The 288,358-nt window shown below is 44.9% G+C and overlaps 3 protein-coding genes across 9 annotated transcripts; 1 reads left to right on the forward strand and 2 right to left on the reverse strand.

The window, feature by feature from the left end:
- Window positions 1–4,706: 4,706 nt before the first annotated feature.
- ITGA2B (integrin subunit alpha 2b) lies at window positions 4,707–62,327 on the reverse strand. Its single transcript, XM_053263548.1, has 30 exons — window positions 62,185–62,327; window positions 60,782–60,912; window positions 48,002–48,099; window positions 46,169–46,334; window positions 43,348–43,397; window positions 41,823–41,868; window positions 40,317–40,448; window positions 39,851–39,898; window positions 39,285–39,328; window positions 38,223–38,276; window positions 37,692–37,744; window positions 34,868–35,079; window positions 33,149–33,328; window positions 32,753–32,798; window positions 32,055–32,153; window positions 29,121–29,176; window positions 26,317–26,462; window positions 22,341–22,475; window positions 21,668–21,735; window positions 19,074–19,221; window positions 18,016–18,099; window positions 17,464–17,543; window positions 16,998–17,078; window positions 16,007–16,112; window positions 15,750–15,902; window positions 12,212–12,325; window positions 11,521–11,634; window positions 9,684–9,785; window positions 9,451–9,573; window positions 4,707–6,377 (listed from the first exon to the last, which is right to left on the reverse strand). Exons 1-30 carry the CDS (start codon window positions 62,316–62,318, stop codon window positions 6,306–6,308), a joined length of 3,075 nt encoding a protein of 1,024 aa, XP_053119523.1. The 5' UTR covers window positions 62,319–62,327; the 3' UTR covers window positions 4,707–6,305.
- Window positions 62,328–68,071: 5,744 nt separating this feature from the next.
- GPATCH8 (G-patch domain containing 8) lies at window positions 68,072–186,920 on the reverse strand. Of its 7 annotated transcripts, XM_053260856.1 has the most exons (9): window positions 152,390–152,457; window positions 148,585–148,649; window positions 141,201–141,273; window positions 122,026–122,067; window positions 119,883–119,950; window positions 116,596–116,682; window positions 112,760–112,903; window positions 76,373–76,503; window positions 68,072–74,111 (listed from the first exon to the last, which is right to left on the reverse strand). In XM_053260856.1, exons 5-9 carry the CDS (start codon window positions 119,907–119,909, stop codon window positions 70,280–70,282), a joined length of 4,221 nt encoding a protein of 1,406 aa, XP_053116831.1. In that variant the 5' UTR covers window positions 119,910–119,950; window positions 122,026–122,067; window positions 141,201–141,273; window positions 148,585–148,649; window positions 152,390–152,457; the 3' UTR covers window positions 68,072–70,279. The 7 variants fall into 7 exon arrangements, with proteins under 7 accessions (XP_053116831.1, XP_053116825.1, XP_053116827.1 ...); XM_053260850.1 differs by lacking the exons at window positions 122,026–122,067; window positions 148,585–148,649 and adding an exon at window positions 186,646–186,920 and having other exon boundaries at window positions 152,390–152,464; XM_053260852.1 differs by lacking the exon at window positions 122,026–122,067.
- A 61,160-nt stretch (window positions 186,921–248,080) lies between these two features.
- Window positions 248,081–251,115, forward strand: FZD2 (frizzled class receptor 2). The gene has a single exon (XM_053266110.1). The coding sequence runs from the start codon at window positions 248,408–248,410 to the stop codon at window positions 250,067–250,069; it is 1,662 nt and encodes a 553-aa protein (XP_053122085.1). The 5' UTR covers window positions 248,081–248,407; the 3' UTR covers window positions 250,070–251,115.
- The last annotated feature ends 37,243 nt before the right edge of the window (window positions 251,116–288,358 follow it).

Here is a 288,358-nt window from a genome sequence, read left to right on the forward strand (position 1 = left end):
GCAACGTAAAGACTAGCCCAGGCAGAGGCCTTTGAGACATGTGCAGAGTGCATTTCCCTCCCCAAGTAGGAAGAGAACTAGTTGAATGATGTCACTTTCAAGCAAATCTGTGCCCCGAAGACCTATGGTCTCTCTGCAACAATAACCACCTATTGCCACCACTAGGTGGTGCTGGAGGTGAATGTGCACGCACATGAAATCAAGTAGTGGCAAAAGGCACTACAAGGAGGAATAGCCTCGGTGCCCACACCGTGGTCTTAGATCATCTTCTGCAACACAGAGAGTCCCTCAGCTGGCAAGTTAGTGATAAAAGAATTTCCCCAAAGGTAGAAGATCTACTTTCCTTTCACTGCCTCTACAACTGAACTAAATTTGGTTCAAATCAAGGTCCACAAGTTAGATCTCTTGCACCTCAAATGTTTATGCATCCGCCTTCTTGGATCGGGATGGAAGACGTCATCACAAACTACACCACTGAGGTGTCCCTGTGTGTCACTCACTACAAGTGTACCAAATTTGGTTCAAATCGGTTAGACAGTCCTCAAGTTAGTGCACTTGTGCATCAAAAGTTCACAGGTCCACCGTCTTGGATTGGGGTGGATGACATCACAAACTACACCACTGGGGCATCCCTGTGTGTCCATACAGCTGTAGCAAATTTGGCTCAAACGAGTTAGACTGTCCACAAGTTAGTGCACTTGTGCCTCCAAAGTTTATGCATCCGCCATCTTGAATCAGTGTGGATGACATCATCACAAACTATGCCACTGAGGTGTGTGTGTGTGTCACTCACTGCAACTGTGCCCAATTTGGTTCAAATGGGTTAGACAGTCCACAAATTAGCCAGCTTGTGCCTCAAGACGTTCACGCGACCACCATCTTGGATTGGGGTGGATGACATCACAAACTACACCATTGAGGTGGCCCTATGTGTCCCTACAGCTGTACCAAATTTGGTTCAAATCAGTTAAGCGGTTCACAAGTTAGCCCACATGTGCCTCAAAAGTTTGTGTCCACCGTCTTGGATCGGGCTGGAAGACATCATCACAAAACTATGCCACTGAGGTGTTCCTGTGTCTCCCTACAACTGTACCCCATTTAGTTCATATTGGTCCAGGCGTTGCGAAGTTGATAGGCGAGGGACATACACAGACAGACAGACACACAGAATGCCAAGTGATCTCATAAACCTGCTGGAAAGTAGGCTAAAAAGGAAGTACTTTAGAAAGGCCTATTAGCAGTAGTGTACCTAGGTGATTTTGGAGCTTGGACGGCGGGCCTGGCCGCAGAGGCAAGTGGCAGGCGGGCCCGTCCGCAGAGATGGCCGGAGACTGGGGAGGAGAGGTAACTGCCAGCCCTGGAGAGCGCACAGATGCTCTATGTGGGGTCAGCTAGTTTTAAAATAATAGTTGAAAATTGTCTACACAGACAGGCAGCAACTCCTCAGGGCTTCGGTCAGGGATCTTTCCCCGATGTACACACAGATGCTCAGCAGCTTTCCATACCATCAACTGTGGTGTCCTCCTGGGGAGTCTGTCTGAATTAGGAGACACTCAGGGGTGTAGCTATAATTGAACGAAAGGGTTCAAAGAACACGGGCCCCCAGCTCCAGAAGGCCCTCCAGCTACATCCCTCCCAATTTTCTTCATTATCTCCCTCAGTCTGGGCGGCCGCCAGAAAGAGGGACGAACACGGGCCCCCTCTCCCCCTAGCTATGCCCCTGGAGACACTGCTTTACAGTGGTTCCACTCCTATTTGGATGGGCATCTCCAGGTAGTGCTGGGGGACTACTGTTCTGCCCCAGGCACACTCCATTTTAGGACCCCTCTGCATTTGTCCCCCATGCTTTTCAACATCTCCATTAAACTGCTGGGAGAGATTGTCTGGAGGAAAGGAGTGAGATGCCACCAGTATGCAGATGACACAGAGCGCTCTCTCTCTCTCCAGAGGTGTAGCAAGGTTGGAGTGGGCCCAAATACAAGATTTTAAAATGCCCCCCCTCACTGAAGCTCAGCTCATGAAGTAAAGAAATCTTAAACGAGGCTGAATAGTGGTAACAAAAAGCATCGTAATATATAATATAAAATAATATATAATATAATATATAATATAAATCTATGTGCCACAATAGAACATCATCCTAAATTGTTTTTTTTAAGGTTTTGTAAATTGTGGACGATGCACGTCATGTAATGGTACTAGAGAAAGACATGCTGTTCTGGTAGCTCCAGGTCTTAACACTCACATCAATTTTAGAGGATGAATACAACTGAAGGAAGCCCGGGCGGGTGTGCGGCTGGGGGAGTCAGTCATGTGACTTGCCTCGGGGGGGGGCAAGGCAGTGGGCCCCCAGACAACCATCTCCCCTTGCCCTATTATAGTTACGCCCCCTCCCTCTCCTTTTCATCAAAAGCAGGTGAGGCAGTGGATACTTGAATCAATTCAATTCAGTTTATTACGATCAAAGATCAGCACAGATACTTGAATCATTAGAGGGCTGGATGAGGGCCAACAAACTGCATCTAAATCCAGACAAGAGGGAGGTGTGTGTGCTGTTAATATGTGATTCGTCTGGCTGGATAGGTGGTGTTCAGCCTGTTCTAGATGGGGTGAAGAGCAGGTTCAAAGTCTGGGGATGCTTATAGATCTATCTCTGTAACTTGAGGTTCAAGTAGCTTCGGGGGCATGGTGCACCTTTAATCAGCTTTGACAGATGTACCAACTACAGCCCTACCTGGGCACGGAGATATCCTGTGTACCCATGCACTGGTAACATCACACCTGGGTTATTGCAATGCATTGTTTGTGGGATGACCTTTGAAGATGGTCCAGAAACTTCAGTTGATGTAGAGCAGTGCAGCTAGGTTGCTCACTGGGGCTGGCCAGTTTGAACATATTAGACCAGTGCTACATCAGCTGCACAGGTTGCCAATCCATTTCCAGGCCCATTTCAAAGTGTTGGTATTGACCTTTAAAGCCCTAAATGGCTTAAACAGGGATGGGGAACCTTGGCACTCCAGCTGTTTTTGAACTACAACTGCCACCATCCCCAGCCACAATAATTGTGGCTGGGGATGGTGGGAGTTGTAGTTCAAAAACAGCTAGAGTGCCAAGGTTCCCCATCCCTAGCTTAGGACAAGCTTGCTTGATGAAGCACCTTCTCTGATATGTTCCTTTCCTGCCCATTCTCTAAGATCATCTTCAGAGGCTCTCCTCTAGGTAATGCTTCCTACAGTGGTGTGAGAGGTGACTGCCAGGGAGAGAGCCTTCTCAGTGGTGGCCCCTCAGTCTATGGAACACCCTCCCTAGAAAGATCCACCAGGCACCTGAATGTATACAGAGAAGCTGCCAGGTGAAAGGCTTTCTCTTCTGACAAGCTTTTAATTTGACAAGCTTGTAATTGCTAGTTCACTTGACTACTACCAGTTCTGTATCAGCTTACTGGCTGTTTTAACTGTTGAAGTGATTTTGAACTCAACAGTTGATCAGAAACTTATGGGGGTTTCCTCTTTGAGAACAGCAATGCAAGCTTCCCTGAATGACACCTTGTCCCCCACTACATATTTTCCCTTGAAACCAGGAGTTGCAGGGTGGTGGTGGTGGTGGTCTAGGGAGCAGAGTTAGATGATGATATTGATGCCCGGTATTCCTGGCCCGTGCGCCACATGAAGCAGTGTGAGAATGCTCCCACAGCACTAAAGTCCTCTGTAATGCTCAGGGGTTCCTTGGCAGAAAAGGTTGATGTGGTAAATGTTCCTGCAGGCAGAAAGCTAAAGAAAGAAGTCTTCTTACTGGCTAAAAAATGTTCACGTCTTTTGCTGTCTTGAACCCAAGTTGCTTAATATATGGACACAGAACCAACAGAAAGATGGAAAGGTATTTTAATTTTCCGTTTCTGATCACAGAAGTAGATTTAAGGCAGAACATAAATTGGCAGCCCTGATAGGTAACATTCACAGATACACATCTCACTCTTGGGATCCAACTTCACATTATAGACAAAGGTACTGTATATCAGAATTCCAGCAAACATTTTTTCAAAAGTGGGTGGGGGTAGAAGGAAAGGTAGCATTGAAAGGGGACAGATTATAGCAGATAAACAGCAGGAGGTGTGTCCTGGTCCAACCCTTTCCCTGCCTACTATTTTTCTGCTCTGAGTTTTCCCCAAGCACTTTTTCCTCCAGGAGGATTCCAACATGACTTTCCCAATCCGCAATCCTATGACTGGAAAGCAGCCAGGTAGGAGGAGCAGCTGCAGAGGAAAGCAGGCTGGGGAAAGGGTTAAGCAGCACTCCCACCTTGCCACCTCTGCACTCCAGATCACCCCCCCCCCGAAGCTATTTCCCTTAAATTGCTTTCTAAAAGGTTGTTGGGAGTTTTGGCAACTGCATTTGTTTGTAATGCGGCATTAGGCACTTGGGTGCACACAGCTATGGTGGAATGGATGTTGGAATGCAAAACCCAGTTTTTTGTTGTGGTTCAGGAGAGATCCAGGATCTTCCAGATGATGGATTTTGCAAGCAACTACATCCTCTTCTCCAGCACTCCGCTTGCAGCACACACATTTGCTCTCTCCATTCTGCCTTCATGTTTAAAGGATGCCGTCTCTTGAATATTAACATATCCCAGCCAACATGGGCTGCCTGCTACATGCACTGAATGACAAGAAATGCTGTGCGCCCCCCCCCCCCGCCCCAGATTGTCACCTCTCCCACCGAAGGAAAAAAAATGGGTCAATGCTCATTTGCATGTGTTTACCCATTCAAACCAGGGCTGCAAGCTTTCATCAACTAATTGACATAGATAATAAAGAAAGCCTTACACAATTAATGGCCTCCGTTGCACCCCCAGATCTGTGGGGTTGACGGGAAGCCACAAGCAGGAGACTCAGAAGGTTGGAGAGGCCCACAGCCTTGTAGGCACACTCCCTTCCAAGTCTGATGAAAAAAAGATTTAAAAGAAGTTATCCACTGTGCCATTTCTAATTAACATCTAAAGTTAGCGGACAATTTGCCTCTTTGGCTAAAACCCTTGTGGCTTGCTTTCTAACAAAAAGAAACAGAGGCAAACAAGGTGATAGTGTTTCAGTGTTCTTTCAGACATGGATCTTGCACAATATTAAACATCCTTTAAAAAAGTGATTTTGGCTCTTAGGCATTACTGTCCTACAAAATAGATGGTTTCTGAAATTGTAAACAAAAGCAGGCTTTTCCCCCTGACAGATTTTGTTTATTAAATAGCAAAATATCTCACACTGAAGTTAACAGAGCAGGAGGAAGACTGTGTCATTGACTACTGGAGGAAATTGTCATGCCTAGGGAACTGACTGGATATCGATTAGGAATGAGTACTGCTTCTATATTGTAAGTAAGGTAAAGTGTGCCGTCAAGTCGATTTCGGCTCCTGGTGCCCACAGAGCCCTGTGGTTTTCTTTTGGTAGAATACAGGAGGGGTTTACCATTGCCTCCTCCTGCTCAGTATGAGATGATGCCTTTCAGCATCTTCCTATATCGCTGCTGCCTAATATAGTACCAGCAGGGATTCAAACCAGCAGCCTTCTGCTTGTTAGTCAAGCATTTCTCTGCTGTGCCACTTAAGGTGACTGCCTTGTACCAGTCCACAAATTGTTTCCAGGAGAGTTCACAAGCCTGTTATGATTCCTGGTTACAGTGTAAAAGGAGCAGCCCGTTGTAGAGTGAACAGGAAGTATGGCATGTGAGGAGGAGTGTAACATCAATTATATATTTTTTTCAATTCTATGATAACGAAAGATATTAATTTTGGAGTATTGATGATGTAATTCAGCTGATTATATGCAATTATTTTCATAGTTGTCTAGGATATTTAGCATGTTTCTACAGACATATACTATATTCTAGTGAAATGAAACATGCTGCATTTTTACAAGGTTTTTAAAAATGTATTTGGTTCCCTGTAGCCTATTTTTAATCCCCCTTGTTAACTAGTAAGGGCTTTGAGAGGCTAAGCATCTCCCAGTCCAAGCCTGCTTTTTTTTAAGATGGGAAGAGGAAGCAATCATTCCTAATTGTGATCTGGTAGGGGAGTGAAATAATCATCTCCCCACCATCATATCCTGGGTTCCTATTGCTGGCATCAGCTGAGCAGAGATAGTGGCCTGTGGAGAGCATGGGTGGGGACGGTAAGCAATGGAGGAAAGGAAACGCAGGGTGTCAGAAAGGGTCTAGTGGCATCTTCTTAGCACTATTAATGATGGATTTAAGCCTGAATGATGTCAGACAGGGGTGGTCCTGGAAGTATAGGATCACCCACTACGGCCCAGCTGACTATGTCCTAGGATCATTGGTCAGCTCTTCTTCTTCCTCTGTGGGGGGCCGCATCCTCTTGAAAAAACCAATCTGTAAGAAGAAAAAAGGATAGATGAGTAAGGCACAGAACTTTCCGAGGCAGCAAAAGCCTCATGCAGTGCACTGTTCCTGACACACACTCAAAGGATGTATGCTGAGAAGCAGCTAAAAGACACAGTACCCCTTTGTAAAGTGCACCTTTTCAGTAGCTGCATATGTATTTAAGCCATCAGAAACGCATTCAAGATTGCACTGGAGGCTAATGGCGATCCAAAATGCATTCTCTATCACATCTGACTACCGCAGTATTACAAAAACTAGAGCTAGAGCACTGGTAGATGTGGGGGTGGGGAGTTACCACAAGCACATTCTTCTAGTCTGAAGTTGCATGGGAAATTTGCAATTCATTGTCACTTAATTCAACACATTTTAGTGACTTTTAAAACTAGATTATTAAATCTAGTACTAATACTAAATTTGGCAAGCCCACAGTTAATATTGTTTTGAAGGAGGATTAATTTAACAAAATATGGGGAGGGTTAGTGTCCCATATTAGAGGTGAATTCTGAAGCTTTCATAAACAGATGTATTTAGTTATTTAAAATATCAAAATTATAGAACAGTACGCATTTTGGATTTGCAGAATATTTTGTCTGATCAAAAATGTATGCCCACCCCTTCTTAATATGGGCTTTCATATTAAAGTATATTAGAAAGGCAACATAGAAAGTTATCTTCCGGACAGGGAACATAGCAACACGGACGTTGTTTCCAAACTGTGGTGTGTTTCCCTTTGTCCCATTCAAAGGCCACACGGCTCTTCCGGATAGTGCTTATTCCAATCTGAGCACAAATTCTGACAGGAGATGCAACAGGTTACCCCCATGATGTTCAAGGGGTAAAGTAAGTTCTTAGCACCATCTGCTGACAATCCATAGAAAAGCCATGTCTTTTCAATACTACTTTTATCCTAACTTTGCAGGGTGGTGAGGGGACATGCCTTTTTCATGGATTGTCAGCAGATGGCACTAAGAACTTACACACCCCTCCTATTCAGACATTATGTCATACAAGCATACAGATGTCTGAACACTTGTACATGTTCTTCTGTGAATGACTGTACTGTAGCTCTCTTCAGGCAGTATTGTGAAAGATGCTGTACAACGTCTAAAGTGGGGCCAGAACTCCTGCCCTGCCTTGCCACTCATCCCTAGCAACATGCTGCTCAGAGTTACAGTGGTGTTTGCCTGAAGAGGTGAATGCCGTATCCGGGATGGCTGGATGCCGCAGCCTCCTGATCACAGAAATGCCCACAATCGCGGTTACAGCATTCACCTCTTCAGACTGCTGTAACTCTGAGACGGGGCAGGGTGGGGCTTCTGGCCCTACTTTAGATGCTGAACGTGAATACAGCATCTATTACAGTCACATCTGAAGAGGGCTTGTATCCATCTGTGCTCATTTTAAAGCAGGTAAGCCTGGCTACAGGCCCCTCTGCATGGTACAGATGGGAAGTGTACTGCTGTACCCATGTTCAACGTGAATTGTGAATAATTGTGAAGAGCCAGCGTGGTGTAGTGGTTAGAGTGCTGGACTAGGACCGGGGAGACCCGAGTTCAAATCCCCATTCAGCCATGATACTTGCTGGGTGACTCTGGGCCAGTCACTTCTCTCTCAGCCTAACCTACTTCACAGGGTTGTTGTGAGGAGAAACCTAAGTATGTAGTACACCACTCTGGGCTCCTTGGAGGAAGAGTGGGATATAAATGTAATAGTAATAATAATAATAATAACAACAACAACAACAGTACAGATCTGTACTTGTGTACACTGTACACTTGTACGAGTGTAGAGCCAGGGGCATAACTACAATAGGGCAAGGGGAGACAGTTGTCTGGGGGCCCCCAGAGGCAGGTCACATGACTGACTGCTCCAGCTGTGCACCCTCCTGGGCTTCATTCAGTTGTATTCATCCTCCAAAATCGATGTGAGTGTTAAGACCGCACATATGTGTATATGTGTGCGTGTGTGTAATTAAATTTTACTATGCTTTTTGTTACCACTATTCAGTCTCATTTAATATTTCTTTACTTCATGAGCTGAGCTTCGGGGGGGGCATTTTAAAATCTTGTCTCTGGGCCCACTCCAACCTTGCTATGCTCCTGTGTGGAGCACAATGTCTGAATAGGGCTAATGTCTTTGAACATCATGTGGACGACTCCTTGCATCTCATGTCAGAATTTGCACTGAAGTTGGAAGAAGCCACTGTTTGAAAGAGCCGATGGGTGGACAGCTGGTGCCTGTATGAGGCAGAGATGGTGCAGTGTGGTTTAGCCTGAAATGTGCTCTGAGTCTGGAGGCCAGCAGAAGGTGCCGCAGCTTAAGCATCAGATGCTTGTCCTGAGTGCTGAAAAGTTGCCAGCCAGCCACACAACAGCTCAGCCTATATATTGCAATGAAGGCCACAAGCAGAAAAGGCCCCTGAACAGCATTTATTCAAACATATTGTAGATTGCCAAGGAGGTTATCTAATTTAACTGGGGACAATTTTAATGTGTTTTTTCCTCTTCAACGAAAGGTGATTTATAATTTTAAATATCTGTTAAATCTGTCTCTGGATTGCTTGTGTATCCTTGTTTATGTTGTAATGTCCATTGGCTATCCAAATAAATTGACTGACTGGATCTTTTAAAAAAAAATATATATAGTCTTCTAGTCAAAGAGAAATTTCATAACCACTGACAATTAAAATACAAAGCCAACAATAAAGTGACCCATTGTAAAAACTAAAACCAAAGACAACCACAGCAAAGACAACCGCAGCTACCAAGGAGCAATACAGTACAAAGGACCAAGTAGTGCAGTATTCAATGCTCAGTTTTCTGAAAGAAAAGAAAAATAATCTTTGGAAAGATAACAGGGAAGAGGCTGCCTGGACTTCTCTCAGTTGCTAAAGTGCCTCTGTGTGTATCCTCCCAACACGCAGGTGCTGGCTCTTTCCCACAAATACTGCTTAGGGGGAGAGAGGCTTGCTTAGCTCAGGCAGACACGCCGGGACTGTTTGAACCTCAGGCAATTGCCTTGTTTACCACTGTAGTCGGGCCAACCCATGGGCTCCACTCACCTTCCAAAAGATAATAATCAAGGTTGCAAGGAGGAGAAGGCCTGACAGCACAGCTCCTATGATCCACCAGACAGGGATATGCCTTTCAGCGTCAGGGTTCACCCGCTCCACCAGTGTGCTGGCCTGAGGAAGCAGCCAATTTGAAGCACGGAGAGTGAGTTTTTATTGTTTATTTGTGCCACTTTTCAAATGTCTGCAAAACTGTTTCAATTTGCACTGATTGCTGGACATACCAGAGAGGTTCCAGCTGGCAGTGTTTCTGGCTGTACATGGTATGGCATCCCCAAGACTCTGAACCAGGTCTGGGACTGGATGCGGAACTGTTCCAGAGGACGCTGTAGGAGAAGAGAGCAACAGACATCACATGAGCCTCACTTTGTGTGTTTCTTGGGGGCGGCCAGAGGGTGGGGGCACATAATGCAGACTGGATATATAGTGATGATGATGATGATGATGATGATGATGATGATGATGATGATGATTAATAATAATAATAATAATAATAATTCGATTTTTATACTGCCCTTCCAAAAATAGAGAAATAATAAATAAATAAGATGGATCCTTGTCCCCAAAGGGCTCACAATCTAAAAAGAAACAGAAGATAGACACCAGCAACAGTCACTGGAGGTACTGAGCTGGGGGTGGACAGGGCCAGTTATTCTCCCCCTGCTAAATAAAGAGAATCACCACATTAAAAGGTGCCCCTTTGTCAAGTTAGCATGTTTGATCTAAAGATTTGGGAGGGGAATTTTGGCTTTACTCTCTGGCCAGTGCTTGAATGACAGGGGTGCCAGTCAGTACCCAGTACCTTACAGGAAGCATGATTTGGTTAAAATTGGAGCCTGGAGTGGGTTTATAGGTTTAATTAAGGGCCCCCATCAGGCAACAGTGATATAGGAAGGTGATGAAAGGCATCATCTCACACTGCATGGGAGGAGGCCATGGTAAACTCCTCCTGTGTTCTACCAAAGACAACCACAGGGCTCTGTGGTCGCCGGAAGTCGACACCGACTTGACGGCACACTTTACCTTCCCCCCATCATTGAAGCACTGGCCTAGGTTCACAGAATCCTGGCATAATGAAGCAGAAGGCTGTACTTCTAGATACAACAGCTCTAGCCTATACCCAGAGGACCACTCTCCTACAAGTATTTTATCTGCACAAGTATGTTTCAGGCATCCTGCCCCCTGGCCCACCCATGACTATGTGGTGGCGGGGATGGCACTCTGGTTCAGGGTAAGGAGATGTGTGCGCTCTTGCTCCTCATGGCACAGATGGTTGGGTAATTATCATCTAAATCAGCCCACAGTATATTTGGAGGGGCCCTCAGACGTGTTCCTTAGCACAGGAACTGGGGTCAGAGATGCACCTAAGTAATTTTGGAGCCTGGATCTAAAGGCCTTTGGAGGCCCCACCCCCTCTGCAAGTTAAGCATCATCCCCTGTACACTCTCTCTCTCTCTCTCTCTCTCTCTTGTTAACACGTGGGTTCTTGAGGGCACAAACAACAATTGAACTCACAAGAATGTAAGAATACAAAAGAGGTATATTTATGCAAACACGCATTAACAGAATCATTTCAACACACAACTTAACATATTTCCATCCCACATATTTCTTTCCTTACTCCCCACTCTCTCTAAAGCAGAGGCCATGTTCAGCTCCTGCCGCAGGTCACAGTTATGCTTTGCCGCCCAGTACATTGCAGGCTGGTGGCATATAGCACAGTGACCACACCACCCGGGACAGACTAAAGAGGATTTGAGGTCGCCCAGAGGATGTGGAGGCCCTGAAATTCAGCCCAGAAGTCCGGGGTAAGAACACCTCTGACTGTGGTGTTACAAGTATGGCATTCTTCTCATCTGAGAAGCACTGGAAGGTATGCTACTGTTGGCCAGGCGGTGGCTGCTGTAATCTTACTGTAAGACAGTCATAGCCATGTGGGTGGCTGTAGCAGCATCTGTTTCAGGAGGGCTCTGATCTGATTTAGCAACCCAAGCACTGTTCTGGGGAGGTAGGCAAGCCAAAGGAACCTCTGTCCCCACCCCGTTCTCCTGGAAACCTTACCTCCTGGAACGTCTGCAGCCATAACACTGCATGGATGCTCACAGTGACTCCATGACTTTTCTCCAGTGAGCCCACCTGGCAGTGGATGTCTACACAGTCTTGGCTACTACAGTTCTGCAAGCAGATTGGATTGATTACATTCTATTTCATGAGTTTGACTGAATGATTTCATATTAAAGACACATATACATCCCACTTTTCCATCTGATATTCGAGATGACCCAAGCAGCTTACAGATTTCAAAGCAATCACAATACACACACACACACACACACACACACACACACTCTTAAAACATGTAGGTAGTCCCGGAGTTGGGACTACCTTCATGTGTTGGTAGTCCCAGAGTTGAAAGGGGGTAGTCAGTCATGAAGGAATTTCTAGGTGTTGAAATTTAAAAACAAACTAGTTCCTACCGTAGATCTCATGATTGTGGAGCTTTCTTCAAGCAACTATGTAGGCCACAGGCAATGTTGCACTGAATTGTTACCTCGGTAGGGCTTCTAATTGCTCATCTCATTCATTTTCACAACAATTCTTCAAGGGAGTTCACTCATCTTATTCCACACTTATAGGCTGCCAACTGAGGACAAGCTTGCCCAAGTTAATGAGCAGGAATTGGAACTGAGATCCAGCAACTCTTGCTTTGAACCAACACTGAAGCTGGTTGCATTTGACCCACAAGTCTCACCAGCACAGTGGGTTCCTGCAGTGTTGATGGTTCCGCCTCCGAGGTCACATCACGCCTCTCACGCCAACGCCATGGCCGGGCAGTCGCATTGTAGCTGGGGGCAGTTGTGGGCTCCTGAACAGAAAGGCAAGAGTTCAAGTGAAAAGCTGGCAGCTCCATTTCCAAAGCAGCAGCATACAGGATCCTTTGGACGAGGGTTAGTAGAGATGGCATCAGACAACTGTAAGTTACTCCGTAGTCAGTGAAAAGCAGTAACTGCAGGGGAAGGCAATGATCTGTAGACTCCACACATACAGTTAAGTCCAACATTAATCCTGTATCCCTGCAGAGGTGTAGCCAGGTAATTTTGTACCCTGGACCTATAGAGCTTATGGGGGCTCACCTGCAACATAAGTTGAAGATCTTCTCCATATATATACACATTTCATCACAAGCCCACAGGTCCGTCTGGGCCAGAGTGCAGGGAGGGGGGCAAGGCGGAAACTTCCAAAGGATCCATAAGGAAATCCATAAGGAAAGGATCCATAAGGAAAGGATCCAAAGGAAACTTCCAAAGGATCCATACACCTTCTTGATTACTCACTACAATCCCACAGATCTGGGCTAGAGTGCATTTGCCAAAAATGAAACAAAAAGACTACACAAGCCCCAATAGATTCACATAGTTTCTTGACCATTCACAAACTAACTAGAGCATAACATGTGTCCCTTGCTCCACAGTTCAAACACAAAACCAACTTGGACATATAGTGTATTCATAAGGGGTGGGGTGGGGAATGAAAAACACAACACATGCCCCTTGTTTCACCGTTCTCATACAGGCATTTTAGATCACAAACCAAATTGAGCATAGTACATTCGGGGGGTGGGATTGTTGATTTATTCAGATGCAACAGTTCTACTTTCACTAGATGTGAAGTACTTATGGATAGAGAGAACTATTTCTGGCAGCAGGTAAAATTCATTAAAAATCACAGAATTGACCAATTTCTTTGAAATTAAAAAAAACCATAGAGTTCTGCCATCTTGGACTACATGTGTGCCCAATTTCAGAACTCTAAGCTCAGCCATTCTGGAAATGTAAAGGGTTGGGCAAAGGGTGGGGGCATGATGTACTTTTTTGTGATGGCAAGGGGCAGATTCCTTCACATGGGGATGGAATGACAGTCCAGGGGGGTGGAGTGGGGGCATTAGTTCCAGAAGTTTTTGTAATTTTCTGCCATGAAACAAGCCACTTATAGGACTTTGACTTTTTTGCAAGTTTTTTTTTAATTAAAAAAATCATTAAAAATCAATGGATTGACTGATCTGCTTCAAAATCAATACACAGAGTCCTGCTCATCACTCCTACAGCTGTGCCAAATTTCAGAACTCTAGGTCAAGCTATTCTGGAAATAAAAAAGGGATCCTCTTTTCCCTTGGGAAAAATCATGGGGCTGTCTAGGATGACCCCCAGGTCAATACCTAGTGGCACCCCAGTTTACCTGCATTTCCAAGCAGCTGAGGAATGATGCTACACTGGGCTAAAGTGCATGGACAGAGAATATTAGACAGAGAAATAGGGATTGGTCCAAAGTCAGTGGGCTTCATGGTTGAGTGAGGATATGAATCTGGGCCTCTTCAGTCCTAGTCCTGCACTTTGACCACTACACCATGCTGGCTCTCCAGACAGACTACAGGCAACTGCCTCCCCATGTAAGCATGGCAATGTCTCTGAGGTTCCTTCTCTTTATTTGCTTCATATGTCTAATGGCTAGCCATGTTGATGGTTACTAAATTAATTGCTCCATTGAGCTTATGTCTTGTTATTCCTAACAGTTGCAAAATGACAGACAGAATAGGCTTTCAGAGAACCACGAAATACCAGATAAGATTCCCTATATTCCATTAATAATAATTATTTTTAATCTGTATAGTTTGCAAGAATTATTATATGTGATGGGAGGGTATGTTGTGCATTCTAATTCCTAGGTGAATAGATTTTATATGTTGTTGTTTTGCATGTTCTTCACCAATGCTCATTTTCCCAGAGGAAAAACATTTATGTTCAAAATGCATTCAGGAAACTGGAAACTGGCTTGTTCTTGAGCCGCTCTCTTCATTCCTTGGCAGAGGAAATGCATTCTGGACCACTTGACCCAGATGCTGGTTCTTCATACGTGGAGTATTCAGGTCTCTTGACCCTCCAAGCTTGCAAAGGAAAGTGTGCAAGAAAAAGTGCAACTAGCTCTCCAGGTTTTGAATGTTGCAAGACCTCTCCAAGGAATGCAAAACTCTGGCAGCAACTGCCTGCTTAACTAAACCTAAAGGGCCAAGTGGTGCTGTCTGGTGTGAACGAGAGAAACTGGGATCCAGCAGACGTGAGCACACCTGCGTCCTTGAATATATTGTATGAAGCTGCCTGACACTGATTTAAATTATTGGTTTATCTTTATTATTTACTTATTGCATTTTTATATTGCCAGATTATAGACTCTCATGGCGGTTTACATCAGCCAGTGGAGTGGAGTGGTTAGAAGGTTGTACTAGGACTAGGGTAACCTGAGTTCAAATCCTCATTCAGCCATGAAATTCACTGGGTGACTCTGGGCCAGTCACGTATCTCTCAGACGAACCTACTTCACAGGGTTGTTGTGAGGAGAAACATTACCATGTACAACGCTCTGGACTCCTTGACTAGGACCGGGAAGACCCGAGTTCGAGTCTCCGTTCAACCATGAAACTCACTGGGTGGCTCTGGGCCAGTCGCGTGTCTCTCAGCCTAACCTACCTCACAGGGTTGTTGTGAGGATAAACATAATGATGTACACCACTCTGAGCTCCTCAGAGGAAAGCGGGATAGAAATGTTAAAAAAAAAATCTTAATGTAAAAACAAACACACACACACACACACACGGAATCCTACACACACACACACACACACACACACACACACACACACACACACAACAAGTAAACAGAACAAACCAATTTAAATAATTTAAACTCTAAAGCCTGGTTACATAGGTATGTTTTCAAGGCTTTCCTAAAAGCCACCAGAGAGGTTAACTCTCTTACTCCAGCAAGGTGTGTGCTCCAAAGCCCAGAGCTGGCTATAGAGAAGGTCCGAGTCCCAGACAAGCCAGTGGCAACTGTAGGCAGACCTCCCCGGATGACCTTAATAAGTGGTGGGGCTCATACAGAAGAAGGTGCTCTCTTAAATACTTGACTAGTATTTGACTAGTATCTACTCTGACTGGCAGCGACACTCCAAGGACTAAGGTTGACTCAGCCTTCCATCCTTCCGAGGTCGGTAAAATGAGTACCCAGAATGTTGGGGGGCAATATGCTAAATCATTGTAAACCGCTTAGAGAGCTTCCAGCTATAGAGCGGTATATAAATGTAAGTGCTATTGCTATTGGTATTGCTAAGGTTAAAGCTTTCCCCAGCCCTATAACTGGAGATGCCAAGGATCGAACCAGGGACCTTCTGCGTGGAAAGCATGTGTTCTGCCTCTGAGCCATGGGCTCTCTCCTTCCATGACGTTCCTCTCCTACCTTTAGAGGGTTGGTCAGATTGGGGGATGAGCAGGTGATGTTGCCTTCAGTGGTAATCCTTGCTATGTAGAGCAACAAGTCTCCCCCAAGGTACCTGGGGAAGCCAATAAGAAGCTCTGCCCCAGATATTGTGCTAGGGCCTTCATTCTGCAGCTGTGGATTGAGAAGAAAAGGGGAAAGCAATGAGGGAAATACCAACAATGGGTTGCCTGCGCCTCCACCCACGACATGTAATTCCAGTCTGTGGTTCTTTATACCTGATAAATGTGCTCCACTTTTGGTCCATGGTCATTTCCTTTCATGCTCCCGTTGTTATAGTCCTTGAGTATTGGTGGGAGCACAATGACAGCTGGGGCAGAGTTCCTGAGAATGGGGCAGAAAGAAAGACCGATATTAAAATGCTCCCCACTCCTTCCTGCCAAGTGGGGCAGCTTCCTTCAGGCATGAAAACGGGACTGGTTGAAGGAGGCAATGCCTTTCCCAATTCATTCTCTCCAGAAGCTGTACTCTACGGTCCCCTCTCACCTACATGGCCATGCCAATGGCACCAATTTTTCTAGGTTCAGCAAAAATTAAGAGGCCACGTTTTTCCTGCATTCTGAGCTGCAGGATGGGTGGACATGAGAGGGAGAGGGAGAGATGAGCATTAGAACGCTCCCATATGAAGAAATACTCTAGTCCTAATCAATTATGTTGTATGTGCATACAGATGTCCATACATGTGCGCATGTTTTAGTGTGGAACATGCGTCTAGTTTCAAAGTAAATCCTGGAGAGTAACTGGCCCTGTCCACCCCCAGCTCAGTACCTCCAGTGACTGTTGCTGGTGTCTATCTTCTGTTTCTTTTTAGATTGTGAGCCCTTTGGGGACAAGGATCCATCTTATTTATTTATTATTTCTCTGTGTAAACCGCCTTGAGCTATTTTTGGAAGGGCGGTATAGAAATCGAATTATTATTATTATTAATAATAATAATAATAATAATCTTCATTACTATATATCCAATACAGGCTTCATCAAAGGCATGGTACAGACAGGAAGTTTACTACTGTACATGCATTACATGTAACATGCAAATAACTGTACATGTGGTACATTGTACACCGATTGTATGTACGTTGAACATAGTGTGCGATCAGGACTTGCATGTACAAAGAAAAATAGCAGGTCAAGGGAGGTGGTGGGGCTGAATGTATTGCTTGCTTCCTGCTGCCCCCCTCCCACCCCCCTGCCATGGCCGTCACTCACCCTAGCACCTTCATCGTTGCATTAGCGTTGATCGGTACCTGCAACCATGTTATGTTGCTGTTGGAGTTGTGGCTGTTTTTGCTGCAGGAAAAAAGCTTACAGTGAGGGAGGGGCTACACGAAGGGCTTGCTTGCCCTTGAGCCAGTCCCAGAATGCCTTTTCAAATGCCAGAGACCCAGCCCTGGAACATGATGAAGAGGCAGCAGGAGGTACAGGGATGGGGAAAGCGACAGTACTGCTGGATTCCTGTCAGCAGTCTAAAAGGCACAAAAGCCCTGACAAGAGGGGAAGGCTATATATAGGGCAGTATATAGGGCAGTTTGCCCTGTATTTGAAGGAGGGGGATGTGCCGCAGAAGGGGCATTGGATTCCAGGAACAGTGCCTGTTCCCTGCAGGAGGAACTGGCTGTAGAGGTCCTCCAGGGCGGTATGTGTGTGTTGGGGGTGGGTGGGTGTTGATGATTACCTCCGAAGCTGCAGTGTGAAAGTGATGGCATCGCCTGCCTCTTCCAGGTGGCTGACCCCTAGTTCCACACCCACTTTGATCTGAAAGAGGTGAAGGGTGGGGTTGGGATGAGATGGGATAGAGTTGGAAAGAGCAACAGTGAACCAAGTGTGGATGCAGGCAGACTTTGCCATTCAGATAGAGAAAGGACAGGACCACCGTTGCTAGCAATTCAGGGTGCTCATGATTGGCATCATGTAGGACAACATTGCTAATGTGGTTGCTGCAGCTGGTCCCATCCTAAAGCCACTAATAAATGGGGGCTCCATTATATCTTACCAATTTGGTTATTTTGCTTATTGTAAATAGAATTGACAATGGTTTTGCATAACGTGGCATTTTGAATGGTTGACAAAAGACCTTGATGGTCCTTGATTTCTCTCCAGCCATTGGAATGTCTCCCCTCAAGCATTTCTGCTGACTTTTATTCCTGATTGTTTTGTATTATATTCCATTTCTAAACTGATTCTGTGATGTTATCATCTCTTAGCTACTTTGAGATTAAACGTGTACCTCTGTGCCAGATTTCATAGGGTTCCCCACTTCGCAGGCGACCAAGCGGGTCTCGTTCTCTTTGCGGGAGTTGCAAATCAACTTCTGTAGGCAAGACAGAGTGAGGAGAGGTGTCACTGCTGTTGAGAGGGGGAAGGAGCAGCAATACAAAATGAAAGTGTTGAGTGTGTGTGTTGTGGGGGTGGGTGTTACTGTATTTGGAGGGGTTCCTTCTGGGCCACTACCTGGGATATTCAAAACCAGGACAACCGCCCCCCACCCCCACCGCAGAATAAGACCTTCAGAGTACATACAACAATTCATATTTTGAATTCTGAAAGTGGTTTTCAGTGGACAAGGCTCAGTGCTTTCAGATGTCAGCAGCTCAGAATTTCTGCTGCTTTGGAAGTAAATTGAGATAACTTTGCTAAACCTGAACTGGAAGTTAGCTCAGAACTGCTCAAAATGTACAGGAGAGAACCTTGTTATGCACGGATTCTATATCCACAGTTTTGCATATTCACAGGTATCTAATTGACACCCAATTTCAATATCTGTGGATATGAAAGGGTTAAAACCCACGTATCCGGGGTTCCTAGAGGGCCAGAAGTGACTGCAGAGGTCACTCCTGGCTGCCATCTTGTCCACGGTACACATTTTGTGGCTCATTTCAGCAAAAAAGGGGGGAATCCACTATTTTGGGGACCATTTTGGACTTTGGGGGGCATTGCTGGATGCCAGGAGACTTATGGAGCACGGTAGGGCACTTTATTTGGCCTATTTTGGTTTTGGGGATTGTTTGTTTTTAGTCCCCTGCATTCCCATAGATTCCATTACCCATGGTAATCTGCGGGAACGGAGCTCCCGTGGATGAGGTCTACCTATACAGGAAAAAGGGTTTCGCCTGCTCTTTAGCTTTCAAGTAGAACAATATGGTTATTATTGTTTTTAAGCATGCTTTTAGGACATGAATGAATGTGAGGATGAAAATATCCACTCTCTTGTTTTTTTTAACAAATGGATGGAGGCTTCAAGATGGCAGCTGTGCCAGTGCCAAGCCACGGATGGAAGGCCCTCACCTGTGCAGCGCTGTTAGCTCTTTGGAAATAAGCTCCACGAGGCAACTCCACCACAAGCTCAGCTTCATAGGCCCCTTCGCCTTTATTCATTGCTGTCACCTGGATGAGGACCACATTCTCTGCCCCAATAAGCAAGAAGGCCTCGTTCCTGTGACAGAGCCACACAGAAAAAGGAAAGAGCCAAAGAATAAAAGAATGGAACATAGGAAGCTGCAGGAATTGTCTACACAGACTGGCAGCGGCTTCTCCAGGGTTGCAGGCAGGAGTCTCTCTCAGTCCTATCTTGGAGACGATGCCAGGGAGGGAACTTGGAACCTTCTGCATGCAAGCAGGCAGGTGCCCTTCCCAGAGCAGCCCCATTCCCTAAGGAGAATATCTTACCATGCCCATGCACTTGGTCTCCCATTCATATGCAACCAGGGTAGACCCTGCTTAGCAAAGGGGACAAGTCATGCTTGATACTACAAGACCAGCTCTCCTCCCTTTGTTCTGTACATCAGACAATAGGAAGCGGGTAAGATCAGCCCCAGTAGAACACCAGCAATGGAATGCCAAGGTCACATGGTTGGTTCAAGTCATAGCCAGGGCTGTGTCAGTTCAGTCTGCAGGTTTACAGGACAAGTGCAGAGTATAGGACTACACACCAAATTTAGCCTCTGGGCTTGGACAGAAAAGGAGCTGCAGCTTAGTGATACAGCACATACTTCGCATGTGTAAGTCCTTCCTAAGTCCTTATCCTGCATTGTCATCTGTGACTGCATGCAGACCCTTCCCATTTCCATATGCAAGAGAATGGAGTGGCATCTGATCGATTGAATTGTATGGGAAAGAGAGAAGGAGAACCTGCAAACACTGATGGGTGGAGGGGGAGTGTATACCTGCTGCCACTACATCTCTCTGCGCCGAAAGATTCAGATTAAATGTTTTTGTGTCAGCAAAAAAAGGTATGACAGCAAACAGAATTACAGTGAAGAACTTCATAAAAACACCAGAACCACAATTGGATACAAAACATAGAAACAATATTAGGACAAAGGGAAGGACCATTATCGTGGGGTGGCTTCATCACCCTTGCAATCAATCACATCCTTCTACACAAAATCCTGACTAATTCTGGCAAGTCAAGTGACAAAGTCTGCTGTGGTGAGGAGATTATCCTGGCCGCCGCACCGAAGAACAAGTGCCTTAAAAAGGTGTGCTTGTCAGTTTAAACAAAAGAATCTCACTGGAAGTGAGCACAAGAAATAACAGGAAGTCACTTGCTAAGGGTATGGCTGCGGATTGTTCAAAACAAGTTGTATCTATCCTGCCTGACATTTGCATCCCTAGGCGTTGTACATAATTTACAATACGATATAAACACAGGATAAAATGATTTTTAAAAATATCTGATATAAAATAAATTAAAATAAATTAAAAGCCTGAGAAAACAGATGCATCTTAAGGGTATTTTAAAAAACAGCCAGAGATGGAGAAACTGATTTTAACAGGGAGTGCATTCCAGAGGCTCGGGGCAGCTTGGTCCCAAGTAGCCACCAAACAAGCCAGCTGTACCCATAATCAGACATCCCCAGATAATCTCAATAGGTAGCAGGGTTCATGGCAAAGAGGCGCTCTCTTAAATGCCCTAGACCCAAGCCGTTCAGGGCTTTATAGGTAATAACCAACACTTGGTATTTCACTCAGAAACATAGCAGCAGCCAGTGCAGTTCTTTTAAGATTGGTGTTATATGGTCTCTTGGGGTTATATCAGAGACAAGTCTGGCTGCCGCATTCTGCACTAACTGTAGTTTCTGGATTACATACAAAGGCAGCCCCATGTGGAGAGCATTACAGTAGTCAAGCCTGGAGGTTATCAGCATATGTATCACTGTTTTCAGCCATCTCCCTCTAGAAATGGGCATAGCTGACATATCAGCTGAAACATAAAAAGTGCCTCTGGCCATTGCCCCAACCTGAGACACCAGAGACAGTTTCAGATCCAGGAGCACCCCTAAACTACATCCTTGTTCTTTCAGGAGCAGCGTAACCCCATCCAGAACAGGCAGATTTAAACCATCTCCTGAGTTCTGACCCCCACCCCCAAGAGTCAGTACCACAATTTTATTTGGATTCAGTTTCAGTTTGTTATCCCTCATCCAGCCCATTACTGCCTCCAGGCAGGCAATTAGAAGAGTTATGCCATTACCTGATGGAGCTGATATGGAGAAATAGATCTGGGTGTCATCAGCATATTGGTAACACCCTGCACCAAATGTCCTGATGACCTCTCTCCGTGGATATTTTTATTTGCAATAGTTACATGTAATGTGTAATGTGTACACGTGTTTAATGTGTCTGATCACTTATTTCATGTTGCATAGCAGGATAGGTACTTGGAACATGTAATGTACATCTTAATTTCCATAATGCTTTGTCCTGAGCAACCACAATCTCAACACTGCTGGAATTTAAGGAGATTGCAGACTCAAGGGAAGTCTGAGCTCTGGAACCTCTCATTTTGGACAATGGCTACAGTTTAGTCCGCCAGGACTGGCACCCTTGTGAGAGCAAGAAGAGCAAGCTGTTGATGCTATAAAGGAAAAGGTGCTTACGTGTGAGCAGAGATCTGGAGATCTGGGATGCAGACGTTGTCTTCTCCACAGTCCAAAATGATACGGGTCTGTTTGTCGGAACAAACATGTGAAACGATGACTGAACAAACATCAAATGCAGCCTCCAGGCACCTCCCTGACACTTCAGTAGCTACATGCCTACACAGCACGCCTACCCAGCAGGAGGCCCAATTAACAACCAGGAAAGAGCCCCGTTCCTCCTGAGTTGAAGCCGGAGGGACCTTTAAAGCATGGGGAAGCTTCCCTCAGAGCCCAATTAGCTGCCTACAGAACCCACCATCATCTCATTTAAATGAGAGGATCCCTTAAGCAGAGTTAAGGAAACCTTTCCCCCATCGGCAGTCAGAGGGCGGGGAGAACCACACAGTGTAATTCCATGCACTTGGGCGCTATGCAGTCAACTGCAGCATAGTCTGGGAGTGATGCGTTCCCATGACCAGTTCTAGCAGTACCAGTTTCACCCAACCCTGTGAGAGGAGAAGGGCTTATAAGTATGGACAGACTGCACTTCGCTCATCCCTTGGAATGCCCAACCGGACTTGCATGCCTGGAATTAGGAAGCTGGGCTTGTGAGTCAGCATTTGGCATCAACGTATGAGGCCATTTTACTTGTCACATTTGACTCGCCAAATGCCAGTTTGTGGAATCTCACCTGCTTCTGGAGCATTGTCTGGCCATACAGCACAGGCTGTAGTTCCCCAGCAGCAGCAGCAGTAGCGGTTGATGCCAAACTGAAGTTCAGGCTCACAACGATGGGGCTCAGCTTGTCCTTGAAGTCAGCCTCATTCTGCAGAGACAAAGAAGCCTTTCAGTGACAGGCCTGGGGTGGCCTACTCACCTTCCCATTCCTGGCAGGGCTTCTATCCCTTGAATAGCTTGGCTAGCTTGCTTGCTTGTTTATTTATTTGACTCACTAACTCACTAACATATACCGCCCAAAACGTACGTCTCTGGGCAGTTTACAACAAGATAAAAACAAAGGTGAAACATTAGTTAGAAACAAAACAAGAAATTTAAAAAACTACAATTTAAATTAAAAAAAAAAACAATATTCTAAACAACATTAAAACAATCAAGACAATATCAGTTAAAAGCCTGGGTGAACAGATGTGTCTTTAAAGACCTTTTTAAAAGCTGTCAGAGATGGAGAGGGTCTTATTTCACTAGGGAGCGCATTCCAAAGCATTCCAACGGAGAAGGCCCATCCCTGAGTAGCCACCAGACGAGCCGGTGGCAAATGCAGACGGACCTCTCCTGATGATCTCAATGGGCGGTGGGGTTCATGACGAAGAAGACGTTCTCTTAAATACCCAGGGCCCAAGCTGTTTGGGGCTTTATAGGTTATGACCAGCACCTTGCATTTTGCCCGGAAACATATCGGCAGCCAGTGTAGCTCCTTCAATATAGGAGTAATATGGTCTCGCCGAGATGACCCAGAGACCAACCTGGCTGCCGCATTCTGGTCTAACTGTAGTTTCCGGACTACATACAAGGGCAGCCCCACATAGAGTCCATTGCAGTAATCCAGTCTGGAGGTGACCAGCAGATGTACCACTGTTTTGAGGTCATTTATCTCAAGAAACAGACGCAGCTGGCGTATTAGCCGAAGCTGATAGAAGGCACCTCTGGGCACTGCCTCAACCTGAGACACCAGGGAGAGACTCAGATCCAGAAGCAGCCCCAGACTACGTACCTGCGGCATAGCAGGGAGAAATACAGAGCTTTTTCTGCTGCAGTTGGGAAATTTATTGTTATTATTATAATTATAATTATTATTATTATTACTACTACATTTATATCCCGCTCTTCCTCCAAGGAGCCCAGAGCGGTGTACTACATACTTGAGTTTCTCCTCACAACAACCCTGTGAAGTAGGTTAGGCTGAGAGAGAAGTGACTGGCCCAGAGTCACCCAGCTAGTATCATGGCTGAATGGGGATTTGAACCCGGGTCTCCCCGGTCCTAGTCCAGCACTCTAACCACTATACCACGCTGGATATAGGAAGATGCTGAAAGGCATAATCTCATACTGCGTGGGAGAAGGCAATGGTAAACGCCTCCTGTATTCTACCAATGAAAACCACAGGGCTCTGTGGGCGCCAGGAGTCAAAATCGACTTGATGGCACTCTTTACCTTTACTTCCCCAATGGTGAGGTAGCATATATAGGCATGTCTATTGGACAACACACAAGCAGCAAGGGAAGGAGTGCGGTCCCTTCTCCTTGGGAAAACATGCTAGTTGGACTTTCCCTCTTTTTTCTCCAGCTCTCATCTAGGAGATGCAGAGTGGATGGCAACAATATTTAAACTTATGAAAAACTAACGTAACGATTTAAATTAAAGTCACACATACAGGGAGGGAACCACTCGTACCTCCAGCAGTTCCATTTCCACTTTGTCACCTCTTCTGTACGAGTCAACAAAGTCCGTTCCAATCTCACATCCTCTGTTTCACAGGGCAATAATTAACCTTCAACCTAACTGACCCTGATTCACTTTCCATAGCCCCATTTTCTATCCAATTCTTCCTCAGCATGGCACTACCCTCTGTTTCCACCCTGCCAAGCAAATGAAGCAGACTACAACCCACACTTCCTCAAGTGGGAAGACATCCATTCCAGGGATCGTGCTGCAAAAGTTCCATCTCCTTTGAATGGGAGAACTGTCTGGAAACCTTGGGGGGGCTGTCATATTTCTTCATAAGCACACAAGCAGAGCAGAAGTGGAGTCAAGTACATGCTCTTAATAGGTAGTAGGCACACTTTCCCCCTTGTTCCCAGAGAGAGCAAGTCTTTGAACCCCTGCAGGGTGTTTTCCAGTCTAGCTGCTCATCAGTAGCAAAATGTTTCTGTTTGGGCAAGTTGCATTTGGGACACAAACAGCAGGGGGAGCAGTCTCGCCGCAACTAACAACCCGAAAAAACAGCAACTTTTTCATGTTGGATATGCAATGTCCTTGCTCTATATTGCAGCGATTAAATTCGCAACAAGGCACTGGAAATGTGAACGGCACCCTGCTGTCCACGTAGGGACTGTCGTGTCACGACACAGGAGTTGCAGAAGCACACTTCCGAGATTCGTCCTGACCCCGTTGTAGGGTCTAGTCTGGAAAGTGCCCAGACCACAGCCTGTCCACATTACTTCCAGTCCAGTCCGATGTGCAGCTCCCTGCTTCTGTCTGACTGTCCCAAATTCAAACCTCTTTATTTTCTCACACAGAGATGCAGCCCTTTCCTTTGGAGAGCACTAGCTCAAAGCCCACCTTGCAGATATATTGCCCATTCAGGAAAGCGTGTCTGGTAATATCTCCCATTGAGGAAACATCCCTGCCTATTATTCATTCATTCATTCATTCATTCATTCATTCATTCAATTTCTATACTGCCCTTCCAAAAATGGCTCAGGGCAGTTTACACAGAGAAATAATAAATAAATAAGTTGGATCCTTGTCCCCAAAGGGCTCACATTCTAAAAAGAAACACAAGATAGACACCAGCAACAGTCACTGGAGGTACTGTGCTGGGGGTGAATAGGGCCAGTTACTCTCCCCCTGCTAAATAAAGAGAATCACTATGTTAAAAGGTGCCTCTTTGCCAAGTTAGTAGAGGTCAAAAGCAAAGGATGGTCACTCAGCAGCTCTAAGGACAAAAACAACAATTGCTACACAAAGCCAATGTCTCCCTATTAGAGCTGCTACCATTTCAGCTGGCATACATTTAACAGTGACATAACAGGTCACAATTATGGCTTGAACAGCTGCAATAACAGGCAGAAATTCAACACCTCTCCTGTGAACAGAGATGCAGCAATCAGGGAAAGCTGTTGGATTTCTGCCTATCACTCAGCAAGGAAAGGTACTGGAGCCCTGCCAGGAGCAAAAGGTGGCAACCAAACCTCTTACAAGGAGGAATACAGAGATCATCAATACAGGCCGTGGCATAATGAAGCATTTCTTGTCCTCAAAACAAGGAAAAGTCAATTCCCATAAATATCCAAGGCCAGATTTGAAAATGAAGATGAAATGGGCTTGAGATCTGCTGGGCAGGCATGCCTCTGCCCCTCTGCTTTCAAGTTCAACAGATGTGGATGAAAGCTGGTCTTATTGTGGTAGCAAGCACGAGTTGTCCCCTTTGCTAAGTAGAGCCTGCCTTGGTTTGCATTTTGGATGGGAGACTACATGTGAGCATTGTAAGATAGTCCCCCTTAGGCGATGGGGCCATAGTTCAGTGGGAGGGCACATGCATGCTTGAATATAGAAGGCCCCAGGTTCACCCTGACATCTCTGGGTAGGGCTGGGAGAGAATTATGCCTTTAATCTCGGAGATCCCTTGCCAGTCATAGACAATACTAAGCTAGATGGACCAATGGTTGGTATAAGGCAGCTTCCTCCTATGTTCCTATGTGTGAGGTTAGGTTGTGGCTGATTCTGCAGTGCAGGAGCAGGGAAACACACTCTGCATAAGCTCAAGAGGCATCCGTGATTGGTCCTCTGCACATTCTGAGGTGCACCCAGGCACTGAGCACAGCTCCCGGAGCCGAGTTCAAAGCTCCATCTCCTAACGACTCCTAAGATACCTCCCTGCGCCACGCCGCCACTAACCAGTTCCATGCTTTGCCCACGTTTCATACCTGCAGGTAGGCAGTGACATTCTGGCAGGCTTCGGGATGTTTCTCCGACAGTGAGAACGTCCAGCTTGGCTGCCAGTTTGGCTGCAAGAAAACCCTTCGCCCAAATTTCTGCTTCATGCAGTCCAGCTGTAGCTCTGCATCCAGGACTAGCAGAGCGTGGGGGGAAATGGCAGAAAACAATGCAAAGGAGGACAGCAGTGATGACACAAAATGATAACACAAACCCATACTTGTTCGGCACCATTAGCTGGGATGCCAATTAACCCCGATCCTGTCCATCTGTTACAGAATATCAAGACTTCAAAAGCACGAGATTGCTGTGTCCTGTCCAGTTCCTAGCACACTGCTGGAAGGCACAACTACATCAATATTTAGTTGTCAGAGGTATATACAGCAGCAGCCGAGGGAGTGCCCCTCTACCACCTTACATACCAATGATCATTTCTAGAGACCACCGTGAGTGATGTCCCCCTTAGCACAACAGTTGTATAACTAGCCCCAATCCAGACTCAGTAGCTTACAACTGTGTGGCTCTAATTTGGAAATATGAACTCGTAGTGGGGCAAAAACACACATACTGATTCCTGTCCTAACTGCAGCTGTTTCCCCCCAAAAGTCTGACAGAGTGGAAAAACCAATACGTGCATATATAGCACTTCCGGAGTGTGCAAAGCAGGTCACATATATTCCAAAAAGCTTTTGACAAAATTCCTCATCAAAGACTCTTGAGAAAACATAGCAGTCATGGGATAAGGGGACAAGTACATGTGTGGATTGCTAACTGGTTGAAGGACAGGAAACAGAGGGTAGGTATAAATGAAGAGTTTTCACAATGGAGGAAAGTAAGAAGTGGGGTCCCCCAAGGAGCTGTGCTGGGACTGGTGCTTTTTAATTTATCCATAAATGATCTAGAAATTGGGGTAAGCAGCAAGGTGGCCAAATTTTCAGATGATACCAAACTCTTTTGGGTAGTAGAATCCAAAACAGATGGTGAGGAGCTCCAAAAGGATCTCTCCAAACTGGGGGAGTGGGCGACAAAATGGCAAATGCAGTTCAATGTTGACAAGTGTAAAGTGATGCATATTGGGACCAAAAGCCCCAACTTCAAGTATACACTGATGGGATCTGAGCTGTCGGTGACTGACCAGGAGAGGGATCTTGGGGTCATGGTGGACAGCTTGTTGAAAGTGTCGACTCAATGTGCAGCAGCTGTGAAAAAGGCCAATTCCATGCTAGGGATCATTAGGAAGGGGATTGAAATGAAACTGCTAATATTATAATGCTCTTATATAAAACTAAGGTGTGGTCACACCTGGAGTACTGCATACAATTTGGTCACCACATCTAAAAAAAGGCGTTGAAGTACTGGAAAAGGTGCAGAAGAGGGCAACCAAGCTGATCAGGGGCCTAGAGCACCTCTCTTATGAGGCAAGGCTACGACACGTGGGGGCTATTTAGTTTAGAAAAAAGACGACTGCTGGGGAGACATGATAGAGATCTATAAAATCATGCATGGTGTGGAGAATGTGGATAGAGATAAATTCTTCTCCCTCTCACATAACACTAGAAGCAGGGGTCATCCCATGAGATTGATTGCCAGGAAATCTAGGATCAACAAAAGGAAGTACTTTTTCAACACAACGCATACTCAACTTGTGGAATTCTCTGCCACAAGATGCGGTGACAGCCAACAGACTGGATGGCTTTAAGAGAGGCTTGGAAAACTTCATGGAAGAGAGGTCTATCATTGGTTACTAGTCAGAGGGCTATAGGCCACCTCCAGCCTCAAAGGCAGGATGCTTCCGAGTACCAGTTGCAGGGGAGTAACAGCAGGAGAGAGGGCACGCCCTCAACTCCTGCCTGTAGGCTTCCAGAGGCATCCGGTGGGCCACTGTGTGAAACAGGATGCTGGACTAGATGGGCCTTGGGCCTGATCCAGCAGGGCTGTTCTTATATTTTCTTGAGGAACCCTTACAACAATCCTGTAAGGTAAGGCAAGTATTGACACCATTCCCATTCTATTGCTGGAGAGCCAAGGCTGGAAGGGATCAGATTATTTAAGGCACTGTAGTGTGTTCATGGCAGAGACAAGATTAGAAAGTCGTGATTCACTGCTCAGTCTCTTAGCCACTAGGCCACACAACCAGCCTGGGGGCTAGCAGCTTTTGATCTAGTTGGTTTTACTCCTAAAGGAAAAAGCAAACATATTCTTACGTGGAGAGATGCTGCTGAAGGAGAAAGAGCCCCGTACTTTATTTTAAAGGGCTACATGCACAGGTATGTACACTCTTTCACATACTTAATATAATATATTTAAAAGTCCAAAATTGTTCAGAGGAGAGTGTGGGAGCCATCCAAAAAGGTCATAACAGACACCCCCAAAAGTACACACACACCTACTACAGCAATGCGGATTGTGCCACTGCTGACTTTCTCCAGAGATACTTCTTGAAACCTGCCAAGCCAGTCTGACCAGAGCAGAGACCATGATGGAAAGGAGACAGCTGTAGTGTGGGCAATGAGGCCTCCTCAGTCCTGCCTTCAACTCTCTAAGAACTTTTCATCTGTGAAACGGAGACTGTCCAGAATGTGAAACTTCCTACCTACTACTACTGCCACCACCATGATGAATATTTATATACCACTCTTCAACCAAAGTTCCTAAAGCAGTTTACATAGAAAAATAAATAATCCATAATACATGTATTAATACATAATACATCCTACCGACCCTATTCTCCCAAATACTGCGGCTACTAGACTGTACAGCCCCCATCTCCCCCTGTCTTTACAGTCATACTCACCTATTTTCTGTGGAATTTTCCCCCCTGACACATCTACACACATCTGGATGGGGAAGCTGCATTGGAAAATCAGACCATGAAAAGCCCCCTTTTACACATTTGGTTGTGGCAAATTTTTTATTTATTTAAAATATTTCAGTATAGTGAAACACTGCTTGGGGCAGCTCACAACAATAAAAGAATATAAAGTGAATAAAGCTCAATTAAAGCTAGATCCAATTAAAAACTGGTATACAATCTAAGAAGGATAAAAAAATTTAAAAGCCTCTAGAAAAGATAAGTCTCTAATTCGGGGCCTCTCAAACTTGGGTCCACAAATGTTGGTGGACTACAATTCCTATCATCCCTTGGCCTTGCCATTGTGTCTGTGGATTATGGGAGGTGTAGTCCAACAACATCTGGGGACCCAAGTTCAAGAGCCGCTGCTTTAATGTTTCTTTAAAACCCTGAGGAGGGGAACCTGGCAACGTACATCCAAACCTGGCTTTGCAGCTGAGTGAATGCTCAACAGGGAGCTGCAGTCAAACCATCCCTGGCTCCCTGAGGGTATACCTGTATATTTGCAAACACTAGGGTCACATCACATGTTGCTAGCACTGTTCCCTCTAACAGGGTTCCCCCAATGTTGTGGACTACAACTCCCAGAATCTCCAGCTACAATAGCTTTTGCTTGGGGATTATTATTATTATTTTTTAAAATATTTATATCCCGCTCTTCCTCCAAGGAGCCCAGAGAGGTGTACTACATACTTGAGTTTCTTCTCACAACAACCCTGTGAAGTAGGTTAGGTTAAGAGAGAAGTGACTGGCCCAGAGTCACCCAGCTAGTTTCATGGCTGAATGGGGATTTGAACTCGGGTCTCCCCGGTCCTAGTCCAGCACTCTAACCACTACACCACAACATCTGGGAATCCTTGTAAGAGGGTACACTGGTTACTGGATAATAAAAATTATGTCTGAAGTATTCTTAAGTGGCCTGGGAGGCAGAGGAAGATAAATAATGCATACTGGGATCTCCAAGATCAAACCAACAAGAAGCAATAAGATCCCCACCAAACTATACAATAACCATGTAATGAAAAGTAAGCCACAAGTTGATCCAGTGTAGTACTGTAATTCAAATTATTTACAGTCTAAGATAAGACAAAATATAAATGATTGGAAAACACTTCAATGAAATTAAATATGTAACAATGGAGGTAGGGTTGCCAACATTTAATTGCCAGAATGAGGGACACAAGTTTGTGGGGGCTGGCTGGGGGCAGGGCTGGGGGCAGGGCTGGGAGGTGTATGCTGTGGCAATCAAGAGCATGAGTATTATTGACATATATGTAACTGAATTATATGCTATTGAATACATGAGGGACAACTGAGGGACAAATGCTGTTCCTATAGGGACCAACATTTCATCCCTGAAATGAGGGATATCCTGCGTAATGAGGGACAGTTGGCAACCCTAAATGGAGGGCTGTTAAATTCCATAATGTGATAAGTCCATACATCCACCATGGAGATCCAGTGATCTCTCCATTTCACTGTAGGTATTTTTCAAGTGGAACATGGTCTTCACAAGATACTACTCCACATACTCCAGAGTCCAATCTTTATGTTAGCAACCACCTCTACTGCTTCTGAAGAATTCACTCAGAAAAACAGGTTGTAAAGTACAAAGCTACTCAAATGTTAGGTTGCTTGCTAACAAAGATTGGACTCTGGAATATGAGGAGTAGTATTTTGTGAAGACCATTTTCCACTTGAAAAAGACCTACAGTGAAACGTGGATGTATGGACTTGTTTTGCATCACATCACTCACCACACGATGGACTTTACCAACCCTCCCATGTTACATATTTAGTTTCATCGATATGCTTTCCATTCATTTATGTTTTGTCTCACCTTAGATTGTAAATATTTTGAATTATAGTACTACACTGGATCAAATTGTGGCTTGGAGAGCCATACCTGTAAAAAAATGGTCCTGGGGAGAGCAGATTTCTCCAAGCAGGAACCAGGCACTCAACTTTGTCCAATGACTTGACTTCTCTTCAGAGTTCAGTCTACTCTCCCACTTCTCCCCTGCTCTGCCTTGGCTCTCCTTTCCTCCCTCTCTCCTTCCTGTCTTGAGAACCATTTCTATGTCTGGGCTCACTGAGGCTGCTGGATCATTGCAATAGTTTGTTAGGAAGCAACCAGATGGCTTTTGAAACCTTTCAAAATGTGCCATTTCAGTGCATGCACGGGTGCAAAGCCAGTATACAAATGCCTTTTAAAAGAAAACAAGGTGGCTTCAATAACAAAAGAAATGAAGTGGGTGGGGAACAATGGTCATGAAGAGAGCCAACAGAGACTTCCATCCAGATCTGCTGGACCTCTTTTTATGAGACTTGTGCAAAAGAAGGAGAGAAAGAAATCAGAAAAAGGAACAGTGTCAGATCATAGGACACAGAATACTAGAGAACTCTCTGGTTTGACTCTCCTTATATTCTTAGCATGGACCATTTCTTGCACAATTGCTAGCAGCAGATCATGGAAAATACTCACTGCACCATAAAGGAGTGTTTTGTTTTGTTTTTAAAGTTTGGAGTTGGCTGTGAATAGAGCTGATCTCAGTTCTGAGGAACTGAACACATAATGGTGTAGAACTAGTGCTGCCCTCAGCACTTACATCTGTGCCCCTAATAACTGTGCAATTTCGGCATTCATAATAAACAGACTTTGTTGTAAGATCCCAAGAAGACCCCAGTGTTTTCTCCCTTAAAGGAAAGTCACCCAGTCTTGCCTCCAATTTCCCACTAATCAGGAAAGTATGGGCCTGCAAGGGAATCCAACTGGCATACATTTTATGCATATTGAAATCAGAACTTGAGTTTCCTGAATTTTGGAATGAATCAGTTGCTATGGAATGAAGGAAATGTCCTGCCCACCCAGCTCACCAGCTGACTTGTTCTCTCGACACCATACACGTTTTCTCCTCTGGGTTCAACGCATCTGGCATAACCAGTTGGGCTTTGACTTTTACCACGGGCTGAGCCCTGAAGAGAAGCAACAAAGGATATGATGAATGAGGTGGTGGCGTAGTGGGAGAGCATCTGCATTGCACACAGAAGGCCCCAGGTTCCTTTCCTGACATCTCCACCATGCAGGGCTGGGAAAGACTCCTGCCTGAAACCTTGCAGGGCTATTGCCAGTCACTGCAGACAATACTGAGCTACAGTCAATGGGCCAATGCTCAGACTCAGTTTATGGCAACTTTCAATGTCCCTAAGGCATTCTCTCCTACTTTGCACATCAACTCTGCCACTTGCCCTCAACTGTCTGAAGACCACCTCCTGTTCCCTTAAGTGAGACTTCTCACTCTCCTTTGATGTCCCTTAGGCCTGGGATTGTCTCCCAGAAAATCAACATGGCACCACCACACCACTCACTAAATTCTTCCCACAAAACCTACCTTTTTCATGAGAACGTGGCTTAGCCCCTTACTCTCCTCTCTTACTGAAACAAACTGTAAGTACACATGGCTATATTTGAATTTAGTCCTCCTTGTGACCCCCATCATTCCATTTCCTTCCCATGTTGCCTTCTCCGCTTGTCAAAATTTAGACTTCCCACTGGTCTGGGCCCATTCATTCACCTGTACACAGCTACCTTGCTGGCTCCATAAGCTCCAACCAGCACATCTGTGGGTGGAACAAGACAAGAGAGAGAGAGAGAGAGAGAGAGAGAGAGAGAGAGAGAGAGAGAGAGAGAGAGAGATTGGAATCAAGGGTACAACAGCCTGCTGTCGTAACAGAATCCCAGTTCTACCCATTCAGCCGATGTGAGGAGCAATCAACCTTTTACAAAATATAGACTTCCTTGCTTGAAAGCAAAACATTTTGCACAACCGATGTCCTCCACAAGACTTGAAAAAACAGACAGGCCTAGGTCAAAGAAGCACAGCTCCTTTGAAGGCTTCAGCTTCTTTGCAAGCTATTTAAGAGAGACTCTGCTAAACGAAATGGAACATGAGAGTTCAGTCTTGAGTTACCAGGGTAGCCATTGGCATCAATGTCAGTGTCTCCACGTATGGCAAAACCAAAGCCAACATGCCCGAAGGGACTCTCTAGGATTTGGTTGGGGGACGCACTCAGGCCCTCATTATGTCCACAGTAGATGTAAACACGACCTCTTCCATTCTGGCCAGCGTAGGGGGCACCTATTGCTATATCTGTGAAAGCAAAGGTACAGTGGTAAGCCACACAATCAGAAAGGGGAATCCTTTTGGGGATGGGAGACATAGGGCTACTCCCTTGTGTGCAAAGAGGCCAGACAGAAAGGAATGGCAGCAGGGAGAAGTGACCTTCAGAAAAGCAGAAGAAGGTCTGGGGTTTTATAGAAAGCGATGGAGAGACATGGGGGCCTCTCTGGATGTTCCTCCATTCACTTTCCCCAAGGGGTGTGGATTTTGAACAGAGCAAAGGGTTGAGGACCAAGACTCCAGGGTTCTTTCTGCAGGTCTGAATGGAGAAAGGGGAAGGGGAAGAAAGGCTCCTCCTCCACTACTTCATAATTAGAAAATGTCTAATTTGGTGACACCCATCATTAGCCTTTACTTGTTAAACCCAAGAGGTGCTGGTGCCGATTACTGTACTACATAGAGTGATAAATGTATATCTGAGCATGTGCAGAAGTCATTTCCCCCCCACCAGTTAAATCATAGCTCTATAGAGCAGCTCTCAGTGGTGAGGGAAATAACTTTTACACATGCTCAGATCCAGGGGCACAAAATCCCCTCTTAGCATTTGAGGCACTTCCCCTTCATTTTACTGAATCTTCCACCACCAAATAACCCATATCTTCAGTTTTTCTTGCCCCTGCCCCTGAAAACACATATTTTCAATTTTTCTCCCCTCAAAAGCCTCTTTCCAGCCCCCCTTCTCAGGCATTCCCTCTATCTGCACCCCTCCTCAGACCAATCAAGAGTACCATTTCCCTCCTCACTGAGACCACCATCACTCTGTCTGCTCCAAGTTTGAGCTCTGGCACTGAAAACGGGTTTGAAGGTATATGTATCATGATGAAGCTTGGCTTCGGCGTTGCCGATTCCTCTTTTAGCAATGAATGATGATGGTGCTGGTGGTGAATAGCAAACTGGGATTTTGCAGGGGGTAGAACAGGGCCATCCCTGCCATCCCTTTTGTCAGGTCCCACCTGGACTCTGACCAGGAAGTGATCCTCTTCCCGGTCAGAAGAGGAGGATGAGCACACCCCAGCCAATGAAGAGGAGGATGAGCACAACTCAGCCAATGAAAAGCCCCTTGATTTGGTCCCTCGATTCGACCTCTGCATTCCAACAGTCCACGAGCAGCCACCAGAGCTTGTCACCCTTCCAGCAGTCACCCAAGCAGAGCCCTGGAGCTCTGGGGACCTGGTGCCCCGCAGTGTGGCCCCTGCCCAGTCCTAGAATCCTCTCCATCACCTCAGGACTCCCAGAAACAGAATCGCCACCATGCCAGGGACACTGGAGGTGAAAAGCTCACATGCCTGCTCATGGCCTCCTTCCCAGTGGGGCTGCTTGGGAGGAGGGGGAAGCCAGCTCAGACACCTGCTTTGAGTCAGGGCCAACCTGAGCTTCAGGAAGGGGTGGGTGGGTCTCTGGGCTCCTACATAATCCCTCTATCTGCAGGCAAGATTGGTTCCTGCTCCAGCTTTGGGCTCTTGCTTCCTGCTGCCACCTTGATACACCTGAGTATGGACATCTCCCTACCAGTATATCCATCCTGGTCCACATCGCCTAGGGAAGAAATGGCCATGCCGAAGCGCCCAAAGACATCAGTGCCAGTCAGCTTCTGCTGGGGGGTGCTGAAACGGCGGTGGGTCTTCTGCTGCAGGTACAAATAAACTCTTCCCACTTCATAAAACTTGTGATCAGAGCGGCGCTCCAAGAAGAGAGGGGCCCCCACAAGAACGTCATCTTTCCTGGAGAGAGCAGAGACATTCTTCAGGGATTTTACATGCCGTGGTCTTGAATGCCAAGAAATTTTTTATTTAACACATTTTTAAAAAAATACCACCCAAAACACAAGTTCTCTGCAATGCAATCAGAGATTGCATTGGAGTAATGGGAGTAATGGCAGGAGAGAGGGCACGCCCTCAACTCCTGTCTGAGGCTTCCAGCGGCATCTGGTGGGCCACTGTGCGAAACAGGATGCTGGACTAGATGGGCCTTGGGCCTGATCCAGCAAGGCTGTTCTTATGTTCTTATGACATGATGCTCTGTGCAGTAGCAACCTGTCTAATCCCTGACCCTCAAAACACAGATTTCAAGTAAGGTTTGTTTTATTACATACAAAAATGAGCCGCTTTGGAGATTTTTGCTCTGGGGGTGTCATCCACCCTCTCCCCACACATACTGTCATGTTGTTTCCAGTAACATGCATACAGACACCATGTCACTGAAAAGCACCTGGGGTGCGCCCCTTAGCATGGTAAATGGAGCTGTGGGCTCAGCCTTACTTCTCTACTAAAATAGATGTAGTGTGGCTGCTTCCACAAGAGCCTTTCCCCCGCAGAAGTGACACTATTCACTCACTCAATTACTCCTGATAATCCAGAAAACATTGATCTGAAACCATGACATTCTCATGCCTCCACCACTTGCCCTCCTGTTTAGTTGCTTGTTTGTGTCTGGCTTGCTTTTTCTGATGAGACTGAATCACAATCCACAGGCACAAGTTGCACATGTAGACTTGGACAGTGTGATAGTCTTGCCTTCCATGGAGGCTGGGTTACCCCAGTCTGGGTAGTGGCATAACTGGTGACAGTGTCTATTCCTAAACTTTTCTGTTTCCATGTAGTACAGCCATGTTGCTGTCAGCCTGTCTGCAACTCAAGTTTTCCTTCAGTGTGGCCCCTCTGCATTCATTTCAGGCAAAATTAATCCATCCCAATTTAATGAAAAGTAGTGATGAGACAGTGGTATTTTGTGGATTTGACAGACTGGCACACAGATTCTGCAAGGAAGTTATGAGATTTGCAAAACGTCATCTGGACCACCTGCAACATTACCCATAAGAATCAGCGGTCATGCTGAAACAAACGTTCTGCATAGAAACCAAGACAGGCACTTCTCAGTTGCGTGGTTGGGAGGAGGCTTCAGAGCCACCATTCAATAGCATTGGAGCCCTTGCCCTAAGCAGAACACTTGTTTGCCTTTGCTGTTGTTTAAGATACACAAACACGTGTGCACAGAAGTACAACAGCACAACAAAATATAATTTCTGCTAATGGGTTAAAGTGCTGCTGTGCACAAACAACAAACTTTTGCAATGTGAAAGTTAGGGGCTTGCTAATCAGTGGTATGAAACAATTAGAACAGCTGGTACTGTATGTTGGGCATAATGTATGTTTGTTGAACACATTCTCAGACTGTGATTCCATCCTCCCTATTCCTTTTTATAAATGTGTGAATGATATTGCCAATTACCTTTTTGCACATCTTAGCAGGTAAGGCAAAAAAAAAAAAAAAAGGAGGGGCCATGCTTACCTGCAATATGCCAGATATGCCCACTAGTACTGCAACGCTAATGCAGTCTGGGTGGGGGCTGTGAGATGTCAAGTTGGGAAAATAGCTTGAAGTACAGAACCACAAGTGGACAGAAGCTGAATCCTTTCCAGCGGACTATGGAAGAGCATCAACTGCATACTAGTGCAACGTGTTGAATCAAACTTAAGGTCACAGTGCATGAGTTCATGCTGAAGCACTCTAAACCTTCAGAGTGCAGACCATGAGCTTTTCTCCAAGGGTGCAGTAATAGCAACTTGGCAACAGATGGCAGCAGATGTTAGTACTGCAATGGGTCCCAAATCTTTTACAGGAGAAAGGCAGCCTTTAAGAAAGCGTATGCACTGCAGACCAATGTCTTTCAACGCATATTTTTCTTGGCAAAGTAGAGGTTGAGGTTGAACACAGCACTCTTCACCAGAGGATGCACTGGAGAGGATGCAGAGTTCTGATAAACTCTAAAACCATGGGCAGCAATTCACTTTACCGGATGACCATTATAAGAAGGGAGTGTGGGGTGGCCACATCAGCCATCCTCTTTTGCTACTGCTCTAATATTTGGGGCAGGCCTGCAGTTTCCCCAAAGGGTCCAGTTTGGCCCATGGGTCACCAGCTGAGGACCCGTTCGCAAGTGTCTATGCCCCTCCTGGTTCACTGGTCCATTCAAATCCGGGCCTAGGGGCCCCAGGAACTCTGTTTTTTCAAGGGGCTTGGACATAATGCATACCTCTTGCTGAGTTGCACCCTGTTGTCTCTTGCTCCCCACCTTAGCATTACCCCTCCTTACTGTGCTTCCACCCACTGGTGCTGCTGTGCTCACTCCTTGTGTGTCTGCTCAAAAAGGATTGCTGGGCACAAGCCCATTGGGAGATAGACCAGGCATTCTGCCTAAAAGACCCTTGCAGAGTAAGGGTGGTGGGGGTTGAGAGAAGGTGGGGAGAGGACAGGTGTAAGCTTTGCCCACCCACAGAACTGAGACAGAGCCAAATAAATTGCAATGCTCCCCTCCTGCCCCACCCAGCCTTACCCATCTCCATTGACATCGGCAACTGCAACTGTATGTCCAAAATAGGATGCCACCTGCAAGAGTGGAGAGAAGAGAAGAGGAGAAGAGAAATGCTTCCTACGGTCAGGTGGAAAAACCAGAGCTGTGGGTGGGGAGGGGAACCAATGGCAAGGCAGGAGTCATTCTTCATAATATCAACTCAAGTGTGAGCACGGGGTGTGTGTGTGTGTGTGTGTGTGTGTGTGTGTGTGCGCGCGCGCCTTGCCTTATTGGCCTGGGATGGTCCATCTCTCCCCACTCCTTTGGCACCATGCAGGGGTGCGGCTATAATTGAGCGGATGGGTTCAAAGGACCTGGGCCCCGCAGCTCCTGAGGGCCCGCCAGCTCCACCCCTCCCTATTTTCTTCACTATCTCCCTCACTCCAAGGGGCCTCCAGCGGTGGGGGGGGGGGAGACACAGGCACCCTCTCCCTTGGCACCATGGCTGGTTGGGGAAAGAATACAGGGCGAGAGACAGGTGTGGGGGAAACAATGAGACCAGGGCACTGTTACCTGCTCGCTGGAGAGTGTCCACAGAACTCTGAAGTTTTCAGAGAAAATCTCCACCTACCATGGGGAAGGAGAGAGAGTCAATCAATCAATCAATCAATCAATCTTTATTATGGTCGTAGACCAGCATAAAATTATAAGTTAAAAGAAAGTGATATTAAGGGGGCTAATAAAAAGTACACATTATAAGTTACATGTTAAAAATAACAGTGATTGCAAGTACAATGCAAAATATCACGAATAGGCTGAAATTAAAAATAATTGCAATTTAAAAGAGACAAGCTACAATAGATAAAAATTACATATATTAATACTAAAAAAGATTAAAAACCTGCTAAAGATAAAAGAATACTATAGGAGAGAGAGTCAGGCAGATTCAAGGTCTCCCCTGAGTTACTCCAGTCCCATTCCTCAGATTTCTGAAGAAGCTGGAAATCTAGGTGGGGAACAAAAAAAACATCCCACAAACACCACTGTGTGCCCATGGCATCACCCACAGGGCAAGAACAGCACAGATAGAACCCAAAATCAATGGGGCATCAGCAAATATGCCCTGGGGCAAGCTCATCTAATCAGGTCGCATTATCAGTGCTTTCTGTGAATCAGGCCTTACTTTCAACACAATGTCTCATCTGCAGAACAAGTGAAATAATAAAACATGGAGTGACTCTGGGCATGTGCAGAGCATGAGGGCTTCTTTGGAGCTATGGCTTAGCCACTCAAAGCCATTGCTGTGTGCTGTTGCTCAGTCCTAGAACATATAGCAGCAATCAAGACAAGGGTGCCTCTGAGCATGCACAGGCCCTAAGGCTCAATCTGAGGCACCATCCAGGCAGACGAGCAACAATGAGAGAGCCTCTGATCATGAGGCCCCCTTATCGCCTGTCCCACCAACAGAAAATGGACGATTGGGATTAGTCGCAGGCAAGCAGAGTGAGCCTGCACCCCTGTTATTTTTGAAATGCAGCAGGGCGCACCCCTTCTTGAAGATGTGCAGGAAAAACACCAGACACTGGCCCCTCTGCCCATCTTCCCACGTGTCTTCTGCACATATCTTGCACTCACCGCTCCTTGTGTCTGTCTCTTGTTAGGAATTCCAACCACGTACTCTGCAAACAGAAGACCCAGCTCAGAGATCATGAAACACCCAACAGGCTGAGTTCTTGACACTTCAGGCTTGGGGTTAGGGTTAACCCCTGATGCAGAATGAGCTGTATGTGTGTGTGTGGAGGGGGGGCGGTGTTCTAGCATGGGTGCACATTAGACTGGGGTGCTGGGGATGAAGGAGGAGGAACAACTCTAGCATCTTCATCAATCATATTGATGATGCTGGTTCCCCATGCTCAAGCAAGCAAGAACATTCCCTGGTGTCACTGGTCCTTACAGCAGCTCTGCAAGTTACACAGAAGCTGTCATTCCCATTATATTGGCAGGAAGACTGAGGCCACATAGTCAGTCCATCGCTAAGCTATTGAAAACCTGACAAAAAGAGCTCAGGTTTGGCAAAGTTAGTCTTAGATAAACAGTATGCGGGGCAAGAATCTTGCAAGGCCTGTCTGCTGTGCGGACTCCCATTGACTCCAGCCCACCTGAGACCACCAGTGCCCTGGCAAAGAAGTCTGTTATCTTACCTGGTGACTTAGGATCCTCATTAAACTCCCCAAAAGCCACTGAATACCCTGTATGGGAGGAGGGATTGGAAGATGAAGTGGAAGGACTCGAGAGCAAGTTGTCACCCAGCCAGAAGGAGCCCAGGGACACACACACCCCCATTCAATTGTAGCTACGCCTCTGCAGAGGCCTTCTTCTGTGCAGGGCCGGTCTGGGGGCACTGAGAGGGTGGTGGAATGTATATGGGAAGGTCGCCGGGTTTTGAGCAGAATGGGTGCTTAAGGGTGGGAGTATTCACTGCTGCCAAGTGCGGCGGGGCACAGGGGCGCCCCACAGATGAGGCGCACCGGGAATATACCCTGTGGGAGAGTCCGAGCCTGCCTCTATGTGGTGGTTTCCCATCTAATTTGAATTCCTTGCAAGTTCTGCCTCTTCCCTTTCCTCAACTCTTTCAAGGTTTGCAGGACAAAATACCGGTCAACTAACCCCGATATGCATCGTCGTAGTCTTCGCCTGTGTAGTCAGGTATTGCCAGTGCTTCTTTGACAGGCCATAGCAGGGTACGAGTGGAAGGGAAGCTTTGTTGGACTGCGGACAAGTTGACGGAGTAGATCAGACCTGGAAGAGAGAGAAACCAGGCACATCAGTCTCCTTAGGGCAGCATGGTTAAAAACATATAGGTGAAGGATCACATACTGTTTTATCTAGTGATTCAAATGGCCATCCCTATTCAGATCCAAATACTCCGATCTGACTGCTCAGTTCATCCAAATATTCATTCATATACTCTAATGGAGAATCACTAAAATGTTTATAAATTTTATTTTTATTTTTTGCAGAATGGGATGAACACAACAGAGTGGTGGGGCACTCTTCTTACCGGACCTCGGGGCCCAAGTCTGGGCAGTGGTACCCTGCACACTCTATGGAGGGCCCCCTGCCATCCATCCATCACACACACTTGGCCAAAGAGAAGCACGGTCAAACTTGTGAGCACCAAACATGCCCTTGGCTGGAGACGTGGAGGAGCACAGCTGAACATGAGTTGTGGTTGGCGGCCCCTGGCTAGTCAAACCTTGGTGTCAGGACGACTCCGAGGTTTTTGTGCTGGCAGTGGCTGGTCACCTGAGCTGCCTCTCCCAGTGACTCAAGGTATGGGTGGGTGTGAGTGTGAGAGAACCTCATACACTTTCAATACAAGCTGCAGACGTGCAAATTCCTTCCCTGCATTCCTTCCCTGCTTCCCCTCTCCCTGCACTCTTGGTGCTCAGAGCCTACAGCATTTGCTAACATGAGAACATAAGAACAGCCCAGCTGGATCAGGCCCAAGGCTTATCTAGTCCAGCATCTCATTTCACACAGTGGCCCACAAGATACGCCAGGAAAGCCCACAGGCAAGAGGTGAGGGCATGCCTTCCCTCTTGCTGCTGCTGCTCCCCTGCAACTGATATTTAGAGGCATCTTGCCTCTGAGGCTGGGGATGGCCTATAGCTTCAGACTAGTAGCCACTGATAGACCTGTTCTCCATGAATTTGTCTAAGCCTTTGTCTTAGAATTTGTCTAATGAATTTGTCTCCATGAATTTGTCTAAGCCTGCTTTAAAGCCATCCAAGCTGGTGGCCACCACCACATCCCTTGGCAGAGAATTCCATAGATTAATTATGAGCTGTGTGAAAAAGGACTTCCTTTTGTCGGTCCTAAATTTCCTGGCCTTCAGTGTCATGGGATGAGCTCTAGTGTTATGCGAGAGGGAGAAAACATTATCTCTCTCCACACCATATATAATTGTATACACCTCTTTCATGTCTCCCCATAGTCACCTCTTTTCCAAACTAATTAGGCCCGGGTGTTGTAGCCTTGCCTCATAAGGAAGCTGCTCCAGGCCCCTGATCATTTTGGTTGCCACCTTCTGCACCTTTTCCAGTTCTACAGTGTCCTTTTCAAGATATGGTGACCAGAACTGTGGCAGGAAGGGCAAGCCAAGGCACTTACCTCCAAAGTAATATCCTCCAGGTGCCCCAAGCAGCAGCCTACCAGACTGTGAGAAGAAGAGACGAGGTCAGGGCCAACAGCACAGCCACGAAACCCAAAAGCATACAAAAGAAATCACCGAGTTACACTTGCCAGGCCCAGGAGATGAGATGCCTGCCTAGCCGCCTTCATACCCAATTCTGCAAAATCAGGTAGGTAAACATCAGCTGAGACATGTCCGGTCAAAACAATATTTTGTTTCTGTGGGCTCAGCTATCAGGGGACTGACAGGAGTCAGAGCCACCTCCTACACCAGCTCAGGAAGAAGATCCATCTGGCCATTTCCCAGTGGATGGGAGGCTGATGGGAGTGGTGCCCCATGACCCTTCTGCCTCTACTGTCTCAACATTTGGGCCCCAGACAGAGGCAGGGAGCTGGGCCACACTCTCCTTCTTCAAGAGGTCAGTGTGGGACATCCGGGGCTGGAGGTCACCAGCGGATACCTGCTCTAGCAGGAGATTGCCCACCCAGCAGTTACGAGGAGGAAAGGGCAAGCCCACATCCATGATGGAGGACTGGTGCAAGACTAAGTCAGGCCTGATAGAAGAGAAGGTCTAGGGGTGGGGCCATGACAGAAGGTGCTGAGGGACTTGGAGGCAGCAAGCAGGCAGACAACTGCTGTTGTGATTTGCACAGGTTGCCACCAAGAGGACTTTGCAGTTGACCCTGCTGCTTCCCAAGTCATTCACGTCTGATGTGGCACTGCCCCCCTGGGGTGGGGAGGATGCAGCAGTTCCCTTTGTTCTAAACCCTCAAAGAAGACTTCTAGTATTTTGACAAACAGCTGCTGCAAGAAAAAGGTACAACTTTGCTTGATGCCTAAGCTGATGTGTTGACTAAACCTGGTGTGTGTTGAATCTCTTCCTGACCACAAAAATCAACTATTCCCTAAGCTAGAACTGCTCATGCTGTCTCTTTATGGCAAGTTCACTTCTGATCTTGGATCTTCAAGCAGTTACAAAATCAGCACCGCAGAACTATATGTGGTCGAGCAGCAAGAACACTCCTAGAAAGAAAGCCCTAGTCACATGACCATCCGGATGCATGTCAATTGGAGGGAGAAACTGTTGAATTCTGTGCACAGAGATGGGTGCACATGACTGACTGACCACAGGCTTCCCCCAGATAGACTTTCCCCACTGCCACTACGCACCCAGAGGGCTGTGCGTGTACATTTATTTCTGCTAGTGAAGACAACTAGTTCTTCTCACATCTCTCTATCACTTATCACTTGCAAAAAGAGACTAATACATATACTGGCCACATCTACGCTACAACGATAAATTATGGAAGAATGGCAGAACTGCAAAGAACCCTGTGAACTGCAACTTGTGAGAGGTTACCAAGACTTCTATCAGTGTACTCCCTCATTGGACCAGAGTTCCCAGAATCCTTCCGGGGAAGCTGTTAAATAGTTTAGAAGTTAAATAGTTTAGAAATGTCAATATTTTTTTTTTTACTCCCTCTCTTTACATGCAAAACTTACATTGGATATGGCAGCACTGAATCCAATCTCACAGTAGCGGTTGTCATTTTCTGTTGAAGGCAAACAAGATACACACACACAAAAGATTTCTTACAGAGATGCAGGGGAAATAGTTTTACTCAACTATTTCTGAATCTGCTTGCTTCCCATCTTTCAGAATCAATTAACTCTGATTCTATTCCTATGGTAACTTCAGGGATATTCAAAATTCTCTCTCCTGTTGCTTGCAAGTGACATAGCTCCTACAGCATGGCCACCCTCTCCCCACAAACACTTTGCACAGGCTTCTCTGCTCCGCACACATCATTCTGTAAAAAGCTATGCCACAATCCTTTGCAAATAATCCCATTGCACATAATCCAATAATCGGGGTGGAGGGGAGGGAGGGAAGGAACTTCATGGGATGGTTCAAGTTATCTTGGTGCCTGAGGCATTAAATCCAAATTGTGCCACCCAAAGAGTAAAAATGTAAACAAACACAATTACATACTTTAATTGATGCTTCTGGTCAATGACCGAAATAAAGTGTGTTCTGTTCTACTTTAATTGATTAGCTGCTGTCATTTAATGATACCCAAAAATCTACTGCCAGAGGTGGGGCCCCTCAGCCTGCCTAGTGGTGGGTCTGGACCTAGTATTAACCCCAGAATTTGTTTCTCCTACCAGTACAATGGTCAGACTACATGGATAATAATAATAATGTTGTACCTAGATGTGTAGAAATTGGGATTTCAAAAGCGGCAGCCTTCCTCATCTGCTCTATGCCAAGTTTAATCCCTCCCTTTTGCATAATGTTGCCAAGTCTCAGAGTGTGATCTGAGGTTTCAGAGTCCCCCCCTGCTTCAAGTTCTCCCATATGTTGTCTGCTGAACCTTGACAACAGGCTTCATGCAGGTGTTTGTAATACAATGGGTTTATTAATAGGTTTGTATACAGTTGCCAGTCAGGGCTCTGAACACAGGCCTGCAGCAGAATTTTGCCTAGTCCAAGAGAAGTGAGGAAGCAGGGAGCCTGGGGACTGCATTGCTCTTAAGGGGACAGTGCAGAGTTAATTCAATGGGCATTAATACAACATATCTAGGGGAATGAGTAAAAAGTCTCAGGGTGAGAAGCTAGAATCAAGCGGGGACAGACTATTTTATGCTTGGCTTGCGAGCATACAATAGGTAGTATAATACGTTCAACAAATAAATAAAAATCAGTTAAAATAATTTCTGCATATCTGTGGGTTAGGGTTGGGCAGATATGACCTCTGAGGTCATTGTGACTAGGAGCCATTTTGTGGTTCGTTTTGCCCTCCAAAAGCTGTGTGTGTGGGGGGGAATTTCATGGAAAAAATTGTTTTTGGCACTTGGGGTGGACATTGCTGGAGGCCCACAGACTATGGTAGGACACTTTATTTCACACACACCCCTTTTGCCTGTTCTTTCCATGATTATCAAGCAGAGGCATAGTAAGGTTGGAGTGGGCCCAGAGACAAAATTTTAAAATGCCCCCCTACCCACTGAAGCTCAGCTCATGAAGTAAAGAAATCTTAAATGAGGCTGAATAGTGGTAACAAAAAGCGTAGTAAAATTCTCTCTCTCTCTCTCTCCCCTATGTGCCACAATAGAACATCATCCTAAATTATTTTTTTAAAGGTTTTGTAAATTATGGATGATGCAAGTTATTTAATGGTGCTAGAGAAAGACATGCTGTTCTGGTCGCTCCAGGTCTTAACACTCACATCAATTTTGGAAGATGGATACACCTGAAGGAAGCCCAGGTGGGTGCGCGGGGGGTTCCCCCCAAGGGAGTGGGCCCCCAGACAACTGTCTCCCCTTGCCCTATTATAGTTACGCCCCTGTTTTCAAGCCTTCAGGAGCCTAACTCCCATGATGCCATTGCCCTAATTACTTGGTATTTGTAGTTTCCTTATCTGAGGTAATAGTGGGGAACGGAACTCCGTGAATACTGAGGTTTTCCAGCTCATTGGTGGTTAAGCATTTGCGAATTTGTGGCAAACCCTAGAGAAAGGTTTCTCAGTCTTGGGTCCCCAGATGTTGGACTCCCATTATCCCCATCGCCATGGTTGAAGCTGGTGGGGTTCTCACCATGGTTATGGGATTAGGCACATTTAGTCTGACTTCTCAGCAGAGGCCTGTCTGGTCTGGATGACCCTCCAGCATAGCCCTCTGCATCCTCAAAGCTCGCAAGTCATCAAGGTAGTGCCCGGCAGAAGGGAAAATCCTTTGGGATTTTCAAATACAAACTGATAGGCATTTAGCGCACAGCACACCAGATCTGACAGTCATCAAGAAGAATCGGGTTCTGATAACTGATACTGGAATCCCAGGGGATAGATGAGTCGATGAAAAACAATTGGAGAAAATAACTAGATACAAGGACCTTCAGTCTGAAATTGAGCGGCTCTGGAAAAAGAAAACAATACTGGTGCCAATAGTTGTTGGTGCCCTTGGTGCAGTACCAAAAGAACTTGAACACCATCTTAACACCTTGGGAATCGATAAAATTACAACGCATCAGCTACAGAAGGCCACACTACTCAGGACAGCACAAATATTACGACGCTACCTTTAATTTTTCTTTGGTTATCCTAGACCCTTGGAAAGGGCCCGGTAATTAAAGTACCAAATCCGGTCAATAACATCTGGTAGACTGTGTGTAAATAGCATAATAGTATTTATTTGATTGATTTGTGTATCAAGCATTCCATCTCTCAAATGCAAATGTTCTGGGTGGGGTTTCTTCTCACCACTCACTCAAGGTCTGGCTTTTTCACGGGTTCCCCCATTTCCCACCAGGCACAACCTGTACTCACGATAATACGTTGCCTTGTACACTGGGCGCATTTTGATTTGACGGCATGGTGAATATTCAACAATGTGCTGCTGGCCTGTTGAGGCCACAAAGCAGCTGCCCACCGGAGTCTTCATGGCGTCCTCCTTATCGTCAAAGGCATTCCAGTGCTGCAGAGGGGCACATGCCTAAGACGGAGAATTGGGGAGAATGTTGTGTCATTCACCATCCCACAGCCTCCAGGAGACACAAGCCTGGTAGTGACAGCGTAACAGAAGAATAGTTACAGCTGAAGAATTTCAGATGGATCTGGACTACAAGGTGGAAGAAATCAATACAGGGGCGCTTTTCAGATTACACTCTGTTCAGCAGTCAAATGCTTCGGCTTGGCAGGATCATTTTGAAAGCACGGGGAGGGGAGATCACCATGATGTACTGCACAGTGCATCCTGGGAGTTCCAGGAGCCAGGGTGACACATCCCCGCCCCCGACCCTCCCCACTGCCTTGGATAAATCCAGCAATGCAAGGGGAATTATCTGCAGGGGGAGGCTAGGTTTAATGCACTCTCCCCACAGCCCACTTTGGAGTCCTTCTCCGTAATCGTGAGAAGAGTCTCTTTGTTTCCATCCTACTGCACAAAGCAGTTCTGCAGGTTTTGGGTTTTGTGCACTTCAAGCTGAAGTGAGGGAAATGCAGGCTGTTCCTAAGGCAAAGGGGTAATTCAACAGTCCTTGCAGCGTGAGTAGTACCTATTGGCCAGGATCAGGTCACTGGAGGAGCCAAGTAACACACTGCTCTCTCTCCGCACACTCTGTTTGCTGGGGTAGTTTTGCAAGGTTTTTAAAGGGTTTTATTTTATTTTATTTTGATAAGGACAGCATGATAGACAGACAAATCATAAACAAACTGACTTAATAGCTTATTCCATGTCATTCTGAAGAAGGTGGGTCAGGGATTTTCAAACAAAGTGTTCTCAGCGTCCAGCTTCTAATCAGGATTTTAATTTGTAGTTTTAAAATTTTATGTCTTAGAGCTTTATCTACATTTTAAATTGGTTTTATTATGTTAATGTTTTTATTATTGTTGTGTTTTAAATTGTAAACTGTCCAGAGATTTTTTTTTATATAGGGCGGTATAGAAATGTGTTAGCTGAATTAAAAAAAATCTGACTAAACAACAATGTCCAAGATGGTTTGTGTGAATCCAAGTCAGTTAAGATAATATAAAATTGTGATGTTTGCAGTATAGCTCTATGCTTCTATTGAAAAAAAACTAACTTGAGAGTGCACTGTCTCACTCGACTAGCATTAGAGTGAATAAGCCTGGAATTTTTTTGTTTTGGGTTTTAATGTGCAAATCTATATAGGTTATCAAGACACTGAAGCAAGAATCCCAATCTCCTTTATTACATTTTTCTTTGTTATCTAGCTTTTGAAATTCAAATTGGGGCTAGAATCACCACAACAAATAATTGGGAAATAATTCCAAAAATCTGACATTTTTACTTTTTGTTAGTGTACAGTCTTACTGCCTTATAATTTATGATTATGAAATACTTTTTAAAAATTGTATCAATCAAAATGTTGAAAAGCTAAGATTTCAGGTTTTATTTACTTCATTTATATCCCACTTTTCCTCCTAGGAGCCGAGTGTAGTGCAAGGTTATGTTTATCCTCACAACAGCCCTGTGAGGTAGGTTGGGCTGAGCGATACATGACTGGCCCAGAGTCACCCAGTGAGTTTCATGGATGGATTTGAACTCGGGTCTCCCCAGTCTTAACATCTCTAATTTGTGCTGAGTTTTATTTTTCCCTTGACTAATCTTCTTAGAGATTATTAGCTTCTGATACCTACCATGATATTGTCTTTCCAGGTGTTCACAGATGCTCCAAACCACTGTTTGGTCTTGAAGGTTTTCACAGTAATGGTACCAATTTTATCCTCCTGATCACCTGGACAGTGGCAGGGGTGTGGTATGAAAGAAGCAATAAATGAGTGAGAGAAGAAGACAGGTGCTAAAGACCCCCCCAAAATCATTCCCTTCAGCCATGACCATACGTGGGTTACTCTGTCTTTAATTTTGTCCATTCCCCACAATTGTTCCATAGTCCATGAGCCAAGCCCACAAATTTTGGTCATTGGAACCATCTCAGGAGACGTATGCTCATAACAATTTTTGGCAACGTCTGCCCCACTAGAGATGGAGAATAGGAAACAGCTTTGTTGCACTTACAGCTTTCTGTGTGTTATCACCCCTTTTGTATCCCAACCTCCAAATGCTTAGGATAACATTGAAGTCCTTTTTGCACAGGGAAAAGGGTCAGGGTTAGGGCAACAATGAACAGATTGTTTTATTCTGTCCATGGAGTAAGAGACATCCTGCCAATTTTCATTCCCATTCCTCTGAAAACACTGATAAAATTTTTTTAGTAGTTTTTGCGCCATTGGCCACTGCAGGCGCGATGGTCAGGACAATAAAAGCATAACACACTAAAAGCTGAAAGTACTGCAATGTTATCACCTAGTTTACATCTCTGTGGGTGTAGATCTTGTTAAAAAAACACAATGAGCATTCTCCCTCTGTGGTGTTTTTGGTCAATCCATTCCTTGATCCAGGCCAGCTTTTGAATGGTGCTTTAGTTACTTTTATTCCAGTCCTGGAGCACAGGCAGGGCTAACTTAAGAGCCTGCAGCAAGAGCACCGAAAGCAGACTTCCCTCTCTGTAAAATAATATCTATTTCAGTAAACCATTAATATTCCCAATTCTACTCCACTACCTTGTCCTTGCATACCACAACTCTTTCCTCGGGATTCTACACCCCACAGATGGTACTGACCACCCTAGCTGGCTCATGTGCTATTAGCTACCATCCAATTGCTCACATTTCTCTCCCACCCCTCCAGAGCAGCCCCTCAACTTGGGAATGTCTCCTTCTTCTATAATTCCTTCCTGATTATCCATATGGTTAAAATAAAGAGAGTGTCAGTTTCTCTCTCACACACAAAGCCACACTGGTGCTTTTCTCAATAGACCCCAGAACAATTAAAATATTTAGGGGGGAAAGATTCCAGCAGCAGCCTCCCCAAAGATTAAAAATCCACATCACATGTTCATTCCACAAACTACAAGATTAATGCAGGAACACTGGGGGGAAATATGAAAAGTTTAACTTTCATAATCTGAAGATGTATTTCACAAGTATAGTAAATATGCCAGTTTTAAAAAATGACCATGCAAAAATTGCAAAAGAAATTATTGTGGTACTGGTCAGGTTCAGAAATGACCCCTCCGCAACGTATCAAACACACCGAAATCTACCTCAAAGTGAAAGGACTTTATAATGGGAATGTAATGCTGACAATACATCTGAAAACCTATGAGTGGCCATAGTCAGAAACTACCCTGAAAAGGCTAACATGATCTGTTTCCTGATGCTAGATCTTTCATCAGACTATGAACATTGGCTGCCATCCAGACAAACATAGCACAGTTGCTTCTGAAGTGCAGAGGTGCACCTGGGTCATTTTGGAGCCTGGATCTAAAGGCCTTTGGAGTACATCCACCCCACCCTGCTGCAAGTTAATAGCACTTACATTTATATACCGCTCTATAGCTGGAAGCTCTCTAAGCGGTTTACAATGATTTAGCATATTGCCCCCCAACATTCTGGGTACTCATTTTACCGACCTCGGAAGGATGGAAGGCAGAGTCAACCTTGAGCCCCTGGTCAGGATCGAACTTGTAACCTTCTGGTTACAGGGCGGCAGTTTTACCACTGCGCCACCAGGGGCTGCGCCACCAGGGGTTAAGTTTTTTTTTTTTTTTAACATGTATATTCTTGAGGGCACAAACCACACCACCCAGGACAGGATAAAAAGGATTTGGAGGTCCCCAGGGGGCATGGAGGTCCAGGGGTAACAGCGCCACTGCTGAAGAGTTAAACTCACTCAGCTCCACCATTCATGCAATGGTGGGGCAACAATTTCCAGGAACCTCCCCTGCCCCCAGAAGTGCTTCATACCACCCAAAAATAGTTTGTGGCGGCACAGAGCGCTTCTGGACGAAGGGGAGGTTGTGAAAGTTTCCCCACCCTCCACAAGCACCAGTGCAGCATTCATCTGGAACACTTTAGAAGCACCGGTGCTACCCCAGTGCTTCTCCCATTGCATTGGTGCTTCATTAGTCTGGATGCCGGCCACTGTATTTTGTCATTGACATAGATCACAGAGAGAAAGCAGCAAGCACTGACACCAGTCCTTGCCATCGATCATCCCCTTTGGTGGAAAGCCATGAAGACAGCAGCAATGGGAAATGATCCTTCGAATTATTGTACTGAGACTTGGAGGCTTTCATATCCTAATGAATGTTCTGGCATGAATTGCTTACATGATGGATGGTACAGGGCTAAGAGCCTTTGGAGCCGGTAGATGCTCCTAACACAGTTCTCTGTTTACTCAGCTGAAAGGCATTTTTAAACATTTGAGGACATCTTTTTGTGAATTCTACTCTGCATTATCTGTTAGTTTTAGAAGAACTGCAAGGCAAGGATTCGGGAATAAGGATTCAGTGCCACTTGACTTTAGAGAACAATTACTTGAAATACATGGTTGGAGGATATGTAACCTCTTAAGTCCCATCTATGTTTCATTTTGTTGCTCTTGTTAAGTGTTTACTAATCTTTTTATTCTTTGGTTACAAAGAAAGGGAAACAAACTTCCATCTATGGCACACGGGTCATCCCTCCCAGATCCCTTATAAGTTAGCATGTAATAATTTGAACTGAATGGCAGCTTGAACAGCAGAAGGGGGTAACATTTGAACTTGGGCAACAGAAGAAAGGGAAAGGTAAAAGGAAAAAACTGAGTGTGAGTGGGTGAGAAAGAAAATATCCTTCTATAGCTGGGTCAGTGAAAAGTCAGTCAAATTGTTGTTCCGGTGTATTGTCAATAGCTTTAAGGCATGTTGACCTGAGGGTTTTTTGGGGGTGGTGGTGGATGTGTTTGTAGGTTGTGTGCAGTTTTCTACAGGCAAAGAGAACACTTGAATGCTTACATGATCTCTCACTGCAAGTTCCATCATATTCTTGTGCTATTCCTCCAAACCAGGTGAAAATGTGGTCTTCCAAGCCTGTGATAGAAGCTTCTTGTTTGCCAAGTACCCATTTTACATATTTATCAAGGGTCCCCCTATAGATGGTACATGGCCAAGAATTGCTGTGGTAGCAGATATTCAGGTATTCTGGTCACAAAGCCAATTATTCTTTCTGTTACTTGCCAGAATGAAGATATTATTGAACAGCTTGAACACATACATACCAGGTTGGCTTTAGGGATATTGCTTCTCTTGGAGTGAGTGAACAAACATTTGCTTACTCCTGTATTCTAGGAATTCAGGAAGGGGATCTTAAAACTGGAGGAAAGTTATCTTCTACCAACTGGAGATGGGACTTAACTTTTGGGGGTGGTTATATGGTCTTCCACCACTAGTTAATGGTACTCAATTTGGCTTCCATTGAGTTATATCTAGTGCACCACCTACAATCAAGATCCAACATTGCTAATATGAAGACTGCCACATTTCTCTTTACTTCTGCTCTGTGCCATATAAGGGACTCGTGTGTGCCAATTAGTGCTGGAGACAGAGCAATACAATTGAAAAATTGTTATATATTTTAAATTGAAGAACAGCCATTATTGTTTCTTTGGTCCAGCCCTGGGAACAAACTGAAATGTGTCTTGCATCTAGCAGAGGCTAGTCTAATTAGGTCTGCATTAAATCTCCTGTATTTTATCTCAGGCTCTCCAAACTGCAAACTTTGGGCCTTTTCCATCATATCCCCCTTACTATATCTTGCATCTTACTCCCTCTCCACCTTCCCTATTTTGCTCAACACCCAGTCTGAAGAAGAGTTCTGGAGAATTCATTGTTCACTACTCTATGATTTTTTAAAATTGATTGATTAAGTGTCATCAAGTCGGTGTCGACTCTTAGCGACCACACAGACAGATTCTCTCCAGGATGATCTGTCCTCAACTTGGCCTTCACGGTCTCTCAGTCAGTGGTTCATTCACTGCTGTCGTAATCAAGTCTATATCCACCTTGCTGCTGGTCATCCTCTTCTTCTCTTTCCTTTAACTTTTCCCAGCATTATCGACTTCTCAAGGGAGCTGGGTCTCTGTATAATGTGTCCAAAGTATGATAGTTTGAGCCTGGTCATTTGTGCCTCGAGTGAAAATTCTGGGTTGATTTGTTGATCCATTTGTTTGTTTTCCTCGCTGTCCATGGTATCCTCAAGAGTCTTCTCCAGCACCAAAGTTCAAAAGCGTCAATACTTTTTCTTTCTTGCTTCTTCAAAGTCCAGCTTCCGCATCCATAGAGTGTCACAGGAAAAACCATTGTCTGAACTATTCTAATCTTTGTAGGTGCAGACACGTCACGGCATCTAAATATCCTTTCCAAGGCCTTCATTGCAACCCTACCAAGTGCTAGTCTGCGGCATATTTCTTGACTGCTGGATCCTTTACTGTCGATGGTCAGTCCTAAAAGGCAGAAGCTATCCACCACTTCAGTGTCTTCATTATCAATTCTGAGGCTGGTTGCTGTACCCATTGTCATTAGTTTAGTCTTCTTTACACATAATTGTTGTCCCATTTTTTTCACTGTGTTCCTTGACTAATTGGTGGGCCCTTGAGAGGAGCTCTCCCTGCTGTCTCCTCTGCACAGATGACCCAACCTGTCATTATTTGGGAGGCAGGCGGTCCCACCAGGAGCTCTCACCACCATCCCTGTTCTGCCACACAGCAGCAGTTTTAAAAGGTATTAAAACACAGATTTAACTCCCCCCCCAAGATTTGCTGCCCCTCAAAAGTTGCCACCATTGGCAAGTTCCTATATTGCCTATGGGTTAATCCACCCCTGACAAACAACATGCATTTGGTGAAGACCCTCAGGGCAGAGGCCAAACCAAAAGGTAGAGCAACATATTGGTATGTTTCAAACCCAGTCTTGAGTTTGGAGAATATCCTGTTAAGGAAAGGTGAAAACAGGCGTCTTTTAATTCCACTAGGCAAACCAAGCACCTTTGTAGAGTACCATTCCTATGGTGACTATATGGAAGCAATGGTACTGTATATAAAGGCTGAGACCTTGTAAATCAAATAGCATCCTCTTTGGGGATGCTAAAGTACCTTGAATAAAAGCTGCTGTGATCTTTGGTCACTGGTTCGATAGCTTGCTTTTGGAGAAAGGTGTGCACCTTCTCTAGAAGGTGAGATGATGAAGTAGTGGTACAAATCCCAGAGAACTGGCGTGGGGTGGGGCTGTTGATGCAACTCTGTGGCATGGCTGGAATGAATGATTGATGGAACCCATATGTCTGAGGTTATGTGCTGCCAAGCTGGGAAGAATGGGCTCAGTCTGGAGCCATTGGAGTCAGGAGCGCTTTGCATAAGCAGAAGACTTTGGTTTGGAGGCAGTGGGTTTAGCCATGGCTGTAGAGGAAGCTGGATGCCTCATATGTTGGAACTTGTAGGAGCAAAAGGAATCCTGGTTTTGGTAGGGCTTCTGTTTGTAATTTTGAGGATGAGACCAATGCTTCCATCGGGGCTGCTAAGAGGAGGGCTGATTCAGACCCATCGATCATGCAGAACACCACAATTTTTGGACACACTCCAGGGTGTCATCAGTCTTGGCATCAAAAAGAGCCTCCCCATCTAAAGGCAGATCCTCCGCCCTTGCTCTAGCTCCCAGTGAAAGGGCGGAGGATTGGAGCCAGGCATGCCTTCGCAGAGATACAGCAGAGGCCATAGTTCTGGATCCACTGTCAGCTCCATGATGAGCTGAGTGTGGTTGTTTAGCTAGCTTGAGTCCCTAAGAGAGAAAAGACAGCAGCTGACTCCTTTTGATCAGGTTGCAATTGATCTATTATGGGTGTTCACTTCTCAAACAAGAAATGCTGATACCCAGCCCTACACGCTTGGCACTTGGCAACTCTCAGTTGCAAACTAGCAGTGGAGTACATCTTCCATCCCAGAAAATCAAGTCCTCTCTCCTTTGGGACTGGGTTCTGGTATGGTTAGGTGAGATGGCGGCTTCTATTACAATGGAAATAGCGACAGGGTGTTTAATAAGGAAGGTGGCAGTCTTCTAGGCTCCAGTCTTTGAGCTGTGGGGGGTATAGAAGTAAGTTTGCTTTTTTAATTTTGCCATTAATTCTTAGCTACTTCCTTCTTAGCTACTTAGAATTAATCACCACTAGCTGACCCACACAGAGCATCTGTGCGCTATTTGGGACCGACTGTTCCCCCTTCCCTCCTGCCCCACTCTCCCTCCCCCTCCCTCCCCCTGCCCCACTCTCTTGCTCCCCTCCCCTCCCTCCTGCCCCACTCTCTCATCTCACCCTCCTTCCCCCTCCTTCCCCATTCTCTCTCCCCTTCACCCCTCTTGCCCCCACCCTCCTGCCCCCTCCCCCTGCCCCACTCTCCTGCCCCACTCTCTCTTGCCCCCCTCCCCCTCAACTCTCTCTCCCTCCCACCCCTCTTTCATCTCATCCTCCTTCCCCTCTCCTGCCCCTCTCCCTCCCCCGCCACACTCTCTCTTTCCCACTCACCCCCTTTCCAGTCTCTCCGCTGCTTCCCCCCCACTTTCTTGTCTCGCTGGCCGGCCATCCCGCCGCCGCCTCCCGCCCCCAGCTGCCAGTCTGGGCTCTGCCACCTCCTCTTTACCCGGGACGGCCTGGCTTGCTGTTCCACCGCCTCTGCCTTCTGCCCCCAGAGGCCAGACCGGGCTTTGCCACCACTGCTGCCGCCTCCCCCTTACCTGGGACGGCCCGGCCTGACCAGGCCAGGACGTCCTGCTGCCACCTCCCGTTTTGTGGCCTGCCACCGCCACCATCCTCTGCCATTTTTTTTGCCCCAATGCCAGGAACTCTCACAAGAGTTCTGCTTCCAAATCCTGGGCACGCATGCTGGCTAAGAGAATTAAATATATAGATTAGCTACTTCCAATAGTGCGGGGAGCAAAGGAAGTGATATTGGTGTTTGTGTATCTGACTCCAACCAAATACTGGGTCCTTAAGAGATTGCACAGGTTGCTGAATCTCTAAACCCAGTGCTGCTGCTAAATGAACCAATTGTTCAGAATAGCATTTGAAATCTTCAGCTGAGGGACCTGGTTTAAAGTTTTGATTTGACCCAGGGGGCCACTCGGGGTTTATCAGCTGTTTGAAGCACTGCCAACAACCCACATAGCCTTACCTTGCTCCTCTGCAATGCCAGGTCGGTCCAAAATAAACCCGAGGTCATCCATGATTTGATTATGGATGAAGGGGCTGACCTGGTGTGCATCACCGAGACTTGGTTGGGGGAGGCTGGTGGCCCAGTCTGGTCCCCTTGGTATACGGAAGATCTACGGGGGCAGAAGCGGCAAGGTAGGCGACTGGAGCACAAGTGGAGAAAGACTCGACTGGAATCCGACAGATTACGACATAGAGCACATTTAAAGATCTATGCTCAGGCAATATATGCGGCAAAGAAGAGGTTCTTTTCTGCTCATATTGCCTCTGCGAGTTCACATCCAGTGGAGTTGTTCAGGGTTGTGAGGGGGCTAGTAAGTGCCCCCCCTTCCTTGAATCAGAATTTGGAGCCATCAGTTACCTGCTGTGATGTGTTTAAAGAGTATTTTGCAGATAAAATCTCTCAGATTCAGGCCAACCTAGATGGAGACTCCACAATTAATTCGATGTCTGAATTGGAGGTATCCGACAACTCCTCTTATGTAGTTCGACTGGATCGGTTTCAGTTTGTGACTCCTGAGGACGTGGACAAGCTGCTCGGAGCAGTGAGGCCTACCACTTGTTCTCTTGACCCTTGTCCAACATGCCTTGTTCTATCTAGCAGGGAGGCTGTTGTAGGAGGCCTGGTAGAAATCATAAATGCTTCTCTGAGGGAGGGCAGGATGCCTCTTTGTCTTAAGGAGGCAATTATTAGACCACTTCTTAAGAAGCCTGCATTTGATCCCTCAGAGCTGAGCAATTATAGGCCTGTTTCCAATCTCCCATGGCTGGGCAAGGTAATTGAGAAGGTGGTGGCCTCTCAGCTCTAGGCAGTCGTGGAGAAAACTGATTATCTAGACCCATTTCAAACTGGTTTTTGGGTGGGCTATGGGGTGGAGACTGCCTTGGTCGGCTTGATGGATGATCTCCAATTGGGAATGGACAGAGGAAGTGTGACTCTGTTGGTCCTTTTGGATCTCTCGGCGGCTTTCGATACTAACAACCATAGTATCCTTCTGGAATGTCTGAGGGTGTGGGTGTGGGGGGCACTGTTTTACAGTGGTTCCATTCCTACCTCTCGGACAGATTCCAGATGGTGTCGATTGGAGACTGTTGCTCTTCAAAATCTGAGCTTGAGTATGGTGTCCCTCAAGGCTCCATACTTTCTCCAATGCTCTTTAACATCTACATGAAACCGCTGGGAGAGATCATCAGCGGATTTGGAGTGGGGTGTTATCAGTATGCTGATGACACCCAAATCTACTTCTCCATGTCAACTTCTTCAGGAGATGGCATAACTTCCCTAAATGCTTGCCTGGAAGCAGTAATGGGCTGGATGAGGGAGAATAAACTGAAGCTGAATCCAGATAAGACGGAGGTACTTATTGTGCGGGGTCAGAACTCTAGAGACGGTTTTGATCTGCCTGTTCTAGATGGGGTCACACTTCCCCAAAAGGAACAGGTTCACAGTCTGGGAGTACTACTGGATCCACACCTCTCCCTGGTTTCTCAGGTTGAGGCGGTGGCCAGGGGTGCTTTTTATCAGCTTCGGCTGATTCGCCAGCTGCGTCCGTTTCTTGAGATGAACGACCTCAAAACAGTGGTACATATGTTGGTAACTTCCAGACTTGACTTCTGCAATGCGCTCTATGTGGGGCTGCCTTTGTACGTAGTCCAGAAGCTTCAGTTGGTACAGAACACAGCGGCCAGGTTGATTTCTGGGTCATTTCAGAGAGACCACATCACTCCTTTGTTGATAGAGTTACACTGGCTGCCGATAGGTTTCCGGGCAAAATACAAAGTGCTTGTCATAACTTATAAAGCCCTAAATGGCTTAGGCCCTGGGAATCTAAGAGAACGTCTTCTTCATTATGATCCCCACCATCCACTGAGGTTGTCTGGAAAGGTCCGTCTTCAGTTGTCGCCAGTTCGGCTGGTGGCCACACGGGGATGGGCTTTCTCGGTTGCTGCCCCAAGACTGTGGAATGCACTCCCTACTGAGATATGATCCTCCCCATCTCTGACAATTTTTAGAAAGCATTTGAAAACCCACCACTTCACCCAAGCTTTTTCTGTTCTTTAAGATTTTAAGGTTTTAATTTGTGGTTTATTTTAAATTGTTAAATTGTTTTAAGTTTTTGTATATTTTAAAACTTGTTTTATACTATTGTTAACCGCCCAGAGATAAAAGTTTGAGGCAGTGTAGAAATGTAATAAAATAAATAAATAAATAAATCCACTGCTAGCCCCAGTGCCGGCACTGCAGTAATGTCATAGGCACAAGTTGCTCTTTCACACACAATTATGACTCCTAACTTCAGTATTGCAACAGCTGCCACAGCAGCACCCTTAGCAGCAAGCATAGCCATCAGATCAACTAGGACATCTTGAGCCAAATTTTGACTGAAGTGTCGAGACTGAGGAACTGTGCCTGGCAACAAGTGCAGAGCGTTTAGCCAATAAAGCCCACTCTCAAAGCAGTGATTGGAGCCAGAAAGCCCGATTCCGATGGGCTTGCTTTGTAAATTTCAAACAGGCTGAACAGGAGTCAACTGTGTGCTTCACCCAGTCAGAGGAGGCACTTATTATGTCCGTTTGTGGGAGGCAACTTGCCCCCACAAGCAGTACACTTTTGAAAAATAACTTGTTTCCAATAAGCTGAGGGAAGGCAGCGGGCTGGGGAACCGGAGGAAAAATAACTCTCCAAAGGTGAAAGCAAGATACAGCTCCGAGCAGTGAAGGTGGAATATGACCCCTGAACTGACTCTGCAGCACTTCCTGTGCTGAGTCACAATCCTTCCTTTCTTCTTAGAGAGTTGATGGAAACATCTCTCTCTCTCTCCTTACCTATTCATTATGTAGTCCTTTAGATTAGGATTAGATCTTTTCTATCCAAGTGTACTTAACCAATAAATACTTAGTATTTAGTTCTACGAGAATATCCATGTGTTTTCTCTAAATAGCTGCAGCAACTGCTACCTACTATTTAACTGGAGTGTGTACTCTTTTCCTCAGTGCTCTGCTGTTTACCTACTGGGGGTAAAATTAATAACCCCCCCCCAATAAATAAAAGAGAGAGAATATGAGAGCGAATATGAGAGAGAGAGAGAGAGAGAGAGAGAGAGAGAGAGAGAGAGAGAGAGAGAGAGAGAGAGATTTAGGTAAGCCAAGTGAGTAAAAATGCTAGAAGTCCAATGAGAAAAACACGGAGGTGGTCAACTGAGGAGATTTTGTTGGGAGACACTGTAAAATGACTGTGGGGGTGATCAGATGGGGCTCTGCACAGGTGCATTTCCTATGTGTGTGATGCACAAGGCCACAAAGGAGAACTGGGCCAAAACACCTCAGCTCCACTCATAGAAGGCATTATTACCAGCTGAGCTTATTCCGCTTGCTCCCAGAAGCCTCCCTGGTTGCAACTGCATCTCCAGGTTTGAAGATTGCACTTTTGCTATGCTCAGGAGTTGCACCACAATGTGAGCTCCCAGTCTATATTATACATAGGGACAAGTCACTTAGTTGGCAGTGGACTGGTTGCCCCTAGATCTGGCTACAAGCCCCACAAATTGGAAAGGTGATTAGCGTCACACTCTCTATGGGGGTGCCCAGCTAAGCAGACTCCCAGAAGTAGCTACTGCAAGTGTCTGGCATCTAAGATCATTGCAGCCTTGAAATCAAACCTAAACTTTCCTCTTCCTCTTGCAAAGAGTGACAATAACTGGCCATCAGGCCAGGGAGAAAAGACAGATAAGATTATCTGCAGTCTCCATTACAATAGGGATGAGTTAGTGATGTAACTTTGAAGAGCTGCCTATCGAAACTCTTGATGGAATTGTTGGGAGAGTCAGTCCCAGCACAGGATATTATTTAAACGCACCTGCACACTCCAATTGTCCTCACAATCACCCTTGAATGCCATAGGCGATTCACACACATTCATACCCAGGAAGGACTAAAACACAATGCATTCCAAAAAAAAAGGTTGTCTTGGCTCCCCGTTCAGCAGAGCAGGACAAAAGACAAGTGCCCTCAAGGCACATTTTGGGATATAAGTATCCCTAATTTCATGACCCAGTGTGTTTCCTTGTGTAATTACACCTGGGACTCCCACTGCGAAACATCTGTGTTTCCTTGTGCCTCTTACTCTGGACCCCAGCAGACTGCAACAAGAGACTCCAGCAGACCACCTTGGTGCTCCCCTTCTCCTGGCCTCTTGCCCAGCTTCTTCAGGGCTGAACCTATCCCTTTCTCTTATTTCTGAAATTTTGCCCCTCCGTCTTAAAAGTACCTCTCTAGCCCGCCTGGGAATTTACACATAATTTGGAACTTTAAGCAAAATGTGCCTTACAATAGTCTGTTTCTTAGGATATTTGTAGTGCCTTTAAACTAGGGCCACATAGTAATTTAGTCTGATTTCATTTTTAATAAACTGCTTTTTTATTCAATTCAAACCTCTCTCTCTCAAGCCAATTTTCTTGAGTTCATATGCTTGCACAAATTAAAGCTGATTGGAACTGTCTCCCCTTTTGAGCGAAATTCCCCACATTCGCCCAAACCAGGTGGTGCAGACCAATCACCCTCGAGGCAGTTTCATTAACAGCATCTCTGCCTAGTTTCCAGGCTCTTCCCTTCCCACTGCAGCCCCATAACCCTGCACTGCATTTCCCACCATTACTGAGGGTGCCTTGACCCTTGAGAAGAACAGCCCTTTTGGCTGTGGAGAGTGGGAAGGAGAAAATGGCTTGTGCTAACATTGCTTTGTTCTAGTGTCACTCTATATGCCACCTAGTGTGTATGTGTGTGTGTGCACATGTGTACGTGTGTGTGTGTGTGTGCGTGTGTCAGTGTCAATATATTCAAGCCCCTTGATTTCACCAGGATAAGACTGGCGAGGTAGAAACTCAACCTCTTCTTCCATTTCAGACTCTCATGAGACTCCCCCACACTTTCCATTTCTTTGCAAGGTGGATAATGTAGAGCCCTATCATACTGGTACCAGAAAGCACACATGTATGGCACAGGCTCAGCACTCAGCATTTGCCTATTGAACCTGTGGACGGTGTAAGGCATGAACCAGCCCTACACGTGATCACTGCTTATGCAATTATGCCCTATATCTGTCACAATGACCATCCCCACCCCTCCAATTTAAGCTGGGGTTACAACTGCAGAGATCAGCCACACTTACCCATACAGTGGGTGGCTTGTACCACAAGGCTTCCTCGTGATTGCGAAGCCTTGGGGATGGGCTCCCCCACCCCCCACAGAAGCACTATTGACTCTGGCAGTGGATCTGGCCCTCACTGCCTGCCCTGGCCCTCATATGACTGAAAAGCCAGCCCATATCTGGAGGTCACTTACCTGTGGAATCAAAGCCAATGGGGCTGCAGGAACTGCCATTGGGTGCCCAGGGGCACAAGTAGACATAACCCGCCTCAGGAACGTTTGGCTGTGAAGTGTTGGCTCGAGGGGCTCCCACAACCACACTCATGCTGGGGGGGAAAAGGTCAGTGTCCAGCTATAGACCTTCTATCTCCTTCAAGTGACCACAGAGACAACACAAATATAGACTGGGTTTTTGTTTTTTTGAGGGAGGGGGGCCAGATCTTTGTTGCAGAACCCCAATTGCCCCATGACCATGAGGAGGAGAGGAAGCAGCAGCAGCTAGAGTGGCAAAAGTATCACCATCATCCCTACCTCCTGCTGCTTCTCCAACTGGTACTGAGCCCCTACTCCCCTCACAGAGGCCATTAGGACCAAGAATTGCCCAAGGAGAGGAAAATAAGCAGCCATCAAGGCAAAAGCAACTGCCACTTGGCATAGTTTTAGTTCTCTGCCATTGCTATTGATCATATGTAAGCTGCTCCAGGAGCCTGACAGCCTGACGAGTGGAGAAAACTGCTTAAAATCAATAAAATACTAGTTGAGATACCAGTTTTAGAAAACCCCAGTGCATTTCCCTAAAGAAAAAGAAAATAATCCAGTTGCCCCATCTTTAACTGAGCTGAAGAAGGTATCAAAAAGCACAGCTAGAGCTATCAGGAGGTGTGGTGAGAACATCTCCCTTACATGCATAAGCCTAAATACTGGGGCCCTTAGATAAGGAAAGGAAAAAAAGATTGCCCAAAATGCAAAAGATAAAGCTCTGTATGATCAGGAGTTGCATGGAGAACATGTCAAGGGAAGGAGTGCTTATTCTTAAAACATAAGAATATGGGTGAAGTTATCAGATACCCTACCAAACACAAAGCAAATTGTACTGCTTTACACAATGAACTAAGAAAGCCATAGAATGTTATGGCTATTGGCACAAATGGCTATGTAAAAGAGTGAGATACATTGAGGACAAGCCCTTAGGTGGCTACAAGCCCAGTTAAACAAAAGCATTCTCTGTTCTAAAAACAAGTCTCATGGCCAACTCCAGCATAGAGCCTGAATCAGTAGGCAAGGTTTAACCGACAACACCACATGGTCTCAGAGTGAGCTTCAATAAAGACCAGTGCAAAAAAAAAAAGTGCTTCCTACAGATTTGAAACTGGAAATATTGCTAGGTGGAGCTGATGGAGATGGTTTTTGCCGGATCAGGATCAAAATCAAATAGGTGGTCTGCATCCCCCAAAGCGGCTTATTTTCTAATAAGCATTGATCCAAAAGGCAGGGATATCTACAGAGAGCCAGTCTCTGGAGGAAAAGTGATGGAAGCAGACAGGAAAACCCGAGATACACTCTTATATGAAGCCTAGCACATTCCAACATGGTCCTACCTGCCACTGTTGTCCCGATAGAAATCCAAGGCAAACCCAAAATAGCTTTCTTTAGGTCCAGAGTACAAAGTGGGAGCACCCACATTTAAATTGAGGGTCCATACCAAAGAACTGAGGAGCAAGAGTCCTACCATACAGAGCCAAGGAGAAGAAAATGGTCCAACAGAACTACGATCTCCAGCCATCTTCCCCCTCCTTCCAAGCCCTGCACTCTTAACACTGGGTATTTAGCCATTAGCACTGGCTACCACACCCCTTACCATCACAATCATGACATATTTCCTCTCCACTAAAGCTGGAAATAATGTCATTAGTCATGCAGTACTTTCTCAGGAAGTGCAGGACGACGTCCCTGCCATCAGCATGTAGCAGATTAAAAATATCTTGAGGATGGCTGTGGTTATGCTGTGATAAGGGAAAGCATTGTTGTGTACACTCTCACTTTTTGCACATACAAAGGTAAACTTGAAGGAGGAGGGACCTGTTGAAGTAGATTAAAAACTGGCAAAAACCTGTTACTACTTGCAAAGCTGTCTTATGGCTCCTCGTTGGGAGTCCTTCCTTTCCCCTGAGCATCTCATGGAAATACCCATCATGGGGTGTGCATCATTCATTCTTTCCCCATTGCATGGAGATGATGTGCTTTGTGCTTTTAGATTTAGTATTTCTTCACTAGAAACCTGCCATATCTCCTTTCCCTGCCTCAGATTCTAGTGTTTCAGCAGGCAATGCTCACATACTTTCAAGCCTTTTTGGTTCTTTGTGCACCCTTAACAGGTGAAAAGCAGAGTTAATGGATGATGAATTCTGCACTTAATAGCAAATCCAGCACATGCACGGTGATGCTGTGCAACAGTATTACACACACAATCCCAGTCCTATTACTGGGGAAAGAGTTACACTGAGGATATGATGCCCTCCCCAACTCTGTGTCAGGATCCCAAAAAGGTCTCCATCCCAACTGGCTGTTAAATTTAGCCCCCCCACCTCAAAATTTTATTTTTGTTCAGAGTAATTCTATAATGGATAGCGTTAATCAAATTAACATCAATTCATAGTTACATTCATTTTCTATAGCAAATATTTGATATCGGGGGAAGAAAGGGGGGCATTTGTGGTGTGTCTGCTTTGACCTGTGAGCTGTCAGCTTGCAATTCTAACTCTTTCATAACAAACCCAAAATTCATAAATATTACCTTGCAGGAAAGTGTTAGTTGCTTACCTGTAACTGTACTTCTTCTGGTGGTAGTCACCTGTCCATTCACACTGATGGGCTTCAGCTGGAGAGCGAAGGCCTTGTGGGGAGTTTGCCAGCTTCCCTCACTCTTCCTCACTCTGAGTGGCTGTCCCTCCCTCCAGTACCTATAAGGTCACCCGGCCACCCTTACATCCTCAGTTAAGGATTCTGCCACAGAAGGTATTACAAATGTGCACAAAATGAATGTTTTTATTCATTTACAATTTGAATTGAATTCTGAAAATTCATTTCACATTTGAATCAAATTCAAATCTGATCTGAAAATTTGATTCTACTGAAATCAATTCAACCTTGTTTTGGCACTTCTTCTTTTTTAACCAATCAGGGTGCCTGGATAGTTTTTTAGAAGGTGTCCAATGGCTCTTGAATTAAATTTGAAAATCTGATTTGAATCCAAGTCTAATTGCCTTTTAAAAGGATGATTTGATTCAAATTCAAATCCTCCAAACTGTCAAGTGTAGGGACACCATAACTGGGTGTAACACCACCCTGCGTTGAGTCAGAAGGTCTGGGCAGAGGAGTAGATGACGGAAGGTACCCTGCGACAGGTAGAGTAGGCACAGGAACCAATGGTGCCTCAGCCACCAAGCCATGGTTAGAATACAATGCATTCTGTCCTTTTGTATTTTCTGCACAATTCGAGGAATGAGAGAGATTGGAAGGAACAGATAGATGAACAGAACAACCCATCGGAGCGTAAAGGCGTCTCCCAGAGAGCCTGGGCCCAATCTGGCTCTTGTGCAGAAGAGGTCACATGGATGGTTTGTGGAACTCGAAGAGCACAAAGCACAAAGCACATTGTGGGGTTCCCCACAGCTTGGAGGTCCTGTGAAGCATGCCTGTGTCGAGCATCTGCTAGTGAGAGGAAGAAAGCATCCTGCTGAGACGGCCCACCTGGATGTTGTGGCCCTGGAAGTGGATCGCAGGCAGGTAAGTGAGATGGCGCAGGGCCCTCCCAGATCAGCAGACACAGTTGTAGAAGGGCCTGGGACGGTTCTGTGCCCCCTTGGTGGTTTATATAGGTTTTCATAGTCATATTGTCTATCATGACTTGAACATGACAGCTGGAGACAATGGGCCGAAAGCCTTTCAGGGCTTTAAGTACTGCCAAGAGTTCCACGTAGCTTATGTGATGGGTGGCTTCTCAAAGAGACCATCTGCCATTTATCTAGAGGTCCTGGAGATGGACACCCCATCCAGTGTGATGTATCTGTAGTCTGAAAGACTTAAGGAGTTGGTGGGTTGAATGGTGTGGACTTGGTTAGGTTGGTATGAGGGGCCAGAGGAGAGATTGACGAACGCAGGAAGGAAGCCAAAGGAGCCTTTGTTGAGTCTCATTGGGAGACAAGGACATCATGGAACCAATGTAGATACAGCTGCATATGAAGGCGGGTGAGAGGTAAGGCAGCCATTGTTGACACCATAAGACCCAACATGTGCTGCATGGACTTTGCCTGGTACAGGGAACCTTCCTGCAGTGAAGTAGCCAAGGTGATGTGCACCATGCATTCTGGTGGAAGGTAAATGGCAGCAGGGGTGGAGTAGAAAAGGGTCCCTAGAAACTTTATGATGTATTGGACTTGGAGCCCCAAGCAACGGAGTAAATCCAGGGTGATGGCAAGATGAGCACACAAGGTTGACTGGGATTGTGCAACCAGGAGCTAGTCATCTAAATACAGGATTGCTCAGAGTGATAAATGGTAGAGCCAACACAGATTCAGGAGCTGCCGAGGCATGCTCCACAGGCAAAAATGCTCAAGGTTCAGTGTTTGGGGCAGGGGTGTTGATGTAGAGGACAAGCCCTGCGAGAAGTCGATATCGGAAACATTGAGAAGGGCTTTCTCCCACAAAACAGCCCTCAGCCTAGTAGCCCAGTTGCAGCATCCTACTTGGTGAGTTTCTGGCAGTGCATGCAGGACTGAGTAATGTGGGGTTCCCCAAGGCAGAAAAGACAAAGCTGGTGCCCATCCAAGGAGGGAAATTTAGCCTGGCAGTGTGAATGCCACTTAATAAGTGCTTGTGGCCATAAACTGAGAAGAAACCATTCAAGGCTTCCCAAGGGGAAGCGAAGGTGTGTGTAAAAACAATGCACAAAAGGGAAATAAAGAGAGAACGATAGGAGAGAGAGAGAATAATATAACAAAAACAAATAGTAGAGGAAGGTAACGTCTGCTTCCCTTCTAGATACTGCAGTAAGAACGAAAAAAACTCTCCAACTAGCCTGACATTTCTCTGCTGGCAGATGACAAAAAACTGAGGAGGTAAGGGTGGTCAGGTGATCCTAGAAGTACTGAAGCAACAGCCAATCAGGAGTGAGAATAAGGAAGTTTGCAGACTCCTGACTAGGCCTTCACTCTCCAGCTGAAGCCCATCTGCGTGATGGACAGAGACCACCCAGAACAGATACCCTGATCCTAAACTAATGTATATGGAATTAAAGCTACAGATTCCAAAGGAAAGGAAGTGTAGAATAAACTCACTCATTGGCCACCTTTTCCTCAGCCTTGACTTCTGCATCTGCAATATGACATGATACTAGAACATTACAGCATTGTGTAGGCACAGCTGAGGTGTCTGAATTGCTTTGAAGACTGAGTGCTGTATCAATTATAAAATTCTGCTACAGTATAAGCAAACTATTTAAAGTGATTGTTAGGTTCACTTAGTTAATTTAGGATTTCAGATCTAAGTTTCATGTAGAAAACAGTACATCAGATCTTAAAGTTTCAAGCTATGGCATTAACTATTTATCAGTGTACAGGTGAAACTCGGAAAATTAGAATATCGTGCAAAAGTCCATTAATTTCAGTAATGCAAATTGAAAGGTGAAACCGATATATGAGACAGACGCATTACATGCAAAGCGAGATAAGTCAAGCCTTAATTTGTTATAATTGTGATGCTCATGGCGTACAGCTCATGAAAACCCCAAATCCACAATCTCAGAAAATTAGAATATTACATGGAACCAAGAAGACAAGAATTGAAGAATAGAACAATATCGGACCTCTGAAAAGTATAAGCATGCATATGTATTCAGTACTTGCTTTGGGCCCCTTTTGCAACACTTACTGCCTCAGTGCGGCGTGGCATGGATGCTATCAGCCTGTGGCACTGATGAGGTATTATGGAATACCAGGATGCTTCATTAGCGGCCTTCAGCTCTTCTGCATTGTTTGGTCTCATGTCTCTCATCCTTCTCTTGGCAATACCCCATAGATTATGGGGTCCGGTCAGGTGAGTTTGCTGGCCAATCAAGCACAGTACACTGTATACTTTTCAGAGGTCCGATATTGTTCTATTCTACAATCCTTGTCTTCTTGGTTCCATTTAATATTCTAATTTTCTGGGATTGTGGATTTGGGGTTTTCATGAGCTGTACGCCATGATCATCACAATTATAACAAATTAAGGCTTGACTTATCTCGCTTTGCATGTAATGCGTCTGTCTCATATATCAGTTTCACCTTTTAATTTGCATTACTGAAATTAATGGACTTTTGCACGATATTCTAATTTTCCGAGTTTCACCTGTATAAAGGCTGAAAAGTATTTCTGAAACATACCTTCCACGTGTTTGAAATATGCCCCTGAATCATAAACATCCAGACACTGAAGCAAAATATAGAATATATATATATATCTGGGAGGCAACTACCTCATGTTGGGAAAATATTTTCTTTTCCTTACACATTTGTAAAACACATCACCTTAAGTTCTGCATGTGCTCTAGAGCAAGGACTTGGTTCTGGAAATCAATCTGCGCCAATCCTGCTACAAACATTAAAGACCAGAGAAGTACTTATGAAAATGTAGAGAACCCCTCTCCCATATCTGGGATTAGGGACTTTGGTTTACAGTCCAAAAAGGCCATAATGGGTTAGCTGTACGCCTTGCTTCACTGGAAGAGAGCATTATTAAAGACACAGCTTGCCATTTCCTGTGCAATGTATAACGGGACGTTTTATCAAAACCAACAGTTACTTCTTTGAGCACAAAGGAAGTCAGCATTGGCTTTATCAAGAAACAGAGGCAAAACACCACAGGGGCGAGGGTGTATTTGGAGGAGGACTGATAGTGACACCAGCCAAGGGGCAAATTATTCCTTTGGGCCCATTTCTGACTCTGCCCTGTTGGTGCTGGGATTCTCTCAGCATGGGGTCAACTGGATTCTTAATATCCTCTAGTGGCAGTTGTTCTTGTGTTATCCAAGGAGCAAAGCCAAACACCTCTACTGTCACAAGAACAGGGTCCTGGAATCTCAAGGTAAAGTTGTGTCGTCGAGTCGGTGCCGACTCGTGTCATGAATGTTTATTCAACGTAAGCTAACTGTTCATGGCAACATGGTCCAGGCTCCTAAAAGGAGAACAAACAAACAGACAAACAAAGGAAAATGAGGGAGGATGGGGTTCCATTAACAAGGGGAGATTCTGGAGAAAGACATTTCCTGACACAAGTGTTGGCAGATGGCTTGAGGCCAGGAATGAATGCAAGGAAGCCAGGAGATGAACATGTGCTCCATGTGGAATAAATATAGGACCTGTTAAGGCAGCAGAGGGAGGTCCTATTGTGAGGATAATGAGCTTGAATCTCATGCTTTGGAAAACAAGTACACACACTTTCACCAAATTACTAGTTCATTATAAAGTTTATTTTCCTCATTTTTACAGCATATATATATATATATTTATATATATACTTTTATGTGACAAAGTTAAATATAGTCTGCCGATACTGAAGTAATAGTGTGTTCTTTTTGTTGTAAGCACTCTTGTGAAAGTCCAGTCTCCTTGTGCACCCCACTGGAGTGCTGCATCTGAAGTCTGAACCTCAAGGGAATGAAGCACTGAGAAATTAATACTGTTACTTTTTTGAATATTTACAGCAGCTACCAACAACTGAGTCCCTTTGTCAGAGCAGCATTTCCTGTGCCAGTCTCTTGGAGCACAAGGTAAGGAAGCGTAGAGAGGACTACAGCCTGGGCCATTTTAGGGCTGCAAGTGATAGTGGTTATTTTCAAAATTTTGGAGTGGAGGTAATGATTCGGGTTACTGGCTAACAGTGCCCTCTGCGGTCTGGACACAGGTCACAAACAGCCACCACTGTGTAGGAATCAGACCACCCTCTGTACACAACACTACCCTCAACTGAGACCTAAGCTTAACTGGCAGCAATTCTCAATCTCTCTCTCTCTCTTTTTTTAAAAGACCTGACCCCAGGAAGTGGCAATGGGGCAATTCCTTTTCTTTCCAGGCACACAGCACCTATATCAAAGAGACAGCTGCAAGGATAGGGCAACCCTTTAATTTTAGAAGAATATCCCAAGAAAGGAGGAGGAAGAGGATTCAGAACAAAAACACACCACTCAAAGCCTCTTCAAAACATAAAAAGGCACATATTTGAAAATAAGGAACCTGCACACGCACACACACACACTCACTAAGAAGCTATGTTGCATAATGACTCAAAACAAGTGGTTGGACCAGGAAAAATGACTGGGATTTGGGTATTTTCTGTGGGGCCCTCCTTTTCCTCTGACTAGAAAGTGGTCTCCTGCTTTGTTGAGCCAACTGGCCATTTCTCCCAAGTTGGTGGCCTGGCTACTGAATACAGCATGCAGCGAACACTTCAGCTGCCCCATTAGCTCTCTTTTATCATTGAATCTGCAAAGAATGCCTGTTGCACAGGATGGAATTTATTAGTTACAATACAGAGGGGCCCAGAACACTGCTCCTTGTTTATTCCAAATCTTGTCACATTTTCTCCTGTAAAATGAAAGTCCCCCCCCCATTTTATAGTACATTAAAAAAAAAACTTGAGCTCAATAAAATATACATGCTCGAAGCCATCTTGCACCCTAGCCGCAACTAGAAGCTTTGAACCTTTGACAAGAGTTTTCTTTCCAACTACATCAAAATGTATAGCTAATCAAAGCCACTGGAACGAGTACCACTCAAAGAACGGGCTGTAAAAAGTGTTATTGCAGTATACTACCAATATGGAACATTTGTCAGAGGAGCTACAAAAAGCAGCATTTTGTCATGTACAGAGATCAGTGCAATTTCTTAAACTTTCTTTTTCTTCTGAAACAAAAATTCATAAGTTAATAAAGAACCGTCAATATTACAGAGGAAAGAGTACAAGTTACAGAGTCACTTCAGGACGTTCACAGGACTCTAGTCCACCATATTGCTTCAAGGACTGAAGGGACTGCTCTCTGTTCTCTCTCAGCAGCATTGTAGATTGTGTGTGTATGTAAAAGGATAGCACTGCCAAGCCTGTCTGAAACTGGAAACTGGTGACCAGAAAGCGACTTTCCTGCTTGCATCAATCGGCGGGCTTCTGCGCGTGGTTCTCAAAAGGGGAGAAGGCAGTAACAAAGGGATAGTCCAGGTGCTGAATGTCTGCTGGCTCTCTTGCTCAAGTTAAGCTTTAAGGGGGACCCAAACGGCTACTTTCACGCCTTTATTAAATACAGATACTGAAAGCAAGGTAATTTGGGCATTACCCACTTCGGTTTTCAGAGTGAAGGGAAATTTAAAATGTGAAAATCAGAAATTTAAAGGGGGAGGGAGCAACTGTCAATGAACTATACAGAGATGAATAAGCCCTCTCCCTGGACGCAGAAGCCCCTAGAAACTCTTCGCCGCAAAGCTTTCCCTTCTTCCACGGAGCAGCCTCTTGCGTTACCTAGTCTCTCTGCCCAATTCTTCCCTTCTTTGGCTCTTCTCAAGTCTGTGTCAAACAGTGCCTTTCAGAGAGAAACTAAATACACAAGCACAGACACACATGCCCCTGCCCCTCCACACTGATAAAGGCTGCCGCTTTCTCATTCCTTCATGTGCCATGGCTGGGGGGATGCTGCAAGTCCTGTCCTGAGAAAATGGGGTGCAGAAGAGGGTGGAGGTGTAATGCGGTGGCAGCAGCAGCTGTAGCTGGTCGAGGGGCTAGAAGGGTTGGATAGAGGGCAGCATGGTGGACAGGATGAAAGGTGAAGGGACCTGGGTGGATGGCAGAGGCAGGGATGATATGGATGGGGTGGCTGGCCAGGAAAGTGGCTGGATGCCCTGGGATAATTGAGTGGGTTAAGTGGGACAAGGAGATGGGGGTCAAATGAGGCTGAGGGATATGATGCACTTGAGCGAGAGGCTGGGGGTGAGGGTGTGGGTGGATGCCAATGGCTGCGGCAGCTGCCGCTGCATGATGCTGCAGGATGGCATGCTGAACGGTGGTGATGGAGGTGGCTGCAGCTGCTGTGGGCTGCTGGATATGGATGGGCTGCAGGGTAGGGGCCGCGGCTGGGGCTAGGGCTGCTGAGGCAGGGAAGGCCTTGACTTGCTTGGCAAGGAGCTGCTGCTGGATGTGCTGCTGAGCTGCCTGTTGGAGCTTGCTGTACTTCTCCATCTCCTCGGGAGTGAAGGTGATGGGTTGGCTCTCCAGTGGTGCCAGGGAAGAGTCCTCGGTGCCCTCCTGGTCCCCGCCGATGCTCGGCTCCCCAGTCTGTGACACGTAGCCAGGGAAGTGCTCGACATCTGGTGTTAATGGAACCATCCTGCCTTCAATGGCGACAGGCTGGTTCCCACTGTCCAAAGACTCTAAAGCATCACCCTCAGTGGGATCGGAGAGGAAGCTGTGGGGCACGACCAGATCCCCAGAGCCATAGTGCTCTGGGAGCTCTGGTGGCTCAATGGGAACAGGTACCACCTCTGGTGTGACTTCTTCTGGTTTCTGATCTCCTGGAAGACTCTCCTGGATTGTCACCAATGTCTCCTCCACTGGAGGCTGGCTTGCCAGGACTGCCTCACCACTTTCATGGGTTGCTTCGTCTGGCTCTGACAGCTCCAGTTCCTCCCCTCTTTCTAAGCCAGCTTCTTCACATTGCTTGGTGCTTGGTTTTCGGACCGTAGGGAGTTTTCCAATTAAGGGGAGGACAGGTTTGTTGCCAAGGGAGGGAGGGAGCTTTGGGCCAAAATAGCCCTGTGGGGGGTCCTTCAGCTTTATTCCAACCTTGTGGGGCCCTGCAGGGGAGTCTTCATTACCGCCGGGCTTCTTTTCCACCTTCTTGGACTGAACCTTCTCCAGAAGAAGTTTGGCTGTGGCAGAGTTCTTCCCCTCAGAACTACAGTTGCTCCCCAAGATGGAGCTGCCACTATTTGGGGGGAGACTGCTTGTCCCTGTAGCTTCATCTGCTCTCACTTCCTCCTTTCTCATAGGCCCTTGGTTTTGCCTGGCTCTGAAGTAGTGAGGTGACTGAGAGCGATAGATCTTGGACCGGATGAAGTCTCGCCGCGCTGATCTTCTCTCAACAGAGCTCTCGTGGCCTCGAGATCCCTTTCTTGAAAGGGATCTCTGTGAAAGACTTCTTGTGCTTCGACTACGCTCCCGGCTGTAGCTCCTGCTCCGTTTCCAACTGTGCCCTGTTCTGCTACGGCTCCTCCGCTTACTCCGGCTGCGGCTGCAGCTGCTGCTGCGCGTCCTGCCTCGGCTTCTCATCCTCGACCTCCCCCTGCCATGGGTTCGACTCCTGCTTCGGGTCCGGGATCTACTCCGGCTCAGGCTGTAGTCATCTTCCGAAGAGGAGTACTTATGCCGCTTTGACCTGCGCTTGGAGCTGGCATAGTCTGAATCAGAGTCATGGGAACACTTAGTGCGACTCCGCGAGCGGTCACTGTAGTCTGTATAGCTGTCCTCCGAGTAGCTCCGCCGCCGGCTATACCGGCTGTTGTCCGAGGAGGCATATGAACTTGTTGAGTATGACCTCTGAGATGATCTTCGAGAGGAATGCCTATGTCCTGACCGGGAGCGGCTCCGTGAGCAGTCACTGCCAGAGTCATAATCATCACTGTACTGTGATGCTGACTTTGGCCTGAAGTGTTTGCGGCAGGAGTCCTCGTCACTCTCGCAGCCACCACTGCTTTGTCGGCCCCTGTGGCTGGGGCGTCCTGAATTTGGTGCAGAAGGCCGCCTCTTTGTGGTTGACAATGCCTGCTGTGGGTCCCCCTTGTGTTTTTTGCTGCTGTGCTCTTGAGAAGAGGTGCCACTATCCTCTTTTTTGCTACTGCCTTCTTCAGTAGAGAGAGACTTCCTCTGGGAATCTTGAGAGCACCACTTGCTCTTCTTGGGGTGGCCAGCATCTTCCATGCCTTGCATCCGCTCAGCCTCAGTGGGAAAGACAGGCTTGCTCTTTTTGTGTTTGTGTTTCTTCCGTTTCTTGGATTTCTCTTCAGCAAGGTCCCCTTCCCTGCTTTTCTCCTCTGCTTCACTCTTACGCCTGCGTTTGTGTTTGGTGGACTTCTTATGCTTCTTCTTCTTTTTGTGTTTGTGGGATTTCCCCACTTTATCTTTGCGTCCAACAAGGCTGCCTTTACTGCCATCTTCCAGACTTTTGCCCTTGCCAGCACTCACAGGGCTGGACTCCCGCTTGCTACATGCCGGCAGGGACTTTGTTTCTGACACTGAAGTGGAGCTGCCAGCTAGGAGACCCACCTCTTTGCTCTTGCCTGTGTCCTCACCGTCGACCGACTGGGTTTTCTCCTTGGAAAGGCTAGTTGTAGTTTTCTGTTTTTCTGCCCCCTTTGCCTTAACATCTTTGTTGCGAGACAGTTTGAAATCAAAATACAAGGGATTGCAGCTGTATGAAACGGAGGGTTCTGCTTTGGTGAAGATCAGCAGTTCTGAAGGCCACTGAAGGGTAGTGCTCTCATCTTTACTCAGCACTGGGAAAAAGGGTCCTGTTAGATGCTTGGGTCCATCTGTGGCTTCTTTACTGCTTGGTGCAGGCTGGGGAGGCTCTTTAGCAGCATCTGACTCTGTAGGGTTCCGTTCCTTGGGCTGTTTGCCTTCCTGTTTGCTCGCCTCTTCTGGAATTTCTTTGTCTTCCATTTTGCTGCCTTTGTTGGCAGGACTCAGATCCTTCTGATGGGTATCACACTCTGCTACTGTAGCCTTCTCACTGTTCTTTGCCACTTTGGGTTTTGGCGAGTTGCTCCGCTTTCTTTCACGAGTTGCTTTCTTGCTCATAGCTTCCGCTTCTACTTGCTCCGTAGCCTTCATGAATAGCAGGAACTGGAAGTTGGGTTTCACCTTGCAGTGGGCTGGTGGGATGTAGTGGTAATATTCTGGCTCTACTGCCATTGGCCCATCTTCCCGTTTCATCTTTTTCAGTTTTGATAGTGTGGTGCTTAGACCCACCCCATCTTTTTCATGCTGTTGCTCCTCTTCATCTCCCTTGCTGTCAGGGCTGTTTGCTCCTTCAGCCTCCCCAATTTTACCCAACATTCCAGAATCCAAATGGGCTCCCTCATCTGCTTTGATTTCATCAGGAGAACCAGACTCATCCACATGGTCTTTGAAGACAGAGGCAATAGACTCTAGCTTCACAGGGGCCTTTTTGGCAAATGAGAAAGAGACACCTAACTTCTGAAGAGGGTTAACTCCAAAACTGATGGTTTGTGGCACCTGGACAGGAATCTGTCCAAGTCCAGTGTTGCTGCTGGCTTGCCCGCTGGTATAAACAATGCTTTTGTCCACGGTCACATTTGTAACCTGCCCAGAAGCTGGTGAGAAGGATGAGCCACTACTGGGAGCTGCTGAATCCATGTCATCTTCTCCTCCTTCTTCATCTACAGCCACAGTAGTGGTTCTGAACATTGGCCCACTTCCTGGAGCACTGGGGGATTGAAATTTTTTTTGGGGGGGGGGAGAAAGAAAGAGGAAACACTCAGTTATTAAACGTTCCACTTTTCAGATCATCCTGAAATACTTCTGTCTATGCCTACTCCCCTGCTAACTGGGCAAAGAGGCACCTTTTATCGTGGTGATTCTCTTTATTTAGCAGGGGGAGAGAAACTGGCCCTATCCACCCCCAACACAGTACCTCCAGTGACTGTTGCTGGTGTCTATCTTGTGTTTTTTTTAGAATGTAAGCTCTTTAGGGACAGGGAGCCATCTTATTTATTTATTATTTCTCTGTGTAAACCGCCCTGAGTCATTTTTGGAAGGCGGTTTAAGGGAGGAGAGCTGGTCTTGTGGTAGCAAGCATGACTTGTCCCCTTAGCTAAGCAGGGTCTGCCCTTGTTGCATATGAATGGGAGACTTGATGTGTGAGCACTATAAGATATTCCCCTTCAGGGATGGAGGTGCTCTGGGAAGAGCATCTAGGCTCCAAGTTCCCTCCCTGGCTTCTCCAAGAAAGCCTGAGAGAGATTCCTGCCTGCAGCCTTGGAGAAGCCACTGTCGGTCTGTGAAGACAATACTGAGTTAGATGGACCAAGGGTCTGACTATGGCAGCTTCCTATGTTTGGTATAGAAATCAAATTATTATAATTATTATATAATTATATAATAATTATATAAATAATCCGCTGTTGTAAAAAGATCGCACAGATTGACTACAAACAAAGGCATGACAAGGTAGCAGGGATGATACACTGGAACATCTGCAAAAAATACAAGCTACCTGTAGCCAAAAATTGGTGGGACCAAGTTTCACTGTAGTCGAGAAGAAAGAAAAACAAGTCAAAATAATCGACATAGCAATACCAGGGGACAGCAGAATAGAAGAAAAAGAAATAGAAAAAAATCACCAAATACAAAGATCTACAAATTGAAATTGAAAGGCTGTGGCAGAAAAAGACCAAAATAATCCCAGTGGTAATTGGCACCCTGGGTGCAGTTCCAAAAGACCTTGAAGAGCACCTCAACACCATCGGGGCCACAGAAATCACCATCAGCCAATTACAAAAAGCAACTTTACTGGGAACAGCCTATATTCTGTGACGATATCTACAACAGCAACAACATTGGCAATAAAACCAGCCATCCCAGGTCCTTGGGATGACTCGATGTCTGGATAAAACAAACTAGTCAATAACACCTGTCTGACTGTGTAAACAAGAAAAAAATAATAATACTCAACCTCTCCTCTTTGCTTCTAGAATTACTCTGAACGCTAATTCAGGACAAAAGTTTTTACTGGATAATGTTATGAAATGTGCAATGGTTGCTTTGTTATAACCAGTTCACCCTGACAAAATTAGAGTATTTTAAAAATAGATGTGTAGAATTCTAGCCCTTGACATTGGAGGCAAAACCTGCTATCTGATGCATACACAAAAGCTTTTCATGAGGGGCTACCCCATTCATTCCATGGCCGAAGCTTTTTCCAACTCTGAACTGAACAGGGCAGATCTTGTTCATATATAGTCACCAGAGCAGTAAAACGCTGTTGCTGCTACACACATTCTTTGCATATGCTCCTTCTGAATTTTGCTTTTGTCAAGGAAGGGAAAAGATGTGGACAGGCAACCCAGTGGACCAGACAGTTCTTTGGGGGCCAGATGTGGCCCAGAGCTGCCAGTTACCAAATCCTATACTAAAATTTAGTTCAGGTACAAACTAATACACCTATTTTCCATGTGGCCGCCATCTTGGATCAGGGTGCATGATGCCATCACAAACCACACCATTCAGGTGTCCCTATGTGGCACAACTTCTGTACCAAATTTGGTACAAATCAAGGCAGGCATTGCAAAGTTGTTAGGGACACACATGAATGGATGGACCGATCGATGGACACACGGACAGCAAGGTGATCTCATAAAGTTCTTTCTGTGCAGGCTAAAAAGGGCACATTTTCCAGTCCATAGTACATGACTAACAAAAGGGGCATTAGCTATCTATTTGTTTTTTATTAATTTTTATCCCTCTTTTATGTTTCATACACCCAAAGCAGCTTACAAAAGATAGGAACATCATATAATGCACAAAAGAAAACAAAAACAAATGGCAGACATCAGCAGTAAAATCAGGAGGAGCATACATACATCAATACAATTTCAAGCAGATCACAGCTCAAAACAACATAGTTAAAAGCATGCTGAATGCTGACTGTCAAAAGTCTGTCTTTCGTGGCACAAGTAGACCACTCACCACTCAGTCTGTTTCCTCTGCTCAGCCAGCTCATGAAGACGCCGGAGGGCTTTCTCCTGTTTCCTCTCATCTTTCCGGGATCTTGATGAGACATTGCGAGCAAACTCTCTTTGCTTGAGATCTTTCAGCCTCTATGACAAATTAAGAGGAAAGGAAAGGAGAGTAAGTTGGAACTGTGAATGGTTGTTGTTGTTTTAACTGTAGTGTATTATCCAACTGGACTTCCCTAATCCACATCATACCCAGCCACTTGATAATTAAGGGGAGAGTCTATAGTTCAAAAGAAGAGCATATATTCTGCATACAGGAGGTCCTAGGTTTAATCTCTGGTATCTCTAATTAAATAATCCTAGATAACAGGACCAGGAAAGACCTCTTCCTGAAACACTAGAGCTCTGCTACCAATCAAAGCAGGCAGTACTGGGCTAGAGAGATGGCTACTCTTGTGGAGGAATATAAGCTACTGTGAAAGTCTACTCCACAAACATATGAAGCAGCCTAATACTAAGTTGACTCATAACTTAGTATTAGGCTGCTTCAAATGTTTGTGGAGTAGACTTTCACAATAGCTTATATCCCACCACAAGTTCCACAAGAGTAGCCATTTTAGGCTATAGACAAGTGGCACTGTGGCACATCCAAAGAGGACACTAAGAGGAGATAAGTGCAGGAATATACAAGAACAGAGAGATGGAGCATTATCATCTCTCCACATTATCTGATTGTAGAGTCTTGAGATAAATAGCCCAATAAACATGTTTATGCAGAAGTGAACTCTACAGTGTTCCAAAGGACTTGCCATCCAGAAAATATGCTTTAAACTGCTAGGTCTCACAGAAAGCTTTCAAAGATGAATTTGTTAACAAATCTGTCTGTGAAATTCCACAATCTAAACAAAGACTAGGAGTGGTACTGATTATGATGTTTAATAGAACAATAGGTTAAATTCTGCATCTGCACCATTGCTCTTGGTTTACCTTCCACTGGAAATTTAACCCATCATGTATGTTTATATATGTGCATGTGTACACATACATACAAACTGCCTTTTGCGCATGATTACCGAGAAAAATTACGTGAATCGTTTCTGAACCTCAATTAAGTGGCAGCATCTTGAGCTCAGCTACCCACAACAGGATAGGCTGCCATCTTATCCTGTATCATAAAGGTTCAACCAAAACAATTTGGTCAGCTTCTCTTTCTCTCTCTTAGCCAGCCTATTTACTGCATGCAGGATGCAAAACAGAGTTGCATTTAAAGCAGCGTTTCTTAACCTTGAGTCCCAGATGTTGTTAGACTACAACTCCCATCATCTCAAGCCATGACCTTTGTGGCTGAGGATGATGGGAGTTGTAATCCAACATCTGGGGACCCAAAGTTAAGAAACCCTGATTTAAAGAAATAAGCAAGCTCTGAAAGAAGTGGGAATTTTAAAAATATCTGCTGCTTTATGAAGAATGCATAGTGGAAGACTGAATTATACCACAATCCTAACACCAATGTATGAATTATCTACAATCTAAAAACTGATGTGCCCATTAAACGATGGAGTGCTCCCCTTCTAAGTGAACTAAAAGGAATTTTTCCCATTAGCAGGATCCATAAAGTTAGCATTCAGCGAGTTTTCCAATTAGCAACGCATTGTAATCAGTCCCAACAGTCTCTTAAATTCACTGAAGTGTTGGGGGGAGAAATCACTGGGTTTTCACAGGGGCATGGATCAGATGATCAAGGAAGATTGAGAGAAACAGCATCAACTATGCCAAGGGTAGGCTGTCTCCTTGTGTGGCCTACTTTAATTCTTTTTAACACACTAGAATTCTCGTGTTTAAAAGAAAGAAAAGTAGGTTTACAAAGCATACCCAGGGCCTCTGCATTCTTAAAACACAACTAATTGTGTCCAGTGATTCTGAGTTTACACGCTTGCTTAAAAACATCAAGATGCAACTTGTTTGATCGGATCAAGGTCCAGTATCCTAGCAAAGGGTTTGCTAGTAGCCCACTGGCAAATTATGCCCACCCTTTACCTAAGGAGCAGAGTATTTAGAACTCATGAGCAATGCAGTACTTGCCAGACTGGTCTTTCTAAAGAAATACAGAACAGTGAAGGTGTTAGCGACCAGACTAGCTTCATATTCATGTGATAAAATAAGAGCATCAAATGTATGCAACACTCTTGAGCAGGCAGGTGGGAGTTAACACACTCTGTGCAACTTGGATCAAGCATTGGTTTGACAGAAGACATTGTCAAACATACTTTTGCTTCAAATTACTGCTCAAAACAAAAACGTTGCATGGAAATAGAAGTCAGTTCCAGGATTTTTGAATGTTTTTCTTTTTAAAAGAGCAGTGAGGATGAGTGAAAGAAGTGTTTTCACTTGAGACCCAGACACAATAAGTTCAAATCCAAATACACATCCACAATGGACTCAGTGGGTGACTTGGCCTCAATTACCCTGTGTAAATGATGCAAGCACACGTATTTTGCATAATTCATTCTGCTTCTGCAGTTCTGAGAAAGAGCAAAGAGCAACACAAGGCACTGAAGTTCCACCTCCCTGGAAATCCTGTTCAGTTGCCCCTCCAGCTTTGGAGATTTCACCAGGCAATACCCACACACTTGCAAATTTGCCTTTCACTGTCTTTGAGGCCTGGCAACCTGCCTTTTGAAAAACTTCTAAACTAAAACTGAAATTTTCAAGATGCTAAAGTCTGCACTAAAAACTGAGTTTTAGGTTCTCTTTGCCTTTGCAGAACTGACGATTGTGAATTGTCCCGAAAATACAGCTCTGTTTTGGAGAAACCCGAGAGCTGACAGGAATTCTAAGCACTTGTGTTCTTATACTGATAAGAAGTCAGGTTTCGAGCCTTCTGGAGGAAAAATACCAGAACACACTTGAACCAGAAGAACAAACTTGTTGCCTCCAGGAAGGAGTAACTATTGCTACTACTTTCCTCAAATGGTAGTCTCAGCCACAACAATGATCACACTTGTCCTTATCTCCCCCCCCCCCCAATCTTAAGAAAAAGTAGTGACAAGTTTTTGTCCTAGCCCTGAAACCAAATGAATTATGGGGAAAAGTGTCAGTTGAACCTCTAGGATTATGTAGGCCTGTTACTTTGGCACAGAACTCTGAATGTTCTCTCCCTAGCTCAAGAGTAGATTCAGTCCTAAGATTTACCCTATGTGAACATCACTCTGAATGACATGCAGAGTAAAACACAGTTAAATGTACTCATGGCTTCACTGTACTCTGAATGGAGAAGGAAGCACAGAATGCACAGCTCAACACACACACACAGCTACAGACATTAGGAAAGAAACTCACTCTTATTATTTGGTCTCCATAGTTTACTTTCATTATATTAGTTGACAGTATCATATCACCCAGGGGCGGCGGGGGGGAAGGAGAGACAGAAACACACAAGAATGGAAAAGAAAAAAGAAAGAAAGAAAAAAGTAACCATTACTAACATAGATGATTTATATATCTGCAGACTTATTCTAGCGGGTATGGAATTGGTCCAAAGCCTAAGAGGAAGGGGAGCCTCAAACAGATAATACCACCTGGAATAATAGTGCTACTTCGGGGGGGAAAATAAACAGGGGGATGGGTCACTGCCTGATTCTGGGTAGAAACGAGGCTTGTTAAATGTCACGAAGGCTATTATTTCTTCTGGCGGCCGGGGGGGGGGGGGGAAGGACACCATCTAATTTTAAATATGGCACTAGATTTCCATACATATTAAGTTGCCACTGTAAATGTTTCAGTGCAAGAGGCAAAGTGACAACCAGACAGAACAGGCAAACTGAGTTTTGAAGCCACAGCAAGAGAATACTAAATACAGAATCAACTTGAGAGAGACACCCCCAAATCATTTACAATTACTCTGTGTGGCAGATTTCCCTGCAAGGCTGCACAATCTTAAGCTAAGCTAGAACTTGCTCAGCCCTAAATGGCCCTAGGTCTAGAATACTTTCTAAAATCACTCCTCCTTCCATGTGAAGCTTCCTGTCTATAGAGAATTTCAGGAAAGGTTTGCGCTATATAGGTTCCCAATTGAAAATTAGGTTGCCACCAATGCAATGGCATCCTGTTTCTAGCATGTACTGCCACAGAAAGACTATGGGGCTAATTCTCTCCTGATTTTACAAAGCAGGTCAAAACTTCTCTCATTGCTTCCTTCTTTGTCCTCCAGATCAGGGATTCTCAATGTTTGGGTCCCCAGATGTAATTGGACTTCAACTCCCATAATTCCCAACCAAAGGCCACCGGGGCTGGGGATTATGGGAGTTGAAGTCCATTAACATCTGGGGACCCACACGTTGAGAAACCCTGCTCCAGATAACTACAAACAATCACAGCTGTAACTGCCAATATTAGTTAATGCAGGCCTTGACACATTTTATTTGGATCTAGGAGCCAGACAATGGACACTTGACAAATGTACCAGACTGAGTGATGGACAATTTGGGAGTGGGGGGGGGCAGGGTAAATGGGCTGCTCTTTATCCCCTTTACAAGTAGCATACTTAGAACAGAAAACATCTGTCTGCAAAGATCACACACTGTATGAACAGAAGGCTGAGGTGCCTCCCAAAGTTATCAACAGGATGTAATTAACAAGATTCCCCAGAGGCAATACGAACACTCAGGCAAAGGCAGTCACCATGTTACCTGTCCCACTGCAAGTCCTGATTTAGTCAAGCATTTGGGATACAATGTAGATTTACACTATAATCCATGGTAATCTATTTTAGATTTATACTGCTTATAATAATTGTTTTGTTTTTAGTTGTTATTCTAAAGTTGTGTTAAGGTTTTTTAAGCAGCCTTGAATGGAAAGGAAGAGTTACAAAATCATACGCAAGCTATATTCCCTGAAGTGCAAGAAGATCAACAGAGGGGAAGAAGATCTAAAAGGACACTTTTAAGCAAGGTGAAGCAGGTGGGTTAGAAGGAATCAAAGAATGCCTACTAACGTTTAGGAAGATCAGCCCCTCCCTAACCTACAATTCAGAAGATTCTTTGGAAGCATTTTGGATAGTAGTTCAATATTTATTATTTATTTGATATTGTAGTGTGGATGAACCTTAAATGACACGCTGGGCTCTTTGCAGGTCTACAAGTCTATGAACCACTCCACCCACCCCCACTATGTGAAACCAAAACCAGAAGATTTATTCTTCCGAGATTATCTCTTTTTAAATCCCTTCTTCGCTACAGGCCATGGTGGATCCAGCAGCATTTCAAGTGGGAACAGCATTCCCAGGAGCTCCACCATGGCATGGTGTGTGTGTGTGTGTGTGTGGGGAGCTCCACCACTGTCGCTAAGCGCTTTTGTGTGTGTGGACTTTTTCAGGCTTAATAAATAAGATGGGTCAAAACCTGATCAATTCCACTTTAAAGAGCAGCTTCTCTGTGTCTGGGGCATAAAATGCAACAAGAAAGATTTCCAGCAAGTTCATTACCTGGCTTATTTTAAACACACACTCCTGGGAAGGAAAGAAAGAAGGAAAAACCAAGAGCAGCAGTGTGGGAAGTCAGTATCATCATGTGCAGATTCCTCTGCAGCTGTACAGCTTTTGCAATAAGCCCAACTGCATGACAGGCGCTGAATCCGCCCAGGTAACTATTCTCAGAGCTCTACTATTAGAGAAAATTATAGCACGCTTTTAATGATGGGCCACAAGGACACTTTTTGCTTAGTGCTTAGACAAACTGTGGGGAATTAAGAGTGCTTCAAGTTGCGCTCATCTGTAGAGCTTTGGCACGAACTGTGGCATGATTATAGGGCTGCCTTTGTTATACTGGAAGACAGAAGAGGGCTTTTGGGGAGACTTGTTTTGCATTTCAACTTGGCAGGCTTAAGGTGCCTTAAGCCACAAAATTAGTTCCCTCAACACAATACACTTTTAAAAAAAATGCAAATGAGGGCTGGATATTGTTAGCAGGGCTGTGTGTGTTAAAACCACTCCAAAACCTTGTACCAGAGTAACACAACTTCTGTACCAAGAACAGCCAATTTCAGTAACATGTATTCATTATGCTTCTGTTAGTCACGGAGAAGGGCAAGTACTAGCAGGGCACAGAAGCTCTGACCCCTGACCACCTGCTCACACACCATAGGATGATGTAAACACCTGGCTTCTGAGATTTCATCCGGCACCATACACAAGTTTTCAAGCCTTGTTCTTCAGTTTAAGGCCTCAGCTCAGGATACTAAACTGCTGCCAGCAGCAGTTTCTGCATTTACATGAGGCAATCATGGAATGTATGAAGCCCTGATCAGGTTGTACTCTGAACTCCTGAGTCTCTATACAACAGTGACTAGCAGTACACATGCACATTTTATTGTGTCACATTTTCTATCTTCTTCCCACAGAGTGGCTGCAGAATGGCAAAAAGACAGAATTAATTTTGTTCTCTCAATGCTTGTTCGCTACAGATGCTTGTTCTCTACAGTGCTTGTTTCTCTCCCCTGCTAACTAAGCAAAGAGGCATCTTGGTGATTCTCTTTATTTAGCAGGGGAAAGCAACTGGTCCAATCCATCCCCAGTACAGCATCCCTCCAGTGACTGTTGCTGGTGTCTATCACGTTTCTTTTTTAGACTGTGAGCCCTTTGCGGACAGGGAGCCATTTTATTTATTTGTTTGTTTGATTGTTTATATCTATGTAAACCATTCTGGAAACTCCTGTTGAAAAGCAGTATATAAATATTTGTTGTACTTGTACAGAGGGGCCACACTCAAAATCTGCATTCATACCAGTATGGGACTCAAGGAGGTGTTCTGAATTATTCCTGAGTAAAAAGGCCTGATTGTGTGAAAATACCTTTACATTGACAAAATCACTTCAAATGACAGGAGTATGTCCAAGAACTCAGTTGCAAAATTCCAGTTGAAAGTGAAGCACACCATACCATCATCAAATAGAATCCCCACTTTAGCCATAAGAGCCAGCGTGGTGTAGTGGTTAGAGTGCTGGACTAGGACCAGGGAGACCCAAGTTCAAATCCCCATTCAGCCATTAAACTAGCTGGGTGACTCTGGGCCAGTCACTTCTCCCTCAGCCTAACCTACTTCACAGGGTTGTTGTGAAGAGAAACCTAAGTATGTAGTACACCACTCTGGGCTTTTTGGAGGAAGAGCGAGATATAAAATGTTAAAAAAAATAAAATTGTACACCGTTCTGGGCTCCTTGGAGGAAGAGCAGGATATAAAATGTAAAATAAAATAATAATAATAAGCATGAAGTGAAAACATGAAAGAAGCTAGAATGGTGATTAAAAGCTGTTAAAGCATAGCCACGCCATATTCAGGAAGGGCGTTGTACATCTCAAACAATATGGGATGCTCTTATGCAGCAGGAAGTAGAGTCCTTCAGATTTAACCAGGCCTCCTCCAAGGAGCTCAAGGTATTGGAACATGATTTTCATGGGGTGTCTCATTTTAACCTAAAAACTCAGGAAGGCCACCTGGGGAGTGTCACTGCTGAGCAGGGATTTGAATTCTCAACTTGTAGACTGAAATTTAACACCTTAGCCACAATGGTTCTCAATATGCCCTGTGCATCACATTTCCATGCTTGGGCAAGTCAAGAAGATAAAACACAGAAGCATCCCATTCCCCTAGTCATGAAAGTACACATTTGGCTAAATAACTCCCTCAATACTGGCACAAAGTTGCTACAGAGACGGTTTATCTACTGAATAGTGACCAAAGAAGCATTGACATCTCTTCAGAGTACACTGCTAACTGTTTTGGCCAGCACACTGTCAAGATTTCCTTGCTTGCTTTATTTATTTATTCATTTGATTTCTATACTGCCCTTCCAAAAATGGCGCAGGGCGGTTTACACAGAGAAATAACAAATAAATAAGATTTATCCCTGTCCCCAAAGGGCTCACAATCTAAAAAGAAACGTAAGATATACACCAGCAAGAGTCACTGGAGAAGGTACTGCGCTGGGGGTGGATGGGGCCAGTTACTCTCCCCCTGCTAAATAAGGAGAATCACCACGTTAAAAGGTGCCTCTTTGCCCAGTTAGCAGGGGCTTGTTGCTGATCTCATGCTATCTGAAAGCTGACACACCCAAGTGAGCTCCACGGTTTTGTTTCACATGCAGGAGCAACTGGCAGTGCATGCCCAAGTTACATGAATGCAGACACACAGCACTGTGAGCCCAGATCAGGTGAGGCCCCTGTATGAAGGGGCTCTTTCAGCGTTTACATGCTTTCATTTGCTTTCTCTGGCAGGGCTGCTCTGTGGCAACACATTCAAGAAGCAGTTCAGTGACTGCTTCTTGACAGTGGTCAAGACAAATGCCTTTTCCATTCAGTTTGTTCTAAATAGCTGCAGAGGTGATCTCAATTACTTAAAACCTCAGAAGCACAAGGAGGATGGGATGTTGACCACTCGAAGATAATCAGTTACAGAAAAGCAAATCTCTTCTTTGTGGTCGCTGTACAGACCCACAATTGGAGGCTAGTGTACCTGGAAGTGGTTGCTGACATCAATCTTGGAAAATCTTGTGGAATGGCTCTCCCAAAGGCTGTGTAAGAATATAACAGCCCTGCTGGATTAGGCCCATCTAGTCCAGCATGCTGTTTCATACAGTGGCCCACCAGACGCCCCTGAGAAGCCCACAGGCAAGGGCTAAGGGCATGCCCTCTCTCCTGCTGTTACTCCCCCGCAACTGGTATTTAGACGCATCCTGCCTCTGAGACTGGAGGTGGCATATGTCTATACTTCCTGGACCTGCAAGCAACATTTAACAAAGGTGGATGGAATCACTCAGGTAGCAGAGTTTGGTGAGGGATATTACTCAAAAGAAGGCTAAAGATGCAAGAGAGCCTTGAGTAGAGTGAACCTCTAACTGTTTCATGTAAGGACTGCTTTGCCTGCTGGTAGCAGGACACCCAACAGGAAAATATTAAGAACATTATTTTGCTGACGTGTTCATCCTTTTGAAAGCTGAGCATTTTATGGAGACAGAAAGCCAAAGCTCTCCAAATATCCAGCATGTGTAGGGCATGTTTCCCTCAACATCATTAGGATCCAGAAAGTCAACTGGTAGGGCACTATCCTGGAAATGGAAATGGGAAAGTACCTTGGGGAGAAAAGACAGAAGCAGCACTTCATCCTTATGCATGTACAAAACTGTACATGCATTTTTGACAAACTTGCTGGCTCTATCGTGGTGAATGTGATAGCCACCAGAAAGGCAGTTTTATGCAACAGAAGATGCAGTAGCCATGAACTTAAAGGATTTAGCCATGGGTTGCATCAAGACTTGTGATAAACTCAAAGGACAATGCAGGGGGTGGAGGTTCAATAGAAGGCAAATGTTCATAATGCCTTTGGAAGACCTAGGAAAAGGGGACCAGGAAAACCCTATCACTGTTCCTTCCAAGGCGTGTGCATGTGTCTGCTCAGTTAATTTTAGATCTTGCTCAAGTTGAATTAGAAAGGTCCCACTATGAATGCATGTGCGCACACAGTGCCTTGATATTGCTGCCTAGAAAAAAAACTCATTCCTCACAGAGATTTAAAAAATTAAGAGGGCCCAGTGAACCCTATGCTTGTCTATTGGGAGATCAGGTAGATAACCGGCAGAGATGGCTGAAAGGTGAATGCTGAAAGGATGAAGAAAAGAACTCTGATGATCAGAGGTGAAGGATGCAACTAAGAAAATCTGTTAACAGGCAGGGCCAGGGATCTAAGTTCTAGATGGCAAAACAGGTACAGAATTGGGTTCTCTCCCTCCACCCCATTAGAAGTTCTGATAGAATGCTTTTAAGCCTGCAGAAGGATCACTTGCACTGAAAAGGTTATTAGGAATGTATGCACCATGTTGTGAAGAAGAGGGCTCAAATGTTGCAGAAAAGAATCCAGACCTGAGCCTGAGAGAGGTGGTCGGCTGCAAGTAAATGAAGCAGTATGTGGGCAGATAAAGGAGTTTCAGGAACTATGGTTGAGTTCCTACGAGATGATCAGAATGTAGCCTGTGCACTTAGTTTTCGTCTCTGGGCCTGAGAATGCTGGGGCAGCTCAGCAGGGATATGAAGGATCAGGGATTGTTTATTAAGATATCTTTACCCTGTCTTTCACAATTTTTGATATTTTTAGCTAAATACTTTTAATTTATTTTTATTATGTAACTTTTGTAAACTGCCTTGTCGTTGTTTTTAATGAAAGGCGGCATATAAATCTAACAATAAAAATAAATAAAATAAAATAGTTTCATGGCAGCCTACAATAAAGCAATTATTAAAAAGAACAGCCAGGAGATTTAAATATCAGAGCTGTAATAAGCTGTCCAGTACATTCACAGCTACACGTGAATCTGATGAAAAGGGGAGAGAGACAGCATGTATATGTGTTGTGGATTATTTGTGTATTGATGGCATCCAACTCCAACACTCCAAAATGACTTTTCCAGCAGTTTCAGCCTGAAGGACAGTACAGCACCTTGTGGAATATCATACCCTCAATGTCATGTTAATGAACTACAGACCCCCAACAATACATTCTAAATGTGCATATCAGGCAGGCACAGAGCTACAGAAGAACAGTGTCCCAAACCGCCATCCCGGACAGATAAATCAGAAAGATACTACAATTGAGGGTACACCAGGACAACCAAAGTCACTTCTGTTTCAAAACTAGGCCAAAAGCAAGACTGAAAAGGACCAATGTGAAGGCAGCTCTTTACCACTCGAAAATGTTGGATAGCACTGTGCAGACATGATTTGGAGGGTGTTGCTTTTGTTTTTTGGTTAAACAAAGTTGGAGACAAAACAATAAGAGGGAAGGAAGATAAATTCACTGTAAGTGCTAGCAAATAATGAGACTCCGTGAGAGAGGGAGAAAACCACACTTTGCTACTAATGAGGAAGATAACCAAATGGGAATGTGCTTGCCCCACCCATAAGAGCTGGGTGCAGGGGGCACAGCAGAAGGAGTTATCGTGCCCCCTCCTTGATCAAAGAGCTCTAAAAGGTTCCAAAGTTGCTCTGTATGGGTACTCAGACCATGAACAGGAGATCCATAGATATCCAGGGGGCTGGGAGGGGAGCAGCCTTTTTACAGAATTTTGGACTTCTTAGAAACACAAGTTCTAGTTTCTTTGGAAAGAAAACAGCTATTCCAAAAACTCCTTTCTCTGGGCCACAACAATTCACTCCTGACATTATAGGGCTAGAAGAGACCACCTAGTCCAAATGCATTTCAAAAATAAGCAAACTGTCACAATGAGCTTCTAAGTCAAGCAGACTAGTTTGTACACATTCACCTATTTAAATATCTCCACTAACACAGCACTACTACTTCCTCCTTTCATGTTTTGTTTCCAAGGTACCTTTTCAAGGTTTCCCATCCTTTCCTTCAGACTGCACACCCTCTGGAAAATTTAGTAGTTAATATAACAAGGGGGATATAAATGACTCGGCATGAATTTTGCAAAGCTTCAAGAAAACACTAAATCTAACCCTACAATATAAGCAGCAGTGGCACAGTTATCACAGGAGATAATGCATATGCACTACAAAAATGGTACAATGTGCAAGGATCACAAAGCACACACTGCATGGGAACAACTAGGAAACTTACAGCAAGGACACTGTACAGAACACATTAAGACAGGCATGATAAGGATTGCAAAGGAGATGAGCCCAGAGCAGCAGGCTAAGACAGGCAACTTACTGGCAGCTTCGATATCAGTGTCTCCTAATAAAGCTCCCAAAGGTGACTAAAAGTACTAGCATTTCAGCCATGCTCAATTGTATAATTCATCTGAATGTGGGGGTGAGGAAGGTAATGTCATAATAGGACTCCCCCCCAGCTCCCCTTACTTTATAAAGTGACACTGACGTAAAGGCACATTACAGAGCACAATTCACAATGGAAGTTGTTGAGCTTTTTTCCAGTTTCAAAACCAAATTTTATTTCCCAGCAATAACAAAACCTCCCTGCAGGTAACATGCCTTTTTTTAGTTTTTTGTCACATTAAGCACTTCAGGAAGCACAACGTATGTTCTCCCTTTCCAATCGCATCAGCTAAAAACAGCATCCCGTAACAATTAGTTTTGGGCATTTTCTAGAAGAATGTTACAAACTAATGACAACTTCCCCTCACACTTCTCTTTGCAGACACAAAATTGTCTATTACACACAAGGGTAGCTAAATTTTGTGTGGCCACTATTAAGATCTGCCAACAATTAATTTCTACCCTTTAGATCTTACCATAAAACATTTACTTTGTTGGTGCATTGTATGATAGATTTCTTATCTGAATATTGTGTAATTTGTTGTGTTTATGTCGGATCTATGATCAAAATAAAGCTATTCATTCATCCATCCAACTTCACCTACACAAAAGTAGGTGACCACATAATTCTGCTTCAGATGCATTCTGGAAAAAGGTTCTCAAGAACTGGAAAGGTTCTCAAGAGTGACACAGCCCAGCCCCTGAAATATCAGGAACCCAGACTTCATTGATCTATGAACACAAATGGTTCAAGAGACTCAGTAGATCATCTAGCTCAACCCCACCTTAAAGCAGCACATCCTATACTTAAAAGTATTTCTCAAAAATAGTTGCCCAACCCTTTGAGGACTGCTAATGCGCCTCCAACTTTAACTGGTTTTCTCCAAGGCAGAGTCAGTTCCTTTAGCTTTTCCATTAGGTTATCTTTCTGCACAATCTGGGTTCTAATCCATAAGTTCTATGTAATGTGATTCTCATACAATTTGTATTCTTACAATTTGTATTCTCTTTAATGACTTTTACATGACCAGGTACAAAATGTACTTATCTCCATCATCTAGGTAAAAGAGCAGGAAATCCTGGCTAGGGAAGAAAGAATAGCACAGCTTACAAGATCTCAAAGTATCCATTGTGGGAAGTATCGCTCTTGGTGCTCTGTCATTGGTTGTACATACCAAATCAAAATAATCAAGACAAATAATGAGTGTCTTTGTCTAGAGTTGCACTACTTGCAGGACGACAGTGGGTCTGGGATTAAATGGAGAGGCAAGCAATAAACTTACCTAGTGTCCCTGATTCGCAATAACCATGAGGTCCTTCCTGGAATACAAGACAGTATTCTTTATACCATGAGAGCAGAAATGGGTTTGAGAGATGGAGAAAGCTATTTTATAGTGGGGATTAATGGCCACATTCCCTAAAAAGACAGAGTGGTAACAACAGCCTATCCCCCCATACTAGTAATTTATAAGATTATGAAATGGGTCAGGTCACCCTGATTGGTACTCTGGTCACCTGTCCTATTTACAGGGAGGAAAAATTGTATTATATTATTATTATTTATTCCATTTCTATACCGACATGCCATGGGAAGAGGCATGTCTACTTGAAGATGCAAGGGGCATGGTAATGTTGTGGTAGAAAGCATGAATTGCCCCCTTTGCTAAATAAGGTCTGCCCTTGTTTGCAATTGAATGAGAGACTCCAAGATAGGGCTGAGAGAGACTCCTGCCTGCAACCTAGGAGAAGCCACTGCCAGTCTGTGTAGACAATACTGAGCTAGATGGACCAATGGTCCATCTTGGTATAAGACAGCTTCCTATATACCTACTGCTTCTGGTGGTGGACAACATCCAGTCCTGGTCACTAGGCTTCCTTACAATACTGTCTGTGTGCATGCACATGAAAAGTGCCAATGAAATAGACAGCGGCTGGGACAGGTGGGGGTGGGCGGGTGGGAAGAGGCATGTCTACTTGAAGATGCAAGGGGCATGGTGATGATGAGAGTAAGAGGTTCAGTTGGGTGATGTGGCTTGTTTGAAGAACAGGGTAGGTGTTATGGTAGGTTACACAGAATAAAAAGGCAAGTTTTGTGGTTTTTTTTTAATTAATTGGACCAACACTAGCTAAAAGGCCATGGAAGATTTTTAGCTGCACAGAATTATTGAAATTAGGTGCAATAATGGTATTGGTAGTAGGTTTCAGGATATTTTCTGGTACCAGGCTTGCTGAAAACTGCTGAACACACCATCTACCACATAAGCAAATTAAGGAACTGAATGGTCCTATAAACCCAGATTGGGAAGAATCAAGAATATAAGGGTAGAACTGCAGATGTTCAAAAAAGCATAACATTCCACTTAAGGAAAGGTTTTATGGAATTAACGAACTTGGATATTTTTATACCCAATATTGGTCCAATTAAAGACAACCCATTTCTCAGCTCCCTCTAAAGCAGGGGTGCACAGCTTTGGTCCTCCAGCCATCGTTGGATTACAACTCATCATTCCTGATTATTGGCCACTGTGGCTGAGGATTGTGGGAATTGTAGTCCAACAACAGCTGGAGGGCTAAAGTTGTACAGCCCTTCTCTAAAGCAATGCTAGCTACTGATCTATGGGGCAAGAAAGTGGAGAAGAATTGTGGCTAAACAATGGGTGAGGGAAAGGGTTTCGGTCTCTAGTTTGTGTTTTCAGTACTGGGCATGATCTACTTGGAACCAGGGGTGGAGCCACCACTGTGCGGGGGGGGGGGTGTTCAAAGAACCCAGGCTGCTGTGCTCAGGGGCCTCACCTGGCACCTCAACCACACACCCTGTGTCTGAGGTCATGTTAGAAAACAGGGCCACATGTCCCATTTGCAAGGAAACTTCAGCCATGTGTATGCGGCGTGGCCGGGAGCACCTCTCCCTGCTTGCAAAAGCAGAGGGACGCATTCCAGGCCAGGCTGGGGGAGGCACTCCCGGCTGTGCTGCAAATGTGGTGCCAGCCAAAGTTTGCTTGCAAACGGGGTGCGTGGCCTCGTTTGTGAAAGTGGCCATGCCCCCAGTCAGACGTCAGATGAAGGATGTGTGGCTTGGGCGGCAGGGGTGGGCTGGGCAGGGGCTGCCAGCACTGTTGCTCCGCCACTGCTTGGAACTTCTCTTGCACATGTCTGGTTGCAATTAAAATGGGGCATTACAGAAGAGCACACTTGTGATCATATCCAATTTCAATTTGTTTCATCCAGCAATTGCGGACTGAAGGACTCCTCACCCCTGCCCCTCCCTTGTCTGGCAAGGTCCTGCCTGACTAATTTAGTTATTAACTTGAAGGAAAGAAACTGAGCAGTTTTTTTACCCCAGCTGGACCATGCGGAGTCCCTATCAAGGGTCTCGGAGAAAGAAACACCCTTAATTCCTGCTCATCTTCAAGTAGCGGCATATCACTCCCAGTCCCAGCATTCATGATTCTCCTGCAGGTTGAGTCTTGCAATCCCCCAGAGCAGGGGTTCTCAACCAGTAGTACTCTAGATGTTACTGAACTACAACTCCTATCTTCGCTGGTTGAGAACTTCTGCCCCAAAGGAGGAATCCAACTCCACAGTTTGAATTCGTTTCAAAGGAAAGCAATACAAGGACGATACAAGGTATAGTTATTCTAATGGTGCAGCGGGGAAAGGACTTGCTTAGCAAGCCAGAGGTTGCTGGATTCGAATCCCCACTGGTATGTTTCCCAGACTATGTGAAACACCTATATCGGGCAGCAGCAATATAGGAAGATACTGAAAGGCATCATGCCATATTGTGCGGGAGATGGCAATGGCAAACCCCTTCTGTATTCTACCAAAGACAACCACGGTGCTTTGTGGTCACCAGGAGTCAACATCAACCTCACAGCACACTTTACCCCAAGAAGCAACTGAAAAACACACACACACTGCATCAAAATCTGACTCTGAGTCTGACACCATGTGAACAGATGACTGGAATCACCAAATGCTTTCAATGAATCAGCACGGCTTCAGCACGGGATGCCCTAATCCTAAAGCATCCCCTTGACAAGTACCTGCCCCATTCCACACACACTTAAAAAACCCAAACTCTTTAATAAAGAGATTCTAAAGCCTCCTTGGATAGCTTGCTATAGCATCAAAGTGTCTGAATAATAAGAGGATGTCCTAAAACCAAATTCTTCCCTGTACATTAAACATCATTGCTTCTTTTTCATCTGTGTCGGATTCTGTCTCCTTTGCTCCCTTGGAGCTTCTTAATGACTTCTTATGGCAAAGCCATAAGGCAGACAGAGATTGGAAGGGGAGAGTGAAATTGTGGGGTAAGAATGTTAAATTTGGGGAGAGCAACAGCATCAGTGGAGTTGCTATAGCAACAAGGTATAGGTGAAGCTGGTTTGGGTGATGTGGGAAATTGGGGCAAAAAGTACACATGTGGACAAATGTGTTGGTACCACTCCACAAAAAAGAACCCACAAATGTCTCTGAAATAACTTGAAACTGACAAAAGTAATTGGCACCCATTATTGTTTATTCTGCATTTAACAAAAATCAGAGTTTGCTTCAGAGTTTTGATGCAAAAGAATATTTCAAATAATAATGCAAATGAAAGAGGCATGGACAAAAATGATGGGACCCTTAACCTAATATTTTGTTGCACAACCATTAGAGGCAATCACTGCAAACAAGCAATTCCTGTAGTTCTCAATGAGACTTCTGCACCTGTCAGCAGGTATTTTGGCTCACTCTTCCTGAGCAAACTACTCCAGCTGTGTCAGGTTTGAAGGGTGCCTTCTCCAGACTGCATGTTTCAGTTCTTTCCATAGATGATCAATAGGATTCAAGTCAGGGCTCATAGAAGGCCACTTCAGAATAGTCCAATGTTTTGTTCTTAGCCATTCTTGGGTGCTTTTAGTTGTGTGTTTTGCATCATTATCCTGTTGGGGGATCCATGACCTGCGACTGAGACACAGAGCTTTCTGACAATGGGAAGTACGTTTCACTCCAGAATGTCTTGAGATTTCATTGTTCCCTACATAGACTCAAGGCACCTTGTGCACAGCAAAGCAGCCCCAAAATATAACTGAGCCTCCTCCATGTTTCACAGTAGGTATGGTGTTCTTTTCTATGAAAGCTTCATTTTTTCGTCTGTGGACATAGAGCTGATGTGACTTGCCAAAAAGCTCCAGTTTTGTCTCATCTGTCCAAAGGACATTCTCCCAGAAGCATTGTGGCTTTTCAATATGCATTTTAGCAAATTCCATTCTGGCTTTTTAAATGTTTTTCTTTCAACAGTGGAGTCCTCCTGGGTCTTCTTCTATGAGCCAACTGTCACTCAAAAAGCGACAGATGGTGCGATCAGACACTGATGGACCTTGACCTTGGAGTTCAGCTTGTATCTCTTTGGAAGTTGTCCTTGGCTTTTTGTCTAACATTCTCACTATCCTTCTGCCCATTCTGGGGCTGATTTTCCTCTTGCGGCCGCGTCCAGGGAAGTTGGCTACAGTCCCATGGACCTTGAACTTCTTAATAATATTTGCAACTGTTATCACAGGAACATCAAACTGCTTGGAGATGGTCTTATAGCCTTTGCCTTTAACATGCTTGTCTATAATTTTCTTTCTGATCTGAGACAACTCTCTCCTTTGCTTTCTCTGGTCCATGTTCATTGTGGGACACATGGTGATACCAAACAGCAGAGTGAGTACTTTTCCCATTTCAATACGCTGAATGACGGATTGCACGATTGGAGACATGTGTGATACTAATTAAAGAAAACAGCTAATTTGAAAAATCACTCTAATCAATTATTTATTTGCATTTTAAAATTTTATTGATTTTTACAATACCTTAACAATCAAGTTACACTTAAGTAAATATTGACTTCCCGCTTACCAGTCTGCGCGGTTCTTGTTAACTATACATATAAGCCATTGCTATAATACAAAACATATATACTCCATCTTATAATTCGATTTTACCCTACCCAACCTGCTGTAATTACTAAATTTCAAACCCTGCTGAAAGGTCCATGTTAGAAAAATAGTTCTTTAAGTAAAGCAAGAAAGGTTCCCAATCTTCTTTGAAACATTCCAAGTTTTCATCCCTTATAAGTATTGCAAGTTTTGCCATCTCCGCATATTCCAAAATTTTTATCAACCAGTCTTCTTTTGAAGGCATTTTATTGTCTTTCCATTTCTGTGCGTATACAATTCTAGCCACCGTGGTTGCATACATAAAAAGAGTTAAGTTTCTTCTAGAGAACTCTCCTTGAGTTATTCCCAGCAAGGAGGATTCTGGCCTCTTAGGAAATGTCATTTAAAATTTTTTCTTCAACTCATTATATATCATATGGCCAAAAGGCCTTTGCCTTCCCGCATGACCACCACAAATAGAATAAGGTTTCTTCACATTGTCCACATTTCCAACATTTGTCTGAAACATTTCTATACATTAATGCTCATTTTTTCGGTGTCAGATACCACCTGTACATCATCTTATAACAATTTTCTTTTAAAGTATAACAGGCAGTAAACTTTAAATCAGTTTTCCATAATTTTTCCCAAGCTGCCATCTCTATATTATGACCCACATCTTGAGCCCATTTTATCATAGTCGTTTTAACCACTTCGTCTCTTGTCTCCTCCGAAAGCAACAACTTATACATCTTAGAGACTAATTTTTCATCATTTTCACACAACTCCTTCTCAAATCTCGACATCTGATCCTCAAATCCAGCTTTAAGATCCCTCTTGTAAATTTCGTTTAGCTGATGATACTGAAACCAGTTGCTAACCAAATTTTGGACTTCAGCTCGATTTTTTTAATTTACAGCCCTTATCTTGAAAACGTAACAAATTTCTATAGGTACCCCATTCAGACTGCATATTTATCTCTTTACGTGCCAAAGCTTCAATTGGAGATACCCATAATGGAGTTTTAGGTTCCAGCCATGTTTTATATTTTACCCACACTCGCATTAGACTCCTTCTTACATAGTGATTAAGAACATAGTGATTAAGAACTTTATGCACTTTAGTTTTATCATACCACAAATAAGAATGCCATCCAAACCTTCTATCAAATCCTTCCAAATCAAGCATTCTGGGATTTCTTAATGTTATCCATTCCTTTAACCACATCAAACAAAGAGCATCAAAATACAACCTTAAACCTAGGAGGGTAAGACCACCTCTTTCTTTAGCCTCTAATTTTAAATTTAATTCTTGGTCTTTTCCCTTGCCAAACAAATTTAGTTATGTCCTTTTGCCATTGCTTAAAACAAGTTAACATATTAATTATAGGAACAGTCTGAAAAAAAACACAACATTTTAGGTAAAACATCCATCTTGACAACTGAAATTCTTCCCATTAAAGATAAGTTCATTCTGGTCCATCTTTGCAAATCAATTTTTACTGTATTCCATATTTTGACATAGTTATTTGAAAACAACAAAGAATTTTTATTTGTCAGCCAGACACCCAAATATTTAATTTTCTTCTCCACTTTCAATTCGCTTATTTCATAGAGTCTATCCTTAGATTTCTGGTCCATATTCTTTGTCAACACCTTCATTTTAGTCTTATTTATATAAAACCCAGCCAATTGGCCGAATTGTTCTATTTTCCCCCAAGAACCTTCCGATCTTCTCCAATGGATTTTCAAGAAAAAACGCATCATCTGCAAAGGCTCTAAGTTTATACTCCCGCTTCCCTATTTTCAAGCCTTGTATTTGATCATCTTCTCTGATATTTCTACAAAGGACTTCCAGAACTAGTATAAAAAGTAATGGAGAAAGTGGGCAACCTTGTCTGGTTCCTTTTTGTATTTTGCAATTATTTGATAGCTCCCCATTCATAATAATTTTAGCATATTGCTCCGAATATATTGTCTTAACCGCTCTAGTGAAATTCTTGCCAACTCCCATTATATCCAGTAGCCTCCACATAAACTGCCAGGAAACATTGTCAAATGCTTTCCCTGCATCCAGAAAGATCATAGCTATTTGTTTATCATTGTGTTTTTCATAATACTTCAATGCATTCAGGACTGTTCTCACACTGTCTCTTAATTGCCTTTTTGGCAAAAAGCCTGCTTGATCTTCATGAATAAAAGCTCTTAGTACAACCTTCATTCTCCTTGCCAAAATGGCAGCAAAGAGTTTGTAATCATTATTTAACAGTGAGATTGGCCTGTAATTCTTAACTTGCGTTAAGTCTTGATCCGGTTTATATTTCCTCTTTGTAAAATATCATTCATTGTGCATTGCAAAGGCCGTAGTAATTGATCTTTAAAGGATTTGTAGTATGAAGCTTGTAGGCCGTTGGGCCCTAGCGCTTTATTGGATTTGCTTGAGTTTATTACTTCCGTTATTTCCATTATTGATATTGGTGCATTCGTAATTTTTATATGATCCTTGGAAAGTTGTGGGATATTTTGTGTCTTCAGAAATTTATCAATTTTTATATCTTCTACTTTGTTTCCTTTGTATAATTCAGAGTAGTATCTAAAGAATTCCCTTTTTATTTCCCTTTCATCATAGGAAAGCCCATTTTTTGTTGATATATTGGATATGTGCTTATTCTTTTTCTCATTTCTAGTTTTCCAAGCCAATAACTTCCCTGGTTTGTTTGCAAATTTGAATTTTTGCTTTGCATATTTTAAATTCCGTTCAATTTCATTTAATAGCAACATAGAGAGTTGCTGCTGAAGCATTTTAATAACTTGAATAGTCTTCTGCTTGTCCTTAGTCCATAGCAGTTCTCTTTCTTTTTTAGAAATCTCCATCAGTAGTCCCTCTTTTTTCAATCCCCTTTGTTTCTTAAAATATGCGTCCTGTTGTATAAAAAAGCCTCTCATAACTGCTTTTCCTGCGTCCCAAACTGTTTTATTGTCCATTCCTTGGTTTAAATTCAGTTCAAAATAGTCCTTTAACTTTCTTTTGGCTTTCTCCACAATTTCCGCTTTTTTCAGCAAATATTCATTGAGTCTCCAACGAAAGGATACCATTCCAGTCTTCTTCCATGTAAAGCAAATTGCATTATGATCTGATAAAGTTCTAGGCATAATATCCATTCTTTTCATACACGACATGATAGATTTGGATGTCCAGACCATATCTATCCTTGAGTGGGATTTGTATCTTTCAGAGAAATAGGTATATTCCTTCGCATTTGAATTTTTAATTCTCCACAAATCAGAGATCCATGTGTTCTATTAAATCAAAAGAGGCTTTTGGTAGCCTACCTTCCAAAATCCTTTCAGACGTATCAGATTGTATATCTAAAGTTGTAGAGACAACCCCATTAAAATCTCCCAATAAGACTAAGTTAGCATTCGATAACTCAGCCATCTTCTGTTCTAAATATTTATAAAATTCTACTTTTTTTTAATTGGGTGCATATATTCAGATTATCACCATTTTAAGTCCAGAAACTATAATTTCCAAAGCTATCACCCTGTCTTCTTCATCTTTAAAAATCAACTTGGGTTCAAACTGTTGCTTCACATAGAGCATTACCCCTCTTTTTTTTTTTTTTTTGGTCAGAGGAAACGAATTATTGGCCCAAGGCCTTATTAACCAAGTATTTTCTATTTTGTTTTCTAATGTGTATCTCCTGTAGGCATATAATGTCCAAATTTTGCTTTTTAAGAAAATGAAAAAATTTTGCCCTTTTGGTTCTATTATTTAAACCATTGACATTCCATGAGACTATTTTGTAATCTATTTTGACTAGTTGGAATTATGTGTTGAAGGCACTGGGTGCTCTGGAGTTAAAGTCTTTTTGTATTTACGCCAAAATTATTGCGCTTTGAGGAGCTCTGTAAACCTATTCCTCTTCCCTTTGTAAAAAAAGGAGACCCCTTCAGGCACTTCCCATCTGAAACATATTCCATTGGTGTTTAAGGCATCTGTTAAAAACTTGTAATCCTTACGTTTCCTTAAGATCCTGGATGGTATTTCTTTCAAAACTCTAACCTGTTGGCCTTCAATGGTAAGGGCTTTAGCAAAATGTGCTTGCAGTATCTGCTCTGTGATTGATTTGGAGTTAAATTGAACCATAAAATCTCTTGGTACCTTGTTCGTTGTGGCATATACAGAATTTAGATGAAAAGCTGAATCTATCTGCTTATCCAACTCTTCACTTGAGGTTCGCAAAAGAAGTGTAAGTTCCTCCCTAAACACTTTTCTAATATCTTGCCCAGTTTTTTCTGGGATTCCTCTAAACCTCAGAAAGCGCTCTTTTTGTCTTAGTTCTAGCAAAGCCATCTGTTCTAGTAATTTCCCCCTATCATCTCTTAATGATCCCAGGTCTTGCTCCAAACTTTCTACTCTTCTTTTAAATCCTTTGTCATCAGCTAATTTTTTCACGGTCTCCTCAATATTTGATGTTCTCTTATTCAGTGTTTATATGTCCTGACTTACTTGCTGTAAAGTCCCAGAGTTAGCTTCTAATAGCTGTTTCTTAGCAACTAATGTCTCATTCAGCTCTGAGGACATTTCCCCTTCCCCCAAGCCTGGGTTTGGGACAGAAAGCCTTCTGGCTTGTGTTGGATTCTGTTGTTTACCTTTTTGCATTATTTTCAACTCTTCTTCACATAAAGCAGTATGTAAATAGTCAAAGCCAGAAACACAACTCTTAGAGCAAAATTCAGTCTCCTTGTTATCCAAAAAACGTACAGGCCTCTAATTGTTTCCAAATAGACTCAGCTCCAGACCGCAGCCCTTCTGTCTTATCACCGCAGATTTATTTTCCCACGGTTCAATGGTCCAAAACTTTTTGAATTTTTAACCATCAGTTCAATACTTGAATTGCAGCATTTAATACACAGATTCAGTTCCCAACCTTAATTTATGGTTGACAGACTCACACGGACCTCTCAGCCACTGCTTGAGGGCAGCCCAATCATTACAGCAACAGCAGATAAAATTCCAGCAATTTATCACTGATCGCGCTTCGGGGTAAGCTTCTTGACCTATAACCATTAATTATAATCCAAACCAAAAGAAATGGGATGCTGGAGAAGCTTCTGTCCTTGGATTTCCAAAGGAGGAGTATAGCTTGATGAATCCCAGCCCCCACCGCTCGACTTAAATCAAAGCTGTACTTTCCAGCGCAACTTGAGATAAGGAGCAGGCTCCGGGAGATGCAGTGGGCAATCTCAGTCCAAACCCTTTAATCCAGGGTGGTGGTGGTGGGGTTAAGAAGGCTCAACACCCCCCCCCAAAAAAAAACCAACAACTCCTCCTCCTTGGTCTCCCCAGTTGGGAAGCATGCAGCCTCTTCAGCCGTCCAACCAGAAGTTTCTAATCAATTATTTATGATCTTTTCTAGGGGTACCAACAAACGTGTCCAGGCCACTTTAGAATATCTTTGTAGAATAAGCAATACTCTATCTCTTTTCACACTTGCTTTGCTTTACTCACTGACATATCAAAGGCATGAAGGTATACATGGGGCAATTGCTTTTCAGGAGGCATAAAACACTTTTTCAATGAGCTGTAAGGGTACCAACAAATTTGTCCACATATGTAGAACACAAGAAGAAAGCTGAATGTGGGAATTAAGTTGTGTTGGAAGGAATGTGACTGTAACAAAAAGAGCAGAAGTAGACTGAAAAACTTTAAATTAGGTTGTGGCTCTTAAACACAGTTCTAAAAAATATCCTCAATTAGAAAAGGACCGCATTGGCTAAGGAAACAAAAGAAGGAAGCACTCCAAGAAGATATACTTGGATATTGTAAACTGCCCTGAGCAAAGAATACACTTCCCCCCCCCCCATAGGACAGTTGTGTTTTGCAGACAAGCCTGCAATCCATACAAGGCCAATGTCTAAAATAGCCTTTGTTTGGTTCGTTTTAATCTAGCTCAGCAGTCCTTTCAAGGTCAGCTTAACTCAACTAATAGGCCATGACCCTATGTTCCAAGAGACGATTTGCTCAGGTACTTTTTTGTTTCCCTGGAAAATCAAACATGGCCACATCAACAGTGAATCTTCAAAGCAGTTGTGTACATGTAGCGTACACTTTGGAAGGGCTGGGGTGGTGCCAGGCTGACATCTATTGCTTAAGTTGAACACTGGCTACTTGCAAGAGTCATAGAAACAAATTTCTCAGGAGTAAATCTGAACTCTACTTTGGTAAGATAACTGACTCAAATTGAACCTTGGCATGGAGAGTTTGGGGTGCGGAAAGATGAATAAAATGTAAGCTATTCACATCTTGGAAATGATGGCACAACAAATCCTCCAACTGCTAGGTATTTGACCTGAATTTACCTATTTCTAAACATACTTTCTAAACTCATCTTCAGCTCAGCTAATAGTGCTAATAAGTTGACCCCTGTCTCTCTCTGCTTTAGAAGGGCCCTCTAATGCCCAGTGTTATGGAAGACAGAAAATATGCCTTGAAGTACCAAATATTTCCTTTTCAAGCTGTGAAAAAGACTCAGGACAGACATCTCTGGAAATCTGGGTACACAAACCCTACAATTAATACAGTCCTCATTTGGAACACTTCCTATTCCTTTGTTCTAGATCAGGTTCACACCCGCCTCTTTTGTACCTACTAGGCAGCTGTCTCACCTTAACCCCCTATTTAGAGCCACTGACTCAGTATCCGAGAGGAATAGGTTGAAGTGAAGAGGTGAGTGTGTTGGGCAAATGAACACAAGACCACTCAGAGAAACACTGTTACAGGTAAGCAACTTGATATTCATTGTGATCTCCAGGTAAGACATAGGATCTTACCTGGAGATGGAAAAGTCTACTGGATGCCAGCAGCTGTGTGCAAGATCATGAAACCAAAAGGTGGCATCTTTTCTTGCCCTCAGATCCAGAGCGTAGTGCCAGACAAAGGTGGTGTTTTGTGAACAGCTTACTGCTTTTCAGGTCAATGCAGAGGGATGCCAGCAAGAAAAGCAGCAGCAGTCTCGACTGATCGTGTGGAATGGGAGTGCACTGGAGCAGGCAAGGCTTTCCCAGTTAACTCATAGCAAAGCTTGATGGCAGAACTTATCCAGTTGGAGAGTCTCAAAGGAGACCCAGAGGCCCTTATTCGGTTCTCCATAGTAAATCAAAGAGTAAGTTGGATCAACGGAAAACTCTTGTTCTATGGATGCAGAGGTGCTCTTATCCCTGGGACTTCTGGGCCAAAGTCCAGGGCCTCCACATCCCCTGGGCCCCCCCCCCCCAATCCTTTTTAGTTTGTCCCGGGTGGTGTGGTCACTTTGCAGTGCTGCTGGCCCATGCTCTGCCAGGTGGCCAAGCATGACCTCTACTTTAGAGAGAGTGGGGAGTGGGGAAAGAAATACGTGAGATGGGAATATGTTGTTGCTTGTTGAAATGTTTCTACTAATGCATATTTGCATAAATACCTGTTTTATAGTCTTACATTCTTGTGAGTTCAGTTATTTGCACTCTCAAGAACCCATGTATTAAAAATATTGCATGCGTCATAGTGTGCACGTGTATAGGGGGATGATGCTTAATATACAGCGGGGAGTGGGGGACCTCCAAAGGCCTTCAGGTCCAGGCTCCAAAATTACCTAGGTGCACTTCTGTATGGACATAAAAGGCAAAGGCCCTGTGCACATTGATGGGATGCCATTTTCGTTCCTCTGCCATTTGGGAAGTGGGGAACAGCAACGGAAGGAAGTTCAAATGAGGCAAATGGAACTGAGAGATTACCTTAGGCAGAAAGGTTATATCCAATGTTAGGGAGATTTTGTCCCTATGGAAATTCAGAGAAGGTGGGTCAGCAATTAGGGCTCTGAGCTCGCTGACACAGTGAGACAAAGTGATCGCAACCAGGAAGGTCGTTTTCAGGGTGAGTAGGCACAGATCCGTGGAAGTCATGGACTCAAATAGCTTAGCAGTTAGCATATGAACAACTAAAATGACAAGTTCCAAGCTGGTGGTAGTCTTGGAGTTGAGGGAAACAAGCTAACACTTTGAAACATGCTGCAACAAGATAGCCGTGAGGTGGACCTTCAGGGAGGCTGTGGACAAACCCCTTTTTCTCTGCTCCAGCAGGTAAGGAAGGATTTGGAAACAATTCTACTCAGCCTCATAAGAGTGGTGCATGGAGGGTCTGAAAACCTGGTGGAGTACAGTCTGAATGCCTGATAGCCAGGATGTTTGGTCAGGTGCCATGCTGACAGGACCAAGGCAGAGAGGTTTGGCTGGCCCTGCGCTAGACTGGCCCTGCACTCTGGAAGGTGGGCAGAGTCTCCACTCGTCAGGGACATGAGGTGCCCTGGGAGGTGGGCATAGTTTCCACTCATTAGGGACATAAGTGTTGCAAACCAAGGTTGGCAAAGCCACCATAGCATGATAAGAATGCAACATTCATGCTCTGTATTTTCTGAAGAACCCAAGGGATCAAGGGCAATGGGGGAAAGATGGAGATAAAATCCCCTGACCAGTCTGATAGGAGAGCACCCCTTGGATCCGTGACTGATACCAGCGCAGCTGAAGAACTGGTGGCAGTGGTGGTTGTGTGTGTCCGCAAATGCATCTAAGGTTGGGGCTCCCCCAACAATGGAATTGGTGGAGAAGCACATCTATATGTAACTACCACTTGTGCAATTGATATTTCTGTCTGCCGAATGAATCAGCCAGGATGTTTTCCTTTCCTGGAATGTGGATTGCTCTTAAGAAGATCTTGTTGGCCACACACCAATCCCATATGTTGAGAGTCAGATGCAGGAGGGTATTGGACCTTTTCCCTCCCTGGCGAATAATGTATGTGGATGTGGTGGTGGTACTGCCTGAGAAGATGAAGATGAATTTGTGGCATAGTATGTTCCGGAAATCCTGGAAGACAACTAAGAGCTATCTCACAAGCAGCACTTTGGTGGACTAACACAGATCACCTCGTCACTGACTGCCCCTTCATAGCTCCCATACCAGATGTATTATTATCCGATAACCTTTGCCGATGATGGAGAGAATCCATGGATCTGTTGTGATAAGCTGCCACTAGGAAAGATAAGGTGTTAGCCTTGGTGTGTTGTCAGACTTTCTTGGTATAGACCAGGGGTGGGGAACCTTGGCACTCCAGCTGTTTTTGAACTACAACTCCCACCATCCCCAGCCACAATAATTGTGGCTGGGGATGATGGGAGTTGTAGTTCAACAACAGCTGGAGTGCCAAGGTTCCCCACCCCTGATATAGACTGTCAAGATTTGGATGTCGTGGCTGTCCTAGGTGAAGACTGTGGAGTGGTCATACAAAAGCCAGAACTTGGCATTATGGTAGGTTTCAGAGTATGGTGGATAGGTTCTGTTCGAAGCAGGGGATCTGCTCCACTGCCTGCCTCTGCCTGGGCAATAAGGTTGCTGTGGGTTAATCACTGAGCGAGCGGTGGATTTCAGTTTTTGAACGCACTCTAAGGTATCACCAGTCTTGTTGCCAAAGAGATGCTCCTCGTCAAAGGGCAGGTCCTCAATTCTAGATTTTGCCTCAGGTGTTAAAGATGTGGATTGGAGCCAAGCACACCTCCCTAGGGCTACAGAGGTTGAAATGGTGCACGGAACACAATCTGCAGTATGGCAAGTGGCTCAGAGGAATTGCTTGGCAATCTTCTGCCCTTCGCTAAGGACAGAGCAGGCCGATTCTTTGTGATCAAGTTGGACAAGTTGGTCCAGATGTGGGGACAGTTTCTTGAAGAGCATGTGGGCAAAGCGCACCATATAGGCTTGGTAGTTGGCAATATATAACTGTTGTGGAGTAGTCCCTCTTACTGATGGCATCTAGCTTATGTTCATCCCAAACTGCAGGATTTGAGACAAGGACTTCTGCACTGCCCGATGCTCAGAATTTCTGCCACTACTGAGTTCAGACCTGGGTGTTTGAATAGGAAGTAGCAATCTTTATTTTGAGTGCGGTACATATGATCCAGGCGTCTGACTGTGGGAGCAGTTGTAGCTGGCTTGTCCTATGCATGTTTGACTACCTCCAGTATGGTAGGAATGAGAGGCAGCAAAAGTCGTGTTTTGGTGTCCAACTCAAAGAGATTAAAGATGGAGTCAGGTGCTGCAGTGGAAGTTTGGTTCATTTCAATCCCAAGAGCCTTTGCCATCTGTTCCATCTGTTCTGAATAGATGAAAAGTTCCTCCACTGGGGAGTCTGTTTTAAAATCAGGTTCCAGTACACCTGGAGAAGTCCAGAAGGGGCTTCTGCTAAAAGTGGATAAAAGTTCACATCTGACTCATTCTCAGTTGCAGAGGAGCCACTGTCTGATTCCGTGGGAGGTTGGGGCCTGTCGAGTGTGTGCGCGCATGTGTGTGCGTGCGTATGTGTGTGCGTGCATGTGCTCATTCTTGCGGGTTTCCCCTGGGACAGGTAAAGTGTCCATACACGGCTACGGCATGTCAGAAGGGTGGGGTAATGGAGGCTTGGCACAGGTTGCAGCTGTCTAGAGGGTTGGGCTCCTATGAGTTATTTGACAGGAACGGAGGTGGTCCTATCATGGTTGCAGTAGTCACAATGGTCTGAAGAGGGGCTCCATCTACAATCCGAGCATAAGGGGACCTGCTCCGGGAACAGAGGCCGTATCGAGGCAACTGGTGGTTATAAGAATTATGCCTCGGTTGGATCTTCACCCAGGGTGTAACAATCCTCAGCACAGGAGCTCCTGAAGTAGTCATGGAGGCAGTAGTCCAAATGATAATACTGAGAATCATAGGGGTAGGCATAATCACTGTAATGTGAGTAGGAGACGTTGCAGTGTGAACAGGAGTGGAAATCTCCCTGGTTGAAATATCTCCAATCCCTGCTGGGAGTCAGGCCTCAAGCCCGAGGAGGAGGAGGAGGAGGAGGTCCCCAAACTCCTCATTATGTGAATAACTATCAAAGTCTAGGTCAAAATCAGGATTGAAGTAAGGGTCCCAGGTCTCCTCCAATAGTATTTCTGTGATGCGGAATCATTAATCGGCTCCTGAGGGGGTTCCAGAGGCAAGGAGTGAGGCCAGTTTTGCTGGTTTAGAAGGATCGGTATTCTGCTTCTGCTTCTTTGGTGGCTCCAAGCCCAAAGTTGACGGCATTGGCCTTTTTAATCAATTTGGTTTTTATCTTATGCTTGGTGGTATCAGCAGGAGCTGCAGGCAGTTGGCTTGTAGCAGTGCTGTGAGTAGAGGTGGCACTGGAACAGTGGGGGGATTCATAAACTCACCAGATTCCGAGGCAATAGACATTGGGAGCACCAGAAGCCATATTGAGGGGAGCTGTACTTGCAATCCCTGTAGGCAGGTCAGGCTGGGCTAGAAGAGCCCATTCCTAGAGCAAAAAGCGTAGGTGTGAGGCCCAGTTATGGCGGGCCTGTTGAATGAATTTTGACAGATAAAGCATGCCTCGACCTTATGTCCTTCCCCCAAGCAGAACAAGCTTGGAGTGTTTTGTCTGTGGTTGGCAATTTTGCGGAGCAGGCAATGCAGCGCTTAAATGAGGCCTTGTCAGCCATAAAACGGGCAACAGAAGAAAGGGAGGAGAGGGGGAATCACTAATCTAAAGGTGGAAATAAGAGAAAAGAAGGCAGAATAAAAACCAGGATAAAAAAACAAGGGTACTTTTCTCTGAAACTTATCTCCCTCCACCTCACCCCACCCAGGAAGGTTCAAAGCAGTGTGAACTCTGTGGCAGTGAAAAACTAGGGATTTAAGGCGGGACAATTGCCTAGCAGGTACAAAAGGGCCGGGGCTACCACCAACAATACTCTCTCAGATCTCTGGAAGGTTCCGAGGATATTCTCTGTGCAGGCACAAAATTCACACATGTGATACACAGGGACCACAAGAAATGTGCTTCCAGCAATTAACATGTTAGTTGGCCACAGAGGTGTAATTTCATTTGCCATGTTTTATTTTCATTCATTACTCAGGGGTTGGTTTCCCTCCCTCAGGTTATGAAACATCCAAGGCTATTGGGCTTTTTAGGACCAGAGTCAGACCACTGATTCACCTAGCAAGGTAGAGTGCCTTTCATTTACTGTTGTTTTTTTGCTTTTTATTATTAAAGCAAGCAGTTTCAAGTGATTTTTTTCAGTTTGGCGGGACATTTCACAGTTGGGGGGGCATTGATGGGCACAAGGAGACCCTGTGGAGCACACTACAGTAGTTGTTGGGGGAGGTTTTTGCCCCTTTGATGCTGTTTTCGGCATTTTTACAACCTTTTTTGTGCATTCTAGAACCTAATCCCCCTTTCCCCACAGGAATAATGCCTCATTACTTGCAGCGATAAGCGATGAACAGAGCCTCCACAAGTAAAGAGGTTCTCCTGTATAAGAACAGCCTTCCAGAATCAGGCCCAAGGCCCATCTAGTCCAGCATTGTGTTTCCAAGAGTGGCCTGCTAGATGCCTCTGGGAAGCCCACAGGCAAGAGGTGAAGGCATGCCCTCTCTCCGGCTGTTGCTGCCCTGCAACTGGTACTCAGAGGCATTCTGATATATAGTGTAATACCAAACTTGACAACCCAACCATCTTGGCTGTTGCTGCTGCTGCTAAGTAGGTTGGCCAATCTACTGAAATCCAGTTGCCTGCTGTTCTGGGAGCAAGAGGAAGCAACAAGCTTGCATTTCTCTCCTAAAGAAGGTATCAAGCAAGGGAACACAGCAAATGAATGAATGAATGAATGAATGAATGAATCAATCAATCAATCAATCACCAAAACAAGAGGGGAAGGAGAAACTAAGTTTGTTAGGGCTAGTGATTTTCTAGGGTTTGATTTCTGGCTGGGTAGAAGTGTTTGTGTCTTTGACAGAAGAGTAGCCTGAGCAGAGGATTCATTCCAGGTGAAAGCCTGCCTCAGCTTGTGGGAGGGGTCACATTCCTGAGCAGTCACTTTGTCTGCTGGTTTTGAATACAAGGGTGAAGGCCCGAGGACTTAGTGAACAGGGCATTGGAGTTTAGTGGGAAGTGTATGCGGGAGCTTGAAACGAGTCCCTGTGATCACAAGGAAGTTTGAGCAGTTAGATAGCACCAATATAGCTAAGACCTACCTTTCTAATAAATTATCTCTAAATACTGTAAACAGCCAACAAAACCAGTTATGAAGATAGAAAGCCAGCAGGAGAAGGGGCACTTCCCAGTGTATTGCACAGAGTGTTTCATGCATGACTATTTGCTCCATGGGCAAAAGACATGGGTGTGTGCTTGGTGAAAGGAGCTCCTGGCTCTCAGCGAACAAGTTCATTCCCTAGAGACCAAGGTGGCGGATCTGGAGAAGCTCAGAGAGACAGAGAGGTATGTGGACCAGGCCTTCAGGGATGCAGTTGAGGCATCCCACTCCAAAGCTGATAGCTCCTCTGCTGTCAGGGAGAATGAAGGTCTTGGAGGAGGACATCAGTCTGAGGAAAAGGGAAATGCTCCCTTAGAAGGGACCCCTTTCACAGATGATGAGCCCATATCCTCTTGCACAGGGGATACTCCTCTGGGGGGGGCCTCCTTGTAGTGGGCGATTCAATCTTTAGAGGTATAGAGAGATGAGTTTGTGACCCGCGTGTTGACTGCACGGTGACTTGCCTGCCTGGTGCAAAGGTTGCAGACATTCATGCAGCGTCTAGATAGGCTGTTATGCAACACTGGGGAGGAGACAGCTGTTGTGATGCATGTCGGCACCAATGATGTGGGAAAATGTAGTCAGAAGGTCCTGGAAACCAAGTTTAAGCTAATAGGCAGCACACTGAAGTCCAGGACCAACAAGGTAGCATTATCAGAAATGCTACCTGTTCCACATGCAGGTTCAGTGAAACAGGCAGAGGTGAGGGGTCTCAATGTGTGGATGACACATTGGTGCTGGGAGGAGAGATTTAGGTTTGTTAGGCACTGGGATATATTTTGGGGGCAAAGCCTGTACAAAAAAGGACAGGCTCCACTTAAATCAAGAGGGAACCAGACTTCTGGCACTTAATATCAAAAAGGTTGCAGAACAGCTTTTAAAATGATGTCTGGGGAATAGCCGACAGGAGCTGGGCAGTATCTGGTTTGGCAAATGCCATCCCTTAAGGTGAGAGGGTGTAAAAGATTCAGATAAAACAAAAGGGGACATAGTAGAACTACATAAAGAGCAGACAGGAGGATGTGCTAGCTGGTCAAAGAGATCAAAGCTCCAAAAGAAAGAGAGTATATGCCAGGTAAGAGATTCAGCATAAAGGTGCTTATATGCCAATGCCAGAAGCCTCCGAGCCAAGATGGGCAAGCTGGAGTGCTTGGTTACTAACGAAAAATATATAGTGGGCATGACAGAAACATGGTAGAACAGTGAGAACCAATGGGATACTTATCCCTGTCTATAGAGGACAGGGAGAGGTGCCTTGGAGGTGGAGCATCACCGTATGTTAAAGAAGGGACAGAATCTAACAAGCTAGAAAACCTAGAATGACCGGAATCCTCCACAGAAACCCTGTGGGTGCCAATACAAGGCCTGAAAGGAAATGTGCTACTGGAGACGTGCTATTGCCCTCCGGATCAAAATCTTGAAAGTGATTGGGAGTTGCAGAAGGAAATCAGGGAGGCGTCAAGGAAAGGCAAGGAAGTAATAATGGGTGACTTCAATCACCCACACATAGACTGGATAAATTCACAGTCAGGTAATGACAAAGAGGTCAAATTTCTAGATATGCTGAATGACTATGCATTCAGTCATTCAACAGTTGGTCTTGGGACAGACCAGAGAGAAGGCGACCTTGGACAATCCTGAGTGGCACCCAGGACCTGGTGCGTGATGTCAGTGTCATGGACCCCTTAGGGAACAGTGACAATAATGCGATCAAATCAGCATACATGAGTGGAGAGAATCACCAAGGAAGTCTAACACAGATACTTTGAATTTCAGAAGAAGAAACTGTCCAAGGCCTGTCCAAATGAAGAGAACAGAAAGGAACTCAAACTATGGCAAAAGAAATGCAAGGTGAAATAAGGGACGTGAAAAGAGAGTTTGAGGAACATTTAGCTAAAAGCATCGATGGGAATAAGAAAAACTTCTTTAAATACATCAGATGCAGGAAACCTGCCAAGGAGGTGGTTGGACCGTTAGACAATGAGAAAGTGAACAGGATTATTAAGGAGGACATGGAGATTGCAGAGAAGCTAAATAAGTTCTTTGCATCTGTCTTCACAGCAGAGGATACTGAGCATATACCTGTTTCTGAACCATGCTTTTCGGAGATGGTGGCTAAAAAAACTGAGTCAGATAGAAGTGACAAGAGTTGATGTTCTAAACTGTCTCGAAAAATGGAAAACTAGCAAATCTCCAGGGCCAGACGGCATCCATCCAAGAGTCCTTAAAGAACTCAAATGTGAAATTACCAACCTCCTTGCAAAAATATATAACTTATCCCTGCAATCAGGTTCTGTACTCGAGGACTGGAAAGTAGCAAATGCAACAACGATTTTCAAAAAGGGATCCAGGGGCGATCTGGTAAATTACAGGCTTGTTAGCTTAACGACTGTTCCAGGCAAATTGATGGAAAGCATTCTCAAGGATAAAATTGCACAGCATATAGAACAATAGGCCCTGCTGGGGTAGAACCAGCATGGCTTCTGCAAAGGTAAATCATGCCTCACAAATCTTTTGGAATTCTTTGAGAGTGTTAACAAGTGGATGGATAAAGATGATCCGGTTGAAATATTATACCTGGACTTCCAAAAAGCTTTTGACAAAGTTCCTCATCAAAGACTCTTGAGAAAACTTAACAGTCATGGGATAAGGGGACAAGTACATGTGTGGATTGCTAACTGGTTGAAGGACAGGAAACAGAGGTTAGGCATAAATGGAGAGTTTTCACAATGGAGGTAAGTAACAAGTGGGGTCCCCCAAGGATTTGTGCTGGGACTGGTGCTTTTTAATTTATTCATAAATGATCTAAAAGTTGGCATAAGCAGTGAGGTGGCCAAATTTACAGATGATACCAAACTATTTAGTACCCTAATTAGTTTGGTATCATCTGCAAATCTGGTGAAATCCACAACAGATTGTGAGGAGCTCCAAAAGGATCTCCCCAAACTGGGTGAGTGGGCAAGAAAATGGCAAATGCGGTTCAATGTTGGCAAGTGTAAAGTGATGCACATTGGGACGAAAAGCCCCAACTTCCAAGTATACGCTGATGGGATCTGAGCTGTCGGTGACTGACCAGGAGAGGCATCTTGGGGTCGTGGTGGAAAGCTCATTGAAAGTGTCAACTCAATATGTGACAGCTGTGAAAAAGGCCAATTCCATGCTAGGGATCATTAGGAAGGGGATTGAAAATAAAACTGCTAATATTATAATGCCCTTATACAAAACCATGGTGCGGCCACACTTGGGAGTATTGTGTACAATTCTAGTCACCACATCTAAAGGACATTGTAGAACTGGAAAAGGTGCAATATGATCAGGGGTCTAGAGCACCTTCGTTATGAGGCAAGACTACAACACATGGGGCTTTTTAGTTTAGAAAAAAGACTGTGGGGAGACATGATAGAGGTCTATAAAATCATGCATGGTGTGGAGAAAGTGGATAGTGAGAAATTTTTCTCCCTCTCACATAACATTAGAACCAGGGGTCATCCCATGAAATTGATTGCCAGGAAATTTAGGACCAACACACGGAAGTATTTTTTCACACACAAGCAACTTGTGGAACTCTCTGCCACAAAATGTGATGACAGCCAACAACCTGGATGGCTTTAAGAGGGGTTTGGATAACTTCATGGAAAAGAGGTCTATCAACGGCTACTAGTCAGAGGGCTATAGGCTACCTCCAGCCTCAGAGGCAGGATGCCTCTGAATACCAGCTGCAGGGGAGTAACAGCAGGAGAGAGGGTATGCCCTCAACTCTGGCCTGTAGGCTCCCAGTGGCATCTGATGGACCACTGTGTGAAACATGATGCTGGACTAGATGGGCCTTGGGCCTGATCCAGCAGGGCTATTCTTATGTTTTTTGTCCAATGCATTTGCTAGCTATTGAGGAAGCAGGCTGAAAAATAGGCTGGCATTCTCTGATGTCCACTCAGAAACCAGTAAGCAGCTAAATTTCCAGTGGGGTAATTTGCACTGCTCTATATGATTTCTTTCTGCTCCCCCACCACCCTTCATTATGATTCCCTGGCTGCATTATTGGCAGTTGAGTAGTTATTCCCCAAGCCTTCCATCCCCCCCCCCACCCTATTCCTTAACAAAAAACAGCCACCCTCAATGTTTCAATCCAAGGCAGAAATAATTTTCTCCATTAAAATAATTAACCCACACCTTTCTCTTGAGAGATTCAAGGTGATTAACAAAAGTTAACAGAAATACAAAAACAACACACAGTTAACTAAGATTAACATGTCAAAACCACAAAAAAACCCATAACAATTCATAAAAGCAACAGTTTTTAAAAGTCAGAGCAAATTCACCAGCAGTTACCTGGTCCCCACAGGCCCACCAGAAGAATCTAGCAATGTGCACAAAACACGATTCAGGAACCAAATCGTGTCACATCCCTTTAAAAAAGAGGGATCACATATCCCATTTAAACGAAGAAGCACAAGTCCATACCTGCTGGCTATGCACAGGGGCAGCTGGGAGAGATGTCCAGCTGGTGTGCAATCACAGCTGGGATGAGTGCTATGATTACAAAAGTGGCAGTGAGTGGAGCAGGAGCAGATATGGATCTGCTCTCCTCCGTGTTAAAGGGGATGTAGCCTTCCATTTTTAAGGGATATGCCATGATTTGGTTTCCGAATCTCATTTCATGCACATTCCTAGAAGAATCAGCTTTTTTTTACCATGCAGTGAAACCTATACAATGATGGAGCTAGGCAGGCCCTTGGGAGGACATTCTACAATAATGTGCAAAAACAAATGCATGAAAATTGACTTCATTTTTATTAATGTATTCTGAATACAGAATCTGGATTTACCAAACACAGATCAAGTGCAGTTTAGCCACCCAGAGCATAGGCTAGAAGTTCAAACTCTCCAGCTCACATTTAACTTCAACCATAAGTTCACTGAAATATTTACTAGGCCTGTGCACTAGTAAATACTTCTCTCTTAAAACTCAGCATCAGTATGTATTGGCAGGAAGGATTTAACAATCTGGCCAGTAAGAGACGCAAGACCGTAAGATACTTTACTGAGATGTCAGAAAGACCAAAATGCCTTCATTGATCTGATGAACTGTCCTGTGCAAATCAAAACATTCCCCAGTTATTAGCCTCTCACACTGAAGCTGTAGGATTCAAGAAATATTCCTAGGAGCTTTACTGTGAGGTTGACTTCTTCACAATTTATAACTGCAGCAACTTCAAAGATTCAAAATCCTTTCTATTCCATTTTCTAACTAGTGATCCACCCACCCACCCACCCCGCCAAAACAACAAAAACAAAAACCTATCCACCAAACAAACCCAAGTGCAAAATAAGCACTGTCTTAAGACCAGCTAATTTCCTCCAAGCCAGGGCGGGGGTTAAGTCCAGTTGCCATCAGCAAATGGAACTCTTTGGACCAAGTGGCATCAGTATGTCATTGCTGCTGGAGGCAGGGGGAAGAGGAAGGAGATAAGGAAGGTAAAGCAAAGGCACTGTGAATTGCGCAAACTACACAAAACACACCAAAATGATGATCAAGCCACACAAGACAATGAGCTGCCCTTTTACCTGTTTGTGGGCGTGATCATAGGAATTTATGTGGTTGTCAAACTCCTGGTGCTTCTGGTACTGTTTATCACAGAGTTCACAGTAAAAATTGGCTCGAAGGTCTTCAAGGGCCTTTGCAATTGCCTTTTCTTTGTCCACATAATCCTGTAACAGCAGAAGGAGCCAAGCCCGTTAATACTTCTAAAAAGCTAACATGAACAAAAAGTGGTCACCACAGGCTTTCCCTTAAGCATGTGGCCTTCTATTGGGACCAATCTATTTAACATTACCACTGCTTCCACTTAACATTTTTATAATTTCAACATCTGTACAAAAGTGATTTGTTATCACCTCAGAGAAATCACAACCTATAGTAGGTGGCTGAGACTGTGGGCAGGAAAGAGGAAAGGCCTATTGATAAATTAGTAGTCAGGGAGGGTTACAGGATAAACAGGTGGCAATGGAGAAACAAGTACAATACAGGAAGAACTTGTTAGGAGCAGGGGTGACTCTAGAACAACTAGTTTGTGGGAGCAAAGGGGTGGTGAATGTGACTGGGTTCTTTTGCTATACATTAAATACTTGTAGAGGTAAGGTAATTAATGCTGGGTTATTTATTTTATTAGTGAAGTTTGCTTGACATTTTCAAACTTATTCAGAAAATGGGCCAGTTTCTTCTTAGAAAAAAAGGAAAATACTGTCTTTCTGAGTTAAGCCAAACCTCCCCCTTTGCTTTCCAGGCTAATTTCCTCAGGAAAGACTGGAGTACGGAGAAAAGTCAGTGCCAGGCCAGGCCAGCTGAACTCTGCAGTAGAGATTACACTGCACCCCACTGGATGCATGGCCTCACTCAGCCCAGGTCCTGGCCAGGAAGGAAGCTGTTGGTCTGGCTCTTGGGAGGCTAAATGAGTCTCCTACCTGCCTGGCAGGACTAGCTTCTGCTGCTTGTTCTGGGATAAAAGAGTGAGTCAATGAGGCTTCTTTAAACACTGGAGGTCTTTGGACACAATCAATCAAGTTATAGCACCATTATATACAGGTGGCCCTCGTCAGCCATGGTTCCATTACCCACGGTTTCATATATCCACAGTCGGGAAATACAGACCCGACCTCATTATCCACGGTAAAAGGTTTTGCATATCCACGTTTTTTTGCCTTTGGTTCCAATTAAAGATGTACATATCGAGTCAAGTCAAATCGAGGTGATTTGAGTGATTCAAATCCAAATCAAATCACCCCTAGAATAAAGGGCAAGATTCAAGTTTGAATAGAATCAGCCCTGATTCAAGCTTGCATCGATTCTAGTTATTCAAGTGGCAAGCCCCATTTTGGGAGGCTGTTTTTCCCTTGCTGATTGATTTTCTGGCATTGGCTTCAGATCTCCTTGCTTCTTGGTTGGCTTATTATCATTCAAGTGTTGTCATGGGCAACTGTGCCCCCACTGGCCGGTGAGGGGGAGCAGGGAGGTGGGAAGCCAAAGTGTATTTAGGGGACTGCTTGGAGGCAGAGATCCATTTGTGGCTCTGGAGAGAAGGATCATAGAGAGAGATTGCAGCAGCACCACTGAGAACAGAGACTGGTGGTGGAAGACAGGGCCAGCCTGCCTGGCCCAGTGAACTGAGGGAGAGGGAGAGTGCACAAGTGCCTGCTGGACCTATCTGTGTGTCAATCCCCCACCCCTTTTAATTTGTACTTGCTTTTATTTTCTATTTTTTTAATTGAACCAGCCCCAATGGCTTTAAAACTGGGTGCTGCTCTGAAATTTTATTTTATTCTGTGCATTGTTCTTTCTTCTAGCCACTGGGGGCTACAACTGAGGTACTGTTTTGGTTTTTTTGGTGCGGCCCCAAGCTGCACTTTGCTGCTGCTGTCTGTGTGCCTGGTAGAGTCATTTTGGTTTTTGTATGCTGGTGTGTTCTGTCTGGTGCCCAGCCTGCCAGGCTCTCTCCGGTCCTCCCCCTTTTGGGTGTGGGTTTTTTTCCTTTTCGTTTTTTTTTTAAAAATTGTTTGGGCGAGTGCCCGACTAGTGCCCACCTGCCCTCCCTGTTGAGTCCCGGTGTCTACTCGGCCCAAGAGCATTTCTGAGAGCAACACCTGGCAGACGCCAGGTGTTGAAAAGACTCTAACCCCCTAGCAGAAGGTGCCAGAAGACCCACCTGGCCCTCGTCTTGGTCAGGTTATAGAGTTCTTTAAATAAGGCCTAGTATGGGGAAGGGAGGGATTAGGTACTAGTAGGACTGTAAGAAAGGAGGGGTGAGTTTGGGTTAGAGAGACCACAGTAATCCTCTGCTTTTTGCCCATTGTTGCTTGGTCCTCTTTAAAAAAGAGCTCCCCAAATAAAACCTGCTTCTATATTTGGGTCCCCCCACCCCCAGCTTCTGTGTGTGCACCACAGTGCTATAGATAGCACTATGGCATCCACTATCTGTGTGTGGCATAGATAGTGCTATGTGTGGCACACACAGCATTAATAGACCACCCCCAGGCCCACACCCCCTTAAAGGGGCTTCTCACCCCCCCGCCAATTATCACTTTAATAAATTTAATTGTAATTTTGATGAAATTCTATTTTTATTTAAAATAGTCAAAGCAAACATTTTATTTTAATTATGGTAATTAATTATAATACTGTACTGTATAACTGTAGTTAATTTAAATTGCAATTACAATTGAATTATCCATTGAAATACATTTCAGTTCCTTACTGTACCAGTAAACCATTAAAACTGATTGTATGTATCAATTGAAAGTTTATTTTAATTATCAGTTACTGCACTGTCCTGTACTTTGTCAAGGGGGGGAGGGTGTTGCCTTGCACAATTACTATACTGTTTTTTTAAAATTAAACTTTATTAAAAGAAAATATACAATGCAAAACAAAATTAATCCAAACACAAATGGCAAAACATCATACAACAAACCCCAATTCAGCTATCCATCCACATTCTAATATTATCTGGGGCAAGACGACAATCATAATTCTCCCAATTGGTGTAATGAATAAAATATGATCATATAACATTAAGTATTGTTTGCGGTCTGATTTGCACAAGACCGAATAATACGAGATAACTTTTCTGATATTGAAATATGCCATAGATGCTTATACCAGTTATCCATCAACATGGTTTGATTTTTCCAGTGCTTGGCTACAGCTAAACTGGCCGCAGTTCCCATAAAAACCACTAATTTTTTTGATGACGCATCTATGTTGACCCCTGAAAATATATTTACTAACGCTAGCTGGGGGCATAAACCTATTTCCTGATTTGTGATTTTGCTCATCTCTGAGAATACCTCTGACCGAAAGTGTAAGACCCTGGGGCAGGTCCACCAAAGATGTATATCATTATACACATTTTTCCTTCTTCCACAGTCAAAATGAGCAATCACACAGCTGAAAGCTCTGGTGAGGGGAGTGACAAAAGGTCTCGCACAGTGTTGCCCTTGAGAGAGAAAGTGAAGCTGCTGGACATGTTGGCTCATGGGGACAGCACAGCATCCGTTGCACACAATTACAGCATCAATGAGTCCACTGGCCACTCCATCAAGGGGGAAAAAAGCCAGTATCCATGCAACTGTGGTGTCCACATGGAATGAATGGGAAAGGCCCTCAGTTTGCAGATAAAGGACCAAGTACAGAGGAATGTGCCATTTAGTGGTCCACTCTGGAAAATGGTCAGTCGTCCACTGGTGGATTGCAGTCTCCCTTTTGTCCCTGGCTTCTACAAGCCATGTATTACCTTTGACAACATGAACCCAAGCAAATATGTCCTAGATAAGAGGAGACTTCCATACTCTGCAAAAGGTACCAGTGCCTCCTCAACTAGCCACAGTAAGAAGAGTTATTTGGGTACCTTGTACTTCTGCCTCAATTCTTCGGTATCTTCCTTCTCCACTTCCAAGACCCGCCTCCGTTCCGTAGCATCTTCAGCATAGTCAAGCTAAGTAACCAAAGCACATAGAAATTTATCTGCCCTGGGCATGACTCAACAAGCCAAGAAAACATAATCATACAAAAAGCAAGCAGGCAGGCATCTCAAACACAGCACTCACACAGTGAGAACCATATACAAAACAAACTGGCTAGATTTTCAATGTTGGGGAACACCCAGCAGGAACACTAATGTCAAGTAAGAAAGAATGCTAAATGCATGAAAATTGAATGCATAATTTAAGGAAATTGTTGAATGCATGAAGTTAGAAGAACTCAAGAACCAGGCATCAAAAGAGGAGTTTTTAAAACTGCAAATCTGTCCCTGAAAAAAGGAACAATATGTGAAATGTATGCCTCATGCAACATAGGAATTTGTGAATGTTTCTTATTCTGAGTCAGAATTGTCTACTCTGACTAGCAGTGGCTCTCAAGATCTCAGGCAGAAGCCTTTCCCAACCCTATCAACAGAGATCATTTTAACTGGATACACTAGGGAGTGAACATGGGAGCTTCTGCATGCATAGCATGTGTTTTATCACTAAGCTATGGCCCTCCTCCCCAAGAATTTCTTGTTCTCGAGTTGTAAAGTGGGCCACTTTGGAGGCTCAATATATATTGAGCTTTTTCATAAGATTTGCCTTGCTGCGTCAGACAAAAACAAACAAAAACTACACCAAGCTAGTGCAGCTTTCTGCCTCTGGCCAGCCAGATACCCTGCAGGTTTTACCAGATAGGCATGAAGGGCAACTGCTCTCCCTTCTTTTCCTCCTAGTAGCTGGTAATTATAGGTATACTGCTGCTAAACACTGAAGATTTCACCAGTGGCTAAGCCACTGATAAGGCCAATCTTCACACATTTGTCTAATCTTTTAAAAAGACTTCTAAATTAATGGCCATTACCCCATCTAGCAGCCATGATTTCCATGTTAATTAAGAATGACAAAAAGAAGTACTCCCTTATATTTTCCTGAATCCCATAGCAATTTCAATTGGTGACCCAAAGCAAAGATTATTTTAAGACAATCCTGTCTCCACATAGTTCAATTTTTTTCAAACCTCTCATGTTCCCATTAGTTGACAACTCTTTACAATACCTCCGCACATATTTATTCATTTGTCACATTTATATACCGCCCTATATAAAATCTCAGGATGGTCTACAATCTAATCAAACCAAAACCTAAAAATCATATAAACTTTATCACCATAAATTAAAAGCCTGATAAAACAGGTGTGTTTTTAAAAGTCCTTTAAAAGCAACCAGAGATGGGGAGATTCTGATTTCATTTGGGGGCGTGTTCTAGAGCCCCGGGACAACCGTAGAGGAGGCCTGGTTTTGGGTCATCACCAAACGAGCCGGTGGCAACTGCAACCGGACCTCCCCCGATGATTTTAAAAGCCATGGGTTTCATGAAGAAGGTATAAACCTGTATCCATAAAGATGCTCCAACCCTCCAATCTTAGTACATAGCTTACTACATGGTAGGCTAGTTCAACATGAGCAGTAACTGGATAGTAAGACAAGTGTCTTACCCAAGTTCGGGAACTATGCATGTTCGTGTTTTACAATCATTTACAAGTAAAAAAGCAAGGTAGGAGATGCGATCGGATATAAGGCTTACACTGGGTAGGAAGGTTTTCCATGCTACCTTATTAAACTGTTGGGCAGGATGAAGCCTTCCTACCCATCAGGAGCCTCGCACACGATCACCCCACTGCCTCCTACCTTGTTTTTTACTCGCAGACCATTTCAAAATGGAAGCATGCACAACTCCCAAACCACTTACTAGACTAGTTCACAGGATCAGTAAGAGTGCATAACTTAATAGAGCTGTGCAAGATCGGATCAGGAAGATCAGAAATTGTCCTATTGGGACAGTTTCCGAAGCATCGGAGATAATCCAAACTTGACCTAGGGTGGCTTATTTCAGTTTGGAGTTCTCTGACACTATTCAGGGAATTTTGGAGCATTTCAGAGCTGCATTTTGGAGTATTACATCACTTCCCTTGAGATTCTCAAATGTGACAGTTTTTTGTTTGTGATTCTCTGTGAGTACAATTTCTGGTTATTTTAAAATTTTCATTTTAAAACAATGGATGGTCGGATTCATTTGTAATTAAATACACAGTCTGGCCCATCCATATCTAACTCTGTGCCAACTTTCAGAGCTACCTTTCTAGCCATTTAAAAAAACAAACAAAAAAACCCCTGTCCCCATAGACTACTATGGGGATTTTCACTGATAAAAAAAGCCCGGACTCTGAACTCAATCCTGACATTCTGAAGGGTCCAAAGAATCCAAAACTGACATATGTGGTTTTGGATCAAATCCTATAACTTACTATGTATCTTATGTACTAACTCAGTAGGCTTATTTAATGCACATTCAATTGTTTTCCTCCTGCATTTTAAAACTGGTTTTGAAAGGCATAAAAAAGCATTTATTTTATGATCCCTAATAAGCTTCTCCATACACAGTGCGTTTTCTGGACCTGTGTTTGGCTTCATCTACAAAGCAGAAAGGATACCGTAACTTTCCAGCATGCACAGCAACCTATGTATGTATGTATTGTTCTTCAGACAGGATTTTAAAGAGACGTTAGTGCTGGCAGTACCTAGATTTAGCAAACTTGCTTATAATCAACAGTGCTGAATAACCTTTCCCATGAAGAGATGTAGTCCAAGATATCTGGAGGACCCCTTTCCTGAGGGACTGCATATGTACTCTGACACTATTTTTATTGAAAAAAGCAGCCTTTTAATTAGTCCTCAAGATGAAGTCACCAAAAAAAGATGGTACTTGCCATTTGGGAGGAGGGAGGGGTTAGCCTTAGTAGTAGTGGTGGTGAGGCTTCTCCCTCCCTCCCCTTTTAACTTTTTTTGCCACACTTTCTTTGCAGCACTTTAAGCACTGACAGCATTTCCAATGGCTGACTGCTGTCAATCACCCTTTTCCTTTAAAAAACAAATTCTAGAAGAAGTCAAGAAATTTAACCTTTTTATCATCATGTCACAGGGTTTTAAAAAGAGAGAGAAAGAATCTCCGCAAGTGCCACTAGTCTGAACATAAATGCCAGGTCACTAGTGATGACTACGAAAGTGGTCAGAAACAAGACTGGGCTTAAGCATCTTTCCAGACCTAATCCACATACATGTGTACATTCAACTTTCACTGACACAAGGCCTACATCCAAGGGCCTACTTACCTCCATTTCCATCCGTCCCATGCCCATGACATCATACTTGACAACGATAGGGATGGGATCTGTCCTACCTGCAAGAAAAGCAAACCGATCAGGTTGTGGGGAGAGAAAGATCAACCTCTGGTGGGTCACTTTGTACACATTGGGTTTGGGTTGGTTAGAGATCTTGCCTTGGAGTGCAGAGACCAGTAAGCTACAGAGAACCAAACACAAGCCATTCTCACAGCTTACAACCACAAGCTGGCACATCTCAGGTGCCAGACCTGCCTTTGTTTCATCCCTGGCTGCCTGAAGCTCTCCACACAGATATTCTATTGGGTTAATACATCCTCACACCAGAAATAAAAGAATTTGGGAGGTGGGAAAATAGTCTCACAGACCACAAAAGACAAATTCAGGAGGTAAAGTAATAGGTATTCTTGAACCCCATGGATTGATTATCAGAAATATCACATTTATTTAAAATGCAAGCTTTAATGCCCAGCAAGCCCAGGTTTGCATGCTACTATTTCAAAACACTGAAGCAATCTCAGAGGAAGCTCAAACTCTTTTCTTCACAAGGCTAAGCTTTAAGATTCTAGCAGCCCAAAATGGGCCTCCTGGATGCTGCCACTCTTTACTGCCCTACTCTTTACTTGTAAGCTGTGAAAAGGACTGATTGCAAAGAAAACTGACTTTGAAACTAATCAAACTATGCTGAAGATTCCGAACATTTTTTTAATCCACTCATAACCAGCCAAACAAAGCAAAATGGGGCAGACGAGCACTTTGACTACCACAGCCTTTGGGTGTTGTTTATTTTTACATCACAACATGCGCTGTGAGTTGTGATGTAAGGCCACTGGAAAAAAGGAGTTACTTACCTTATCCGGTGCATACCTTGAGTGAAAAAACAGAACGTTTACTTCCCTTATTATCAGTCTTGGAAGGGATTGGCGTCAACAATTTCTCTCTCTTTGTTATACACACAGAGACACATATATATTATACCCTTGGGCCAAAAGATGTCCAAGCTGGAATCGTGCCAAAATAAGGAGACTGGATGTTTGATCAGTCCACGTGGCATAAGATATATTGCTTTAAGAACCCATGTCTCAAGAAGTTAGCTAGTGATCAACATTTCCAGCTCTTTAGCACTTTTGAGAGCTAGCGTGGCCCAGCTGACAGAGTGCTGCAGTTAGAGACCTGGGTTCACATCTCACCTTTGCAAAGAACTTGTGTGGCCTTGCCTCCACTCCTTATCTGTGAAATGGAAATAACTGTGACCTCCTTCACAAGGTTATTGTGAGGGCGGGGGGGAGGGGGACCTTGAAGAGCTCTTTGCACTTGAAGTGCAACTAAAATGAAGTTAGACGAATCCTAGATTCTTCTAGACATAAAATTTAATTTCAAAATAAATTTTAATCTGGTTCCCAATCAAAATCTCTTATAAAAAGAGCCATTTTCATTGTGTTTGGAATTTGGAAACCTGGGCTGAGAGATTAAAATCCAGAAATAATTATCTGCCTAATAGCAATTTTTTTCCTAATGCAGCTTTTGTAAAACACACTTTCAACAACAAGGAGAGGGAGAAAGGGGGGATCTTATGCCCAATGGTATAAGAAGCAGTGACTGCAGTTTTAAGCAAAAGGACCAAATTCATGACAGATTATTAAAAATGATACATTTTCCCTCCCAACATTTTGAAGTTTTGGTTTGGTTTCTTCAAGTATGGCATCCAAGTTTGTGATTGTGGCAAACTCCTTCATAATATGAAGGATGCATCAGTACTTTTGCTTTCTAAGGCAGTCAGAGTTTTCAGTTTTCAATTAACTATGAAAATTGCCGAAGCAACTGCTAACACCCACCACGTGTTGGAGGAAGGGAGGAGGGGGAATCAAGTTTGGATAATATTAGAAATTTGATATTTGGAAGTGATTCTCCACAAATTTTGGCAGTTCTAACACAAACATTCCTTCTGAGCATTAAACCCTCAATGAACAAGGATCAGACACAAAAGAGTGCATGAAGGAACAGAAAGGAAAAAAAGGGAAATGAAAAGACCAAGCAGAAAGGATGAAGGCTACAACAGAGAAAAGTAAGCCTAACATATTTGGTGCTCTGATGACAAAAAAGGAGTAAATTCAGTCTGAAAATTAAAAATTACCACTAAGTTTACCATCACCACAACAAGTCCCGGATCATTATGCTGTAAAAAAGAAACACCATTTGTTAGGCAGAAACTGTCAGGGGCAGAAAACAGGTCCTACGCAGTTGGCAGATGGAGGGGGAAGGGGAAGGAATGAGAGTGGCAGCTGAGATTTTCTCCCCCCATCTTCCACTTTTTCTAGAAATTGTGAACAACAAGCAACAACTCTGGCTTGTTTTCATGTCAGGAAGAAAACTAAGCTAGAACGCTTCCTCCTGACATGCTAGTTTTCTATGGACAGTATTTGTTTCCCCTTACTAAAAGCAATCAATCATGTGAGTTCCTAACTGCAGCTCCAAGTGGTATGGCCTCAGCCCATGTCTGTATTTCAGTGAGAACTAGGCACACACGTCAAATAAGATGTGAAAGACCTCTGTTTTTTTAAAGCAGTTATGGGGTGGAGATGGGGGAATGAATCGGATCAGGGATGTGGCACTGTGAGAAAGTTTTAACCCTTTCCCCTTCGCCATTATCTCTTCTGAACAATGTACAGTAAACAACTTGGGGGTGGGATTCCGAGCAGGAAAATTGTTTGTACATTGTGGGGGACAGGTTAGATTATTCTAGTTAACTGCCATGGAAATTTGGACTCTCTTCTAGCACTCAGTGTTGCAGAAGGGGAAAACACTGCTAGAATGAGGCAAATGCTTACAAACTGGGCTGTAAATAGGCAAGACTTTCCATTTCCACTATGACACCTACACCACCTGCCCTAATTCCCAACCAGTCGGGTATCCTTTGCTCCTTCAAATGTAAAAGAAATTAGGGGGGAAACTACTAACTCTGCAAACCCATCTCCAAATGAATGACACCAACAAAGTGAAGCATTAAATTAAGTAGATCGATGCACATTTCCTCAACAGGTGCCATTTAATCCGAGATTTGCTGGCTTTCTAACTGTAGAATATATTTTAAAGCATAGAATTCTAGTACTTCTTGGGCACATGGGACAAAATGTTTCAAGAGCAGCACACTGAGAAGAAAAAACAAAAAAACAAAAAAACAGCAAGAGGGAGTACACTTAACCTCAAGAAAGTCATAGCTCAATTTGTTAAGCGAGCCCTTTTTGCCAAGCCAGCAGTATGACCTACCTAGCAAGCTAATGGATGGATTCACACAGTTAAAAATCGCTAATAACTCATTCTGCCATTCACATGGGAGAGAAAGAAGCCAACCCACAGTATGCTCTAATGACCAGGGGATTCCAGAAAATTCCAGGGGTAGCTGTAAGTGAACACAGTGAGACCAATGTCCCTGGGGGCCCCGAGGAAGGGAGCCCACCAGCTAGGTGACAGCTTGCTCTTTGCTCTCCCCAGTGCCTCTCGAAAGAAGAACATGGAGGGGCAGGGACCCATTTTCACTTTGCTGTCTCAGGGCTGACTCCAACCTTGATATGCCCCTGGAAGATTCTCTTCTGTTAGTGACAGCTTGCCCCTTGAGTTACACTTGCTATTCCTTCTTAGCTACAGGGGGTAGTTTCGACCTGGCAGGAATGCCTTGGCAAGAGCTGGGGTTGATGAATCCTCAAGGCAGGACAAGAAACTGCCAGCCTGCAGAAAGAGTTCCTCTTGGACAAACCTTTCCATTTAGGTCAGCACACAAGATGGCTATTTCTTTGGCTTTTTAAAACCAATGCATGTGACATCTTTACCACTTGACATTCTGCATTTTAAATACTTCCTCCCCACCCTCACCCCCCAAATCACACACTCTCTCTCTCTTTCACACTCAGTCACACACTAGTATATGCCTATTACCTAACCTTTAAATCAGAACTCCAAGCTGCATTCCTCATACAGCACCAGCCTTAAGATTTGCAACTATCTGAAAGTTAATCTATCAAGACATGTGGAGGTGGGGAAAGGAAACAGAATGCATGGATGACTCTGGGTCAATCCCAGGAGGTGTCCGTTCCTCTGAGTTCTCACATTTCCTTTGCATAAATGAGGACTAAAAGAAACAGAACTGCTTCCCAGACATTCTAGCTTCACACTGGACAAAAAAGAAAGGTGCCACTCTGTCTTTTATAGGTGCAATGCCAGGCACACAGGACATTGTACACGGAAGTCCTGAACTCTAGCACCTCCCTCTCACCTCCATATAAAGCCAGTGGCTCAGTGCCAACACCTGCTTCCAAGGAAGCTCTTGGATTTACCCAGCACTTTCCAAATACCAGCCGAAAGGCTGGGGGCGGGGGTGGGGGATCAGAAATACTGATGCTGCAGGGTGAGTCTCACCCTTGATCAGACTGGGAAGTGAGGGGTGGACAGAAAATCTCAGGGATTAAAACCCGTGAAGGATGCCATTTTCAAGGGCAGTTGTTGAGCTCAATCAGACTGCCTCTCTGATGTCTTCTGCCATAGGGACTTTTTATAGGCAACACATACAGAGACAAATCTTGCCCAGCAACTAAACAATTTATATTTTAGCTAGCAGCAGAATCCAATAGCATACAAGTTGGAGGGGGTTCTAGACAGGCCTCATTCACTGAGTGACCTTGTGCAAGCCAGTCACAGTTCTCCCTCTGTAAAAATTAATGGCCCATTTCACAGAGCTGGTGCAAGGACAGAAGACACCAATGAAAGCATATAGCAGATTTACTCAAATGGTAATTTGAGTAGCCTTGTGAACCACCCAGAGACACGAGTGTAATAAATAAATAAAATAAATAATTGGAAGCAATAATTTTATGTGCCATCATCAGCTGGCCATTTTCAGTTTTTGGGATGCAAAGTCTGAACAAATCTTGCTTTAATTTCTAATTTTCAGTCATAGGGGTCTTAAACGAAAGAAGGATTAAACAGATACACCGGCAAGGATGGCCTGCTTGAGGGGACTGGAGTGCACACGTGCATTCAGATGCTTAAATGATGATGAAACTACCGAGTTAAAAAGAACAAAGACACAGCCATGTGGGAGTTTCCTACTGCCTCAATCCGCACGCCAGCAGGAAGATACAGAGAAAGCACTGTCCATTGGGGGCAAGAAGTCAAACACATGGTTCCCTCAACAGCAGCTCAGCTGAATCAGTGGTGTTCAGCTTTTAACATGCACTTTTCTTCCCACTAAAGATAGATGTGGAAGACAGAAAAACAAGTCATTTTAGAACTGGCTCATTGCCCTATGAGCATGATGCAGATTTAAAATACTAAAGCCACTTAGGAGAACAAGATGCATTTATTGTAGCACAAGCTTTTTGTGGACTAGAGTCCAACTTAGCCAAAAAGGTTTATGGTGCAATCTTTACAGTGCCACAAGGCTCTTTGCTGCTTTTGTTGCAACAGACTTATACAGCTACCCCTTCAAAAGATTTGATAAAAATGTATATTCCCCTTCTCTGAAATTGTTTGAGACAGCTTACAATAAACACAAGCGAAAAGAGACAATAAGCCATAACATAAAACAAAACAAAAAAACCACACACAAGACAGCACAGCAGCAGATAAGAATCCAAGTAAAATTCCAAATTCAGAAGCAGAAACAGTAACTTTATGTATTTGGGGGATTTATAACCTTCCCTTATTGCTAAAGGTCTCAAGGTGGCTTACAAATTCATCATAAAAACAAATGGGGGGAAGAGAGAACCAAAACAAACAATGAATAAGAACTGCATCGCACCAAAAAGCTACAAGAGTAGACGCTAGGCATATGGTCCTTGAGAGGATATTCTGCAAATGAAGTACCACCATCAAGAAGGCTTCTTCCCAAATTACTATCCACCTGTCCTCAGCAGGTGGAAGAATCTGGTTAAGTGACTCATCAGCTGCCTATCTCCATCTCTGTGGAAACAGCCTCCTTAGCTAGGCAAAGAGAGCCTTGAACTCTCCATCTGTCAAATGCACGTAAGACATTCTCCAATAAATGCCTTCCTAAATTTTTCTTGAAAGTTCCCAAGGAAGGAGAATCCCCAACTTTCCAAAGAATTTTATTTCAACTAATAAAACCTTACTGATGTTTCTACCAGCAAGTAATAAAGGGAAACCTGGCTATTCGCAGACTCTCCTTCTACACATATCAGCGGGTGTCAAATTGACACCGGATTTCATTATCCACAGATACTAAAGGGTTAAAACCCATGAATCCGTGATTCATAAGGAGCTGGAATTGACCATGAGATCAATTCCTGCCATCATTTTCTAGACATTTCTAAGCAGCATGTAAGCAGGAGCCATTTTGTGGATAATATCTGTTTTAAAAAGGTTGACTATTTTTCAAGGTTCGGGGGGGGCATTGCTGGGCACAAGAAGCAAGGTACAGTTGTTGCTGTTCCTGTGTTTGGACACTTCTTACCCTTCCTATTCAATCCAGGAACCTAACCACAGCCCCTTTCACCATAGGCACCATGCCTCACTACTCGCCGTAACAGGCGAGGAATGGAACCCCAGCGAGTAACGAGGTTTGCCTGTATTTGGCATTTTTATAGTAGTTTTAGAGTTTTCACATTCAGAGTTGTAAGGATTACTGGGAGAATATAAAGCTAAGATCAGTATAATTATACCACAATGCAGGAAAATGACAGTTGAAGCTGAATGATGGTGGCCTACACAAGGCCAGCTAGACAGCTTATGATTTTATTTATTTATTTATTAAAACATTTTCATACCGTCCAAAACTTACGTCTCTGGGCAGTTTACAACAGAATAAAAACAAAGTAAAACATTTGTTAAGACAAAAATGGGGGGGGACACACACTACAACAATTTAAAATGTTTTAAATAATATTTTAAAACAGCATTAAAACCATTAAAACAACATTAATTAAAAGCCTGGGTGAAGAAATGTGTTTTTAAAGACTTTTTAAAAGCTGTCAGAGATGGGGAGGCTCTTATTTCACTAGGGAGTGCATTCCAAAGCCTCGGGGCAGCAGCGGAGAAGGCCTGTCCCTGAGTGGCCCCCAGACGAGCTGGTGGCAGCTGCAGACGGACCTCTCCAGCAGATCTCAGTGGGCGGTGGGGTTGATGACAGCAAGATCTGTATCATGGGGCTTCCCAACTCTCACTCTTAGCCATCAGACTACACCACTTCTACCTTTCTGCAACTGAAACTCCAACAATAATTGCTTCTTGTTCTGTCCTCAACAGATGGATGTGAATAATGCCTCTCTCCTCTTGACACTCTTCCAAACATCTGAAAGTGATGACCTTTTTGCAGAATGCATCAAAGGAAGCAAAAAAAAAAAGGGGGGGGGGTTGTCTTCCAATGTTTCATGCACAGGCTATAGCTCAGCCCGACAGTGCCCCCCCCGCACCCGCCACAACAGTGGGCAAGCAGATTATGTAACATTTCTGAAATAATGCACCCATTAAACAGGGTGTTTTATATTTTCCACATATAAAACATACCATCTGCCTATCATGTTGGAGTAAAATTTATTCAGGATAGCATGCAAGAAATCTGGGAATATTTACATGCACATGTTAGTAGACATACCCATGATTCCCCACTTAATGAGACTGGCTTTAACAGATGCAGCAGAAATCTCAATCACCCTCCAATACACACATCCTTCATAGTTAGGCACATACTAGAAAGGTTTCCACTCTTCTCCCCAAGCAGACTCCTCTTACTGTCATCACCAGTTGATTCATCCTTTAAGTAGGCTACCCAGGCAAGGATTCAAGAAAAAAACTAAACCTGAGATCACTTCCCCCTCCCGCCCCATGTGCACGTTTCCCCCACCAACGCTCGCTTAGAAACCGCTACGGCAAGGCAGCCGTGCACCTCCCTGCTGCCCCATCCCGGAATTAGCCTATGCACACAGTGGGCACATGCATGACGGTGCACACACCAATGTACACATGGGCTACTTTTGATGGGGGAAACACCAGTGGGGGGAGTGCACCCTCCCCCACCCTTAAAGTTATCCCCCCCGCTGGTTCCGTGCACATCCCCAGTAACAAGCATAAGGTCTAGTTTAGCTTTCTGTCTCTACTTACTTTCTGTCTCTACTTAACTAATGTAGAGGCAGAGAGGAGAGGAGAGACCTTGGAGGGTTTGTGCTTTCAGAATTATGAATGTTAGTTGCTTCTCTGTGTTCCTTGGGAGACAAGGGACAACACAACAGCTTCTGTACTTAGGTTCTTCTTAGCCACCAAGCTCTACCTCAGAACACCAAGTGCTTTTCAGCACAGTTCTGCTAATTTTTCATCGAGAAAATGTAGTGTCTTGTTTCAACCATGAAACTTGCTGGGTGACTCTGGGCCAGTCATGTATCTCTCAGTCTAACCTACCACACAGGGTTGTTGTGAAGATAAAAATAACCATGTATACCGCTCTGAGCTCCTTGGAGGAAAACGTGGGATACAAGTATGTGTGTGTGTGGGTGGGGGGGAATGACCCACAGGAACAGGTTTCCACATTTCTTTCAACTATAACTAGTGTACTACTGCCTACCGGCAAAAGCAACAAGAGGAACACCAGCCTCACTCGCCAGCTTCCCACAGGATCATTCCCACAGTTACACTGAACTTCAGAGGATGCAGCACAACTAAAAGGAAGAACCTTGCACACTTCTCCAGCTCCAAGCTTATGAGGAGATCCATTCTGGTGTCGAATGGTCAAGGCACTCCAAGCAACTCACTCATCCAGTGCCAAAAGAAGGCTCAGCCTTTCGCTCTAACTCCAGACAGTCTGAACGTTTTGGCATTGATCAGCAGAGATACCTTAAGTATCTCACCGACAAAACACCAAAACAATCTCCTGCTCTTCTCCTAGCTCTAGATTTGGTGCTGGAAGAGGGGTCAGGAGAATTTGCCTGACAGCTGCAGGGAGTTCACCTGCACAACTGTGGATACCATCCCTGCAGGCTCACCCAGTGCCAAAATCTGGGAGTGAGGGGAAGCACAGAAATATCCCGAACTGCATGGAGACAAAGAGGGTTTAAACTGCAATTCCATGCACACTTACCTGGTGAGCAAGTCCCACTGAACAATGTGGGACGTGCTCCCAAGTAAAGATGTATAAGATTGTGCTGAAACAGAGGGGCAAGGACCTGGCAACCACATATTTTGACTTGGCCAACATTTGTAATGCTTTACTTGGGAATGATGCCAGAGCTATTCCAAAAGCATACCAGAGCCATCATTCATAAGGACAACGAGTAAGTCACAAGAGACCAGTAGAAACAGAGATGGGATGCTAAGGTTCTCCATTCCTGGAAAGCAACAGATAACCGAAACTACACCAAGCTTTTCAGTGATGCAAAGACAGAGATTTTTCTGCCTTCTTTTGTCAGCATTAAAATATTGCTAAGTCTGAGCCATTTTATAATTCTCATTTATCCAGCAGACTTTTTCAGGTCTCATTTCCCTTTGTTCTCCTATTGCATATATTAATGTGATCATTTCCTTTAACTTTGTCAGCTGTTGCCACTTTCCCCTTCCGCTCTAGTAAACATAAAGGCACTCTTGCATGTGCCTGTTTCACTATGAATAATTTAACTGTTCCTTGCAGTCTTTCAACATTGGGTTCCAGTTACAAATGTGCTTGCCAGTCACACTCCATTCTGCACAGCTGACCTTTTATTTTGTTATTGTTCTTACTACACCTGACCTGGTCTGCTGAGGAACTGGCAGACCAGGTCCATCAGGGTGGCCCTTTTCCTGTATTCCACATTCCTGAAGCACAAACAGCCAACCTTACATAGCAGCAATAACCAAAAGAGGTTTATTTCCTCTGGAGTTCCCTTATTTTATTTGGGACTTGGCAACCTGCTCTCACCACAGGGCTTCCATCTTGAAGTGTGCAGTTATGAAGCTTGACATGCATTTTGAACAATATCTAGCCAATACACGCTCTCGCTCTCTCTCTCTCTCTCTCTCTCACCTCCTATACCCAACAAAAACAAAAACAAACCCACCAGCAATGCATTGCATTACATAGCAATGCCTTGTTCTTGGCTGTGCTAAAGCTACTCAGAATTTTTCCAACTTGACAAATGAACAGAAGGAGAACTCCATCTACTCAATATAAGATTGCCTTTGTGACAAAATGGGACAATTCATTAGAATGCTGGAGGGTTAGGGTAGTAGATGGCAGGGCTGGGTGAGTCAATCTGGCCTCTCTGCAGCAGGAATGGGGCCATAGCTCAGCAGCAGAACATTTGCTTTGAATGCAGAAGGTCCCAGGTTTAATCCCTGGCATCCCCAGTTAGGGCTGGGAAAGATTCCTGTCAAACCCTGGAGGACCACTGTCAGAGCAGACAAAACTGAGCTAGAGGGACCAATGATCTGTCTCAGTATAAAGGCAGCTTCCTAAACAGCACTAAAAGTATAATTCAGTAGGGATGTGTGAATCGATTAGGGTACAAATTGATTTGTAGCCAAATCTAGCTGATTCAGGTGATTTGGAGACAGAACAAATCACCCCTGTGGTCCATTGGCTAGATTTGGGTTCAAATCTAATTGCGCCAGATTCAATTCAAATCTATTTGAGATCCGGATATTTTCTCAGATTCCTTTTTTTTTAAAAAAAAGCTAAGCTCTAGCCCTTGTTGAAGTGAAGTTATGGAGCAAAATGTGCAATCACTATTTTTCAAGTGTTTGGATTCTTTGGTGTATAATAATTTTTCCTCAATGAATCCCTATGTGGATTATTTACACACCTTCATTTCTTCTATTCATTTTTACTGTCTTTGGACAGTGCCAACTGTCAACTGCCATGTACACCCCTTCCCACCCGCAAGGCAGTGGGGTACTACTCAGTTTATGTTCTAGGAATTTTTTCAAGTGTTTAGACTCTTTGGTGTCTAATAACCTTTCCTCATATTTTTTTAAAAAAACATTTTATATCTCGCTCTTCCTCCAAAGAGCCCAGAGAGCCCAGTGTACTACATTCTTAGGTTTCTCCTCACAACAACCCTGTAAAGTAGGTTAGGCTGAGAGAGAAGTGACTGGCCCAGAGTCACCCAGCTAGTATCATGGCTGAATGGGGATTTGAACTCGGGTCTCCCCGGTCCTAGTCCAGCACTCTAGCCACTACACTACACGAGGATTCATTACATACTAAAAAGTCTAAACACCTCAAAAATTCCTAAAATAGAAACTGAGTACCTTGTGGCTTGCAGGCGTAGTTGGTACATGGGATGCCACTAATTCCCCACCCCCACCCGCAAAGCAGTGGGGTCAAAATGAACAGAAGAAATGAAAGTGTGTAATGAATCCTCACAGGAATTCATTATGAGTAAAGATTATTATACACCAAAGAATCCAAACATTTGAAAAATAATGACCTCACATTTTGCTCCGTAATTCCACTTCTACAAGGGCCTAGCTTTCCTTTCTTTCTTTTTTAAATTAAAGCTGGGGATCCATGTTAGGGTTAGAATAGGGCGACTTCAATTCCTCATTATTTCCTATGGCGGAAATATACAAAATCAGTAAAGACTTTTTAAACAAATCATTAAAAATCAACCAAGTGCCTCACTGTCTTGAAATTTGGGTGGTAGGTGGCACCCATGGGGACCTACACACCACCCAAATTTGGTTCCCCTAGGACAGGCCTGCTCAACTTAGGCCCCCCAGCTGTTTTTGGACTACAACTCCCATAATTCTCAGCCACAGCAGCCAATAGCCAGGAATTATGGGAATTGTAGGCCAACATCAGCAGGAGGGCCGAAGTTGAGCAGGCCTGCCCTAGGACCTTCATAAGTGATCTGAATCGATCCAAATCCAAAATCAAATCAGGGGTGATTTGATTCAGGCACAAAGCAAATACAAGCACAAACCTGGGAAAGGAAAGGTTTGTACATAATTTTTTTTTTAAAGGTGGGAGGGAATTCTGTAGTGGTCCCACACCAACCAACCCCACTCCAAACTCTGAACCAGCAGGAAGGGAGGATGGAACTACTGCCCCCTCCCCTTGCAAGGCTATATTTCCTAGCCAGACAACACACAGTATTTTGAAAGCATTTGCTCTTCAGCAATGTGGCAACTGTACTGCTTAGCCCATTCTCAACTCCCAGTCCCAAGCACATGCAACTCTATCAGGCGTGCTATCTTTACAATCTTTGCAATTAAAAGTGCTCTAAATAATGAATGCTCTCTGCTCGGAGGGTGGAAATGGGGAACACTGAACCGGGTTTCTATTCATTATGTACAAAATCAGGCATCTCTATTACCTAGAAAGAGGTTTCACTACATCAAGGACAACATGAGACTAAGCAAATGAAATAGTTCTATGGCACTTTCCAGAAAAGATTGAGTCACTGTTCTTGTATGGAACATTAAGAAGAAAAGCACTCTGCACTGCATTTATGCACACTAGTGAATGGAAGAAAAATGCACCTTACCTACGCACAGCCCCCACCAAGCTTATCCATTACTACTGAGCACAGAGGAACTTTCTGGGGAAAGTTCAGGGAGTGATGCTTGCTTGGTGTTGCCTACCCCAATCTAATCAGGGCTATGCTTCCGCCATCATATTGCACAACAGCAGACCTTGGTATTCAGGACAGAATACAATATCCTGAGAATCTCAGCTTTGACTCACAAAAGTAATTGCCTTGGATGGGATGAAGAACATGCTTCTTAAAATATTCCCTCCAGAGGCATACTGACAATGGTCCTTTGCCTAACCCCTGCTAACTGGGCAAAGAGGCACCTTGTAAACATGGCGATTCTCTTTAGTTAGCAGGGGGAGAGTAACTGGCCCTATCCCCCACTCCCAGCACAGTACCTCCAGTGACTGTTTCTGGTGTCTACCTTATTTTCTTTTTAGTTTGTGAGCCTTTTGGGGACAGGTATCCATCGTATTTATTTGTTGTTTCACTATGTAAACCACTCTGGAAACTTGTTGAAAAGCGATATATAAATATTTGTTGTTGCCTTAAAGGGACATGCATGCAATAGCCATATTTTACAATGCATATTAAATATATATAGACTGCTCCACTGTTCTTTGAGCAGCTATTGATGAGGGTATATGCAAAGCCAAAGAGCTGTAATGTGAAATTGCAGGATTTCTCACACAAAACATTTTTCAATGAACATAATTTTAGGACACTTTGATTAAAATCTGGTACGTCCACAAAAGTCCAGACAAGAATAGCTTCAAAAGTTGCATCTGGCCTGTGGCTGCCAGCTGGCCATTGATGCTCCAGGCTGAAATGTAACAAGACCAGTTTCTTTAGCCTTTCCTCTGAATTTTCCAATCCCTCAACATGTTTCTTGAATACTGATGCTCAAAATGACATGATTCTATCAGGAGGAGACTACTGCATTTCAAGGTAAAACTGTCTGGAGTGTAATTTAAAAAAAAAACACAGAGAAGGATATGATACACCACATTGATGGAGACAGTAGGTAGATAACAGCTTGCTTTTGCTTAATCCTCAAGTGACAACATGCACACAGTGCAGAAGTACTTAATTGCTGAAGCTAATGTGGGAGTTGGATACTGGTATTTAAAAAGGAAACGTAGGTGTACCCTAAGCTTAATTTTTGGGCAGCTTTCAGTCTCTGCTATCAGAAAATCTGGAAAAGGTTGCCTCAAATTGCAATTTAAACTGTAGCTTGGAAGTATAGAGGGGACAAACCAGGTACACTGCTGAAGTCTCTAGGTATCAGCATTACACTACTTGATTAATAAACCACTTTCCCATCAGTTGCTCAAAGTAGTGTACATGAATCAATTTAAAATACAGTTAAAGTATCATTAAAATACATGACATAAAAAACAAAGTAGCAGAGCACAGGGACATATCAGCAGCAATCAATGTAATTATGGAATGCTTAATAAATTTGCATAATAGCTCTGTATATAGGACTGGCTATTTCAAAATACCTTGGGTATCAGCATCAAGTATCCAGCTATTCTGGCAACTAAACATGAAGGTAGAAACAGGAGAGTCCAAGAAAGCCAGTGTGTGGGTTTCAATGTGTGCACACAATGCTACTTAACTGAGCATCTGGTAAGTGTCACTCACTTGACAGTGAGAGCCAACATACATGGCCACTTCCCCCATGGTAGTCACTGGATATTCCTGCACATCAGTACTCTTTGTTTGGCTAGGATAATTGATGTAAAGTCTTTGCCCTGCACAGGATTAAGCTTTTTTTTCCCCCTTGCAAAATTATTTTGGATTTAGAGCAAAAGGCTTAATCATGCATATTATAGCAGCAGCATGGGAGTAGCTAGACACAATTGGCTAGCTCTGGGAGGAAGCCAATATGCAGAGGGCCTTCATGGAACTACTGCAATGCCAACACAGCTGAAGGAGGTAGCCATAATATGTGATTTTTAAATATGTGCCATGCAGTGTGTTTTTTTGAAAAGAAATTTGCCCAACATGACCAGATGAGCACACTTGAGCTGTCTGCATTCTAGAGTCCTTTCACGGCAAAAAACTAGAATACTGACCACAGTGAGCAGGTCTGGCTTGCTGGCCATTTAACTTGGCCTGGATGTGAGGGCAATCTGGCTGTGACATCTTTAACTTGGCCTGCCACGACAGAAGGGATTTTTAGCCAGGTTTCTGAACATTGGGCATCCCTCTTGCCAAGGTGGAACTCCTTCTGATAATGCCAGACAGAGGGCATATTAAGTCTGACATGCCAGTCAGACCAACACGAATGCATAGCCTACTGGTTAGCATCCAGAGTGCTGCTAGCAAATGGCAAACTTAACGCAACAGTCACCTCCTTCCTGAGAAACTCATCAAGCCTCCCAATAAGGCATTGCCAAAAGACCCTTGACAATGATGTGGGTGGCTGCAGGGAGAGGAAGGAGAGCCCAGAAACCAGATGGAGGCACCTATGGCAGAGCTCCACTTGGTTCTGAGCTCTCCCCTGAAGCTGCCCACACTGCAGTCCACGCTGTTGCTGAGGGATACCTTAATAGGCCACTTGGGAAGGAAATGGTTGCTGCGCTAAGTCTGTGTTCCGCGAGCATCACTCTGGATGCTAGCCATTACTATAAAAGCAACACTGCCAATGAACACACACAACAAAATATACTGACCAGATCAGCCAAATGCCTTCCAGAGAAAATGGGGTTCACAGTCCTTCTAGAAGACAGTGAAGGATGAACAACCTCAGACAAACACCATCTGCTTGTTCTAAAGCCTTGCTTATTCATTCCAAGGCTGAGAGATGCTGCACAGGCCATTTGAAAGTTAAATGGCCAGTGTAGTACCTCTCAGCTGAGACGCCGCATGCTGGCCATTTAACCTAGTCCTACAGAAGTGTCAGGAAATGTTAGATTTCCAATCTGACACAACCCATCATGTTGTGCCCTTCTGGTGGTGGGTTTTTTTGTTTTTGGGTTTTTTTGTCAAGTCAGATCAGATGCAACATTTTTAGGTTGCACAGGCTACTAACCACTAGTGTGAAAACACCACTATCAATGAGAAGACACACACAACAAAATGCATGAACCAGATTAGTCAAATGCCTTCCAAAATAAGTTGGGTTTACAGCCCTTCTGGAAGTGAAACACCATCACAGGCTTTCTGGGGAGACGGCTGTGCTAATTCTGCCTTACACTAGCATCACTCTGGATACTAGCTATTGCTGTTCAATTGCTGAATTAAATGACACACACACAAAATGATGACTACAGATGGAAAACAACCCGGTACATTTGGACTCTTGAAAACTAGAGTGGAGATGGCCATAAGAAAGGGTGATGACTCAATCAGCAAACATCCCTCTTGCCCTCCTCCTTCCCCCGCCCCCCATGCTTTCAGTTCGTCCACTTCAGGACATTTTGGACACTTCTCTACAACTGTGGGAGCAATGACACAGGGGCTCACACAATATCAAATCAAACTATAGTTAAGGAAGCTTAACTATGGTTTTGTGGAATGTCAATTGACAACCATGGTTTGCAAACTGCTGGCAAACCAAAACCAGAAACCATTATTTGAAGTAGGTTTGCAAGCCATGTTTTGTGCTAATGTTGGTTCAGTGTAATATCTGAATCGACAAACCACCATTCCAGCCATTCCTCCATCTCCAGAAGCTGCTATACAATGGAGTCAGGAATAAATTTATAAATATGAGTGCTGAAAGATTATTAAAATAAAAGCAAGCAAGCAGCTCTGTAATGTAGTTTGCTTGTTGTAGATTTGGAAGCTCAGACAATGGTTGGGGTTCTAGACTATGGGTAGCTCGGAAGTACCTCTATGCTTTTAAGTGTGAGACTCTGGTGTTACTGATATTATGCTGCCCCAGTTAATCCTCCTAGTCTGTTCTGGATCTGCACGGTCCTTGACAGTATCAGGTGCACTCACCCTATACCTGCAAAGCATACTTCCCCTGCTAACTTGGCAAAGAGGCACCTTTTAACGTGGTGATTCTCTTCATTTAGCAGGAAAGAGTAACTGACCCTATCCACCCCCAGCACAGTACTTCCAGTGACTGTTGCTGGTCTCTATCTTATGTTTCTTTTTAGATTGTGAGCCCTTTGGGGACAGGGATCCATCTTATTTATTTATTATTTCTCTGTGTAAACCGCCATGTTGGAAGGGTGGTATAGAAATTGAATGACTAAGAATAATGATAATAATAATAAATATCTCCATACAGAAATGCCTTTAGTTAACAGAGTTGGACTAGAGAAAGGAAGTTGACCTAAGTGTTGGCAAGAGGCATTCACTTATACTAGCAATCCTCTGCCTCCATAGTGGAATGCAACCATGAAGATCAAGCCAATCTGACTTTTTTGTATCATTATTAAACACTAAGGGGTGTGTGTGAGCACATAAATTACTGTTTAGACAAAACAGAGAATATCTGATGCTTCAGTCAATTTTTCTTTTCTAGCATCTGGACCCAAATGGCTACTGCTGTCCTTGACAACCAACTCTGTGGTACACAATGTGGTGATCAGCATAGAATGATACATAGAATGGTACACTGTGGTGATCAGCATAGAATGCAGTCTAGTGCCACGGTCACATCCGAACAATTCTGAATCCCTGCCATTCAAAATAAGCTGGAGTAGGATGCCTGCAGGCATCCTACTCCAGTTGGTCCCATGCTGATCTGGTGGGGTGAAGTTCTGCAGTCATGGAGTCCTGAGCTATTGAAATGCAGTTTAATTATTGCAAAGTGTTGCTGCCCATCCCTAGACTTTTGGGATAGGCTGGGTTGAAAACACTAACTGAATGAACAAAAGAGCAAAAAGAGTATTATCCCAATCTTCTCATACAAATGGCCATTCAAAAAGCACACAAGGACAAAAGCCGATTATTAAACGCCTTGGGAGAAATGCCAGAAAGTTCCACAGATGCACCAATGGAGTAAATGTTGTTTACCAGCACTATCACATTTCCCTCATCTCCCAAGTATCCAGAACACTTCTCTCAGATCTCCACCTGGCTATAGCACAAGTGAAATCACACTGCAGTGCTGCTCATTCTTCCCTGCATACATTTAATTTCTGACACTCTACAAAAGGCTGGGTGGGGCAACAAAGAGGACTTTGTTCAACTGATCCTCATTCAGGCAGACATTTTTAATGTGCCTGCTAGGCACAGCTCCAGTGCAGCAGCTCAGAATATTTTACATGACAAACCAGGCTGCAATTCACCACTTCCAAACAAGGCATTTTGGAAATCAAATGAGAGTGCAACAGGAAAAAATGCACAGCACTAAAATCTGAAAATTACACGTGCTTGAGGCTGCATAGAGAAACTTTAGATCAGCATTTCTAATAATGCAGGGTGTCCCTGCTGGGGCAGGGCTATGTGTAAAATTCTTCCCAGGCTAGGAGAGGATCATACAGCAAACAGAGCCAGAGGTATATCCCCCCCCCCCAACAACAGCAGAAGTTCAGTACTGCATTTACCTAAATCAAAGAGAAGGTCCCCACCCCGACGCCCACCCCCAGTTTTTTTAATATGAGAAATCAGGAGGTTGTCTTAAATTCAGAGTCCTGTTCCTTTCGAGTAAGAGCAGGTATGAATGTATTTAATTCTCGTAGACGTGCCTGTGGGGATGCGTCCCGGCAGCAACCCAGATGAAGCGCCGGATTGGCTGGGAGGCGGGAGCCATAGGGATTGGCTGGGTGGAGGCGGCTCGCAACGCGAGCTGAGATGCAGCTGCGGGGGGGGGGGTGGCAGCGGCTCCAGCCATACGTTAGCTCCCGCCGTGCTCGGTTGTTGTGAGGAGGCGGCGGCAGCTGCTGCCAGCCTAGCCCAGCCACGGTTGCGACCGTCGCGTCGCGGCCTGGGCTGGGAGTAGGCGGGAGGCAGTAGAACAGACTGGCCCTGGCAGGCTGCCAAGGGTGAGGGGAACGGACAGTAACGGTGGTGGCGGGGCCTTTTTTGGCCGCCCGCTGCTTGGAGTGGCCAGGGGCAGCCCAGCCGCTGTGAGGAGGTGGCGGCAGCCGGCTGCGGTTGTGACCGCTGCAGCCCGGGCTGGGAGGAGGCGGGAAGTGCTGCTGGCAGGGTTGAGTGGGCAACATGTGGTAACGGCAGCGGCGGGGCTCTTTTTGGCTGCCCGCCGCCTGGTGTGGCTCCGTGGGGGGGGGGATGGAAGCGGGGAGCACAAGAGAGTGCGGGGCTGGAGGGAGGGGGAGAGAGGAGAGACCTGGGCAGGAGGGGGAAACTGCCGGACCGAAAGCGCACAGATGCTCTGTGCGGGTCCGCTAGTAACCTCTATTTAACCTCTGCTTTTGAAGCGTGTCATATTAAATTCAGAGTCTTCTTTTATTCGGATAAATACAGTACTTCAGCCCCGCCCCCCGCCCCCGCAATCACTAATCATGGAAGCTGCAGAGGGGCCAAGTGGGGTTTCTTGCCACAGCAGCTTCTCCTCCTGCCTCTTTCCCTGGCTGGCTTTAAGAGGGAGTCCAAGGCGTGCTGTTCTGATAATCTTCCAGTGCCAATACTGTACTGGATTAATGCCCCAGGCCACAGATCCTTACAAATACAGCAATAGGCTGCACAGTGCACACATGCACACAGAAGTGATGGCAGCCAATGAGTTCAGAAAGGAGGGCAAACTCAAAAGGTTTGACACTCATAGACTTAAATAAAGTCAAATTCTGGTATTCCGAATGAAAACCATAGTGTCTTTTCATTGACTTGAATAAAGTCAAAAACTCTGGTTCTTTCTTGTTTTTTGCCCCCAGAGTGGTTTGTTTGCTGCTAATTCTTCATCAAGTAAGGGGCCGGGAATAATAAGAGTGATGCCTTGCTGGATGTTTTTGAATGATTCATATGGGCCTCAAGTGTTTAGAAGGAAACGGCCATTAAGAGCTCAAAAGGAAGCAGTGGCCCACAATACCAGGCTGGTGGATGTGGGCCACCTCCAGCCTCAGAGGCACGATGCCTCTCAATACCAGTCGCAAGGGAGCAACAGCAGGAGAGTGGGCATGCACATACCTCTTGCCTGTGGGCTCCCCAGAGGCATCTGGTAGGCCACTGTGTGAAAAAGGGTGCTGGACTAGATGGGCCTTCTGTCTGATCCAGTAGGGCTGTTCGCATGTTCTTATTAAGCCAGGAATCCCACAGATGTCAAAATCTGCCTCTCTTGAAAACAGAGCCACTCCTCACAGAACCCAGAATGTCAGTCCTCCAAGCATCAGTCCACTGGGACCCCACCGACCCCAAATAACACTGTGTCCATCTCATCTGCCATGTTACAGTGTCTTTTAAACTCTACTTAGGAAGCATAAAGTGTGCATATGCACATTCATCTGAAAAGGAAGCCTTCAGTCACACACATCATCAAAATGCACTTGCAAGTCCTTGTGTTTGTCCTCAATAGACTGTTTGCCAAAACAAGCCTTTTTGCATTTCTAGCAGCATTCTGAACCACCCCCACAACTTAGATTCATTAGGGTACCTCCTTACTGCTGCAAACATGCTTTGGTTTACAGAAAACCAGTGTAAGAGAGCACTCACTATTTCTTTTGGACTGCTCACATATTCCACTTGGAATACCGCTTTTCATCAAAGGGTCAAGTCACAGAGGAGTAACTGTCCCCTACAGTTTGTTTTATACAAGCGATTGCTGGCCACTCACCAGCAAGGCAATGAACAAACCTTTTAGGAGCTTGAGTAATACTCCATCATGCCGGTTACTACTACGGAACCCATGCTGGATGACAGTCAGAGCATTGAACTAAATGGCACAGTGAACATAACAGCTCTGTGGGATCAGAACAAAGGCCTATCTAGTCCAGCATCCTGTTTCCTTCAGTAGCCAACTAGATGCCCCCAGAAAGCTCACAGCAGGAGATAAAAGCATACCCCTTCTCCCACCATGCAACCCTACAGCTGGTATTCAGAACCTGGAGGCAGCATAAAGCAATGACTAGTAACCATCGACAGACTGGTCCTCCATGAACAGGGATCGGACAACAAACACTCTTAGGTTCCAAGATCTGCAGACTATTTTCAGAAAAACCTTGTCCCTTGATCTTCCTGCTGTTTGCAGCTCACTTGCTTTGGGTCAATCAGCTAAGAACTTGGTTACCCAAACACAATGTCACATTACTCAAATACAGTACAGTAAGATTCATACCAAATGTACATAAAATACATCCAGATGAAAGGGAAGAAAGAATCAAAATTCATACGGCACAACTGGAAAAGCAGATAATTCAAAAACTTTCCTTGATCCATAAGTTCTTCATATTAGTCTAATCAAGCTTTTTCACTTCTTAAGAGGCAATTATCAGTAACTAACCAAGTTACATCAGAAGACTGTTACACTCACTAGGTTATCTTAAAAGTTTTAAAGCATATTGTTCAGAGTGGTATCTCCAAGGCAAAGGGACCATTCTCAGACTAGTTTTCAGACTAGTTGAGATAGCTTGTGTCTTCTACCCATCTGTTTTTGCCTGTACTTTAATCTGCAAACCAGAACCCTAGTGGTACTGTGGTCAAGCATCTGGTGTCAACAACAGGGCAGCACAGTAGATCCCTACTGTACATCAGCTTCACCTCTACTCTCTATCTTGTGTTGAAAACTAGTGTCCAGAGTGTCTTAAATAAGACCTGGCACATTTCACACCACAGACCTCATGCTGGACCTGTGTCTATGAACAGAGACCGAGTGCAATATGATAAATGTAAAACTTAATGGGTACAATAGGAGGGCGGAGGGGAAGGGAAGGAATCTTATCTAGAAATGTAATGCAAAAGTAAAATCAGTATTTTTGTGGCTGAATTTCTTACTTACCCTGAAGAGACTTCCCCAAGCCCTGGCCCAGCTTCCAGCCATGCTTCTGTAGCAAGCGATGTCCAATATTATCCTGACAGACAGAACAGAGAAACAAACCAAAAATATTCCAATAATATATTCTACTCCTCCACAGACATTTAAGCATATGATGAACAAGAGAATTTTCTACATATATGCATGCAAAAGAAATAGAAAAACTACTTATAGGCAATATATGCCCAGTAAAAGGGAAAAGATATTTATATAATATTTAAAAAGAAAACAAAAAAACCAAAACACCTTCTGGCAAGATTTTTCCACAGGAACAGGGTTTCAGGGAGGATCATCACACTTTCTGATGGTGTGCTGGGCAACTTTTGTGCATAACAGGGAAAAAAGCAATGTGGGAGAAAATAAAATAAAAAATTGACATTTAAAAAGCACAAAATCAAGCTAGTAATACAATCATATCCATCACCTAGAGAGCACCATTTGATTTGTGCAAAGAAAAACTAATGTGTTTAGTCTATTTTATTTTTACTTGTTTATGTGTCAGACTTAGAGAAGACTGAGTTAAGTTGTTAAGTGTCAGACTTGCCCCCACCACTAGAAACCAAAACACAATCAGAGCAAAATCCAGGCTAAACTTGATTGGGTTTTTGTTTTTGGAAAAAAAGAAAAAATACAAATATATATATATTATATATATATAAACTAGCATGCAGCCAATTTTTAAATTGAAAAAATACAGTGAGGTTAGTAAAAATACAAAATGAATTTAAAATGTTAACCAATTAAAAGGAATAAAAATATAAAGTAAAATGAGCTCAAGCACAGACTGGGTGATGCATTTCACATATAACAGAAGTACTAAGATGTTAGAATGGAACAGGCCTAGCAACAGGTTAAAACAGCAAGGAACCATTAGTGCATGTAGGGAGAAAACACAACAAGCATAATGTCTCATCTTTCAAAAGGAAAATCAAAATGGATTGAAATTAATGTAAGTGGAGGGGAAGTGATGCAGCAATTCAGTGTCAGCTTTTGCATGAGTGTTAAAGAATAAAAGTTTCCCACTATGGTTAAATGCTGCATTTGTAAACAACTGTGGCTCAGACATGCCTAGAAGCCCTACTATTAACTGTGGAAACATTTGGGGATTGTTTTGGCAGCTCAGTTATGAAAAAATTGCACTCTGTACATGTTCAGAGCCATTCATCTCCAACTGGCCCACAAGCATGATGGGATGGGGGAAATCACATATTCTAGGTACACATATTAGGATTGAACTAAAAGTTCCCAAGTTCCCAATCCAAAGTTTCCCATTTATTGCTAATGCAGGGGATAGAGAAAGGCTTGCAGATGAGAGTTGGTGGGAGAGAATGTTTAACCCTTCCCTTGCCTACCAGATGTTCCCTGCAAATTCCCCAGTTTTTTCAACTTATTCCACCCATGCACCCAAACTGGTAGTCTCCTAAATTAGAAGCAAGCCCAGCTGAGGCAGAAGTGGCTTGAGTGGGATGGAAAGGATATTTGTAAGAGCAGGATTAGTCTCCACCTCCCCTCACCCACTTCTTCCTTCTCTGTAAGTGCCCCCCTTCCAAATTTCCATCATTTCAGGAAACATGGAGCTGGGAATATCCACATCCTGAAATAATGTTGTTCCACTCTCAAAGTCCAAGCTCCCAAAGTCAGATTTATGCACTGAATTTGGTCCTAGACACCTTTGGGGAAAGGGTGATAAAAGCTTTGGAGACTTGCCTTTTTAATTAGAAGACACCTGTCAGTATCCTGCTTCATACTTTCTGGAGCCAAGCCCCAGCCCAAATATGGCCTACACAGCTTTTACCCCAAGCGGGGAGAGAGAAAAGAAAAAGCACCAACTAGATGCAAATCGGTTTTTACATCTGTGTGAGGGACAGCTCTTTCTGTGCTTACCAAAAGCCTTTTGTGACGTCTGGAAATTTTAAATTGAATTTTTTATTTTACTACAGTAAAACTAAATGCATGCTTGTCATTTTTAATTACAGCCAAGTGCCAAAGTGGGAGGCCTGCATTGCAACAAACTGCACTACTACAGGCCATGTGTGTGTGTGTGTGTGTGTGTGTCTGTCTGTCTGTGTGTCTGTCTGTCTATTAGTTCTGTGAAGTACTAAGCTTGTGTTAAACATGTATCAGGTTGGAGGGGGATGCTGGAGATGCAAGCTGTGAATAGAAAAATGCTTGGTCAATGCTTGCTTCCTATAACCTAGTTTGGGTTGCAGTTCACATCTCAACTTCAAATTTCATTTATGCAGGCCATGGATTTTTGTTTAAATCCTGTCTCTTCTACAAAGGCTTCCTTTCCTGGGTCATTTCCTGAATCATTTGGGCAGGCAACCTTAACTTGAATAAGCTAGTACCATCTCTAAGGATGCTGAACCAAACTGCATCCACACATGTATCTTGCCACATAAGAAGCAATAACATGGCCTCATTTCATTTAGGTTGTCCTTTGCAGCCATGTAGAAATTGGCTTTCTGCAGAACACACAGATCTATCAGCAACTAAATACAAAATCAGTTTCCTAAATGCATTATTCAACTGTTATATGGATTAGTTTCTTTTTAAATAGTATATTTAATTAGAATAATGAAAGAAGTGGGGGGGAGAGAATGGGAGGACATGGCAAGTTTGGCTTTCCTAAAAGAATATTAATACAGGAAAAGATAATACTATAATAGCAATACTAAGGCTAAAAAATGGGAAACTGATATTAGTCGTGAAACATCTCAGCCAGAGGACTGGACATCTTATATCATCATCCCCACAATAGCTTTTATCAGTCACCACCTTTTAAAAAAATCCAATTATGCTTATTGTATATTAATTTTTTCTTACTGTCAGTTGCCTCAGACATCTGCTTTCAGGCAGAAAGACAGAATACAGATGTTTCAAATAAAGTTTCTTCTTCTCTCTCTCTCTCAAAATATGGCATCAGTGCTGTGATACTAATGATGAATAAGATATTTTTGTATCTTATTCATTTATGTTGGTTGTAGTCTGGAGATCCCTCCTGTTAAACATTTATGAAGAACTGTTTCAAGTAAGCATCAAGCTTTAAGAAAGAGTTTGGCTTTCCTAATGGCTGAAAGTGGGCTCTGGACTTACTATTAATTTGCAGCACCAACTGGCAACTTACCTGTTAACTGCCACCAACTATTTCTTCAGTGCCCCCAATCACTTCAGTGTATACACAGGACCTTTCTTTTTGGTTGCTTTATTGCCACTCTTTTAAAACTTGCAGAGCACAATGGCACATGCCTTCTCTGAAAGAGAAAGAACCCCTCCCCCCTTTGCTTCAAAGAATGAAGTGTCCAAGAGCTAAACTCCCAATTTGTCAGCTTTCCAACAGAGGGCAGGAGGTGGCAAACTCACAAATAAAAATGCTAGAAAATCCAGTTTTATGCAGGTGTCAATGTTTTCAACTGTGAGTTATTCGATTTGAGAGTAAACCACAGATACCCCTAAGATCAGGGTCACAACTCAATTGTAAAAGCATGTGCGTTACATGTGTGTGTTCCCAGGGTTCAGCAGCCAGGACAGGAAAGCTTGACTGCCTGAGAGCTGCTGCAACTCTGAGTAGCCAGTATTGGTCTAAATGGATCAATGATCTGATGCAGCATAAGATACCCTCATATGTAAGCATAAGAGTGGTGTGTGCGCATTTTAGTGAGGTAATGTTTAACAGGAAGCTTGCGATTATTCAATTTGCCATTATTCTATTTCTCTTTGTACTTGTCACAGCTCTTAATATTGCAAAACACAGCAGCCTTTGGACAAGCTGTTAATAAATTGTCAAGAATCTGGCTGACAAGGAATGCTGACCAAAAAAGCTGCATTTGTACCCCCACTCCTGCAAAAGGAAACAGTGACTGCTCAGATGAGACATTTTGCTAACTGTGTTGTGTTATGAATGCACTAAAAAGAAACAGACAAATGAAGCCGTTATGCTATTTCCAAAAGCGGTGCAGGTGGAGTGAAAGCATTTCCATACGAACCTGGCTTTAAAAACTGGGCTGTCAAAAGAACAGTTAAATGTAACACAAAGTAAGAAACTGTCCAACCAACTAATGGTAATTTGTTTTTTTAATTTGTTTGCTTTTTTCAATTCACTGGTTGCAAGTAATGTACTTATTAAAGAAGAGTGGAAGCATAAAATAAATACAAGACCAGCTAGGAGTTTTAAGAGCGCTGTGACTGACACAGTGAAAGGGTGAGGGAGAAAAAATATGTTAGAGGGGGGGCATGGGGAAAGAAAAACGGAGGGTGGTTATACACATTAGCACTGCACTTACCAAGCCACTCAAGAGGCTGTGTGTGCTTCAACATAAAAGTTAAAGCAACAGGTTCTAGGCTGCAGCATCCCAGGCGCCAAAGGTGAGGTGATCTTTTCTTCCAGGTAATGTCACATGCACAAGGTATGGGGCACTGAAGTAGCAAAAGGTACCCCCCCCGCACTGCCATCATTCCCTCCTCTACCATCCCCCCCATCAATGCCACTGCCTGTGGGAACTTTCTGAAGGCAACTTCCTCTTAACATGTATGGAGGGTCTTCTGCCTTTTACACACCCACTCTGATTTGCTGGAGAGGTAAATCAGGTGCCAATCAGTAAGAATCAGGGATGTGTCTTTAACGGAATTAACCAGTAGTTTTAAAGTGGTGCACAAGCTTTCAGGTTTCACACAAAACCTTTCATTGAGTAAAATGGGTATTCAGAGCAAAGCAAGGTACAATCGTTTCTAAAGAAAAACCTGGATGTATGGCTGCTCAATTATACTTCCTTAAGGCAGTGGCGAGTATTGACAAACTGAATACAGTTTGGCATTAGAGACAAGAGAAGATGGCACGTGAATGCAGTCCAGATTAAATTGGTCCAACAAGGCCCCCACCCAAAAACAAAGAAGTATTGCAGTTGTCTCTTGAGTGGCTCCATAAGGGATGCTGACTGTGCATCAAGTAATCCATAAGCAGGAAGACTGGGTGCTACCGAGGGTGATCCCATGCAAAACAAGAGGCTGCAGAGGGAAGAGGGGAAAAAGATTCCCCCAAACAAAAACCTAGAGCTTACTGTGGATGACACAATGAAGGTAAGAGAGAAAAGCCCAAGAGTAGTGCTACACCATTCAGTGTCTCTAGAAAGCACAGTATTTATAGTGCTCAGCCACATATGGGTTGCTGCTAAATGTCAAATTGGCAGCTGTGTCAAGTTACACACTTTGGAACCAGGGGAGTCCACAGATCGGTACAGAGATGCAATGTGACAAAACCCAAGGCTCGGTAGCAATAGCTGACCCCCCCCGCCCCCGCCCTAAATGAACTAACTTTGCATCAGCTTGTCTACAAGACTCAAAGCTCACTGGATACATAATAATATGCACAGTGGCATCTTTGTTGGAAGGATAGAGGGAAGAGGATGGAACAAGAGAGCTTTAGTTAGCCGGTGTAAGACAGCCTTCCAGTGTGAAATGGTGAAAGGGTGTTTTACCTTGGTGGCGTGCACACACACAAAAGAGAGGCACTTTTTGTCCAAGTATTCTGGGCTCACTACAGCCCTTTCTCTCCTAGTATATATTGCTATCATCAAACTAGTGAAATTGTACAGAAAACTGAAAGTTGGTTTAAGGCCAATATAGAGTTTGTAGATAAGGCCAAAATTTCAACAAGTTTTCTCCACTACACCTCTTATGGCATATTGGCACAGCAGCAGATATGCTAAGACAGGCCACACCTACTCAAACAGCTTGAGATACAGCACAGGGAAGAAAGGCAGGCTAACAGCCCCAATTTTCTGCAAGGGTGTTAGGAATTTCTCAAGCAATTTGTCTCCTTTCTGTCTCCAGGGGAAGTAAAATTACAGAGAACACTATTGTCCCCTGCCCTGATTGGCCCTGTCTCCAACAGGAACTGCACAGATCCCTGCAATATCTCTGCAGCTGTTCCCCATCAGGACTGGAGCTAGCAGATCCTGAGAGAGGTCAAGCAGGAATTCAGGCCTTGTTTCAGCAACCAGCTGTGACTTAAAAGAGGAGGTTGCAGAGAATCAACAGGAGCAGCAAGGTAACCTCTTAAACAACAGTAAGCCAGAGCAGGCATGTGGTTCTACCTTACCTCCAAAACATTTCCATGTCAGGCTTGCTCCAAGCAAAAGAAGGAAACTGCTACATTCTTGGCTTGTCAAGAACAAGATCCAACACTCTGCCCCAATATCCCTAGCTCATGATGGCCCCTAGTTCATGATGGAAAGTTCATGTTCTAAGATTGTAATTATTGGTTCTTTCCAGCTCTTTAAATATGCAGATATCTCTAATGTTTTTGTTTAATTAAACCTCACAACTAACCTCTTGAGCTAAGTCAAAACATTTTATCTATAGCGAATGAAATGACATGCCCAAGTCAGAAAATCTGAAGGTAAGCTAACATCCTAGAAACCCCAAAATTCTCATAAGCAAATCCCAATATGGAGGGATTCACACTTCTTGTGAAATAGCTGTTGGAAGAGAGATCTTTTGGCATAAGAGTCACCAGTGCAAGGCCTCTCCAAGTTATTTTGGGTGGCTCCTGAGGAATCTGTCCAAGTCACCTGAAATGCAGTCCTAGTTTGTTTTTTGAACTTCAGACCAGGGTGGATTTGATTTAAATCAAACTGATTTAAATCACAATTTAAATCACTAGCAGGGTGGATAAAAATAAAAAAAATCCGATTTAAATAAAAAAATCCGATTTAAATCAAAAAAATCGTATTTTTTTATTTAAATCGGGTTTTTTTAATTTAAATCGGATTTTTTTTATTTTATCCACCCTGCTAGTGATTTAAATCATGATTTAAATCGTGATTTAAATCAAATCCACCCTGCTTCAGACTACAATCAATGTTGTGGATTTAGGTGCATCACACACAAACACAAGAAGATGGGACTTCCTGCTAGAAGTAGGAGGGACTTATTATAATGTGACAGGGTACACACAAGCCTGACTAGAGGCACAGCACTAGGGAGGAACTGCGTCTTCTAGTTGGGGATAGTACGTTTACCTCTCCTGTTCTGACCACCAGTTGCTAAAGAATGATCTATACTCCACCATATTCTTAGCCAATGCAATGATCTGTAGACTCCCAAACCAAGCTTTACAAGCCACTATGAAGTTCCATGTTGTAGCAATACAAGTCAGCATCCCCTCAATAGATAATGCTGCAGAGCCGCATGTGAATTCAGCTGTGTTTCCAAGCAAAGCCATTCCCCAGAGAGATTTCCAGGACTTATCTGTGTTTCCCCTTGGGCTTTAAATAGCTTCCAGATCCAAAAGCTCTCAACAGCTTTTTAGAAACTTAAATCCACTTATGTTTTAGAAGGCTTTACTTACTACTGTTAAGCCCTTATGGTAAATCCACTTTATATTTCCAGCTGAAAACTGGGTTTTATTTGCTGCTGGAAAGAAAAAAAATCAATTTTCAACATAACAATAAAAGGCAACATTTTGTGCTTAATTGCTTCCTGAAGGTGAGCAAAATTGCTTTAAGCATCATGTTCTTTAATTTCACAGTTGCAACATATGGGTAAACTTTATTACTGCAAGCACAGCATATTCTAAAACTAAGCCTTTGAAAATGTTGCAGTTTCTCCTGATGTATGTTCACAACTGTTTCAGTCATGCTGGAAAAGAAAAACTCCATCAAACATTGTCCAGAGCAGCTGAGAGTCAATTTATTTGATAAGCACACCTAGCTAATCAGTACTTTGAGAGGCTAGAACTTCCCAGTTCATTGGTCTATCTTGATTATTTTTTTAAAAGAGAAGAAATCATGTGTGTTCAATGTGCCTTACAATAATGTAAGCCTTAAATTTTCAGGCATAGCTTCCTAGATAGCAATATAGGACTGGGAGATTTGTTTTTTTAAACAGACAAAATGGCTGCCCTCTAAATTGATTACATATTTTATTACTTCCCTTTTGCAACATTCAAAAATTTACCTTAAGGTCTTTTAAAGAGACTTGTGTTTGTTTCACCAGGTAGACTAGGGAATTTTTTAATTTAAGATTACCCGCTCTACAATTCTAGCTCCTCTTTTCCTCCATCACACCCAGTCTACACCATTCTATGACATTGGGCAAAAAGTCTTGCTCCCAGCAACAGGTGATGCAACATTTTAAAAGGCAATTTCATTACCTCTGATTTCCCAGTTATGAGCAGGAGATACAAAAACTCATGACTGAACTAAGCCGTTTGTGTGGTCCCATGATTTCAGGTGGGAACTGAACATGAGATTTAAACTGCAGTCCATCTGATGGGCTCAGTGGGACTTTCATGAGAACAAAACCTCCAGGTTTGTGCACAAAGGTCATCAAGACTAAAGCATTTTGCACACTGAAAGGTGAGCAGACTACATGGTGGTTTAAAAGTTTCCACTCATTGGCAGCAGAGTTTTGAATTCAGAAAATGTTTTTTAAACTTCTGGCATGCAGCTTATAAAATTAAGATATTTGGTCTATTTCACACACCAGGGCAGAAGTGTTATTTCAGTCTCCTGTGAGCCATGATCCAAAACCTAGGCATTTGGACTTTTTCCACAGCAGCTGTACACATCAATTGCACTGAATGTGGCAGCCTTGTGGGGGCATGTGGAGCTTTCTGGTTATCATCTATGGAAAGGGACAGAGCCTCATGCACTCAGAGGGCCCCTTCTGCCACAGGAAGTAATGGGAGTCCTGTGGCCATGTAAAGCTGGGAATCAGAGTCATTTCGCTTATACTAATGTCTCCAAGCACAGCACACAATACTGCTGCGATGCTAGCTATTCCATATGACATTTGCATGGAAGCTGGCTTGGCATTTCAATTGAGGGATGGATATAGCAAACAAGGCTGAATACTTCAACAGAATCAAATGCAGCTGCATTACCACCACCCTTCCTGCCCCCTCTGCAGCATTATTTCATGTGTCATCAATGACCGCCATGCCTAATTCTAGCATCATGCCAGCACATTAAGACAGATACTGAATGCAGTGTTCACTGGACCAGAAGAAGAGAAATAAGAGAAATGGGAGGGGGGAAGAGAGGGAGAGAGGAGGAGGAGAGAGGAAACCCTAGAAAAGAAATTAAAAATGCAGACCGTGCAAATACAAACCAGGTCATGGCTGCTTAGCTAATTTGGGCCAACTGCTGTGGAAGAAAAAATGTCGAACACCCCAAGTTGTGTAAATTTCTGTGAACATCTCAACACGCACACAAACACACACACACAAACACCAACCTACTACACAGGAAAGCAAATATATATATATATATATATTGATTCTTTCCTAATGCTACAGGTGTTTAAAACAGTACTCATGAACACAATGGGACTCTAAACAATCTACAGACTTTAGGCAAAGCATTAACAAGGCTGGATTAACTTCACAGCTGAGTTTGATATGGAGTTGGGCCAGAGCTGTGTGGGCTAATGGCCCAAGAGTGACCCTGTGTAAAGAGCAAGCCAAATAAGAACATGTATTTCCCTGCCCAAGAGCACTGTGTTCCAAGTAGTGCTAATCCCAAGGAGAAAAGGGGCGGGGGGGGGGGCAGAACCACTGGTAGTGATGCAACCCCAAGTTGCTTTGTCATTTTGACATAATTACCAGACAAAGGCCACATGCTCTTGCATCTGAACGCAAAAGAAGAGCTTCTGGACAAACTTGTGCAAACTTTGCACCAGTGAAGAGTATAGAAGGAGAGTACCACCTTCAGGGATCCTCATATCCTAAAACTCTTAAGAAGGGTTATAGGATCCAATAGAGTTGCCTGCATCTGGCCCTAAAAATATGTCAGACTGTACAACACATGGTTCTCCTATGTGTAGTCTCTTGGTGTAGGATTAGCTCAGGATCAAAGTTAAGCAAGGGCTTCCCTAACACCTAAATTGCTACCACACGCTGTTCATGGTGACCAACAGTGTATCAGCCCCAGCTGCCATGCTTGCTTGCAATATGACTCATGCCATGCAGTGTTCCCTGTAACACGGATTCCCAGATGTTGCCTACAACTCCCATAATCCTCAACCAAAGGACTGCAGCTTGGGATGCTGGGAGTTGTAGTCAACAAAATCTGGAAATCCCTCTTACAGGAAATACTGTTGTCATTACTATGGTCACAGTGAACAACTGTAAAACTGCAAAGGCAATGATAATTGCCGCAGTTTTGGAGGGGGGTGGGGAGAGGCTGTATATTTGAAGAGAATAGAAAGGCAAAAGATCTTTATGGTCCCCTCAAGAATGCAGGCCAAGGGTAGGAACATGACATACAATTCAAGGAATGGAGCTGGACACTCCCTGTGATTTGGGGTTAGGATATATCCTTTAATCCAGCCCTGAAAATGCTGCTTTCCCCCACCCCCCATTTCTACAGACAATACCATAAACCTTATTATGTACCCATCTCATTTATTTATTTTTTAACTGCTGCTCCAATGAGATCACAAGGCAAATCTTAAATGCTGAATCTCAAAGAGGTGTTTCAGCAGTAAAGCTACAACTATCACATGTCAGCTGGGTGGGCACAGATGTGGCATAGGGAGAGAGTTCAAACACCCTGAGATACTTAAGATGAAAAGCAAGTAATCCCCATCCCCCAGCTCTTCCCTTTCCCATTTGCAGCCTATCATCAATAATTTCAGGTACAAGTATAGAGAAATGTACCAGTGTTTTTATATTGCATTACTACCACAAGCAGCTTTTTAAAAATGTATCATGACTGCTATCTATTTAGACTGTGTTTTCCTTAATGCTGCTATGTATTTTTGTTCTCCATTCTCCTTCCCCATGTCAAGGAAAATTTGAACTATTCAAATACATTTCATCCCTAAATGGAAATTAAGTCCATAAATCAAAAGTTTTTAAAAGGGTTTTCAATATTTAGCAAAGAGATTCTACAAAAGATTTATTGTGTGTTAGGGGCTTAATTTATTAAAGGTGAGTTATAGCCTTTAAAAAAAAGCTTCTTAAGTCAGGAAGATTACTGATGACCCTCACTTTAACATCAATGCAAGGCATGCAAATATGTTAGACACACTCCTGCACTGCTTTACCTACAATAAGATATGAATTTGACTAGTGGTGCTGCACTCACATCAAAGAACAGGTGAGTCCACCTGGCCTACTTGGGGCCTGAGAATGACAAGTGATTTCTTACCGATTCTATAGGCTTGTCTAAGGACGCCTGCTCAATCTCCAAGTGGCCTTCTTCATATTGATCAAAGTGATTACCCTGCAAGAAAAGAAACATACATTAATTTTTCCAATGGGGCACAAACAATTCCATACAATTTACTGCTAAAAAGAGTTTCCTTGCCATACAGAACACCCTCACCTTAATCGTGCTATATTTTGGTGTCTGCTCTACACTACAGGGATTTTTTTATTTTTGGTTTTTCTCAGATGGAACCATAGTAGATAGCAAAGAATCTGTAGGCATTGTTATTGGAGCCAAAACTGCTTTGAGGATGGGGCACCTAGAAATGTTCAGGATGGTTCTAGTTCCTTCAAATAACCATATCCCTAGCCTCTAGCTTCGGTTCTGCCTTGCTACTGATGTCATACAAGCTATCATATTTTATAACCATTTCCACTGCTGGTTTTATTGGACATTAAGTCAGTCCTGAGATCATGTACTGACAGATATCAAGTCACTCAACAACATAAATTGTCCAACAGAGCTATACAAACAGCTTAATGCTAGCCAAAGACACAGTACCACATCTTCAAAGCAGACTGGCTGCATTACTTCAAGGGAATTTCTCTCAAAGCAAGCAGGCAAACTGAGCATGTTTAGTGGGCAAGCTTCTGATTCTTCACACACCAAGTTGGAGGGAGGTTAATAGACCCAAAGAGCTTAAATGCGCACTTTGAACACTCCTGTACTTTATTGACTCATTTAAACATTCCATCATCTATGGAATTATGTTTAAATGAACTGTAGAATCTTGCATTCCTAGAAAAATTAGCTTTCATTTTTAGAAGCAACAAAGTTCCTAGCACTTATGATACACAGCCTTGGGAAAATGTGTGGGCTGTGCCCAGCACAATCTCCAAAGTTGTATGTGTTGGGAGGAATGGTAGAGGAGGGCGGGGGGGTGGGGGAGTACTGTGGAAGCCTTCTGGTATTTGGGGTATAACAGGGTGATCCATGAGCAGCACAGCTTCATATCCTTTTCTTATGGCTACTGTTCATGCAAATATTCCCCTACAGATCACCTATCCTGAATTGCCATACGCTGTTTTACTCTCACTAGTCGACTCCTGCACAGAGTATCTGTGCGGCGCTTTGGGGCCAACTCTGCCCACTGCTGGCCGCTTTTCTCACCACCACCCCCGCGCTTTGGGGCCGGCACTGCCCACCGCCACTTTTCTCTCCCTCCCTCCTCCATCCGCCGGCACTTTCTTCCCCCTCTCCTCCTCACTCTGCCGGAACGCTCGCAGCGTGTTGCGAGAGTTCCGCCGCCAAATCCTGGACACTCACCGGCTAAGAGAATTAATTATATAGATACTTGCTGGTTCTTGCTCAAAGGCTACAGATCCTTCCAAAGCCTGGATGTTGAAAAAGTGAATTCAAAGAAGCAAATTCATATTTCTATTTCACTTCAGTGTAAATTCCTACGTCACAGGAAGGTACTAGGTTATAGATAAGACAAGTCTCTTGCCCATTCAGTGGTGTCTGTCTCTCTCTCCTCCCCTCCCCGCATTCTGTGTATGTGTGTTGGGGGGAGATGGTGGTTTACTGGGCCTTGATATTGTAGGCCACCCCACATTCTGTTTCTGCTTATTCCACCAAAACATGTGACTCACTGAAATGGCGCACACAGCACTGGAAAACATATTGCTGATGTGAGATTATCTGAACTGTGTTCACTGAACTGAACTCCAAAACTGTCATCCCAAATTTTACTTCCAATGTGTTTCATCCTGGATTTAAATAACTGCAGCAATTATGCCTAGTCTTGCATCTGATGAAGCAAGCTCGTGACTAAGAAAGCGTATGCCACAATAATCCAGTTAGACTAAAAAGTGTACATACTGCTTTTGTACTGTAACCCATTTAAGAACCTAGCATCTCAGTAAACTAATAAAGAAGCCAGGATTTGCAGATAGCCCTCCTTTCAAGGGTGGGAGCAAATGCTTTACCACAGTGGGGGGAGAGAATGAAAGTTCTGAGGTAGCTGGCAGGGAAGAACAAACAAGTCACACTGTGACATTGTTTAATAGTCTGGAATCAATGGTGAACCATTAGCAGGTTGTATGGCCTGTTGATTAGTATCACTTTTCAGTGTTATTTTTTAAAAGAATATTACTCACAAGTAAGTTTTTAAAAAAAAGAACTGACTTTCTCTTCTATGTCTCTGGAGTATAATTACTACATAAATTTCCTTATATCTGAAAAATGAAGCGGAGAGAAAATTAAGATTTCAGGCAAGTCATCATTACCCATCCTAGAGCAAGCCAATCAGCTCAGCTGACCTGTTTACCACATGTAATTGACAAAGGGAGAAAATCTACCTCCATGGCAAGCTCCTCAAAGTTATTTCCAAAATGAATGAAGCACAACATGATTTCTGCTTAATTATGAATATACATTGTACAAATTTAAGAAATATAATATACACTTAGTCTCGGCACCCACATTTTCGCATATCCACGGTTGGGCAATGGAGACCCAACCTACATGCTTTTTAAAATTTCATGTATCCATGGTTCCTAGGTGGCTGAAAATGACCTATAAGGTCATTCGGGACACCATTTTGCTAAACGGAACCATTTTGTGGCTCTTTTGTAAAAAACAAAAACAAAAATTTCTGTGACTTTTCACGGAAAATCGGCTGAATTGGGGGGCATTTGCTGGACAGTTGGAGACTGGAAGAGCATGGTATGGCACTTTATTTCTATATCTGCCTTTTTCTAGCTGTTTTTTTAGCCCCAAGAAACTTAAGCCTCCAATTTCTACTGCCTCAAGGTCTTGTAATCCATGGAAATTGGCAAGAACAGAACCCCCATGGCTAAAGAGGGCCACCTGTATACTCAGAATGCAATTTTAACTACTAAAGTAATACACAAAATTAATCTTCAAACAGCAATATCCAGTACACAGAGCAAGTACATCCTTGGTCAACTAAATCCATGGCCAAGGTGGCTGCAGCGAGATGCAGGCCTGTGAAGCCGTCGGTGGAGAGCCACTGCCCAGGTGCTGCAGCAGCTGCGTGCTCTCGGACAATGAGCCCTGCATGAGCTCCTCGGCATGAGCCAATACCATTGCCCAATAACCCACGAAATTAAGGAAAAAACAGTTTTGGGGTCCAATCGGAATTTGAAATAAAAAAGAAATTTTTTGGAGCGCAATTTGTAGTCCTGAACGAGACCTGCTCTCTTCCCACCCTTGCACACTAGTTAAAGTGAAGGAGGTTAGAGTAAATATAAGAGGAATAAGTGCAATACAACGACTGACCAGAGCTCTCTCTACAGTAGTCCTATCCCGAGCGAGACAGAACTGGAACTGGGGCTAGGAGGCAACCACGCCTACAATCAAATCATGTGATTCCAGTTCTGTCTCGAGCATGCGCAGTTCTATCTGAGGATCTCCTACTCAGGGAGAGGATCTCCTACTCCTACTACCCTATCTGAGGATCTCCTACTCAGGGGGAAAAGCTACTCATACTTACACAAAGTCTACATATATGCATAAAATAAGGGGCCCATGAGACTTGAAAAATGGAAGTAGAATGTTATCTAGGGAATTGGCACAGATGCTTTTACCGCCTACTCCTGCCTGAAATCTCCCACTCCACAAGAGCTGAGAGAGGGGTCCATCTGCATGTGCCACCTCTTTCTGAGATAAGCTTGGAGGCCACAGGGGAGTGGGCTTTTCTGAGGTGGTCCCCTCCCTTTGGAACTCCCATCTGGAATAAGACTGGCACCCTCTTTTGACATTTTGGTGTCTCATAAAAGTAAGGCTATTTTTATGGGCTTTCCCATCATCCTCCTGACCTCATGTAAAGGTAAAGTGTGCCATCGAGTCGGTGTCAACTCCTGGCAACCACATGGCCCTGTGATTTTCTTTGGTAGAAAACCAAAGAGGGGGTTTACTACTGCTATCCCCCGTGCAGTATGAGACGATGTCTTTCAACATCTTCCTATATGGCTATTGCCCAATATAGGTGTTTCCCATAGTCTGGGAAACATAACAGTGGGGATTTGAACTGGCAACCTCTGGCTTGCTAGTCAAGTCATTTCCCCAGTGCGCCATTAGGTGGCTTCCAGACCTCATATGATGGTTTTATGCTTGCTTTCTAACCTTTCTGTGAATTGTTTGGCTTTAAATTGGTTTTGTTTTAAATTGACTGGAAGCGGTCTTAAGTTTATTTTAAAGAAAAGTAGAATATAAATATTTTCAGTAAAATATTTCATGTAAGCATGGCACACGACTAGCAGATACTCTTTTCTAATAATGTTAAGAACTGCAGGAGCACATCTAGATTCTTTAGCATTAAAATATGCTGCTTATTTAGAATCAGAATAGCACTGCAGAAGGTACTGGCCAAGATCCAAAGATCCACTGACACTTATTCCATGGATCCAGAAGGGGCTTGTTTTGACTTGCTTTTCTTTGAACAGCAGCTGCATGGCAAATTGCTTCTAAAACTGAGGGAGTTTCAAAGGCAATTTGTAATATGGCATGGGGGTCAATTGTTCAACGAACTGAAGAGCAAGAATTTTACTGGGCTAGCACAAACCTTTGCATGAGATGAAGTAGCTCTTTGGATCCTGGCAACGAAGAGCACATTACCAAAATCCCCCTGGAGGAGAATTGGTCTGTGAAGTGGATGAACTCAGCGGTTCTGAATGCCACTGCCAGCCTCCCTAGTTTCAGATAACACTATGTACCATAATTACATTGAAAGGGTACTTCAGAAGTGGATTTTCAGTTCAGTTCAACAAAAGTAATCCATACAATAGCTTGTGAGTCAAATGTACTTGAAAAGCCCCAATTTTCATTTGTGTTTATTTAGGAGCACCTAATAATGTACCTTTTGAACGCAGTGTTTCAATTAGAAAATGATCCAGAACCTTTTCAAAGACATTCTTTCAAGGGCAGAATTTAGAATAATAAACAAACTGTAATGTTTATTAGAATTATATTAAGCTATAACTAACCCCCAAAATTGTAACAGCCTTATACAAATCTATGGTACAGCCACACTTGGAATAGTCCAGCTTCCACATCTCAAAAAGGATTTTGTAGAGTTGGAAAACATGCAGGAAAGGGGCAGTGTTTCCTGCAGCACCTTCCTTTCAAGGAAAGACACCCCCCTCCCCTTTTTTTACTCTACGAGCAGTCCAACAATTTATGAGCCAGACCACCCTCTGCATCATTGGTATAGGGTGGGGGTAGATTCACCACCTGCCCCCAGCAATGCCCTCTGGTCTCGGGGGGGGGGTAGGGAGGGTAGACCCTACCTTGCATGCTCCTATATGGCTCAGGTAGGTGAAGGTCCAATGTGATCAAGAGGAGGAGGAGGAGGAAGCAACCCACCCCTACCTTGCTTGCTCATTCCTCCTCCTAGTCACGTTCATCCATCACCTGGCTCAAGCCCAATGCTTAACATTTCCAGGCATCAGGGCTTTAGTACAGAAAAAAGGCTACAAAGGAAGAATATAATAATGAGGTGTGGTAGGGGTGGAACTTCTTCCACTATCATTTCCAAGGAAGGTTATCAATTTCTGAAAATAGAAGAACATAAGAACAGCCCTGCTGGATCAGGCCCAAAGCCTATCTAGTCCACCATCCTGTTTCCGTGCAGTGGCCCACCAGATGCCTCTGAGAAGCCCACAGGCAAGAGGTGAGGGCATGCCTGCTGCCCTGCAACTGGTATTTAGAGACACCTTGCCTATGAGGCTAGAGGTGGCCTATAGCCACCTAGCAGCCACTGATAGACCTGTCCTCCATTAATTAATTAATATATTACATAAATCATGAAATTAGTTGTATGAAACTATGTGGCATAATGAATGAATTCTAATACAACATCAGGCAAACTGGGACGGTTCCAAGTTGCAATTAACTTTCTTCAGGTTATTACCATAACTAATGTATGAATGTACATGCATACATCTCTCTGTGAGACTCACACTCAGCCCTACTGATTTGTAAATGTGTGGGGTGGGGGAATAAAATACACATAATAATCCAAATCAAAAACAAAAGCTATATATTCACCTGATTATTTTTCATTTTAATTGCAGCATCAAAGTGAAAAAACTTTATTCCATCTCAGACTGAAGGCAAAACAATTTTTTTCCTAATCAAATATTTCAGTTCAAGTACTTGTGACTGTTCGAAAAAATTTTCACATAAAATTGACAGGAGGTACTTTTTGAGTTTTGTAACTATCAAGCACACCAAGTCAGATCACAATTCACTTAGGGCACTGGAAGTTTTTCTAGAAACCCCACAACACTGGACATGATGGGAAGATTAAAAATCATGCACGGTGTAGAAGAGCAGAGCTACACAACTTCAGCCCTCTTGCGGGGAGAGGAGAGCTGGTCTTGTGGTAGCAAGCATGACTGGTCCCCTTAGCTAAGCAGGTTCTGCCCTGGTTGCCTATGAATGGGAGACTTGATGTGTAAGCACTGTAAAACATTCCTCTTAGGGGATGGAGCCACTCTGGGAAGACTATCTGAAATTCCAATTTCCCTCCCTGGTGTCTCCAAGATAGGGCTGAGACTCCTGCCTGCAACCTTGGAGAAGCCGCTGCCAGTCTGAGTAGACAATACTGAGCTAGATGGACCTATGGACTGACTCAGTATATGGCAGCTTCCTATGTTCCTGAAAAAAATCCTTCCCGAAAAATTCCTTTCAGATACAGATGTCTGTCCCACTCTCTTCCCAGAGCTGCTCTGGGAAGAGCAGAAGGTTTCAAGTTCCCTCCCTGGCTTCTCCAAGATAGGACAAGATTTTTTATTTTATTTTTTATAGGACAAGATTTTTTTTATTGAACCAACAAACTACCAAAGCATACAGTACGTTGTCAAAGCACAATTATATACAAAGTGGTTGTTTGTACATGATATATCTACAAAGATTTACACACAAGGATTTGGAAACCCACAAGGTTTTGAAGTATATGCAGGTAGTACTGTAACTCGGGGGTGAGGGATTTCAAGGCACATCAGGTAATGGGGGGGTTACGTCCGACATCCATTTCCACAATTTGTCCCACTGCTGTTTAGAAGAGATACTCTTGTCTTTTTGCACATAACCATACATTCATACATAACCATTCTCCAAGAAAGGGCTGAGAGATATTCCTGCCTGCAACCTTGGAGGAGCCGCTGCCAGTCTGTGAAGACAATACTGAGCTAGATAGACCAATGGTCTGACTCAGTATATGGCAGTTTCCTATGTTCTTAGATGTTGGCCTACAACTTCCATAATCCCAGACTACTGATCACTTTGACAGAGTGTTATGGGAGGAGTTGTCCAAAAACAACAGGAGGGCCAAAGTTGTGCAGTCCTGATATTGAAAGAAATGTTTCTGCTTCTCCAACAACACTAGAACAGGTTTAAAAAAGTAAAGTGTGGCATCAAGTCGATTTTGACTCCTGATGCCCACAGAGCCCTGTGGTTTTCTTTGGTAGAATACAGGAGGGGTTTACTATTGCCTCCTCCTGTGCGGTATGAGATGATCTTCCTATATTGCTGCTGCCCAATATAGGTGTTTCCCTTAGTCTGGGAAACATACCAGCAAGGATTCAAACTGGCAACCTTCCGCTTATTAGTCAAGCATTTCCCCACTGCACCACTTAGAACAGGCTTAGGACAGAGAAAAGGGAAGCACTTCTTCATACGAAGCATAATTAATATATGGAATCCACTACCACAAGATGTGATGATGGCAACTAGCCTAAATGGCTTTAAAAAGGGCCTTGGACAAGGGCCATGGAGGACAAGTCTATCAATGGCTACTAGTCATTATGGCAACATGCTACCTCCAGGTACAGATACAACATGCCTCTGAATACCAGTTGTTGGGTATTTGCCTTCTTGTAGCTTATGGGAGAGAACCATTTGCCTATGTGTTGCTTCTGGGCTTCCCACAAGCTTCTGGTTAGCCATGTGAGAAACAGGATGCTGCACCAGAGCAGTCTTTGGCCTGATGTAGTAGAACACATGTTCTGTTAAAAAAGAAATCTCATGGCTGTCTGTGTGTGTGTGTGTGTGTGTGTGTGTGTGTGTGTGTCTGCTGCAAAAAAGAAACATGTGCAGTTATTCAGCAGAGGCCTCAGTTCAGAGAGCAAAAAACAAGAGACATTGTTGCCAGTTGTGCCAAGGTATTCCTAATTTGAAGAACTGTTCCTTCTTCCATTGTATCACATCTTCATGGAGTTGAATCTGTCCCCCTTATTTCAGAACAGCTCTGGGTTCTCTGCACAGTACATAATGTGCATTCCTATAAAAACCTGAACTGGTTCTCCAAACAGGATCAAGTACAAGTGGACCTCGTTATCCACGGATTCACGTATCCGTGATCAGGAAAAGTACACCCAACCTCAGCATACACCGGGGGGGAGGGGCAACATGCATTCTACATGTCACCAGTTATACCAGTGGTTGATGGGTGAACCCAAAGTATGTTTTAAAAAGAAATGTGTTTCTCCAGACATAAAGTGGAAAGTTAGTATCCGGTAGGATATCTGAATTCGGAAACCACCAGGTAGTGCAGGGGCACTATTGGAAGAGTGTAAATCTCTTTTTCTCCTGATGAAGCCCTGCGTTTGCAGGAAGAAACAGGTTTATATAGCCTAGGACACCTGTTAATACCTTTTGGATATCTTCTGGATAGAGCACATCCAGGTTCAACACCTTCAGGATAAAGATCATTCACCCAAGGAGCTACGTTCTGCCCAGGGAGCTAGCTCAGGACCCAAGTGTTGGGAAGAAGTATGAACTAATTTTGGGACGATAGCTGGAATAACTCACCAGTACCTTTGACATAACTCATTAACATATTTTGTTTGGAAGAACCCCTTACTTGTCATTAACAGTCAGTGGATTTGTATATCTCCATTCCCACCAATATTATGGCGAGTTTAGCTTGACTTTTTCAGGGTTTGTTGCTTCTCTATACACATGTATCACAATTTTTGTATGTTTTATATGTAAAATAGATTTGTTACACGGTCTTTCTACTCTTTAGTTTATGGTTTTGCCCTTTGGATCCGTGTCTCCTCATTTTTTCTATAAAGTGGAAAGGTGGCAGGGTACCATGGCCAATTGCAGCAAGCCATTGCACATACATCTTGTATCCTTGAGTGTTTGTGGGTGTGTGTCACCACTTCGTATATTCATCACAGAAAACATCAACTCATGGTGCCTGCAGAGTATGAACTGTCCCCAAGACACTGGAGAAGAGAGCCTTGTTTGCTGTGAAGACACACACAAAGCATATGCTTGTTGATGGTCTTCTAGGACAAGGTTCAGCTACTTCTACACAGCAGATACTTAGGGCCAAACACATTTGACTGGCCATAAGATACCTGCAGACTTAAAATACCTGCCACCAGTGTCAGAGCAAAAGACCATTTATAAGGAATTACTACTTCCAGTTGCTACTAGAGCATCTATTTATTTCCCATGCTGTAAACTGCGTGATGCAGAAACTGACATTCCATCCAATAATCTGCAAGTAGTCACAACCTGTTTAAGAATTTAAAAGAGAAGCATATCAGTGGAGGCAATGCTGAGCAAAGCATAGCAATACTATGTTGCTAGTATTGCTAGTTGTTGCTGACATCAACATCACAGTCGTATTTCACGGCAGCAACATCCCTAAATGGGAAAACAGATGGATTGGACTGCACCACCGGAAAGTGAAGTCTAGGCACCATCTCACACATGCATTAAAAGGTGCACATTTCAGATAGCATCTGGCTTCCCTCCATGGTTACTGGTTTGTGTTTTTACTGAACATTTAAGAGAATACCAAATCAGACAGGAAAGACAACAATTCTGGTCACCAAACTTATTCAATTAGATACAGTTGCATCTGCTCCCTCAGCATAGACGTGCCAATGAAGACTGACAGCTGGACTGGTCAGATTTCCACAAAAGGATGTGAATAAAATAGTTTTGATTTAGGTAAGATATTCGATTACATTCAGCAGCACTATTCAATTAGCTTCCTTCCAGAGAACAAAGATGACAGGAAGAGACGGAAATGTTAGCCTATTCAGATGCCAGGTTGATTTTACATTTCTAGACTCCAGAAATGTAGGTACACCAAGTAAATGTTAATAACAGGACAAAACGGGAGTAATTCATAGAGATGCACAAATCAATTCAAGTCAAATCGATTCAAGTTCAAATAGGGCCAATTTGAGTGATTTAGACTCAAATTGAATCGCCTTTAGAATAAAGGGCTTGATTCAAGTTCAAACTGAATCAACCCCAATCCGAGCTCAAATTATTCTAGTGATTCAAGTGCCATTCTGGTGGGCTTTCCCCCCTTGCCAATTGGTTTTCTAGCACTGGCTTCTGATTGGCTTGAAATCTCATTTCTTGGTTGGCTTGTTACCATACAAATCAAGTGTCATGGACAACTGTGCCCCCATTGGCTGAGTGGAGGAGGGGGAACCAAAAAGGAGGCAATTTTGAAATGTTTTTAAAGGGCCTGGGGAGGGGAGGCAGAAAGAGCTTTTAGTGTGCCCTTGAAGGAGATATATCAGGAGAGAAGGAAGATATGATTTTGTGGTTTTCTTTTCTCAGCACTGAGTATAATATGATGTGCTATGGCTGCTATATTAACTATCTGGTTTTTCTGGATCTCAGATTGACAAAGGCAAAACTTGGATGCCTGCCTGTCTTCCTTGAGTTGTGGTTTGTGAGATGTAACAAGAAATCAGTGGCAGCTCAGGTGTAGGGGTGTGTGTGAGTGTGTGTGTTTATGTATATGTATAATATTTCTTGGTGATTGCTGTGATGAGCTCCATGTATAGCCTTGAGACTAACTTGTACTTCACCCACTGCTATGGTCTGCTCTGCAATCTGCATTCTCTGTTGCAAAGTGTACCCAGTAAAAATGTGGCTGAATCGATTTGAGTATTTTGCTATTCGATTTGAGCTTGAATCTAGGGGTGTGCATGTTCCGGAGCCCCCCCGGACCGGCACGGGGGGGGCTGTAACTTTAAGCGGGGGGGGTTGTACTTACCCCCCCGCGCCGCTCTTCCCCCTCCGGCGCTGGTCCGTTCAAATGTCTTCTGGGGGCGGCAGGGTTCCTCCCTGCCGTCCCTGCCCCCGTCGTTGTTAGTTTAGGAGCCAGAGTCTTGGACTGAGCAGAAAACTGGAAGAGAGACGAGCGCTGCAAAGCCTTTTAAAAAGAGACTTGAGGAGGTTAAACGTTTGTAAAAGAGACGAGCGGCTTGCCGAGCGCTAGCGGCGTGCATGCGCCCTGCACGGCGCGCGCGCTCGTCTCTGACGCTGCCGCACCGCATACGTATGTGTAGCGCGCGCGGCAGCGTCAGAGACGAGCGCGCGCGCCGTGCAGGGCGCATGCGCGCCGCTAGCGCTCGGCAAGCCGCTCGTCTCTTTTACAAACGTTTAACCTCCTCAAGTCTCTTTTTAAAAGGCTTTGCAGCGCTTGTCTCTCTTCCAGTTTTCTGCTCAGTCCAAGACTCTGGCTCCTAAACTAACAACGACGGGGGCAGGGACGGCAGGGAGGAACCCTGCCGCCCCCAGAAGACATTTGAACGGACCAGCGCCGGAGGGGGAAGAGCGGCGCGGGGGGGTAAGTACAACCCCCCCCCGCTTAAAGTTACAGCCCCCCGACCCCCTGAACCGCCGGACTTCTGAACCGGTCCGGCGGTCATACCAATGGCCCCGAACCAAAACCATGCACACTACTACTTGAATCACAAACTCTGTTTTGTTCACATCTCTAGTAATCTGCCTATGAAGCCCCAATGTTGCCAGTCTGTAAATAGATGAAGGCAACGCCAGCACGCAGGAGCAGCTGGGAGAGAACAGGAGAGAACACAACTTAAGGAAGTTGTGGCAAGCGGCAGAGGAGCATGTATGAACCTGCTATCCTGCATGTTGAAGGGGATGTGTAATCCCTCCATGTTAAAAAGGGATGTGCTGTGATTTAGCATTTGAATCACTTTTTGTGCACATCCTTAGAAAAGGGACAGCAACTTTCCCCTACTAAGTATTTTTTATTATATACTGTACTGCTTTTTCACACACATAAAATTCAAAGCTGCTTACATAGCAAAATATATGGGGGGTGGGAGAATGGATCCCTCGTGGAAAAGGGACTCACAATCTAAAAATAACCCACAAAAGAGACACCAGTAACAGCTACTGGTATGCTAGGCTGAAAAGGGACAGCTGCTCTCACCCTATTGAATATCCACTTCTAAAAGAGACACCAAAAGGTGTCTCTTTGCCCAGCCATCAAGAGCAAATAGAGTTCTGGGAAACACAGAAGGTAGCACACTACTCTGTGACATTTTAGCTGGTTTTAATGTACTTGTTATAGTTAGCAACTGTATAGGAAAGACCCACAAGTGGTTACATGACATTTCATTGGCAGAAATAAAGAAAACTTGAGGTGGGTGAGAGGGGATTCATAAGACGGTAAGTGGAAGGGACAGAGTTAAACATTCTCCTTCTGGCTGCAAAACACCTCTTCCCAAGGATTCCAGAAAGGCAGAAGGGACCACTTGACTTCATTATGCAACTGCATACAACATGGTATTTTTGTTTCCAATGCCACCTCAGAGCAAGTTGCTTGCCACAAACCTACACTTAGAAACACAAAAATTGGAAGGGGACCTCACTGCATGATTTAAGAGTTGATAAGAGTAGGGTAGGTTTTAAAAAATGAATAATGTTAGATGATTTAAGAACAGAAGAAAAGCCCTATCTAGTCCTGCATCCTGCTTCACACAGTGGAGACCACCAGATGCATCTGGGAAGCTTACAGGCAAGAGCTGAAGGCATGCCATCTCTCCTACTGTTACTCCCCTGCAATTGGTATTTAGAAGCATTTTGCCTCTGAGGCTGGAGGTGGCCTATAGCCTTCAGACTAGTAGCTATTGGCAGATCTTGTCCTCCATGAATTTATCTAAATCCCTCTTAAAGCTATCCAGGCTGTTGACTGTAACCACATCTTGTGACAGAGAACTCCATAGGTTGATTATACGTTGTGTGAAAAAGTATTTCCCTTTGTAGATCCTAAATGTCTTGGCAATCAGTTTCATGGGATGACCCCTGGTTCTAGCGTTATGAGAGAGGGAGAAAAATTTCTATCAACTTTCTCCTTTTCCAGTTCTACAATGTCTTTCTTAAGATATGGTGACCAGAACTGTATGCAGTACTCCAAACACGCTGTACGCAGTACTTTGCACCATAGTTTTGTATAAGGGCATTACAATATTAGCAGTTTTATTTTCAAATCCCTTCATAATGATTCCAAGCACGGAATAGGCTTTTTTCACAGCTGCCACACACTGAGTCGACACTTTCAAGAAGCTGTCCACCACAACTCCAAGATTCCTCTCCTGGTCAGTCACTGACAGGAGAGGGATTTAAATAATGTTTAATTAAATCATTTTTTAAAACAAGATATTCAGTTACTATCAGCTTTAGAAAATAACCTAGTTTAAAATTATGTCTGGATTTAAATACACATGTTAAATTCAACACATCTCCTACTGGGAAATTCATGACTATATCAAACACACAGAATTAAAGCAGTAAACATGGATAAACATATTGAACTTTCTAATCAAGTGTCAGAAGTGATAACATTATGGATCATATACTGTATTTATTATAATGGCAAATTATGAATATTTATGGCAATCAACCAAACAACCTGGACCATCTTATGGAGAAACACTGTTTTGCCCAGTAATTGCTATCCTGGAAAGTTCTGAGCAATCTGGCCACAATCTACCACACAGCTGAGGGCTTTATCTCCAAGTATGTGATCTTGCTTTATGCCCTTGCACATGTACAGAGAGCCAAACACCTGCCCATTAATGTGTTGTTGCTGCTGCCTCCTCTCCTCACCCTGACCTCCAAGTAGATGTATCTGTTGTGCAAAAGTCATGTGGGCTTCATAACCAGAGGTAGTATTAATGACTTATTTTAGTTGCCAACCAACGCTTTGTTATAGCTACCAGTTAATATACACTCTTCAGGAAATGCAAACATTATGAAAGCCAATTATTTTAGAACATTTTTTGTATTAACATTTCTAAAAGTTTAAATGAGATTAAACAATCAAAACAACAACAAAAACCCATAAATCTACCTCAGTTCCTTCATAGAGATGAAGGAAAGGAAAGGGGTGGGTGAGTGAACAGAACAAAATACCACTACCACTGAAGCCTGGGCCAAACAAGTCACAGGTAAAACACTGTTCCATATTTAAGTCAGTGTGAGAAGAATTCAACAAAAGCTTTCCAACTGCTGTTAAGTTTGATCAATATTTTTCTTGACTTAAACAACATTTAAAATCAATCTATCCCATTTTAGGTAGTCAAAAAAAAAATTAGCCAGCTGACCCAATATTTCAAGAATTAGTTTAGCAGAACTGTAATAAAGACAGGCATATGTTACTAACACAAACTAGGTTAAAGGAACTGGTACAGAATTCCAATAAATTGTTTGCACCCCCAGCCCCAATGAAGGCAGGACATGCTTAGTTGGAGTAAAATAGGGCCACTTTATCAATGTACTAACCAGAGTGGTACTCCTCTCTAAGGAGGGCTGTCCCACATCAGGGTGAAGAGCCAGCTACTGATTTGGTCAGGCGCCAGGTCCTGAATTCCTCTCATCACAAGGCTTTCCCCCTCAGGGGGGGGGGGAGGACCCAACCCACCGCAATTCAAGCCGCCAAACTCTAAGTTGGTGAGTTGAGCCAACCCCCCGAGTGGGGGCCATTCCCAACCCTCTGGGCTGCAAAAACCCTGAAGAGCTGTTCCTTGGCCCCCCTCACCCCAAATGGCCCTCCAGCCAAACACCGTTAATCGATTTACCTACCCCACACCCGCACTCTCCTGCCACAAGTGTGGGGCAAACCTCTGTTTAGCCCTGCTTACCCCACCCCACTAGTGCTTCTTGAAGATCTTGTTGCAAGTCCTGGAGAAACAGCTCATTTCCCCGATCAGTCAAATGTACTCCATTCCCCACCGTACAGTGAAGCGTCCTGAACCCGAATGCCAGGGCATGGGATCCACACCTTGCCCCGCAGCAAGCCAATGTCATTGCCCCCACCCCAGGTGAATGACTAGGAGTACCAACGCCTTGCCCCGCAACAAGCCAATGCCATTGCCTCCCAGGTGAATGACTAGTGTCAGCCCCAGTGATGTAATCATCCAGCAACAGTAGGAAAAGGTCCCATGGCATTCCTCGGTTCCATGGCATTCCTCAATGCCCCCAGCCAGTCCATCTCCATATCCCCAGCGAGGCCAATAGCTGTGACCATAGATGAGTACCTGAAGAGGGGAAGGAGGCCGTCAATGGTCTGCAAAACAAAGGCAAGTTAGCACATCCGTCCGGGAAGCCCCCCTTAGCACTGTAACAGACGTATGTAGTGGTGGCAGGCAGGCAAATGCCATGCCTGCATACATCCCTGCCACTGCTGCTGTTGAAGCTGCCTCGATCCTGAAGGAGTGGTCGCCATACTCCGCCGGGCTAAGGCCCGCCCTCCGCAATGCCTGGTTCAAAGACAAGCAGCGTTATGTCACAAAGGGACATGACTTGCTTATGGCCACCACTTTAAACAAGAGTGGACTGTATGAACTGGACTTGACAAGGAAAGAGCAATCTAGCGTGCTCATTGTAATATGTGGTGGCCTCCCAGATCTAGGCGGTCTTGAAGGAAACTAATCATCTAGACCCATTTCAAACTGGCTTTCAGGCAGGCTATGGGGTGGAGACTGCCTTGATGGATGATCTTCAATCTGTCAATTGGAAATTGACAGAGTGTGACTATATTGGTCCTTCTGGATCTCACGGCGGCTTTTGATACTATTGACCATAGTATCCTTCTGGAACGTCTGAGGGGACTGGGGGTAGGAGGCACTCCTTTGCAGGATGGACATGGGATGCACCGTAGGATGCACATGGATCTTTAAAACCAAACAAGATGCAGAAGGGGATGTACAGCACCATAAAGCAAAGCTATTAGCCAAAGGATACATACAGTACTCTCAAATATATGGTGAAGACTCTAGCGAGAGACATTCACACCAGAGCACAGCAGCAGCCAGAAAGACACACATTGACCACTTAGATGTAAAGACTGCCTTCCTACATGGAGAAATGGAGGAAGACATCTATATGCAGCCATTACCAGGCTTTGAAGAACCTGGAAAAGAGAGGCTTGTGTACCAACTGCAAAAGAGCATCTATGGATTAGAGCAAGCTGCTAAAGCATGGAATGAAAAGCTAAACCAACTGCTGTTCACACAAGGAGAAGCTGGCCCCCGCCATTACTCAAGATGCAGAGACAATAGACAGACTCACATGCAGACTCATGTTGATGACCCGATTATGACGTGAGATCGCACAGCCCATGAACAAGGAAATAGATTGAAGCACCAAAGCCCACCGAGTGGGACTTTCCTGATTCAACCTGAGCAGAGTCTAAAATTAACTGAGCAGGGACCTTCCCCTAGCCTTGACAGGCCCTTTCTTTGATGACATACTGGCTATATAAACTGCCCCCTGATGTAGCCACAATCAACTGTTCTTTAATCAATTACACTGAACAACTGAATGCCCCAATGACAAGTAAAAGTGAATAAATGAAGAATGACCCCAATTAATGAAATAAGGCCCCCACTTAATTACATCAATGCAAAGCCCAATTAATGAACCAACAATGCCCCCCCGCTTAACTAAATCAGTGCAAAGCCCAATTAATGAATTAAGAATGTCCCCCACTTAATGAATTAATAATGCCCCCTATCACTGAAGCGATGAACACCCCCAATCACTAAAATAAGATTACCCCAAATTAGTAATGAATGCCTCCCCACTTAATTAAGAATGCCCCCATCAATGAATTTTTAACACTGCCCACAATCAGCAATGAATGTCCCCCATATGCTGTAGTAATGACTACCCCAAATCAATGAATTAAGGATGCTCCCCAAGCCAGGAAATAATGAATGCCCCCACTTAATGGACGCCACTGTAGGAATTATCCTCCCACCGCAGTGCAGCCTTGAACCCAGCACCCTGGCCCCTTACACCTACACCTTTACCCACTGAGCCACACAGGCAAATCAAAAGGGTGCCTCTTTTATTCAGTTAGCAGGGAACCTTCTCTTTTTCAGGCTTGTAACTGGAGACACACTTTGAAAATGCCAGGGCCTGAACTTGGGACCCTCTCCATGCAAAGCAAGGCCTCTACCACTGAGCTACAGCCCTTCCTCGATTAAGAACTGCCCACAAGCAATAAAGCGACAAAAAAACCCTTGTCAATTGATTAAGATGGCACGCCCCTAGTAGGCCACGGTCATGGCTGGGGCCCCCCACATGGAGAGGCCGTAGCAGAACAAGGTGGGCATCTGGAAGGGCAAGCCATGGGGGATACACACGCAAACTGATCGGCTTTGGAGCCCTGCTGCCATTCTGCCCCTTGCTGCTGCTCCTGATACCGTGCCACTACTCGCCCCGCTGCCAATTGCTCCACCGTTGTGCTCGCCCTGCTGAAGCAATGCTGCTGGCAATGGCCTTGCAGCCTCATCTTGCCAGTCCAGTCCTGGCCCATCCACGTGGCCGCAACGGAGAGAGCTACTGCAGCGATCCTCCTTAGTGCCAAGCTGCAGAGCAACTGAACAGCATGGAGGCAGCCAGGACCCCATCGACCCGCCACCTTCCCTGATTGGTCGATCCCAGCCACGTGGAGGGGGAGGCAAGAGGGTGGCCTGTGCCTGCCTCATGTGACGGGGGCACAACCCCGCTCCCACCTCATCATGCGGGCGTGGTGGTGGCAAACAGCACTACAGCTGTTATATAAACATATGTAAACATTGTTAGAGATACTGAACAGTTGTTCTGGCTTTTATCCAAAAAGCACAGAGATCAATATACCTATACTCAGCAATTACAAAACACAAAAATCGAGGAGGGGGTTTAAAGTGCAGTTATGGGAAAGAACGTGTGGCAGCAGGTTGACTCTTGATGCACTGGGAAGCAGAGAGACCTTTCTTGACTTTACAGATGAGGCACGTTTAATAAAAGATATGCCGTGCAGATTTGGGTGCGATCAAACCATAGGCGAAAAACTGACCAGCCAATGAAGCAGCATCTTAGTGCTGATGGCTCTTTCAAGTCAAGGTGTCTTGTATGTAATAATCACGCCTGGTGTTTATTAAGCACAACTATCTTTTGAAAGCTTCCAGTGAAGGGAGATATCAGAGTCCCTTCACAGGTTTAGCTAGCGCAGGAGTGGCCTCTGTTCACATACACCCTAGCGTGTGGCTCCACCATTGGTGTGCACTACACTAACCCACAATGGCAAGGCCCACAAGTGGCACGCGGAAACCCCATTCACCCTCTGCCACCTCTGTTGCCTGCCTGCCAGCCTGCCTCCTCCTCTGCCTGTTGCCATTTCTCCTTGCCCTATCAGTCGCCTTCTTTCCCTCTCCTCCTTCTGTGCCCCTGTGCACCACTTAGAAGCACAGGAAGCACTTCAAGCGGTGCACAGGCAGAGAAGGAAGAGGAAAAGAGAGGGGTGGTGGTGGACAGGGCAAGGAGAGGCGGCAGAGGCAGACAAGCAGCAGAGGCAGTAGCAGCCGGGTAGCTGGAGAGGGGAGGGGGGCAGAGGGGCCCATCTTCAAGAGAGATCCTTGAACACCAGCTCTGCCCCGGACTCCCTTGGGCAACTTGTTCCATTCCTATACCGTTGGAAAGAGAAAGAAGTTGGAAAGAGCTTCTTCTTATGTTTAAAAATCTACCTGCTTCATATAAACTCATTATTTTTGGCCTTGTCCTAGCATACCCAGCAAATGGTAATTGGTCCTCTTTTGAAACTCTTTTTAAAAATGTGAAGACTCATCATATTCTTACCCCTCCCTCTGACTTTTCTTTCTTTAGAAAAAACATGCCTAATTGCCTGAGCCCTTCATTTGTGGATGTATCTTCTAGACCTTTTATCACCTTTGCAGCTTCCTTTCCTTCTGACTCCTTTCAAAACATCCTTATTGAACCATGGCATCCAGAACCGAGAACAGATGTGGTCTGAACACAGTGCTGAAAAGCAATGGTGCCGTTAGAGTAAAGTGTGCCGTCAAGTCAATTTCGACTCCTGGCACCCACAGAGCCCTGTGATTTTCTTTGGTAGAATACAGGAGGGGTTTACCACTGCCTCTTCCCATGCAGTGAAGATGATGCCTTTGAGTACAATACTCTTATTGATACAATATGAAGCTGCATTAGCATTTGAAGCCAGAATTTCACATTGTTAGCTTTTTTAGCCTATCACACTAAAGTCCTGGCTATGGAATCATTTTCCTGGGAGCTTTTCAAGAGGAGACTGGAAAAGTATTTCTCAAGGGTATTCTTTAGGCCCATGAAGCATCACAGGACAAAGACTCAATTAGATGATGCATCAGGCCTCATCCACACATCCTCTGCCACGCCATACTTCTTAGGCCCCATCTAGATACATTGTTCATAATATACGCTGGGTTCAGACATAATGCTAACCCATGAGCTCTATGGGGAATACACTGGGAAGGACTACGTTTCCCAGTAACCTGTGTGCACCTTCCACAATATCACCGGAGCTTCCCACAACTTCAATCCCTTTAATGGCCTTCCCCCCACCTGCTGTGCACAGACTGCTCTGTGCAGAGGTAAGTGCTTTGAAGCCTAATCCTTGCACAGGCCTACTAGTCATCATGTTCCAATAAAACATCCAATCACAATTTTTCCCCCATTGTTTCAGCCTCTAAACTCTCACCTCAAAGTTTCCTGCTATTGTAGCCCCTTAAACCTAACTCTCATAATTAAAAACCTTATCGACAGCCACAACCCTTAGAGCCATTGTTGTGATCCCAGAGATGAGACTGTAGCAGGTTGTCTGCCTTGCACAATGCTGGACAAGTGCCCATTCCTGCACTTTGCCGCTACCCCTCTTGAATCTCAAATGTAGTCAGAAACTGAGCCTCACTCCATCATGTGAAATCACTGGATTTGAGTAAACCCAGAAGGGAACTTGCCTGCAAAATTCTCTGCACAAGGAACCTTAGCTTCCCATGGAGAATTCACAGAGATCAGGAAAGTTCAGAATGGACTTCCTGTAGGTCGCCTTGAACCTGGCTGCCCCGGAAGCCCCAGTGCCCCCTGACTGGCTAAATGGCATGCAGTATGCCTTAGTCCTGCTTGGACCCCAGTGCCTGTCTGGCCGCTGGCTGCTTTGAACTGAAGTACCAGTCCAGACAATTTGAGCCCCTCCTTGATCCTACAGTTGTGGATGGTGCTGCAGTGTGGAACACACAATATTCTTGCCAATCATCACTCTAGAAGAAGTATAAAGATGCCTTTCCTTTCTTTCCCCCTTCATGCTGCTCTTTCTTTTGTTTTCAAAATCAGGGGCAGGGTTCTGCAAGCCCCTATCTTGCCCTCCTCCCCCTATCATAATCAACAACTGTTTTTGTGTAGTGTTCAAGAAATAAACTTTTTCAAATTGCCCTTTTTTCTGGCTGAGTCTGCCACTATGGGGTACTCTTAGGTCAATCCACCATCTTGACCCGACCTGAAGGTTATTCACACTTGCCGGTTTAGCACTAATAATAGTGAGCTTACTCTACCAGGTGGATAGTTGCCTGCTTCCCAACTAGCAGAATAGTTGTGAACAGTTGCAGCAGGGAACTACAACTAGTAGTCAGTTGCAGTAGGGAAGATGACCTTCCCTATAGCAACCAAGTTATTCTTCCCAAGCAAGCTGGTATCCTTCATCACAAGCATGCAACCAACAGTGTACATATGTATAAGACACAAGTCCAAGCAAGCATGGTTACAGGGACTTTTCAGTTGTGGAACTGCATATTTGGCTTTTTCTCAATTGGCATCAGTGTTCCCTCTAGTCTTTTATGTCTGTGTGCTGAATGAGTTTTGTTCTGGGCATAAGTATCAAAGCAGTGTGTGTGCATGTGCATTCAGAATGGGACCTTCCTGATTCAATTTGAGCGGGAACTAAAATTAACTGAGTGGACATCAAAAAACTTGTGAGTGCATGAATGTGCGCACGTCTTAGAGGGAACACAAGCCAGCGTGGTGTAGTGGTTAGAGTGCTGGACTAGGACCAGGGAGACCTGAGTTCAAATCCCCATTCAGCCATAAAACTAGCTGGGTGACTCTGGGCCAGTCACTTCTCTCTCAGCCTAACCTACTTCACAGGGTTGTTGTGAGGAGAAACCTAAGTATGTAGTACTCTGGGCTCCTTGGAGGAAGAGCGGGATATAAAATGTAACAAACACACACTGATCTGCATATTGGCATCTTAAGACCAGCAGCACAGCGACATTGTTGGCTGCCTGTGTGCTAAATGCAGCCACCACCACAGCCACACCACCAGCCCCCTTTCTCCTTTGCTGGCCTGGGCCCTGGCTCACCACCTCCTCACCATCAGCCTCCATGAATGGATCCTCTCCTGCTGCCAGGCCTCTGCATCCTCAACTGTTGTCGCCATCACAGGAGCAGCAGCAGTTCCTAAAACTCAAGGTGCTGCAGCAGCTCCTAAGCTCTGCCTAGCTGCTGCATGCTATAAAAACATCATGGTCCAGCAACAGGTGCTGAGCCATGACATCTTTATAGCACTAGCAGCTGGCCAAAGCTTAGGAGCTGTTACTGTGGTTCCTGGAGTATTAGATGCCACCATGGAGGTGGTGAGATGGCAGAGGACCGGGGACCAAGAGGTGGGAGATAGGCAGTCCTGGAGGGGAGAGGCAGCAGACAAGTGGCCTCGGTGGTGAGTGGTGCATGTTCCTAGAACGCATCTGTTCAATTGTCGCTCCACCCCTGCTAAAGACTGTTTTATTTTCCTCCAAGAAACTGATGGCTTTCACAACAATTAACATCTTCCTATGCTTATTTGATTTTATACTTGCATATCCACAGTTCGGAGATGGGTGGAAATGACATCCGAGATCATTTCCGCCTGCCATTTTGAGGGCAAGGAGCCATTCTGTTACTCATTTGGGGGGGAGGGGATGTGATTTTTCTCAGGGGAAACTGCAATTTTGAATTTGGGGGGGGCACTGCTAGACAGTTGGGGACACAGAGCACAGTAGTAAAAGGTGAAAGATTTATACGATCTGAAGAGAAACCAGAGTATACACAGAGCACAGTAGGGCACACCACCACCCCAATTTTCCCCACCTTCAGTCCTTTATTTGCTGTCCCAGGAACCAAACCTCCCAATTCCCGTTGCCCTAATGCCCCATTATCTGCCATTTCGCTATCCGCCACCCCGCCAGAACCCTGACAGATAACAAGGTTCTCCTATATAAAGAAAAGTGAACAGTCTGCAATCAGAACCACTGAGGGGGGAAACGACTTGCAGTTGTCATACATATGATATGGACATCTGCAACCACAATTTGAGAACCACTGACCTATCATATTGTTAGCACTCTTAAACTGACAGTAGCCCTGGTCTAGTCAGACAGAAATAATTAGACCACCTCTAGCTGTTGCATACAAGCAAGTCAAGATAGAAGCTGCCATCCTATGATGTTCCAACATTAGGCTAGAATGTGGTTTTTCTTGGGCAGAGTGTATCTAAAGCCCCGTGGAAGCCCAAAGAAAGTGTAAGGGTTGGAGGCTGCTTGCCCGACATTTCACATTTGCACTAGTGCACTGTTCTATGAACTTCAGAGAGTGTTCCTCTACTTGATCATCTATTCAAGAAGAAGCTCAACACATTGAGAGAGAGAGCTGCAGACTCATGATGGCAAAATGCCTTCATCTGAGACAATATTATTCAAAATTGCTAACCTGCCATAGTCAGCATTGCATCAAAAAGTGATTGGAGCCTCAAGCAGGAACATAAATGTTTCCAAAATCTGAGAGGGGGAAAAGTGTGGGAAATCAGTTTAAAGATGTGGTAGGAGAAAGGAGGAGTCTACTCTCCTTTGTGCCATTACTACATATGCTGCCTGCACAACCTGATCAAGAGAATACAGAACAAGACCTGACACTGCAGCACTTCAAATAAAGACGTGTCCCTTGCAAGCCATTTGTCCATAAAACCTGCAAGCATGGGGGGGGGGGAGGGACAGTGCAACCCAAGAGCACCTTCTTGGGATGCAACCTGCAATGCGCAACCTAAACACAAAAAGCTAAATATATTTTGATTTTTATAGGCAAGGGTATACCACAGCTGCTACCCTTCTCCAAAGCTAGCTCTTCTGGAATATAGCAAGACACACAAATGGTCCAGGAAGAAGCACCAAAGAAGTCTAACACAAGCAGAAAAGCTAATTAAGCTAAACTCAGCCATATGAAGGGAGAGGGGGACAGTGTCACATTCTACTACTGAAGGCTTAATTCACTTACTAGCTATTTTAGCACCTGAGCTTGGTGCTCTCCCAGCAGAAAGAGAGAGGACTGCTCACATGAGAACTTATCTTAGGTAACAGCCCCAGAACCAGAGATGTGCACGAACTGAAGTTTGGCATTGTTAGGTGGGGTGGGGGGGGAGTGGCGAGTGAGATCTTTAAAAAGGAGGAGAGCAGGTCCTTCCCTGCTCTCCACCACTTCCTGCTGCAACAGCACTCCCCTCAAGAACCCACGTGTGGCGCCGGCACACACAACATCTGCATATTCTCAGGATAACAACCCTTGATTCAGGAAACAGACCCCCTAGTCTAAAAACGTGAGCTTGTGTGGGTATGAACAAAGCACAAATTCTCATGGCCCTGAGGGGAGTTCCATTTCCCAAGGTAGAAAAGGGGACTTGGTCTGGCAAGTTTAAGAACCCTTGATAAACAGATAGGGGAAGTATCACTTTTCAACACTACCCTGTTTCCCCAAAAGTAAGACCTACCCCAAAAGTAAGACCTAGCAGTAATTTCTGATGTACCGCTAATTGCCCTAGTGCATTTTGGGGGGCTAAAATTAATATAAGACACTGTCTTATTTTCAGGGAAACACGGTAGCAAGCAAACCCCTGTTAAGGAACAGGGCCTGTGGAGCATATTCACATCGAGCAACCCTGAGCTTTCTTTCTGACAGAAGAAAATGAAATGAATGGGACTGCGATATTGATAGCTCATGCAAATAGCAGGTACAAGGGATAAATCAATGCCCCCCTGCAATGCAGGTCAGGAAATAGACTGGCCATCCCAATCTGAGTAACCCTGATCTAGCTGACATCACAATCACAAGACATATCAGGGCAACAAGTAAAGAGCAGATAACATCCATGTGCCTGGTCATCTGCAAGGGAATCAAACAAGTGTTTGGTCTTCCTCTCTCATTTAGGTTAATTAACGACCAACTTTGGGATGTGCAGGCAGATCTACAAGACACATCAAATCTACAAGACTCAAACATGTTGGAAGGAAAAGAGCGTGAGAGAGAGATCAGTCTTTAGAAAGTAAACATTTTCAACTAGGCAACAGACTTTACAAGTTATCAAAAGAACACTGTTACCCAAAAACTGATGGTCATATCTGCTGGACTCCGCAGAAACAGATGGCATTTGCAACAGGAACATGGAGAAGTTAATCATATTGTTTCTATTCTGCCTGTACAGCAGCAGACTGAATTTAAGGTAATGCTGCTGTTATAAGGCCCTAACACAGGCTCTTGCTATATTCCAGACCTACTGCCAGAATCCAACCGTGGTCTGGATAGCATGAGTACTATACAAAATGCTTTAACACAATAAAATATGCAAAAGCAATGGATACCTGCCCAAAGAAGCTTGTAATCTAATTTTCAACTGTGTGGGAGACAGCAGAAGGAGAAAAGAATGGAAGAGGCAATGGTTGCTCCATTATTTCCAATGGAGGCAGCATCACACAAATGCAGCTATGCCATTTTAAATTAGAGTGGAACAACTCTGTTTCGCAACACTGTGGGCAGTGCTTTAGATACACCCAGGGTCAAGGACTGTGTTCAACTGCCCAAATTACCCTATGTTGTATGTCAGCCAACAATATTTTTTCTTTAAATGCACCAGAAGCAGGAAACAGGTCAGAGATGCAGCTATATAATTATTTGAAGGAGTGCTAAAAGGAGACTAAAAAGTTGCAAAGAAGCTCAGTTCTTTGTAGTGTGTCTTTCCTGTGGAAGATGTAGGACAGACATCTGTACCTGAAAGGAATTTTTCAGGAGGAATTTTTTCTAGGAACATAAGAAGCTGCCATATACTGAGTCAGACCATAGGTCCATCTAGCTTAGCATTGTCTACTCAGACTGGCAGCGGCTTCTCCAAGGTTGCAGGCAGGAATCTCTCTCAGCCCTATCTTGGAGAAGCCAGGGAGGGAACTTGAAACTTTCTGCTCTTCCCAGGGATCTGAACAAAGTCAATAGAGGTGACAAAAGATGAAGTTCTAAGTCTTATCAATAGGTTAAAAATTAACAAATAACTGGGTACAAATGCCATCCATCTGAGTGTTCTTGAAGAACTCAAATGTGAAACTGCTGACCTAACAAAAATATGCAATTTGTCCCTAAAAATCAACTTCCATATAAGAGAATTGGAAGTAGTCAATGTAACACTGATTTTTTAAAAAATAGATCATCCAAGAAATGACAAGTTAGTATAGCATCCATTCTAGGTAAACTGGTGAAAGCATTATTAAGGTTAACATTGTACAGCATATAGAACAACATTCTGACTAATTTTTAGAATTTGAGAGTGTCAAGAATCAAGTGAATAAGGATGATATGCTAGAAATTATATATTTGAACTTTCAAAGTTTTTGACAAAGGCTGAACAAAATTAGCAGTTGTAAAGCTAAGAGGATCTATCCTCTTACAGATTAACTGGTTTAAAAAAAACAAGATGCAGACAGAAGGAATAAACAGCAGTTCTCACAATGAAAGGAAAGAAGAAGTGGGGTCCCCCTCAGTATCTGCATAGGGACTGGTGCTTACAACTTGTTCATAAGTGATCTGGAGTTAGGGGTGAGCAGTGAGGTAGTCAAGTTTGCATATGACATCAAATTATTCAGGATGGTAAAAACCCAAATGGTCTGCAAAGAGCTCCTCAAAAGAATCTCTCTGAACGGGCAACAAAATGACAAAAGCAATTCAGTGTAAGAAAGTGTAAAACAGTGCACACAGGAGCAACAAACAAACAAACAAACAAACAGTATTTATTTTGGTCTTCGACCATTTCTGTCTTTGACAAGCATAAGATAAAAGGAGACATACAAGCTGTGAAATTAGCAACTATTATCATTAAAAGCAACAGAATCTAGGCCTAGGAAGTGTGACCCATAGAGTTAAAAGGTAGTGATGTAAAAGATGTAGAATTATAATCTATAAGTCTGTATCTAGATGAAATCTATAAAAAGCTACAAAAACTATAAGACTAAAATGGTGACTATAAGCCCTGCCTACACAGTGCTTTATCAATTGGAGGAAACAGAACAGAAGCACCGTGGTGACTAGGCAGTGGGGATTCCATATGCAGATAGGGAAGAGGAGTGAGTAGGGGGCGAGTGAGCAAGCAAGCAAGCGGCAGCAAGGGTGCAGGTGGAACTACAAAGTCCCAGTGCACAGATGCTCTGTGCGGGTTCAGCTAGTAATAAAAGTAATAGGATATACTCTGTGCTATCTAAGAAGCTTAGTAGTAAAAGCAGTAGGACTGAGTAACTGGACCACAGGTATGAGCTAGGTCAGGCTAGGTTAATTTCTGCTGGTGATCAGATCCCGACAAATATTACACATTGCCGCACAGAACTTGACAACATTGTGTTATGTGGGGGTTGCAGTCAAAGAGTGGTAGAGAGACATAGAATTGCCCTGTACGGCCTGGCAACCAAGCGAGTAGTGGGAGAATAAGGGTGTTGTGGATGTCTCTGTAAAATAGACAGTATAGGGTGACATTTTCAGTAGTTTCAACTTGCCTGGTGCCACGGGGCACAGGCATTCCAGCAAAAGGATCCTCCTATATCTTCTGTCTAAAATACCCAAAGGGAGGGCATTGCATCGGGCCAATGTGAAGGCCCTTCTATGGTTAGGGGTCTCTAGCTGCATAAGGAAGGCAGCTGGTGTTACTATATGCCAGGCATCCCCAAACTGCGGCCCTCCAGATGTTGCTGAACTACAACTTCCAGCATACCCAGCCACAAAAAATTGTGTCTAGGGATGCTGGGAGTTGTAGTTCAGCAACATCTGGAGGGCCGCAGTTTGGGGATGCCTGCTATATGCCACAGAATTTCAGTGATAGGAGGTTTGGAGCATTCTGGCCTGCTCGTGACCCAGGGAGTGTAGATGGGGAGGGGAGAGCCTGAGTGATAATTTCACCAGCAGGTTTTTCTTCCAGGTGGATTGGTGTCCATCCTCCAGCATCAAGGGAGCTAGTCCCATTGGGAAGAAGGGTAGTCTTAGTCAGTAGATGAATATGGACATCCATACTCTGGCTTCCACTTTCACCAGGCCTGCCTCCAGTCGTAGACCAGCATTAGAGACACAGTGGCGCACTTGGAATACTGCTCTTAAGAATTTAGACTGGACTAGCTCTAAAGTTAGAATACAGGCCCAGCTGAGTACCATACAGGAGTTGCACCAGCAAGTTAGCTTCAAATGGTTTAAGGGCTGCAAGTATGCAGTGGTCTCCTTTTGATCAGAAGAATTTGAGGATGGGGGCAGCCCTCTTCTTGGCATTTTTGGGCAATGTAGCTGCTGTGAGCCTTCCTAGTACAGGAAGCATGGAAGACACTTACCCACCCACCCACCCCCGGTATTTGAAGCAAAAAATACAAATATCTTAATTTCAAATATACCCTGATGGCAGTTACTAAAAAGGAAAGAGCTCTTGGGGTCATGGTGAATAGTTCAATGAAAATGTCAATGCAATGTGCAGCAGCTGTGAAAAAAGCAAATTCCACAGTAGAGATCATTAGGAAAGGGATTAAAAATAAGACCACCAATACCGAAATATAAAAATCTATGGAACATCGTAGCTTTGAATACTACAGTCATCCTCCATTTCAAAAGAGATATTGTAGAGCTGGAAAAAGGGCAGAAGAGGGCAACTAAAATGATTAGGAAGCTAGAACACCTAACCGAAAAAGGAAATAATAAAGTGTTTGGAGGCTTTTTAGCTGAGGGGGAGACAACTGAGGAGGGATATGACAGATTTATAAAATTACAGATACTGTGAAAAAAGTGGACAGATTTTGCTTTCTTACCTCTCTCATCATGCTAGAACTTGGGGTTACAAGGAGGAGGACTGGCAAGAGATTCAGGACAAACAAGAAGTATTTATTCACACAACACATAATTTCTGAATTTGCTGCCATGGCATTTAGTAATGGCTGCTAACTTAGATGGCTTGAACAGAGAATTAGAACATCCATGGAGGAGGAGGAGTCATGATAGCTATGTAGAGTCTCCATGTTCAGAGGCAACATACCTCTGAATACCAGCTGCTGGGGCTGGGCAACTACAGGACAGGGCTACTGCCTTCACGCTCTACTTGTGGGCTTTCTGGAATGGCCACAGTAATTGGCCACTATGGAACACAGAACCTGACGGACACTTGATCTGATCTAGCAGGGCTCTTAGAGCAGCTGAGGGTGAAAATGTTGGAGGAATTAAGGTCATGGGCAGTGATATCAAGAAATGAAGGCATGGCTATGGAAAGCTTTAAAAGGATAAGAAGCTTGTGATACATGCAGGAGTGGAGAGGATGGTTATCTTGGGGATTCTACCACTGTACTTTAATATGGTGCATGATCACCTTTATTATGGTATATTCCCACTCTGCTTGCTACCCTCTCTTTCTTAGAAGAAAATTCCAACACACACTATTAAGGACACCATTATATCTTCCTGCTCCTTTCAAAGGATCTAATGTAGGTTTTCTTCAGCTTATCTTGTCAGTCTCCTGTTCATTTTCCACTGTTGAAGAGAACTGGTGCTGTTCCAACTATGAATCAGGAAGTCCCTGGTTTTCATCTCCCCTCTGCCATGTGTTCACTTGGAGGCATTATGCAAGGCAGTCCCTCTCAGTTTCAAATCTTCACCCAACTGCAATATGGGGAGCATACTAATCACTTACCTTACAGGCTTGCTGTAAGGATTACAAGACAAAACATTTGAAGCACTTCAGACACAAGACACCAGACACATTCTTACATAATTAATTTGAAAACATTATGCTTTTACACTATTCTCATGTGAAAAACACTTGAGCAGCAATTGACAAGAAAGAGAGAGGGAGTATTATATTAAACAATTATTAAAACATTCTTAACAGATAGAGCTAGATTATAAGAAGTCACAGAAACGTATTTGGTCTTTACATGGTTTGGTGCATGCTTTTGTATGTATGTACTACATTCATAATCTGAATAGTTGTATCTAATTATGAGTCTGAAGACACGCAGAACACCAATTATTTTATATTAGGCTTGGCTCAGTCATTGTGTTGATCTATACGTGACCCTCGTTATTCACAGGGGTTCCATTCTTACCTATAGGTGCAAACAGGGAAACCATGAATAACGAAACCTTGAGTCAATGGGAACTGGGGGGTTAGGTTCATTGAGCCTAAAAAAGGTCCCCAAAAAGCAGAAATAAAGGAAATACAGTGCAGCACCTTGATCTCCAGGCCTCCAGCTTTCCAGAAAGCCCACCCCACCACGCAAAACCCACAAAGCCTCCACATTTTTAAGATTTTTTTCCAAAATTATTGGGTTTCTTGTTTGTTTGTTTGTTTGTTTGTTTGTTTTAATGGTGGCAAAATGCAAAATGGTGGCCAGAAATTACTTTGGAAGTCATTTCTTGCTACCCTGAAACAACTAATATGCAACTTTTAGCTATTTTTTTTTTTAAACTGTGGATAACAAGGTCTGGTCTATACTGCCTAACTGCAGATACATGAAACCGCAGGTGCTGGAACTGCAGATAACGAGATACACCTGTACCGTTTCCCTATTAGGCCTGATTTTTATTTTTAATTATGCAATTTTTCACAAAAAAGTTTGCTTTTAAACTGGGGGGGGGGGTTTGCTGGACTGCTGGGGACACACAGAGCACAGCAGGGCACTGCTCCCCGCACCTTTCCCCCCACTTTCAGTCCATTTCCCATCCCATTTTCATCCTTTTAATCCCACTTTTCACTGCCTCGGGAACCTAACTCCCCAATTCCCATTGCCCTTATGCCCTGTTATCTGTGTTTTCTCTATCCGCCCCCTGCCAGAACAGAACCCCCTTAGATAACAGAGTTCTCCTGTATGGGGTACACTTACATAAAACACACATCTCTCTTCATCCCACCCCCAACTGAGCTCCTGTGCACATCCCAAGGACAGCTGCATAAACAGAAATGTTGACTTTCCCTAAATAGAACCATAAATACCTTTCTAAGATAATGTGAGGAACCATTTATAAAGCAGGCACAAACAGAACCAACCAGGACCAAACAGGAATTATTGGGACATCATAATATTCATCATGTAGGACTATCAAATTTATATTTATTAATATTTATATCCCACCCAGTATAATACTGCTCAGGGTGGCTCACAGAGGTAATAATAAAACAGATAAATATATAAATCAGTATAATTACAATTAAGAACAAGACCCAATTAAAACCAAATGTACAAATGTTTAAAAGCCCAATAGAAACAAACAGCAAATAATAATGTTAAAAAACCCTTTCTTTAAAAAATGGGTCTTCGAGTGTTTCTTTTAAACCCTGAGGAAGGGATCATGGTGAAGCTCTTCCAAGAGGGCATTCCAGAACTGAGGCATCACAACCAAAAAAGCCCTGTGTAGTCCCTACCAAGCAAATCTCAGTCAACAGCAGAGTCACAGGCAAAGCCTGAGATGTAGAACAAAGGGCCCCTGCAGATTAATATGGGCAGATGCAGTTCAACAGATAACCCGGCCCCACTCCATGTAGGACTTTAAACATCATCATTAGCACTTTAAATCTAGCCCAGAAATAAACTGGTAACTAGTAAAACTGCGGCAGGATGGGTGTTAAAAAGTTATTGTTTCAAGGACTTCAAGAGACTCTGACCGCTATATCATGACACATAGAAGTGGCAAAGAATAGCTACCTAAAAGAGTGAGACTGCTGTGTGAACCCTTCACAATCTAACTACATAACATTTAGATAGCACCTAGCACCCATTCCTACTTTTTTTAAATTTTATGAATTGTTAAATTTGTATACCACCTTTCATTAAAACAATCTCAAGGCAGTTCACACAGAAAAATTAACACAAGACTATAAAAATTACACAATTAAAATATTAAGCTAGAATATAAAATACAGATCTGACTAAAAAGATTTAAAATACAAGCACAATATAACCATACAAAACACAAAGAAGCAGCAGTAGAGACAATTATATAAATGCCTGGGTAAAAAGCCATCATTATGTTATGTTTCTAAAGAGAATAAGCATACAGACTAGTGAATCTGGGAAACCCATCATCAGATTTCCAATCAGTAATTATGTGGCCCTTGTCAAGTCACTATCGTTCTGTTTCTATCTATCATTGGAATAATGGTAGTTGCAAGGACACCTAAGACAGGGAAGCACTTTGCACATTAAATGCGATATAAATTCCATTTTAAACTTGAATCATTTGACTGATCTAGAATGGATACACAATCCAGCTCCCCAAAGAAAGAGAGAAAGGCTTCAAGAAATGCCAAGTCTGTCAAACATAGACATGGTTTCTTCCGATATGAAACCAATTCAGAAATAAATTCCGGTGTGTCTTTTGCTGCAAAGTGCTTCAAAATGACTTCCCCTGCATTGGAAGAACTCACATTCCTTCCCCATCCAACTTATTTTACAATTAAAGATGCTAAAGAGGATGTTAAACTGCATCTTCATGTACTGTCCTCTTTACCTAGAAGATCTCTAAATCTCTCTTAATCGGGTTGCTAGAATGACTGCTGTTTTCATACAGCTCTAAAAAGGAAGCTGCAGCCTAACATTATATATGTATATATTTATATATTTAAAACTTGAACACCAGTCAGCATTCATCCCCTGACCCAAATAGCTGTTATTGGAATACGCAGTAGTAATGCAGTGCTTTCTACTGAGACTCCAGAAGGGTTTGTTTTATTTCCAGGGAACAGAAAACTTACACTCATTATTCAATGCATTTCCACAGTGCTATATCTCATTGTGAACTGCACAGGGACTTTTTTGTATGGGACAGTATATAAATGTACTAAATACAATAAAATAGCAAATATAATTGAAATTAATAAGTACTGACATTTTTAAAAGGTAGAAATCTGAAACAACCAACTTCATAATATTGCATACAGACATTTATTTCAGAAGAACTTGCATTTGTTTACTTGAGCTGCAAAAAGGTCAATCAAGAGGTAATTTGTCAGGCCCTCAATCAAGATCGGAATGCTTGGCATCTGTCCTATATTATGTAACATGCATTTTTCACTATAGTCTCCTTATCAAATCAGACCACCCTAAAATTCCAATTACCTGAAATGCTTAACAAAAACCACCCACCACTAACTACTACATGCTGAACACCATATCCTTAGTAAGCCCATGAATGGTCAAACTTAGCTGGCTCTCTCCTCACAATTTCCCCTGTTCTGTCAAAGTATCTGACAATGAGTGGAGAATTCATGACCTTTTGCAGCAGTGAGCACCTAACCCAACTTCTGTGGGCACAGTCAGCTGCTATGCCTTAAAAATCACCCATTCACTTATTCTGTCTAGCCAGAAAACATTAAACAAGGGCTGACAAATAAGATGAGGCACAGACACACAGTTCATATAGATGCCCCAGGGGGAAAGCACAGACCATGTGGGACAGAACAAAGTTGCTTGCTTTCTTATAGCCATTGTTCATTCTATATTAAAGCAACAAGAGCCAGAAGGAAGCGTAGTTAAACCCAAGATTACCTATATTTAAATGTGAAGAAAGATTTAACACCCCTTCTTCCAGTTAGCCAACTGATGTGGTCAGAGTCCTGTGGCTGTATTTTTCTCATTTGTGCACCCCATCATTTCATTCCACATCATGGGAGGAAAGCAACTTTTTTTAAAAAAAAATGTCTCCCAGTCATCCAGAAGTCTCAGCATTGGAAGCAAGTTTTAGGAGTATTTTTGCTTTTTCTCTGCAGCCCAACACATTTTTTTTAAATTATAAGAGGGTTTCTCTGCACCTATTCTCACCACAATCTCAGGATAACAACCCCTAAGAGACTCCTCCACAAACAAAATTCAGAATTACAGGTGCACCATTATATTAAGATAGGGAAGGAGAAAGGCAAAGCAGCCCCCCATCACATATTGAGGACCCCCTCCTTCAACATCAATTAGAGGGAGTCACACAGCAACAAGCCCCTTAAAGGCAACTGTCTGGAAATGTTTATTAGCTAGGCATTCCCTCTTTATGCTGAGATGATGGAGAGAAAGTGCATCAGTGCGGAGGAAACGAATCCATAAGTCACTGCATTAGGCTGGGGAGAAAAGGAGGTCACTGTAAAATAACCCTCAATAAATACCCAAAATAAACTGAGGAGAGGGGGCAGTTATTAAAGACTGGCTACTCCTCCCCACAGTCCTAAAACCTATTTCCTTCCAGAAAGGGGCAATTTAAGAAGAGCAACTTCATCTTTCCCCACCCCCAAGTTCACCCTTCAAATAATGAAGGGGATGAGTTAAAAGACAGGCGTCTTCCCTAGTTGTGTGTGAGGGTCTCTAACCCCAAACGAACGGAGCTGGAGTGTGGAGTTGGGGGACGTGGTGTGCAAGGGGGAAAGGGAACTTGCCCTCCTTCCTCCCCCCCCCCCCCCGGCAACCAAAACCTGAAAGAGACTGAAACCAGGGGAAACAGACGGCTGGGGAGGGGGAACACCCCGCCACACACACACCAAACTCGACCTGGGGTGGGGGTGGGGGTATTTCCCCATGAGAAGAGGGGGAGGGGGAAAGGCGAGGGCAGTTCCGCCACTCTAACAACAAGGGCGGGGGGGGCTGGGCTAGCGGAGTGTCTACGGGGGCCGGGGGGGGGGAGAGAAAGGCCTCAACAAACCTAAGCGAAGGATAAAATGGGAAGGGAAGAGAGACGACGGCGATCGCCCCCTCCCCCATCTCAAGCCCAGGAGGAGAAGAAGGGCTGGGGAGAAATAGGACTCAGCACATCACAGTCTCCCTGCGGTGGGCGGCGGTTACCTGGAAGTCCCTGTCCTCGTTGAAGCGGGAGAACCTGTCCGCCATTTTGCTTCCCTTCGCCTCTACCTCAGTAAGTCAGGAGACAGCAACGAGAGCGGGCCGTGCGTCCTTGACGTGCGCGCACCCGACATGATGGTCCCCAAACACCACAGCAGGCTTCAGGAATTCGATCAGAGAGCCGCGGCAAGGACACGCATGCGCTCTCCTTGCCTGTCCTCGCTCGCTGAGACCCAGCAGCGAGCAGCACATACAAGCAACATCTCCTCTTTCCTTCTCTCCGCCCACTTTCGTCTTAGCTACGCCTCCAAGCCCGACGAATAGCTTTCGTCGCCCAACCACAGGAGGTCACCCAAGAGATCATGGAAACGCTCGAACTTCCGGGCAATCTTTGTTTGAGGTAGCCATAAAGGAAGAAAAAGGCTGAAGTAACACAAGTTAGAACTTCCGGCATAGTAGGCTCTCTTTCTTTCCCTCCCCCAGGGCGGAAGTGAAAACTGCCCATAGAAATCGATAGAGAAGCCCATTGGGCAGCAGTGTGACTCCCACAGACCTTTGCAGACCAAAACCCTACTTCATATTCTTTCTGACTCGGGGTTTTTTGTGTGTGTGTAAAATTTTTTTTTGTAATTTTAAAACATTTTAAAATGCAATGTGGCTTCTGCATGCAAATGAGCGCGGGTTTAAACTGATGGGGAAGCTGAGGGAGCAATTTTAAGTGTTTGACCCTTGCTGCGACTTGAGAGCAGTGTTAGCGGGTTTGGGACTGCAAACCCAAACCAGCCTCAGCCCCACCTCTAACCTGAACTACGTTGCAGGGCTGTAAGCCACCCTCTTCCAGCCCCCTTCCCTATGGGAATAATGGTCTGTACTGGAATTTGGCAGATCAACGTTTAGCCTACTTTTTTAAGAAGGGAAAGCTGTGTGTTTGTGTCCATCAGTACATGGGAGGGAGTTCAAGGGGATCCTGGTGGTATATGGCAGCTTCCTATGTTCCTACCCCAAGTCAGACCTTTGGTGTATCTAGCTCAGTATTGTCAACACAGACTGGCAGCAGCTTCTCCACGGTGGCAGGCAGGAATCTCTCTCAGCCCTATCCCCGCTCAATCTCCTTCAGAGAGTTGAAAGCCAGATCTTCCGTCTAGTAGGGCACACAGCGTCCTTCCCTTTGGCCCGTGCGGTAGCATTTAAGGAGGTTGAGCGGGGAGGTCTAGCCCTACCTGCCCTGCAACCCTATTTTGTAACTGAATTCATGTCCTACAATTTTGGAAACTGGATTTTCGTGAATGTCCATAATATATCCAACCTCCTGCAAAAAACCTGGGTCTCGCTTTTCGCTCTGTGTTGGTGCAAGTCAGCATGGGGCATAGCATGGTGGGGGAAAGGATCTTTCAATGGTAATATCACACAAGTATTAAAAAGACTAACAAGTATTAAAAAGTATTAAAAAGAGAACACCCGGACTACTTAAGAGATTTGTTATTCACACTTAAAAAATGGAAGGTTGAACCGGATCTATTTAAAGGATCCTCCTCAGTTAAGCAGCTAAGGAAAACAATTTATGGAGATATTCTAGAAGTGGGCTTCTTAAAACCTGATTTAGAACGTAAATGCTACAAACACCTCACTTCACAGTACTTGTTGCAACCCGATCACCCTATCACTCTCTTTAAGGAGAAAAAAGTCCCTTTCCATTTATGGGAAACAAGGTGGCGCTTATACCACCAAGTACTACCACTTAATGCAGCTAAGCCATGGCTCCCAGAGGACGAGCAAGAGTGTCCTAAAATCACCTGCAAACAGAAAGCTAGTGAGCTAGGTAAAACATTCAGGGAAACCCACTCACATTTCTTAAAAGGGTATTTGGTAGCCAAAAGAGTGTGGCAGGGAGTAAGCAAGCTGTTAGAGTGGCCTGATTTGGAAAAACAGACTTGGGAAGAACTAACCTCGGGTTTGAGCGATAGAACCTCTTTTCGAGGTCCCGGAAAGAAACCTTCAAGGGAACGGGACGGAACGGGTGCCCTCATACTAGGGAATTGGAACGTTCCCCTTCTCGTAATCAGGTTAGTAAACTTATATGTCATTTATGCAATGCTCCTACATAGGAATAGGGAGGGAAGGTTCACGCAGATGAGACAGTAGGACAGTAGATGAGACAAGAGGTTCACGCAGATGAGACAGTAAATCTCTTCTGGAAAAGTTTGTATGGTTATGTGCAAAAAGACAAGAGTATCTCTTCTAAACAGCAATGGGACAAATTATGGAAATGGACATTGGACGTAACCCCCCCCACCTCCGATTACCTGATGTGCCTTGTAATCCCCCACCCCTGAGTTACAGTACTACCTGCATATACTTCATAACCTTGTGGGTTTCCAAATCCTGGTGTGTAAATCTTTGTAGATATATCATGTACAAACAACCACTTTGTATATAATTGTGCTTTGGCAATGTACTGTATGCTTTGGTAGTTTGTTGGTTCAATAAAAAAATCTTGTCCTGTTAAAAAAAAAAATCTTGTCCTATCTTGGAAATGCTGCCAGGGAGGGAACTTGGAACCTTCTGCTCTTCCCAGAGCGGCTCCATCCCCTGAGGGAATATCTCACAGTACTCACACATCAAGACTCCCATCTGTATGCAACCAGAGCAGACCCTGTTAGGACAAGTCATGCTTGCTACCACAAGACCAGCTCTCCTCTCCTTGGCAGAATTTTACTGTGACCCGTCATTAAGAGGGGAGGAGGGGTTACTTAAATTAGAAGCACCACCACCTTTTGAACTCATCAGTCCAATACAAATCATTTATAGTATGTGTGGGGGGGGGGGTCCTAGGGGATCCTAATGGGGAGTGTTGTCAGATTCACATTATTGGTTGCAAACAGTGAAAAGTAGGCTCTGTTCATTTTATTTAGAGCTTCTTGGTTAATTTTTATTTTTTTTAATTTTCCTGTAAACCACCCAGAGAACTTGCATTTTGGGCAATATATAAATGTATTAAATAATAATAAAATAATAATATAATTTTTAATAGACTCTGGAATGCTCTCCTGGTGGCTATTCGCTCCTCGGTCTCCATCACAGTGTTACAAAAAGAAAGTGTGTTACATCTTGGCTTTTTACCCAGGCTTTTATATTATTGTTTCTACAGCTTCTTATTTGTATTTTGTACAGTTTTTATGCTTGTACTTTAAATCTTTTTAGACAGATTTGTTTTATGTTTTAGCTTAATATTTTAATTGTGTCATTTTTGTAGTCTTGTTTGTAATTTTTGTGTAAACCGCCTTGGGATTATTTTAATGAAAGGCGGTATACAAATTTTACAATTTAAAAAAATCACATGAAACAAAACCTACGTTAGAGCATGAGCTCCTTTCTTTGCTGCTCATTCAGCACTATGCTAAAATCCTGGATTTCTCCATTGATTTATATGGGCAGCTCTCTTTTCTGTATCGGAGGAGGTTAAATATAAATCTAAACTGGTTTCTAATATAAATCTGGAAATTCCTTATCAAAACAATGAAATTAATTACACTGATGTTTTCATGTCTCTGTGGAAATAGTCCCTATAGTGCTGAGTGCAGCCGGTTGACTGTTCCATAGTATAGTCATATGTTCCCTTAACAGTTTTAACAATCAAAACTGTTAACCAGCACTGGGCAGTCAGTGCCCCTCCTCGCTTTCAAGGAAGAAGCCGTGTGTGTGTGTTAGACGGTAGCAAGTTTTTAGCAAGAAATGATGACAGGATTAATAACTTACTTGTTTGCTTGCTTGCTTGCTTGATTCATTGATTCAGAATTCCTACCTCAACATTTTAAGATTGTGGGTCCTTTGGGAGAGGGACCTGTTTCCTCACTCTTTGTAAAGCACCATGTACACTGATGCCTCTGAATAAATAATAAAAATAAATAATAACAAACAAGGCTGGTTAACGCATAATAAAAGACAAATAATGGGCATGATCTAGCCAAAATTAAACAGTGTTCTAATTGAAATAAATTAGAGCTTGATTTGGGATGCATTGTATCCAATAATCTTTTAGGAATGTTGATGTGATTTCAAAATTCTTAATTGCTTGTATGAGTTTAATTAATTGATTGACTAAAGCTGCATACATTTGCACAGAAACAAAATGATTTCTTCAGGGGGAAAATACAGTCTTGTCAATGCAATCTCAGAAGAGATATTCTCTTGTGTGTGAGAGAGAAGAGGGAATGTTCTACCTATGCCAAAAACCCAGGATGAATGTTAGCATTGCAGTAATATTCATTATTATAATTTTAAAAATGCCTCTTCCTCACCCATTTGCTCTGTTTTAAAAGATGTTATAATATTTTACAATAGGGCAAGTGGATAGGGAGGCAGTATTATAAGGATGTGCTTGAAACACAATTTGGCTTCCAAATCACAGCACAATTTCTTTAAAATCTCTTTAAAATCACAGCACAATCTCTTTTAAAAATAGGGCTTTCCCAGCCCCTTTAACACAGAGGAGAGCCGGTCATCCCTGTTCCTCCTCCACTTGCTGCCACTTCTGTAATGGCGGTGCTCCCTGCAGGTTCATTCAGCAGCCTGCAGGTGACGCCTGTATGCACATGGCATCCGCACATGTGTAGCGGCTATTTGTGTGGTCAGCAACTATGCTGGGCTGGGTGAGCCCTCAATTTTAAAGGAATTGGGCTGCGATTCGGAAGCCGAATTGTATTTCAGCACATCCTTACACAATTGCCATTGTCCATGAAGGTATGTTTTGGGATGTGCACTGAACCGACGGGGTCTGGTTCAAAGGCAGGGGGGATAATGTTAAGGGCGGGGAGGGTGCACTCCTCCCCGCTGCATTTGCCCCACCAGCACTCTCTGTAGAACCTGTCCAGCAGGGCGGCAGCATACCTCCCTGCCACCCCGTCCTCTCCTCGGACTGGAAGTGACCAGAAGTAACCCGCACGCATGTGCACGTCAGCGCATATGCACACACGTCACATAGGCACCCAACATGTGTGTGAGTGAGCGCAACGTGCGCGTGAGCGAGCATGAAGTGCATGCACAGGTTACTTCCGGTCACTTCCAGTCCGAGGAGAGGACGGGGCAGCAGGGAGGTATGCTGCCGCCCTGCCGGACCAGTTTTACAGAGAGCGCCAGTGGGGGAAATGCGGTGGGGGTGGATGTAAGTGCACCCTCCCCCGCCCTTAAGCTTATCCCCCCCACCTTTGAACCAGCCAAACCACCAAGGTGTGATTGCTCTTACCAGATATCCTGTCCAGGATATGAACCAACCTATTAGTGGTACTGCTAGTCAAACATTCACCTCTGACACATACTTCCTTGCAGGATAAAAGCCAGAAGGTATGCAGTGGAACAAGCAGGGACTGCAGATGGAGTTGTTTACAACTCATATGTATATGAATGTGTGTTCTTATGTGTGATGTTAATGATCCTCACATTTTTCAAGTGGGAACTGATTGATTAAGTGCCATACATAGCACTTATTGATTGATTAAGTGCCATACATACATAGCACTTAAGTGATCAAGTTGGTGGCGTTCGCAGCACCAGCCAGGAGCAACTCTTCCCTGCCTTTGTTAAGCTCTCGAAGGGGCCATGCGGCCCCCACTCGGGAGCTAAACTCCCGCCCCCGTGTCTGATGTCAGACGTGGGGGGCGTGTCAGGGCCGCTAATGGCGGCTCCTGATTGGTCATGGCTCGGGTTCTTTGAACCCATTCGCCCAATTATAGCTACGCCCCTGCCTTTAAGGTCTCTCAGTGGTGTATTCATTGCTGTTGTAATCAAGTCCATCCACCTTGCTCCTAGTTATCCTCTTCTTCTCTTGCCTTCAACTTTCCCCAGCATTATGGACTTCTCAAGGGATCTGGATCTTCACATAATGTGTCCAAAGTATGATAGTTTGAGCCTGGCCATTTGTGCCTCGAGTGAAAATTCTGGATTGAATGATTTGTTCTATGACCCATTTGTTTGTTTTCCTGGCTGTCCATGGTATCCTCAAGAGTCTTCTCCAGCACTAAAGTTCAAAAGCACCAATACCTTTTCTAACTTGCTTCTTCAAAGTCCAGCTTTTGCATCCATGGTTTTTTGTCACAGGAAAAACCATTGTCCAAACAATTCTAATCTTTGTAGGTGTAGACACGTCACAGCATCTAAAAATCTTTTCCAAGGCCTTCATTGCAGCCCTATCAAGTGCTAGTCTGAGGCAGATCCTTTACTGTTGATGGTGAGGGCTATGGCAAAAAAAAAAAAATTCAGTGTAAAAGTCATTTCCCACTCTACTAACCTCCACACAGTACTGTGCTTTTCTTCGTTCTGGGAGGGCTCTTTAAGAAAGACAGAGCCCTCTCTTTAGAGCTCTAGGAGAAACACAATGGGAAGAGCTAAATTCTGTGGATGCCTTCCAATATAATGCAGAGGCTCAAGGGAACTCCGTTTCTCTTAAAGGAGCTTTGGCCAAAGCTTCGCACGGGCCCAACAAACAATTAGTCAGGGAGCTGCACTTAGTATTGATGGGGGCCGCCACTGGTCCCAGGCCTTATAATGAAGATGGAACCCTGTGTTATGTACTGAAACCCACTGTGGTAGAATAGAAGACCTGCTCTAGAGGCACATTGGCATATTATGCTGCCATCTGGTGATCGTATACAGTAAGTATTTCAAGCACAGTGCATAACATTCCACAGCTGTTCACCAGAAACAAAATTCTGACCCACTTTGGAAAATGTAGCACTTGAGGTACTACCTATTCTTCATAACTACATCACTGTGTGAACTGGAATATTTGGGGCTTACAAAAGGCCCAACCAAATAGTTTCAATGTGTTGACAGCACTTTAATTCTAAAATGAGAAATGCTAGCTTTTTTGACTTGGCTTTGAACAGTGTTTACTTGGTTTTAATGAGTTTTATGTTACAATTTGTAAATTTTAATTGTTTTATTTTTACTGTGAACTGCCCCAAGCCATTTTGGATTTGGCCGTATAAAAATAAAACAAACAAATAATACATACATGCATACAAACGTACATAGCAATGTAAATATACTGGATAATTACAACTGAGAAACTAAGACCAAAAAACAGCTGTTAAAAGCACTGCAACTGGAGCATAATTTTTGCTCCAACAATTAAAGGCTTGTTGGAGCAACACAGGGCTATGCTTCCTTCCTGGAATGTAGAAGGGACTGGAACAAGGATCCTTACCTGGGTTGTGCCAGATATGGGACACCACAATCAAAGAGGCTCTACTCTGCATACAGGGCCAGCCTGCTAATGAGACATGCTGAGACAGTCACCTCAGGCGGTAGATTAGTCACCTGTCTGCCACCTCCAGCTGCCTGCCTCCCACCTCCCCATTAGTAGGAAGGTGACTGTTCCCACCTGCCAGTGGCAGCAGTAGTGCTTCTGCTTCCACTGATGCTGCCGCCACTGCCACCACTCTTCCTCCTCCTCCTCCTCCTCCTCCTCTCATCTGCTCCCTTCAAGGAAGGGGACAAAGAATAGAGCATAAGAAAGTGTGGCTACTCCCACATACTTCTTCCCACTCCATGCCCTGCTCCCTGCCTTTTCAAAAGGTGGGGAGTGCAGGATGAAGCAGGCAGAAGAGGAAGTACAGCAGACTCACCACCACCAAGCCCAGTGAGATGGGCTGGCACGGGAAGGAAGATCAGAAGGGAAAGAAAGATTGGCGGAGGAAGTAGGGGTGCCATAAGAAAGACTGTCCACTCAGAGATGCACCTAGGCAATTTTGGAGCCTGAACCTAAAGGCCTTTGGAGCCCCCACCCCACTGCAAATTAAACACCATCCCCCTACACACACACAAACCATGGCACACACAGTATTTTTAACACATGGGTTCTTGAGGGCACAAACAGCAACTGAACTCACAAGAATGTAAGACTACTGTATAAAACCAGAGGTGTACCTAGGTAATTTTGAATCCTGGACCTAAAGGCCTTTGGAGGCCCCCCTCCCCTGAAAATTAAGCACCATCATGCTCGGCCAAGCAGCCACACCACCCAGGACAGACTAAAGAGGATTTTAGGGGGCCCAGGGGTGATTAGTGTGCCGTCGAGTTGGTGTTGACTCCTGGCAACCACAAAGCCCTGTGGTTGTCTTTGGTAGAATACAGGAGGGGTTTCTCCCGCACAGTATGAGATGATGCCTTTCAGCATCTTCCTATATCGCTGCTGCCTGATATAGGTGTTTCCCATAGTCTGGGACACATCCCAGCAGGGATTCAAACTGGCAACCTCTGTCTTGCTAGTCAGGTCATTTCACTGCGCCATTAGGTAGCTAGCACCAATTATTAAGCTGCCACATATGCAACTCTCCAACAATTTTCATTGGAGGATCCATGCATATATTGCAGTCACCTAGACAAGAGGCTGCCAAGATATGTATGCTAATGTGATGTAGTGGTTAGGTCAGCCTAGGACTTAGGACTGGAGACCCAGGTTCAAATCCCTATTCAGTGATGAAACTCAATGGGTGTCCTTGGCTCAGTCATTCTCTCTCAGCTTATCCTACCTAGTTGTTGTGAGGATAAAATGTAGGGGATCAAATATACCACCTTGAATTCCATGGAAGAAGGATGGGATAACAATTTAATAGATAAATAGATCATAACCAGGATGCCTATTGGGAAGTCCTGGGACATCTGGGCTAGCTGAGGCATGAGTAGGGTTCTCAAAGTGGGGGGAAGCTGGTCTTGTTCCTTGCTCCATATTATGGGCAGCTTCACAACTGCTGACACAGCAGTAAGCCATTAACTTCTCAGTAAAATGTCAGGCTGTGAGAACACGTGTTCCTGGTGGTGGGCATGACATCTGAACCTGCCCAAGTTTGGTTCCAAAGATTCTCTACCCACCATTCTCCTAACTTCCCAAGATCTCCCAAGGCACAGCACATAGATCATTTAGAATCGCTGCCTCTTCCACTCAGTGCTAGTCCCTGTAAGCGGTGGCAAGGACATTTGTGCTTGGTCACTCAGCCGTTTGTTCCCAGTGCTGGTCTCCATTCTGTGATGTATTCAGGCACAGTGAATTAACTGTACACTGATTCCTTCAGTATAACCCAAGCCCTAGCTTTTTTGTCCCTTGGAGAAACCCTAGAGGCCTTGAGCCCTACTGAGTAGAGATGTGCACGAACTAGTTCGGAGGTCCTTTTCTGGACCTCCAGACCGGGCCGGATGGTTTGGAAGCAGGGGGGATTAGAATAGCTGCATCGGGCACTTCAGGTTTGATGCTGACTGGGGCGGCAAGGAAGTATGCTGCCGCCCAGTGCCAGCGATTTTGGAAACAGCGCCGGCAGGGAAAACGCATTGCAGGGAAAGAGCACTCTCCTGGTCCCTTAAAGGTAACCTCCTCCCACCGCCGAACCATTGGTCGGATGGTCCATGCACATCCTTACTACTGAGGAGTTGCATGTTAACCTCTTACTTCGTCAGTACCTCTATGGAGTCTGATTCAGTTCAACAAACAAGCTGCCCATCACACTGTGAAATGGGCATGGCAGAAAACAGAGTAATCTTGGTGGGGAAGAGAAGAAGTCGTGCTCACTTGAGCCCATGGGTTTTGCTGCTGGCAGTAGCAGCTACCTGCAGCAGCAGTGGAAATGACAACCTTGCTCCAGACACCCTAGCAAGTAATTGCAATAGCAGTTGGACTGGCTTAAGGGGCCTTCTGACAACCACTAGAGGGCTGTATTCAACCATCAGGAAAAGCCCAGGCTTCCTGGACCATTCACAAGCCCCGACAGACTAGTGTGCTAAGAACAACATAATTGAATGGATCTTGTTTAATCTGTAGAGGCGAGGCGAGGGAGTCTTTTTAAGGTGCACATCCAGGGTGCTGGTAATGACAGCAGTTCGGGAAACAGGAAAATGAAATGGAAAGTCATCTTGTGAAAGTTCCATTGAAATGAGTTGTGCATGAACACAGGAAATTTCCCAGAGGATAATGCCCATTCTAATTAAAAGGGAATGGGTGAGTCTGTTGGATAGTCTGTTTCAGGAACCACAATATCTTGTATTACAATACAAGTATACAATTACAATTTTTAAAAAACACCAACATATGCACAAAATAAAATGATAAAAGAACAGCAGTAAAAATGTTCTGTCAGAGCTGGCAGGGGATAAAATGACCCAACATATGCTTGTGAGATACAAATATCTTTGAACTTGTTTGATCAAGTTCCCTGGGGCAGAAGTTTCACAACTATGGCACCACCCCAAAGAAGGCTCTGTTTCTCTGGTTCCTGCCAACCAAATATAATTTGAATGGCAGGCAGGTCAGAAAGCAGAGCCTTAGGGACATAGGAAGATGCCATATACTGAGTCACACCATTAGACTATCTAGCTCAGTATTGTCTTCACAGACTGGCAGCAGCTTCTCCAAGGTTACAGGCAGGAATCTCACTCAGCCCTATCTTGCAGATGCTGCCAGGGAGGGAATTTGAAATCTTCTGCTCTTCCCAGAGCAGCTTCATCCCCTGAGGGGAATATCTTACAGTGCTCACACTAGTCTCCCATTCATATGCAACCCGTGAGGACCCTGCTTAGCTAAGGGGACAAGTCATGCTTGCTTCCACAAGACCCTTGGGTCTGGTGCACCATGCACCTAGTTTGCAATTCAACTCAGGAGGTCCAGAAAGTTGGAGACCATAGGGTTAGTAGGGACCTAGTCAACAGAAGTTGAGCTAATGTTACAAAAAGGCCAAATGTTGAATGGATATCCATCCTGTTCAAAGTGTGCCAGACTCACCAAGGTAACCCAGTTTGGTCATGTGAATTGGTACCTGTAGCAAAATGTCTGAGATGACTGGTGATCCATTCTTCCCACCATTCAGACTGATGTAAATCTCTCACAATTGCAGTGTAGCAAGATACCACAAAAGGTCTTCTTCTTTTAGAATGTTTTATTTTACGAATACACAGTAGCATTAAAATGAATGACATTAATGTTGACTCAAAAGACTATCTAGTTTTTAGTTTATACTTGTTGTGCAGTCTCTTGTATGTTGGAATTATGCTTTCTCTTTTGGATTTGAAACTTCACTTCTGCTATGTAGGTTTTTAACAACAACAAAAACTTTTACCATCTAATCCATCTAGAAATAATGGGCAGGAAAGTTCTGTGCCATTTTACAGCTGAACAACAGGCATAATTCAAAATATGTACATGGAGTGATGGGGAAAACTTCACCTGTTGATTTCTGCTTGTTGTGCAGCTGTTAATTCTATAGAAGCAAGCTGCTATTTGTTGAAAAAAGTGGCAACTCTAAGCTCCCTGTCCTAAGCGAGAATATCTTATCCTAAAACATCTCTGAAAGAGAACCATTCAGGGATCCCATAAATCAACATGTTGACGTGAAACAGGATTTCCCCCCACTCATCATCTTAGCACAATAATAGTGGAGTTATTACTCAGTCATTGTGGTGGGTACAGATGTCTTCTGTCTTCACAGCATTTCTGTTTCATACTGCCGGGAAGTTGTGATTCTTTCCCCAGCTGGTGCTGTCATTGCTAATGAAAGTATCATGTGAAAGATCGCTACATGGGGTGGAGAGGTCCATAGGTACCTGCTGGATGGTGCTTATATCAGAACTCTTCTACTCACAACATTCTGTGTATTTAAAAACATATCTATAAAGAAGAAGGATCCAAACTCTATCAAGCAGCCTTCCCTTCAGTTTCCAGCAGCAGTTGTGCACTCTCCTCTCCTACATTGGAGCACAGAAGTGTGTGTCCTATTTTAACTACTGCTGCTGCTGCTGCTACTACTACTACCTCTCTCTCTCTCTCTCTCACAGACACACACACACACAGACACACACACACAAAACCTGTGCACTCTCCTCTCCTGCATTGGAGCATAGTGGTTCATGGGATCACTGACTGGGAGCTAGTTTACCATCCTTCTTGAGGAGGCAGGGAAAGAAGCTCCCAGTCAGCAATTCCACAAACCGCTGACTGGGGAAGGGAAGCTCTGACAGGGCTGATGGGCCCCGTCCTTGGCATTGGCCCCGCCTCCGTACGTCTGACATCAGATGCAGGGGGCAGGGCCAATGCCCAGAAGAGGGTCCGTTTGGATCCTCTCCCATTCCTCCCCAGTCACCATTTGAGTGAAACACTGGCTAGGGAGGAGAGGGGCGTGCCTCGCACTTCCAACCAGTGAGCACTTTGTCCACCGGCTGGGTGCAGGAGGGGGCAAAGGGGCACCTTGGAGGCCCCTCCCCCAGACCCTGGTGGCTAGGGGACAAACATCTACCCTTGCTCTACGGTCCCTAGGCCTCTGCTGGAGTAGCATGGTAGCTTAAAGGTTCTGCTACAAATCAGAAAGTCCTAACATATATCTTGACTGCTATAAACTCACTAAGCAGCTTCAGGCAAGCCTCACTCTTCAGGGTTGGCTCCAGATTTGGTGGGAAACACTCAGTCACAGGGAGAGCCAGTGAGTGGAGTGGAGTAGTTAGAGAAACTGAGCATCGTTGAGCCTCAGTGCCATCTTGGCAGACACACACAGAATGCTGGGATTCATGGCCTGTCCTAGTGCTTTAAATCTCGACGGGGAAACCCCCGTGCTCCATATGGTGCACTGGGGCTTCCCAAGATGGTGCTAGGGCCTGACAGGGCTTCATTTCCCTTCCAGCCTCCCAACCATGCACTGAGCAAAGGCAGCACTGCATGATGGGAATGGTGGTCTCTAGCTCTGCACAGCCCCCGGGGAGCTCTGCGGAGTATTTGGCTTCAGCTAAAGTTAATAAACAATTCATCAGGGAGCCACACTTGGGGTCTGTGGCAGCTACCATAGCTCCTAGTGCCGCAATGAAGAACATGGGATTATTTATTTATTTATTTATTTGATTTGATTTGATTTCTATACCACCCTTCCAAAAATGGCTCAGGGCAGTTTCCACAGAGAAATAATAAATAAATATAAGAAGATGGAACCCTGTCCCCAAAGGGCTCACAATCTAAAAAGAAACATAAGATAGACACCAGCAACAACCACTGGAGGGATGCTGTGCTGGGGGTGGATAGGGCCAGTCGCTCTCCCCCTGCTAAATAAAGAGAATCACCACATTAAAAGGTGCCTCTTTGCAAAGTTAGCAGGTGTTAGAGCGCCAGACTAGGAGCTGGAAGACCAGGATTCAAATCCCCACCCAGCCATTAAACTCACTGGCTGATCGTGTGTCAGTCACTCACAGGTAGGTTGTTGCGAGGACAAACAGGGGGGTCCTATGCATGCTCCTTAAGAAAAGGGCAAGAAGTAAATGTGGATAATGATTAAAAAACAACAACATGCTATCCAGTGGGGCCCATTCCTCCACATGGCATGCCACCACAGCCAGCAACTCCTTCCGCTGTCTTCCCTCTAGAGCTGCAGTGAGCTCAAGTTCAAATCTCCATCCAGCCATGAAACGCATTGGGTGCCTAAGGGTTGTTAAGAGTGGTTGTGTACACCACTCTGGGTTCCTTGAAGGAAGGGTGGGATATAAATGTCAAATAAATAAATAAATAAATAAATAAATAAATAAATAAGTAAGTAAGTAAGTAAGTAAGTAAGTAAGGTGTTTGGGGTGGTATGGAAATGTAATAAATACATCAATATATTTTGCAAGATGGTGTCCCCTTTTTTGATATTAAAATCACACACCCCATTTCCTTCTTCCCAATCTCTTCTCATTCCTTCCTTTTCTATTCGGAAGGGAAGAAGGAAAGCACCCTGGTGCCATTTTGCCTCCCTCCCTCTGCAGGCCATCCACGGGGACGGGGTGCTGCTACTCTGCTCCTGAGCACTGGCCCACCATTTGCCATCTGAAGTGGCCTGCTTCATGCGAGGGCTGGCCAGAGCCTCAGCAGTTGCACAGCAATGCTGGGCCCTGATTCTCTCTCAGAGCCAAAGCAGTAGAGACAGCAGGGGTTCTGGGGCCGATTCTCCTGGCACTTCCATTTGGAGCCCCCTGTGGCTTCTTGTATTGCAGCAGCAGTGGGAGAAAGGAAAATTTAGTTCTTTCCAACCTATGGTGGAAATCCTCTAGGCTGGATTACTGCAATGCACTCTATGTGGGGCTGCCTTTGTACATAGTCCGGAAACTGCATAGTCCGGTTCAGAACGCAGCAGCCAGGTTGGTCTCTGGGTCATCTAGGAGAGACCATATTGCTCCTGTCCTGTCTTGAAGGAATTGCACTGGCTACCGATACATTTCGGGGCAAAATACAAGGTGCTAGTTATTACCTATAAAGCCCTAAACAGCTGAGGCCCTGGGTATTTAAGAATGTCTTCTTCACCATGAGCACCACTGCCTGCTAAGATCATCTGGAGAGGTTCGCCTGCGGCTGCTGCCAACTCATTTGGCAGCTACTCAGGGATGGGCCTTCTCCGATGCTGCCCCTGGACTTTGGAATGTGCTCCCTGTTGAGATAAGAGCCTCTCCATCTCTGGCGACTTTTAAAAAGGCACTGAAGACACATTTATTCACCCAGGCTTTCAATGAGATTTATCGTTTTAAATAATTTTAATACTGAGTTTTAAATGTTTTAAATCTTTTAAATGATTTTAATTAATTGATTTAAAGTTTTAAATGATTTTAATTGTAAACTGCCCAGAGACGCAAGTTTTGGGCGGTATAGCAATATTTTAAATAAAAATAAATAAAATGTTGTTTTCGCACTCTAAATTGCCCTCCAAAGCTGCTATTTGCCTCAGGACAGGGCAATTTAGACTGGGGGGATGCTGCACAGGGATGGAAGGATTAAACTTCCCCCGCTTGTCCAGTGGTGCTCTGATCAAATCCAGAGCACCCCTCCCCTATGAAGGCTTTTAGATAAGCATTAAACAGGGAGTCCAATCCCAGGTGTCCCACATCTCTTTTTTTAACATGCAATATGGGGATAATATTGGTCTTCCTTACAGGTCAGCAAGGTGTCATAATCCTAACGACCATCCTTGTCAAAAGGATTACAAGGTAAGTGAATACTCTGAAGTGCAATATAAATTATTAACAATATTTTACTAATACAATTACTATCTCTCTGGAATTGGGTGATTCCAGAATCTAGCATTATGAGAGAGATGTTATCTGCATGCAGTTCTATATAGGCACTATATTATATAATAAACATACACACACGGCTGCAAGGCACACTTTATTTCACAGGCTTTTGATCTGGTAGGCTTGGTGCCTTTAATGCTGTTGGATACATTATCTGGATGCTGCCATTGTTTTGTTTGAGGATATATCTGCTTTTAATGGTTGTTTAGTTTTGTACGCCACCTCAGGCTTTGCAACAGCAACATAAATGTGTTTTTAAAACAACTAAATGTATTTTCCAAGTGGGAAAGGAATGCACCATCTGCAATTTAGAGGATCACAAGTATTTTTCAATAGGGAGGGCAGCACCAACCACCCCAGTCAAAGCAACTTGCTCACACCTCCACCACCAGCTGCCTCAGTCTCCTGGTTTTTCATCTGAACAGACAATAGGGCAGAGATATATGTCAGGGGTGTGCATTGAGCAATTTTTGCAGTTTGGTCAGAATTTTGACCAAATTTAGACCGATCCACGAGTCCATGGATGGGTCCAGTCAAATCAATTGGCTGAGTCAGTTAGTCGAACTAGCTCAAACCAGTTTGGCAGTTTGAAGCCTGGTGAGGGCAGTGAGAGGAGCACCTTTAATAATAAATTCAGGGGTGTCGCTATAATTGAGCGCAGGGTTCAAAGAACCTGGGCCCCCACCTTGAAGTTTTACAAGAAGCACCTCTCCTTACACTTCTTGCAAACCTTGCAAGAAGCACGTGGAGACAGGGGCATAACTATAATAGGGCAAGGGGAGACAGTTGTCTGGGGGCCCACTGCCTTGCCCCCCCCAAGGCAAGACACATGACTGACTTCCCCAGCCGTGCACCCGCCCAGGCTTCCTTCAGTTGTATTCATCCTCCGAAATTGATGTGAGTATTCAGACCTGGAGCTACCAGAACAACATGTCTTTCTCTAGGACCATTAAATGACTTGCATTGTCTGCAATTTACAAAACCTTTAAAAAAATAATTTAGGAATATGTTCTATTGTGGCACATAGGTATATATGTGTGTGTGTGTGTATATATATAAATTTAAATTTATAATAAGTGTGTGTGTATGTATATGTGTGTGTATATATGTGTATATCTGTGTATATATATATATGTATATGTATATGTGTATATATATATATATATATATATATATATATATATATATATATGTATATGTATATATATATATATATTACTATGCTTTTTGTTACCACTATTCGGCCTCATATAAGATTTCTTTCCTTCATGAGCTGAGCTTCAGTGGGGTGGGGGGAGCCCATTTTAAAATCTTGTCTCTGGGCCCACTGCAACCTTGCTACGCCCCTGCCTCGAGGGGGTGCCAGCAGCCTCCTCCTCCGCCGCTAATGTGGTGTACTGCAGAGCCGGAAAGGCATCCAGAGAACTGGCCGGGGGACGGGAGGGCTCTCCCTGTGTTCCTCGGCGTCCGCAGCCTGGTGGCGATCCAGGTTTCCCTTCGGATGTCTCCTCTTCCTCACTCTGCTGCTGTAGCCGCTTCCAAAGAACGCGCCGGGGCTGGGCGGCAGACGGGGCGGTCGGGGGCTCTAAGCAGGCCGCCCGCCGCCTCTTCTCTGCAGCGCAAGAGCCGGGAAGTGGCAGCCGCCGCCGCTTGCTGCTGTTGCTCATGCCTCCCTCCCTCCCTCCCTGCTTGGCGGCGGGACTCTTTCCTCCCTCGGCCCTTTCCCCGAAGGCCCCTCCTAATCCCTCGCTCGTCGCAGCGGGAGGGCCTAAGCTGCCTTTTCAGGCCCTTTCCTCGGCGCGCTCTGGCTCTCGGCGCTTTCAATGCCTCTCCCTGGCAGGAGACGTGTTGGACAAGTGGAGGGATCCGTCCCCCGCCAGCAAGGTCAAGGTACGCTTAAAGGCAGCTTCTTCCCTCGACGGTACGGCGGGCGCCGATGTGCCAGGCTGCGGGGACAACAGGGAACAAGGGCGCGCACTGTTTCCCATATTCCCAGCGACCATATTCTCCACTACTCCCGGGAAAGATCCAAGCCTCCAGGCACCCGGATGGGCCGTCAAAGGGGCTCCCCATGGGATGCCGCGGACCCTTTGGGAAACACTTCTGCGCCCCACACGGCCTTTCAAGGGCTGGGGCAGCGATCGGGTTGCCACATTTCTTCCTGGAGGAAGGGCTTGTGCCTTCAACAGTTGCTGGCAGCATTTCTTGGCACAGAGATAAGGCAATGGAGAAAGCTTCCCATATCTGATATCACAACTGCCTGTCATGCATGTTGAAAGGCACAGGAGCCCTACCAGGAAGAAAGGTGACAACCCTAGCCAATAAGGCAAAGATAAGCTGTGGTGGTGTTGCCTTTCGTGGCAAAAAGACATGTCTTTATCATAAAGGCATGTCCTTTACTTTATGCCCATCTGCCAAATTGGCATAGATTGGGCTTGCTAGCCAAAACATCTGCATAGTAGCTTTGTAAGCCCTGCAGAAAATGACTGCTTATAAAAGGAATACGTGTTAATTCTGTGAAGCCAATATGCAGCACAATGCACACTGACATTTTTTGAGATGCACTACTACGACAGCGAAGGATATTTCTATACCATTTTTCAACAGTTCTCAAAGCAGTTCACATAGATAAATAATAAATAAAATGAATAATAAAATTGCACTCACTCACTGGTCTCAGACCCTCTTCTGAGCCCTGCTAACTTGGCAAAGAGGCACCTTTTAACGTGATTCTCTTTATTTAGCAGGTGGAGAGTAACTGGCCCTATCCACCCCCAGCACAATACCTCCAGTGACGGTTGCTGGTGTATATCATGTTTCTTGTAGACTGTGAGCTCTTTGGGGACAGGGATCCATCTTATTTATTTATTATTTCTCTGTGTAAACCGCCCTGAGCCATATTTTGGAAGGGCGGTATAGAAATTGAAATCGAATAAATGATAATAATCTGGAAGTCAACCAAGACAAAAGCGTGCTGTGAATTGGCCACTGAACCAGATACACATTATAAGGATTTCCCACACTACCAAGGGGTGGGGGCAGGGGGACAAGAACCAAGGATACCACAGGGGGGAAAGCCCCTCAAAGCTGCAGGTGCTCTCAGTGATTTTGTAGGAAATTAAGTACCTTACACATTTGGAGCAGGACGCATATCAAGATCAAAATATATAGTAATCCCAAGGGCACAACGAGGCAGCCACCTAATGGCGCAGTGGGAAAATGACTAGCAAGCCAGAAGTTGACGGTTCAAATCCCCGCTGATATGTTTCCCAGAACACCTATATCAGATTTGAATTGTTTTTATATTGTTAAGAGCCTTTGGATGGGGCGTTCTATAAATGTCATAAATAAACAAACAAACAAATAAATAATCTGTCTCTTGAGCTGATCTCTGTTTTAATGTATCTTTTTCAATGTACACCCAAACATTCAATTTCAACTTCTATTTCCAAGTGCTCACAATTATAGTCTTAACTTGATAGATTCACAGTCTGAAAGGTGACTGGTCCTGGAAGCTCAAAGGGCTGTTTTAAGATGATTTCAGCCTACTTTCCTTAAGGAAAGTAAGCTTATGAGATCGTGCAGCTCTCTCTGTGTATGTGTCTCTATCAACTTCCCAATGCCTGGACTGATTTGAACCAAATTTGGTACAGTTGCAGGGACACATAAGGACCCCTCAATGCCATATTTTGTGATGATGTCATCCACCCCATTCAAGACAGTGAATGCATGAACATTTGAGGTGCAAGTGGGCTAACTTGTGAACTGCCTAACCGATTTTAACCAAACTAGGTACAGTTGTAGGGACACATAGAGACATGTCAACGGCATAGTTTGTGATGATGCCATCCATTCCAATTCAGGAAGGAGGATGCATGAACATTTGAGGTGAAAGTGGGCTAACTTGTGGAGTTGGTAATTGTCAATTAAGTTTATAGTGAAATGAAAGTTGGCAGAGTAATACTTTCTAGAACATTTTTTTTCTTGCAGTTTGCATCTACTGTGTACCTAGGAAGTCCCTCGGGTATGTAGAAACCACTATTGTTTTTGGGTGGTTCTGTTTTGCTTCCAATCCAATGGGCATTTAATCACTTGAGTTCTTTATTAGTAGATATAATACGTAGTGGCTTGTATATAACACATTTCAAGTATTCAAAGCACGTCCCACTCAAGCTATGTTCATGCATTATCAAACGATAGACACTACCCAGCTACAGTGCCAACAGGAGCATGCCAGCAAGCCCTGATCTGATGTGCTATGTAGCCCTGCCTCCCTCACTCTACATGTATGGGAATCCACAGGACTTTTTCCAGGAGGATGGGCAAAAACTATAATCCTATACCCAATTACCTGGGAGTAAACCCCATTGAATTCAATGGGAGTGAATCTGGATGGGGGGCAGCTTTGGTTGCCCTCCAGACACCCAAGTCTCTACAGATAGTGTCTGTCTGCAGAAACAAACACTGTACTTGGAGAGAGATCCTCGCTATGATTGACAGTGGTGGACACCCTGCAGTCTCAATGACAGAAGCATCCCTCCCTGGGTACAGCATTTCTCTCTGCAGTCAAATGCTGTATCCATGGAGAGCAGAGGAGGCAGAGCTACAGAGGGCATCGGATTTGCCAGCATGTGCCTATTGCCACTGTGCTTGAGTACAGCATCCACAGTTTGATGATGCACATACAGAGCATCATTCTCTGTGATCCTTACAACAGCTTGTACCATAAACCACTAATTATTCCCATATATTCCTAATGTGGTATGGATGGAATGAAGCTGAACACATGATCGTTTGTCTAAGGCTACGTAGCAAGCACATGTCCGAGCTCACTTGCATGGACTTCACAGCTCTCACTCTTAAACACTATGGTTAGCCAGCCATTTTCTGCAAGTGTGATTATTAAAAATGATTTCATATTGACACTCCTCTTCGGCAGGTACATTGGTCACATGGAGTAGGTTTCCCCTTTTGGATATGACACCAAAGTCCTTCGCTACATGACTTTCAGAATTGTCATTAATGCATGCATAAACATGGACACTGAACAATCACAAGGTGATCTCACACAAGCAGGGATGTTGATGCTTACGATGTTGGCAAACGACTAGTGGTGATGGCACTGACAAATTCCTTTCGCCACATCCAGCACTTTGCTTCCCCATGTGGAGAGAGCTCCTTGTCAAACACTTCTATAGAGATTCTCATGTCCAGTTTCACCAGCTGTTCCACCACCTACTAATTTTGGTTGGATGATTAATTCTGTATGCTTGATGCTTGTGAAAGGGAATCTGAAGGATGACAAAGAAGATGAAGGATTCTCTGAAGACACTTTTAGCACAGGTGGCTCCACAATAGTCATGTGACACAGAGACAGCGAGAGATGTATGTAATGTAAGTAATGAGATGGATGTAATGAGATGCTTGAGATGGATGTAAGATGAAATGTGGAGATGCATTTCAACAATATAACTGATTTGTAAATGGTGGGTGTAAATGTTTACTACATTTCAGTAGTATTTCTAACATATCTGAATCTGCATTGTACACTAATGTGTGAAAGGTAGAAATGTGGCATGGAATCCCCTATTTATGCCAGCTTATTTAATTATGGACTAGTTCATATTTACACAACCCTGCACATATGATAATGGGGGATGTACCAAGAACATGCCCACCCTGATGTCACAGATGGACATTCCAGTGCTCTCTTGAGGTGTCCTTTAATCACATGAGAGGGGTATTCATCTGAATTGCCCCTCTATACACATTACAAAACCCTGTTTAAACAGCATCCCCATTGTGTGTTATTGTGTGTGCAGGATTATCTTATAACTATTTCCAAAAGAGCTGTAAATATTATTATCCTTATGGATGTACTGTATAACTGGAGCATCTGCAGGCAAGAGGAAGGTACTGGCAGACTTGGGATAACCTGAAGATACATCAGTTTCACACAAATCTGAATGTTAAAATAAAGGGGCAAAAGAAAAACCAAACCCAAAACTACCCCAATGTAGTTGAATTGTGAACATTCCACTCAATGGAGTGGAATGTTCACAAAATCAGATGACAGTTAACAGACTACCAAGTTAAACAGCTAATGGAACTCAGTGGCTCTTGAACAAAAAGAGCTAGAACGTTATCCGCTTGAAGAATACTCCCTCAAGATAGTCACAACCTCTAGGCCATACGGACAACAAAGCCAATGCATTTATCATTTCTAAGCATAAAATGTCATTGTGAGTCCTCTAGGATTGGTAACCAAATAGATGATATGTTTTGCTAGAGTTCCTCTGCCAGTATTCTAAACTCAGTGATAAATATGGGTACAATGTCAAAACTCAGTCCAGTTTAGATATGTGTGAATGCACAATCGTACTTGTTTTTGCATCAGCCATGACTCTCAACCACACCGCCCACCTTACCCTATACTATGCCTTTTCTGGTGGAGGAGGAGGAGGTAGCCTTCTTATGTGGTTCCCCCCACTCTATCCAACTTTGCCAAGCTGGTGATGCCAAGTATGTAACGGTGGTGCAGCCTCTCCCATTCATTTCCATAGCAATGAGCCTCTCTCTCCTGCCGGCAGAGCTCAGCTAGCCAGGCCTTTTGTAGCTGGTTTTAATTAAAGGCTCTTAAGTGTGAGACAAAGGCAAAGCTGAAGAGGTCCGTGGGGGGGGGGAGGATGGAGGGGGTCTCTCTCCATTCTCCCAGCCTGGTGTGCAACCTGAGCCCTCACCCCCAAACCACTGGACATCAACACTACCCACCCAAACCATGATAAAGCAATCTTAAGCCTCAGTGTGGTGCCATGGGCTGGGGCAGGGGCAGGGAGGGGGATGAGAGGAGTGAAGAGGGGGAGGAATTGTGCTTTGACCTCTATCTCCCCATTACCCCACCCAACCCTTCTACATCAATTGAATAGTCCCTCCTCCCTGCTTCCATTGTAAGGGGGTTACAAAAAAGAAAACTGAAGATTTTCTGCAATTAGAAGCACATGCACTTGGTTCAGTGCCAAGTAACACACTACAGTGCATCTTCACTGGGCCACTTCATTTATCCACCTACCCACCCCCTTCTTTTTTAAAATGGAGGACACCAACAGGGTTCTCGCCCTGCCCTCTCATCTCCCAACAACAACATCCCACCATTCTGTAATCTGGTTTTATCGTTCAGGACGTGATCTAGTTCACGTTAAGCAGGTCTGGGATCTGTCCAATTTCAACAGGACACCAAAAAACGTGGTCTATTGTTAAAATCAATACGACTTTAAAGGGCGTAACTTTGGCTGAGCTGTGCTTTTCGTTTCCAAAACATGTTTATTTTTTCATAGAGATGTTGCCTTGTTGGTTGTAGGTGGTTTCAATTTATAAGACCACAATATATTTTTTTAAAATACATAAATCAACAACATGGAACAAAATATGAAAACAATGTTATAAAATACTAAAATGTTGTCGGTTTATAGAAGACGATGGAACAGTTGAAGACATGAGGCTGTTCTTGTGCACAGGCAAAACTGGACTAACAAAGCCAGGCCCAGTCTTACCCGCATATGAGAACCACCAGGATCATGCCCGATCCCGGCAACACCTCGGCAGCAAACCCGCCAAGCCACCCACCCTCTTAAACAAGGTGAAGAGAGCAAGGGTTCTCTTAACCCTGTTTTGCTGATCTGCAGGGCTCCCAGCCAGTGTTGGGAGGTACCCCATAATGCACTGTGCACTCACTCAGTGCATTATGGGAATTCCGGGGGCCTCCTGGCCCCCAAATCTCCCAGTTGCTGGTAGTGGCCAGCAAATGTCTGGGCAAGCAATCCGCTTGCCCAGCAAGAAGACCAGGATCATCTGTGGGGGAGGTAAACATTTTCAGGTTTCTTCTCCTGCAGCGTGGAGCCCTTTCTCTGTGACCAAGAGAAAGGACTCGATGAGTGCTTGCTTCTGCAGAAAAATTAGAAATGTAAGCTCCCTCTGCACACGGGAAAGCAAAGGCTGTGCACTCCCTCTCTCCTGCACACGTCTAGCATAATTTATGTGTGTTTGTGTGTGTGAGTCAGACCATTGGTCTATCTAGCTCAGTATTGTCTTCACAGACTGGCAGCGGCTTCTCCAAGGTTGCAGGCAGGAATCTCTCTCAGCCCTATCTTGGAGATGCCAGGGAGGGAACTTGAAACCTTATGCTCTTCCCAAAGCAGCTCCATCCCCTGTGGGGAATATCTTACAGTGCTCACACATCAAGTCTCCCTTTCATATGCAACCAGGGCAGACCCTGCTTAGCTGTGGGGACAAGCCATGCTTGCTACCACAAGACCAGCTCTCCTCTCCTAATGAAGAGAAGGGAAGCACAGCTCTCCTTTCCCCTAACTACAGAGAGTCCCCAACTCTCCAATGGGTTGTGTTCCAAAAGTTTGTTTGTGAATAGGATGGTCATAATGTAATGCAGAACACATAGAAGCTCTTCTCACGATGCGTGAGAAGAGCTTCTTCCAGGTCTGTGAGACGAGCAGCCGCTCGTAGCTGGGTAGCTGGATCAGCCGCCCCAACGGCTGCTGGCACCGTCACGGAGCCGGCAGGGGCTGTGGGGATCGGGGGCCGAGTGCGTGGGGCATCCTGGAGACACCCTCGAGCCTAGGAGGCTGCTTGCAGCCTCCTGGTTGGGGGTCTACTCATGTGTTGCCATGTGTTGCATGTGTTGCGGCGACACACAAGCAACAAAATGAGGTTAACAGAGCCATTGTTCTGTTAACCTCATTTAAGGGGAGGGTGTTCTAGGCGGGCTAGCCGCCTTGGGAGCACTGGGCCCATCCGTGAGCCCAGTGGTTCCCATGATCCACAGAAAGCGGGCTAAGCTCCCTTCGCCTGCTTTCCGTGGATCATGGGAATAGCCTCATATAGTTCCCCAAAGTGGCGACTTATTTTTATGTGTGAACTGGCATTTGTAAGTTGGGGAGTTAATTAATGTAAACATATTATGGAGCTTTGTTTGTATGTATAGATGTTTGTAAATCGGATGTTTGTAACGCGGTGAGTGCATGTATATCCCACCATCTACAGCGGTGTCTGGAATATTATGCTTAAAAGGGATTTACAGAAGTAATGTTGTGTAAAGACTGGATTGTGATGGAGGCGTGCTTTGAAATTTGATGGAGTAATCAGAGAGCCCTTAATGCCCAGGACGGAGCCACCATTGAGTAAACGGGTTCAAGGAACACAGGCTGCCAATTAAAAGGGGCACTGGAGCCTCCATTGTGCGTGAAGTCATGTGCAAAGGGTGTGTGGCCTGATTGCCAGAAGGCCCGACGCAGTCCTCCCCCTCTAATTCCCAGGCAGCGCTTGCTGCCTGATAGCATTTATTTCCCTTCCAGTGAGGGAGGCAGTCAGGCAGCTGTCAGGCAGCAAATGCTCCGGGCTATCGCTCCGGGCTATCGCAAGCCTGAGCCACACCCCTGTGCACATGATGTCACATGCAAAGAGGGCGTGTCTCAGGCTTGGGATAGCCCAAGTGAACTCTCACCTTCTCCTTTCAGGCAGCATTTGCTGCCTGGCAGTGTTGATTTCCCTTCCTCACTGGAGGGAGAAGAAGGAAAATAAATGTTGTCAGGCAGCAAACACTGCCTGAAACGAGAGGGAAATCTTGCTCAGGGCTCTCCGGAGCCCGAGCCATGCTGCAATGCATGTAACATCATGTGCACAGGGCGTCACTAGTGGGGCCGCCAGGCGGGGCAGAACAGAGGCTGCCATTCCGCTGTCTCTGCTACTGCTTTACGCCCAGTATTTCACCTGGAGTCTGTGTCGGTCTCACAGAGGAGAAGGGGAAGGGAATGGCATGGACACAATAGACAGAAAAAGAGACTGTGGGGACTCTGGGCTGATGCATGAGGAGTGCCAGCAACACAGCGCCTCCCTATATTGCTAAGCAAAGGTGTGAGCCTTGGTGGGGAGGGGCAGAGACTGCAGAGCTGCCCTGCTTTCCTTTCCTAGCACCAGCATTTCTGATAAGCTACAAGTTCCTTGAGATGCACACCTCCCTCTGCCATAGTTACATGATTTAAGCCAGTACCTGCAGCCGTGTTTTGATGCGGGCGGGCTCAGCCCCCTGGAATGTGCAAGAAACAATAATAGAGAGAGAGAGAGGGAGCCTTTAAACATGAACGGCATGGTGTTTCCTCACCTCTGTGATCACAAGCAGCCCACACACATCTGGAATTAGAGATCATGGCATTCAGGCAGGTTCAAGCTCTGATGCTTCTATTTCCAGGAATTAAGTGCTGTGGGACATAGCACACCTTGTGTTGAGTGCATGTTTGGCCCTGTTTTTATTTGTTTTTATTTCCTAAATAGCATGTGTGGGCCCAGTCTGGATCCGTACCATGGTATGGGAGGAGGGGAGCTTGATCCCTTTTCCCCACTGGGTCTGATTTGGATCACCATCCTGCATGGCTCTTATCAATCTGGATCAGGATTGTGGCATTGTGTCATGAGGTCTTGAGGCCCCCCTAGCTAGGGGGTGAGGCAGTCGGAATGGGAGGCCCCGGCTGTTCCAGAGCCATCCTCTTAGTCAAGACCAGAGGGGGCACCTCAGACTCAGAGGACCCCACAGACAATCCACCAGATGAGAGGAAGACTCCCTAGTCTCAATGTAACCTGTGTCTGTAAAATACTCCACAGGCCCTTTAAGCTCTCAAGCTCTCTAGAGCAATGTTTCTCAATGTTTTTGGAGTCATGGACCGCAACATTCTTCGTGCGCAATTTCCCGGACCAGCAGTTAGCAAAGGGGCTGCTCCCCACCCCAAACCCCAGGCCCCCCAGACAATTTTGGGCCGGTAGGGGCCACCGCTGGGAGTTCTTCAGAGCTCATTTCCAGGCAGCCCTCATTGCTGGATAATGTTCATTTGAGGAATCTAAATGAACGTTATCCAGCAGCAAGAGCTGCCTGCCTAGAAATGAGCTCCGGAGAGTTCGCCCAGGCTACCTAGATGCCAGGCCCCACCCCTCTACGTGTGATGGACCGGTACCCAATAGCTCGCGGACTGGAGGTTGATAAACCCTGCTCTAGGGGAGGAGCGGGGGGCATGGCCAGGATCTATGTTCCTTTCAAAAGGGCTCAGTCTGCTTCAGGTCTTTGTGGAAGCAACAGTATGTATAAGCTGTTCTTCCAGGATGACTTGATTTACTGGCTGGACCTTGACTCATGCCAACTTCTGCATATATGTGACCTTCTGGCTCCTGGTCCTGGCTTGTTTGACCTTAACTTGCACTTAGTACTCAGTAGTCCTGACCCTTTAGCTTGTGACCTCAGCCTGTTGACCCAGCCTTTCTTGTGTAGATGAAGCCTTGCCACAGGACTGGCACACCTGGCCCCCCTGCAGGTCACAATACAATCTGCCAGGTGGAGCGGGGTATTATCCCCACTATGGTCTGATCTAAACCACCCACCTGCATGGCAGCTATTTGCACAATCCAGATGAGGACCATGGCATTGCAGAGGGAGGCTTTAACCCTTTACCCTGCCATGGTCTGATCTGGATCACTCTCCTGTATGTTTGTTATTTGCCCTAGGAGGGCAGCTCCCACTGGCACGAATGCATTTGACAAGTTTGAGCATCTCCTCACTCCTCTGTCTTTTTCACTTATAGGCTGGTTCTCTGTTTTAGTGAACCAGGTTTCTCTTGGAAGGTAGGGGTTGATGGAGAAAATAAGAAGCTGCCTTATACTGAGTTAGATCATTGGTCCATCTCGCTCAGAATTTTCTATACTGATATGATTGGCAGTAGCTCTACAAAGCAGGAGTCTTTGCCAGCCATCTACCTGGAGATGCCAAGGATTGGACCTGGAACCTTCTGGATTCAAGCAAATGTTCTACCATTGGCTTAGCAAAGGGTCCCGAGGAGTTGGGGGGTAGTTGCTCACTACTGAAGGAAAGGTACTGAGCACATACTCAGAGGCACCAGTTAATTTGATGAGCCACTGGATAAAAATACTCCCTGAATCTCATTTTTGGATAGAAATCACATCTTCCTTTCATTAAGGTTTAGTCGGTAAGATCTGATGAGATCACTGCATTGGTGGAGACATAATTAATTGAGTTAGGGTTGCCAACTGTGATAGAAGCCGTTCCTGGAGATTTCCCCACCCCCACCCCCCGCAATATTTTTCATAACAGCAGCCCATTAAAATCTCTAGGATTGCTTTTAGATGGTCATCTTGATATTATGCCCACTCCTGAAGCCTCTAGGCCTGTCCAGATTGACAAACCTAAGTTGAGTTAGGATACCAGGCCTGCAAAATAAATTTCTTTCAGTTAAAAGTTGTATTTAAACACTATAATTGTTGGTTTCAGTGGTTTAAATAATATAGACGTGTTCTCCTTGAATTATAAATGTATATATATTTTTAACATATGTTTAAGAAATGGTTTAGCATTTGCTTTCTTGCTTACGTTATCTTGTGACATTTAAGACTTTTGTCCTTTGTGAACTTATATATGTGATGTAAGCTTATATAGGATATATATTAATTTAATTATGCCCTGTTCAAAGTGCCCGGGCAGCAAACATTTAAAAAGTCTTGTGGCCAAACCCACCTCTTCCTCTGCCATCTTTCAGAGACCTGCCACTCACACATTATGCAGGCCACACCCAAGTTTGCCACTAAGCAGCATTCAGGAGGGAACTACAAGCAGCCCTTGACAACGTCCCTATAGGATACCTGTGTTTGCAAACAAGTTTGTCTCATTCACACTTGATTCTATTCCTTTGCTGTACCCTGAAATAATCTTAGGTGTACACTTAAGAATGTAATGTGTGAAGAGGCCCTTCAGGGAAGCTCAACAATAAAGGTCTTGCAAGCAACTTTTTTCTGGTAATAGATGCTTAGAATTCAGCACTGATGCCCAGACTTCTGCTTGTGAGACCTCCAGTGGTTCCTGCAGTGCCATGTATCCTATCATGTAAACCTCAATTATTTCTAAGCTAAGTTAACTATTATTACATTTATATCCCGCTCTTCCTCCAAGGAGCTCAGAGTGGTGTACAAGGTTATGTTTCTCCTCACAACAACCCTGTGAGGTAGGTTAGGCCAAGAGAGACATGACTGGCCCAGAGTCACCCAGTGAGTTTCATGGCTGAATGGGGATTTGAACTTGGGTCTCCCCAGTCTTAGTCCAACCCTCTAACCACTACACCACACTGCCTCTCCTAGTAATTATATTACGTAGGCAAATAATCCCAGTGTCTGGAGGGGAGGGGCCTGGTTCACATGATTTCGGCAACGTGTGTTAAACAAAAACTGAAGATCCTGGCAGTGTGTGCGCTCTCATAGAGCACACCATCTGAACTCAGATTTTTTGCAGATCCCTGGGTGGCGCTCTGAAAACCCATAATTAAGCTGACATTAAAAACCTCAGATCAAATCTCAGGTCATCTGGATCATCTCGGAGACGCCATATTACCTCTATCTTAAAAGGACCACACTGGCTACCAATACGTTTCCAGGCAAAATTCAAGGTGCTGGTTATAACCTATAAAGTCCTAAACAGCTTAGGCCCTGGGTATTTAAAAGAATGTCCTCTTCATCATCTGCCCCACTACCCACTGAGATCATTTGGAGAGGTTCATCTGCAGTTGTCCCCACCTCATCTGGTGGCTATACAAGAACAGTCCTTCTCTGCTGCTGCTCTCTGACATACACTCCCTGCTGAAATAAGAGTCTTCCCATCAATGAGAACTTTTTAACAGTCCGTAAAGACTTATATTTTCACCCAAGTTTAACTTGATTGTGGCTTTAAATTGTTTTAAGGTTTTCATTTTTGTCTTAATTTGTTTTATGTTGTAGTAAAACCGCCCAGAGATGGAAGTTTGGGACAGTCTACAAATTTGATAGACAGACAAATACATAAATAAATATTAGATTAGATTAATCATCTTGGTTTAAATGTCAGGGGGTTTTGGATCGCCACCCAAGGATTGGTGATAAATCTCACATAACTTGTTTCTCAGAAGTGCACACAATGCCAGAATCTCCAGTTTTTGTTTTAACAGACATTGCCATGATTGTGAGAACTTGCTCCACCTCTTTCTATACTAGTAAAACGGCAAGCATAGAGAGCCATAGCAGGGAGCAGGGCCTGGGGCAAATCAGCCAGTGTGCCCCCCCCTTCCAGTTAATTTTCATGGGGGTTAAAAGAGCATGGCTTAGGGTGGTCGCCCTGTTTGCCCTGCCCTAATAACACCCCTGAGCATATTAATAATTTGCAAACATATTAATGTCTTATGTTGATGTCGCTCTAGCATTTCTTTTCTTTAGCTCTATGAGGTCTCATGTCCCATGCTGTCCAATGGGAGAGTTTTCCCACATTTTCTGGGGCATTAATGCATTTTTCTGGGGTTTTGGATTTTTTTCTTCTACTATAGTTCTTCACACTATATGCAAAAATGGCATGTTTCTATATTTTGTGTATTAGTCTGGGAGTTTCATGTCAGTGAGACAATGAGGGCTTTTAGTTTGCAAGCATCTTAACCTCCGATCTCACTGTGACTCCAGTCCTTTGCCATCTCTATGAGGCCTCATTCCCCATGCTTTCCAATGGGACAGTTTTCCCGGATTTTCCAGGAAAGTAATGAATTTTAATTGGGTTTTGGATTTTTTTGGTGGTCTGAGCAAGGTCTGGAACCTACCTATGAAAGTGACATGTTTCTATCTTTTGTGATTTGGTCTGGGAGTTTCATATCAGTCAGTGAGGTCCAAGCAGCTTGATATTATAGATAAAAAATCTGGGTGGATATAACTATGGAAGGAGCATCACTGAATGGCATTTAGAGCTTGCAGAGGATATCCGTGGGTCAGCAAAGCCATGCTATGTCAGTCTCAGCTGCAGTAGCAGAATAGAAGCTTTGTTTGCAAGGCTGAGGATGCAGTGCCATCATGCCTCGCCTCTCAGCACTGGAAAGGCCTCCTTTGGAGGAGCATGTTGAGCTTCAGGCATCACCATTTGAGAAGGATGTTTGTTGACAAACTGGAAATTTTTCTGAAGAGTAGCTGGGAAGACAATCAGGCACCTGGCATACAAGTTGTATGAGGAAAGGCTGAACAAACTGCTTGTGTTTAGCCAAGAGAAAAGGAGATTAGAGGTGGGGTGGAAGAAAATAGGCTGATAGTTTGCAGATGAGGTCAGAAAGCAGAGCTGGAGCAACAGTAACGGTTCATCATGAATTAGCAAAAGGAGGCCTTCAAACGTAGTTTAATTCAAAATCCAGACTTCCTTATCTCCTGAGGTCTCTTCCAGCAAAAGCCCCGGTATGTTTGTGGTGTTGCTCTTCTGAGGGGGAACATTTCCCCCATGCACAATGGCAGTCATCAAGAATGCTATGTGGAAAGTGCTGGAAAAGGTCCAGCACTCTCTGTGCACCTTCCTCCATGTTGCTGAGGCTTGGCAGGGCTCTGTTTCTCTTCAAGGGGCTTCGATGGTGTTGGGGGAAAGCATAGTGATGTGCCGACAGCAGTGGGAACAGTTGACTTTGTGGGATTGCCTGTAATATTCAGCTTAAGGTGTTTGGAGCTGAAATGTTGTATGGGCCAGCCTCATTTTTGTCTTTTCCATTGAATGTGAAAATGCATGGGAATGCATGGAATCCTAATAACACTTCAGAGAAGGGTTTCTTTGTTACAGTGGAGGCTTGCCCCAGCCCATTGGTACAGAGAAGATGAGATTTCCCACATGAGACTGACAGGCCATGATCATATAAGATTTCATTTTTTTTCTCATGTTCTGCTTATGGAAAATCCCAGGTATTCTGGCAAAGGATGTTCTCTGTTGGCCTGGTGTCTCACTGTGCTTGCAGTGGGCTTATGACATATTTGGTGGCAAAAACCCAAGAAGCTGTAAAAACTGTGAGAGCTGACTAATGATACTCTAACTCACCCTTTTAAACGTGTGTGTGTTAGTGGGGGGGGAGCCTGGGCACTTACTCATGGGCACATACCCCACCCATTGTGCTGTCATCTAATCGTTCCACATGCAGTTTCAATTCTACATAAACATACTAGTAAAATTGCACTTGAGGGGATAATCCAAGTAGCACTGCACCCCTGGAACTTTCCATCACTTGGGGAAGTAAGGGGTGCATGCTACGATACAGTATGGATACATTTAAATATGAAAAGCAACAGAAAGTTGGCATTTTGTGTTTGCCTTCTTGTGATCTGCACATTTTCCAAGACAGCTTTATATCTGAAATTGACTGTGCAACTGATATCTGAAAGTCTGTAAAGTGGACCTTCTTATGAAAACCCTTTAAAACCACTTACAGTAGTTTCCCGACACTGAAAATTCTGCTCTCCTCAACCCATGGACCACTAAAACACTTTGTGCGTTCCTCCAAGAAACTCAGATAAATTGTTTGCTTCACAACAACCTTGGAGGTAGGTTCAGCTAAGTGATACCAACTTGATCAAGACAACCCAACAAGCAGAGCAGAGATTTGAACCTAGGCTTCCACTATTAAAATCTAGCACATCAGCCATTGCATCACAATTCTTGTCAGGATAGAAGCAGTACTGTTAAACTACAAGAAGAAGTAGATTCAGATTGTGCCCTGCCCAGGAACATCGTGGAATTGCCTGTCTTGGAGATTCCTTACAGGAGTAAAGCAGGGTCCCTAGGTGCTGTTGGAATAGGAACACAGGAAGCTGCCATATACTGAGTCAGACCATTGGTCTATCTAGCTCAGTATTGTCTTCACAGACTGGCAGCGGCTTCTCCAAGGTTGCAGGCAGGAATCCCTCTCAGTCCTATCTTGGAGAAGCCAGGGAGGGAACTTGGAACCTTCTGCTCTTCCCAGAGCAGCTCCATCCCCTGAGGGGAATATCTTACAGTGCTCACACTTCTAGTCTCCCATTCAAAGGCAAACAGGGTAGACCCTGCTTAGCTAAGGGGACAAGTCATGCTTGCTACCACAAGACCAGATCTTCTCTCCTCGACAACTCCCATCATCTCCAGCCATGATGGCTTTGGGGGGCATTGTGACTGGATGATGAGAGTTGTGGTCCAAAAACATCTGAGGGCCACAGGTTGAGAACCCTTGAGTTAAAGCATCCGAGGAAAACAAGCATCTGTCTAAGGTACTTTAGACCTTGAGTATCCTATCAGAACCAAGCACTGGACTAGCTGACCTCATAGGCCCCCTGCCACTTTGATACATGATTTTCTTTCTGTCCAGTTCCACTAGTCAATTTAAGTTTCTGCTTGCTGGTGTTAAAGTACAGGAATTATTTCTGAAGACTGATGACAGGCCTTGAAATTAACAATATTAGTTTGGTTCTTCTCAGTGGCTTTGGGAACCCCATCTCCAAGGAAGTCTGTTGTATGGCTACACTTTAAAAAGTTTAGGTATGAGGTGAGGAGGACACCTGTGTTACCTGCCGTGAAGCACTGAAAGTGGGTTAGTATATGACTCCTACCAGATCCAGAGAAGGGAGCAGAGTTCACTGGGGTTGAATTCTGGGGATGAACTGGGGAGTTCACGGGTCTGTAAGAGATTCACAGTAGGCTGCCACCATCCACTTTATTTTGATGTAGGGAAATATTTTGATGTAGGAACCTCCATATAAGGTTCCGGGGTGTGTGTGTGGCAAAACCATCCCAAAAGGGCTGAGCACTCCTAGGCCTTCAAAGGTGTGTGACTAAGGCAGACCCAAATGAAGAGTAACACACTTCACCAACAATAGTTTTTTATTAGGTTAAAAGAAGATCAACAGTATGCAATAACAATAATTGTTTCTTCATAACACAGATTGTAAGAGAGAGTTTTCATTAACCTGGCAACTCAGATTCCAAGCAATACAGAAAAGAAATATAAGTTCCCTCACACATCTAACTGTACTGGTCTTAACCACAGGCTGCAGCCTTCCCATCTCTTCAGCAGCTCTAGCCAGCTGCTTCCTTAGGGCACTCCTGGAACAGACTAAGCAACAGAACAAAGCTTTCTCCTCTCTTGGAGGTGGCTGTGTGTCTAGTTCCCACCCATTCCTCGGGATTGGACCCTCTATGACTATAGTTAGGTTTGTGGAGAAGAGTGTGAGTTATAAGCCAAATAAATCCTTGCTCCGTTTGGAACTCCCTCAGTGGCCATTGGCAAGCCACAATCACATGATCTCTGCTCCCCATCTGTAACATGGGGGATATTATCATACAAGCCTGCCTTACAGTGCTGCAGTCATTATAACTGAAGGCCAAACTAGATGTAATACAATTTGTGTTGTTCAAGTGTCCTTCCATTTGTGCTCAAAGAAAGGGGTCGGGATGTCTGATTTTACATCAAAAGGGACATATGGGTGAGAGGAGCTGAAGTGTCCCACTTCTCCACCTTACCTTTCCACACACCCTAACCCCAGACACTCTTTTCCTCAGCTGGAGCTCACTTCTGGTATATCAGAACTGGACTGGTGAGCTGAGGACAGAAAGGATATAGGTAATGGGCTGAGGGACGGGCTTAGCTCTCCTCACCCTGTGCTTCTTTTAATGTTAAAATTAAACTTAGTACCACCACTGCTTGTTATGTGAACAAGGCAGACAAATGAACAAACAAATATGGCTGCTGTGCCGCCATCATGTCTAGTTTGGCCCTGACATAATGCCTGCGAGAGACTTGAAGCACTTAGGAAAATATGCTATATAAATACGAAGTATTACTGAGGCTTTTAGGCACAGGCTTTTAGCTTGAAGCATTTATGGTTTGGATTGTGTTTATTTCTTGGACCCTGCTGAATTTTATAAATATTGTTGCTCTGGTTTATTGATTGCATTTATTATTCGTTATGTTTGATCTTTGCTACTGCTACACTTTTTGAATGCAATTTTGTTTTTGACTGTAAACTGCCTTGAGCCAACTTTTAGGGAAAGATGGGGAGATATTATTAAGTAAGCATCTAGAAACTGCTAGGCTGGTTCTTCCCGTCGAAACAGGGACACATTTTCAGATGACACTGGGCTCTTTTGGAGCCAGAGCAAACATCAACATTTGCTTCCTCCCCCTACCCCCATCACATGCTAAACCCTGCACACCTAGAAAGCTCTCTTCCTGGCAGTGTATCTGTGTTCAGTTGCTCTGGATGTTAGCCATCGATTGGAATGTATCAGCCCAAACATTAGGGTCGTTTACACGACCTAATTGTGTGGGGCTGGGGAGGGCGGGGAGGCAGGAAGGCAGGATCGCACCTGCCTTCCTGCAGACAATCGTCTTCTTTGGCTGCACCTGTGCTGCTCGTGCGCCCACACAAGCCACGTTGCAGAAAGCGGCATGGGCATCTGGAGGCTGGGGAGATGCGGCCTGGCCTCCAGAAATCCCACAATGCACCGCACGAGAAGCATGGTGCATTGGGGGATTTCCCTGCTGCCAGATGCTCTAGCAGCCTGGCTCTATGAACACTTGGGCTGCAGGCAGGCCAAGCGTTCATACTAGGACTAGGGATTGGGAGCAGAAGGGCACGCTTGTGCCCTGCTAACCCAGAATAAGTCCAGGTAAAAAACCCAGGCTACCCCAGTGAAGAGTGCCGGGATCAGGACCCATCCTGGCACTCCACATGAGCAGCCCTACCTGGGTAGGGCTGCTCATGTGAATAACTTCATTGGCTAGCTATCATGTTTATACATGGGTAATGTATTGGCTAAGAAACTAACCAATGAACCATGGGGTCTGTCTCAGAATTTGCTTCTGCCATGAACTCAACTCGCTAGTGGCCTTAAGACAAGCTATTATTCTTAGCCTCAGCCCCACATCTGGGGATAACTAGTGGCCTGGTATCCAGTTATTTTGGCTGATATGTTCCAGTCAATAAGTACAATTCAGTTCTCCCCACCCTTGCTCCTGGCCACCTCTTTGGATTCTCTAACCCACAGCCTTCAAATGTCCCTTACATTTCTATCCCATTCTATCTATGCCAATGCTACTGAACTTTTCCTGTCCACAACTGTGGGGGATACTTTTCTGCAGCCTCTATTGCCATGGGCCTTCATCTTATGTCCTGCATCCTTATACTACTCAAACCACCTACTTTCCTTAGGGTCCTGCTTCTCTGAAAGCAAGGGACTCTCTGGTATGGAAAAGATGATACTCAGAGAAAATGGTACCCTAGCCAGGGTTTCATTTGTACAAATGCTCACCAAAGATAAATTCTGAAATCTATTTAATAAAGGGTCAAATCCTGAATTATGTGAGGGAATGTTCCTCTAAGCTAGTGCAGAGTACATTTCATTCATTACTGAACAACTACAATTTATTGCCGTACACCCTTCTCCTCACACACTTATCCATGCTATTTTATTGGTCAGTTATGATAAATGAATGTCCAAAGTGACTTATAAATGCATAAAACAAAACCAACAAAAAGCAGACATTCAAGGATTCCACCAACTCCCCCTGTTCTTATGTTCTTAGGGCGGGGCCCACAACTACAGATCACTCTCCTTCTGCCCAGTATACTAGGTCCAGTGTATGTCCCGATGTGTTGAGCCAGATATAATTTGAGACAGGCCCATGGTTGTTGTGGAGGCCATGAAATCCTGACCCATGACAGATGAGGGGGCCTCCGTGTGTGTGCTGAAGTCACACAAGACAATAAATGAATGCTGTCATTTATTTTATCTGTTTTAACTTTTTCTGTTTGCTTGCTTGTTGTAAACCACCCAGAGACGTGAGTTTTGGGCGGTATAAAAATATGTTGAATGAATAGATAGATAGATAGATAGATAGATAGATAGATAGATAGATAGTCTGGTGGTGTCCAAAATCACCCTGAGACCATAGGAACACAGGAAGCTACTTTATATTGAGAGAAGAAACCAAATCTTGAGAGAAACCAAATCTTGCAATTGATCCAACTAGTTCAGTATCATCTCCTACACCAGGAATTCTCAACGTTGGGTCCCCAGATGTTATTGGACTTCAACTCCCATAATCCCCAATCTCAGTGGCTTTTGTTTGGGGGTTTTAGGAGTTGAAGTCCAACAACATCTGAGGACCCAACATTGAGAATCCCTGTTCTACACCATGGGTTCCCAAGCTGTGGTACTCCAGATGTTGCTGAACTATAGCCCCCATCATCCCAGCCACAATAAATAGTAGCTGTGGATTATGGGTGTTATAGTTCAGCAACATCTGGAGTACCACAGCTTGGGAACTCCTGATTTATACTGGCTGGCAGTGGCTCTCCAAAGTTTCAGATGAAAGTCTCTCACAACCCGTACCTGGAGATGCCAGGGATTGATCCTAGGACCTTCTGCATTCAAAAGAGATGTTCTACCACTGAGCTATGACTCCATCCCTACCAGCTTACGCAAAAGGGCGGTATACTAGCAGAATTACTGTCCTGTCTTAAGAACCCAAAACCAAAGGAAGACACTCAAAACTGGAAGGCAGTTAGACAGGGAACCTGGAAAGGGAGATGGAATCACAATGGACCTTGCCCAAAAAGTCAATACTGGTGCTGCACTTGAAGACTTGGCAGACACAGCTGGGAGAGGTTAGGCCTTCCCTCTATGTCCAACCAGGTTTCAGTACTACATCCATGCCAGGTCTGCACACTCATCCAGGATCCAAATCCTGGATGGCAGATGCCAGTTCTCCTATTTACGAATCTGGCATTCAGCCTCAATATCAACAGACACAATGGGTTGAAGATATGCCAAGCAGGATATCTCAGACTGGAGGAAGAACTGGACAGGGAACCAGCACATAATTGTCTAATTTCTCTTATTTGGATCATTCACAGAACTGAGAATCCAGGGTTTCAAGGCCTATCGTATGACTCTCATACAGGCTGAGTCCCAGCTTTTTAAACGTACAAATTAAGCACTGCCCCCTACCTTTGTCAGGGTAATGTGCATTCCTAGAAGACAGTCCATCTCCACAAAAAAACCACTTCTGGGTTTCCCCCTGACTTCTTGAAGGTAAGGTTGTGCCATGGAGTTGGTGTCGACTTCTGGCGACCACAGAGCCATGTGGTTTTCTTCGGTAGAATACAGGAGGGGTTTACCATTGCCATCTCCCGCGCAGTCTGAGATGATGCCTTTCAGCATCTTCCTATATTGCTGCTGCCCGATATAGGTGTTTCCCATAGTCTGGGAAACACCCCAGTGGGGATTCAAACCAGCAACCCCTTGCTCCCTAGGCAGGCTACTTCCCCGTTGCACCATTACAAAAGTACTCTGCAACAAACACACAATTCTCAAACCCATCCCCTCCAGCAAACAAGCTGTCCATGCCCACTCCCAGGACAACTTTGTGCCAGGTCTCAGCTCAGGAATCTGTTTTTTTAAATGAGAGCTGAAGCTAAAGATTCCCTCCTTTTCATCCAGGAAAATAAAATAAAATAAACTCCTGCCCCCTCTTCTTTCCTGATGCAGCAGCCAAAGTCTTCCCAAATTCGGAAAGTCAGGACTGGCTTGGTAGAACCTTCACTAAGAGAGAGAAGCCACTCTGAAGAGAAGGGGAGCATTAACAATAATACCACTTGGGCCAGGCCTCAACATTTGACCAGAGGTTTCTAGGGTTTTAGCCTCCTCCTATTTTCTGCTTGACTTGATGAATGTTGTGATTTGTTGATCCTGCCCTTATGTTACTTAGACTCCACCCCTGAGGTACAAGGCGGCATAGCCAGGCGCTGTTCCCTGACCTATCAAGTGCGATGCTCTGCCCCCACCATCATTTGACTGTACTCCATCCTACCACACACCACCCCTTGATCTGCCAGGAGGCTTTTCAGACAGCAGGCTCTACCGCAAGCTAAGGTTTACCGCATGGCTTTACTGCGAGTTTGAGGCATAACAGAAACTTTGGCGCAAAAAGGTTATTTTTTAACTCCAGACATAAATCAGGCTAGGTTCCAATATGGAGGGGAAAATCCGAATTAGGAACATAGGAAACTGCCATATACTGAGTCAGACCATTGGTGTATCTAGCTCAGTATTGTCTTCACAGACTGGCAGTGGCTTCTCCAAAGTTGCAGGCAGGAATCTCTCTCAGCCCTATCTTGGAGATGCTGCCAGGGAGGGAACTTGAAACCTTCTGCTCTTCCCAGAGAGGCTCCATCCCCTGAGGGGGAATATCTTACAGGGCTCACACTTCTAGTCTCCCATTCATATGCAACCAGGGCAGACCCTGCTTAGCTATGGGGACAAGTCATGCTTGCTACCACAAGACCAGCTCTTGTGTGTGAAGTGCTCTCTGAAAGATCACATGGACTTTGGGGTGAATTTGGCCAATATGTGAATGCACACCCACCCTCCCAAAGTGAAGTCATGGAGAAGTCGCCATCTGGAAAAGCTCCAGGCACCCTTTAGTTCTCATGCTCTGCTCCCTGAGGGTCTCAGCCTCAGGAGATCTGGCTTACACACATACTCATGCATGTGTCTTTCTCTCCCACTCCCAGCTAGTCCCTGTTTGTCTCTCTTTCTCTCTCTTCCTGAAGCATGGTGCACTACTTGTGGTGAGACTTTACTGTCACATGTCCTTTACACTATAAATCAATGCAGGGGCATAGCAAGGTTAGAGTGGGCCCAGAGACAAGATTTTAAAATGCCCCCCCCCACCACTGAAGCTCAGCTCAAAAGTAAAGAAATCTTAAATGAATATCTCCTATGTGCCACAATAGAGCATCATCCTAAATTATTTTTTTAAAGGTTTTGTAAATTCTGGACGATGCAAGTCATTTAATGGTACTAGAAAAAGACATGCTGTTCTGGTATCTCCAGGTCTTAACACTCACATCAATTTCGGAGGATGAATACAACTGAAGGAAGCCCGGGCAGGTGTGCGGCTGGGGGAGTCAGTCATCTGACTTGCCTCTGGGAGGCCCCCAAAGCCAGTGGGCCCCAGACAACTGTCTCCCCTTGCCCTAATATAGTTATGCCCCTGAATCAATGACCTTTGGCCCTTGTAGCAGAGGGTGATGGGAGCCCATCACAACATCCAGGGGCCCAAAGTGGGCAACCCCAGCTATAGATGATATTTAACTACTTTACAGGGTTGTTGTGCCATTTACTGAGATACTGGGGCTATTTACACACGCAGGCAAAACCGGGCTAGGAAAGCCCAGCCTGGTTCTGCCAGCAGGTGTGAACGGCCAGGAGCCGCACCGCTCCTGGTGGCTGCGCAGCAGCAAATCCTGTTAGGTGCCCCAACTGTTAGCCAGGATTTAGAGCACAAGCACACCTAAAACCCAAGCTAACCGATCATGTGTCAGTACCACGTAACTACACACCAACTTCCCAACCGGCATGGGGAAGCTCCTCACAATGCACCATGCCCTTGCATGGTGCATTCTGGAAGTTCTGGGGGCCTCCTGGCCCCAGAAACTCCCTACTGCTGGCAGGAGCTGGCCACCATCTGGGCAAGCGATCCACCCACCCAGTAAGGGAGAGAGGATCATCTGTAGGGGAGGTAAGCATTACAAGGCTTCCTCCCCTCGCCCCTTTTGAGCCCCTTCTCCAATCATGAGAAAGGGCTCAATGTATACAAATCAGCTTTCACCCTCTATGGGGCTGTATAAACACTAAGTACCGTGATTAATATGTCCTCTTGCTAGGTTCAGTTTCACAACTCAAATGGCAGAAGAACCAGATTCAGGGCTTGACCTCAGCGAGAATGGCTCCATTTCAGGCCCCAGAACGTATTTCAGGAAGCAGGGTCAGAGCCAGGATCTCCCAACAACTGTTGTATTATTATTCTTCCTACGGTGCTTACGGCAATATTATGCACTGTGCCGATAATTAAATATGACAGTCCTTGCCAGATGGCTCACAATCTAAACCATGCGACACGCAAGGAAAATAAAGGGATGGGGAAAGGAGCAGAACCAACACATTCCGGCTTAGACTCAAGCCTGGTGAAAGTGAGAACTAGGGAATGGGTGGAAGCTTGCTTATGAATCGTGTGTGCGTATCCATCCATCTATCTATCTATCTATCTATCTATCTATCTATCTATCTATCTATCTATCTAAACTGTATTAATCAAGTGGTGACAAATTAGGGGAAAGGGAAAGACGCCTTAAGAAGCTCTTAGAGGAAGGAAAGAAGCATGACACATGATAGAGCGTCCTGTATTAGGTGAGATGATTACTTTACTTACTTACTTACTTACTTATGTATTTATTTATTTAACATATTTTTATACCGCCCAAAACTTACGTCTCTGGACTTTGCAGCAGCAGGACAGCTGGAGAAGAAAGTGCATCTGAGCCTATGCAGAGTGCTTTCCCCACCATTAACTAACCAGAGCCAGTCCTCATACTTTTAGACTAGGCTGGAATGTCGGTGCTGTCTCTTTCAAGCCACGTATGAGATTATGTAATATGCAGTAATGCAAGAGACAGGGAGGGTGTAGACAAGAATGGAAGGAAGGAGGGAAGTGGGGGCTGGCTGCCCCCAGGGCAGGGAACACAGCTCGTTATTTTCCATGTAGCAAATCTCTTACATGGCGTCAAATTTGTCACGGCACCTGGGAAGATCCCTAGCCTTATAAATAGCTGTCCCCTTTGGCATTTCTCTCGCCACATGCAAACCTGGGGGGGTGGGGGGGGTGCGGAGCGCCTCGATGGAAGCACAAGGCTGGCTCAGCCTCTAAACCGACTTGAGGACTCTCTTCATCTCCTCCTCCTCTTTGTAATATCGTTCTCCCAGGGAGAGTTGCACTAGCAGTTTCCCCAGCAGTAGGCCATACTTTGCCAACGTCAATGGCATCACGTCAATGGCATGCCGCTCCGTCTGGATTTCTCAGGCTCCTGTAACCAGCAGCTACAGGGATCAGAGAGAAACCAAATCCTGCAATTCCTGCACAGACACACACAGGCACACCACACAGTCATGTGGTACAGAGGAATCCTGTTTCTGATTATGTACGCTAGTGACACTGAGTTCTAATCGTCAGGCCCCGAACCTATTTTATTATTTTTATTATTATTTTTACAGTTTATATCCTGCTCTTCCTCTAAGGATCTCAGAGCGGTGTACAACATACTTGAGTTTCTCCTCAGAACAACCCTGTGAAGTAGGTTAGGCTGAGAGAGAAGTGACTGGCCCAGAGTCACCCAGCTAGTGTCACGGCTGAATGGGGATTTGATCTCGGGTCTCCCTGGTCCTAGTCCAGCACTCTAACCACTACACCACGCTGGTTCGGCCCTGGAACATATGATGGAATTAGGAAAAAAGTGCCTCTGAGCATGTGTTGAATACATTCCCCTCAATATATGGTGAACTCAATCACCAGTTTCCCTCCCCTCAACACCTTGCATTGGGGACAATACAGTTCTTCTCAGCCCTACATTGCTGCTGACCCATATTCAGGCTGTGGTGTACTGTACAAATGTATTCATCTGTGTTTTCTTGTGGCATTGCCATTTTTATAAGCTGTCTGGTGAGGCTTTTGTGCTTAAAAAAGTAAGATATAAGTCCCAAAACCCACCACATACATGCATACATACATTAGAAAAACTACCATGTGATATAGCCTTTAGACTCTTGAAAGGAAGAGGACATACCAATGTGTTGTAGTGTTTAGAGTGTTGGACTAGGAGGACTAGGGAGATCCAAATTCAAATCCCTGTTCAGCCATGAAACTCAGTGAGTGACTCTTCTATGAATCTCAGCTGCCTAACCTACCTCACACAATTGTTATGAAGATCAACATAACCATGTACACCACTCTGGGATCCTTGCAGGAAGAGTGGGATATAAATTTAAAAGTAAATAATTAAACTTTGCAAACCTGTCGCATTGTCACAGGATATTTTGCTGATCATTAACAATATTGGCTTTTACAGAACATAGGAAGAAACATTGGAAGCTGCCTTCTGCCAAGCCAGACCATCAGGCCATCTCGCTTATTATTGTATATACACAGACTATCAGCGATTCTTCCAAGGCTGCAGGCAGGAGTCTCTCTCAGCCCTATCTTGGAGATGCCGGGGAGGGAACTTGGAACCTTCTGCATGCAAGCAGGCAGCTGCCCTTCCCAGAGCGACCCCATCCCCAAAGGGGAATAACTTACAGCGCTTACATATAGTTGCCCATCCAAATGCAAACCAGGGCACAATCTGCTTAGCAAAGGAGACAATTCATGCTTGCATCCACAAGATCACGAGGTCTCCTCTCACGCAGCTGGATACCTGCAAGATGGCCATAAGTTGCTATGTGCTAACATGGGGTAGGCATTCCCATCATGCCTGAAGCATCTGGCAGTTGGCCACTGTCAGATACAGAATGCCAGCCTGGCATACCTTTGGTGCACACCTAGCCTAGCAATTGGCTAGTGTAGCAATTATTTTATTGGGTTCTCATTTGGAGTCCTGGGTTCACTTTGAATACCACAAACAAGAACAATTATATGCTGTGGGATTTAGAGGAGAGCTACAAAGAGGTCAAAGGATCTAGACAGCAAAATCCTTTGAAGAAAATTGAAAAGTTTTAGCTTAGAAAACAGGATATTTGGGAGAGGGAGGATCTACGATGCACTCCCAATTTGCAACACCACCACCACCCAAGATTTATATACCACTTTTCAACAAAAGTTTCCAAAGTGGATTATATAAGGAGGGAGAGAGAGAGAGAGAGAGAGAGAGAGAGAGAGAGAGAGAGAGAGATATCTCCCTGCCCCCAAAGGGCTCACAATCTAAAAAGAAACATAAGACAGACACACAACAGCCACTGGAGGGATGCTGTGCTGGGGGTGGATAGGACCAGTTACTCTCCCACTGCTAAACTGAGAGCCAGCGTGGTGTAGTGGTTAGAGTGCTGGACTAGGACCGGGGAGACCCGAGTTCAAATCCCCATTCAGCCATGATACTAGCTGGGTGACTCTAGGCCAGTCACTTCTCTCTCAGCCTAACCTACTTCACAGAGTTGTTGTGAAAGAGAAACTCAAGTATGTAGTACACCGCTCTGGGCTCCTTGGAGGAAGGGTGGGATATAAATGTAAAAATAATAATAAATAATAATAATAAACAAAGAGAATCTCCAAGTTAAAAAGGTGCCTCTTTGCCCAGTTAGCAGTGGTGACTAACCACACCAAACACCAACCACACCTTTAGGCCCCAGCCATTGTCCTGCACAGAGCTAAAGTGCCACCCCAACACACACACACACACACACACACCACATTTCCCAGCAGCAGCTATGGATTGCCGGGGGTGACAAGTAATGGTGAATAGGTTGTCCTTGGGGCAGTGTGTCTGCCATAATTGACACTCTCACTGCCGAGCCCCTGATAAGCCTCCAAGGAGTTCTGTGGAATAAATCTTTTAAAACTCCTGGACTAGTGACCCCTTTCCAATGCCACCATTCTACAAAAGGGTGATGGCATCTGTCTGCCGAGAGGGGCTGACAGCGGGAGAGGGAGCTCCTTGTCTCTGCTGAGCTCTTCCCCAAGGGCAGCTTAATGGACTCCGGGGTGGAAATCCAAATCACATGGGAGAGAGAGGCTGCCTCTTTTAAGGATCAGCAGACTGCAGCCGAGCTGGCAAAGGCTGCTGACTCCTTTCATTTGCCTCTCATCTTCAGGCCAGAGGATGGTGCAGGCCCTTCTCCCCTCCTCGCCAGGCTGCTTTGCCCTCCCTCCTCCAAGGAGGCCACTGGTGCTGTGTCACTGCCACCCTCCGAGAAAGGATTCCAGCCAGGCCTAGCCTGACAAGCACAGCTGCTGCAGGGTCCCTCCCCAGGCTGCTAGCTCCTTGGCTTTTCTTTGGGCAGACCACCATGCCGGGTCATATGAGGGCCCTCAGCTGTTCTTGCTGAGCCAGGATAACAACTGGGGTGGGGTGCAGGGGGGCTGAGACAGGGACGATTCATTCACCGAGCGCAGGGCATTCCCTTTCCCCAAACGAGTCACGGTCTTGGGGAGCCCAGGGTGGGGTCCGTTTTGTTCTCTGCTCCTCCCCTCCAAGCGCTCTCTGCATCAAGGAGGGCTTGCAGCACAATGTCAGCCAAACTCCATAAAAAGCACCATGTCGACCTTCCTCCGCACACACCACCGCCAGGGTGACTTCGCCAAAGCAGTGGTGCTGTGGAAAACACTCACTAGAGCAGGGGCAGGGAACCTTGGGCTCTGACTCTCCAGCTGCTGTTGCCTACAACTCCCAATACCCCCCATCACACCTTAGTTTGGCTGGGGATGAAGGGAGTTGTAGTTCAACCGTAGCTGGAGAGCTGAGGATGCCAACTCCAGCACTAAAAGCAGGACTCAAGGTATTTACAGACATGAGCATGCAGACCTCTTTGTCCCCGAGTCTGTTTTTGACTATACCACCCCTGCCTTCTTGGCACCCCTGTCCCCCTCAGCGTCCCATCACACAGCACCCCTGCCCGTCCTCTCCCAGCCCTTTTGGGGTTACAGCCCACGCTAGGGTTGCCATATTCTGGCTTTCCAATCCAGGTGCCTAGTTTGCATATTATATAAATTGGCTTGACAATAATTCTTGAGCAGAAATTGTGACTGCATGTTTTGTTCCATAACTCTGCTTCTACGAGGAAGTGTAGCTTTTGTTGTTTGTTTTTAAATGAAAGCTGAAATCCGGGCGAATCTGGGTGGGCTAAGCAATCTGGGTGACATGCTTCAAATCTGGGTGAAATCCCAAATTCCAGGGGGCATGGCCGCTCTAAGCCCACCAAGCACTGGGCCCTGCCTGCTGTTGCTCAGTGGCACAGTGACACAGTCACCTTCCTAGGGGCTGTATTGATTCTCAGCATTCCATTATGTACTCTTTCATCTGTCAGCAGTTGGAACCTTTGTGAACCTTCTCCCCCTTGAATCTGCCCACTCCTTGAGAGCCTGTAGAGAGGCTCTCTTGCATGTCTCCCCTCCTCGGAGGTGCAGTTGAGTTCTACAGGAGAGAGAGAGAGAGAGAGAAGGCCTCCTTGGTGGCAGCTTCTACCTTGTCAAACTCCTTTTCAGCTGGCTCCCCCCCCGCCTTTGTTTCGGTTGCTGTTATTTTGTCATTATTTTATGCTATTGTAAACCGCCTAGAGATGAATGTTTGGGGCGGTGTACAATTCTGATAAATAAATAAGTAAATAAATCATGTTTGGGTTTTTTTGAATGTTACATTGTATTTTCGCTTTGGGCAGGGGGGAGCCACTTTGAATTTTATAAGAAAGATATAAGATTTAAAAATAATGATAACCATGTCTGTGGCACCACAGGCACTCCATCGCTGTATAAGTGCAGGAGCTTTACCCAGACAGCAGGCTTCCGTGTGGGTTTTCTGCGAGGCTTTACTGCAAGTCCGAAGTTGTCCAAAAGAACTGACACAAAAATTGGATGTTTTAAGCCAGGATATAAATGAGGCCACACACACACGCAATTAAAACCCCGAATTGTGTGTGAAGTGTTCCCCGATAGCTTGCAAGACTTTGGGGTAAATTTGGCGGATATGTGAACGCACACCTCCATTCCGGAGGAGATGTGAACTAAAAGTCAGGTGTCAAAAACTTGCAGCAGGGAGGGTGGGAGGATTTAGCTCTCACTCCTTCTGATTGCTGCTTTAGCCTCCTTGGTCCATATTGTCCCTAAGCTTCCTTTGCCTATGCATTTCCTTCCTGTCAAAAGCATACAGCCCCTCCTGTCCCCTGCGGTCTATGTGAGTTTCTTTCCTAATTCTACAGCTCCTCCTTTCTTTCTTTAGTGTCATGCATCCTCTGCCCCAAGGGTGTAGCTATAAATGAGCGAAAGGGGTCCAAATAACCCAGGCCCCCAGCTCCTGAGGGCCCCCCCAGCTCCACCCCTCCCTACTTTCTTCATTATCTCCCTCACTCCAAGGGGCCGCTAGAGAGAGGGGCAAACACGGGCCCCCTCTCCCCTAGCTACGCCCTTGCTCTGCCCCTCTTCCATTCCACTTCCTACATTTTTTCAGACCATTGCCTGATCAGTCCCACTGCTTTCAGTAGCCCTGAGGGCTTCCTCAAAATTCTTCTTGCCCAGATTGCCCAGCCAGCAGCAGCAAGGTTGCGTGCAAATATGTACCACTGTATGGACGGTTTGACTTTCAGCACACCATTCAAAATGCACCAATAAGGCCACTTAATGCAGACCCAGAATTGGATTCGACACAGGAGGACCTCATGGGCGTTCACAGGACTTTTTCTTTGCCCACAGAAGGCAAAGGCTGCAATCCTATATTCATGCACCTGGGAGTCAGCCCCATGGCTCAATCCAGGGTGGGGTTGGGGAGTCACTTGCCCCTCTCTCCGGATGCGAATGGAGTACTGGAAAGAGCAAGTGTGACTCCAGATAAAAATTCATGCTACATGAAATGGGCACAAGGTGTTAATCAGTCCTCATGACTCCCCATAAAATAGCCAACAGTTAATCTGTAGAGTTAATTAATTGTGTTTAACGTCAAGAAGATCTGAAAAAGAGCGGAATAACTCCCCCCCCCCATATATGAACTAGAGATACTCAGTCAAATTAACACTTGCCAGTTATGAAACATGTTTTTCCACACAGCGTATGACTGACCTAGAAATCTCAGAGCCACATGATATGTTGACAGGATGTATATGGAATTGGACTACAATCAATGAACAACATGCTGCTGTTCAGACATTTGCAAGAGCTAAACTGGTGGTCACAGCAGAGCAGTGTGCAGGAGCTCCATTCACCAGCCATTTCATTCAGATAAGCTCTGCAGTTGTTAAGCTGCTCCTGGCAGAAGCCCTGCTCTCTGGGAAACAGTGGGTAAGATATGCTTTGCAAGAGGTAAACTGTCAGTAATTTCAGATTGAAAGCATTAAGACTACAGCAAAGAAAGGAGTCTACACAGGTTTACTTTCAAGAAAAGTAGATGAATCAACATACCTGGTAAATGGTATACTATACTATGGAACCATTTGGAGTTTGCCTAAAAATGGAAGAGGGTCTTCCCTGCAACATGAATTCCTGGTGGATTATTTCTAATGAGACACCAGCCCAGAGCTCTGCTTGAAAGCCACATTCTCTAAGCAGGATACCCCAACTCAATATCACAGATAGGAGTATCTGCTTGTGTACATTATGATTTCCCACTGTGGGAAGGGCACTCTGCACATGTTCAGAAGCATGCTCTTTTGCTGACTAGCATTTAAAGAGATATATAATCTGAGCAAATCTTCTTCAACCAGTTCCTGATACAGAAAAACGGATCTGGGGTGGAATCCTGCCACATGCCTGGCATATACCCAGAAGCACCCCTCCTATTAGTATTCCATGTCTTCCAGCACTCATGTTCTTATGCTAGGTTCTAGTTTACTCTGGCTAACTGGGGGAGTGGGGTAAGGGTGTGGACAATGAGAGTTTGGGACAACAAGCTTCAAGTTAGTTTCTAGCTTGTTTTTGTTTGTTTGTTAACATTTTATATCCCGCTCTTCCTCCAAGGAGCCCAGAGCGGTGTACTACATACTTAGTTTTCTCTTCACAACTAACCCTGTGAAGTAGGTTATGCTGAGAGAGAAGTGACTGGCCCAGAGTCACCCAGCAAGTATCATGGCTGAATGGGGATTTGAACTCGGGTCTCCCCGGTCCTAGTCCAGCCCTCTAACCACTACACCACGATGGCTCTGTTTGCTAATTGAAAGGTTGCAGATTTGGCTATCGCCACCCGCTTTATTTTCTGTGCCTTTAACAGCTTCTATGAGAGGTGGATATTCAACCGAGAAAGGCTTTCCCAGCAGGATGGCAGTGCAGTGATGCAAACTGGGTTACCTGGTTAATTTATCCCTGTTCTTCAGCTATGAAAGTGCAGGGACTTTTCCAGGGGGGAAATGGGAGGGGGGGGCGGCTCTCCTAATTACAACTCGGTATTGAAATAATAAAATGTTTCCCTACTAAGTCTTGCTCATTGTGTAACTAGTACAGCTCTAGCTAGGCATTAAAGGCCATATAGACCTCAACAAGGCCTTTCTGCCCTATAGTCTTCTGGTTTGCTGGGCGTAGCGGGGAGGCGGTGGCTATTTCTCCCTCTGCTGCCAAGTGTTAGGTAGGAAAAGCAGATTGACTAGCTGGTGGGCAAGAGGGTCATAAATCAAAGCTTGTCTTGAAGGGTCAAGTTATTCCCCCCAACCCAGCCCCAGGTCTTTGATTCTAGAAGCCCCCTCCTCCCCCCCCCCAGCTACGAGAACAGCGCGATGGTTTCAATTACGCTCTGAAAGGCAAAGGGGCCTCTTTTCAAGGCAGCCTGGCCTTCTCCTACTCTCAACAAAAGCTTAAGTTACAGGAAAAGGAGAGAGCGAGCGAGGGAAAGAAGTTAGGAGAGAAAGAAACAGGCGAGGGGGGTTGGGTGGGGAAGAAAATCCCAAAAGCAGAAAGAAGAAGAAGAAAGAATGATGGAAAGAAAACGGGGCGGTGGGGGGCGGGGAGAGAAGCAAGATAGCAAAGGCCTGGTTGTCGGGTACAAATTTCGGGCTAGGCAAGAAACAGGCCCATTCTTGTCTAAGGCCTCTTTGCTGGATTTTATCCAAGGCACGTCAAAACTACAGGACAATGTGGTGTTATTTATGACCAAGTCTCAGAGTGCAGACAATCTGACCTGGTCTCTAAATATACTTCGTGCTGGAATTAAATAAACCTATAGGCAGGTTTTCACAAATTGTGTGACTGTTCCGAGAGCCACCTACTGCTTCTCTGAAATCAAAACCCCCATGTTTTGTGTCACAAAACGACACATGTTGTAATTTGGATGAAATATGCAGATAAAGCACATGTGCACATTTTCTTCTCTCACATCATTTCTGTATTGTATAAATAAGCTCTAGTCCCTGGAAATCCAGCATCATTGTCCAGATATTTTCACATATCTTGTTGTAGCCTTAAGAGCTAGAAATGCATGTACTGAAAAATGAAAGTGGAAAATTTCAGGATGAATTCTGTATCCAGTATTAATTTCTGCAGTTTAAAGGGTTTTAAAATACACATAGCTCTGTAGCAGGATTGCCAGAACTTGAAAGGCAAAATTGTGGTACCTGGTCAGGGTCTAGTGGCAGAACCCACCAAGAACTGGCATCAGTCTTTAGGTGCTTACTGAAAGCAATCCTAGAGATTCTATTGGCTTGATATTGTGAAAAATGTTTTCTTGTTTATCTATAATATTTATATGCCGCCTAATATGTGTCTCTCTAGTACACAAATTAAAACAGCAAATATAAAACAGAGTAAAAACAATTAAAGCAATATCAGAATTAAAAATATGGGCGTGGGGAATCATAGGATTAAAACAAACAGTTTAAAATTAATTTCAATTAAATGCCTGAGAAAACAGGTGTGTCTTAAGTGTCTTCTTAAAAGCAAATAGAGATGGAGATGCTCTTATGTTGACAGGAAGCATATTCCAAAGCCCCGGGGCAGCCACAGAGAAGGCCCAGTCACAAGTTACCACCAAAGGAGCCAGTGGCGACCTTAACCAGATCTCACCAGATGAACTTAATAGGCGGCAGGGTTGATGACAAACAAGGCACTCTCTGGAGCCAAGCCATTGAAGGCCAAGCCATTGAGGGCTTTATAGGTAATAACCAGCACTTTGTATTTCACTTGCAAACATATCGGCAGTCAGTGCAATTCTTTTAAAATCGGTGTTATTCAGTCCCTTCCAATTGTCCCAGATAACAGTCTGGTTAATGTATTCTGCACCAATTGTATTTTCCAGACTATGTACAAAGGCAGCCCCACATAGAGTGCATTATAGTAACTGAGCCTGGAGGTTACAGGATATGCACCACTGTTTTAAGGTCATTTACCTCCAGAAATAGGCATAGTTGATAAAAAGGGCTCCTGGCCACTGCCTCATCCTGAGAAACCATAGAGAGTTTTGGATCTAGGAGCACTCGCAAGCTATGTACCTGATCTTTCAGGGGGAGTTTAACCCATCTCTTGGTTCCTGACCCCCCACAGTCAGTACCTCCATCTTATTTGTATTCAACTTCAGTATGTTATTCCTCTTCCAGCACATTATGGCCTTCCGGAAGGCATTCAGGGAGGTTATGCCGTTTCCTGATGAGGTTGATATGGAGAAATAGATTTGGGTGTCATCAGCATATTGCTAACACCCTGCACCAAACCTCCTGATGATCTCTCCCAGCATTTTCATGTAGATCTTAAAGAGCATTATATATAGTCGCCATTCGTGCAGCCCAGCAGTAGGGGAGCAGAGCCCACATAAAATGCTTTGTCCCTCCAAGCTATGTAGCTCTTACTTGTGCTTGCATGTCCTCCTCTGCCCCTGAACAACACCATCCATTATTGGTATCTGATAACCACAGATCAAACTCACACAATCCAGATGATAACAAGCACAAGACAGATACCACAAGTGCATACACACAGCAGAGACCTCAAAGCAGATGAGCTCTGCTACATGCATCGCATACATATATGCAACATATGATAAGGGGATTAAGCATTTAGAAGACATCCTGGAAAACATTTATCGATTATGCAAATGGGAAACATTGCGGCTGAGATTCTTTAGTCCAGAGATGTAGCTATAATGCAACAAGGTAGGGAGGAGGATGTTCCTGGCCCCCTGCGGGAGAGAGCTGGTGTTGTGGTAGCAGGCATTTTATTATTCATTATTTATTTATTTAACATGTTTTTATACCGCCCGGAACCTACATCTCTGGACGGTTTACAACAAAACCATGGTTTACAACAAAGTATGACTTGTCCCCTTAGCTAAGCAGGGTCCACCCTGGTTGCATATGAATGGGAGACTAGATGTGTGAGCACTGCAAGATATTCCCTGGAGGGGGATAGAGCAAAAGGTTCCAGGTTCCCTCCCTGACATCTCCAAGACAGGGCTGAGAGAGACTCCTGCCTGCAACCTTGGAGAAGCCGCTGCCAGTCTGTGAAGACAACAGTGAACTAGATAGACCAATGCTCTGATTCAGACAGACATAGCAGCTTCCTATGTTCCCCACTAGTTGAGAGACAGCTTGCTCTTTGCTCTCCCACTCTGCCTCTCAAAAGCAGGGGTGGGCAGGGGCCCATCTTCACTTTTTGTCCCAGGGCCCACTCCAGCCTCACTATGCCCCTGCTCTAGTTCCAAGGTCAGACAACCAGTTCATTCATGGCAGAGAACTCACACATGCAGAACTGACATGAGGTAGTGCAGGTAACTCAGGAAAGTAAGCCAAGTCACAGACAACTGACTGAGCCATATATACACACTGTATGTTAAAGGAAGTCAGCATCTAGAAGACATTTACCCATTTTACAGGCGGGAACTAGTGAGACTGACTCCGAGCGGCAAATTTACCAAATAAATGAGTGGCAGATCACTCAAGCACGCTCATCCTATAAAACCAACCAGCAGCAGACACACAGAGAGAGAGAGCCAGCGTGGTGTAGTGGTTAGAGTGCTGGACTAGGGCCGGGGAGACCTGAGTTCAAATCCCCATTCAGCCATGATACTAGCTGGGTGACTCTGGGCCAATCACTTCTCCCTCGGCTTAACCTACTTCACAGGGTTGTTGTGAGGAGAAACCTAAGTAAGTAGTACACTGCTCTGGGTTCCCTGGAGGAAGAGCGGGATATAAAATGTAAATTAATTAATGCAGGCACACAGAGAACAAGAGGGGGGCACAGATTTTGAGGCTTACACTGTCCACATGCTAAAATCCAAATCTGGGCTAGTTGTTTGGAGGTCAGACTTTAAATTAAGTTGACGTTTGAAAAGAAATTAAAAAGAAAAGGCGTGTGGGGGAGGCAGAAATTAGGACCAGTAACTATTGCCACGGTGTTCAGGTAGCTACAGTACTACAGTGTGGAATGGCATGAAAGCATTTTCAATTTTTATGCAGGTGCATTTTTTCCCCTAGACCCAGGGAGAATGAAGAAAAAGTCCAACATAAAACTGCACCAGAAAGTCATATATTGTGTTGGTTCAATTCTGGATTAATCATTGTATTAAGTACTCTACAGAGCAGAGTCTTAGTCACTTTCTGCTGTTATGTTTCCATTTGAGAGTTTACTGGTTTGAAATGTTAATTATCTGGGAGTCATATATAAACATTTCTTTATCTCTTGATTCCTTGGAAGAAGGGTAGGATATAAATGTGATAATATGTGAAGAGTAGTGTATTTCATGTCCGACTGTAGCTGATAGTGTGCATTCACTGACATGTATGTACGGCTGCATTAATTTCTCACATTAAGTGTGAGGAGAAAGTACAATCTATGAGTCAGAAACATGGACATTGTCAGATGGCAAGGAGGGCAGTTATCCCCTGGGATTCGGCAGTCTACCATGTACAACATTTAGACTGTTATTTATATATTTTATGTATATCTTTGTATGTATATACATCACGTCCCCTGGGAAAATTCCAGCGGACAGACACCCACTCTTGGAAAGATGCAGATATCCTAAGGGACGATTTTTTCACCTAATGTGCATTGACTGCTAAATGTAAAATGGCAAAATACTGGAAGCGAACAATTCCGCGCCTTGTGAAACTGGGAATAGTGGGGATTTGTGCCTCTTTTGTGGATATGGCCTAAAAGCAAAAGGAAAGTGCTATATAGTGGGGGAAATGGGCAGGAATTGACAGATACAAAGTATTACTGGCAAGAAATCATGACATGCCAGGAAAACGTTTCATAAACATTTGCTACTGACCTGAAGAGTTCCAGTGTAACATCATGGAAGTTCTAAGGAATCGTGCAAGTGAAATTCACTGGTGGTTTCATACAAAAGTAACAAAGTGTGTGTGTTTTTCACAGTAAAACTCCTGTAGAGAGATGTCCTTGAATGTAGAATCAAAGAACCTCGGGTGGGGTGAAGGATCACAAATAGCCTGAAATGAAGACAGCCAGTTTTGATGGGGTCAGTTGTTCCAGGGACGAAAGCCTAGCCTGCTGTGTATCAGAAAAAACGTAAAAAGTGGATCTGGGGGAGGAAAAGAAGATAGCAGAAAAAGACGGATTTGTTTTTGAATGCTTAAAAAGGGTCAAGTTTCATGGAAGAGAAAAATGGGCCCAGATAAAAGGCCTGAGTCAGGCATGAGAGAGCTAAGAGGGAGAGAGTTTTGAAATATGACAGGGAAAGAATTGCAACCACTGGGAGATAAGATGCTGAGGGTAAGTGGAGATGGTGGAGGTGGGGGAGGAGGTTAAGTTGGCAGAGGAGAAGGGGAGAGATAAGGGGAGAAAAGGTTAGGGTCAGTTGTTCCAAAAGAAAGGCCACCTCAAGGCAGGAAGGCAGATGGCTTAGTTCTGTTACACATACCACATTCCACTCAAGTGTGGGGTTTGCAGGGGAGAGATTTCTTGGGACAAGGAAGGGAACAAAAGCAGAATTTTACATGTTCAAAAGTTAATGAGAAATACAGCCAAGAGAAGAGATATGTTGTATAAGTTGATCCAGGGAGAGGTGGGAGATTAGAGGTACTCAGAGGTGTACCTAGGTAATTTTGGAGCCTGGACCTAAAGGCCTTTGGAGGGACCCCTTCCCCTGCAAATTAAGCATCATCTTGCTCCACCAGCAACCACACCACCTGGGACAGACTAAAGAGGATATGGGGGCCCCCAGGGGCTGTAGAGGCCTCAGGGCTGAAGTCCCTGGGTAAGAGCACCTCTGGGGGTACTGGGTGACTTGCCTTTGGGATATTTTGATGTGTTTGAAGGGCCAATTTCTACAGTCCACAAAATCACATGGTAAAACATCTCCTGGACTGTAGCACATCAGACTGCAGGTTTGCATATGTGCTGCATATCAAAGCAATCCCTCATTAACCCCCCTTCCCTTATGTAGAAAACTAGCATGTCAGGGAAATGGGTTCAACCAGTTTCGGCTCATCCTAACAAGCCCAGAGGAGCACCAAACAAGTTTCACTTCTCTTTCCCATCCCAGCCTGCCCCGGCATTAATGAGAGCTGTGCTGCCTGCAGGCTTGCCCTTAGTCAGGCAGAGCTGTGTGGGCTGGTCAATGGCCAGCTGGCTGAAGGTGGGGCTCTTTCTAATGTCAGGGCAGGATGGGATGGGAAAGGTGAAACCCGGGCTGCTGGAACTGGAGGCTGCAGCACCTCATTTGGCACACACACACACACACACACACACATACACACACACACACACACAGACTCATTAAGACAAGCTGCTATCAGTTTAAATCTAGTATTTCCCCAGACATCCTGGGGAACATTCAAAACATCCTCAAACACACATGCACTGGTGACCTACTAGCGACCTACATGATATAGTCCAAGGAAGGTTTTACCATTTGGTTCTGCTGATGTATCAACTGGTCCTAACTCCAGGACTAATTAAAAGCCATGGGAAGGAGCTGAGAGTGGGAGCTAGTGGTTTTCTCTGTCTTGGATCTGCAGCGTTATGGAGATCCAGAGCATAACATGTCACAGTGTGACATGTTGCCAGTATGGATGGAGGATGGCCTAAGCAATCTCAAAGTTTGTTGGGATGCTGGCAAAGGATCCCTGGCTAGCCTCCTAATATCAGATGCAGCCAGCCAGTGACAAATCTGAATCTATTCCCATAGGGTCGGGAGTATAGAGTGTACTCTAATTATACCAGATGTGTTGGGTCATTCCCATTTTGCCCTGATGATGCCCATCCAAGAGGTGCATGATGCACTCCTCCATTTCATTTGAACTTGTGCAAATAAATCTCCTAACGGAGTGCTCCACATGTTTATCCTAAGAAACAATTCAAGGAGATCAACTGTTGTTGAAGATTCAGTATCTCTGTCATGTAACCATAAATAAAGTTAAATAATTTAAAAAAAAAAACCCTAATCTTTTTAAATGTTAGTTCACCCCAAAATAGATAAGCGCAAATAAGGCAGTAAAAAGATGTATGAAATAAATGTTTGATATTTATTTTACATTATGTTTTTCTAATCCAAAATTCCTCTCCAGAGCTGGTTTAGCACTCAGATCCTCATAACCTTCTCTCCTAACTAAAAAGGACCCTGAAGTTCCCCACATTTATAAAGAATGAAAATGTAATTAACTTTACTTTAAGACCTGCTTGTTAATGGCCCCCACATTTTGCATAATTAAGATCGACTTTCCAGTCTCCCTTCTCTCCCCACCCCATCCTAAATCTCCGCTTCTCCCAAATAAAGCCTCACAGCAACATGTTAAAGAATTTTCTCCTTTGAGGTGCCATTGAGGGGGGAAAGGGTAATAATGGATTTCTTTGTTAGCGAAAAGGGGCAATTATATGCCAGCAACAACCTCACCATTAAAGGGACCTCTTAAAGGGATAAGCCCCCAGTTAACAGAAAGATGGAGATTTAGGCAAGGAAGGGAGGAAGATTCCAAGGGGGTCTTTATCAGTTTGGAAAATAAATCTCTATGTAATGAAATCTTCAGAAATAAACCTACAGGAAATGAGAAAACAAAGCGAGAGAAATACCTTATTTAAAATAGTGGAGGAAAGTTTAGGAGTTATACAGAATCCTTCTGCAGACTTTTGTTTTCCTCTGAGAAGAAGCAGCAGGCTCAGCTGGCTAACCATCAGTTGGCTGCTGTGCGGTGTCTGTTTCATGGTGCTCTGAAAGCTCTCAACATCTTTGGAACTGGGGGCAGAGAGAAAAGAAGTTCACCTAAGTTGCTCTCTTACTGGGACTATTCGCACATTAGATTGTAAGCATTGCAGTCTGTGTAAGTGGACACCGCTGGTTGATCTGCACACATGTATAGTTTATTCACACATGGTGTTCAACACAGTAAAGGCCGGTTCACATGATTAAATCAATGTCTGTTAAATCCCAGATTCTTGTGGCACATGCACTCCCTCAGAGCGTGTGGTAAGAATCTGGCAGTTTTTGCCAAGCCCCAGTTGGCCCCAACCCAACATTTAACTGGGATTGTTAAACTTAGATCGAAACTCAGCTTGTCGATCCCAGACAAATGTTGTCTTGTTGCAGCACGGATCTGGGGTCAGCAAAAACTTCTGGGTTCTCACAACATGCTCTGTGGGAGTGCACACAACACAGGAACCTGACATTTAACAGCCAATCGACATTGTTTTAATCATGTGAACCAACCCATACAGTGGTATGCATAATGTTTATCCTACACATGAGGACTACCTTAAATCCCATTTATTTCATTGGGACTTAGTCATGATTAACTTAATCTGGTTTATGCCCATCATTTCCAAAGAACATGTTTCTGTCCACGGTACTCCACAGTCTTTACTACATGTTAATAATAATCAGGATCATTAAATTGCCATGCTTTTCTGGTCAGGATGCTTGACAGCCCTTCTGTTTTTACAGCCCCAGGCAGGCCCCAAGGACAGAAGGTATAATGAGCTTCTGAAAGGTCACTGTACATGGCTGCTGGCCTGTGTTTAGTCTTGGGCTGGCTTCAGTTAGGAAAGGCAGGCAGGGCATATATTTGTGAAATAAATAAGATGTGCGGAATTGTTGTAAGTGCTCAAGACACTTCTCATCCATTGTCTTAATTAATACAACAGCTCAAACTGGGGTGAATCCATAGCTGATGTTGAACACACACTCACCTACCCACCTGTCTAGGACGTACTTTTAAGCACTACATCAGAACTTTTTCTATACCCTCCCAACTCCTCACAGAGATAGGTGAGGTTGTGGGGAAACTTGCCTGAGAACAGCCACTGTTCATGGCTGAATAGGAACTTAAACCTGGGCGTTTCAACTCCAAACTCTCTAGGCTAGTTCACATGGCCGGTAATTGGTTAGCACAAGAGTCCTACCCAAGTTTGGAAGCTGTGTGCGCTCCTGTTTTGCGATTGCATGTGACAAAAAAGGAAGGAAGGAGGTGAAGAAGTGATCGTGTGAGGGCTCCGTCCTACCCAGCAGCTGTACCAAGGTGTTTAATGAGGCAGAAGTGAACAAGGCAGGAGCCTCACACACGATCACTTACCCCACCTCCTACCTTGCTTTTTACTTGCACACAATTGCAAAATGGGAGTAGGCACAGCTCCTGAACCTGGGTAGGACATTTGTTCTACCCAATTACTGATCATATAAACTAGCCTTCTCTATTTTACCATATGGGCCCACATTAATTGGTTTAAACTGAAGCACTTTTGCTTAGCTTGTTATCTGTTGGGCTGAAGTCCAGAAATGTTGCAAATGGCATCCTTGGGATTCCTAGTCTTATACTCCATCACCTTTCTTTTTAGAAACTGGGTACCTCCAGGTGGGATATTTACAGCTTGGGCCCTGGGTATTTAAGAGAACAGCTTCTTCGTAATGAACCCCGCCGCCCATTGAGATCATCAGGAGAGGTCCGTCTGCATTTGCCATCGGCTCGTCTGGTGGCTACTCAGGGATGGGCCTTCTCCGTTGCTGCCCCGAGGCTTTGAAATGTGCTCCCTAGTGCAATAAGAGCCTCCCCATCTCTGACATCCTTTAAAAAGTCCTTAAAGACGCATTTCTTCACCCAGGCTTTTAACTGATATTGTTTTGATTGTTTTGAATGTTATTTTTAGAATATTGTTTAAAAAAATTAAATTGTGTTTTACATTTCTTGCTTTTCAATTTTTGTTTTGTTTTGTTTTTGTTTTTAATTAATGTTTTACTTTTTAATCTTGTTGTAAACCGCCCAGAGACGTAAGTTTTGGGTTGTGTAAAAATATGATAAATAGATAGATAGATAGATAGATAGATAGATAGATAGATAGATAGATAGATAATTTTAGTATGGATTGTCATACCAGGTTCATTCACTCTTTACGCAGGGTTCAGACAACATCAGCATCCATCCACTTTCAACCTGTACTTTCCTTGTGCCTAACTCATCACGTTTCTCAATGGGGGAAATCCATCTTTTTTAAAGAACAGGGGTCCAGCTGCACAATGCCTGCAAGTCTGGACTGATGATAGCACTCTGTCCTCTTCCATCTTTTCAGTCAGCATGATATTGACATGACCCCAGAAAAGAGGGGGGCACCCAAGCGGAGAAGTAAAGCAAGAAGGAGAAGAGACATTCTCAACGTGCCACTGTGTTTTGATTGTTGTGACTGAAGTGTTTTGGAGGACTCCTTCACCAGGGGCTATTCGCTGGGATCTTCTGGTTGTATTCTGAAGGTGGCGGGACTGTGAGAGGTCCTTTTTCTTTTTGCCTTTGGAGTACAACTAGCTATCAGATTCCAGCCAGTTTCTGAGCTATCTTGACAGCTCCTGGTGAAGGAGCTGAGCACCACCATGAAACTTAGTGGCACTTTTGAGAAAATATTTTTCCTTTTAATTTTAATGCCATCATTTCGACATGTTCAGTGATGCTCGGTGGGGTCCCATCACCATAGCTGTACTCTTCTATGCCAGAGCACATCTACGCTGCTTCAAGTGCAGTTTCTTTCTGCCTGCTACCATAAGAGATGTGTTGAGGGGAGAGGCCATAACATGGTTCAATTAAAAATAAACCAAAGGAAGTGTTTTACAATTTAACGTCATATTGCCTTAGCACCAACATTATAGCCCTTTTATGTTGCACAAGTGTACAGATGTCTATACGCTCGTGCATGTTTTTGTTTGAATGACTATACTTCTGTTCATTTTAAAAGTGAACCTGGAGACAGGTCCCTCAAATGCATGATAGAGATAGGAAGTGTTCTGCTTGTGATTCAACATTATTATTATTATTATTAGTAGTAGTAGTAGTATTAATTCAATTTCTATACTGCCCTTCCAAAAATGGCTCAGGGCGGTTTACACAGAAAAATAATAAATGAATAAGAGAGATCCCTGTCCCCAAAGGGCTCACAATCTAAAAGAAACACAAGATAGACACCAGCAACAGTCACTGGAGATACTGTGCTGGGGGTGGACAGGGCCAGTTACTCTCCCCCTGCTAAATAAAGAGAAACATATGTGAAAAACTGTATCTGTGTACAGATCTGCACTCAGGGGTGTAGCTATAATTGAATAGATGGGTTCAAAGAACCCAGGCCCCCCCAGCAATTGAGGGGCCCCTCAGGTCCACCCTCCCTATTTTCTTCATTATCTCCCTCATCCCGAGGGACCACCGGGGAGAGCGGCGAACATGGGCCGCCTCTCCCTTAGCTCTGCCCCTGTCTGCACTTGACTGTACACTCCTTGTAAGAGTGTTGAACATAATGTGTGAATGGGGCTAGAACTGTTGCTCATCCTGTATTAGTGCTCATATTGTTTATGCATTTGCATTGTATTAGAATTAGAATCTCTATTACCATTATTTGGTTAGGGGTTACCTGGCCCAAAGGGAACACCAAAACAGATGGAGGCCAATATTTCAGCATGGTGCTGCTGACTGCTTAACAACAATTATTTGTGGAGGTGCAATAGGAGTAACCGCTGCCTCTGCACATGCCCAGATACTACTGATAGTACCCATGGGTAAAAAGGAGGTCAGTTACTCCATCTTGCAAAGGTTATTTTTTAGTGCCTGGACCTAAAGGCCTTGGGAGCCCCCACCCCCCGCTGCAAGTTAAGCACCCTCCCCCCTACACACACACACACACACACACACACACACACCATTATTTTAACTGGTGTTGTTTTGAGGACACAAACAGCAACTGAACTCACAAGAACGTAAGAATATAAAACCGGTATATGTATGCAAATATGCATTAGTCGAAACATTTCAACACTCAACTTAACATATTCCCATCCCACATATTTCTTTCCCCACTCCACCCTCTGTCTCTAAAGGACCCGGCGCAGGTCACAAACATGACAACGCCACCCAGGACAGACTGAAGAGGATTTGGGGAGCCCCAGAGGGTGTGGAGGCTCTGGACTTCAGTCCCGATGTCCAGGGGTAAGAGCACCTTGCCATCTTGCACTCTGGACTGCCCACCAATCTGTATGGAATACAGCATGATGAAAGTGCACAAGAACATGCTGATGTAAACAGAGGTGCTCTTCTCCCTGGCTGTCGTCCAGGGCCTACACACCCCCTGCCCCCCCAAATCCTCTTTAGCCTGTCCCAGGTGGTGTGGTCACCACGCCACCCCACACTGCAAGGCCATGCTGTGCTGGGCTTGACTGGGACCTATACTGGATGGCCAAACATGACCTCTGCTTTAGAGACAGAGTGGGGAGAGGGAAACGAATATGTGGGGTGGGAATGTGTTAAGTTGTGTGTTGAAAAGTTTCTGCTCATGCATATTTGCATACATATATACTCTCCCTCCCTTTACATTCTTGTGAGTTCAGTTATTTTTTTGTGCCCTCAGGAACCTATGTGTCAAAAATACTGCGTGTGTCACGTGTGTGTGTAGGGAGGATGATGCTTAACTTGCCGGGGGAGGGGGGCAAAGACCTTTAGGTCCAAAATTACCTAGGTAATTTGGATGTGAGAAGCCACCTAATGGCGCAGCGGGGTTAATGACTTGACTAGCAAGCTAGAGGTTGCTGGTTCAAATCCCCGATGGGATGTTTCCCAGACTGTGGGAAACACCTATATCAGGCAGCAGCAATATAGGAAGATGCTGCAAGGCAGCATCTCATACTGTGCAGGAGGAGGCAATGGTAAACCCCTCCTGTATTCTACCAAAGACAACCACCGGGCTCTGTGGTCACCAGGAGTCCACACCAACTCCTTGGCGCACTTTACCTTTACCTTTAGGTGTAAAGTACGGTACCTCATAGCAGATCTGCTTGCAACTCCAAGTGGAAAAGTGATGACTGGCTGGATCAACAAGTGGCACGACGGAAAGTGCCTATTAACCGCTGAAGTGAATACAGGAGAAGGAGTGGGAGCGGAAAACACTTGTAACAATTCTCTTCCATATGTAAACTAAAGTAACGTTTAGCCTCCGTGTGGAGGTGCGTAGGACTATGTGTCTTTGCCAGTCAGACGGGCAAGGAACTGGCTGAAAAACATGAGCCAAAATCAGAGAAAATCTGGGGAGACACACGTTCAGTTTACTCGAGTATGTGCGAAGCACCGCTCTGTGTGTTTTGACTAGAAATCGCCTGCATAGAGAAGGGTGAGGCGGTGCGTTTTGTACTTCGCTTTTTAGAATTTGGGGAAAGGGCGGTGGGGGGAGTTCTGTTGCCCACACAGTCAAGGTAATCTGCTTGCTAATAATCATAATGTGACTGGAGGTGGATAATAACCACTCAAAGTAAATTATTTCACTTTTAAAACAGCCACGGGATCAGGGGCAGAGCAGGGGTGGGGTGGAGAAAGAAAGCGATTTTGTTGGCATCTGATTCGTGATCGCGTTGCTTCCCCCCCTCTCCCCTGGGTGGTTGACCAATCCCAGAGAGGGAGGGAGGAGAAGGAGGGCTGGTCCCTGGATTTGAATCTGATTGGGTGAGAAGAAATTTTGGGAAGGGGCTTAGTCAGCCAAAGACTCTTTGAAGGGGATGGGAGGGCGAAGAAAGAGTGGCGGGGGGGGGAGGAAAAGGAGGAAAAGGGGGCCGGCCTGGAATTGATTAAATTGGGAGGAGAAAGAAGAGAAGGCTGGGCGAAGCTCAACTCAGCCCGGGGGCCCTCCTTTGAAACTGACTAATTGGGGAGGGAAGACACAAAGGGAAGCAAAAGGCGCTTGGAGAGAGTCGCAGCGAGGAAGAGTTCCCGCTGGGTGAGTGGAATTGCCTCCCCTGGGTCGCCAGGGCTGATCCCCCGAAAGCTCGGAAACTTTTGCCAGGACTCGGGTCCCAAAGGGGAGTGACAGAACGCAGCTCGCCTTGGGGAGGAGACAAGGCGATCGGGTGCCCATAAGAACAGAAGGGGGAGAAAACCACCATGCGCCTCGCCAAAGCGTCCTTGGCCCTCTTCCTGCCGCTGCTTCTGGGATCTTGCTGGGCCCAGTTCCACGGGGAGAAGGGCATCTCCATCCCCGACCATGGCTTCTGTCAGCCCATCTCTATCCCGCTCTGTACCGACATTGCCTACAACCAGACCATCATGCCAAACTTGTTGGGACACACCAGCCAAGAGGATGCTGGCTTGGAGGTCCACCAGTTCTACCCTCTGGTGAAGGTCCAGTGCTCCCCAGAGCTCAAGTTCTTCCTGTGCTCTATGTATGCCCCAGTGTGCACCGTCCTTGAGCAGGCCATTCCGCCGTGTCGCTCCATCTGTGAGCGGGCACGCCAGGGCTGCGAAGCCCTCATGAACAAATTTGGCTTCCAGTGGCCTGAGCGACTCCGCTGTGAGAACTTTCCCCGCCATGGGGCGGAGCAGATCTGTGTGGGGCAGAACCACTCGGAAGAAGGGGGCTCGCCAGCACTGATCACGAGTGCCACCCCCATTGCCGGGCAGGGTACAGCAGGACCACCGCGCTATGCCACCCTCGATCACCCTTTCCACTGCCCACGAGCCCTCAAGGTGCCCAGCTACCTGAACTACAAGTTCCTTGGGGAAAAGGACTGTGCTGCGCCTTGTGAACCTTCCAGGCTGGAAGGGTACATGTTCTTCAACCAGGAGGAGATCCGTTTTGCTCGTATCTGGATTCTCATCTGGTCCGTCCTGTGCTGTGCCTCCACTTTCTTCACAGTCACCACCTACCTGGTGGACATGCAGCGCTTCCGCTACCCAGAACGGCCCATCATCTTCCTCTCGGGCTGCTACACCATGGTCTCAGTGGCCTACATTGCAGGCTTTGTGCTGGAGGAACGTGTGGTGTGCAATGAGCGTTTCCAAGATGATGGCTTCCGGACAGTGGTGCAGGGCACCAAGAAGGAAGGCTGCACCATACTCTTCATGATGCTCTACTTCTTCAGTATGGCCAGCTCCATCTGGTGGGTCATCTTGTCCCTCACATGGTTCCTTGCTGCTGGCATGAAGTGGGGCCACGAAGCCATTGAGGCTAATTCACAGTACTTCCACTTGGCCGCTTGGGCTGTGCCAGCAGTCAAGACCATCACCATCCTGGCTATGGGGCAGATCGATGGCGACCTTCTCAGTGGGGTCTGCTTTGTGGGGCTCAACAACATCGACCCACTTCGGGGCTTTGTTTTGGCCCCACTCTTCGTCTACCTCTTCATCGGCACCTCCTTTCTGTTGGCGGGCTTTGTGTCGCTTTTCCGCATCCGTACCATCATGAAACATGGTGGCACCAAGACAGAAAAGCTGGAGCGCCTGATGGTGCGCATTGGAGTTTTCAGTGTCCTCTACACGGTGCCAGCCACCATTGTCATTGCCTGCTACTTCTATGAACAGGCCTTTCGCGAGCACTGGGAAAGGAGCTGGATTAGCCAAAATTGCAAGAGTTTGGCCATCCCTTGCCCGCTTCAGTACACCCCACGTATGACGCCTGATTTCACAGTCTACATGATCAAGTATCTCATGACTCTCATTGTGGGCATCACCTCAGGCTTCTGGATCTGGTCTGGGAAAACCCTTCACTCCTGGAGGAAATTCTATACCAGGCTAACTAACAGCAAACATGGGGAGACTACCGTTTGAAAAGGGATAATGGAGGCGGCGAAGAGCCAATGCTGCCAGCTCCAATGTTTTAAACAAACATCAGATGTGCCTCCCTTCAGGAGCTGTGTGCGAGGGTGTTTGTTCTTTGGGGAGCCTCTCTGGAATTTGGGGAGTGGAGGGATTTCTATTCAACAGAGCTGGGACCTCTTCTGACAATCGGAGAGAAACACACACAGGCACGGGAGAAAAAAGAACGAGGGAGGAAAACCGAAGTATTTAAAACTGTCTCTTTTTAATTAAAACAAAATCTAAATTTTTTTCTTTAGGTTTTTATTAACTATTAAAGGGTGTCTTTTTGTAATTAAAATTGTAAATAGCATTTGTAAATTTAATTATATATTTCTATTTAAGAGAGAGAGAGAAAGAGAGAGAGAGAGAGAATACCAGCAAGGATCCAGAAACATGGAGCAGGTTGGAGAAAACAATTTTTTCTCTCCCCCCTCCTCCTTTGGATACTAATTTTATTTCCCCTTTGCCGCTGGCATACCCTCCCTCTCCACGGAGCCATGAGGACTGTGTGCTGTTTGGGTTGGCCCATAACAGGACATTTTTGCTTGAACTTTTCATAAGAGCCAGGTTTGTAATCACTCCCCACCCCGCCCCAACACACATCTCCCACCAGCTCCTCTTTGGAGACTACAGATATTGGTATGGTTCCAGAAAGACTTACCCCATCTTCCCACCCCCACCCCCGTTTTCCCTCTCCACTTCAGAAAGTGTGGAAGTAATTTTCTGAATCTATGAAAATACAAGAAATTGGGGGTGGTGGGCTGTGAGCCTTCTCCCCTTTCCTGAAATTTGGGCACTGGCTGTTAGGATCTCCTTATGGTTATTTCTGCTTAAGAGAATGTACCTCTAGGAAAGGTATTTACCTCCAAGAAATACCTCCGAATTTGCCTGCCTTAAGCTGCAGAATTCTCTTTCAATTACATTTGTACATTTCTATTTTTTTCCTAAAGGTTTTGTACAAAAGATGTCTTTTTAAAACTACGTTTCCGTTATTAAACAGACTTGTTCTTTGCAAATCTAGTTTGAGTTTTTTTCAGAAACAGTAAGGGTTTCAAAAACCATCAATTTGTGAGTTGTCCCTCAGTCAGATTCCACAAAGCAGTTAGAAGCTGCAACCGATGCTTCAAAAAGTAGCACAATACTCTTTTGCCAAAGAGATAAGAAAGAAAGAAAGAAAGAAAGACAGACAGACAGACAGACTTTTTAAAAGATACTGAAAAGTTGTTCATGGCATTTAGAGAGTGATCAGGGGTAAAAGGTTTTAAAAAGCTCTTTGTTTTTTGAGAGGGGAAATTAAGCCTTACTTCATCAGAGCTTTTTCCTTCTTCTTGAACAAATATTTAAGTAAGAAAAGTTTATTTCTGTTCAAATTGTTATTTATTTGGAAAGAAAATTCTATCATCACTTCCCCAACCTCCTCTTCCAGCTCTCTTAAGACATTTCAGACAAATTTGAAAATCTTCTTAGATGCCTTTATGGGAAAAGTAGCAAGTTTATTTTATTTGTTCAGTAAAACAGCAAGTAACAACAAAAGAGCAACACATTCTGTTAAAACTGTGGAACACATTTGTATGGAAGTAATCCCGTTGGTTTCAATAGAATTTGACTTCCAAAATGTGAGCTAAAGATCTGAGCAAAAGCTTCCACTGAAAATGATGAGGGCAATTTCACGTTATAACTTTTAATCTGAAAGCTTTCCATATAGCAAATGGAGTGAAACTTGTGTGCATCATATGTGATGGTGGCACGTACTATGTTATGCAAGTTCTGCAAACTTGTGTTTGCTGAAAATGTTCCCCTGCTCCCCAATAAATCTATTTGGGATTTTGGCATGCTTATACCCTTACAGTGAAAATTTAATCAATGTAAGCAGTCTGATCCTATTCATTTTTATTCAGAAATACAAGTATTTCAGAATAAGAAAATTAATTCCTTGTATAAAATTTGTTACCATCTTTTTTGTTTCAAGCTACTGATGAATATTGCATATAACTTTTTTCTAACATTTCCCACCTTTTTTATATTTCTTAGTAGAATTCAGATAATTTCATATTGATCAGAATTTAGCCCTAAGTTACATCGCCTGCCCACGCGCTCCCAAGCCATTTTTGCACACCCAAGCCATTTTCATGTCAAAGTAAGCTTCTAAAATTGCTTTACTAAACTAGAACCAATCCTAACTAGAAATTAGCTAGAAAATATCATCTGTTCTTATAGAATGGCTGATACATCTTTTAAAAGTTGCAGTAGGCTGCTAAAGTGACAAACCTGGAAAAAAAAATTGTGACTGGCACAGCTAGACAGGGAGAGAAGTTAAATCAAATCCTGTTCCTTGGAGCCAGTTTAATTTTTCAGTGGCAGCCCTGTGTAGATATATAATTGCAGCCTTCCCCAACAAATTCGTTTGTGGTGGAATTGTGACTCTTGAACTTGTTCTTGTGTGGTTGTTGTTGTTGGTTTTTTCTATGTCATCTGGTGGGTTTTTAGAACTTTGGGTGGAGATAAACTGCTTCACATCCTCCTTGGCCCAACATGTGAATGAATGAAGCAACATGCAGGTTCTGCAGATGGGAGCAAAACGTAGACAAGGGGGATATGACAAAGAATAGGAATTGGATGGCATTGTGCGAGGTGGGGAAGAAGGGGGTACAACTGTGCATTCCAGATTTTAAACTTGTTAAATGGAATGAAGGTGGAAAAGGTAATCCCCAGTTCTCCCACCCCCACACACATCCTCTTCAGCAGAGAAGGGAGGTGTGGTTTAAAGCCAAAAAGTCAGAGGGGTGACTAAAGCAAACCAGATGGACACTGGAAGGCAACAAACATGTGTCCGATATCAAAGCAGGCCAGCTAGATAGAGGAGGAGCAAATTCCATCTAGTGCTCAAAAAAGAAGAAGAAATTGAATGGGATGTTGCTTTTTAGTTTTTCCTCTTGGTTTTTAAAGTATTGACTGCCAGTATTTAGTGTCTAAATACTGGCAATTAAGTATATGGGTACTTCTTTCTGGTTAAAGAGACTCCCCCCCCCCAACACACACACACACACTTTGGATTTTTCTGAATCTGCTGGTGACTTTGGAGAGTCTACAAGTAGGGATGCTCCCCCCTCCCATCTAAGCTCCTAGATTCACTTCTCCTTCTCCTTCTCCTTCGTCTTTTGGTCCAAAACTTTCCCCTGCAAATGTCCTTTCTGTCTTTTCTCCTCTTTCCTTAACAAAAGAGGCGTACATACCCTCCCTTTGCTTTTCTTTAACCGGCCCAGTTTTGGGATTCCTCCTTGCGTTTTGATCTGTTGACATCAGTGACATAAACCCCAAAGAGGAACACAGGTGACCAGTATGCCATCAGCTGCCACCCCACAGGATCAAGTTCTAGATTCTGCTGTTGGGCCTTCCTCGAATGTTGCTTTGTTTTTTCTGTTTTATAAGAATTGAATTTCACTTTTTCTAAATGGCTCTTCTTCAGGCACTTTTCCAAACTGGTCCCATGAACCCTGTAAGAGTGCCGACAGATGGATCTCATTAGTTTCCTTTTTGGCAAAGGCCTTTCAGCCACTCGCCCCACACAAGAAGGGACTACACCCAAACTTTTTGCACCCCCCTTTCCAAGTCCTGTGGACAGAACACTGCAACGTGGACCAGAGGGGAGTGGAAAATTGATTTCTTCTGCCAAGGAATGTTGGGGCCACGGGTTTAAGTCCCCCCCCATTTTGTTCTTAATTTAATCCTGCTGTTTCTGCAGGCCTAGAAAACCAAGACCATGTAATGTCAAGACGGCTTATATCAGGCGGGAGTGTGTGTGGCTGTTTTTTAACAAAGGACTGAAAAAATTTCCTCCCCCCTTTTTTCTTCTGACCTGTGCTAAGTATGTACCTTTGAGTTCAGCACCCCATCCTCTCCTGACTCCCCCGGCCATCTTTTGGATTTAGTGACAGTTCTGAAATAGTTGGGAAGAAAACATTTGCTGTCCTCCTCACAGGAGCAGTAGAATTTTCCAGAATCTTGGTCTTATGACTGATTTTTTTAAAAAAAATCTCCCCTTCACATCAAATTGTTTTAAGCTTAAAACTGAATGATGGCCTCCACACACACACGCACACACAAAGCTGCTGCCTTTGCAAAAGGGCGTTTGTGCGTTCCCACTTAAAGTTGACACGCAGGCTTTGAAATGGAGATTTCTCTCCCAGCAAAGCTGCAGCCTGCTTAACACATTAAGAATCCCAGCTGCCAGGGGAAGGGAGAAAAGCTGGGAGGTTTGATCTGTGCAGGGTGGATTCCTCTCCTCTTCTCCCCCCACATTGGTGTAAGACAAGCGTGTGGGGTTGTTCGCACAATAAACTGTTACAGACCTGGAGCTATTTGGAGGTGGGGGTGGAATATGAAATTCCTTTGCAGCAGACGGGAAGGCTGTCCAGTCGTGCAGACAAAAAAGCCCTTCTTTAAATGACTCACAGTTGCAAAGAGTCAACCAGAGCTGTTTAATGAAATAGCATGAAGGAGGGGTTGGCGAGCAACTGGATTCCCAGCCAGGCTTCTGTTCCAGCTCCCATCAAGGCGAGCTTTTGGGCTTGGAGCAGCTGCCGTGTCTTGACTTTGCCTCCATATCCTCAGCAACGCCTTGATCCTGCAAAGCCTCCTCTGCATGCAGACCCCAGGAGGCCTCAAAGGCTCTTTATGGGGTGCCCTGATGTCTTGCCAAACATTCAGCCATGGGCCCTGAGAGGGAGGGAGGGAGGGAGAAAGAATGCTTCCCCTTTCCAAAGTATCAGTAGGGAGAGAAATGATCCACCTTATGCAGAATGCAGCTTGCACCTAGCAAAGCAATATCCCACCCACTCAACAGCTAATTGGGGCTTAATCCAAACCACTAATTTATGCCCATTCACTTATTTTAGTGCTACCACTCAATCCTGGATATGTGAATTCATAATAATAGGGTGCAGACAGACAAAATATAAGAAGAGGCCTCTCAATGTGTTCCTTACTTTCAGCCAGAGCCCGCCTTTGCCACAGATGTGCAGACCAATTAATTGAATTCTGGTTCAACGTCAGTATTGCCTTGCCTCCTATGCTTTGGGTGGGCTGCTGTCCACCTTTTTCTTTTAATTTCAAGACATCTACTTATAAGCCCATGGATATTCATGCATTTTACTGTTAAGGCGTCACCTTCGTTAAACAATACAAAAAGAAAGTTATTTCTAAATTGCTAAACTGCTCAGGGGGTTGGAGGGACATTTCTTGGTGACATCACAGAGAGGGGACAATCAGTACCATGCACACACAGCTAGCGTCACTTCCGACTTGCAAAATCATTTCCACAGCAGGACCCTGGAGAGGAGTAGATATATTCTGACTTAATGCTTCCCAAGCAGCTTGACTGCTCTTAAAGTATTGCACCCATTTGCTGTTTCACTCACTGCCGAGCAAGCATCCAAGCATTTGGGATCAGGGTGGAGGGCTAAAGACATTGCTTCTAGAAAGACCTGAGCTCCATACTTCTTTGTAGAAGCTAACCTCTGCAGGTAGTTAACTCCTCTCCATAGGGCTATCCTCTCCTTCAGTATTGTGCTCTGAAGCCCTAAAGGCCAATCTCCTCAAAATTAAACCCAAAAAATGGCATTGGACATTTTAATACCTGTATTCATGTTGTAAAATGTGTTTAAAAACAGCATTTAGGGAGCAAGCCTGTCTTCTCATGACACCCACTGGGTGGGAAAGGATAGCTCCTAACCAGCTAATTATTGTCAGTACAGACTGGCAGCGGCTTCTCCAAGGTTGCAGGCAGGAATCTCTCTCAGCCCTATCTTAGAGATGCCAGGGAGGGAACTTGGAACTTTCTGCTCTTCCCAGAGCAGCTCCATCCCCTAAGAGGAATATCTCCCATTCATATGCAATCAGGGCAGACCCTGCTTAGCAAAGGGGACAAATCAGGCTTGGTACAAGACCAGCTCTCCTCCTTGCCGCCATGCAGAGGGCCAGCGTGGTGTAGTGGTTAGAGTGCTGGACTAGGACCGGGGAGACCCGAGTTCAAATCCCCATTCAGCCATGAAACTAGCTGGGTGACTCTGGGCCAGTCACTTCTCTCTCAGCCTAACCTACTTCACAGGGTTGTTGTGAAAGAGAAACTCAAGTATGTAGTACACCGTTCTGGGCTCCTTGGAGGAAAAGCGGGATATAAATGTAATAATAATGATGATGATGATGCTGTGTACTGGCACAGCAATACCCTTGTGCAGGCAGCATAATGGGTGTCCACCAGTACATGCAGGGAGACTTGAATGGAGTTGAGAGGAGCAGGTGGGAGTCAGGAAGGGGAGGTGCAAGTCAACTGGAATCCTATCCTTGCTCACAGGTCGGTCCTTATCAGGAACTGCATGGACTGAGGCTGACAGCCATAGACTCTGTATATAGCTGCCTCCTGTGGCAGACCACTGAACTGCACCCAGAACATACTGTTCTCGGGCCCTGGGCTGGCCCTACCCACTGCCAGGGTGTTCATTGGATTTTCCTGGAATCGAAAGGATATAAATGCTTCCTGATTGGAACAACACTTTGCCTCACTTTTTGGAACAACACTTTGCCTCAGTATAATGGCCTTCGCCAAATCTTGTCTCTTTAGCCTTGTTTTCACTCCTGGCTCTCTTACTAAGCCCAGTTCCTGGTCCATTTCCTCACTCCTGGTTCCCTGTTTGGCCTTCCTGGCCCCAACTGTGAACTCTTAAACAGCCCAGAGGCGGCTGCCCCTGACCCAGCCTCAGTGATGGTGCAATGTTACACCTGCACCATAGGTGGTGATCTGGGTAAAAACCTCCCACTGGAGTAAATGAGGAGCTCTAGGCAACTGCCTCCCTCCGTCTCTGCCCCCACAACTAGAATGGAGGATTTGCTTCTAAGTTACTCTGTAGCCAATCATAGCATATCTCCAGCAGTGTGTAAGAGCCAACCAACTAGGAAACACCGCTGCATCACTTTCACATCGACAAAATGTAGAGTACATGAGTGAGAACTAAGGTGGTGGTGGGTATATGGGTAAAAGGGCACTTTGCCCCCCCAAACCCTAAGGCTCCCAACAAAGTAGGAAAGCTAATGCTTCTCAGAAACCTATAAATGCTCTGCCTCAAGAGTCAAGATACAAATACGAACATGAATTTACTGATGCAAGCGCACAGCACCCTAGACCAGGGGTCCCCAACCTGCGGCCCTCCAGATGTTGCTGAACTACAATTCCCAGCATCCCAGCCACAATAAATTGTAGCTGGGGATGCTGGGAATTGTAGCTTGGCAACATCTAGAGGGCTGCAAGTTGGGGACCCCTGCGGCCTAGACAGATTAGCAAAAAAAGAAGAGTTCATTAGGAAGGGGGAGGCGATACCCCGAAACAAGATTCCTGAACATCCTCAGTCTCTGCTCTCTGAGCCCCTCAGGAAACGAGACTGGTGTCCAGAGTACTCATAACCAATAGCCCTATAATGTTTCCTACTCCTCATTGCAATTGGGGGGGGGGGCTTAACAATTCTCCATTACAGGGAGGACAGAGTAAGGATGCAGTGGGGCTGGGTATCACCATGAAAGTGCTGCTGAAAGTTGGGCAGAGATGGGTGAAGGGGACCATTGATACTCGATGGTTCGGGCAGTTAAAATGTCAGGCAGAGAACCAGGAAGTGATCATGTGCAGGTGCAAATTCAATTGGTTGGCACGGGGAACTGACCTCCACCACTCTAGATCAGGATTTCTTAACCTTGGGCCCCCAGATGTTGTTGGACTACAACTCTCAGAATCCCCAGCCACAAAGGCCATGTCTGGGGATTCTGGGAAATGTAGTCCAACTACATCTGGGGGGCCCAAGGTTAAGAAACCCTGCCCTAGATCAAATCTAAGAATGCCAATGTCAATGCCAGTGCCAACTACGACTGAATCCTCACACATGATCACTTCCCGGTCTACTGGCTGACATTTGTATCACTCAGGCAATGAGGAGCATGCATGCCTCCTCCTCCCTCCTCTGCCTGACTTTTGGTAGCATTTTGATTGTGAGAACTGGCCCAGTGTGTGGAAAGGGCAGGTGGAGTTGGCTAACCCCCACAGAATGGGCGGAGGGTGGACAACATTGTATCTTAAGAAAAAGAACCACCCCTACTGAATTGTGGTGGGGTGGTACAGCTGGATGGGATGACAAAACAGGCAGAGTGTATGTGTAAAGCACCCTCAGGCATCAACAGGTTATCGATGTGAAATGATTGGTCCATGTGGCAGTCACTCTGATTGGCTATCACACTGCAGTCTCAGAGGCATCCATGTGCAGTTCTTCCCAGAGAGGCTACAGCAGGGATAAAACCTGCAGAGAACTTCTGTATCCAAAGTGTACCTTTCCACTGCACTGTGGCTTCACAGAGAGCCCCTTTAGTACTGGTCTATGCCGCTGGGAGTCCCAGACCTTGAGTGGTGGGGAAATGCCACGGACTTGGCTCCTACCATGCTCCTGTGGCTAGCATATGGCTCTTTGAAGGAGTGGTGGGCAAGTCAGATCCATTACTTTGGGATAAGGATTGGCTCTGAGGGCTAGGCTGGTCAGGCTGAGGCCCAACGCAGGGCTGGGGGTGAGCTGTGTCTGGAAGAGGCACCAACTCCCTTCCCCAGGGTGGGGGGAGGGTGAGGGCTGGGTGCTGCTCCTGCTCCTGCTCCTTTTACCTATGAAGTGACCAGTACCAGTGAAACATGCAAAAGGTAAGAGGCCCTTGTGAAAAAAGTCGCATCCAACTCTCCCCAGGGATGGGACTTGAACCCCCATCTCCTCTTCCTCCCAGCTTCGCACTGCACTACCAGGCAGTGGCCCAGTTTCCATTCTTCTTTGTGTTTAGGAATATAGGAACATAGGAAACTGCCATATACTGAGTCAGACCATTGGTCTATCTAGCTCAGTATTGTCTTCAAAGACTGGCAGCGGCTTCTCCAAGGTTGCAGGCAGGAATCTCTCTCAGCCCTATCTTGGAGAAGCCAGGAAGGGAACTTGAAACCTTATGCTCTTCCCAAAGCAGCTCCATCCCCTGTGGGGAATATCTTACAGTGCTCACACATCAAGTCTCCCTTTCATATGCAACCAGGGCAGACCCTGCTTAGCTATGGGGACAAGCCATGCTTGCTACCACAAGACCAGCTCTCCTCTCCTAATGAAGAGAAGGGAAGCACAGCTCTCCTTTCCCCTAACTACAGAGAGTCCCCAACTCTCCAATGGGTTGTGTTCCAAAAGTTTGTTTGTGAATAGGATGGTCATAATGTAATGCAGAACACATAGAAGCTCTTCTCACGATGCGTGAGAAGAGCTTCTTCCAGGTCTGTGAGGAGAGCCAGCTTAGCCTGCTCTCCCCGCAGACGAGCAGCTGCTCGTAGCTGGGTATCTGGATCAGCTGCCCCAACGGCTGCTGGCACCGTCACGGAGCCGGCGGGGGCTGTGGGGATCGGGGGCCGAGTGCGTGGGGCATCCTGGAGGTGGCTCCATCCCCTGAGGGGAATATCTTGCTCACACATCAAGTCTCCCATTCATATGCAACCAGGGCAGACCCTGCTTAGCTATGGGGACAAGTCATGCTTGCTACCACAAGACCAGCTCTCCTCTCCCCTTCTTGCCCCCACCCCCCCATCCCTACCCTTATCTCCCTCCCTTCAAAATGCTGGTCCCCCACACAAAGGAAGCAATACAAACAGATTGTGGGTGATGCTATGAACCCTGAAGCATTGCTCACACAACAGGGTTCAAAGATTTCTCCAGGGACACCTCTGGATTCTCCAAGAGGGCCCTCCCGCATTGAGGCTTCTGCCTGCTGGGAAAGGCACTGTGGTCTCCTTCTGCCTGCCTGCTTGTGTGTGGAGGCTATGTGTGTATTGGGTTAGGTGATGTCATGGGGACATTTAGCTGTCCCTGTGCCGTGATTGGTGCCTTCTATGCATGGGTAATGTCCGGGTGTGAAATGCCCTGAATGGTAGGTGGTGGTGGAGTTGCCAGGAATGCCGCAGGAGTGGGAGTATCGTCAGTGACATGAGCGTCTGTTTCTACAGATGCTGTCATGCAGTTGACTCTGCTGCTGGCTCAGCACAGGACTGCAATCAAGTAACAGTAGTAACAGCCTGGCACAGTGGCTGCCTGGCCCAGCAGGACCATAGGATTGCCCTGTAAGATACTTTGCATTGTCATATGTCTAAATCCAACCAGCAGACATCTTTTCCCCATTCTGTTAAATTTTTGTCTGCACAGTTTAATTTTCCCTGGCTTGAAATGATCCTCATGTAGATCTTACCTGGAACCTCATCTTCTGGAAAGAATAGTGAGAGATTTAGATTTTTTAAAAATTACATTTTCAACAAAACAACAGAATCTTATTCTGGATTTAATTCAGAATTTATAAATTAGCAAAAACATCAGAATAATCAGGAATAAATAAAGTATAACAAAAGGGTTTGTTTAGGTACATGTATGCTCAATATAAATTTTTATATATACACACACACACACACACACACACACACTGTAATTAATAAAGTACTACTGCAGAACATTGAAATGGTCTTTTGTAGTTCCTGTTAGCTGAGTCTGTTACATTTAGAATGGGGAGTCATTAAAAAATAAATAAATCAGAATTGTGTTTTAAGCCAGCAGCTGACCACTTGCAAATTAAGTGATTAGTTCTTCTGAGAATGCATATGCAAAGCAGTTGAGCTTTTGCGAGAAGCTCTGGTCTGAATTTTTAGTGCTAAATGCTTCGAAGCTTTGACTGGCTTCATGGTGTTCTATGCAGCGGTTTTACAAAGAGTTCTGGAAGCTTGATCTAACAGCTGGGTTGCCTGTAAAGTTCAAAACTATCAGCTACATTGCTCAGGAAGATTCAGTAACGGAAAGAGAAATTCTGTGGAAGTCAAAGGAAGATAAATTAGTGCACTTACTTAAAAAAAATTCAAGAGCAGCATTGGCAACTCTTACCTATTGCATTAGCATTCTACTGCCCAGAGAAAACAAGCCAGTCCACAGCTCTGCCTGCTTCTCCTTAAACCCCATGCCGCGCTTAGCTGTAATATGAAGTCACTAGCCAGCCACAGAGTTCCAAAGAATAACTTTGCTTTATGAGTGTCTTGCTCTGTCTTTGAAAGCCTGTTGCGTGTTTATTCCTCGCACTGAGCATGCCTGTAACGCTTCAAGCAAAGGCCTGAAGATCTCCCAGTCCACTTGAAACCACACAGCTCTTATTTGAATGTAAAGTCCTTTTCAGCAGAGCTGAATTACTTGTCCAACAGTGAGAGTCACTTCAGAAATATTTCATCGTAAGGCTGGGACCTTCACTCAGCTATGGGGGAACACCATGAGAGATGAGGGCCCAGATGCAGGGAGGACAGGAAAGGAGTGGGAGAGGGCAGGCGGGTGGGGGGGGGGAGCATGTGATTTTATTTTTTTTTTTTCAGAGAGGCAAGCCAAAGGGTGGCAGGCAGCCCTGCACGAATATCTGCCTCCTATTTGCTGGGATCGGGATTTAGGCAAAGTGGCTGCGCTTTGAACTAATTACCCCTGCTATGTTTTCCCAGCTGCCTCAGTTCTGGGAGAAGTCAATTAAAGTGCAGAGTCCAACTCCCCCGCCACCCCTCCCCCACTATCGTATCACCCATCCCCCACTGCCCCTGCCTGACACCCAATCCATTCTCCAGGCAGCCGAGAATGTCCAGCTCATTACACGTTTGGCCCTTGATGAAGTACACCAGGCAGTGGAAAGGAGGAGGGCAAGAGGAAGAAAAACCCAGCTGGTTTTGAGCAGACTGAATATTTTGCTAATGTATGCTAATTGCAACCTTTTGGGGAGTTATTTTGGCGTGAGGGAGGGGAAGCAATCAAAGCATTCAGCTGGATGAGCCGCCCCCAAAAACGCAGCAAGCAGAAATCGCCGGGCCATGCAACTCACCACCAAGGTTTTTCAATCTGTCATTCCGAATCCTTGCAGTCCCTCTTTGTTGTGGGCAGAAGTCATGAGAGGATTATCTTCTTCTCTCAAAGGAAAGTACCTTGAAAGCATCCTTTATGTGCAAAATTACAGGTTAACAACATCTTGGGTATATAATAGTACTACCATCCAAAGTCGGGCAGCTGAACTTCTTTCTTTCCTCACCGCTCAGACACACACACTCGTCTAGATCATTTTCCTAACCAAAGTTCTGCCACGGATTAGACCTGGGTCCCCAGATGGGTAGCCCCATCTTTAATGGTGCTCAGCCTGCAATGTTTAAATGTGGGGGGTGGGGCGGAAATGTGAAGCCCAAATAGACACCAAGGAAAGAAGTTCACAGAGGAAGGGACACCCCACCCCCACTTTTATTCTTTCCACCTTCCATGATACCTTGACAGTTCCCAAATTCTGGATGTAACTGTGACTCTATTTTGAGAAACAGGGCTGTGTTCTGGAGGTCCCGATGCAGACATTTAGTATCTGGCCATTAGGAACGTAAACCCAACTCATCTGTTTTACAGTTTATGTTTTATTTATATCATATTCTTATATGTGTGTTAAAAATACGAACATTAGCATAGTAGCTAAGAGTTGTGAATCAGGCTGTTCCTAATTTCAATGTCATTTCTGCCATAAACTCATTAGGTGGCCTTAGGCAAGCTGATCACGCTCAGCCTCAGTCCCCTATCTGCAAGATTGGGATATGTCCTACATTACAGAATTGTCATAATGATTACAAGTTGATAGACATTAGGAAGAATGTCCTAAATGTAAAGCTGTGGAACAGTCTGCCTCATGCAATGGTTGGCTTTCGCTTTCCAGAGGTTTTCCAACAGAGGCCAGTTGCCCATCAATCAGGGATACTTTACCCAGCACTGAGCAGGGGTTTGGACTAGGAGACCACCAAGCTTCCTCTGAGTTATAAAATTCTATGATTCTATAGAAGTGAAACACTTTTAATTGAGAACACTGTATAAATATTAGAGCTGTGCACACTGCATAAATACTAGAGCTGTGCACTGGAAGGTCCAGTTCTTGCAAAAATGCACCATCCCCCCAGCACCGCACAGAGGGGGGCACTTGCGGTGCAGCCAGCTCTGCACATTACCTACCATTTCCAGAGCTAAGTGGGCTCTTCAGTGGAAGCAGAGGGGCACATGGGAAAGCTGGGAAGTCACACAGGGACTCTGGGAGGATGCGAAGGGGATGCTGGAAAGGCACATATGGACATCTGAGAACTGTGTTTCCTCCCAGAGCTTTGGGAGAAACTACAATTCCCAGATGTCCCAGCGTGTCATCCCCTTTGCCCCCTTCTGGCATCCCTGCACAACTTCTTGGTGTCCCAGCATACCCACATGCTTCCAATTCCTCTGAATATCCCTCCACCCACACCAGAAATAGCAGCTTTTGCACAGAGCTAGCCAGCTGGGAGCACCTGCCTCCATGTGGTGCCCAGGAATTTTTTTTTTTGGTCAAAATCAGAAATTATGATGCACAGCCATAATAAATACCATGTATTATTTCTTGTTTACACAGTCAGACAGGTGTTATTGACTAGTTGGTTTTCTTCAGACATCGAGTCCTTCCCAAGGACCGGGGACGGCTGAATTTTATTATAAATATTGTTGTTATTATTATAGATATCATCGCAAAATATAGGCTGTTCCCAGTAAAGTTGCTTTTTGTAATTGGCTGATGGAGATTTCTATGGCCCCTATGGTGTTGAGGTGTTCTTCAAGTTGTTTTGGAATTGCACCTAGGGCGCCAATTACTACTACTACTACTACTACTACTACTACTACTACTACTACTATTATTATTATTATTATTAAACAGCAAACTATTTCATATTGTCATAATTTGGAATTTCCTGTTTTGCTTGCTACAAAGAAGCTAACTAGAAATAAATTAAATAAATGTTTAGGTAATGTAGCTGTCAAATAACTCAGATCTTCAAGGTAAGCAGAGGTGGCAAAACTATAGATCCGTAAAGTCTAGCAGCTTGGATTTAGAAAAGTTAACTAATTTACAAAGGAGTCAGTAAGGCTATTCACACGATGGGACGAAATCGGGCTAGCCTCCGCTAGCCTGATTTCGTCCCACCGTGGGAACCCGTTCAAGTAGCCCACCCCTTAAACTGGGTATGCGGAGCGAGCACTCTGCAAACCCAGTTTTGGGGATTGTGAGTAGCTGGCACGGCTCCGTGCCACAGCTACTCATGAGTAGACCCCCAGCGGGGAGGCTGAAAAGCAGCCTTCTGGCTCAGAGTCTCTCCAGTATGCCCTGCGCACTCGCGCAGGGCATACTGGAGCTTCTGGGGGCTGCGCGGCCCCCAAACTCCTCAGCCCCTGCTGTCTCCATTACAGAGCCGGCAGTCATGTGGGCAGCCGATCCGGCCGCCCAGGCAGGTCTGCCCGACCATTTGCGGGGAGAGCAGGCTTAGCCCACTCTCCCCGCAAACCCAGACAAAGCGGGTCTCACTGATCGTGAGACCCGCCTCAGTGTCTAGAAATGCCTGAAGAGCAGTGAAATGGTGTTATGTGTTTTGCTTTTGAAGGGCTCTTAATTGCTGATAGTATTATTTAGAAAGTGAAACTGATCATAAACAAAGGGCAGTCAAGATACATCATGGGATGGAGGAAGGGAGTTCGATTTAAAATGAATGTCCCCTTTTTAGAATGGAAGGTCTGGATGTGAGAACGTGCCTGTATTTGTTTGCCTGTATTTGTTTGCCTGTATTTAAAGCTAGGGAGTGGCTGCTTGTATATGTGAAGCATATACAAAACAACAAGCCAGTTAAGCATTGTTGTTCCTAGACTGGGCTCTCACCACTGTCCGCATCCATTATGAGATTTTGCCATGATGCCACTACAATAACTCTCAATCTCACCTATCTGTGAAATGGAAATAACAGTAGCCTGCAACTCTGGTTTGTGGAGTGGGTGAGCACACACAATCCAGATTGCAAAGCACCTGGCAAACCAAAAATACTCTCCAAACAGGAAAGGCCTTAGAAACCACTTTATTCCTTACATCATCATCATCATCATCATCATCATCTATTCTGTTTCTATACCGCCCTTCCAAAAATGGCTCAGGGAGGTTTACACAGATAAATAACAAACAAATAAGATGGAACCCTGTCCCCAAAGGGATCACATTCTGTCAGCTTCCATTAAGATGCCCTTGACTGTATCTTCTGAGTGTCAGATCTAGAAAGCTAGGGTTCCCAGATAAACATTCTTAACTGCTCCACAACCTTGGAGCCCCTTCCCCCTGGAGGCTCATAAAAGTCCAAGGTCGACTTTGTTTGGCCTGGTTTTCCATGGGGTAAGCAGATGTAGGGCAATTTCAATCCATGTTCATAGAGAGTTGTGTATTTTTAATCAGACAGGATTCAGGCAGCCAGTTATGGTTTTCTATTGTGCCCTTCGGGCTGGGTGGGTTAGGGGAGTAGCAAAGAGACAGCTTCTTTGCTGCTTCCCAGAGTGTGAAGACACTCTGATTGCCAGCATAGATATGTAGAGAAATCTGGCGTCTCCAAGGAAAAGGTCATGACCGATAACAAAAGGGCAAAGAGGCCAGTTCTGCCCCACAGCCAGCTCTCATTTCCAGGGGAGGAGAGGCTTGAAACAAGCTAGTAGGACTTGCTGCCCTCCTGTCACCTAGGAACAATCAGGCCAGGGGGCTGCTGTGTCAACAAATTATCAACCCCAGGCCCAAGGATGATGATAAAGAATGAAACAATTTGGACAGCACAGAGGCACAATCTGTAGTCCATGGACTCCACCCAAGCCTGAAATAACCCACCTGCTCAGCCTCAGATGAAGGGAGGTTTAATAAGCTGGCTAATGCATAAGCAAGAATGCAAAGGAGCAAAGCTCTGCTGAAGGCAAAAATGCATCAGACCTCAGTTTCCAATTCTAGGTTCCCAGGTCCAAATTACACATGTGTGATATGAACACTTATCTATAATTTGTTTGTTATTTCTCCGTGTAAACCACCCTGAGCCATTTTTGGAAGGGCGGTATAGAAATCGAATAAATAAAATAAAATAAAATAAAATAAATAATGTGGATAAGCAAATCCTACATTTCTAACGTTCCCCCCCAAAAACAACCACAACCACAACCCTGAAGTCTTAAATGTAGATAGTAGAGAGTTAAAAGAAAATCTTGATTTAACTTTGCACACTTACAGCACATGGCAACACTTTTCATTAAAAAGCAGCTATTTCAGCATATCTAGAGTACATCTCTCTCCCTTCCCAGATCATCAGAAGTGATAGACCCACTATATTCTGCTCTGGTCAGGCTTCATTTGTATCCAGTTCTGGGCACCACATGCTAAAGAAAGACACATTAGCCTGATTCAGACATTACGCTGTGCATGTGAATGATTGTTCCTGTGTTCATGTTAAAAGTGAACCTTGGTACAGACCCTTCAAATGCTTGGTACATACAGGAAGTGTACCGCTGTACCTGTGTTCAACATAACATGTGAATAACTATGCCTGGGTACAGATCTGGGTACAATGTAAACTCGTACGAGTGTTGAACATTCAGGTGCGGAGCCAGCCGAACGGCGGCCTGGGTCCAGCCCCACCCAGCAGCCCCTCAAGCGACGTCCCGTGCACATGACATGCACATGATCTCACATGCAAGGGGTGTAGCTTGGGTTCCGTAAGAACCCCGAGGGAACTACCACCCTGGGCCAGCTCTGCCCTGTCATTTCAGACAGTGTGTGCTACATGAAAGGCTCTATTTTACTTTCTCTCCCTCCATTAAGGGAGAGAAATGGAAATAGCTGCTTCTAGGCAGCAAGCACTGCCTGAAATGACAGGACAGAGATAGTCCAGGGCTCGCCGGAGCCCAGGCGGTGGGCTGGGGGGAGTTTGCTCAGGGCTCTTCCAGAGCCTGAACCACACACACACCCTTGCGGGCTTCGGCGGCCCTTCCCATTGGTGGCCTGGGTTCTTTGAACCCGTTCGCACAATGGTAGCTCCACCCCTGTGAACATTATATGTGAATGGGGCTACTGATAAACTAGAACAGGTACAGAGGAGGGCAACAAAGATAGTGAGGTCTAGAAAAGAAATCCTATGAGGAACAGTTATTTATTTATTTATGTATTATTTATTTATTTATTTATTACATTTATAAACCGCCCCATCAAGAGGCTCTGGGCGGTGTACAATAACTTTTAAAAGGACATAAAACCCACAATTATAACAATGCTAAAACAATATAAAAACAATTCAAAAATGATTACAACTATTTAAAACCAATTAAAATTCTTTTTAAAACAATAACTCTTTATAAGCCTTGGAAGGCCAGGTCAAATAAATATGTTTTTAGGGCTCTCTTAAAGGCCAACAGCGAGCCTAAACTTCAGATATCTGCCAGGAGTGCATTCCATAGACCAGGAGCAGCTGCAGAAAAAGCCCGGTTCTGAGGCGCCACCAGACGTACCGGTGGCAACTGGAGATGGACCTCTCCAGATGACCTCAATGAGCGATGGGGATCATACAGAAGAAGGCGCTCTCTAAGGTAACCCGGACCCAAGCCATTCAGGGCTTTAAAGGTAATAACCAGCACTTTGTATTTCGCCCGGAAACGTATTGGCAGTCAGTGCAGCTGTTTTAAGACAGGCATAATATGGTCTCTCTGGGTTACCCCAGAGACCAATCTGGCTGCCACATTTTGGACTAAATGAAGTTTCCGAACTATGTACAATGGCAGCCCCACATAGAGCGCATTGTAGTAGTCAAGCCTGGAGGTTACCAGCTGATGCACCACTGTTTTGAGATCGTTCTCTTCAAGGAATGGACACAGCTGTCGAATCAGCAGAAGCTGATAGAAAGCGCTCCTGGCCATAGCCTCCACCTGAGATACCATGGTGAGGCCTGGATCCAAGAGCACTCCCAAGCTGCGTACCTGTTCCTTCTGGGGGATTGTAACCCCATCTAGTAGATCTAACTCATCCCTTAAATTCCGATCCCCCACAATGAGCACCTCCTTCTTGATTGGATTCAGCTTTAATTTGTTATCCCTCATCCAGCCCATTACTGCCCGTAGGCAGGCATTTAGGGAGTGAATGCCATTTCCTGATGATGATGATGATGATGATGATGATGATGATGATGATGATGAAGATAAGGAGAAACAGATTTGGGTGTCATCAGCATACTGATAACACCCTGCACCAAATCTCCTGATGACCTCACCCAGCGGTTTCATGTAAATATTAAAAAGCATTGGTGACAAAATAGAGCCCTGAGGGACTCCATATAATAGCTCCCATTTTAAAGAGGAACTGTCATGTCACCAAGCTCCACCATCTGGAATCTGCCTGAGAGATAGGAGCGGAACCATTGCAAAGCAGTGCCTCCTATCCCCAATTCCCCCAGGCGATCCAGAAGGATACCATGGTCGATGGTATTGAACGCCACCGAGAGATCCAAAAGAACCAACAGATTCACACTCCCTCTGTCAGTTCCCCAGTAAAGGTCATCCATCAGGCCGACCAAGGCAGACTCAACCCCATAGCCTGCTCTAAAGCCAGTTTGAAATGGGTCTAGATAATCGTTTTCCTCCAAAATCACCTGGAGCTGGTTAGCCACCACTCTCTCAATCACCTTACCCAACCATGGGAGATTGGAGACCAGCCTATAACTGTCCATCACTGAGGGATCTAGGGAAGGCTTCTTAAGAAGTGGTCTAATAATTGCCTCCTTCAAACAAGGAGGCATCCTACCCTCCCTCAATGATGAGTTAATTATATTAACTAAGCCATCCCCAACAATCTCCCTGCTAGATAAAAGCAGCCAAGTCGGGCAAGGATCCAGAGAACAAGTGGTAGGCCGCACCGCCCCAAACAGCTTGTCCACGTCATCAGGCATCACAGATTGAAACTGATCCAATCTAATACTGCAAGAGGGATTGCTGGACACCACCTTAATAGACTCTGCAGAAGCAGTGGAGTCCAAGTCGGCCCGAATACAGGAGATTTTGTCCGCAAAGAACCCATTGAAAGCATCACAGCAGAACAAAGTCCCCGGGGATTGGTTTGAGTTGGAAGGAGCCTGAATCAAACTCCTCACAACCCGGGACAGCTCTGCTGGACACGAACCCGCAGAAGCAATGCGCGCAGACCAGAATTGTTTTTTTGCCGCATGCACCGCCTCCGCATAAACCTTCAAATGGGCTCTATGCTGTGTCCTGTCACATTCAAGCCGAGTTCTCCTCCACTTGCGCTCCAGTCGCCTACCTTGCTGCTTCAGACCCCATTAAAGGAGGCTCCTCCAGTTTAGCCTGGAGAAGAGAAGATGAAGAAGAGATATGATAACCATCTTCAAGTCTCTGAAGGGCGTTAGTAGATAGAGCAGATTTGTTCTTTGTTGCTCCTGAAGGCAGGACTAGAACCAATGGATTGACATTAGAAGGAAGCAGTTTCAAGTTAGACATTAGGAGGAATCTCCCAACAGTGAGAACTGTTGGGCAGTGGAGCAGTCTGCCTTACACAGAGGGGAGCTCTCCTTTCTTAAGAGGTTTCCAAACAGGGTCTGGGATGCTGTAACACAGGGGTGGACAAACTTGGCTCTCCAGCTGTTGTTGAACGACAACTCCCATCCTCCCCAGCCACAAGATGGGAATTGTAGCAGGGGTATAGCTAGGGGAAAGGGGGCCTGTGTTCACCCCTCTCCCCAGCGGCCCCTGAGAGTGAGGGAGATGATGAAGAAAATAGGGAGGGATGGAGCTGGGAGGGGCCCCGGGTTCTTTGAGCCCATCTGCTCAATTATAGCTACACCCCAGAGTTGTAGGTCAACAGCAGGTGGAGAGGCAAGGCTGCCAACCCCACTGTAGCAGATTCCTGTGATGAGCAGGGGGGTGCACTAGGAGACCTCCAAAGTCTCTTCCAAACCCAATTCTAAAATCCTATGATTCTAACCTTCCTGCTTTCCCCGAAAAAGAGTACTGGAGAACAAATTAAAAGTTGTATGTTTACACAATAAAGAATACTAGCTGGCCCAGGCACAGAGCATCTGCGCCACTAGTTCTCTCTCATTCTCAGCCACGCTCCCTGGTTCTCAGCCCGCCTCCTCTTCCCTCACCCCCAATGTTTTGTCTCTCTGGCTGGCCACCTGGCCTGCCACCTTTTCTGGACAGCTGCCACTTTCTCCCCACCGCTGCTTCCCTCACCGCAGCCTTCTCTCCACTTAATCTCCCCCCTACCGCTTTTGCTTTCTCCCCCCATCCACCCACCTGCCTGTTTGCTGGCCTGTCCATTGGCCTTATGTTCCCCATCGCTTTCCTCTCCCCCCCCCCTCGCTCGCAAACTCTCACGAGAGCTGCCACACATGGGATTAGCCACGGGTATGTTTTAGAGAATTATAGATATAGATTATACCATTATATAGGAGAACAATCCCTTAGGCTGAAGGAACAGAATATGCCTGTCAACGGTTTCTGTTTCAGGTTAGCGTTTTGGTGTTTTCATTGTGACAGGGCATTGTTTTGCGGGAATGTGAGTGTTGCAGGATCTTCCTTGAATCCTGAAAACAGGATTAAAATGTTCTTAAAATAAAAGATGAATGGTATGCTTGGCCTCAAGAAAAAGATAGATGCAGTCAAGTGAAAGGAATATTTTTAAAAATTCTGACTGTGGGAGCCACAGTTCCTCATCCTCTGAAGACAGGACAAGAAGCAAAAAGTCTTAGCTACAGGGAGGCAGATTTAAGCTGAAATGGACATTCAGAAGGGCGCCCCCAGTTGTAAGAAGTAGTCAACAAGCACTTAGAGAGGTTGCAGAATCCTCTTTGAGAGGTTTCTGCCCCACCTCACTTTCTTTCACCCAGCTATTCTCCTCTGGCTCCATCCATTATTACTCCCCCCACTTCCCCCCCCCCGTACCCCTCAAAGCCAAGCCAACTATGACAACAACAGAGAGGGAGAGAAAAAAGGGGGGGAAGGGGGAGAAGGCGATAGAACAAAGCCCTTGTGTGTGGGGGGGTTATTTCCTCTCTTCAAACAACTCCAGATGCTGAGACACACACTGGGCCAACAGCTGAGGCCTGGAGTGGAGGCCAAAGTGTGTGTGTGTGTGTGTTTGGGGAGGGGGAAATCTGCACGAGAAAATTAAAGAATAATAGAGAGAAGAGAAGAAATGCAACAAGAGCTAAACCAAGAAAAAGAAAAGAAAGAGCAAGAAAGGACTGGGGGTGGGTGGGGGGAGGAGAGAGCAGAAAAAAGAAAGTTGAGCCAATCGAGAAAATAAAGAATGACTACGAAAGGAGAGAGGAACAAATCAAGAACGAGAACAAAGAAAGAAAAACGGGTCCTGGGGGCGACGGGGTACTAAGCGAGCAATTAGGCAAGGAGCGGGGGGGCGAGGGGGAGGAGGAGGAGGAGGGGGACGTGGTTCTATGTATAGAAAGGAGTGATTGATGAGTGCCCAGCATCGGAATATGTGTCTACATTCCACAACATTTTCCTGAGGCTAGGAGAAGCCCGGAGGGAAGCAAGGAGGAGGCTGTGGTGGAGCTCTCCGAGAAACATTTACAGTATAAACGAAGTCTGAATTGCAAGCTGTACTGCAAACACACGCAGCTCACATTTTACCCAGTTGCGAAACCACACGGCGCAGGGCAAAAGCACACCGTGGTGGAAACACCTCCAACAACTCGCAGGGACGTGTGTTAAGCCCAGTTACAGAAAGAGGCGGGGATGGGAGAAGAGTTCTGAGGAGTTCTTTACAGAAAGAAAACACACCATTGTTCTTTCAGCATTATTGATTTTAAACGGTAAGCCATTGTGAAGTCGCTTTTGAGGGAAGTTGGGGAGACACAAATGAAGATACAGGAATGCAACACTCCATTTTGGAAACAGACAGCTCACAAATGTGTTTTTCCTGTCAACAAGACAGATTCTTACCAACTGAGCAAAAGAAGCCAAATCCGATTGCACAATTTGTCTCAGAATTAATGTTAGTGTCAGGGCATTCCTGTTGTCAAGGGCAGCTCCAGAGGGTGGGCACATGCCCCCTTCGAAAAGTAGTCTCCCGCCCATTTCTGTGTCAGAAATCTAATATGGAGATGCAACTTGCCCAGCCAGAAATACACTTTTATTACACTTTGCCCCTTCTGTGCCCCCCCCATATATATTCCCCCTGATGCCACCACTGCCTATTATCCACTTAAAATGGCCACTGCAACACTGAAGTTTACATTAGGGTCACTATGCTACTGCTGCTGCTACTACTAATATATTCAGAAAACCAAAGAAACTCCATGTTTGCCCAGAAGACCTCATTCTAACTTAAAGTAACCTAGCCCAAACTCAGGGACATCACTGCCTCTCATGATTAACGTCATTATCTCTCTGTAGCAAAATTGTATCTATGAAACTTGTTAACATAGTCCAGGGTCTCACTGTTTTTCGCTGACAGTTAAAAAAACAGGATCTAACCAAATAAGGAGTAATCACCCAATGAACAATGAATCATTCACATGCGTACCAGATACTTGGGCCATGTATACTGTGTCTAGGGTGTCAGCACCATTTAGATTGTCTGTATAAATGTAAGATGCACCTGTAACCAAACGGTAATCGGTTTGAGAGCATGAGCCTATTGATTACCTATTGCTTACTGCAGAGCAATAAAGCCTCAATTAATAATTCCCAATCCTTGTGTCTGACTGATTGGTTAAGCGGACCCAGGAACAAGCCCCATCCACATCACTACTACTACTACTACTACTACTACAAATATTTATATACTGCTTTTCAACAAAAGTTCCCAAAGCGGTTTAAATAGATAATAAATAAATAAATAGGATGGATCCCTGTCCCCAAAGGGCTCACAATCCAGCAACAGTCACTGGAAGAATACTGTGCTGGGGATACTTCTCCAATAGCAATATTGCAAGCACCATAAGAGCAGGACGTGGAAGAGAGACATGACAGCAGTGAAAGCAGGCCACTTCCAGGGCAATCCCTGGCCATGGGCATCCGCAGGGCTTTTTCCTGGGGTGCGAGGAAGCCGGCGATCTAATACTCCCCTCCCTGGGAGCAATCTAATACATACTCCCTGGGAGTATGGCCCATTGAATTAAGTGATGGGAACTGGCTCAATCCAGGAGGGCAGCTGCCCCCTCTTGCCCCTCCCCCCCGGGTGCCCATGTCCCTGGCAGCCCCATCACCACCCACCAGTCATGATGCTCCTGATGATGGAACCCACATTTGCCATGCATGGAGGGCACCAATCAACATGTCAATAGCAGAGACAATTAGATGACATCATGGAAACCATCCTACACACAGTGTACACGCATTCTGCGGCTGAAAATGCCCTTAGCACCTCCCATAACAGGCCTCAATTGCTCATAGGAACATAGGAAGCTGCCATATACTGAGTCAGACCATTGGTCTATCTAGCTCAGCATTGTCTTCACAGACTGGCAGTGGCTTCTCCAAGGTTGTAGGCAGGAAGTAGTAACTGACACCTCCAAGTTGCTGAGCGACTGGAATCTCCTAGAAGCCCAGAAGCAGCTGGTTACCCACTCCTTTGACATGGGAAATGCCAAGGCCAGACAGGGAAGGACTGCCATTCTAATCACAACAGTCAGCCTGACTCAGTGGCTAGGAAGACTGCATGAAGAACCCATAGGCAGCAAGACCCCCAGGAGGGGAACCTGAGGTTTGTTACAATTAAACTTTGTCATTGCAACAAAACTCAAAACTCCTTACCTGGGAATATAGGAAGCTTCCTTATACTGAGGCAGATCACTGGTCTATCTAGCTCAATATTGCCTACACTGACTGGCAGTTGTTCTCCAAGGTTTTAGACAGGGCCTTTCCCTGTGCTACCTGGGGAAGCCAAGGATTGAACCTGGGACTTTCTGCATGCAAAGCATACACTGACTCTACCATTGAGCTACATCCCCTCCAACAGTCCCTGGGGGTCAGGAGACTATGGGGCAGCCCAAGGCACTGTGGCACCCAAGGCACAAAATGCTGCCTTGCCCCATGCCCCTAGTGTGGGGCAGGCCCTTTCAAAACCAGCCCTTGCAAGCTTTGAAGGATTAGGGTTAGGAGGAAAGGAAAGGAGGAAAGGTTGCCAGCAGCCTTCCCTTCTCTCCTCGCAGGGGCATAGCAAGGTTGGAGTGGGCCCAGAGACAAGGTTTTAAAATGCCTCCCCCCCGCCTCCCATTCACTGAAGCTCAGCTCATGAAGTAAAGAAATCTTAAATGAGGCTGAATAGCGGTAACAAAAAGCACAGTAAAATTTATTTATACACACACACACACACACACACAACCTATGTGCCACAATAGAACATCACTCTAAATTATTTTTTAAAGGTTTTGTAAATTGTGGATGATGCAAGTCATTTAATGGTCCTAGAGAAAGACATGCTGTTCTGGTAGCTCCAGGTCTGAATACTCACATCAGTTTTGGAGGATGAATACAGCTGAAGGAAGCCTGGGTGGGTGTGTGGCTGGGGGAGTCAGTCATGTGACTTGTCTCGGGGGGGGGCAAGGCAGTGGGCCCCCAGACAACTGTCTCCCCTTGCCCTCTTATAGTTATGCCCCTGTCTCCTCGTGCTTCTTGCGAGGTTTGCAAGAAGTGTAAGGAGAGGTGCTTCTTGTAAAACTGCAAGGTTCAGATCAGTCCCAAAGAGCTGCTTTGATGGCAATGGCCAGGGGCATGTTGCCATCCGGCTGGTGCCCCAGTAATTTGCCACCAGAGGTGGCTGCCTCACTCTGCCTCATGAAAGGGCTGCCCAGTTCTACATGCCAGCATGGTCAATATGTACACACTGCACATAACATCTTTGTTTTGTTGTCTAGGCTGGTTCAGAAGCTACGATCGAACTGGCTACTGGCAATCTTCCCCTCCCTTTCCCTCGCTTGCCATGCCATTTTGAAAGGGGGCTGGTCTCCACCAGGGATGTGGGGCAAGGATGCATTATGTACCATGTTTGGGGTGTCCTGCTGGCAACAATTTAGATCAGGCCAGGGCTGTACAACTTTGGCTCTCCAGATGTTTTTGGACTACAACTCTCACTATCCCCAGCTCATTTATGTATTATTTGTTTTCTCTATATTGAATCAGACCATTGGTCCCTCTAGCTCAGTATTGTCTACTCAGACTGGCAGCAGCTTCTCCAAGATTGCATTCTGGAATCTTTCTCAGCCTTCAATTGGAAAGGCCAAGGAGGGAACTTGGAACTTTCTGCATGCCCCATCCCCTAAGGGATATCTTACATTATTCACACATGTAGTATCCCATTCAAATGCAAACCAGAGTTGACCCTGCTTAGCAAAGGGGACAAGTGAGTCATGCTTGCTTGCTACCACAAGACCAGCTCTCCTCCTATGAGACAGTTGATAGTGTAGAGGCTAAGAGTCTGAGCTATGACATAGAACTGCTCTGGTTTGAAGGCCGCCTGCCTCTGCCATAAGCCAACGATAAGGCCTTAGGCAAGCAGATTTCTCTCAGCCTCCATTTCCCAGCTGTAAGGACCATAATACCTGACAGGACTGCTAGAAAGATTACATCAAGACAACACATGAAGTGTAAGGAATTCAGTACCAATCCTAACCCTCTTTTTTTTTTTTTTGGTAAACTGTATAGTGAAACATACTTTCAAAGCACATCTCACAACCCTGAGGGCTGGAAACTTGAGTGGGGGAAAAGTGTTTTAAAGGACAGCTATGGATACCAGAGTCTGCTTCGTTTGCTGGCATTTTCCATGGCTTGCAGCTAGTGTTTAATTGATAAAGACAGGTGCCTGGGCTTAAGCTGCCTTGTAAGCAGTGCAATACCCCCCAAGTCACTTTGGTGACTGAGTCTGTGCTGTGTGTATGATCTCCTGTGGTCTGGACTGCATGGGCAGAACTGTGTGTGCAGAAGGCTACCTGGCTCTTATCCATCATGCTTTTTATCTGGGGGCTCAGTTGGTTGCGTGAGCGCATATCGCCCCCACCTCTTGGCCCTCCTTGCCTCTTGGTTCTCTCCCGCCCATCCCCGCCCTCCACACCAACTAGCTTCCACACATTTCTTAGCACTCGATAAGAATCTATTTGAAAGCTGTTCAAGTCCCTGGACGCATTCCAGAAGAGACACAGAGATTTGCTGGCTGTGAGCAGCTCTGAAAGGAAAGGTGGGGGATGGGTAGGGAGCAGAGGAAGAACAAAGGACAGGGAGGCCAAAGCTGAGAGTTTGTTGACCTGACTTTTCTGCCATCTATCCAAGGATGGAGGGATGGAATCTCCAGTGCCAAAGAGAGACTGAGAATCTTGCGGAGAGATTTAATGGGAAAGTTCGTAGTTTGGCCAAGACAGTCTTTAATTCCAAAAGTCAAATGTGCCAGGGCTCTAGCATGGCTTAGCATCACACTTTCCTAATCCCAGATGTCTCTGTGGGAAGGGAGGAGTTGTCCTTGGTTATGCAGTGGGGAGGGGAAAGCACCCTATATATGCTTTAAGCATTTTCTTTATTACCGCTTCACATAGAACAGGACTGGATACTGACACTGAAAGCCAAATGCAGGACAAAGCTCTTGCCGTACCCGATGCACAGGGACTGGGTGTAGTTGCAAAGTGGAAAGGCACTCTGCTCATGTTGAGAGGCACTCTGTTTACATATCACATCTTCCAGGGCCAAAGGCGGAACTCTGCTTGCTGTGATCTGGCAACCACTTCCAACAAACCCTTTTCTGGGTCACCTACTGACTCTGGTAGTGAGGACGATATGGGTTAAGGGGTGGTGGCTGCCCAGTGGTGGCTCAGGACCTCTGTGTGCCTCAGGCAGGGCACCAAATGTAACTCACCCTTTGTAAACACCCTCATCCCCCTTTCTATTTTTGAAAAAATCAGGATTTGGGGAGCATCTTGCTGCCATCCCCATAATTTGCTGCCTGAGGCAACTAGCAAATTTGGCCTGATTGGAGAGTTGCCCGTGATAGCCTGAAGCAAAAGTGAAAATGATGCCAGCTTTGGACTGGAGTCTCTCCCTCTCTCATTACCCAGATAATGAGACAAGAGCAGGCAAAAGGATGCTTTCTCTGGATGCTCTCTCTGGAATCTGTTCTCTGAAGCAACAACTTCACGTTGTTTCATGCTAGACTGGTCCTGAGGCCAGTCTAATGTGTTGGAGCGGAGGGATGTCCTTGTCTTAGGAAAACAGTCAGTGAGTTGAACCAAGGGTTCAAGATCCATCTCTGCTATTGATTAATTGGTCACCATTGGCTATGCCACCTCTTCTCTCTCAGTCTTGGTTCTCCTTCTGCCAAAGGGTGGCCTATCATGCAGGCCTTTGTGAGGATAAATGCCATGAAAATCCTAGAGAGCTTTTCTCAGTTTGCAAAGTAGCTCGCTCCACAAAGGATAAAGAATGGAAGAGGAAAAAGGGAGACATTATTTATGACATTAATAAGCCACCCTTCCCAGCACAAGACTTCCAGGACAGTGTACATATTAATACAATAAAATAAATATGTTGAAATTCAATCAAAGAAAACAGCAAACCACAGCCACATAACATTCAGTAAACAGCAACATCACAATTAAAGCCAGCTGCACAATGAGCTGGAATGCCTGGGCAAATAAAAGTCTTTACCTGCCACTAGAAATATTTAAAAGTTGGCAACAGCTGAGCTTCTCAGGGCAATTCTCAGGGAGGGCATTTCAAATATGGGTGCCACAACCAAGAAGACTCTCTCACTACCTGCCTAACTTTAGATGGCAGGTGGATGCAGAAGATGGCCTCTAAAGTGGATCTAGGATGGGGCAGGGGTGGGCAAGCACCCCCTCACACAAGTAGTTTGCCCCCCAAATCCCCCCCCCCATTTTTGGTTCACAAATCTGACATGTGGGACAGAGCTTGCCCACCCAGAAACACATCTAGCCCCTACTGTGCCCCCCCTTAAACTTTTTCCTAGTGATGCCCCTGGATGAAAACAAGGTTGGGTAAGCTTCATGTGGTGGAAGGTGGTTCTCCAGGTACCCAGGCCCCAAGCTGTTTATGGCTTTAGGTAATGACCAGAATATTTAATTGTGACTGGAAATGGACTAACAACCAGCATAATTATTTAAGCACTGGCAAGATATATCCCCTCTGGCCTTATAGCTGATAGAAGGCTCTGCGTGTCACAGATGCCACTTGTCACTTCTAGTGACAATGCTGGACCCATCAGCCTATTCAGTCTGTGAAAATGGTCCTTTAGGAGACGTCAGGCCTGACCTAAGCCCCACCCCAGCACCTGAGCTGTGACTCCTATCCCATGGTGCACTGATCTCCACGCAGCCTTCCCAACCTGCACGCTCTTTCCCCTCACTCTGGCAATACACAGAGCACCCTGCATGCCAATCTCCCCCAGCTCTGATCTTCACCCCCGCCTGGCCCACCCATAAGTCTTCTTCCACTACCTCCACCTGATCTGATGGCACCTTCTTGCAAATTGCCAGATGACCTCATGCAGTGGTTTCATTGTAGATGTTCAACAGTATGGGATGGGAAGCAAAAACTCCATGGGACCTTGTAGGAGAACTGCCACAAGGTCAAGCAGTGTGTCCCCAGTACATTTGTTCCTGGCATAGGCCCTCAAGGAACAAATTAAACCAGATGAATACAGAGTCCACACTCCCCAACCCAGACAGCCTATGCAGAGAGATATCCTGCGTGATGGTATCAAAAACTACTGAGAACTGCAGAAGATTCAGCTGGGACAGAGTCCTCCTGCCCCCTCCTAGATGAGTATGGGTCACCCAGTTCCTCTATCCTTCCTCCAGCTTAGGGCATCTTAGTGCATCTAGGGCACTGTCTATACCAAAACCAGTTGTGAAGACAAATTGAAGTGGACTGGATAATCAACCTAATCCAAATGGGTCTGGAGTGACTTGGGAATTTATTATTTATTTATTTATTAGAAACGTATGATATACTGCCCACTCTGAAGACTCTGGGCGGTGTACAAAAACATGCAAAACAAGACAGCATTAAAATTACATTCTAAATAAAACGAAAAGTAACTAACAAAAAATAAAAATAAAAAAGCAAATAGGGTAAAAGCCTGGCGAAAAAGAAAAGTCTTCAATAGAGATTTCAAAATCAACAAGGAAGGAGCTAAACTAACCTGCAGAGAAAGGGAATTCCAGAGAAGTGGGGCGGCAACTGAGAAGGCCCTTTCACAGGTCCTAGCGCCCCGAACCTCTTGGAAATCGGGGACCGACAAAAGGGCCATCTGAGCAGATCTGACTGGAAGGGATGTAACTGGATGGGAGAGGTGGGTCTGTAGGTAGACAGGTGCCAAACCCTGCAAGGCTTTGAAGGTCATAACCAGGACCTTAAATTGAACTTGGTAGCGAATAGGCAACCAGTGCAAGGACTGCAGGAGAGGTGAGCCGCGGCATTCTGGAGCCGTTGTAGCTTCCCGATCGTCCTCAAAGGTAACCCTAGATAGAGAGCATTGCAATAATCTAAGTGGGAGATAACAAGGGCATGGGTCACTGTCATTAATGCCTGCCGATCAAGGTAAGGGCGTAATTGACGAATCAGATGGAGCTGGGCAAAGGAATCACCCACTCGAGCACCTTCTCCTAGGAGGAGATATTTGTGCCTGGCAGATAGTTGCTGAAATCCTGGGGGTCCAAGGAGGGTGTTTAAGACAGGGGGCTTTTCTGGGGGCGGCTTGCCCCCTACTCCCCATGGAGCCACCCCTGCTCTCCTTTCATCCCAGGCATTTCCCTCTAAGATAGATTGTTAGTCCTTCAGGCAAACAGATGCCTGATCATATTCTGGTCAGGGCCCCCAACATCCCATTAACACAAGCAGCAGCAACAGCCACGGCTCCTGCCTTGATCCCTGCAGCACCACCTGTTGGAGGAGATCAGAACCCGAACAGCATCCATGCCTTTACTGCTTGTCCCATTTGGTCATATAGAACCTGGCAGAGCAAAACATCCCGCCGCCCGTTTGTAAGATTTCTAGGCAGCAGAAAGCAGCACAGCTTTGCTCCCTTCCAAACCTTCCCCAAAGACTTTTAGGGAGCAGCCAGAGGCCCAATCAGCTTGCAGACAGTGGTTTGGCAGGCGCGGAGGCCCAGCTCCACTTTCCCAGCATGCATTGCTTCCTCCCATGGGCTCTCACCTTAAGTAAAACAATGCCCTAATGGAAAGTGAACCTCTCCAGGCTTACAGACTTGGTGGAGGGAAGTTCCGGAGCAGCTGTCACCGAATTTGTAGGAGGGGGATGGGGAGGGTGGAATTTGCCTTGGTTTGAGAGTTTGGGAGGGAGGAGGCTCCTGGAGACAGGGCTGGCTATGAATTCTGGGAATGTTTATGCAGCTGGAGTCTATTAAGGGAGGAGGGATCCTTTCCTTTTATTAATCCCAGCCTTACAGCTCAAAAGGAGCTGGAGCCTCCTAAAGGCAGGCGTGTGTGCACTCGCTTGCTTACGTGTGCACATCAGTGCATAGTGGCTTTAGGGGTATCTATGGGACACACATTTCATTTGTTTACACATCCATCTTGATCTGCAGCTGGCCAGTGTTTCATTTATGAAAGAGGAGATGCCAGGGCTCTGGCCTGAACGCCCTTGCCTCTTAATACAAGATGTGTGCCTGAGAGTCCAGCTGCAGCAAGGCAAGGCCCTTTGCACATGCTCAGAGGCACTCTCATTATTTCACAAGCTGAGCCTGGCATGGGGTACATTTCACCCCCCAAGCAACTTGAACGTTTTCTAGACTCAAACCCAAATTAAGCCAGAAGATCAAAGTCACCTTCTTGCTTCGTGCCCCACTGGGCAATGAGAACCAGTCTTCTGGAACTGGGGGCGAGGAGCAAAGGCTTTTAGAGCATCTCTTGTTCTAGAATAACCATTGGGTATTCCCATGCAGATTTCAGAACTGGATCAAGAGAAACACCCACGCTTCCCAATGTCCCCACCAAATATGATTCAGCTCCAAGCACAACACTCTCAGAGTTCTATTCAGCTCAGGCCATTCGCAAGCAGCAGGGAGAGTTAGCCGAGATGTGCCCCTGACAACTCTACAGTCAAAGTCCAAACAGCAGGTTGTGGAGGCCCTCCCTGCTTTGCCTGCTGCCGGGGCATGCCCTTCCCAGATGGCTCAGCAGGGACCAGCTCTTGCACACTGCTGCCTTTACATCCCTCTGACTCTCCACGTAGAGCTCAGCTGTTGTATGAATACAAACCATCTCTCTCTTTCGTCTTCTAGCCTTCATGGAGTGTGCAGAGGTCCCTCAATGGCAGGGCTGTATCATGCCCACGGCTGTCGGTATTCCATGCTGCTTGTCATGGAATTCTGGTTGAGGCATGGAATTCAGGGCCAAAGCAGATGTGACATAGCAGAGCCTGTTTGTTAATCTCCTTAAAAAAAAAAAAAGTTTTGTAGCATCCATGGAGGGGGGGGTTACAATTCCGATTGAGACTATGATGCTGGAGGAGAGGGAATTTAATCCTTCCCCCCTGCTGTTTTCCCAGTATATCCAAGCTGTTATTTGCCCCACAAGGGGAAACAGAGTAACCCTGATGGAACTTGTGTGTTTTTCCCTGCAAGGCAAACAAAAGTTTGGGAGGTTACAATTTTCAGCAGGGAAAGTGATGTGTGAGGAGGGAAGGATTGAATCCCTCACAGCTGTAGACATCAGATGAATCAGGCCTCTGCAGCAGCTATTAAATTAAACACACACCAATTTCCTGTGTCATATCTAACTGTGCCTTCAGGTTTATTGTTTAAAAACTCTAAAAAGAAAGAAACCTTGGTTCCTAGTCCTTATGACCTTGCTGAGATTGATCACAGAATAATGTGGAAAACTAGTTCAAGAATCTTGGCTTGAGAACATAGTCGTCACTGTCGAAAGTATGGCTTTTTGTATGGCTTTTTGCAGCCCTCAACAGAGTTTAATTTGAGCCAGGTCTGCTAAAGAACATACTTTTAATGTCAGGGCTCTTCTCCAGAATATCTGATTGTAACAATAAATAATTCTCTCATAAAGTGAAAAATGCCTCTCTTTCACACTCAGGGGGCACTGGGATAAGCAACAAATGTCCTGGACCTGACATCTCTTCCTCAATGTCTTATTTTCTATGCCCAACCCACAAACCTGTACAAGAGTTGAACCGAGAAGACCTCCTAATGGAGATTCTGTTCTCTGCAGGTGTTTACTATACACCTTTGGATTATATGACTTACCTGGAGAGCGGGAAGGCATCACTGATGGATAGAGGAGACAGCAATCATCAATGCTCTCATCATTTAAAATTTGGCATGGTTTTGAAGTTTACTAGACAAAAGCAGTCTCATTCCAATGCATGGGCCTGAGAAAAGAGACTACACCACAGAAGGATGTTTAGAAGATGCCACTTGATCAATCACCAGTCCTCATCAGAGAGCCAATATAGATGACTACATTATCCCAGGATACTTTTTCTCATCTCAGGAAAGATGAGAAATCATCTGGCTAAGTGGTCTATCGCAGTTTACCACATATCTAGTACAGATGTGTGGTTAAATGGTCACTAATTTTCACTAGAGTGGCTAGTGAAAATTATTTCTACTAAAATTCCATACTGGAAGCTTTCTGCATCACGCAAGGCCATCCCCACTCTTAAAATGGCAGTACACAAACACAGATACAGTGCTCCTTAAAGCTCCGAGACTTGGGATAAACCTGCTTGATTGCTTTATCAGTTCATTCTCTCTGGGATAGCCAAGGAACTTGCCCCCTGGGTTTCAGCCAGTGTCTTTGAGCCAGGGTGGGGTGGGTTCTGAGCTCAATTCCAGGATGGAAGCAACTTCCGCTAGGAAGGGAGCTGGTAGGGACATCCCATATTAGGAGGCTGCCAGATCCAGTAGGTCCATAAGGTGGTGTGGGTGAGAGATAGTGGCTGGGTTCAAACGTAACACAAACCATGGTCAAGGCTAGCCTGCCAATGAATTGCAGTTAGGTGGTAGACTCAGGCAGCAGATTAGATGAGGTGTGCGGAAGAGTTGGTTCCCCTATCACCATTGCACCCTCCTGCTTGTCCTGTGCCACTCATCCCCCAACTTGGAAATTCTTTATGAACTTGGAAGCAAGGTCCTGAGCAAAAGGGAAACAAAAGCAGCTCTAATTAATAGTTTCCCTGTTGTATGATTGGAAATTCATACCTATGGTGTGGGTTCTTACCTATGATGAGCATAAAACCATGGTTTTGCATGATGTTTGAACCATGATGTCAGAACCTATCCAGTCTGTATCGAGTCTTAACATTTCATCCAGGGCACTAAATCTGGATACCAGGTCTGGATTAATTTTAAGGAAACCTGCCACTTCAGATGGTTGCACTAGAAGTGACCCTTAGGGCTTCTTTGAACTCTCATGGAGCAGCTGTTAATCAGCGAATGTGTTTTACTCAAGCTGCAGTTGCATTTCAGACTCTTGTCAACTTTGCTTTGCTATCCTTTGGTTAATAAAGGCCCTCTATAAACCTAACGTGCAATTATTCTATCAGCATAATGACCTAGAATAGCCAGGCCATTTCACCATTAAACATCACCCCACTACCACCTTGTTAGAATTCTGACTTCCTATTTTTATAAGTGCCCTGTGGATAGAGACGCCAGGCCATAAAACACAGCAAGGCATGCCCATCACACTTTGCTCTCTTGTATAAATTCTTTCTTCACCACAAATGTTATCAAATAAATTGCACTCAGAAAGCATGTTTTGCAAGCTAAGGCTCCCAATGCTTTATAGACCAGGACACAGGGAAGGAGCAAGTGGGCGAGTGGGGACAGTGGATGAAAACAGGTGAAGAGTGAAAACTTGACTGGTGCAATGCAGCCAAGAAAATTAATATTGGAGCCAATGGAGGCTAGAAATCATGGTATCTATCCCTTTCAGCAAGGGCATTTGCTCTGGCTAAGGAGCAAATTGGATGGAGGAATGCACAGTACAGCCACGGGTACTGTGCAATACACGTTCCAGGGACAAAAAGAGGTGGTGGTTGTTTTAACATGTAAAGAAACCGGGTTCAAGGTTTACCCACGCACGAACTCGCTTTCCCCAGACAGAGAGGCAGTGTTGTTCAGGCAGGCCAAGTGTTGCAGTGAGAGACCTGGAATCAAGTATTACCATTGTCTTAGGGTGGCCTTTGCCAGCTTGGTCACTCCAAGTTTTCCAGCTGCAAAATGGAAATGCCATTAAACTTACACACACACACACACACACACACACACACACACACACACTTCACAACTGTAACATGTTCTGTGCATCCAAAATGCTGTTGGGGTCTGTATGTATGCCTGCTTGGTAGGTGTATACATGTGGCGTAATGGATTAAGATTATGAAGCTGGCTGACCATCTCTTTGTTAGGCTGATAGCCATTTATGCCAGTTGGCCTCCTGAGCCATTACCTTGGAGGGGGAAATGACAAGAGAGTCTGGCAAATATGTGTACTCTTGGTGGGAGGGGCCGAACAGGGGTGTAGCTACAATTGAGCAAAGGGGTTCAAATAACCCAGGCCCCCAGGCGCCTGAGGGCCCCCAACTCCACCCCTCCCCATTGTCTTCATTCTCTCCCTCACTTTGTGAGGCCACCAGAGAAAGGGGCAAAAGGCCCCCTCTCCCCTAGCGATGCTGCTGGGGCCGAAGCAAGAGAGTGTAAGGTTATCCCTCAGCACCGGCTCATTGCTGTCACCGCTGCAAGTGGGCCTACCCTTCCAGGCTGGTCCCTGAGCAGGAGCTGGCACTGATAGTGCTGCCCACTCCCTTACTGACCCTGGTCCTTGTCCTCATCCCTCAACCCAAAGGCTGCCCCTCTTCTGCCTCACCTTCTGGGGCACACGGCCTCTGCTGGCTGTTTGCATGCTTCGGCACCTGGCCCCTCCTTGTCTCCAGTGCTGGTGCTGACTCCGAATCAGTGCGGTGCACTTGGTCAGTGTTCCTCAGTCATGGCTCACTAGTGAGAAAAGGTGATCTAGTCTAATACCCTCCCCACCCCCTGCTCGTCATAGAAACATAGGAAGCTGCCATACGCCGAGTCAGACCATTGGTCCATCTTGCTCAGTATTGTCTACCCAGACTGGCAGCGGCTTCTCCACAGTTGCAGACAGGAGTCTCTCTCAGCCCTGTCTTGGAGATGCCAGGGAGGGAACATGGGGCTTTCTGTTCTTCCTAGAGCAGCCCCATCCCCTAAGGTGGATATCTAACAGTGCTTACATGTAGTCTCCCATCCCATTCAAATGCAAACCAGGGTGGACCCTGCTTAGCAAAGGGGGAAATTCATGCTTGGTACCACTACAAGACCAGCTCTCCTCCCCATGTGCCCTACATAACAATCCTACAGAGGCCAAACTAGATATGATACCCGGAGATCCATCATTAGGGCCTCCCACTTTAAAAATACGTAACTGCACAGAGGATGGAATTGAAGTGGTATCCTTGGCCACTGTGCTGTCCAAACAGCCACTTAAAAATCTAACCACACAACTTTCACATGGTTCAGACAATTTTCACCCCATTATCGCAATCCCTCTTTTCTGCGGTTTATGATCACGTGCCTCTTCCCACACTCTTGACAGCTTGGTGGATTGATTCTCCAGATTCCTGGTCACTACTACCAAATTCAGCATTAGAAGAAGCTGTATTGAAAGTGCACAGGTGCACCAGTAGCTGTGCAGATTCCCAGACTGCTTGGCATAAACTTGAATGCCTCAAAAATGCAGCCACCTCTGGAGGGAGCTGGGGGGGGGGCCTCCCGCCCTCCCTACAGCTATTTAATAGCCAATCATGCCACTGCTGTGCATAGAAGTCTGCCATGGCTGGGATCGGACAGTCTATTGAAACTCCAGGAGCAATTTAGGAGAAGCTATTATAATTATTTGCCTGGCATTTCTCCAAGACATCCTCAAAGCCAACAAAAATGCCTGGGGTGGTTAATTAATGCAAGTGATTAGGACCTTGGCTCTGTGCCTCACCCGAATGATGTTCAACCTAACAATCATTAGGCACAATGTTTGATGCCATCAACAATAAACTGAGTCTTTATTCTTTTCTCCCCCCTCCCCGCCCCAAATATCTTTCATTACTGTCATTTTGAACATCTTTCTGTCTTCATTTGCATCTGTACACTACACAGGGCCATACAGAATAAGCTGAAAACAACACAGAATTAAAGCAACTACCACCAGCAATTGAATATACTGAATACAGGGTAGATCACTACTGAATTCCGGTTGGAAATCAAGAAAAACATATTGGACAAATTAAAAATAGTCTCTCTGGAAGAATTGTGGGAACAAAGCATTTCCCTGAGTTCAAAGCAGAGTTGGATAAATCTAGGAAGAGTAGCCTATGATTTGTATTATAATGTGTTTTAGTGGCAGCAACTGTTTCCAAGGGCCAAGGAGTAATGGGTTCAAGGAAAGCAGAAGTCAGAATATGCTTTCTAACTGTAAACATGTTTGGGCAAGGGACCAGTTGCCCAGGGAATCTGGATATTGTGGAAATATCTTCCATGGGAGTTTTGAAGAGACCAACATTAGCATAATGTAGGTAAAGAAGATCCATTTAGGCATGCCTACTGTATGCAGAGGGAAATAGCTTGCCTAGCAAGCATGAAGCTGCCGGTTCAACTCCCTGCTAGTACATATATTGGGCAGCAGTGATATACGAAGATGCTGAAAGGCATCATCCCATACTGCGTGGGAGGAGGCAATGGTAAACACCTCTTGTATTCTACCAGAGACAGCCACAGGGCTATGTGGTCACCAGGTGTCGACACCAACTCAATGGCACACTTTACTTTTACTTACTGTATGTAGCCCCTGATATGGAAGCAAACCATTTGGTCCATTGTGTTGCATTCTTGCCAAAAATCTACCAATGGCAGCCTTGTAAAAATAACTTCATGATATACTGTTGGGCTACACAGGGGCTCAAATCTGCCTTGAAGGCAATGCCTTCTTTCTCACAAATGTGTGGTGGCTGACTTGTAATGGAAACCTTTGCACATGCTCAGAGCACACTTAGTCTCATCACTTTGGGTGTTTTAGAACTGAGATGAATAATCCAATGAGGACGTTACACATACTAGTTGTACTGAGTCTGGAGCTTGCAATCTAGATTGTGATTGTGCAGTATGGCACATGCATGCCTCATATGTTATGCTGGGAAATTTTGTGCAGTCACGCGGTTCTTACAAATCCCAGTGACCTTGTGCAGCTGCATGATCTTCTTGCTTTAGTCTAACTTTGTTTGCTGTGCAAGGGGTTGATGAAGTCAGGATGTCAGCCACTCTTCACATGTGGGTTCCACTCAGCTTTCTTGGCTAAGAGGTATTGATGGACCTCTCCTCCATGAATGGGTCCCATCCTTTTAAAGGCCATCTATTTTGTATTTGCTTCACCTTGGACTCTCCCTGTTCTTTTCCGTTTCTTCAGCCTTCTTCAGTCTTTTCGGCAGGAAACTTTTCCAACCAGACCCTCCAGTCATGGCCCAGCAGTACTTGCCCTCCATTAATCAAGTCAGCTCTGTTTTCTTTCTTGATAACAAGGGCATCCCCTCTCCCCTTTGCCTTCCTGGCCCAAGGATTTCTCAGAGACTGGCCTTTCAGCAGAAGCCCTTTCAAAGGAACACCAGAAGGTTTTTCTTTCATTTGCTGTCTCCAGGGGCTTGTCCTTGTCCTCATTCCCCAGCCCACAAAATGAACTGAAAGTCTTTCTATGTTCCCTAGGCACCTTTTCATAACTTCCTTTTTCACATTCCCTCCTTTTTTGCCCATTGTACTTTCCTCACTCACACTTTGGGAACTTGAGACTCAAAGCAGTTCAACATTACTCTAGCCGGCCCATGTGTTGCAAAGATTTGGTAAGCATGTTCAGAGGTATAGACAAAGGCAGCTTTGCAAATAAGCACAAAAGACTTAGTAGCTAATGAAATGACTTGCTAGCCCACTGGCTCCTACATACCATTGATGACTTAAGAGTATTGTTCTAAGACTTCACTGCTGCAGGAGACCAAGAATTCACTAGCTTGGATATCAGCAGGCCTGTCCATACTTTAGCGGATGTTTGAAACTAAAAAAAACACACATATACAGTTTTGACTTGGATCCAGTCTTCAATGCCAGGGTTAATTTCTGCTACATGCAAGTAATTTTGATGGTGCCTTTATGCAGGGCTGGCCCAAGATCTTTGGACACCTGAGGTGGGATGCCAAATGCCACCCTCCACCCCCTTACCCAGCATCACATGGAAGTTTTTCAC

Source organism: Hemicordylus capensis, chromosome 6, assembly GCF_027244095.1.
Source record: "Hemicordylus capensis ecotype Gifberg chromosome 6, rHemCap1.1.pri, whole genome shotgun sequence".
Lineage (NCBI taxonomy): Eukaryota > Metazoa > Chordata > Lepidosauria > Squamata > Cordylidae > Hemicordylus > Hemicordylus capensis.

What these genes read in the sequence shown, in the direction of transcription:
- GPATCH8 (XM_053260850.1), bottom strand. Translation starts at nt 186,690, where the DNA reads ATGGCGGACAGGTTCTCCCGCTTCAACGAGGACAGGGACTTCCAG. An exon ending in TAGACAAGCCTATAGAATCG is followed by an intron (nt 141,274 to 152,389) that starts GTAAGAAATCAC and finishes TCTGTCTGTCAG; the next exon opens with GATAATATTGGACATCGCTT. An exon ending in TGGGACGGATGGAAATGGAG is followed by an intron (nt 116,683 to 119,882) that starts GTAAGTAGGCCC and finishes TTGGTTACTTAG; the next exon opens with CTTGACTATGCTGAAGATGC.
- FZD2 (XM_053266110.1), top strand. Translation starts at nt 248,408, where the DNA reads ATGCGCCTCGCCAAAGCGTCCTTGGCCCTCTTCCTGCCGCTGCTTCTG.
- ITGA2B (XM_053263548.1), bottom strand. Translation starts at nt 62,318, where the DNA reads ATGGTAGGACTCTTGCTCCTCAGTTCTTTGGTATGGACCCTCAATTTA. An exon ending in GGCTGCAGACGTTCCAGGAG is followed by an intron (nt 9,786 to 11,520) that starts GTAAGGTTTCCA and finishes CTTCTCCTACAG; the next exon opens with CGTCCTCTGGAACAGTTCCG. An exon ending in TGCCAGCTGGAACCTCTCTG is followed by an intron (nt 9,574 to 9,683) that starts GTATGTCCAGCA and finishes CTGCTTCCTCAG; the next exon opens with GCCAGCACACTGGTGGAGCG.